General features: G+C 44.2%; 2 protein-coding genes across 6 annotated transcripts; both read left to right on the forward strand.

Moving 5' to 3' along the window:
* Window positions 1–8,466: 8,466 nt before the first annotated feature.
* On the forward strand, window positions 8,467–158,304 carry GAK (cyclin G associated kinase). 4 transcript variants are annotated; one of them, XM_073345849.1, is made up of 29 exons: window positions 8,467–8,758; window positions 45,062–45,123; window positions 47,096–47,155; window positions 50,095–50,209; window positions 51,016–51,158; window positions 53,954–54,079; window positions 56,332–56,421; window positions 62,063–62,198; window positions 62,880–62,992; window positions 66,534–66,645; window positions 71,343–71,466; window positions 88,539–88,588; window positions 88,679–88,827; window positions 91,634–91,756; window positions 94,550–94,683; window positions 96,431–96,625; window positions 98,189–98,306; window positions 112,498–112,577; window positions 112,983–113,176; window positions 115,745–115,903; window positions 117,440–117,931; window positions 122,711–122,881; window positions 138,479–138,616; window positions 138,986–139,027; window positions 139,169–139,240; window positions 146,969–147,199; window positions 150,729–150,877; window positions 153,593–153,769; window positions 155,591–158,303. In XM_073345849.1, exons 1-29 carry the CDS (start codon window positions 8,617–8,619, stop codon window positions 155,690–155,692), a joined length of 3,999 nt encoding a protein of 1,332 aa, XP_073201950.1. In that variant the 5' UTR covers window positions 8,467–8,616; the 3' UTR covers window positions 155,693–158,303. The 4 variants fall into 4 exon arrangements, with proteins under 4 accessions (XP_073201950.1, XP_073201949.1, XP_073201951.1 ...); XM_073345848.1 differs by lacking the exon at window positions 139,169–139,240 and having other exon boundaries at window positions 138,986–139,105; XM_073345850.1 differs by lacking the exon at window positions 139,169–139,240.
* A 96,760-nt stretch (window positions 158,305–255,064) lies between these two features.
* On the forward strand, window positions 255,065–269,167 carry LOC140911858 (GPI ethanolamine phosphate transferase 2-like). 2 transcript variants are annotated; one of them, XR_012159158.1, is made up of 3 exons: window positions 255,065–255,277; window positions 259,423–259,628; window positions 268,479–269,167. XR_012159158.1 is itself a non-coding variant. In XM_073345852.1 (3 exons), exons 1-3 carry the CDS (start codon window positions 255,118–255,120, stop codon window positions 268,488–268,490), a joined length of 396 nt encoding a protein of 131 aa, XP_073201953.1. In that variant the 5' UTR covers window positions 255,065–255,117; the 3' UTR covers window positions 268,491–269,165. The 2 variants fall into 2 exon arrangements, 1 of the variants encoding a protein (XP_073201953.1); XM_073345852.1 differs by having other exon boundaries at window positions 255,065–255,295; window positions 268,479–269,165.
* Window positions 269,168–275,113: the final 5,946 nt, after the last annotated feature.

A 275,113-nucleotide genomic window follows, 5' to 3' on the forward strand; every position in this document is an offset into this window, starting at 1 on the left:
TTCTACCACCATTCTGCACTTGCTCAGCCTGTAGTTGAACAGCTCCTGACTACTGTCCAGGCTGCCTGTGTACGGCTTCATGAGCCATGGCATTAAGGGGTAGGCTGGGTCCCCAAGGATACATATAGGCATTTCAACATCCCCAACAGTTATTTTCTGGTCTGGGAATAAAGTCCCTTCCTGCAGCTTTTGAAAGAGACCAGAGTTCCTGAAGATGCGAGCGTCATGCACCTTTCCCGGCCATCCCACGTTGATGTTGGTGAAACGTCCCTTGTGATCCACCAGAGCTTGCAGCACTATCGAAAAGTACCCCTTGCGGTTTATGTACTCGGCGGCTTGGTGCTCCGGTGCCAAGATAGGGATATGGGTTCCGTCTATAGCCCCACCACAGTTAGGGAATCCCATTGCAGCAAAGCCATCCACTATGACCTGCACATTTCCCAGGGTCACTACCCTTGATATCAGCAGATCTTTGATTGCGTGAGCTACTTACATAACAGCAGCCCCCACAGTAGATTTGCCCACTCCAAATTGATTCCCAACTGACCGGTAGCTGTCTGGCGTTGCAAGCTTCCACAGGGCTATCGCAACTCGCTTCTCATCTGTGAGGGCTGCTCTCATCCTGGTATTCATGCGCTTCAGGGCAGGGGAAAGCAAGTCACAAAGTTCCATGAAAGTGCCCTTACGCATGCGAAAGTTTCGCAGCCACTGGGAATCGTCCCAGACCTGCAACACTATGCGGTCCCACCAGTCTGTGCTTGTTTCCCGAGCCCAGAATCGGCGTTCCACAGCATGAACCTGCCCCATTAGCACCATGATGCATGCATTGTCAGGGCCCATGCTTTCAGAGAAATCTGTGTCCATGTCCTGATCACTCACGGGACCGCGCTGACGTCGCCTCCTCGCCCGGTATCGCGTTGCCAGGTTCTGGTGCTGCTTATACTGCTGGATAATGCGTGTGGTGGTTGATGTGCTCCTAATTGCCAAAATGAGCTCAGCGGCCTCCATGCTTGCCTTGGTATGGCGTCCGCACAGAAAAAAGGCGCGGAACGATTGTCTGCCGTTGCTCTGACGGAGGGAGGGGCGACTGACGACACGGCTTACAGGGTTGGCTTCAGGGAGCTAAAATCAACAAAGGGTGTGCCTGTACATCAAGGAGTATTTCAGGCAGGACTGCACGGAGGGTTCCAATAAGAAATGGTGCACCAAAGTTATCGTTGTTATTGGAACAAGGAGGTTAGCCTGGTCTCTGATTGATACATGGCTAGATTTACCTCGCTGCACCTTCTCTGTAAGTGACTGCAGTGTGATCTAGAAGAATGAGTCCCCTAGACAGGGGAGAGGGGGAAGCAAATCTGGTCTATTTCTTGTTTTGATCCACTCCATCTATCTTTTACATCTTTGGCTGGCAGCAGATGGTGCAGAAGGACTGTATGCCATCCACATCTCATGGCTGCTCGGCAGAAGATGGTACAGTACGACTGCTAGCAGTCCGTATCGCCTGCCCGCTCACCATAAGACGGTTCAATAGGACTGACTGCAGGACTAAAGAGAATGACCTGCTCAAGTCACTCCAAATTTAGTCCCTGCGCCCATGTCTGCCCAGGCGCTCCTGATCGACCTCACAGAGGCGACCAGGAGCACCTCAGACATGACGATGACGGCTACCAGTCGTACTGTACCGTCTGCTGCCACAAGGCAAGGGGTTGCTGCTACTGTGTAGCAATGCCGTACCGCGTCTGCCAGCATCCAGGAGACATAGGGTGACAGTTACCTGAGCGGGCTCCATGCTTGCCGTGGTATGGCGTCTGCACAGGTAACTCAGGAAAAAAGGCGCGAAATGATTGTCTGCCCTTGCTTTCACGGGGGGAGGGAGGGTGGGAACGGGGGCCTGACGATATGTACCCAGAACCACCCGCGACAATGTTTTAGCCCCATCAGGCATTGGGATATCAACCCAGAATTCCAATGGGCAGCGGAGACTGCGGGAACTGTGGGATAGCTACCCACAGTGCAACGCTCCGGAAGTCGACGCTTGCCTCGGTACTGTGGAAGCACTCCGCCGAGTTAATGCACTTAATGCACTTAGAGCATTTTCTGTGGGGACACACACACTCGAATATATAAAACCGATTTTAAAAAAAACGACTTCTATAAATTCGACCTAATTTCGTAGTGTAGACATACCCTAAGAGCAAATTATAGCCTAGGCATTTTATTTTTGGACTTCACCCTCTGGGGAGGTGTACTCTGGCAAGTAACAGGAGAAAATTCTATAGTTAAAAAAACACCTCTTCACAATAAAAACATGTCCCTGTCTACAAGACAGTGGGATATAGCCAGGAATAAACAGTGGAGCTAGATATCAGATATTTCAGCCAGGGGACTGAGATTAGTGCTTTCAAAACCACATGCTTCTTGCTGCGTAGTGGGAGGCCCTTGAAGCAGAAGGGCACTATTTCTTTTCTTATTTGGTTTGTCTGGGTTAGGGAGAAAATGACTGAAGCAGAAGTGTCAGCCAAGCAAAGTAAGTGGCTTCCCCTATGTTGTCAAATCTGTTCTGGGAATAAGGGACCTGTCTGGTCTCCAAAGGGAGAGAGGCTTTCTGTATGTAGAACCAGGATACTAAGATTAAAAACAGTTAGAACCTGTTCTGTTTGCTCTGGTGACTCATGCTTTTAGCATGAGTCAGAAGAACAACAAAATAAATCCAAACCTCAGGGATGGGTTTGTCTTCCTTCTGAACTGTACTTCTGAAGTGTTTTTGGCTGGGCTTGCAATCCTGTGCTGCCAATATGCATGCTACTGTTGTAGCAGTAACTTTTTAATTAGATGCTGAGAAATGAGGTAAAATTTAATATTTCACAGCTAGTTCATGATGAGAACTACCTCTTACTATTTTTGCATTGTTAAATAAATCAGTATGGTATCCTTTTGAAAACAATTATGGGGGAAGTCTAAACTATACATCTTCAGTATATATATAGAGAGAGAGTTAAGATTTCACTTGCTTTCTAATAACCCCTTGGATAACATTTCACCGTGACCTCAACCTTTGAAGGGGAAATCTTCTGTAGTCATTTGGACTGCTCTGGGAATCCCTCGTGTTTCCCATCACATGGTGATGTCTATAGACATTGATGTAGATGCTGTATCAGAGGTGTTCAGGGCTCTCTGGGGGAAATTCTGGCTCCTAATTGTCCCTCTGGAATGGTAGATTGCCAGTCAGCTCACTTCCAGAGAGCTTGTCAATGAATGTTGTTACTATATCTCATAGCGCTGTCATATTTAGCAAATAAGGCTTGCTATTTGCAGTTGTACAGATGCCCAGGAGTTGGCTTCTCTGCCTAAGTCAGATCAATCTTCTAAACTAATTATAGGAATAACTAATATTACAATAATTATAACATTTACAAAATTGATGAGATGCGAGGGCACTTCAGGGTAAAAAGCGGACTCTACCAAGTTCTGATCTCCTGCCATGGGCAAGCAGAGGGAATGGAGAGATGCTTGAGGCCATTCTGCCCTCATGTTGGGAGGCATGAGATGTGGGGCTCCAGTGCATATGGGTGGAGAAATGACAGCAATCTTTGCATGCGTGAGGTGTATGTGCATTATCAGTGGGATCCCCATGGATAAAGACACAAAGAAGGTCCCAGGTATTCTGTGGTGCAGCACGCAGGAACTTTGAACAGCTGATACTAGCCAGAGATAAGTAAACAAGGCAATTGTTGCTTAATGAGTTCTGTCACCGCTGAACAATGTTAAGCATGCCTGCTTCTTGTTGCTATTTATGCATGCAGCTCCTACCCATGCCATCCCAGTCATCGAGCCTTTCCCTCCTACGCATCCACTGGCAGATACTGCAACCTGATTCTACACCTGTCATCTGTCTCCTGCACCATTCCCCCAGCCCATCCCGCAATGCATTCCCCTAAGGGGTAGCACCTCACACTCCTGCTGTGTCTTGGGCTACATGACTTCGGTTTCATGGGGACTGTGGTCATTTGAGTGCCTCAAACCCTCTTTTTACCGCATGCTTCTTGAGGTGACTGGTGCTAGAGTTACTTGAAAGTATCCCGCTGGCCTAGTTTTCTGTCAGAAAATATTGATTTGATACTACTGAAAAGTGCTGGGCCAACACATCACTTCCATCAAAACATCTGATGGAAAACCAGCTGGTCACTCTGCCTTGCTCACTGCCAGATCTGGCTCCCTGACTGCCATGGAATTTTTAAAAATGTCCCTCCTGTGGAAAATTTCACAAACCTGACTTGGCATTCCAATTGGGACCGTCCCCCCCCCCTTTTTTTGGCGGGGGAGGGGTAAACTTTTATATGGGATGTTGTCACACTGTTTGGAGTGGCTCATGACCCTGAGTGCCAACCTCAGGGCAGACTGTCAACAAGCAGGTCAAAAACCTGAAACTGTTGTGTTTTCTTTACCAACCCAGTAACAAATGTGAACTCCAAAAGCACTCTAACAGACTTATCATGGAGTCTTAGACAGTCCCATTGGGCATTCTCTATCTTGCCGCCTAGGCAAGCTGGACTTTGTGATAGATGGTTGCTTATGCCACATATCACAACAGTGTTCTATTCCTGAGGGCATTCTGTGCCAAAAAATTAAAAATTCTGCAAGTTTTATTTGTCAATAAATAAATGCAGAGGATCCACTATTGCAGTGTGGAGCACAGGCTGCATCAAGGTGGGAGATCACCCAGCAAAGCCCCCACCCCCAGGACATGGATTCAGTGGTTAGGTTCCACCCAACCCTGGCACAGCACAAGGCCTGGGCCTACCCCAGAAACACCTTGGGGCCCTGCCCAGCTCAGGGGAGGAGCCACTGGCTGGAGTGTCCCCAGCTCTGCCAGCTGTTCCGGTTGTCTGAAACAATGTACCTGCGCAGCTAGGGAGTGGTGCATGACTGCTCTTGCAGCTTCCCTTTGCTTTCCTGTCAGAAAGTCATTTTTCTGCGGGGAAGCAAAGTCATCTGCGGGCAACATGAATTTGTGCAGAATTCCCCCAGGAGTAATGTTCAGGTTACTCCCAGTCGCAAAGGATCAGTCACTTACTCCAGGTCAAATGTACAGTACTTCGATCTCAATCCAAAGACAAAGCCTGTAACCAATCCTGTAACACACTAACTGAAGGTTTATTAATGAAGAAAAAGAAATGAGAGGTATTTACAAAGTTAAAGGACATAAATATACACACACAAATGAGGTACAATCTTCAGTTCAAAAGGTAACATAAGCTTATATGAGAAATAAGCTTTTATGTTCTTTAGGGGTAACCCAAGCGAAATGGCATGGGGATCTCCTTCTTGTGTTTAGAAATCTTTGCCTCTCAGAGTCCAGACAGCATAAAGATACCAATTTCTCCTTAGCAGGCATTTTTATTTCTTTCCCCCAGCATTCCAACTGTGAGGGGATGAGGACTTGGGCACCTACCCTCTTCCGGGGTGCAGGCAAAGCAATCAAAGTATTTTGTCCACAACAGCTTGTCTGATGTCTGTAGACTTTCGTTTGATGGGGAGGTGGTAACAGCTTTTGTGGTAAACTAGTATTTCACCTTTCGTAATGTTTCTCCTCTGACTGTGTGGGATTTACAGTCTTAGCAAATATTTTTATGGTGACAGAGCAAACATTTAAACATTACCTTATAACATGGGACACAGATACAATAAGGATTAATATATGCAGCATCCAACAAGCATTCCATTAAGTCTAAACACATTCTCAAAACTCTAATATCTATTTAAACGATACACGTAAGCCAGACTGGTTTCCAGCTATGCATTTGTCATTGTTCAGTAAGGCCTGGGGCCTTGGCATGAGCTGGCACCTTGTCTGCCAGCGTCAAAGATGCAAATTCTGGTTCTCCTGCAGCTCTGAATGTGTTCCTCCCCGCCCCTTCTGTCCTGAGGTGACTGAGTCCCCTCCCACACACCCAGTGTGAACCCCCCATTAATTCCCCCCCTCCCGCAGGTGAGTGCAGCCATAGGTAAGGGGGTTCTGCCATACACAATCCAAGGTGAGGGGGTCTCCTCCCATCCTTCAGGTGAGTTGATCCCCTCAGGAGTGGGTTACCCACAAACATACATGTGGTGTGCATGTGCCTCTCCCCAGCATGGGTTCCCCGCATTCCACCCCCTCCAGCCCTTCCCCTGTGTGTGCACATTCACCCCAGGTGCACATCCCCCCACACCATGGGTCTTCCCCCCCATCCACTGAACACATCCCCCCACACCATGGGTCTTCCCCTGCACCCACTGCGCACATCCCCCCACACCATGGGTCTCCCCCCTCCCCGTGCACATCCCCCCACACCATGGGTCTTCCCCCCCATCCACTGAACACATCCCCCCACACCATGGGTCTTCCCCTGCACCCACTGCGCACATCTCCCCACACCATGGGTCTCCCCCTGCACCCATCCCCCCCACACCATGGGTTCCCCCCCCCGTGCACATCCCCCTACACCATGGGTCTCCCCCTGCACCCATCCCCCCCACACCATGGGTCTCCCCCCCCCGTGCACATCCCCCCACACCATGGGTCTCCCCCTTCACCCACTGCGCACATCCCCCCACACCATGGGTCTCCCCATGCACCCATCCCCCCCACACCATGGGTTCCCCCCCCCCGTGCACATCCCCCTACACCATGGGTCTTCCCCTGCACCCACTGCGCACATCCCCCCACACCATGGGTCTCCCCCCTCCCCGTGCACATCCCCCCACACCATGGGTCTCCCCCTGCACCCACTGCGCACATCCCCCCACACCATGGGTCTCCCCCTGCACCCATCCCCCCCACACCATGGGTTCCCCCCCCCGTGCACATCCCCCTACACCATGGGTCTTCCCCTGCACCCACTGCGCACATCCCCCCACACCATGGGTCTCCCCCCTCCCCGTGCACATCCCCCCACACCATGGGTCTCCCCCTTCACCCACTGCGCACATCCCCCCACACCATGGGTCTCCCCATGCACCCATCCCCCCACACCATGGGTCTCCCCCTTCACCCACTGCGCACATCCCCCCACACCATGGGTCTCCCCCCTCCCCGTGCACATCCCCCCACACCATGGGTTCCCCCCCCCAGTGCACATCCCCCCACACTATGGGTCTCCCCCCTCCCCGTGCACATCCCCCCACACCATGGGTCTCCCCCTGCACCCACTGCGCACATCCCCCCACACCATGGGTCTCCCCCTGCACCCATCCCCCCCACACCATGGGTTCCCCCCCCGTGCACATCCCCCCACACCATGGGTCTTCCCCTGCACCCACTGCGCACATCCCCCCACACCATGGGTCTCCCCCCTCCCCGTGCACATCCCCCCACACCATGGGTTCCCCCCCCCAGTGCACATCCCCCCACACCATGGGTCTCCCCCCTCCCCGTGCACATCCCCCCACACCATGGGTCTCCCCCCTCCCCGTGCACATCCCCCCACACCATGGGTCTCCCCCTTCACCCACTGCGCACATCCCCCCACACCATGGGTCTCCCCATGCACCCATCCCCCCACACCATGGGTTCCCCTCCCCCCCGTGCACATCCCCCCACACCATGGGTCTTCCCCTGCACCCATCCCCCCCACACCATGGGTTACCCCCCCCCCGTGCACATCCCCCTACACCATGGGTCTTCCCCTGCACCCACTGCGCACATCCCCCCACACCATGGGTCTTCCCCCCACACAACATGGGTCTCCCCCTGCACCCATCCCCCCCACATTACGGGTATACCCCCCCGTGCACATCCCCCCACACCATGGGTCTCCCCCTGCACCCACTGCGCACATCCCCCCACACCATGGGTCTCCCCCTGCACCCATCCCCCCCACACCATGGGTTCCCCCCCGTGTGCACATCCCCCCACACCATGGGTTACCCCCCCGTGCACATCCCCCCACACCATGGGTCTCCCCCTTCACCCACTGCGCACATCCCCCCGCACCAGGGTCTCCCCCTGCACCCACTGCGCACATCCCCCCACACCATGGGTTCCCCCCCCAGTGCACATCCCCCCACACCATGGGTCTCCCCCTTCACCTATTGCCCCCACATTATGGGTATACCCCCCCGTGCACATCCCCCCACACCATGGGTCTTCCCCCCACACACCATGGGTCTCCCCCTGCACCCATCCCCCCCACATTATGGGTATACCCCCCTGTGCACATCCCCCCACACCAGTGTGCACATGCCTCCGGCGTGCCCCCAGTAAGTGCACCCCCCTATGAGGGGATTGCCCTGGGAGCGGGCGCCTGGGAGTCAGTGGCAGGTAACTAGGCTAGACCCCCTAAACCGGCCAGAGTTCACATCCTCCCCCCCCCGCGCCGCAATATAAGCGCCGCCCCTGCCGCGAAACGGTCGGGATCAGGGTTGGGGGGCGTGGCTCCGATAAAGGGGCGCGGCTCGGGCGGCCGCAGCCGGGCAGGCACAATGGAGGCGGGGCGGTGAGGTCATACATGACGCAACATTCACGGAAGTGGGCCCCGGCGGGGTACGGTGGCCAGCGGGGCGGGTTCGGGTGTTGTTGTTCCGAGGAGCAGGCAGTAGCCGAAGCCGGCCCGGCTCCCCCATTAACCCGGCGGGACCATGTCGCTGCTGCAGTCGGCCTGGGACTTCCTGGCGGGGCCCGGCTCCCTAGGGGCCGCCAGCCGCGACCACAACGACTTCGTGGGGCAGACGGTGGAGCTGGGGGACATGAAGCTGCGGATCAAGAGGGTCATCGCCGAAGGTGAGGGGGGCAGGGTCGCCGCCCCTGGGCCGGGCCCTCCTGCGGGGCAGGTGCCAGGCGCTGCACATCCCCCCCACGCCCTCCCCGGCCAGCGCCGGCGCCGGGCGCTGCACATCCCCCGCCCCCCCCGGCCGGCGCCGCACCCCGGCGCCGGGTTCGGTGGGGTTAGTCTTACAGAGGCGCAAACAGCGACATAAGCGATCCGCTCTGTACACAGCATTGCTAGAGACTGCGCTGAACCCCTCACTAGTCCGTGCAAGGTGATAGAGCCGTGACTCCCCCTCACAAATAACCCGTCTTTTCCCTTCCTCTTCCAGAATGAAGGCTGGCTCCCTTTCCAAGTTTTGCCTTTGGCATATTGCTGTTCATAGTTTCTCTTTCCTACCTCCCCACATCAGCAGGAGTGGGATATACCCTTAGATTTGTGGGACCGGGATGAAATGTGGCGGTATCTTTTCTGATTTGAAGCTGTGGTGTGGGCCCTTAACTGATTGCTAGTGGTCTGGAGAATTATCTGGTCACAAGATGCTGGCTTCCTTTACTTCCATATGGTTGCTAAAATATGTTAAATGCTTCTTTGACATTTCATTTCTATAAAAGTATTTGCTGTTGTGGTACCAGGGATGTTATGTTTTGCAAATGGGCTGAGAGGTGGTCTGCAGGGTCTTGAGAGAGACAGATCTAATAGGAGGAATAGATGTAAAGAAGTGGTTCACAATATGAAAACGTTTGAGACCCTGACCTGGAGAAATGAGCGTGTTGCTTTTGGTGCAAACTATTTTAGCTGCTCGATATCTAATCTGCAAGTGTGTAGCTTAACTTTTTTACACAGTAGAAGTATTCTAAAATATTTATTAAATCTAGTGGTGTAATCAGGAATGGAAAGAAATATTCACACTTGCACATCTAACAAAAAATTGCACCAAGGCTATAAACTAGAGTGTTCGGTACCTTATTACTTGTTAAGCTGTTCAGTGCAAAAAAGGTATACGAATGTTACTAATTTTAAACATTCAAGTCAGGATATATGATTTGGTTCTAGGAGTTAACTTGTCTACAATGCACACATACGACTCATTATTGCTGTTGCATATATTTGTGCAGTTTTCATTGGAAATTGTAGGTGCATATCTGAGGCTGAAATGTACCTGTTTTATTTAAAAAATTTACATCGAACACTATAATGTTCTATAAATGTAGTGTGGAGGAGGTAAGATATCTCAGAGAAAGTTCTGAAGGATAAAAATTGTAATGTTAATATCATATAAACTTTCATGTTGTTTTCTTTGTTGGAAGAAAGTAAAATGTTAATCTGTCTTCTAACTTCATGATATATTTTTAATCTGCTGGGTGAGTTTATGCAGGTTGCTGCTGCTGATAGTGTGTATTACAGTAATGCCCAGAAGCCCCATTTGAGGAATAACCTTCACGGTGAAAAAATTCCTAAATTATAAGTTTGCACTGTTATAATTGTCTTTGTAGTAGAAAGTCGCAGCTTTCCAAGGTGACTGTTTTAGTTGTGTGTGCAAGTATATATAGAATAATTTCCAATAGCTGAAAGTTGTCTTCCTCCACCATCTTATTACTCAAATTGGCAAATTTGATCTTCTAATTTTCAAATCCCTTTTGGCCTTAGCCCAAAAATGGAAAATACAGTGGAAAAGAGAATTTTTTGAGGTAGTGATGATGAGTATCTGAAAACCAGGCTAAAGTGTAAACTCCAATTCAACCTTGAGTAAATCTTTGCTGCTACTTGTCAAGCAGTGTTGTCATGATTATTTGTCAGAGTGCAACATAAATATGTTCAGTGAGCCCTCACTGTACATCAAACTATCAAGTTGTGGTGGCTGGTATGTACAATTTTAATTGGGGATAAACTCATCGGTTTTCAGGGAACAATACAGGAGAATTAAAGGAAGAAAGACGCTTGCAAGAGAACACACAAATGGCCATACATGGTCAAAACAAAGGTCCGTCTAGCCTGGTATCTTGTCTTCCGACAGTGGCCAATGCCAGGTGCTTCTGAGGGAATGAACCGAACAGGTAATCATCAGTGGATCCATCCCCTGTCGCCCATTCCCAGCTTCTGACAAACAGAGGCTAGGGACACCATCCCTGCCCATCCTGCTAATAGCCATTGATTGACCTGTCCTCCTTGAACTTATCTGGTTCTTTTTTGAACCCTGTTCTAGTTGTGGCCTTCACAACATCCTCTGGCAAAGAGTTCCACAGGTTGACTGTGCGTTGTGTGAAGAAATACTTCCTTTTGTTTGTTTTTTAAACTTGCTACCTATTAATTTTATTTGGTGACCCCTAATTCTTGTGTTATGAGAAATAATAAACAACATTCCTTATCTACTTTCTCCACACCAGTCGTTATTTTATAGACCTCAATAATATCTCCCCTTAGCCGTCTCTTTTCCAAGCTGAAAAGTCTCAGTCTTATCAATCTCTCCTCATACGGAAGCCATTCCATACCTCTAAAAATTTTTGGTGCCCTTTTCTGAACCTTTTCCAATTCCAATGTATCTTTTTTGAGATGGGGTGACCACATCTGCACACAGTATTCAAGATGTGCGCATACCATGGATTTATATAGAGGCAATATGATATTTTCTGTCTTATTATCTACCCCTTTCCTAAGGATTCCCAACATTCTGTTCACTTTTTTGACTGCCGCTGCACACTGAGTGGATATTTTCAGGGAACTATCCACAATGACTCCAAGATCTCTCTCTTGAGTGGTAAGAGTTAATTTAGACCCCATCATTTTATATGTATAGTTTTTAAGGGTAGACCTGCCTTAAGTGGGCTTCAAAAAGAGGTCTGCCTCTGAGTTGCTTTTAATTCCAAAATTATTTTAGGAAACTCTTACTTGGTCTTTTCTAAACTTGTCCAAGAGCCAACTGGCTGCCAACACATCCCAGAAGACATTTGCCCTTTCTTTGCAGAGTGCACAGATTTCTGCTGTGTAAAGTATTGTTGTAAAGTATACTCTCTTGTAAATGCTTTGATGGCTGTAAGCATTTTCCTCCTCCTGCTGTTACCACACTTAAATCAGGAATTATTTTCTGTCCTTTGAACTTTCTCCTGTTTCATTGCCTAAAGCAGGATTGATCTCAGCTCTGAGATTGTGTTTAAGAGGCCTCCTGGTAAGAACAAACATAACTGTGGTCAATTAGCTTTCTCTTCAGTACTTACAAATAAGGTTCCTGACTTTATTTTTTTAACCAAGTTATCTTATCTTGTACTATTCCCTTTTGAGACTCCTAACATCTAAGTGCCCCCTGCCTGCATTTGATTTTTACATCACCGATCACCAGGCTAACTTTGTTGAGTGGCAGTTAGGTTACGTAGTTTTTTGTTAGAGTTTATGGTTCCCTCTGTTTGCATTAAGTAGGAATTGAGAGCACTAAGTACCTTGTAGAAAGGGCTGAGAACCTTTGAAGGACTGGGCCCCATATTTTCCATTTTGCCATTTGGATAGCTTACTTTAAATAATGATGATTTTAAGCCTAAATGTGAGACTTGAGTATATGGGAAAGCCTGGGAAACAAGCAGGGAGAACTGGCAGTCCTGGCACAGTCAAGGAATTATGATGTGATTGGAATAACTTGGTGGGATAACTCACATGACTGGAGTACTGTCATGGATGGCTATAAACTGTTCAGGAAGGACAGGCAGGGCAGAAGAGGTGGAGGAGTTGCACTGTATGTAAGGGAGCAGTATGACTGCTCAGAGCACCGGCATTAAACTGCAGAAAAACCTGAGTGTCTCTGGATTAAGTTTAGAAGTGTGAGGAACAAGGGTGATGTCATGGTGGGAGTCTGCTATAGACCACCGGACCAGGGGGATGAGGTGGACGAGGCTTTCTTTTGGCTTCTCACAGAAGTTACTAGATCGCAGGCCCTGGTTCTCACGGGAAACTTGAATCACCCTGATATCTGCTGGGAGAGCAATACAGCGGTGCACAGACAATCCAGGAAGTTTTTGGAAATGTAGCGGGCAATTTCCTGGTGCAAGTGCTGGAGGAACCAACTAGGGGCAGAGCTCTTCTGGACCTGCTGCCCACAAACCGGGAAGAATTCGTAGGGGAAGCGAAAGTGGATGGGAACCTGGGAGGCAGTGACCGTGAGATGGTCGAGTTCAGGATCCTGACAGAAGGAGGAAAGGAAAGCAGCAGAATACGGACCCTGGACTTCAGAAAAGCAGACTTTGACTCTCTCATGGGCAGGATCTCCTGGGAGTATAACATGAGGGGGAAAGAAGTCCAGGAGAGCTGGCTGTATTTTAAAGAATCCTTATTGAGGTTACAGGGACAAACCATCCCAATGTGTAGAAGGAATAGTAAATATGGCAGGCGACCAGCTTGGCTTAACAGTGAAATCCTTGCTGATCTTAAACACAAAAAAGAAGCTTACAAGAAGTGGAAGATTGGACAAATGACCAGGGAAGAGTATAAAAATATTGCTCGGGCATGCAGGAGTGAAATCAGGAAGGCCAAATCACACCTGGAGTTGCAGCTAGCAAGAGATGTCAAGAGTAACAAGAAGGGTTTCTTCAGGTATGTTGGCAACAAGAAGAAAGTCAAGGAAAGTGTGGGCCCCTTACTGAATGAGGGAGACAACCTAGTGACAGAGGATGTGGAAAAAGCTGAAGTACTCGATGCTTTTTTTGCCTCTGTCTTCACGAACAAGGTCAGCTCCCAGACTACAGCACTGGGCAGCACAGCATGTGGAGGAGGTGACCAGCCCTCTGTGAAGGAAGAAGTGGTTCTGGACTATTTAGAAAAGCTGGTCGAGCACAAGTCCATGGGGCCGGATGCGTTGCATCCGAGAGTGCTAAAGGAGTTGGCGGATGTGATTGCAGAGCCATTGGCCATTATCTTTGAAAACTCATGGCGATCGGGGGAAGTCCCAGACGACTGGAAAAAGGCTAATGTAGTGCCCATCTTTAAAAAAGGAAGGAGGAGGATCTTGGGAACTACAGGCCAGTGAGCCTCACCTCAGTCCCTGGAAAAATCATGGAGCAAGTCCTCAAGGAATCAATTCTGAAGCACTTAGATGAGAGGAAAGTGATCAGGAACAGTCAGCATGGATTCACCAAGGGCAAGTCATGCCTGACTAATCTAATTGCCTTCTATGATGAGATAACTGGCTTTGTGGATGAGGGGAAAGCCGTGGACGTGTTGTTCCTTGACTTTAGCAAAGCTTTTGACACTGTCTCCCACAGTATTCTTGCCAGCAAGTTAAAGAAGTATGGGCTGGATGAATGGACTATAAGGTAGATAGAAAGCTGGCTAGATTGTCGGGTTGAACGGGTAGTGATCAATGGCTCCATGTCTAGTTGGCAGCCGGTATCAAGTGGAGTGCCCCAAGGGTCAGTCCTCGGGCCGGTTTTGTTCAATATCTTCATAAATGATCTGGAGGATGGTGTGGATTGCACCCTCAGCAAGTTTGCAGATGACACTAAACTGGGAGGAGAGGTAGATACGCTGGAGGGTAGGGATAGGATACAGAGGGCCCTAGACAAATTGGAGGATTGGGCCAAAAGAAATCTGATGAGGTTCAACAAGGACAAATGCAGAGTCCTGCACTTAGGACAGAAGAATCCCATGCTACAGACTAGGGACCGAATGGCTCAGCAGCAGTTCTGCAGAAGAGGACCTAGGGGTTACAGTGGATGAGAAGCTGGATATGAGTCAACAGTGTGCCCTTGTTGCCAAGAAGGCCAATGGCATTTTGGGATGTATATGTAAGGGAATTGCCAGCAGGTCGAGGGACGTGATCGTTTTCCTCTATGCGACATTGGTGAGGCCTCATCTGGAGTACTGTGTCCAGTTTTGGGCCCCACACTACAAGAAGGATGTGGAAAAACTGGAAAGAGCCCAGCGGCGGGCAATAAAAATGATTAGGGGCCTGGAACACATGACTTATGAGGAGAGGCTGAGGGAACTGGGATTGTTTAGTCTGCGGAAGAGAAGAATGAGGGGGGATTTGATAGCTGCTTTCAACTACCTGAAAGGGGGTTCCAAAGAGGATGGCTCTAGACTGTTCTCAGTGGTAGCAGATGACAGAACAAGGAGTAATGGTCTCAAGTTGCAGTGGGGGAGGTTTAGGTTGGATAGTAGGAAAAACTTTTTCACTAGGAGGCTGGTGAAACACTGGAATGCATTACCTAGGGAGGTGGTAGAATCTCCTTCCTTAGATATTTTTAAGGTCGGGCTTGACAAAGCCGTGGCTGGGGTGATTTAGTTGGGGATTGGTCCTGCTTTGAGCAGGGGGTTGGACTAGATGACCTCCTGAGGTCCCTTCCAACCCTGATATTCTATGATTCTGTAGCAATTCCTTAGCTTATCCACCAGATCCTGAAGCTGACCACTTCATTCTACCAAGCTGGACACGTTTCAAGTCCATTTGAATAACTCTGAAATTAATCCGCATGTTTCATTATTTCTACTACTATTATTATGGACCAGGACACCGTTGTGTTAGATGCTATACAATCTCAGAACAAAAAACAAACTTAAAAAAGCCCCAGTCCCTGCTCCAAATACCTTGCTGTCTAAGTATAAGACAACAGATCGACTTTTTCTTTGACCTCCCCATCTATCAATAAAAACTGTTTCCTGGAAGAAGTCTGTACATTTTTTTCTACAGTAACAGCTCTGTGAATTCAGTCTTCATAAGTACTAGATACTAAATTGTTCAGAGCAGGAACAACTACGAATAAACCTTTACTGATTGTTTTCAGAATTTCTTCCACTGGTGCTGGCAACATTGAGGGTAAGAAATTATGAATATCCATAAATGTACACAAGATATAATTGATTCAGGTACCACTTATCTCTGAACCATGCGACTGTCCTGGATCTTTTTGCTGGAGAGCAGACTGCTGCACTTGTGTGGGCGTCCCACTGATGGTAATGGGGCTTGGAGTGGATGCCGCTATCTCACAAATACTTGCACATGGGAGGATGGGGGCCTTCTTTCTGTATTTAAAATGTGCTTTCTCTTTGCCCTGTTTCCTTTTGAACAAACTGTATTTCTGAAGGGGAAATTAACTATCCAGGGCAAAAAATGATACTCATTAGATAAAATGCTTTCAAATCCCAAAAAGACACTGAAAAAATTAGAGCTATTTTCCTAATCTTGCAGTAAATGTAGGTAGTGATGGTAATGATTATGGTTAATTGCAGTAGTGGCGTGAGGTCTCAGGAGGTCAAGGTACCATTTATTAGGCACTGTCCAAACATACAGTAAATGGCAGTTTCTGCTACTCTTAATAGCATATTCAAAAACAAAAAGGCAACAAAGTGATGTTTTTAGTGTTTCTTTAACTATATCCTAAAACATTTACAGACTGCATAGTTGTTCAAGTATTTGAATGTATTCAGCAGTAAGTTTGTGTGACAGCAGCTGACTTGCTTCCTTGTCAGAAAAACAATACAACAATTCAACTGTTCATAAATTATTTCAGGTCTTGTGATGACTAAATAAAAAATGGAAATATAACTATACACTAGCAACAGATTAAATACAGGCTTAATATGAGCCAAGTGAGCTAAAAACTGATAGTTCTCAACTGTTCCTTAGAGTTGAAAGAACAGAGTAGAACAAACGGCTCTTCTGTTGAAATTTTTGCAGATTCTTAATTTGTTAGATTGCTCAGAAAAATACCCTTAGAAGGAATTTTTTTTTATAGATCTAAAAATTACAGTTGGCAGGTTTATGATGTGTTTAACTCTGGTCAGTAGTCTATTTGAAAATATTCTGTTGCTGGTAGGTGAGATTTTTAAACTATTACTGAGTGAGATTAACCAGTAGAATATGTAATTAGCTGTTTTAACTGAAAAGGCTATTTATAAACCACTTTTGAGCCAGATATGTTTGTACAGCACCTAGCACAATGGGGTTCTGGTCCGAATGGGCTTCCTAGGTGCTACAATAATACAAATAGTAATATTTGAAATGAATTTTTATGCCAGAATTACTATTTTATTAAAACGGTTTTCCATCATGGGCAAATGGCCGATTGAGCAGTACTTACCTTAATACATTTGGAACGTTCAGGTTAAAATTGGCTCCACTGCTAATTTAAAAAAAAAAAAAAGTCTGGGAAGTACAGACTTTAATCTTTAAAGCTTCTATGTGAAATGAACAATGGCATTTTCAATGCAGGTTCACTTTCCATGAATTCTGTGAATGTTTTGTCTCAAGGAAAATGCTTGTATGGCAGCAAGGATACTCCTACTTTGTGTTAAATAGTCTTGCAAGATGTTAACAGATTGTGAATACCTCTCTTCATGGCCTGCTCATAGTGTACACTGCTCATGTGTTGGTGACGGTTAAAAGGAGTAATGTAACCTGGAAGGTCTAGATTCCCTTCAGCTCCACAAACATATAAAACAGATGCTTCTCATTAATGGTTGGCCTGGGGATAACCAGGGTGCTATGGTCTTTTGCCTAATAGTTTACAGTCTAGATTTTAACTTTAATGTAGCTTGTTTTGCGGACAGCCTTTCTGAGAGAGAGAGCTTCGTGATGACCATACTCACAGAACAAGCTGTCAATATGCTCTTCACTAAAATGACCACGTGATCTTTGGGTGCCTAACCTATCTGGTCTAGAGGCTTACTCCTGTGAAACCCTATTACTTGCTTTGCTTTTTCTAGCTCTATTCAGTGTGTGGGTAGCAAAGAGAAATATATTAGAACCCTGGTCTCTGAAGTACTGTTAGGTGGAGTATTTAAAGGAGTGGAGCAGAGACCAAGGCAGGGGAATAAATATATCTGGTCAGAGCTCAGACTGAGGGGAAACAGGAAATCTGTAGGACCATTTATTTTTTTTTTTCTTATTGGCAATACAATACTGCAGGAATGGGAGGGTGACAAAGAATAAAGGCATTTTTATGGTAGTGGAATCTGAGGCCCTGACTTCATGAAAATCTGAAAGGATTAGTACTATTCTAGAAAACCGTTTATAAACAGGGTTGTTTAGTTGCCAGTTTGGTTCCAAAAATGTGTTTATCCAGTACCCTCATGTTGTGGGCTGGGAAGGCTATGTTGTGAGGCATAACATTCCTGTACTTAGTTTGCTTTTCATGTAAAAAGAAATGCATGTAAACAAATGTCATGCATTTCAGCAAAAAGGGAGGTCAAGGAAGTTGAAATTTGGTGTGGACATTCCAGCATTGACTTTCAGATTTGAAGTCCCATTGAGGTCAGAGGGAGGTATTAGATATTCATCATTCTTGAAATCTGGCAGTTGCAGAATTACAGACTTAAAAGCCTAACTTTAGGTCCCTAGGTCTGATTATCTTGGTGTGTCTGGTGTATGGCATGAGCAGGTGCTGAGATAATAACTTAATAGACCTGTCACTTATTAGTAATACAGTATTGGGGGGTTTGAGTTACCATTGTGCCTCTGTGTAATGAGGGAGCAGAACATAGGAAATCTATAGGAGGGACTTGAGATGAGTTCTAGGAGTGGGTCCTTCTTTTTAGTTTGGCCAGCAAACACTGAATCATATGTAGATGGGAGAGCGCTCTCCTGTCGGCATAGAGCATCTTCACCAGATGCAACACAGCGGTGCAGAGCTGCGCCAGTATAGTGCTTCTAGTGTAGACCTGCCCATAGCTACCTCCTCTCATGGAGATGGGTTAACTATGACAACAGGAGACACTCTCCTGTTGGCGCAGTAGCATCTTCACTAAAGCGCCACAGAGGTACAGCTGCATTGCTGCAGCTTTTTAAGCGTAGATTGATCTGTTCTCCATTGGGTTCCCAATAGGCAGCTTACTGTGCCAATTTATGGTGTACATCCTATTCTCCAGTGAAAACTCTTGAAGTAGGATCAGTTATATGGTGTAAAAATATTCATAAAACAGGGTAGACTGATTTAAATCAATTTTCAATTGTGCATTTCTGCATTTACTTTATTTTCCTAAAGAAAGGATGATTCTTATTAGTTAGCAACCATTAAAACGTGTTGTTTGCAAATAAACAGAGCCTTTACGCTAAATGTGTTTGCTTCCTTTTTCTTACTAGGATACACTATATCTGTCTGGATACATTTATCTAAGAAGTTGCATAGTTTAACTCACATTTATTTAGAATATTAAGTGTTACATTTTTTATTGTGTTAAGAAATGTACCATTCACCATTTTCTATTTATTAGGTGATTAATTTTTTTTACTAGCAATTTGTATCAAGCTCTAGCTGGATTGAAATTTGAAATTCAGTTTAAAATACACAAGTGACATTTTAAATAAAACTGCCTTAAATGTGGTGGATACATAAACTTTCTTCCTTATCAAAACATGTTTTGCCTTTAAAACTGATTTTTTGTTTTTGTTTTTAATAAAACAAAGTATTACTTGTAGTAAATGAATTTAACTATGTCCTTTTGTCACTGCAACCTTCAGGACTTTAGCGCTTGTAGATCTTTTCTTCTCACACCTAGTTTTATTCCTAGATTGGAAGAGTAAAACAAACCTTCCTGATCTTTTTTTTTAATTCCTAATTGGTTTCTTAACTTTGGATGAAGTAGTCACTGAATTTTAAGTAGTTAAATGAAATGAAGAAAATATTTTCTCAGCCCTGGTCTACACTAGGACTTTAGGTCGAATTTAGCAGCGTTAAATCGATGTAAACCTGCACCCGTCCACACAATGAAGCCCTTTATTTCGACTTAAAGGGCTCTTAAAATCGATTTCCTTACTCCACCCCTGACAAGTGGATTAGCGCTTAAATCGACGTTGCTGGCTCGAATTTGGGGTACTGTGGACACAATTCGATGGTATTGTCCTCCCCGAGCTATCCCAGAGTGCTCCATTGTGACCACTCTGGACAGCACTCTCAACTCAGATGCACTGGCCAGGTAGACAGAAAAAGAACCGCGAACTTTTGAATCTCATTTCCTGTTTGGCCAGCGTGGCAAGCTGCAGGTGACCATGCAGAGCTCATCAGCACAGGTGACCATGATGGAGTCCCAGAATCGCAAAAGAGCTCCAGCATGGACCGAACGGGAGGTACGGGATCTGATCGCTGTTTGGGGAGAGGAATCTGTGCTATCAGAACTCCGTTCCAGTTTTTGAAATGCCAAAACCTTTGTGAAAATCTCCCAGGGCATGAAGGACAGAGGCCATAACAGGGACCCGAAGCAGTGCCGCATGAAACTGAAGGAGCTGAGGCAAGCCTACCAGAAAACCAGAGAGGCGAACGGCCGCTCCGGGTCAGAGCCCCAAACATGCCGCTTCTATGATGAGCTGCATGCCATTTTAGGGGGTTCAGCCACCACTACCCCAGCCGTGTTGTTTGACTCCTTCAGTGGAGATGGAGGCAATACGGAAGCAGGTTTTGGGGACGAAGAAGAAGATGAGGAGGAGGAGGTTGTAGATAGCTCACAGCAAGCAAGCGGAGAAACCGGTTTTCCCGACAGCCAGGAACTGTTTCTCACCCTGGACCTGGAGCCAGTACCCCCCGAACCCACCCAAGGCTGCCTCCTGGACCCAGCAGGCGGAGAAGAGACCTCTGGTGAGTGTACCTTTTAAAATACTATACATGGTTTAAAAGCAAGCATGTGAAAGGATTACTTTGCCCTGGCATTCGCGGTTCTCCTAGATGTAGTCCTAAAGTCTTTGCAAAAGGTTTCTGGGGAGGGCAGCCTTATTGCGTCCTTCATGGTAGGACACTTTACCACTCCAGGCCAGTAACACGTACTTGGGAATCATTGTAGAACAAAGCATTGCAGTGTATGTTTGCTGGCATTCAAACAGCATCCGTTCTTTATCTCTCTGTGTTATTCTCAGGAGAGTGAGATATAATTCATGGTCACCTGGTTGAAATAGAGTGCTTTTCTTCAGGGGACACTCAGAGGAGCCCATTCCTGCTGGGCTGTTTGCCTGTGGCTAAACAGAAATGTTCCCCGCTGTTAGCCACAGGGAGGGGGGAAGGTTGAGGGGGTAGTCACGTGGTGGGGGGAGGCAAAATGCGACCTTGTAACGAAAGCACATGTGCTATGTATGTAATGTTAACAGCAAGGTTTACCCTGAAAGAGTGTAGCCACTGTTTATAAAATGTGTCTTTTTAAATACCGCTGTCCCTTTTTTTTTCTCCACCAGCTGCATGTATTTCAATGATCACAGGATCTTCTCCTTCCCAGAGGCTAGTGAAGCTTAGAAAGAAAAAAAAAAAGCACTCGTGATGAAATGTTCTCTGAGCTTATGCTGTCCTCCCACACTGACAGAGCACAGACGAATGCATGGAGGCAAATAATGTCAGAGTGCAGGAAAGCACAAAATGACCGGGAGGAGAGGTGGCGGGCTGAAGAGAGGAGGTGGCGGGCTGAAGAGAGGAGGTGGCGGGCTGAAGACAGCGCTGAAGCTCAAATGTGGCGGCAGCGTGATGAGAGGAGGCAGGATTCAATGCTGAGGCTGCTGCAGGACCAAACCAGTATGCTCCAGTGTATGGTTGAGCTGCAGCAAAGGCAGCTGGAGCACAGACTGCCACTGCAGCCCCTCTGTAACCAACCGCCCTCCTCCCCAAGTTCCATAGCCTCCACGCCCAGACGCCCAAGAACGCGGTGGGGGGCCTCCGGCCAGCCAGCCACTCCACCACAGAGGATTGCCCAAAAAACAGAAGGCTGGCATTTAATAAATTTTAAAGTTGTAAACTTTTAAAGTGCTGTGCTTAAAGTGCTGTGTGGCATTTTCCTTCCCTCCTCCACTTCCCCTCCTGGGCTACCTTGTAGTCATCCCCCTATTTGTGTGATGAATGAATAAAGAATGCATGAATGTGAAGCAACAATGACTTTATTGCCTCTGCAAGCAATGATCCAAGGGAGGAGGAGAGGGTGGTTAGCTTATAGGGAAGTAGAGTGAACCAAGGGGCGGGGGGTTTCATCAAGGAGAAACAAACAGAACTTTCACACTGTAACCTGGCCAGTCATGAAACTGGTTTTCAAAGTTTCTCTGATGCATACCGCGCCCTCCTGTGCTCTTCTAACCGCCCTGGTGTCTGGCTGCACGTAACCAGCAGCCAGGCAATTTGCCTCAACCTCCCACCCCGCCATAAACGTCTCCCCCTTACTCTCACAGATATTGTGGAGCACACAGCAAGCAGTAATAACAGTGGGAATATTGGTTTCGCTGAGGTCTAAGCGAGTCAGTAAACTGCGCCAGCGCGCCTTTAAACATCCAAATGCACATTCTACCACCATTCTGCACTTGCTCAGCCTGTAGTTGAGCAGCTCCTGACTACTGTCCAGGCTGCCTGTGTACGGCTTCATGAGCCATGGCATTAAGGGGTAGGCTGGGTCCCCAAGGATAACTATAGGCATTTCAACACCCCCAACAGTTATTTTCTGGTCTGGGAATAAAGTCCCTTCCTGCAGCTTTTGAAAGAGACCAGAGTTCCTGAAAATGCGAGTGTCATGTACCTTTCCCGGCCATCCCACGTTGATGTTGGTGAAACGTCCCTTGTGATTCACCAGAGCTTGCAGCACTATTGAAAAGTACCCCTTGCGGTTTATGTACTCGGCGGCTTGGTGCTCTGGTGCTAAGATAGGGATATGGGTTCCGTCTACGGCCCCACCACAGTTAGGGAATCCCATTGCAGCAAAGCCATCCACTATGACCTGCACATTTCCCAGGGTCACTACCCTTGATATTAGCAGATCTTTGATTGCGTGGGTTACTTGCATCACAGCAGCCCCCACAGTAGATTTGCCCACTCCAAATTGATTCCCAACTGACCGGTAGCTGTCTGGTGTTGCAAGCTTCCACAGGGCTATCGGCACTCGCTTCTCAGCTGTGAGGGCTGCTCTCATCTTGGTATTCATGCGCTTCAGGGCAGGGGAAAGCAAGTCACAAAGTTCCATTGAAAGTGCCCTTACGCATGCGAAGGTTTCGCAGCCACTGGGAATCGTCCCAGACCCGCAACACTATGCGGTCCCACCAGTCTGTGCTTGTTTCCCGAGCCCAGAATCGGCGTTCCACAGCATGAACCTGCCCCATTAGCACCATGATGCATGCATTGGCAGGGCCCATGCTTTCAGAGAAATCTGTGTCCATGTCCTGATCACTCACGTGACCGCGCTGACATCGCCTCCTCACCCGGTATCGCTCTGCCAGGTTCTGGTGCTGCATATACTGCTGGATAATGCGTGTGGTGTTTAATGTGCTCCTAATTGCCAAAGTGAGCTGAGCGGCCTCCATGCTTGCCTTGGTATGGTGTCCACACAGAAAAAAGGCGCGGAACGATTGTCTGCCGTTGCTCTGACGGAGGGAGGGGCGACTGACGACACGGCTTACAGGGTTGGCTTCAGGGAGCTAAAATCAACAAAGGGGGTGTCTTTACATCAAGGAGTATTTCAGGCACTACTTCACGGAGGGTTCCAATAAGAAATGGTGCACCTAAGTTACCGTTCTTATTGGAACAAGGAGGTTAGCCTGGCCTCTGATTGATACATGGCTAGATTTACCTCGTAGCACCTTCTCTGTGAGTGACTGCAGTGTGACCTAGAGGAATGAGGCAAATGAGGAGGCAAATGAGTTCAAAACAAATCTGATCTATTTCTTGTTTTGATCCACTCCATCTATCTTTTACATCTTTGGCTGGCAGCAGACGGTGCAGAAGGACTGCATGCCATCCACATCTCATGGCTGCTCGGCAGAAGATGGTACAGTACGACTGCTAGCAATCCGTATCGCCTGCCTGCTCGCCATAAGACGGTTCAATAGGACTGACTGCAGGACTAAAGAGAATGACCTGGTCAAGTCACTCCAAATTTAGTCCCTGTGCACATGTCTGCCCAGGCGCTCTTGGCCGACGTGGCCAGGAGCACCTCGGACACGACGAGGACGACTACTAGTTGTATTGCACCGTCTGCTGCCAGAAGGCAATGGGTTGCTGCTACTGTGTAGCAAAGCCGTACCGCGTCTGCCAGCACCCAGGAGACATAGGGTGACGGTTACCTGAGCAGGCTCCATGCTTGCCGTGATATGGCGTCTGCACAGGTAACTCAGGAAAAAAGGCGCGAAACGATTGTCTGCCCTTGCTTTCACGGAGGGAGGGAGGGAACGGGGGCCTGACGATATGTACCCAGAACCACCCGCGACAATGTTTTAGCCCCATTAGGCATTGGGAATCTCAACCCAGAATTCCAATGGACAGCAGAGACTGCGGGAACTGTGGGATAGCTACCCACAGTGCAACGCTCCGGAAGTCGACTCTAGCCTCGGTACTGTGGAAGCGCTCCGCCGAGTTAATGCACTTAATGCACTTAGAGCATTTTCTGTGGGGACACACACACTCGAATATATAAAACCAATTTCTAAAAAAACGACTTCTATAAATTCGACCTTATTCCGTAGTGTAGACATACCCTCAGTATCTGTTGAAGAAGCTTCTGCTTTTTAAATCTGGTTTGGCATGTCGTCAAACTCGGGTTCCAAGTGCTTAGCCAGTGACTTTCACCAGTTCAGTGTTTTGACTTTCTTTTAAAACTCGGCAGTAAACCTGTACAGCCTAATATTATTTTTGTCTAATTTAAATCATTTTAATAAATTGTTATGAGGCCTTTAATATAGGCTGTCATTTTAAAATTTAATTTGATTTATTTTAAATTCTGTATTTATATTAAATTCATTTTCAATAAAAAAAATCTGGTATTTAAAAATATTTTTAAATATCAGTTTTTATACATCCTGTTGTAAGATACTTCATATGAAAAACACAGCAAATACTGCATCACGAATAGAAATGTTATGAGTGAGTATTTGCAAATCAAATTGGCACATCAGTTGTCTGAAATAAGTTTGAAGAGTAATCTACAAGCGAGTCAATGGCTCTATAAAAAGTTAATTTGCCAACAAGGCATTCAGAAGGTTTCAGTTGCTTAGCGCTTATCTACTCTTGAAATGCTTCAGCAGCACAGCTGCACTACTGTGGCACTCTAGTGAAAATGCTCTCCCTTCAGCGTACTAGTGTCTCCCTTCAGCATAGCTAATCCACCTCCACAAGCGATCGTTATGTTGATGGGAAAAGCATTGTCTACAGCGGAGGTTAGGTCAGTGTAACTGTGTCGCTCAGCGGTGTGGATTTTTAACTAAAATTCCCAGGGAATGCATTCTGTATTTGGAAGGTGTGTGAATTTGGAGGGGATACGCTATATTAGTCATGCATAAAAAGGTTGAATTCCAACTTTACATTCAAATTAGTCATCCAATCTATTTCTTGCATTAGTTGGATGTCTGCTAAAACGATCCCCAGTGAGGTAGTTGATGTTGACACTAAATGGTGGTCATTTTTAGGTTTGCATTCTCAATGCTGAGGCAGAGCAGTTGATCCATATGAATGACCGTTTCAGGCTGTCTGCAGCTCAGGACAAATGACATCACTGGGTTAAACTTGTGTGTTTAAGATATTTGTTCACAAACATGAAGTTTAGAAATGGACTTAAGTGATCAATGGCTCCATGTCTAGTTGGCAGCCAGTATCAAGTGGAGTGCCCCAGGGGTCGGTCCTGGGGCCGGTTTTATTCAATATCTTCATAAATGATCTGGAGGATGGTGTGGATTGCACTCTCAGCAAATTTGCGGATGATACTAAACTGGGAGGAGTGGTAGATACGCTGGAGGGGAGGGATAGGATACAGAAGGACCTAGACCAATTGGAAGATTGGGCCAAAAGGAATCTGATGAGGTTCAATAAGGATAAGTGCAGGGTCCTGCACTTAGGACGGAAGAACCCAATGCACAGCTACAGACTAGGGACTGAATGGCTAGGCAGCAGTTCTGCAGAAAAGGACCTAGGGGTGACAGTGGACGAGAAGCTGGATATGAGTCAGCAGTGTGCCCTTGTTGCCAAGAAGGCCAATGGCATTTTGGGATGTATAAGTAGGGGCATAGCGAGCAGATCGAGGGACGTGATCGTTCCCCTGTATTCGACATTGGTGAGGCCTCATCTGGAGTACTGTGTCCAGTTTTGGGCCCCACACTTCAAGAAGGATGTGGATAAATTGGAGAGAGTCCAGCGAAGGGCAACAAAAATGATTAGGGGACTGGAACACATGAGTTATGAGGAGAGGCTGAGGGAGCTGGGATTGTTTAGCCTGCAGAAGAGAAGAATGAGGGGGGATTTGATAGCTGCTTTCAACTACCTGAAAGGGGGTTCCAAAGAGGATGGCTCTAGACTGTTCTCAATGGTAGCAGATGACAGAACGAGGAGTAATGGTCTCAAGTTGCAGTGGGGGAGGTTTAGATTGGATATTAGGAAAACCTTTTTCACTAAGAGGGTGGTGAAACACTGGAATGCGTTACCTAGGGAGGTGGTAGAATCTCCTTCCTTAGAGGTTTTTAAGGTCAGGCTTGACAAAGCCCTGACTGGGATGATTTAACTGGGAATTGGTCCTGCTTTGAGCAGGGGGTTGGACTAGATGACCTTCTGGGGTCCCTTCCAACCCTGATATTCTATGATTCTATGATTCTTGCATTGTGGAGCATCTCTTGTGTGGTGATATTCAGTTCATAGATAAACTGTTAAAGGAAAACACATTAATAAACTTAAAATAGCCTACAACATGGTGTTTGATTTGTAAACGAGCAGACTGACTAGTTAACTCTCTCAGAACTTTGTTTTGTACCAAGGTGTTGTTTGCACTAGGGAATTTCATAAAAAGATTCTTACTGGTGCATTTCCACCAGGGTAGCAGTAGTGGGAGTGCTAGTGTAAACTAAGTTCTGGAGGCTGATGGTGGTTTTTAATCTCACTTTGTCTAACCTCATGCAAGGATTTGAAAACACCAGTGTTCGCAGAAGCCTTCTCTATGCTTGTATCACTGTTGCTAATCTAGACCAGAGCACAGATTAAGTTCTTTGAGTTCGGGGAGAACTTGTTATATTCATACAGAATGTTGAATTGCTTTATGTGCAAATCTCAGTGCAATTTTCACTTTGCGGAGGAGGTATTATACTACCTCCATTTTATAATGCATACATGAAAAGAAATTCCGAACAACTTAAAAGAATATTTGCAGTGACTTAGTTTTAAGAACAGGTTTCAGAGTAACAGCCGTGTTAGTCTGTATTCGCAAAAAGAAAAGGAGTACTTGTGACACCTTAGAGACTAACCAATTTATTTGAGCATGAGCTTTCGTGAGCTACAGCTCACTTCATCGGATGCATACTGTGGAAACTGCAGAAGACATTATATACACAGAGACCATGAAACAATACCTCCTCCCACCCCACTCTCCTGCTGGTAATAGCTTATCTAAAGTGATCATCAAGTTGGGCCATTTCCAGCACAAATCCAGGTTTTCTCACCCTCTGCCCCCCCCCCCCAAACTCTCTCTCCTGCTGGTAATAGCCCATCCAAAGTGACCACTCTCCTCACAATGTGTATGAAAATCAAGGTGGCCCATTTCCAGCACAAATCCAGGTTTTCTCACCCCGCCCCCCCCACTCCCCCCCAGAAACACACAAACTCACTCTCCTGCTGGCAATAGCTCATCCAAACTGACCACTCTCCTTACAATGTGCATGATAATCAAGGTGGGCCATTTCTAGCATAAATCCAAGTTTTACCAGAACGACGGGGGGGGGGGGGGGTAGAAAAAAACAAGGGGAAATAGGCTACCTTGCATAATGACTTAGCCACTCCCAGTCTCTATTTAAGCCTAAATTAATAGTATCCAATTTGCAAATGAATTCCAATTCAGCAGTTTCTCGCTGGAGTCTGGATTTGAAGTTTTTTTGTTGTAAGATAGCGACCTTCATGTCTGTGATTGTGTGACCAGAGAGATTGAAATGTTCTCCGACTGATTTATGAATGTTATAATTCTTGACATCTGATTTGTGTCCATTTATTCTTTTATGTAGAGACTATCCAGTTTGACCAATGTAAATGGCAGAGGGGCATTGCTGGCACATGATGGCATATATCACATTGGTGGATGTGCAGGTGAACGAGCCTCTGATAGTGTGGCTGATGTTATTAGGCCCTTTGATGGTGTCCCCTGAATAGATATGTGGGCACAGTTGGCAACGGGCTTTGTTGCAAGGATAGGTTCCTGGGTTAGTGGTTCTGTTGTGTGGTATGTGGTTGTTGGTGAGTATTTGCTTCAGGTTGGGGGGCTGTCTGTAGGCAAGGACTGGCCTGTCTCCCAAGATTTGTGAGAGTGTTGGGTCATCCTTCAGGATAGGTTGTAGATCCTTAATAATGCGTTGGAGGGGTTTTAGTTGGGGGCTGAAGGTGACGGCTAGTGGCGTTCTGTTATTTTCTTTGTTAGGCCTGTCCTGTAGTAGGTGACTTCTGGGAACTCTTCTGGCTCTATTAATCTGCTTCTTCACTTCTGCAGGTGGGTAGTGTAGTTGTAAGAACGCTTGATAGAGATCTTGTAGGTGTTTGTCTCTGTCTGAGGGGTTGGAGCAAATGCGGTTGTATTGCAGAGCTTGGCTGTAGACGATGGATCGCGTGGTGTGGTCAGGGTGAAAGCTGGAGGCATGTAGGTAGGAATAGTGGTCAGTAGGTTTCCGGTATAGGGTGGTGTTTATGTGACCATTGTTTATTAGCACTGTAGCGTCGAGGAAGTGGATCTCTTGTGTGGACTGGACCAGGCTGAGGTTGATGGTGGGATGGAAATTGCTGAAATCATGGTGGAATTCCTCAAGGGCTTCTTTTCCATGGGTCCAGATGATGAAGATGTCATCAATATAGCGCAAGTAGAATAGGGGCGTTAGGGGATGAGAGCTGAGGAAGCGTTGTTCTAAGTCAGCCATAAAAATGTTGGCATACTGTGGGGCCATGCGGGTACCCACAGCAGTGCCGCTGATCTGAAGGTATATATTGTCCCCAAATGTAAAACAGTTATGGGTAAGGACAAAGTCACAAAGTTCAGCCACCAGGTTAGCCGTGACATTAACGGGGATAGTGTTCCTGATGGCTTGTAGTCCATCTTTGTGTGGAATGTTGGTGTAGAGGGCTTCTACATCCATAGTGGCCAAGATGGTGTTATCAGGAAGATTACCGATGGATTGTAGTTTCCTCAGGAAGTCAGTGGTGTCTCGAAGGTAGCTGGGAGTGCTGGTAGCGTAGGGCCTGAGGAGGGAGTCTACATAGCCAGACAATCCTGCTGTCAGGGTGCCAATGCCTGAGATGATGGGGCGCCCAGGATTTCCAGGTTTATGGATCTTGGGTAGTAGATAGAATATCCCAGGTCAGGGTTCCAGGGGTGTGTCTGTGCGGATTTGATCTTGTGCTTTTTCAGGAAGTTTCTTGAGCAAATGCTGTAGTTGCTTTTGGTAACTCTCAGTGGGATCATAAGGTAATGGCTTGTAGAAAGTGGTGTTGGAGAGCTGCCGAGCAGCCTCTTGTTCATATTCCGACCTATTCATGATGACAACAGCACCTCCTTTGTCAGCCTTTTTGATTATGATGTCAGAGTTGTTTCTGAGGCTGTGGGTGGCATTGTGTTCTGCACGGCTGAGGTTATGGGGCAAGTGATGCTGCTTTTCCACAATTTCAGCCCGTGCACGTCGGCGGAAGCAGTCTATGTAGAAGTCCAGTCTGCTGTTTCGACCTTCAGGAGGAGTCCACCTAGAATCCTTCTTTTTGTAATGTTGGTAGGGAGGCCTCTGTGGATTAGTATGTTGTTCAGAGGTATTTTGGAAATATTCCTTGAGTCGGAGATGTCGAAAATAGGATTCTAGGTCACCACAGAACTGTATCATGTTCGTGGGGGTGGAGGGGCAGAAGGAGAGGCCCTGAGGTAGGACAGCTGCTTCTGCTGGGCTGAGAGTATAGTTGGATAGGTTAACAATATTGCTGGGTGGGTTGAGGGAACCATTGCTGTGGCCCCTTGTAGCATATAGTAGTTTAGAAAGTTTAGTGTCCTTTTTCTTTTGTAGAGAAGCAAAGTTTGCGTTGTAAATGGCTCCTCCTGAAGGTCGAAACATTTACAACGCACACTTTGCTTCTCTACAAAAGAAAAAGGACACTAAACTTTCTAAACTACTACATGCTACAAGGGGCCACAGCAATGGTGCCCACATATCTATTCAGGGGACACCATCAAAGGGCCTAATAACGCCAGCCACACTATCAGAGGCTCGTTCACCTGCACATCCACCAATGTGGTATATGCCATCATGTGCCAGCAATGCCCCTCTGCCATGTACATTGGTCAAACTGGACAGTCTCTACATAAAAGAATAAATGGACACAAATCAGATGTCAAGAATTATAACATTCATAAACCAGTCGGAGAACACTTCAATCTCTCTGGTCATGCAATCACAGACATGAAGGTCGCTATCTTACAACAAAAAAACTTCAAATCCAGACTCCAGCGAGAAACTGCTGAATTGGAATTCATTTGCAAATTGGATACTATTAATTTAGGCTTAAATAGAGACTGGGAGTGGCTAAGTCATTATGCAAGGTAGCCTATTTCCCCTTGTTTTTTTCTACCCCCCCTCCCCCCGTTGTTCTGGTAAAACTTGGATTTATGCTGGAAATGGCCCACCTTGATTATCATGCACATTGTAAGGAGAGAGGTCAGTTTGGATGAGCTATTGCCAGCAGGAGAGTGAGTTTTTGTGTGTGTGTTTTTTTGAAAAAAGGGGGTGGTGGGGTGAGAACCTGTGTTTGTGCTGGAAATGGCCCACCTTGATTTTCATACACATTGTGAGGAGAGTGGTCACTTTGGATGGGCTATTACCAGCAGGAGAGTGAGTTTGTGTGTGGGAGGTCGGAGGGTGAGAAAACCTGGATTTGTGCTGGAAATGGCCCAACTTGATGATCACTTTAGATAAGCTATTACCAGCAGGAGAGTGGGGTGGGAGGAGGTATTGTTTCAAGGTCTCTGTGTATATAATGTCTTCTGCAGTTTCCACAGTATGCGTCCGATGAAGTGAGCTGTGGCTCACGAAAGCTCATGCTCAAATAAATTGGTTAGTCTCTAAGGTGCCACAAGTACTCCTTTTCTTTTTAGTTTTAAGAAGTAATTGCAGACTTCAGTGTTTAAAAACTTACTTGTATAGTTTGCATGGGGAAGTGTCCTTTACTTGGGATTTCCTGGCTGCTATAATTCTTAGTTTGGAAGAATTATGAAATCTAATGAAACCTGGAGAGTAGTTGGGTGGTGAAAACGTTTTGAGTGTCTGTCTTTCCAATACACAGTGAATTTAAGGGACATCGCCAGCCCAAAATTTTAGAGTGTGTGTGTGTGATTTTTTTTTTTGTTACACAGATTCTTGAAACCTTAAAATGTTTTCCCATCTTAAAAAGGTGTGAGTAAGCCCATTTCATCTAGTTGGTTTTTAATGGTCGCTTGCAGTGTTTGCATTCCAAACACAGAAAGAGAAAGTGATACTGACTAATAGTCTTTCTTGTTCAAGATTAACAAAAAAGCAAAAGCTTTGGGTTTTTTAAATGTTTTCGTTTTTAAATCATGTAAAATATGAACACCGTATGTAAGGGCACAGTTTCACGAGCACAGCTTTTAATCTGACATGTCAGATTACTTTGTTCTATAAAAACAATGGTTTTATATGTTGATTAATTGCTAAAGTATGCTGTAAACGTGAAATCCAGACAATTTTAGTGAAATAATGTAAAATATTTTTAGATACAACTACCTTTGAATCCCATGAAAACTTGGTGGTTGTTCATCCATATGTACCTGTTTTAAAAAATTCTTCTTTCCCATTGTGTCAGAGAAGTAGCATGGAAAACAAACTAAACACAGGGTGCTCTCAAATGCTCAGAACAAACAAGCTGGAACATACTTTCTTCGGTTACAGTGATCTTAGGTGATGTAACGAGCACACATTTTTCAGACAGGAGTATCTTTAAGTTTGTGAAGTTCCTTCAGTGTCCTATAGAATGAAAAGTAGAATCCTCATCAGAAGCAAAGAGTAATTTTAGTTTTCAAAAACATCTACAGCATTTCTGTTGTGAGACAAAAGTGCTATATTAGCTCTGTGTGTGTGTGTTTGTGTGTATATATATACACACACATATATATAACCAGTAAGTTACTTTCAGTTTTGTTGTTTTTATAGGGGAATAGTTGGTGTTGGAATGTGTGTGTGGGGGACGACGCAGTGTTAGGTTAAGAGGGGAGGAGGGTTTTAAATGGGAGTGGATGAAGGTTAGAAGCAAAACTGGCAGGGAGCTTGAACTTGGGTTGCTGAAGGAATGCAGTGGTAGAAGAATGGGATACAGAGAGACTTATAACTAGTTTAGCAAATGAGGAAAGTCCAGTTCCAGAGCTGAAGGATGTCATGGAACTTTAAAGGCTTCTTATAGCTGCTGCTTTTGTTCCCCATATAGAAATGAGAGACAAGGTTGCTGAGTCTGGTGCCCTGGGAAAGTATGTCTGGTCTGGGACACAGGACTTGCAAGACCCTGTCTTTGTTTCTTTCCCTGGGCTATAGTCGCTTTGGGAGATATTGTGACACTGTGTGTGCATTGGGTTTGTAATGCACCTTTTTGCCATGGACCACATAAGCTCGTCTGTGTCCACATGAAGGGGGTGGGGGAGGTGGGAAGCGGTTTTTCTACCATTTTCTGTTTCTTCAGCTTTTCTGACACCATTTTAGGAGCTTGGCAGGAAAGGGACAGAGTGGCTGGGAAGTGGGGAAGCAGAGGACATGCAGCTGTATGAGATGCAGAATGGGCATCAGTATTACTTGGGATGAAGCAAGGGAAAGCTTGTACTGTGTGGACAGCACTGAAATCATAGAATCATAGAATATCAGGGTTGGAAGGGACCCCTGAAGGTCATCTAGTCCAACCCCCTGCTCGAAGCAGGACCACTTCCCAGTTAAATCATCCCAGTCAGGGCTTTGTCAAGCCTGACCTTAAAAACCTCTAAGGAAGGAGATTCTACCACCTCCCTAGGTAACGCATTCCAGTGTTTCACCACCCTCTTAGTGAAAAAGGTTTTCCTAATATCCAATCTAAACCTCCCCCACTGCAACTTGAGACCATTACTCCTCGTTCTGTCATCTGCTACCATTGAGAACAGTCTAGAGCCATCCTCTTTGGAACCCCCTTTCAGGTAGTTGAAAGCAGCTATCAAATCCCCCCTCATTCTTCTCTTCTGCAGGCTAAACAATCCCAGCTCCCTCAGCCTCTCCTCATAAGTCATGTGTTCTAGACCCCTAATCATTTTTGTTGCCCTTCGCTGGACTCTCTCCAATTTATCCACATCCTTCTTGTAGTGTGGGGCCCAAAACTGGACACAGTACTCCAGATGAGGCCTCACCAATGTCGAATAGAGGGGAACGATCATGTCCCTCGATCTGCTTGCTATGCCCCTACTTATACATCCCAAAATGCCATTGGCCTTCTTGGCAGCAGGGGCACACTGCTGACTCATATCCAGCTTCTTGTCCACTGTCACCCCTAGGTCCTTTTCTGCAGAACTGCTGCCTAGCCATTCGGCCCCTAGTCTGTAGCGGTGCATTGGGTTCTTCCGTCCTAAGTGCAGGACCCTGCACTTATCCTTATTGAACCTCATCAGATTTCTTTTGGCCCAATCCTCCAATTTGTCTAGGTCCTTCTGTATCCTATCCCTGCCCTCCAGCGTATCTACCACTCCTCCCAGTTTAGTATCATCCGCAAATTTGCTGAGAGTGCAATCCACACCATCCTCCAGATCATTTATGAAGATACTGAACAAAACTGGCCCCAGGACCGACCCTTGGGGCACTCCACTTGATACCGGCTGCCAACTAGACATGGAGCCATTGATCACTACCCGTTGAGCCCGACAATCTAGCCAGCTTTCTACCCACCTTATAGTGCAATGGTTTAGACTGATGGGTCCAGAGCATTGTCCTACATTACAGGGTGGTGGTGGTGGGTGGGAATTGCTGCAGTGGCAGTCGTTCAGAACAGTGTGGATATGAAACGGTATCAAAGTTTTTCAAAAAGTGAGAAAGCACAGCTAGGGTAGACACTGAACCGTTAGTTCTATCTCCCAGATAGACCTCTTCCTTTATGAATCCCATCTGCACATGAAGAAGATTGCCAATATGGCCCCAGCCTCTCACCTAGCAAAGCTAGAGAAAAGGGCAAACTCAAACTCATTGTCTCTTTCCAATCCTGTGGGCTCATCCCCAAAATATAACCCACCAAGTCTTTCCTTACTAAACTCTCCTTTGCATGCTTGCCTGCACACGGAGACTAGCTTCAGTCTCCTACCTGCTGAGTCTGGGACAATGGATATAAAATTAAAGCCTGTCCATGGACCCCTCGCTCCCATAGTCTTACTCCCACAGATATTGACCGCCCCATCTTAATTCATCCTCGTTCATCTTTTATTCAGTGGGGAGAAAGCTGTCCGCAAAATGTAAGCCTGTCATATCAGCGCTCCTATTTCCTCCTTCCAACTAAACTCAGCCCCTAACCTGGTGGTTCTCCAGCTACTCATGTTGTTGCCTCTTTGCTTCCAGGTGCTAAATTGCATAGTTTTTTACTAGTAAATTTCCAGACAAAGTAAAATACATTGTGAGACAATTTTTCCATTCTTAAGTTTCATTTAGTCCATGACACCTCCTCTTCTAAATGCTTCCTCCCTTTTAATCATGTTTAGAACTTTAGTGGCCACTACAACCGCACACTGTTTATAGAGAGACGTACTGTTCGAAATCGCTGATGAGATAAATGGCGTCCTTCTCCATTCTTTAATGGGACTTCACGTAGTATCAGTTATAGAATATTGTTGAATAGAGAACTAGTATAAAGAAACCTTTTTGTCCCAGATAACTAAATCATGCTTCTGAATTGAAAAGAGAAAAGCTTACTGTGGTGGGAAAATATACTTACAATTGGTACTGTACATGTCTGTACAAATTTCTCAGTGTAAGCTTAGTCCACAGCTGCAGCAGATTTTTAAACTCGTTATGAAAATACATTGAAGATGAGACAAAATGATGGCAGTGGTTCAGTCATTGTACCAGACTGTTGGTAGTGATGCTTCCAGATTGAAGATGTCACCAGCAATGCTGTGGCAACTTGACTCTTCTACAGTGTTTGAAGTTTGGGTTTCTTTGCAGTTCAATTCCCGACTCTTGAGTTTTCTGTTTCTAGTGCATGAGGTTTTTTATAACTACAATATTCTTGTAAAGACATTAGCCCCTAATTTACTCATGTACTCTCAACGCCATTTTAATAATTATCTTTCCCCTGAGACTAATATTGTAATACTGCTGCATAAATTGTGAACCCTTAGTGCATAATTTAAGTCTAATGGGCTGCTTCAGAGAAGGGGCCTTCACAGTATTTGCTTCAATTAAAGTGGAATATTGTGATGTAGAAAGGGGAGTTGTTCCATAGTTGACCAGCTCTCAAGTGGTCCACAGTACAAATATTTAAGACCCACTGCTTAAGAATCTTGCTAATACTCCGCTCCAGTCACCTACAGCACTCCAAAATGCACTCAAAACTCCCACTGGTATCTACGCTTCTCCATCAAACTGTAATAGTAACATGAAATCTCACTGTAGTGGATTACCATTTTGTTATGATGAACAGAACATGTACAAGTTCCATATGATATGCTAAATTGAAATTGTAAAGTCAGAGATGGCAAAATATAGTGCTCAGTGTTCTGCAACACTTAAATAACTTGAAATTTTGTTTTTTGCAAAACCTCTCTTCCCTTGTTCTAAACCATTGCTTTTCAGGGGAAACCTCCAAAAATGCACTTAATTTAAAGCTTGTCATTCAAACCAAGACTTTGTGTTTGAAAGTAATTCTTGCCATACTTCTATAGATGTTACCTTAATTTCCATAAAAAAAAAGAAAAGAAAATATGCATGCCTTGATCAAAGTAAATGGAACTTAACTTCTAAGGTTCAAGTTCTATCATATTTATAACTCATGATTTTCAAGCAAGTTCCAACTTATTCAAAATTACTGCTTGTATACCTAGTCTAAATTGTCCTCTGATGCTTTACTCTTGCTTTATGGTTTTTAGCAAATACTGAACAATTTGCAAAATTAATTTCTTTCCAGTGGTGTAAAGGACATGGGGCTGACCTGTAATTTACAAATATTGTATCTTGACCAGGTATTGTGGTGTTTACTATATGCCTATATTATGCTAATTCACTAGCAGGTTTGTCATAAGACTCAGTGGGGGATGTTGGATCCTGCTATTCACATCTCATGGTAAACTCTTAAAGGGATAAGGGGCATGCAGAGTGTACATTTGGGTAGGGAGCTGAGCCACTGGACCTGGTGTAACCAGGTTCAGCAGATACAGGAGAGAATTAAAGCCTTTGGTTAGTTTTAAAAAGGGAGTCCCTGACAGACAGGGGAGACTGAGGCAGACACTGTTAGGGAGCAGACTAACACCCATATTCCAGAGGTTGGGGTTTGGGGTAAAATAGGACTATAGTAAGATAATCATGACTGATTTATTGTGTTAAAATGCTTTTTCCCTATATTAAGCTTTGTTCAGTTTGAAAAGACTGTCTGATCACCTGTATTAACCACTGATAACCCCCAAAGGGAAGCATTGAACTCAGTTGTGCCTAGCCCAGGAATGGGAGAATGCCGGGTTTCTCTCCTGAGGTAAGTGAAGGTACAGAGTCTAACACCTGAGAGGGGTCAAAGGTGAGGTGTCCTGCAACGATGACAAGTGGAGGTTCCACAGTCATTACGGTGAAACTACAAAATTCTGTGAATCGGAGTCTGTTTTCTGGTAGTGTCAAGATGACTGGTTGCGTACTCTGGTCATCTCTGACTTCTAGCTACTTTATTCACTGTTAACTCATTATGTGACTGTGGATGGAGTTTAGCATGATCTGGCTTTATTTTATTTGAAAACTTAATACAAAGCAGACTTACCCATGAAGAGTGTCCCTGCAGTGTTAGACTTCTGTATGAAAAGCAGCAGAGTTGCAGCAGTTCAGCGAGCATGGGCTCATAAAATGTGTTTGGTTCTAACCCCTTCCAGTTCCTTGAAGCAGCTTGTTGCTTTCTCAGCTGTAGTTTCAGACACATGTTTCTAAGATGAATGCATCCGATGAAGTGAGCTGTAGCTCACGAAAGCTTATGCTCAAATAAATTGGTTAGTCTCTAAGGTGCCACAAGTCCTCCTGTTCTTTTTGCGGATACAGACTAACACAGCTGCTACTCCAAAACCTATCTGTAGCGTCTCTTCAAATGCATACAACTTGACTGATCTTCAAAAACAGCCTTACGGTTGGCCTTCTACCTGCACTTGTAGTGCCTTTCAGAAAACTAAGTTTGCAGTAGGTTTTTTTTTAAATGTGCTGGGAGTCTGTTCATGTGCTGACTGAAGAACATAAGTCTTTATTCTGAAGAGCATCTCTTCATGCTGTGTGTGTGTTTTTAAAGGGCAAGAACAGAGTTCTAATTGTTCACATATGGGCTCACTCAGCTAGTGTAGGTGGTGCCCCACCTCTCCAAACATGGCATGTTTCAAAGGACTATAATAATTTGGAGCAATTTTAAATATAGCGATTAACAAAAATAGTACTTCACCTCAGGGGCACCGGAATCGGGGTGGGGTGGGATCAGAGAGCCATGGCCCTACCACTTTTCAGCAGGGATCCCACCCTTCCTGGCCAGTCTGGCAGCTGTAGCCCGGCCGGGGAGCCCAGGCAGCTGTGGGGTGCTGTGGACCCTCCACCTGCCCTGGGCTAGGACACAGGCTGGGGGCTGCTCTTAACCCTCCACCCCGGGCAGGTAGAGGAGCCATGCATAGCTCCCAGCCTGCTCTGGCTTCCAGCTTGGCCGGGAGCGGGGCCTTCGGCGGGAGACGAGGGCGGAGGGCCCTGTCTCCTTCCCCCTTCCCTCCCCCCCCGCTTTTGGGCAGGCTCTGCTGCCGCTGCTTCACATCACTAAACTGGACCAGAAATCTCCAGTAATGGGCTTCACTCCAAGGACAGAATTAATTTATTCTCCTGCATGGTTCACCAGTACTGTCATATCTATATAATGCTAGTCCCTACTGTGAGCTCCCCAGAGGTACCCAGGGTTGTGAGGCACCCTCCCCGCCTCCCCCCACACACATACCCTTAGCATGAGGCATTCTTGTCTCTGCCTGCTGTGTCTCAGCACCATAGAATCATAGAATATCAGGGTTGGAAAGGACCTCAGGAGGTCATGTAGTCAAACCCCCTGCTCAAAGCAGGACCAATCCCCAATTAAATCATCCTAGCCAGGGCTTTGTCAAGCCTGACCTTAAAAACTTCTAAGGAAGGAGATTCCACCACCTCCCTAGGCAACGCATTCCAGTGTTTCACCACCCTCCTAGTGAAAAAGTTTTTCCTAATATCCAACCTAAATCTCCCCCACTGCAACTTGAGACCATTACTTCTTGTTCTGTCATCAGCTACCACTGAGAACAGTCTAGATCATCCTCTTTGGAACCCCCTTTCAGGTAGTTGAAAGCAGCTATCAGATCCCCCCTCATTCTTGTCTTCCGTAGACTAAACATCTCCAGTTCCCTCAGCCTCTCCTCATAAGTCATGTGTTCCAGTCCCCTAATCATTTTTGTTGCCCTCTGCTGGACTCTTTCCAATTTTTCCACATCCTCCTTGTAGTGTGGGGCCCAAAACTGGACACAGTACTCCAGATGAGGCCTCACCAATGTCGCATAGAGGGGAATGATCATGTCCCTCGATCTGCTGGCAGTGCCCCTACTTATACATCCCAAAATGCCATTGGCCTTCTTGGCAACAAGGGCACACTGACTCATATCCAGCTTCTCATCCATTGTGACCCCTAGGTCCTTTTCTGCAGAACTGCTGCCCAGCCATTCGGTCCCTAGTCTGTAGCGGTGCATTGGATTCTTCCGTCCTAAGTGCAGGACTCTGCACTTGTCCTTGTTGAACCTCATCAGATTTCTTTTGGCCCAATCCTCCAATTTGTCTAGGGCCCTCTGTATCCTATCCCTACCCTCCAGCGTATCTACCTCTCCTCCCAGTTTAGTGTCATTTGCAAACCTGCTGAGGGTGCAATCCACACCATCCTCCAGTTCATTTATGAAGATATTGAACAAAACTGGCCCCAGGGCCGACCCTTAGGGCACTGCACTTGATACCGGCTGCCAACTAGACATGGAGCCATTGATCACTACCCATTGAGCCCGACAATCTAGCCAGCTTTCTATCCACCTTATAGTCCATTCATCCAGCCCATACTTCTTTAACTTGCTGGCAAGAATACTGTGGGAGACAGTGTCAAAAGCTTTGCTAAAGTCAAGGAACAACACGTCCACTGCTTTCCCTTCATCCACAGAACCAGTAATCTCATCATAGAAGGCAATTAGATTAGTCAGGCATGACTTGCCCTTGGTGAATCCATGCTGACTGTTCCTGATCACTTTCCTCTCCTCTAAGTGCTTCAGAATTGATTCCTTGAGGACCTGCTCCATGATTTTTCCAGGGACTGAGGTGAGGCTGACTGGCCTGTAGTTCCCAGGATCCTCCTCCTTCCTTTTTTTTAAAGATGGGCACTTCATTAGCCTTTTTCCAGTCGTCCGGGACTTCCCCCGATCACCATGAGTTTTCAAAGATAATGGCCAATGGCTCTGCAATCACATCCACCAACTCCTTTAGCACTCTCGGATGCAACGCATCTGGCCGCATGGACTTGTGCACGTCCAGCTTTTCAAAATAGTCCCGAACCACTTCTTTCTCCACAGAGGGCTGGTCACCTCCTCTCCATGCTGTGCTGTCCAGTGCAGCAGTCTGGGAGCTGACCTTGTTCGTGAAGACAGAGGCAAAAGAAGCATTGAGTACTTCAGCTTTTTCCACATCCTCTGTCACTAGGTTGCCTCCCTCATTCAGTAAGGGGCCCACACTTTCCTTGACTTTCTTCTTGTTGCCAACATACCTGAAGAAACCCTTCTTGTTACTCTTGACATCTCTTGCTAGCTGCAACTCCAGGTGTGATTTGGCCTTTCTGATTTCACTCCTGCATGCCCCAGCAATATTTTTATACTCATCCCTGGTCATTTGTCCAATCTTCCACTTCTTGTAAGCTTCTTTTTTGTATGAAACCTTGCAACAGAAGTACTGCCTTCCAGGCCTCTAGCCTGCACCGAGAGGCTTACAGTCTGTTAGGATCCTGGAGATGGGCGGGTGGAGCCTGTCCACTACTAAAGGACCTCTCCCAGCCTAAGGGGAGGATCCACAAGGTCTGGGATCTCAATTAAGTACAGGGGACAACTGTACAGTCTAGACAGTCTCTACGTAAAAGAATAAATGGACACAAGTCAGATGTCAAGAATTATAACATTCATAAACCAGTCGGAGAACACTTCAATCTCTCTGGTCACGCGATTACAAACATGAAAGTTGCGATATTACAACAGAAAAACTTCAGAAACAGATTCCAAGGAGAGACTGCTGAATTGGAATTAATTTGCAAATTGGATACAATTAATTTAGGCTTGAATAGAGACTGGGAGTGGTTGAGTCATTATAAAAAGTAACCTATTTCCCCTTTTTTATTCCTTTCCTCCCCCCCACTGTTCCTCAGATGTTCTTGTTAAACCCTGGATTTGTGCTGGAAATGGCCCACCTTGATTATCATACATATTGTAAGGAGAGTGATCACTTTAGATAAGCTATTACCAGCAGGAGAGTGGGGTGGGGGGAGAGAGAACCTTTTGAAGTGATAACACCCATTTTTTCATGGTCTGTGTGTATAAAAACATCCTCACTGTATTTTCCACTTTATGCATCCGATGAAGTGAGCTGTAGCTCACGAAAGCTTGTGCTCGAATAAATCGGTTAGTCTCTAAGGTGCCACAAGTACTCCTTTTCTTTTTGTGCAGGCTAGTGATAGGCATGCACCAACCCCCTGCAACCTGCGAGTGTTCCCTGCAGCGTCCAGCTCCTAACTACCTAACAGGGCTGGCTCTAGTTTTTTTGCCGCCCCAAGCAAAAACATTTTGTGCTGCCCTCCCACCCGCACCCCCTGCCGCCCCAGCCCTGGTTTTTTTTTTTTTTTAATTTTTTTTTTTTTAAATTCTTGATATTTATCCACTCTGCGGTCAACAGAGACAGATGAATCAACATCCTTTGTCTGGCGAAGGCTTGCTGGTCAGCTCTGCCTTGGACACACTTTAAACATCTTTTCAGTACATAGACACGCCTCCTTTAATATCATCCGTACGCACATCACGCAGTGGTTGTGAGGATGTGTATGACATAAGCCTATATTAGGGACCTCACATGATGTTCTTTATGGATAAATACTATGAAATGGTGCTAAGTGTAGTAAGCTTGTTAGTAGAACCTGGCGTGGATACAAAATTTGTATCCGCAGATTTACAGGGCTCTACTTGTCAGGCCTGTTAGGAGTAGCTGTTACAGAACAGTGAACCCTTTGCCAGCTGGCACCAACTGTGTCTCACCAACTGATCAGCAAAAGCATTGGGCATGCTATTTCTCATGTCTTGTTCCATTACCCATACAGGAAGAGACTAAATGGCCCCAGTTTGTACGTCATATCCTCTGCACATGATGATGGGAACAGGGCTCTTTCCTCCTGCCCATCCGCTAGAATTGTGGGGGCTTATTAAGGATTTAAGTTGTTGTTGGTGGGTTTTGTTTATCACTATAGTGCCTCTGAGCCCTACTCATGGAGCACTCTACGAACACTGTGGGCTCTGTTCAGACGGTACAGAACCTGGAGTTAGAAAGTGAGGCATAAATGGGTAAACAGGAGAACCTGCAGAGAACAAACTTGTCACTTCCTTTGGGTTCTGCTGTCCCCCTTTTTCCCCTTTTGGCATTTAGAGGAAGTAGAGTATTCCTGATATGCTTGAGTCTGATGAGCTAGTGCTGCATGTTTGTGATTTACTTTCTAACTTGGAATCTATATCCAGTGAAAGACCCAGTACAAGTGCACATAGTGGGGTATGAATAAGCTGCTTTACTGGTAACGCTTATGTCTGTCACCCTTCTTTTATATTCTCAGCTGAGATATCTTCTGTGCCCTACTAGTTAGTCTGTCCCCTCCAGTGTTTCTCTCTCTCTCGCTCGCTCTGACTTTTTCCCTAGCCCCTCTGCTCATCTTGTTCCTTTCCTTCCACCTCATGCCCCCATGATTTTGCCTGTGCTTCCCCTGTATATAGTAGTTCCCTAAGGATACCAACAGCAGAGGGAGAGTCAAGGAGTTCTTGTAATTTCACTCTCTGTTGTTGGCACTATTGGAAAAACAAGATGAGTGGATCCTCTGTGGGATTCTCTTGCTGGTTAGCTGTTACTGTATGGGAATGTAGTGTTCGAACATAATTCTACAAAAGGGTTCTGAGTACCAGCTCTCTGAAAAGCCTGCTACTGAGCTGTTTGGATTGCTCATGAAGCAAATTCATCCTCCTGCCTTACTTGGGCAGTGTTCCTCATGCACAGAGCAGTTGTTCCAACATGTGTAAGGTGGCTGGGCTGGAGATATTAGCATCTTGTTCCCTTAGTCAAAGGGGATACCAGGTCAACTCCTCCTTGTCTTTCTTGCACTGCTCTCTTCCTTAGACCTGCTCTGTCCTCCCTTTCTTGTTGCTGAGTTATGAAACATTACAGGCTTATGACATCAGAGTTCTCTTCCTTCTCTTCTGTCTGATATAAAACTCTGAGAATATCATTGTTCAGTGGGACTAGGATAAGATCCCGTTAGAGGTATGATTGGTTTCCCACCACCTTCTCATTTTGTTATCTGCTCTTCCTCAGTTTACTATAATCTTACAGGGAAAATGATTCAACAATAGAAGAAAAACTGCAGCCAAATAAATAATTGATTTGTAGTTTTGGCTGTCATACATATCCACAAATGAAAGAAATTGAAATCACTTCCAAAATGGATTAGAACCATACAAATAGTTTGCTATTGGTGTATACTTACAGACAGCTGAACATTGTATTAAATGATCAGAAGTAGCTAATAAATAAGGAAAATAGACTGGCCCATGACTCACTCCTCTGTCACTTCCCATTAACTAGGAGGATTTGTTTTGTGTTCAGAGCTCTGAACCAATTTCCTAATTAGTTACCGGTAGGCATTGTGAAAAGAAGTTGAGGGTGCATACTATGTTTATCGCCAATAACAAATGACAGCTTGGTAACAAACAAACCACCCCACTTAGTTCATGAAAGCCCATAAATGTTTTGCTACTTCAAAAAATCATAATGCTTTTAACAATAGACTGATGGTAGAAAGTCCATCTATGTTTTGAAAATGACTCCACTTTATACACAACTCCAATCATCATAAATGATAACAAAATGTAGCTAAGAAAACCCAAATAAGCAATTTCTCTCTCCTATGTACTTGAAATATCACTGAGATTCCCTTTGAAGCCAGATGGAAGCAGTGCAAAATATTCACCCAGTCATGAGGTGAATTAGTCAGAATAACCTTGAACATTTATTAAATTTAGCCTTTGCAGGGTTGAAATCTGGGCTTTAAGACCTAAACTGGGGCTGTGTCTACACTATAGCTTATGTTGACATAACTTATGTCGCTAAAGGGTGTGAATAAACCACCCCCTTGAGTGACATAAGTTATGCTAATACAAGCGCCAGTGTGCACAGCACTGTGTTGGCAGGAGAAGCTCTCCTGCTGACATCGTGTCTGCCATGCTCAGGGGTGGTTTTATTATGCCGACGGGAAGATCGCTCCTGCTGGCAAAGGACATCTTCACCAGATGCGCTGCACAGTGCTGCTGTACCGGTGCTGCTGCAGTGCTGTACATGTAGACAAGCCCTTAATCAAATGAGAGGTGTGAAAAGTAACAAATATGTAAACTGACAGAATATCTTGACAGGGAAAAATCAGCCAGTGTCGCCTTTTTCTCAAGCTGTGGTGTGGGTATAACAAAGCGAACAGAGAAACTCCCCAGTTTGGGCTTCTTTTTGGTCTTGGTTTCTCTTTGGATATGGAGTCTAAATGCATTCCCTTCACTTCTGTCTCCTAAAGGGGCTACTGTTACAGCTCTTCCACTAAACCCTTCTGCAAGTGGAAAGAGGCTTAGCGGAAGGTGTGTTGAGACCCAGATATTGTCTTTTCTCCCTGTTGGAGGTAAACTTGATCCATGAATGATTTGCTAGGTGAAGAGGGTAGTAAAGACAGAAAAATTTGAACAAAGCCAGTTAAAACTTAAAGTGCAGTGGTTAGGCTGATGGTTCAGAGTTTGTAAGGCATGCCCTTCCATAGTGAAATCAGACTTCCCAGGTGGAGCATGGTGGTGTAAGCAGTGCTGCCTGAAGCAATGGTGGAATAAAGGGAGGCTCTGAGCTCCAAAAGCTGCCATTTCCCTTCTCCGGTATATGGAAGGGCTCGGAGACTGCACAAGGTGGATCTAATACCCAAAGAGGCCAACAGAGATCGGAGAGCAAAGCAGTGGGGGACCTGCTGTTAGTGAGAAATGGGGAAGGTGAACAGAGGGAGCAGCTGTGAACGTGTGTGCTTCAGAAAGTAGGGGAGCAGAGCAGTGAAGAGAAAAGGGTGAAGAAAGAAAAACAAAGTCGAACCTGCAAATAAGAGACTAAAGAAAATGAGAGAGACAGATAAAAAGCATGTGATATGGGAACTACTCCTGAACGTGTACAAGGCAACTTAAATGGGTGTCCAGGCATGGAGCCCTCCAAAAAAGGAGTGAGGATTAGGGATTGGCTAGCATCCTGAGAGAGCTATTGTGTTAGGCCATTAATTACACTAGTAAAGAGCCAAAATGTTCTCAAAAGAAGATACACACATTTGTAGGCATGAAATCATTTTAAGTTCACTTTAGTGAACGTTATTAGCCACTTCACTTTTTGGGTACTTTCTTTGGGGAGCTCTGTCCCACAGACTGCAACACCTTTAGCTCTTTGAATGTTGGGAGGTGTTCTTTTTGTGTCCAGGCCATAAATGAACCACCAAAAAAACCCTGACCAGAATGGACAGCATGTCAAGGATGCTTTTTCTCTGACCTCTGTAGTATGGCTGCAGGCCCACCCATATTTTGCCATATGGGAGGGGCCTGCTAACACAAGGGGCAATTGTAGAGGGCTAATGCATCAGCCTTAATCCATCCCTCTGAATCTTAGCAGAAGTCCATTCCAACTTTCCAATGCATTTATGGTATTCTTAATGCTGCTGATTAGGAATTGAAAAGTAATCGAATACACTCACTGTATTTAGAGACACTTCTAATATTAACTGAATTTTTTCTATTTATAGTTGTTAAAATAAAGCTAAATAATCAATTTACCTGGTAGAGACATTAATGAAATGTATAATTGACTTTTCTTAATCTGATAGGTGGGTTTGCTTTTGTATATGAAGCTCAAGATCTTGGCAGTGGCAAAGATTATGCTTTAAAGGTAATGTGTGTTTAAATCACTTTAAAGATTGAAATGTGTCTCTTGACTCAGTGCATTAGCATGATGGTCACTGTTGTATGTGTGTGCATACAAAACAAAAAAGTCAGAGCTGAAGGATTTTCTCCATTGCTTACTGTACCAGTCCAGATTCACATACACACTGTCCATTTACACAGTAGAGGAAACAGAAAATACTTCACTTTGTCAAAGCCAACACATACAAGGTGATGGGTAATAACTAGCCATGTCGGGGGGCAGTACTAACTCGTTTGTTTCAGGGAATAAAGATGTATCTCAGAGGCTGTATTTTTGTCTTGCCTAGGGAAGAACAGAAAGTCCCGCCGTTCACTGAGCTGGTCCATTGTTATGGGCATACATGTATTGGTGGTCCGATAGGGTCTACAGGATACTAGTACTGTATATAAATATAAGATTAAATCATGACTGAAGTGTGTTTACCAGACATGTCTGGGGAGTGGGTAAAGCAATTTCTCAAAGACAAACAAGCTGACACGTCTAGCCAGGTGTCATCAAAGTTGATGGGCCATCACCTATCAAGTGGCCATTCTTTGGCAAGGAACGGCAGCAGGAACAAACAGATCTTCATCCAAGGGCAGGTCTATACTAGAAGCGCTGCATCAGCGCAGTTGCACCACTGTAGCTCTTCTGGTGAAGATGCTCTATGCCAACGGGAGAGCGCTCTTCCATCAGCATAATTACTCCACCTCTGCAAGAGGCAGAAGCTATATCAGCAGGAGAGTGTCTTCCGCCAACATAGTGTTGGTCTGGACAGTGCTTAGATCATGGTAACGTGCATCTCTTGTGCAGGCCGGTCTTTTTCATACCCCTGAGTGACGTAAGTTAGATTGACTTAAGTGGTAGTGTAGACCAGCACTTAGCAGACAACAGCATGAAACCTCTTTCACCATGAGACTGCATGACTCCAACATCATAGCAGGACTGAACTTTTTCTAGGGGTAACCCTCAGGAAAATGCATTTCAGAAGGGGAACTGGACAGTCCAAGTGAGTGGCAAGAACACCCAAGTTCTCTCTCCCTATTGATCTTTCTGTTTCACCTAAGACAAGAGAGTGGCACTGTTGTCAGAAAACCCCAACCACTCCGTAGGTGCCAAAAGTTACAGCTACCCAAATCTCCAGTCTCTCTCCTCCCTCTGCCACTAGAATGGAGTTGCATTTCTTGATGCATAAATCAATAGCAAATTGGAAGTGTGGGGGACAGTATGTTTAATATTCACATAAATAAAATAAGGAAGATTGGTAGTGATGGTCATATTTAATTCCATTAAAAATTCCCTCGAATCTGCTGCACAAGTTTGTTTGCTGTAGCAAAACATCCCAGAAGTCCAGAAGACTGCTGCAGAACTAACTTCCAGTGGGCTCCATAATGCGTGGGGTTTGAGCGTGGGGAATTGCTATGTGCAGTAGTGCAAGCATGATTCTAGAGGCTGCGCTCCAAGAGAGAGAGAATATAGATAAGTGGCTCTCAACCAGGGATACACAGAGGTCTTCCAGGGTACATCAATTCACCTAGATCAGTGTTTCTCAACCTGGGGGTTGTGAGCTTCAGAGGAGCAATGGGATGGATTTAGGGAAGTCGCAAGTGCAGGGTCGGTGTTAGAAGGTGGCAAGCAGGGTAATTGCCTGGGGGACCCGTGAAGCTATGTTACATGCCTCATCCCTGGGTGGTGGGGCTTGAGTGTCAGACTCCGGAAATGTTGAAAACCACTGATGTAGAAGAACAGAAGACTAGAAACTTGAACTAGGTGACTAGAAACTTGGTTATTGTTGTGGTGACATGTCCAAATGCGATCAAGCCAGCTTTGACTCTTGCTCCCTGATCTTGAGCATTGACTGTTTTGTTAGCTCTAATTTTTCCCATATATGTGTTTTTATAAGTTTATAGTTCTTCAAAATTTTATATCCCTTTCAATATTCTTTTTTCCGATACAGAGGTTATTGTCTAATGAAGAGGAGAAGAACAGAGCCATCATTCAAGAAGTTTGTTTCATGGTATCCTCTTTGGGTCAAAATTCAATATTTAGAATGAAGAAATGAACATCCTGAAGACACAGAAAGCTTCTGTTCTTCACGATCCATATTGACACTGAAAGTATTTCTAAAGTATTTCTCCAGTGAAGAAAATCTCTGAAACCCTTGGCTTGGTACAGACCAATGAGTTACAGGATAAAAGGCTTTCAATCACATCAGTCCCCTGAGTTATTCGGCTCCTTTTTTTGTCATCTGTTCAAATGTTTAGCTAACATTTTAGTGTCATCCATAAAATTGAACTCTGGAAAACTGATGCCAAAGTAACTGTACTTCATAAAGAGTTATGGATATCAAACTTCTTTTTTAAATAAATTTATTGCACCTGCTATTTACTCCTTCCTTCAGTGACCAATCATAGGCTAGAGGTCACTAATTGCCGAGCCATAATTTGTGAAGTCAAAGGATGTTTCCACAGTACTAAAGTAAACAGCTGTAATGTGATGCATGGAATGGGAGATAGTGGTTTGGTCTGTCATAATTTTTGAGGGGAAATTCAGAAAATGTGTCATTTCCCAGTTGGATAAAAACTTGTTTAAACTTTCTACTCCCCTTGTTGAGTTGAACAACTCTTCTTCTCTTTCCCTGTTGTTGTATGGATATTGGTCTCAAAGGCCTGAAGAGTTACAGGTTTTATAAACTCGCTCTGTATAACATTAAACAGTGATAGATAGGTTTGGGGTTGGTTATTTTTAAATAAAGCCCTTGATTATTTGGGAAACACCTCTGAGCATTCATTTAATTTGAAAGTGTATTGGTTAAACACAAGAAAACAAGAAATTTAAAACAAGTATTTATTTTTAAACTGTGGTTGAGTAGTTATGCAAAAGAGACTTAGTTAGACCTTATCAAAGTCTCTCTCCTTTTGCTGTCAAACTATTAGTCTTTTATTTTCAGAACAGTCTTTCTTTGATGAAAAGGCAAAGGTTAATTTTACTCTGTCCTGATGTGAAGGGCACCTGCTTATCCTGTTCTTAACAAACAGGCAGACTAAAGGTGGAGGGAGAGACTGGATAGAAAAGATGGGTGAAATATGGCTTTGCTTGATATTTTTGGAACACTGGATCTCTGGTTAGTTACGAGTGGTTGCTTTGGCTGCCTATTCTACCTAGACACCTGCTGCTTTGACCCTGGTTAGTTACGATCTAGTCAGGGCTGTCATTTGGTTGGATCCTTTCTCCTTAGATAAGGCAGGCTTGGATGACTACGGTATAGTTGACTTCAGGATTCAATGAAACGCCAGGAGTGAGAGAGGGCAGGAAGAAAGAAACCGTGGGGCAGAAGGGAATACAGTACAGGATTTTGCATGTCTTTGTGGTGCTGGTAATTAGATTTCCCCGCTGGCGGGCTCAGGACTGGCTGTCATGATGATGCGATGACTTTCAGCACTCACAGGTGAAAACAAAGTTCCTTAAACAAGAGCGAAGCCAGCTGGCCTTCCCTTAGATGTCCCTTAAGTCCCTTAGATGAGTTGCGGTGCTGGCAGGTTGGAGATGGGATGCAAGGTGGGACAGGAGATAAGAGGGAGAGGTGAACTGAACTGATCTTTCCCCTACCTCGCACATGTCTCTTTTTAAGAAACCCCCAAAGAGGAAAAAGTGGGCAGCATAGTTCATCCCCCTCATTATTTTGTTCACTAATTAGGTCTAATATCAGGCACACCATTTTTTTACCTGTTATCTTCTGGTTCCACATCTTTTTTAACCAGCATAATTTCAACAGTCCTTGGATTATATCAGCATGGCCTTTTTGGTTTAGACTAATCCAGTTTCTTTGTCCGGTTCTCATTCACTTGTTACAACATTCAACTTTGTAAGCAATTTTGACCAATTTTTCAAGGTTATTGTAACATCTTGTGAACTTTCACATACTTTTTACATTTGAGTTCACAGGAGGGGCATGCTTTGTAGGCCCGAGAGTCACAACACTACTCACAGCCCTTGGCCAATACCCATTTTTAAGCGCTTGGCTTCATGCGTTCATGGCTCAATATACCTGTGGACCACAATTTTAGACCAGTTTTCAGAGTAGCAGCCGTGTTAGTCTGTATTCGCAAAAAGAAAAGGAGTACTTGTGGCGCCTTAGAGACTAACAAATTTTTTTGAGTATAAGCTTTTGTGAGCTACAGCTCCGATTAAGTGAGCTGTAGCTCACGAAAGCTTATGCTCAAATAAATTTGTTAGTCTCTAAGGTGCCACAAGTACTCCTTTTCTTTTTGCGAATTTTAGACCAGGGTCCCACTGTTCTAGTTTCTGTATAAACAGATACATTGTAAGCTCCTCAGCCAGTGACTAAAGTCACTTAGGTTTACTTCTCTCTCTTCCTCCCCACACTGGAATTAGGAGCCTGAATCCTCTTTTTTGATTGAAAGTGACATTTTAAAAAGTATTTTATAGTACAAAGTTTTTGATTTTCCTTTTTTATAATCTTGCTTATAACGAAGCTTCTTGGCTCTGATTTTTGTGAGACTTTTTTCTACCTAGTTGAAGGAAAACCATAACAGACAGAGCACCCCGGGCTAGTGTATAGACCTGCGTGGAGGGCACAGTGAACCTGCCTTGGTCACACAGCCAGAATGTCAGCAGATATCCGTGATTAAGTCTTGTTGCTGGAGATGTCTTTTACAAATACCTATATTGTTGCATTGCAATCATTGTCAAGAGAGACCAAGCTGTATCTAGATCAGAATCTGCATCTTCCAGAGCCATATTAACAGGTATTGACTTTTTTACTCTTGGTGACTTTGCCTTTAGTTCTCATTCTGTTCAAATGAGACACTGGTTAGGTTTTTCTGTTGTGTATATTAAACACACCCAATTAGACGTGTATGTGAGCTGGTTGTGCTTGATAGTATGAAGAAAATCTCTGACACACTTAAAGTTTTTCCTTGAACAAATCCCCAGAAAAAGCTTTCAGGTCATCCTAATATTGTCCAGTTCTGCTCTGCTGCATCAATAGGAAAAGAAGAATCTGATACTGGGCAGGGCGAGTTTCTTCTGCTCACCGAGCTTTGTAAAGGTAAAACCTATTTTTGTTCCTGAGTGGTGTGGCTTGTTTTAGGAACAGAGTAAATTCTTCCTAATGAATACGTAGATCTTGAACTGGAAAAGTGCAGTTTTACTACATGGAGAACAGCTAAACCTTATCTAGCAAGACAGCAATTTACCTGCTGTTAACTGACCTATTTTTCATATTTATGGGCCATTCTGAAAAGGAACAAGGTGATCAGTTTTTACTGTCCCCTTTATAATCTACAGTACTTCTCATAAATTCCCTCTAACTCTTCTCCTTTCAAGGTTAAACAAGCCAATGTTTGCAATCTCTAATTGTCTGTAAATCCCACCACACCTTTAACTACCATGGTTTAGACTAATTACTTGAAGCATTCAGACTTCCATTAGTTGCTTGTGTAGGAGCAGCACTTCCTGGCTAAGGGTGTTGTCCATTTTTTCTCAGCTGGAAGGGTGGTTTCTGACTCATGACCTGGCAGGAGTAGAGAGGATGGAAAAGAGTATACTGCATCTGTGATGAAGAGTGTCAGCTGGTATAGTGAAAGGCCCCTTTAAAATGATTCATGGCTAGTTTAGTCATTGATTCCTTGTTGTAAACCCTATGTTGTTCCCTGGTAGCTAATATTGGGCAATAAAATGTCCAGTGGGAATTGCTGGCATAGTCTGATGAAATGAAGGGGCAGTATTTATATCCAAATGGGATGGAAGCTCTGAATGCTTTAAAACTATGGATCATTTGAAGTAAGAGTATTTCCATCTGTCCAAAACTTAAAGCATTTGTATACTAACATGAATTGGTTCTATCTCCTGTAGGGCAACTGGTGGAATTCTTAAAGAAAGTTGAATCCAAAGGGCCTCTCTCGTGTGATACAGTTTTGAAGATATTTTATCAGACCTGCAGAGCAGTGCAACATATGCATAAACAGAAACCACCTATTATTCATAGAGATTTAAAGGTACAGTATAGAATTTAAGTGACTGCAACATTTGAACGAAATGTAAAAGCAGACTTCCAGGTTGGACTACAAAGTTGATGCTGTAGAACTAATGAAATTGAGACTCTTGAATATGCAGCATTTCAAATGATGGTATGAGTATATATATCCATCTCGTTGGGATTGCTGACTGGGAATGAAGGACACCACTACATGGCTTAGTGTTTAGACCGCATCTTTTACCTATATTTTTGGTGTTGGAAATACTTGTTGAATATCCTGTTAATTAAATTTTGGAGCTCAAACTGAAACCATGTAGTCTGTTTCCCACTCTTACTTTAATCTGAACAATAGTTCCTATTTGCTGGTAAGTATGCTCGTGACTGGAAGCCACACACATTTTGGTGGTAAGAATTTTTTAATAGCAGAAACACAAAGCTGTGAAAGGAAGAGGAGCATGTCGTCAGTGTGCTACTGAAATGCTACTTCTCTCTTGAATCTAGCAACCAGCTGCAGGGAGTGTGTCGTATTAGGATGGCTGGCATTTCAAAAGGCACTAAAATCTACCTTTTGTTGCAGTACTTTGTTTTGGAGCACATTGACTTTTGAACTAAAATTAATCAAGGGGGCCACTTATTTCCTGATTGGTTATTTTAAGACCTTTCATTCTTTGTCAGTCCTTTACAAATGGTATGGAAGGTCTTGAGTTCTGAAGTAAAACTGTGGCCAGTGCCATCCTGCTGGGAGGCACTATGCAGTTGCCAAGGGTTAGCATTTTGTAAAACTTGAAATTTTTCCTGAGACACTAGTTCAAGGGCAGCACCTTGAACGGTGTGGTTCCTGATAGACAATTTTACAAAGTTAAATAAATATTACATTATTGATTTCTTCTGTTACTATTCCAGTGCCTATTAAGAAAACCTGTCCCTGGCAGAAACTCAAAGTGATGGAGGGCAGGGGGAAGCAGAAAGCTGGTTTCATACTACAGTAGCTGCACAGGGAGAGGGCTTTTACAAGAAAATACAGGGCAAGATCTTGATCTTTGTGCTGCAACAGACAGTGGCCTCGCTAAAATGATCTAGGGAGGTGTATTTGCACTGCCGTTCCCAGAAAACTGAGTTTAGGTAGATGGAGGAGAAAACTTACGTCAAATGGTCTTTGTGCATCTTTTAAGCTAAAATGTTTTTGCTTTAATAACTATTTACAAATATAAATACCTTATCTTTGTTTGGCCCTAAAGTGAGTGATCTGGTATTGATTGTGTGGGAAAACGGGTGGTTGGGCTCAGTATCAAAGCTTTTGTAACTTTTCAAATTCTTAAAGATATTAGGATCTCTGAAATTCTCTGATATAATGCACCTTCAAATGGGTTGAGATTCATGCAGTGATCTCCACTGCAGACTTCCCGTTACTTCATTCCTTTGTTTGTTGGTGTGGCATGCTCTCCATCATTAGCCATTGTCAAAAGGATTCAGGGAAAAGCAAATGTTAATGTGATTTACATGCATGCAGCATTGTACAAACTGGTGCCACTTTTTAAAATGTTTAAATTCCACGTTAATTATAGGGCATTTTGAAAATAGTCCCGTGGCTCTCATACTTGAAACTGTCTGAATTAGTTTGTCCCCTTGAGTACTTGCCACGTGAAACAAAACCAGTCATTTTGTAGCATAGGGTAGGCATTTTCTTCATAATTAAATTTGGATTTTTAAAGTTCCCTGTGGGCTGGTTTTGGAAGAGACAGGTAGAGACCCCCTTAAAATATGAACACTCTACTGACATTCTTAGAAAGGTAGTGACCACTGTTTCTTAAAGTTGGGCCCAAGTAAGCATGCACATTCTACTCTGTGCCTTTGATATTAGTGTGTGCTGATTGTATTTGGTTGTTGCTGTGCCCACTATGCCAGACCTGGCGCATAAAGGAGCACACTAAAGAGTGGACTAACAGAATAGAAACCACTAAATGGAAGAGTCTGTTATCAGGGTGGGTCAAGGGAATGCAGCCTCAAGATACAATGTGCAAGATATTCCCTGCTCTGAGGCTATCACGATCTAAGGCTAATGGAGAAGATGAGATACAGTGGGAGGCCTATTGAAAACAGTTTAATTTTTTGAAGAAACATTTAATTTATAAAAAGAAAAGGAGTACTTGTGGCACCTTAGAGACTAACCAATTTATTTGAGCATGAGCTTTCGTGAGCCACAAGTACTCCTTTTCTTTTTGCGAATACAGACTAACACGGCTGTTACTCTGAAACCATTTAATTTATATTTTCACTTGCAGGCCTCACAATCAGCACAGAATCATCCCCCCCCCCGCCCCCCCCAGCTATTAACTGGTGCTCCTGATAAGGTTTTAAACTACTCATTAATCTTGCAGGGCAATTTGTGAAAGACTCCTTGCATGTCTTTTCAAATTTAAAGCATTGGAAAATGTCATGCAAAACTAACATATGGAGGGACATGGATTAAATAAACTACAAGGTCCTTTGAGTTGAATTTGTTAGAAATAAAGATGTACTATTCCACAAAATAGTTCATGTCATTCAGGGCAAGCTGTCCTAGTGGCTAGAGAAAGGGGGAGAGCTTGAATTCCTGGGATTACTACCTGTTTTGCCTACGGCTTGGACCTTAAGCCTGTCACTTACTCTTATAGAGTCTTAAGTGTCCCCTCGAACATGGGATACCAAGTATTGATTCATTTTATTTAATGAATATGTGTACACTTCCTGGGTATGATTTAAAAGTGTGCATGAGCTACAGCCTTCATAAATATGTGTAACTCTTTCAATTTGTTAACTTCCCTCCATCTGCAGGTGGAGAACATGCTGATTAGTAACCAAGGGACAATTAAGCTGTGTGACTTTGGCAGTGCTACAACTATAGCACATTATCCTGATTACAGTTGGTCTGCACAAAAGAGAGCAACAGTTGAAGAGGAGGTGAGAAGCTTGACATTGCAGTTAATTATAAGATATTAAATTCTTTCTATTAGTGCTGCTCTGTTCATCTTAACCCCCAAGTTTACTTCATTTATGACTGTTCTAAGACAATTGAAGCCCTTTCAATTGTGAAATGGATTACAAGGCCTTATTTTTCGAGTCAGCTGCTGCTACATCGTTCAAATGCTGTCTGCCATAACAACAAAACAGCTTGTGTTTTTAAACTATGTTCCTGAGCACCTATCCTATCAATGGCCATGGAGTGCCTACTACTCTCTGATGTGGAGAAATAAAATGTAAACCCAAATTGAAACTTGACACAGTTGGTAGTGTAGCTTTTAATGACCTTTTTAATAAAAAGGGAGAGGAGTGAGGAATTGACTGCTATTTTCTGTTAGTATGTGAATTTTCACCCTCTGCAGAAAAGTAAAAAGTCAGTTGTGCCCCAGTGACTCTGATCAAATCTAATCAGACATGGCTTCTAAAACTGAATTGGGTGGCATGCGATGGAGCAGTAGGTCTGTTTGACAGATCTTGGACTAGACAGTATTGCTCTACTCTTAGGACAGCTGTAACAATGTTGGCATGTTCCCCCTTGGTATCCCCCTTGTGGGGATACTGAAGAATACCACATTTAACTGCAAGTGCAGGGAGAAATTTTAATTAGCTAACATAGAACACCCTATAAAACAAATAAACTGCTTCCCCCATATAAGGGCCCTCATGTTCCAACTGGAAGATGTTTCAAAAGCCCTTCACCCTTGGCCGTAAAGAAAGGTTTCAAGGGGCCACAGCCAACCTCCCCATTCATAACTGCCACCCCGAAAGCTGAAAACCCAGCCTCTAATACACACCTCTCCCATTTCATGGCAGAATCTCTCAGAGGGCCCACACAGGGGCTTGTGCTGGTTTAACCTATGGTGTGATTTTAAATGGGTTTAGTTAAATTGGCACAAGATGCTGTGTGGAAGCCAAGATCTGTATGTGGCTTTAAGATTAAACTCGATAAGTTTATGGAGGAGATGGTACGATGGGATAACATGGTTTTGGTAATTAAATATTCATGGTAAATAGGCCCAATGGCCTGTGATGGGATATTAGATGGGGTGGGATCCGAGTTACCCAGGAAAGAATTTTCTGTAGTATCTGGCTGATGAATCTTGCCCATATGCTCAGGGCCATATGCTCAGGGTTTAGATGATCGCCATATTTGGGGTTGGGAAGGAATTTTCCTCCAGGGCAGATTGGAAGAGGCCCTGGAGGTTTTTCGCCTTCCTCTGTAGCATGGGGCACGGGTCACTTGCTGGAGGATTCTCTGCTCCTTGAAGTCTTCAAACTACGATTTGAGGACTTCAATAGCGCAGATATAGGTGCGAGGTTTTTTGCAGGAGTGGTGGGTGAAATTCTGTGGCCTGCATTGTGCAGGAGGTCAGACTAGATGATCATAATGGTCCCTTCTGACCTTAATATCTATGAATCTGTTCTATGAATCTGTTTTAAACCCCTTTCTTTCAAAATGCAACTTGTCCATAGATCTGGCTAAGTACTACTAATGCTGACAAATCTTAATGTAGCGCGTAAAGATGGATTTACTTTAAGTGATTTCTCAAACCCTTCTAAATCTGTGGAGAAGGTCAATAATGAGACTCAAACTAAATCCATGAACTTGTCAATGAGTGTGCAGACTCTCACAGCATCAACTTCTTTTTTTGGGAGGTCCTGAGTACTAGCCTGCTTGCTTCTGGTCCCCTTCTCCTTTTTGGAACCTGAACTCATGGAGAATTGTCTGCTGGCCCTCTGGGAAGGGAAGAGAAGATGGTGCCATGCAGTTGGCGAACTTCTCACATGGGACGGAGGAAAAAAGGCACAAAGTAGGGTCCTTCCTCCAGATGCATCCTAAGGGCATGATATAACTGTTCCTTGTTTCTCAGTGTCACTCTCCCCTGTTGAGAGCATGTAGTCTGGTTTTGCTTGCTGTGTGTGGCTTGAAGGGACTACTACAGCAGGTACTTTTTAAATTACAGTTAAAATGTCATTCCTATAGGCTTCACATAGAGATACTTCCCTCATAACTGTATTTTGATACTGAACCAAGGACTTGCACCTTGAGTAATGTGCCCCAAACTAGCTTTTGAAGTCAGAATGCCCTTTTTACTTTTTAGCAGAACATTTTTGGAACGCTGTTTCCTGAGACTGTACATAAAGCATTGCTCAGGTCTCTGCTTCATGAACTTTTACTTTTGTTTCTGCAGATTACAAGAAACACAACACCAATGTATAGGACTCCAGAAATGATAGACTTGTATTCAAACTTTCCAATCGGTGAAAAACAGGATATATGGGTAGGAACTTCTGTTTCTCTTTGTTTGTAATGATGCCTGTTAGATATCATAGTTAAATAGTTCCTGTATTTCATCATAGTTGTGATGTTTAAACTAATTGCACATTCGCTGCTAGATGCAGTCTGAATTGATTGCATTGTTTGATATTAAAACAAAACTTCAGCCATCTGTATCTGATACATTTCAGGCAAAATAAGCTTAATTGGTATGAATTTTAAATCTTAATTTGGGCTGAGCTGAGGCATAGACCTCGGGAACTTTGTCCCAGCTCCTTCAATGCCTTGAAGGAATGTTGCAACAACTTTGCTTTTTCTCTGGAGGTCAGGACAGGGCTCTCTTGGAGTCCATGATCACTATGTGATTAGACAGAGGTTGCCAAGACACACAACTCTGACTTTGCTCATTCGCAAATCCTAGTCTCAGAGTAGTGAAGAGTGTGAAATGCAGGAACAACCTAAACATTAGTAGTTCTAAACTCTTGTTTGTGTAGAAATCACATATGTTTCTGTTGCAACTAAGTAGGATGGCAAAAGGCAGTGGCAAATGCGTAACCTTCACTGAAAGGATTTTGGTTGCATTTGAAGAGAAGTATTTAAACTCCCAGTGCATCTTCGGGTAACAGTGTCAGTGATGAGTCCTTTTGCATTCTTTTTGGTGATGTTACACATTAGTATTTTTCAGAGTATTGGATATTTTTATGAATGCACATGCTTAACTTCTAAATATTGTACCAGTGTTGGTAAACAAGTCTGTATGACTTTTTAAACATGTATTTTAATATCAAAGCAGAATAGACACTTGAACATTAACATTTGTGATGCCTGTTCAGAGCTATTGGAATCTCAACTACTGTCTAAACCTTTTAAACAATACATTTTTAAAACTAATTTGAGCTTTTTGTGTTCTGCCTCTGTAGTTGTCAATCTTCATATTGAATTTTTGAGAGAAAACCCAGGGTAATATAGTTCTTAAACACCTTACCCATCTATCAAATTAAATCCATACAAGTTAGACCACAATTGCATCCACTTATCTAAAACAGGAAAGGTAGAGCTCCATTTATTCAAAGGACTTGGACGATTGAAATCTTTGGGTTAGGGTAACCCAGGTATTCACTGACGTGGCTGACTACTCCTATTTAACAGTATGTCAGCTATTGTCACATACCTCTCTGTTCTTTAAAAGGGACGTGTTCCAACTAGTGGGGCTTATATAGAGCCTGCCATTCTGCTAAGCTGCCTTGTCTCCTGTCCAGTGGTCTGGGGTCAGGGAAATCAGAGTTGCATATCCAGTACATCACAACTGCAAGGGGCATAAGTGCTTTTAGTTTGTGATTTGGGTGAATGGTTGTACTTTACTTTCCCCCAGAGAGTTCAGTATCCTCCACTGCTCTCTTCTAAGTGCTTGTCACCATACTGTCTAGATGAATTTGTAGTGCTGCTGCTCAGGCCATAAAAAAGTCTAAACTTCAGTGTGGATCAAAAATGTAACTCCTGTTAACCACAAAGTTTCCAAAAATGCTTTTGCAGATCAGGAATACATTTAGATATTACTTCTGTTACTTCTTTGAGCAGTTACCAGGTTCTCAAATGTGGTCAGCATTCTCCTGGTTTCTGATTTATTTTATTGATTTTTCTCTGGCTCCTTTTCCAAAGTCTAGGCACCTTCTAAAATTTAAAGCACACAATTTAAAAAAAAAAAATCTTCAGAACAGTCCTTATACTTTCCAAGTAAAAGCCTTTCTCAAACCAAACACCTTACCTCACCATGTCATAATACAAAGGCCCGTCTCCAGTCACATCCTTCTTTAGTGTCCAGCACCTTTATCTATTGACCCCAATTTCCCTAAATTCCTGTGAGGGGGAAAATGGGCTTTGGAGCATGTTTGGATGGTTAACAAATCTGTCTGAAAGAAGGAAGTGAATTGCAGAGCCAAGAGAACCCCATCGCTGCCAGTGTCCTGCCAGCAGCTCCTCCTGCTGTTCTGAGAGTCCTTTAGCTCAATTTTTTTGTCTGGTTTCAGCTGTGTCTGTATGGAATGGGAGAAAGGGGGTCTCCCAGCTAACCAGATCCCAAACCAGGTAGGGCTGCCTGTTTAAAACAAGCATGTTGAAATCCACCTAGAAACTTGCGGGAGCCAGTGCGGCTCTTGGAATCTTGGTGCTGTATGTGTCCGGCATGATGTGCTACTTACCAAATGGGTGGCGTTGTTGTGCAGAATCTTCAGTATCCCACACCGGCAAAGCACGACACTTTGGGAATTCTGTATGCTGCAATTGATCAGATTCCACCTGAGCTGACTTCTGCTCATGGTCAGGTCACGTTCTCTGCATTTCACAAGTCACCATGACTTAGATGACCTGTTGATGGAAGAAGCTGGAAGATACTGTTTTTAAAGATTTTTGTACCTAAAATAAAGGTTTTATTTTAAGTAATACCACATTTTAGTAGAAATAATGGTGTTTTCTACCAGTTTTAATGGGCATCTCTTGAACTGAAGTTCCTTTTTTTGCTTCTATCTTCAGGCTGAGCTAAAGGAAAAATATTTTTGTTCCCTCAAATAGCAGGTCCTCCTGGGACTTGGCCTCCAAAAAAACCAAATGCTATTGTTTATCAGAGTTCTTCCATTATCTCTAGTGCTCGAGATTATTTTTGTCAAGGCTGTTTTCTTTGCTCCTTATTTTATCCAATTTATTAATTTTGGCTGATGCAGTTTCACTTCTTTAATGTGGCTTTATATCACTTATTTTAGGGTAATTCCTCTGAATCTTTATTGAAACACATTTGGCTGGTGTCTGGTGGGTTTCTAGCACAAGATGTTGATAGCACTAGAACTTCCAAAAGCAGAACCTTTTGACTTTTTCCTGTATCACAGCTCTTTAAAGTTGAGCTAATCAGATTTCTTTCTCTGCACATCTGTTACTGAGTGCATTTGCTCTGTTAAAGGTTAACTCCTTCTTACCTTTAGTTGTTAATATGAGAACATTTCCTGACTCTTCAAAGGTGTTTGTGTACAAAAATAAACAGTTTAGAAGATTAAACTGTAGTAAGCCAAGGCTGGATAGTCTTCATCCAAGAATTTGGAAACAAAAACAAGCTCACTGAGCTGCAAACACAAAAGTGCAACTTCATAGTCACCCTCCAGACATCTAGTATTAATCTGTATTACAGTAGGGACTCCATGTCCAACAGATAACCCATTGGGCTGGGTACAAACACAGTGAGAGTCTCTGCTCCAGCGAGCATACAGTCTGAATAGTCAAGACAGACAGAACATAAGAGGGTGACAAGGAGGCATAGAGAAGTGAAGTCACTTGGCTCAAGTTATGGTATAACATTGTATCCATGTGTTCATAGAGAACTAAGGGTGATTCTGTGAATTACACTGGGTATTTCTTCAGTACCAGACAAAGTAACTAAGAAAGAACTACAAAGAATTGAGTAATGTAACATCTTATTAAGCATGTTCTTTGTGATGGTGAATTGTACCATTTTTAACTTGTAAGAATTCTTAGTTAAAACTGATTTATATAATGTAGATGGACAAGGGACTTTTATAAAGGAAGAGGCTATTAAGGGAACTTGGAAACCACAGGGTGGTGTGTTGCATCTTGGGTTTTAAAAACTGGTTAAGAGAGCAAGCAAGTGTAGGAATGAAAAGCTATTTTTTCATTGTGGAAAGATGGTTTATATCTTAAGATTTTAGGAGACCTTTAGTGAAACTGTTTGGTTAATATATTGGGCAAAATTTACTATGCACACAATTCAGAGACTAGTGAAAATCATGAAGGCACCCAGAACTTAACTAGTGTAACCCAAGTAGGTGTGCTAAGTAGATAGCCGCAAAGTGACCGATAGCTATCAAAGTAAATATCTGTAAGTTAAAGCACTTTGGAAGGAAAAACTTAAATAAACCATATACACTTATGGGTTCTGAATGATTGACACCTTAGAAAGTACATTGAGGTGTCGTTATGGACGGGTGAAGGAAGGCAGCCTGCTCAGTGCACAGCACCCATCAGAATAACTAACAAGATATTAGGCTACATTTTAAAGAGAATAAAGAACACCATTACCTAGGTGTTCTACAAATCAGTGATACACGTTGGCTTTGAATGTTGCAATTTGATCACCCCTTGAAAAGGAGGTAGCTGAAACTGGCCAAAGAATGGCAGCAAAAATAATCAGGAGAACGTGAAGTTTCCATATAGAGAATAAAATAACACTGGAACTTAATCTGGTAGAACAAAATGGGATATGATTAAGGTACTCATATAAAATAATGGCCAGTTGAGTGATACTTTTCACCCTTTCCAGAAAAAGATAACGCTAGAGTTTAAACAGAACTAAAATTATACAGAATATAAAGTGATAACTTGTGACTTGTTGGTATAAGATAGGATTGAGACGGAAGGAGATGAGTCACTATTTTGACCACTTTCTTCACATGGTCTTCTATTAGTGCAAGTAGCCACCATGGCTAGATCTATGAGATGATTGCTAGCAGGGTTAAGAAAAAATTTCCAGGGGGATTTTGCACAATTTTCCAGAAGCATTCTGAAAATCTTGCTGTTCTCTGAAGCATTTGTTACAGGGCACGCTTTTTTCTAAGACCTCTTGCTACACTAGATGGACCACTGGTTCAGTATAGGATCACCACTTCTATTCTTTTTTTTTTTTTTTTTTTGGTATCTAATGTTAATCGAAGTATCCAAATTTACCTGAAAACATTAAATGAAATGTTCTCCTTGACTCATCCCATTATTCTTGGATTCTTGCAACAGTAGAACTCAATCCTAACTTTAGGCACGTGCTGTTTCCCAGGGCAAATTGTGTGGTATCTATTTTCAGTTATGGAACTGAGTCCCCCACTAACTCATTGGCCTCAGTGTATCATTGTTTTATTGAGGTTTCAATTCTCTTCTGGAATTGTTTGTAAAAAAATTAAAGAATTAAATGGGCCTTTGCATGGGATGCTGTTTGAATAAAGTGATTTGCGCTTTGCAAACTACCCAGTTATGTACTTAGTAACAGAATGAATTTGAATTAGGAGTAGAAAGGACCAAATCCTTTAAGTAGGAGTGACTTACACAGAAACTATGAATGTAGGATTTGGCCCTTAAAAATAGAACATCTCTCTCTTTGGACCTCCTACTCTAAAAATCATTGTGCTACACTTTGCTACATATATAATAAAGGTGTTGATACCTATATGACTGTATATTATACTATAATATAAATCCTTCAATGTGGAGAGAATTTTAAAAAAAAAATCTGAGACTGAGGAAACTATTAAACCTTTAATCATAATGGCAAAACTACCACAGTCTTCATGCTGCTAGAAACTGTTAGTTTGTGTAGACTAGGCTTCTTGTTAATCTTTGATCCTAAAGCATGAAACTTCAAAGGTTTAGTTATTTTAGAAAGCGGGGGGGTGGGGGGTAATGCAGCTGAAGTACTGTTAATAGTGTTGGGTTCCATGACTAAGCCGTTTGCCTTTATAGCAAAGTTATTTTAGATTTGAGCTTGGTCAGAGTTGTTCCAATATCTAATCGGTGTCCTATCTAAAATTCAACTTTAAATGATTTTCGGTGCCTGAATTACTGACTTTTCTTTAATGTTTGCTTTTATTTCTGTGTAGGCATTGGGCTGTATCCTATATTTATTGTGCTTTAGGCAACATCCATTTGAAGATGGGGCTAAGCTTCGCATAGTCAATGGGAAATACTCTATTCCTCAGAATGACACTCGATATACTGTGTTCCATGATCTCATTCGTAAGTTTAAAATCTTGTTTGTTTATTCTGATGCTTTGTGGACCATACGTCTTTGATCGTTAAAAATATGCTAGGTACCGTGGGATTAATCAATCAGAATTTCCAGTTCCGTTGACGGTGGCGTTGTAAACCGTATGAGAGTGATTAGTTTTTTTAGCTATTTGACATCAATATGAAGAACTTTCAAACTTTTCTACATTCAGTTAAGAACTAGATTTTTGAGTGGAAACCTTCTGGTTTTTCACTGATTTTCAGTGCTTAATCATGCTTAGGATTTTGATAAATTGGCTGGAAATACTTTGCATTTTGGTTCTGATTCCCTAAATTTGTTTCAGAAACTGTTTTACTAAAGTTCAAAAGACAGTTGAACTAATACAGTTGGTTGTTAAAATTCTGATGAAATGGGGTGGGTTCTAAGTTGCCTTTAAACATTTTCTTCAAGTTTGATGCTCTTCTAGTATTTTCTTAGTGTCATCTTGATTCATCACTAAAATCGTTATTCTTAATACATAGATAGCTGTTAAAGGCAAATGATACTTGGGTACAAATTTACTGTTTCCCTGTTTTTTCTGCATGCTTTACTATTGATAATCATGCTGCACTTGAATCCACTGAATAAAGTACATATTTATGCAATCAAAAAAGGACTGTTGTAATGTCTAAATTATTTTTTTTTTTTAGGTTCCACTTTGAAGGTGAACCCAGAGGAGAGGTTGTCAGTCACTGAACTTGTGAATCAGCTGCAGGAGATTGCGGCTGCCAGGAATGTGAATCCTAAATCTCCTATCACAGAGGTACGGGAGTGCTATAAAGAGTATAATCCTTCTTTTCCCCACATTCAATCAATAGGAACTTTGAAACAGCTGTCAAAATAGTTGTAGTGAGATTTTCAATTGAGTTTAGGGGATTTATGTGCCTAATTTCAATAGAAATTCGATGGGATTTGGATGCATAACTAATGGTTTGAAAATCCCAGCCTCAAAGCTCTTTCTCATCCAAATATGTTAAAAGGAAACCAATGGTGGTTCTTCCTGCTTATTGTCAGACTCTTGGAAGCATCTTCCTCTCAACAGCATTCCTTCTGGAGGTAGATCTTCAGTGTCACATCAGATTTGATTGAAATTGACCTGAGACGTGGTGGTTGTGAGGGTGTGTGTGTGTGGGGGAGTTAAATATGTGACAGGGAATTTAGGCCTACACAGATACACAACAGCTTAGTTAAACTGATACAGTTAATGCAAATGCCTGTGTGGAATTTTACTTTGGTTTAAGGGTAGCTTATTTCAGTTTCTTAAACCTGTTCCTAATTGACTTGAGTGTCCTTTTGCACAGATTTAAGTAAATAGATTTAAAATCTTGCCTTCATTTGAACTGGTGCAACTCTGCAAGCAGACTAGCCTTTCGAACTGTTGTGATTTTTGCTGCTGTCTGTAAAAGAAACAAAACTTTAAACTTGTAGAACCGAAGTAAGAGTCCACACAGACAGTTGCATTAGTTTTACTGCACTGGTTTAACCAAGGGCAGGTGTCAAGATTCCTTCCCCACTCTGAACTCTACAGCACAGATGTGGGGACCTGTATGAAAGACCCCCCTAAGCTTATTCTTACCAGCTTAGGTTAAAAACTTCCCCAAGGTACAAACTTTGCCTTGTCCTTGAACCGTATGCTGCTGCCACCACCAAGCGTTTTAAACAAAGAACAGGGAAAGAGCCCACTTGGAGATGTCTTCCCCCAAAATATCCCCCCAAGCCCTATACTCCCTTTCCTAGGGAAGGCTTGATAAGAATCCTCACCAATTTGTACAGGTGAACACAGACCCAACCCCTTGGATCTTAAGAACAATGAAAAATCAATCAGGTTCTTAAAAGAAGAATTTTAATTAAAGAAAAGGTAAAAGAATCACCTCTGTAAAATCAGGATGGTAAATACCTTACAGGGTAATAGGATTCAAAACATAGAGAATCCCTCTAGGCAAAACCTTAAGTTACAAAAAGACACAAAAACAGGAATATACATTCCATCCAGCACAGCTTATTTTACCAGCCATTAAACAAAACGAAATCTAACACATTTCTAGCTAGATTACGTACTAACTTAACAGAAGTCATAAGGCTGCATTCCTGATCTGTTCCCGGCAAAAGCATCACACAGACAGACAGACCCTTTGTTTCCACTCCCCCCCCCCTCCAGATTTGAAAGTATTTTGTCCTTTCATCAGTCATTTTGGGTCAGGTGCCAGCTAGGTTACCGTAGCTTCTTAACCCTTTACAGGTGAAAGGGTTTTGCCTCTGGCCAGGAGGGATTTTATAGCACTGTATACAGAAAGGTGGTTACCCTTCCCTTTTATATTTATGACAGCAGGTCTACACTAGAAGTGCTACATTGGTACAGCTGCAGTGCATCTGATGAAGACGCTCTATGCCAATGGGAGAACTCTCCTGTTAGCATAATTACTCCACCTCTGTAAGAGGTGGAAGCTATGTTGGTGGGAGAGCATCTCCTGCTGACATAGCGCCAGTGTGGACAGTGCTTAGTTTCGCTGTAACTTGCCTGGCTCGGGGGGGTGTCTTTTTCACATCCCTGAGCGACGCAAGTTAGATCGATTTTAAGCAGTAGTGTAGACCTGCCACTGCTTGTTCTGTATGAATGGGATTCTGTAGTAGAGGCTGCTGTTGGTCTTTAACTCATGGTTGGCAAGCCCTCTTCTGTCTCCCAAGCTTTGGGGTTAGCTTTCCCAAGAAAACTCTTTTTACCAGCTACAGTTACATTCCTGTTTGCAAGTTTACACTTGGTAAGTTATGGGTTGGATCCAAAATAGTGTAATGTAGCAGCTGCATATGGGTTCAGATTTCTGTCCTTGGTAACAGTGTGTTTTATGCTTCCCCCTTCCTGCCAAGGAGAGTGTGTGCAGCCCAGTTTACCTGTTTGTGCTTCCTCTGGTGATTCCCCTTCTTCTCTGGGAAGTGCTTGTTATTGTCAACATTATCTTCAGTTTTTAAGCCTTCTCCCTTGGTGTCTTTGGCCATATTTGCATTCATGTGGTGGTCCTCTATTTCTGCCTAGGTGAATGGCTCATCCAAGCGTAATTTGGACGTTAGGCATGTGTCCCCAAACATTGCAATCTAAGTGCCTTATTTCCTGCAGTTCAAATTATCCTTCATGCCAACACTGAAGCTCACTAGTATAGTGGCTGTCTAGGGTACACTTCTGTCTGTGTTCCTTTTTGAGGTGCAGCGACCTAAATGAAACATGTAGTGTGGGATACAGAAGCCTGTCTTGCTAGATAACTCTTGCTGCTCTTTTGTCTCCTACTTGGTGGTCACACTTTTTTCATGAGGAGTGTTTCTTGCTTTAGGGAAAGTGGGAGAGAAGGAAGCACTGGAAGTGTTTGCACACTTGTAAAGACTTTTCTAGAAATGGAAGTAGGATTCTGCTCAAGTGACCCAATTCATGGCTGTCCTATTTGTTGCTTGTCCTTTGCTCTGGAGGAGTGACACTCAGACTGAGGCTCGGGAGTTGCAAGTGGCTCCTTATTGTATCTCCTGTGGCTCTTTGTCACATGCAATATTAAAACACTGAATGATTTAATTATTAACCAGTCTAAGTTATTAACCAATCAAGATGCCGTTTCTATGTTAACCAATTGTAGAATACTTGGTCAGTCGTTTTGCTGTGAGATGTATATAAAAATAGTAAATGAAACAATGAATTCACACTCCTGTGGCTCTTTTGGGGAATGTTGATCGTAATTTGGCTCCTGAACCACTGAAGTCTGAGTATCACTGCTCTGGAGTAAAGGTACCATATCACACTCTTCTAAAGCTGGGCCATCTTTCTTAGCCTTTCCTTTTTCATCTGTGTTGTAGAAGAAAGTTGAGTCCTTATGGGTAAGGTTAGCTCTGGTTAGAAAAATTAGGGATAGGTTTGTAAGGCAGCCACCTTATTGCTAACATGTTGAGTTTATGGTATCAGTATTTCAGCAGTTCAGCTGGGAGATTTTTCCTACCAAGATCCTGATACTCCTCCCATTCAAGCTCGAGTTTTACTTCTGACTTTGAGCAGTAATAACATACCTGAGCAGCCAGTAAAGTGATGCATGCACCCAGAAAAACCTGGGCTGAGAGCCAAACTAAAGAATATTGCCTTGGCTTCTCATGGTGCCTAATGCACTGAAACAAAACTAGTGAAACTTTTTTGTCTTTCAGTAGTTTAAACAGCCATTCAGGGCTAAACAGTGAGGACCGGGCCACTTAAGTTTTGTAACTGTCCTTTGCCAATGCGGTGTTTATATATAAACTTAAAAAAAATTTCTCCTGATGAATATGACTCTCTGCAGCTCCTGGAACAAAATGGAGGCTATGGAAACAATACTGTGCCTAGAATGTCTACAAGTTCGGTGCCACAGGGCTCCAAGCCTGCAGGACAGCTCAACAATATGTACAATGCAGGTATGTACAGTGATACGCATCTCTGCACACACAGTGTGAATACAAACTAGTTAAGTTTATGGTATATGAAAACTTCTGGGTGGGCTTGAAATTTTAAATGAACTTATTTAGCAGAAATGTTAATTTCTGCTGAGTTATACTGCTATCTTGCTTTATGAAAACCACTTAGGTTAAGAGGAACAGCCGTGTTAGTCTGTATTCGCAAAAAGAAAAGGAGTACTTGTGGCACCTTAGAGACTAACCAATTTATTTGAGCATGAGCTTTCGTGAGCTACAGCTCACTTCATCAGATGTTTACCGTGGAAACTGCAGCAGACTTTATATACACACAGAAATCATGAAACAATACCTCCTCCCACCCCACTGTCCTGCTGGTAATAGCTTATCTAAAGTGATCAACAGGTGGGCCATTTCCAGCACAAATCCAGGTTTTCTCACCCTCCACCCCCCCCACACAAATTCACTCTCCTGCTGGTGCTAGCCCATCCAAAGTGACAACTCTTTACATAATCAAGTCGGGCTATTTCCTGCATAGATCAAGGTTTTCTCACATCCCCCCCACCCCCATACACACACAAACTCACTCTCCTGCTGGTAATAGCTCATCTAAACTGACCATTCTCCAGGTTTAAATCCAAGTTAAACCAGAACATCTGGGGGGGGGGGGGGGTAGGAAAAAACAAGAGGAAACAGGCTACCTTGCATAATGACTTAGCCACTCCCAGTCTCTATTTAAGCCTAAATTAATAGTATCCAATTTGCAAATGAATTCCAATTCAGCAGTTTCTCGCTGGAGTCTGGATTTGAAGTTTTTTTGTTTTAAGATAGCGACCTTCATGTCTGTGATTGCGTGACCAGAGAGATTGAAGTGTTCTCCGACTGGTTTATGAATGTTATAATTCTTGACATCTGATTTGTGTCCATTTATTCTTTTACGTAGAGACTGTCCAGTTTGACCAATGTACATGGCAGAGGGGCATTGCTGGCACATGATGGCATATATCACATTGGTGGATGTGCAGGTGAACGAGCCTCTGATAGTGTGGCTGATGTTATTAGGCCCTGTGATGGTGTCCCCTGAATAGATATGTGGGCACAATTGGCAACGGGCTTTGTTGCAAGGATAAGTTCCTGGGTTAGTGGTTCTGTTGTGTGGTATGTGGTTGTTGGTGAGTATTTGCTTCAGGTTGCGGGGCTGTCTGTAGGCAAGGACTGGCCTGTCTCCCAAGACTTGTGAGAGTGTTGGGTCATCCTTTAGGATGAGTTCCCAGAAGTTACCTACTACAGGACAGGCCTAACAAAGAAAATAACAGAACGCCACTAGCCGTCACCTTCAGCCCCCAACTAAAACCCCTCCAACGCATTATTAAGGATCTACAACCTATCCTAAAGGATGACCCAACACTCTCACAAGTCTTGGGAGACAGGCCAGTCCTTGCCTACAGACAGCCCCGCAACCTGAAGCAAATACTCACCAACAACCACATACCACACAACAGAACCACTAACCCAGGAACTTATCCTTGCAACAAAGTCCGTTGCCAATTGTGCCCACATATCTATTCAGGGGACACCATCACAGGGCCTAATAACATCAGCCACACTATCAGAGGCTCGTTCACCTGCACATCCACCAATGTGATCTATGCCATCATGTGCCAGCAATGCCCCTCTGCCATGTACATTGGTCAAACTGGACAGTCTCTACGTAAAAGAATAAATGGACACAAATCAGATGTCAAGAATTATAACATTCATAAACCAGTCGGAGAACACTTCAATCTCTCTGGTCACGCAATCACAGACATGAAGGTCGCTATCTTAAAACAAAAAAACTTCAAATCCAGACTCCAGCGAGAAACTGCTGAATTGGAATTCATTTGCAAATTGGATACTATTAATTTAGGCTTAAATAGAGACTGGGAGTGGCTAAGTCATTATGCAAGGTAGCCTGTTTCCTCTTGTTTTTTCCTACCCCCCCCCCCAGATGTTCTGGTTTAACTTGGATTTAAACCTGGAGAATGGTCAGTTTAGATGAGCTATTACCAGCAGGAGAGTGAGTTTGTGTGTGTATGGGGGTGGGGGGGATGTGAGAAAACCTTGATCTATGCAGGAAATAGCCCGACTTGATTATGTAAAGAGTTGTCACTTTGGATGGGCTAGCACCAGCAGGAGAGTGAATTTGTGTGGGGGGGTGGAGGGTGAGAAAACCTGGATTTGTGCTGGAAATGGCCCACCTGTTGATCACTTTAGATAAGCTATTACCAGCAGGACAGTGGGGTGGGAGGAGGTATTGTTTCATGATTTCTGTGTGTATATAAAGTCTGCTGCAGTTTCCACGGTAAACATCTGATGAAGTGAGCTGTAGCTCACGAAAGCTCATGCTCAAATAAATTGGTTAGTCTCTAAGGTGCCACAAGTACTCCTTTTCTTTTCACTTAGGTTAAGTAAATGATTATTGTTAAGCAAGCTTATATAGTTCTTGTGAAGGACTTCACATTTGTAGATTGATTCCACCTTCTTCAGAATAGACTTCATGTTTATACATTCAAATGTAAAAATTTACTCCCTACATTCTTCTCACAAGAAGAGAGAAAAGACTCAGCTTGCTTAAGTGCAACAGATGATACCAAATGGCATTGTTAACCTGTGGAATAAAACAATTAGATGAAACACCTAGATGAAAATGACTTATCTGCACAATGAATATCAGTTCATAAAAATAATAGCAGCTAAGGAAAAGGCAGCACTTAGAAGATTCATATAAAAATTGGAACATGCTATATGAACATAAAAATAGATTGGTTAAGGATCAGAAATGTCATTTTTTCCAAAAAAACTCAAATAGAAACCTCCACTTTAGAAATATATTATGCTAAAAACAGATAATAGCCTACTTTGGTTGAACTTCAGTTCTTCCAACTAATCTGTTAATTGGTCTTAGTCAAAGCATCCTTTTTTTGTGTCTAATATGTATAATCTTGCTAACTGAAATAACAGTTTCTGTCCTGTGTCATTTAATGGCTAAATATTAAACTGTTAACTTCATAAACATAAATGCTTCAAGGAACTGAATATTTCACCTAAAATGAAAGACTGGAAACATAAATAATTTTACTGCATGCAATTTTTTCTCTTCCTTGATTTAAGTTATTTTATTCATACCTTCTGTGCAGCTCATGAGGGAAAAGTATAAATTAAAATAATTTACCTGAAGGGGGAACTTTAAAATGTGGTAAATTTATACTACCAATAAAGGACTTTAGTAATACTATCCACACTTTATTCTCTGTGGGATGAATCTTCCTTCATAACAGGATTGTGTTTTCAAATGCTTTTCTGGCCATCTGGTTCACACAGGGTGAAAGAAGACTATGTATTACACAATAATATTAACAGGCTGTTGTCCAGCGGATGATGATAAAAGGAAATGTTAGTATTCCTGGTAACAAATGTAACTTTCCAAGATAAAACCAGAAATGGCTGTAAAATGTACTACATACGGTCAAGTAAGCTTGTCAGTGGCATACTGCATATCAGGATGATGGCACTAAATAGAAAGACAGCATGCCACAATTTAAACCAGGGGTCTCAAACTCAATTTACCTTAGGGCCAGTGCCAGTCCTCAAATCCTCCCAGCAGGCCAATAATGTCACTGAAGATGGCGTTCAGAAAAGAAAATGTTTATATTGTATCTTTTATTTCGAATTTCTGAGAAGTAATAAAACTGTCATACAACTTCATACAATTTTTTGCCTTCCAGAGAGTTTTTAGTGTTTGCCAGACACCTGGCAATGCTTCAGTTCTGTCAGTTTGTTGTTTGTCCTCAGTGACTGAGCAGTTGAAACCTTCAGGAATGCAGCGAGGTGTCCATCAGATAGTTGTATTCAGTATTTTGACTTACTTTTTTCCCCCACAAGGAATATAAACGACACTGCCTCCATGGCTGACTCTGCCTGGCAACTAATGATGCTGCCTCCATGGCTGACTGTGCCTGGCAACTAATGATGGTATCTCTGTCCCTCTCCCCTAGCCAATAGGAGCTGTGGGGGCCAATGCCTGCCGCAGACATTGCTGGCAGTGTGGCTCTTTCCTCTGTGGGCCGCAGTGGGGAGGTTCTTAGGTCATAGATGGCCCGCAGGCCAGGACTTTGAGACCCCCTGATTTAAACAGTGATATGTCAGAAATGCATACAGCCAGACACTTGGTGGTCTGTCTTTCCTTCATAAAGAGATGTAAAATGGTTTGTTACATGTTTTGTAAATATAATATCTGTAAACTATTCTGGTTTACCACCATAGTATGTTGGGACCATAGAAAAATATTGTTGTGAGGTTTCAAAAAGAAAAGGAGTACTTGTGGCACCTTAGAGACTAACCAATTTATTTGAGCATAAGCTTTCTTGAGCTACAGCTTTGGTTAGTCTCTAAGGTGCTGCAAGTACTCCTTTTCTTTTTGCGAATACAGACTAACACGGCTGTTACTCTGAAACCTGTCGTTGTGTAGTTTGTTCTTCAGAAGTTGAAAGCTTCATTCTGGGACTGAGTGTAACAGGAAGGCTGATCCTATTTTAGTACATCTTAAGTTGTTGGTAGTTCAGTTTGATTTTGCATTGGGAAGAGAAATTGGAGCACAATTCCGTTACATTCCTTGTTTTTTTTTTAAATTGTAACTTTAATTTGCTTTTTAATTCTAGGCCTGACAGTTGCAGAACTTGACCAGTCTTATGTAGGGTTCTTTGATATTCTCAAAGGTGGAACAGAGCGATTTTTCACAAACATCAAGGATACTTCTTCTAAAGTGATCCAGTCTGTGGCCAAGTAAGTAGAAAGAACATCTGTGTTGATAATTTCTAAAAGGGAAGGTCAGAAGTGTCTCATTGAAACTACAAAAGGCATCCTGTTGGTGCTGATAGGAGACCAAATATGCCAGTACTCAGTATTCCATTTAAAATTTCGTCACTGTGAACTAATGTAAAAATCACTATGGTAACTGTATCATAGGAGCTAGAACTGGAAAAGAGCATTTTAAATGTAATGAATCTTTAAGTCACTGGGGAATGGTTTTCTGCAATGTATAGCAGAATTCCCCCAAGTAGGGCACCTGGACAGACAGCCTCCTTGCTTTGCCCATTACTGATGATCAGAGCTCACATACTCTAGCACTTTCTGTGCAGCCAGCCAGCCTGCCTCAGCATAGGAAGAGCCTCCAGAACTCTGCTCTCCCTTCCCTTTCTTTTTTTCTCTCTCTCGCTTTCACACATGTTAAGAGAATCTGAGAGAGGGAGGAATGTGGGGTGGGGACTCAGAGTGTGAGGGAGAGTCACAGGGCTGTGAGGGAGTTGTGGGGCAGAGTTGTGTCTAAAAATGTAGACAAAGTCAAGTGGAGGAGGAAGGAGAAGTAATGAGTGAACAAAACAAGAGGGAGAGGGAATAAAAGTGTGAGAAATGTGTAGATTATTAATTGCAGTCACTAGTACCTTACAAAGAAAAAGAAGCTAGAGGAAATATTGATACAGTCTTGTCTACCTGGTGTAGTCTTAAGTGTTTTAAGAATTCCATCACTCCTGAAAATGACTCAAGTGTCTGGAGCTTGTGGGTAGGGAAAATTAAGGCTAGATATGCTGAAAAGTTACCCTTTTCACTCAGTTTCCCTGTATTTCTGGGTAAACAAAACTGTCTCCCTCTTCAGTGTATGCACTCTTCAGATACTTAAACACAGTGTACTCCCTCTTGGTTCGGCCAGGCTATACTTTTTTTTTTTTTTTTTTTTGGCGCTATTTTCTATCTCATTTCTTTCAAACCCATTCCCATTTTGCTGATTTTTTTCAGAATTTCTTTCAGTGTCTCTTATCTTTGTGGTACAGGGATGATCAGAACTCAAGTACGTTTTATTGAACATTAGATGTGGTGTCACAAAGGTGTGAAAATGGACTTTCTTTCCATGATTTAGATGCCTCTGTGTGGGCCAATGTTCCAATAATTCTTTCTGCTGTATTCATTACAAGATCACATGTAATTTATTTGTTGGTACTTTCTCAGATACTCAGCATTAGTGCTTTACAAGAGAGTCTCCTTCCTGTCAAACAGCACTCTGGGCTTATTTACCCTCTAATGTTATTAGCCAGGTTGAATCTCATTGTTTACTTGCTGAATTTCCACTTTATCTGGGTCCCTTTTTGTACTTTTGGTGTTGGCAACGCCTCCTTTTTTTCAATACTTGCTGAACTTGAAGGGTTGGCTGCAATGCAGAAAATACCCTTTTACTGTTTCTTTGGTGTACAGATGTTCAATTTTCTTTTTAAAAAAGTGATACCATATTAGAAATCAGGTCCTCCTTTCCTTCTGTTGGAGGATCTGGATAGTGAGGTCACATACAGCTGTAATCTGAGTTCTGGCTCCAGCTGATAAAGCCTCCTTTAAACTGTTGTATTTTTTTTTAAGTTTCTGAACCAGCAATAAACAGTATCCATCAATAAATGGGAGTCCCTGCACAATTGTTTATTAAACAAATAAAATACTTACTCAGTCACTCTCCAGGAAACAACTCAGAAGCAGGGGAAAAAAAGAGCATTTCAGCCCGTAGCAGTACAGAGCCTCACAATTTCCCCTATCCCTAAAGGTCAGGGAGGGAGGACAAGCTTTGTGGTGGGCCCTAAAGGTCACCAGGGTCAGGCAATTTCAGAAAAAGGGGAGAAGAGAGTGCTGGAGCAGCCTTGTGTGACATCACTAGTAGGATTCTCTAGTGTTGCTAATGTCCTCCATGAATGCTGAGTGCAACAGCAGTATTTCGATCTTCCAAGTGTGCTGAGTGCTTCAGACAAGAGAGGTGACACAGGACTGAGAGGAAGGATGGCTGTGTTATGGCACTGGACCAGTAGATGCAGGAGATACAGGTTCAAGTTCTGGCTCTGCCACAGACTTCATGTTTGACCCTGGGCAAGTCATATAGGAGAAGATTTTTTCAGAAAGCAGTGCATAATTGTAGGCTTCTAAATCCATATTTAACCTTATCACTCACTTTTCAAAATTTTGGTCTGAAGTTTGTGCCTCAGTTCCCTATCTGTAAATGGGGATATTTTCCTGCCTCCGTGTGTTGCAAAGTACGTGAGGCAGTGAGCTAGTACAGTGAAGAAGATATAAGCAACAGTACTTGTTATTAAAAAGTTTAATGTTCTGTGTACATCGCGGAGCAGTAAAATGCCCAGGCCATGTTGAGATTTTGCTTTGTAGTTCACCTTTCAAAGGACACTGTTAGGTGGCTTTGCCCCAGAATAATTTGCGTATGACTTTGAAAATTAAATTTAAAATTCAGTATTAATAGATGTGTTCTATCCAAATCTGCCCCAGACTCCCAGACTGCTGTGCTGGGCATCACAACATGGGGAATAGATGGCCAGCCCTCTGTGGAGAAAGAGGTGGTTAAGGACTATTTAGAAGCACTGGACGTGCACAAGTCCATGGGGCCGGATGAGTTGCATCCGAGAGTGCTAAAGGAACTGGCAGCTGTGATTGCAGAGCCATTGGCCATTATCTTTGAAAACTCGTGGCAAATGGGGGAAGTCCCGGATGACTGGAAAAAGGCTAATGTAGTGCCAATCTTTAAAAAAGGGAAGAAGGAGGATTCTGGGAACTACAGGCTAGTCAGCCTCACTTCAGTCCCCGGAAAAATCATGGAGCAGGTCCTCAAAGAATCAATCCTGAAGCACTTACATGAGAGGAAAGTGATCAGGAACAGTCAGCATGGATTCACCAAGGGAAGGTCATGCCTGACTAATCTAATCGCCTTCTATGATGAGATTACTGGTTCTGTGGATGAAGGGAAAGCAGTGGATGTATTGTATCTTGACTTTAGCAAAGCTTTTGATATGGTCTCCCACAGTATTCTTGTCAGCAAGTTAAGGAAGTATGGGCTGGATGAATGCACCATAAGGTGGGTAGAAAGTTGGCTAGATTGTCGGGCTCAACAGGTAGTGATCAATGGCTTCATGTCTAGTTGGCAGCCGGTGTCAAGTGGAGTGCCCCAGGGGTCGATCCTGGGGCCGGTTTTGTTCAATATCTTCATAAATGATCTGGAGGATGGTGTGGATTGCACTCTCAGCAAATTTGCGGATGATACTAAACTGGGAGGAGTGGTAGATACGCTGGAGGGCAGGGATAGGATACAGAGGGACCTAGACAAATTGGAGGATTGGGCCAAAAGAAATCTGATGAGGTTCAATAAGGATAAGTGCAGGGTCCTGCACTTAGGACGGAAGAACCCAATGCACAGCTATAGACTAGGGACCGAATGGCTAGGCAGCAGTTCTGCGGAAAAGGACCTAGGGGTGACAGTGGACGAGAAGCTGTATATGAGCCAGCAGTGTGCCCTTGTTGCCAAGAAGGCCAATGGCATTTTGGGATGTATAAGTAGGGGCATAGCGAGCAGATCGAGGGACGTGATCGTTCCCCTCTATTCGACATTGGTGAGGCCTCATCTGGAGTACTGTGTCCCGTTTTGGGCCCCACACTACAAGAAGGATGTGGATAAATTGGAGAGAGTCCAGCGAAGGGCAACAAAAATGATTAGGGGTCTGGAACACATGAGTTATGAGGAGAGGCTGAGGGAACTGGGATTGTTTAGTCTGCAGAAGAGAAGAATGAGGGGGGATTTGATAGCTGCTTTCAACTACCTGAGAGGTAGTTCCAGAGAGGATGGTTCTAGACTATTCTCAGTGGTGGAAGAGGACAGGACAAGGAGTAATGGTCTCAAGTTGCAGTGGGGGAGGTTTAGGTTGGATATTAGGAAAAACTTTTTCACTAGGAGTGTGGTGAAACACTGGAATGCGTTGCCTAGGGAGGTGGTGGAATCTCCTTCCTTAGAAGTTTTTAAGGTCAGGCTTGACAAAGCCCTGGCTGGGATGATTTAATTGGGGATTGGTCCTGCTTTGAGCAGGGGGTTGGACTAGATGACCTCCTGAGGTCCCTTCCAACCCTGATATTCTATGATTCTATGCCCAAAACAGGGGGTACATAGGAATTTAAGTTTTTCCTATCAGTTTCTCTTCTTTGTCTGGCTCAGTTAATTGAAAGATTGAATAATGCCAGGCCTAAAAGAGATCCCTGCAGGTATCATTCTAGATAACGTTCCCAACTTGGCATGGAACATTGGTGTAGATCATTATCTATTGTTCATAGTCTTTCAGTAAGTTTTCAGCCCAGGTAAAAGTGTTTTTATCCAAGCTCATATCAATTATTTTTGAGATTTCATTAGACTTAATTTTCTTAGACTTTGCATCTGTTTCCCTTTTCCACAGATTATATAAAATTCTAAAGATTTTTTGAGTAAGAAAATCAGGTGTATTCCCTAGTTATAAAGGAATAAAACAAAATTAAAATTAAATGATGGATTATCTTTCTCAGGATCTCACATTTTAAACAGCACTTCTGTCTACTCTGATTCTAGTCAGTATTACCAAGCATATTTTCAGTTTAGATAGTTTCTTCATGGATGCTTGAAGTTTATAAGTGCATTGTCCTGCGTATGTCAGGCAAGAAGCAGGATAAGTATTCTACTGTACATTGCATTTGCTCCATATTAAAAATGATGTTGCATGTCATAGAGACGAGGTGGGTGAGGTAATCTGTTATTGGACCAACATGTCATGGAATCCTAGAAAAGACCTATTAAGTCACTAATAAATAATCTTGCATTATCAATAAGATTAACAAAGAAAATGATTCTTTAACACTCCATATAATTTTAGGAAGTGAAAAGATCTATTAGATCACTGGCAAATGCTGTGGGCTGAGCAAAATCTTAAATGGTTTGTTAGTTTCAATAACTCCAGATATGAAGCCATGGTATAGTTGGTTTTAGGGTTTGGAAAGATTTTCTTTGCTCATTTTAATCTTCTTGTAGTCAGCGTGGTCTAGCAATCACAGCTGGGCTGAGTTCTGCCCATCAAGGGTTGTAGTTTCTGGGCAGCAGCTGGAGGAGTTGCAAGAGCTAGGTTCTGTAAGCAAGAGTCAGGGTCAGAGTCAGGCCTGGAACAGAGACCTGCAGCACCTCCTCTCCACAGTGCTTCTTGGCTGTATTTCTGCATGGCCTTCCGGTGGCATGGTGGGAATATCAGACGTGGGTTCAAGTCCCCAGATGCTTGCAGCTCTTAATGTGCTCCCCTAAATAACTCTGCCACTCCTCTACATTCTAGTATTTACATCCTCCAAACACCCATGCTTCCTGTACCTCCCTTAGGCCCACTTCCCAAGTTGTTTGCTATAGCCATGTTTTTGCAGCTGATGTGGTCAGGGTGAAACCCTGTTTTCAGATGCTCACAACTTTCTCAAGATTCTCCATTCAAGATGAAACTTCTCATGCCTGGCGTCAGCTCCAAAGCCAATTATTTTTTTGAAGAGTATCTGTGCAGCTGTTGTTTTCGTGCTATTTTTGATGGGGTGTTTTGCTCTTAATATTTCCTTTGATAATTCAAATGCATGAAATGGAAGCACCAGAATTGCCATTTGTTTTCCTCGCTGAGGAATCTGTGTTGAGTTGGGGGAAAACAACATTTGGAACCAGGAGAATTAAAGCCGTTAGTGATGAAGATATTTGCACCTGAGTAGCAAATTTTCAAAGATGTGGTATCTCATAGCCTGGGTTACAGAGGGCGGCATTCATCATCTTGACTAGTTTGTGGAGGGCAGTGCTGCTGACGTAAATCCCCTTCCTTTCCTTTTGTGTATCAGTCAGCTGTTGAATGTGAGTGGAAATAATATCTGCTTCCTGCTTAATATCTGCATGGCAGCTGCCAGGGAAGGAGTTGTTAAATGGCTGCACTGATTCTGAAGTCCCAATTAGGTTGATCCTGGCACACATAGCTAGATGGGAAGCAGACCTTTGAGCCAAGATAGCTCTGGGTGGGAGTGAGGGAGGATGAAAAAAGAGTTGGGAAGACCAAAGTGGGAAAGAGGGGCTCTGGTAATCTCTTTCCTGGTTCCTTGAGAGAGCTGTCTGTTCACATGGCTTTGACTTCCATATTCAACATCTTGATTCTTCTTTTATCTGATTTCTACTATCCTGGCAAGTAACCAGCAAGCCCTAATCTAAAGGACTTTTTCCCCATATTTATTCCTTTCAGTATTTATGGTGCCTTTGACGAATTTGACAACCTTTTACTAGAGACACAGGTTCTTGGGCTTCCATATCTCCCTAGCCTCATTCTCTCTTGGCCTTGCTACCTGTTCCATCAGCAGTATTGTCATTGGATCCTCTCTGGTGCTCTACAAGTGTCTGTGTATTATCACCTTTTATTCCTGTCAGTGATCTTAATCCCTTCCGTGGTGCCACATGACTCTCAGATCTTCCACTTCTCTTTGTTCAAGTTCTCATCTTCCTGTTCTTTTCCTGATGGCTCCTCCATCATTCTGTTTAAACCAGTGGCTCTGAACCATTTACCATTGTGGGCTGCATATGCAGCTCTCTGTGTTCTGTGGGCCGCATCCACAAAATATATATACAACTTTGTATGGCCCTGAGGATATCACATGGGCTGCAGATGTGTGCTGATTGGGCCGCAAGCAGGCCACTGGTGGTGGGTTGAGAGCCACTGTCTTAAACAGTGAAACCTGAACCTCTTTTCTTACTACTTAAACAATCTTCCTTTCATTCCTTTGCCATTATGTTCAACAGCTGCACTATCTTCCCCCATCATTCATGTTCACAGCCTTGGAGCTACTTGTGATAGTTCCCTTGCCTTCTGTCCTCCCATTGAGGCTTTTGCCAAATCTTGTTTCTCCTGTTACAATATGTCTATTAAAATTTGCCTCTTCCTCAGATTCCCCAGCTGCAAAGCTATGACTACCCCTTGGTTCTCATATTAACCTCCTGACTTGCTTATCGTCAGTCCATGTAACGTGCAGCACTTAAAACTCTTTTTCTGCTTTTTCAGCTAAGTCATTCTCCTCCCCCTCCTTTCCCCAGCTCTCTCAACCTCCACTGGCTCCGGTTCTCTTGCACCAAAAGTTCAAACTTTTTGTTCCCATTTAAGGCACTACCTACATCCCAACTTTCATTGCTCTCACCTTCCCTCTGCTCACTCTTGCCACCTTGTTGCTTGTTCGTATTCTCTGCTCTCTTCATTTTCGTGCCTCTTTCCATGCTGTCCCCTGTGCCTGGAGCGCCTTTGTGCCGGGCATCATCTCCCCTTCAAAACCCACTCACACCTTGGTTCCTCCTGAGCGCCACTCCTGTCTTCCTCTGTCATACTCAGTTTAAATATACCTGAATGGAGAAGACTCATTCATAATAGGGTATGTCTACACTACAAAATTAGGTCGAATTTATAGAAGTCGTTTTTTTAGAAATCGGTTTTATATATTCGAGTGTGTGTGTCCCCACAGAAAATGCTCTAAGTGCATTAACTCGGCAGAGTGCTTCCACAGTACCGAGGCTAGAGTCGACTTCTGGAGTGTTGCACTGTGGGTAGCTATCCCACAGTTCCCGCAGTCTCCGATGCCCATTGGAATTCTGGGTTGAGATCCCAATGCCTGATGGGGCTAAAACATTGTTGCGGGTGGTTCTGGGTACATATCGTCAGGCCCCCGTTCCCTCCATCCCTCCGTGAAAGCAAGGGCAGACAATTGTTTCGCGCCTTTTTCCTGAGTTACCTGTGCAGATACCATACCACGGCAAGCCTGGAGCCCGCTCAGATAACCGTCACCGTATGTCTCCTGGGTGCTGGCAGATGTGGTACTGCATTGCTACACAGCAGCATCAACCCGTTGCCTTGTGGCAGCAGACGGTACAGTACGACTGGTAGCCGTCATTGTCATGTCCGAGGTGCTCCTGGCCACGTCGGCCAAGAGCGCCTGGGCAGACATGTGCACAGGGACTAAATTTGGAGTGACTTGACCAGGTCATTCTCTTTAGTCCTGCAGTCAGTCCTATTGAACCATCTTATGGTGAGCAGGCAAGCGATACGGATTGCTAGCAGTCGTACTGTACCATCTTCTGCCAGGCAGGCAAGAGATGAGGATGGCTAGCAGTCCTACTGCACCGTCTTCTGCCGAGCAGCCATGAGATGTGGATGGCTTGCAGTCCTTCTGCACCGTCTGCTGCCAGCCAAAGATGTAAAAGATAGATGGAGTGGATCAGAACAAGAAATAGACCAGATTTTTTTTGTACTCTTTTGCTTCCTCCCTCTCTCCCGTCTAGGGGACTCATTCCTCTAGGTCACTCTGCAGTCACTCACAGAGAAGGTGCAGCGAGGTAAATCTAGACATGTATCAATCAGAGGCCAGACCAACCTGCTTGTTCCAATAAGAACGGTAACTTAGGTGCACCATTTCTTATTGGAACCCTCCGTGAAGTCCTGCCTGAAATACTCATTGATGTAAAGCCACCCCCTTTGTTGATTTTAATTCCCTGTAAGCCATGTCGTCAGTCGCCCCTCCCTCTGTCTGCCGTTGCTCTGACGATCGTTCCGCGCCTTTTTTCTGTGTGGACGCCATACCAAGGCAAGCATGGAGGCCGCTCAGCTCACTTTGGCAATTAGGAGCACATTAAACACCACACGCATTATCCAGCAGTATATGCAGCACCAGAACCTGGCAGAGCGATACCGGGTGAGGAGGCGATGTCAGCGCGGTCACGTGAGTGATCAGGACATGGACACAGATTTCTCTGAAAGCATGGGCCCTGCCAGTGCATGCATCATGGTGCTAATGGGGCAGGTTCATGCTGTGGAACGCCGATTCTGGGCTCGGGAAACAAGCACAGACTGGTGGGACCGCATAGTGTTGCAGGTCTGGGACGATTCCCAGTGGCTGCGAAACCTTCGCATGCGTAAGGGCACTTTCATGGAACTTTGTGACTTGCTTTCCCCTGCCCTGAAGCACATGAATACCAAGATGAGAGCAGCCCTCACAGCTGAGAAGCAAGTGGCGATAGCCCTGTGGAAGCTTGCAACACCAGACAGCTACCGGTCAGTTGGGAATCAATTTGGAGTGGGCAAATCTACTGTGGGGGCTGCTGTGATGCAAGTAACCCACGCAATCAAAGATCTGCTAATATCAAGGGTAGTGACCCTGGGAAATGTGCAGGTCATAGTGGATGGCTTTGCTGCAATGGGATTCCCTAACTGTGGTGGGGCCGTAGACGGAACCCATATCCCTATCTTGGCACCAGAGCACCAAGCCGCCGAGTACATAAACCGCAAGGGGTACTTTTCAATAGTGCTGCAAGCTCTGGTGAATCACAAGGGACGTTTCACCAACATCAACGTGGGATGGCCGGGAAAGGTACATGACGCTCGCATTTTCAGGAACTCTGGTCTCTTTCAAAAGCTGCAGGAAGGGACTTTATTCCCAGACCAGAAAATAACTGTTGGGGATGTTGAAATGCCTATAGTTATCCTTGGGGACCCAGCCTACCCCTTAATGCCATGGCTCATGAAGCCGTACACAGGCAGCCTGGACAGTAGTCAGGAGCTGTTCAACTACAGGCTGAGCAAGTGCAGAATGGTGGTAGAATGTGCATTTGGACGTTTAAAGGCGCGCTGGTGCAGTTTACTGACTCGCTTAGACCTCAGCGAAACCAATATTCCCACTGTTATTACTGCTTGCTGTGTGCTCCACAATATCTGTGAGAGTAAGGGGGAGACGTTTATGGCGGGGTGGGAGGTTGAGGCAAATTGCCTGGCTGCTGGTTACGTGCAGCCAGACACCAGGGCGGTTAGAAGAGCACAGGAGGGCGCGGTATGCATCAGAGAAGCTTTGAAAACCAGTTTCATGACTGGCCAGGTTACGGTGTGAAAGTTCTGTTTGTTTCTCCTTGATGAAACCCCCCGCCCCTTGGTTCACTCTACTTCCCTGTAAGCTAACCACCCTCTCCTCCTCCCTTGGATCATTGCTTGCAGAGGCAATAAAGTCATTGTTGCTTCACATTCATGCATTCTTTATTCATTCATCACACAAATAGGGGGATGACTACAAGGTAGCCCAGGAGGGGAAGTGGAGGAGGGAAGGAAAATGCCACACAGCACTTTAAGCACAGCACTTTAAAAGTTTACAACTTTAAAATTTATTAAATGCCAGCCTTCTGTTTTTTGGGCAATCCTCTGTGGTGGAGTGGCTGGTTGGCCGGAGGCCCCCCACTGCGTTCTTGGGCGTCTGGGCGTGGAGGCTATGGAACTTGGGGAGGAGGGCGGTTGGTTACACAGGGGTTGTAGTGGCAGTCTGTGCTCCAGCTGCCTTTGCTGCAGCTCAGCCATACACTGGAGCATACTGGTTTGATCCTCCAGCAGTCTCACCATTGAATCCTGCCTCCTCTCATCACGCTGCCACCACATTTGAGCTTCAGCCCTCTCTTCAGGCCACCACCTCTCCTCCCGGTCATTTTTGTGCTTTCCTGCACTCTGATATTATTTGACTCCACGCATTCGTCTGTGCTCTGTCAGTGTGGGAGGACAGCATGAGCTCAGAGAACATTTCATCACGAGTGCGTTTTTTTCTCTTTCTAATCTTCACTAGCCTCTGGGAAGGAGAAGATCCTGTGATCATTGAAACACATGCAGCTGGTGGAGGAAAAAAAAAGGGACAGCGGTATTTAAAACGACACATTTTATAAACAGTGGCTACACTCTTTCAGGGTTAATATTACATACATAGCACATGTGCTTTCGTTACAAGGTCGCATTTTGCCTCCCCCCACCGCGTGGCTACCCCCTCATCCTTCCCCCTCCCCGTGGCTAACGGTGGGGAACATTTCTGTTCAGCCACAGGCAAACAGCCCAGCAGGAATGGGCACCTCTGAGTGTCCCCTGAAGAAAAGCACCCTGTTTCAACCAGGTGACCCTGAATGATATCTCACTCTCCTGAGGATAACACAGAGAGATAAAGAACGGATGTTGTTTGAACGCCAGCAAACATACACTGCAATGCTTTGTTCTACAACGATTTCCGAGTACGTGCTACTGGCCTGGAGTGGTAAAGTGTCCTACCATGGAGGAAGCAATAAGGCTGCCCTCCCCAGAAACCTTTTGCAAAGGCTTTGGGAGTACATCCAGGAGAGCCACGAATGCCAGGGCAAATTAATCCTTTCACATGCTTGCTTTTAAACCATGTATAGTTTTTTAAAAGGTACACACACCGGAGGTCCCTTCTCTGCCTGCCGGGTCCAGGAGGCTGCCTTGGGTGGGTTTGGGGGGTACTGGCTCCAGGTCCAGGGTGAGAAACAGTTCCTGGCTGTCGGGAAAACCGGTTTCTCCGCTTGCTTGCTGTGAGCTATCTACAACCTCCTCCTCCTCCTCCTCCTCATCTTCTTCTTCGTCCCCAAAACCTGCTTCCGTGTTGCTTCCATCTCCATTGAAGGAGTCAAACAACACAGCGGGGGTAGTGGTGGCTGAACCCCCTAAAATGGCATGCAGCTCATCATAGAAGCGGCATGTTTGGGGCTCTGATGCGGAGCGGCCGTTCGCCTCTCTCTGGTTTTCTGGTAGGCTTGCCTCAGCTCCTTAAGTTTCATGAGGCACTGCTTCGGGTCCCTGTTATGGCCTCTGTCCTTCATGCCCTGGGAGATTTTGACAAAGGTTTTGCGATTTCGAAAACTGGAACGGAGTTCTGATAGCATAGATTCCTCTCCCCCATTCAGCGATCAGATCCCGTACCTTCCGTTCAGTCCATGCTGGAGCTCTTTTGCGATTCTGGGACTCCATCATGGTCACCTCTGCTGATGAGCTCTGCATGGTCACCTCTGCTGATGAGCTCTGCGTGGTCACCTGCAGCTTGCCATGCTGGCCAAACAGGAAATGAGATTCAAAAGTTTGCGGTTCTTTTCCTGTGTACCTGGCCAGTGCATCTGAGTTGAGAGTGCTGTCCAGAGTGGTCAGAATGGAGCACTCTGGGATAGCTCCCGGAGGCCAATACAGTCGAATTGTGTCCACAGTACCCCAAATTTGAGCTGGCAACGTCGATTTAAGCGCTAATCCACTTGTCGGGGTGGAGTAAGGAAATCGATTTTAAGAGCCCTTTAAGTCGAAATAAAGGGCTTCATTGTGTGGATGGGTGCAGGTTTACATCGGTTTAACGCTGCTAAATTCGACTAAAGTTCTAGTGTAGACCAGGGCATAGAATACACCTCACATTATCTTCATTGTTTTAATGCTCACCCCCCCTCCCCTTCTTACTGCTTCCTTTGTCTTATGTGCATTTTTTTTTGTCCTTGACTTTTCACACAACAAATCTAATATGAAGGAACTACTTGGGCGCAGTGGAGTCCAGATAACTTTTAATTAAATACACAAGATGCAAGACCTGACTACATATTTACACTGCTGCTCTGGCAGTTTCCTAAATAGGAAACACAGTGAGCATCACTAGAGGGCTCTCAAACTATTTAAAGGGATACTGCCCAATTCCTGTACCCGATAATTTCCTGTAATTGTTTGATTTAGACTAATCTCTTTGTGGCAGGGACCATATTTTTTATTTCTATCAAGTTCTGTGCAAAGTTTTAGTGCTGTATTATGGATGTGTTGGTTGTGACTCCCTAGTAAGGTTGATCTTTGCATTCTAAACTAGAGTTCATCCTCTTTGTATGGTGACTACAGAGCATCCTCCCCAAACTTACAGTACTTACTCACTGAGATTTCCTAATGAATTTTCTGTTAACTTTATAAATAAATAAGTTTGAGCTGAAGATAATTTTAAATGGGTTCTCTAAGAAATTTAGCATTTGTTTCAGACTTTTTATTCATTATGATGATTTTGAGTATTGCACTAGTACCTATGGGCCCCAGTCATGAATCAGGGTCACACTGTGGTAGGCATTTGACAAACCCACACAGATTGTCCTTGCCCTCGAGCTTAGTCTAACTAACGATCTTAAGGAAGTTTGAAGAGCCTGTTTATTCTGTTAATAGTTAAAACTCATTCAAAACTCTTGTGTAGGCCACGTCTGAAGCAACTGGTTTGTAATTGTTATTAACAATTCATAAATCTAAGTATACTTAGAGGCAGGCCATGGTCAATAGCTCACATCAATCTTTAGTGGGACCATTCTGACATGAGAGGAACTCAACCAATCATGACCCTTCGTCCCAAGTTAGCTTGTGTGTTGCAGTTCTACTGGTTGAAATGAGTCATTAGGGTGTAGGGGCTCTGTAAACACGTCAAGAGTTTTATTGCTGGTAGATTTCTTAGGATAAGCGGTCACTTTTTCTTACATTATGGGAGAAAATACTAGCTCCTGAGCTGCTTCTGACGGTTGTCTCACTCAGATGATTGGGTCAAGTTGGTTGGAATGGGACTTCGCTGAGCAACTCGAACATTGCTTCTTTGACTTTCATTAATAGAGAACATTTGAGCCCATAAGGTTCTTGGTCCAGCCCATTCCACCATTTTATTATTTTTTTTAAATACTTTTTGTGATTGAATGTAACCATATTGGATTTGGGAGGGTGATGGAATGATCTTACCACACAGCTGTTGCGTGCACAGGTATTGCCCAGAAGGTTGCCTCTGACCTCTTCACAATTTTGTATGGAATCTGCTTTGGTTTTGGCCCTGTAAGGACTAGGGGATTTCAATACCTCTGACTACCCCAGATGACATTGAGCCAGTATCCAAGGTGGCAATGAATGAGATTTTGTTTCTTCCTGTACTGCTTCTGTAACCTGTTCTTCTATTCTTAGTCACTTCAACCATACTCATAGGGACCCTCAAATCTGCAGCTTTGCCTTACTATCCTGTATGCTTGATTTAAGATTACTCCCTGTCAATATTTTAATTCTAACACTTTTAAAATAGGATTTGTTTTAATTAGTCCTATTTTATATTGCATTAATCTGAGCATAACTAATACATATGTAGTACTTCAGATGGTTAGGTACATTTTACAGTTTTCACAACCTATAATTTTTATAAAATGCATGTAAGTCTCAAACCTAGCTTTAGACAACTCCTCTCTTAAATGGTTTGAACTCTAAAATGCCAAACAGTCTTCAGTCTCTTCTTTTCATGTACAGTAGATATTGATTCAAACTTGGTAAATCAAAAGTTTGTTCATCTTAACGGTGTTGTAATATTTGAGACTAATAATTATTGTTCTTGTTGTGTAGTCTCTGGGAAGTGTGGGTTATGTACTTGCCAGAAGGTAAACTGGGTAACTTGCTAATTTCCACTAGTGTGTGTTTGTGGTAACAGAGTCCCCAGTCAGGATCTGGGTCCTGTTTTGCTAGTTGCTGCACAATGGAAAGGGAGGCATGGTCCTTGCTCCAAGGAGTTTACAGCCTAAGAGTCCAGGCAACAATTAGGTGCCTTTTATTGCTGGATAATTTCTTTACTAGTTTCAGAGTAGCAGCCGTGTTAGTCTGTATCTGCAAAAAGAAAAGGAGTACTTGTGGCACCTTAGAGACTAACCAATTTATTTGAGCATAAGCTTTCGTGAGCTACAGCTCACTTCATCGGATGCATTTTGTTTCTTGGCTCAATTCAGAAATGGGCTTTGGTTTGTTTCAGTGCATGGAACTTTGGTTTGGCACTAGATGGCTCGATGTTTAAATTCTGTTTTATGAAACAAGGCTATGTCGTACAGGATTGGTGTGAATTTGAGGACTACCTTTGTGACTCCTTTTAGAACATAATTTGCAACATAAACGGCATACTTGGTAATGTTCATTGCTTTAAGAATTGGCAAACTTGTAAAAGGAAGGATACTTTCAAGTATTAGCACATGAATTGAATGAATGTGATTTGTCATTCAAAATCATTTGCTATGATTTCTTGATATCTTGTGCTGATTTCCTCTGACCATTTTTTTTTTCTTGGTTAACTTTTCATCATTTCACACCTGTATCCGTTAGCAGTCCAAGGTAATTAGGTATAGTTGTATTAACCAGCTTGTTTTGTGAATTTAGTTGCTAATTTTAGATATTTGCCCATTGTGTGTGACTCTCTCCCCCTGCCCCCACCCCCCCCAATCGAGTTTACTACTAAGCAAACTAAATCTAGCCACTGTTTGTCAAGGCCCATTGATAAAATGAGCCTTCATTTGTATAGGTAAACTATTTGTTGAACATGTAGCTAAAGCTTCTGGTTTTGTTTAAATACCTTTACAGCGCTAAATAATAATTCATACCTCTTCATTTCCTGTTACGTTTCCCACTATGCCTGAGGGCTGACAAGTGGGCTACTTCCACCAGAAAAAGGCATAAATATTGGTATGGCTAGAACACTTCCCCTTTCAGCACATGGTTGAATTGATCCCTGTTGAAGGTCAAATGAACACTGATTGATCATCTAGAGCAGACATTCAATAAAGTGATAAATCAAATGTTGTCTAGAGGAGTTTGTCTTAACTGGCCTGTACCATGCCCTTAGATCTGTGCCTTCATTACCATATTTACCTATAGAAAATTAGATTTCCATTTTTATCTGTCTGTGCGCCTTGTCTGTCCAAGCTATTTTGAGAGGAATGGTGTTCTTGTGGGTGAAACACCAACGTGGAAGTCAGGGGATCAGGTTTCTATTCCTGGCTGGGTCAGACTTCTACCTGGAGTGAGTCATCTGTGCTTCATCTTTTTGTTCCTCAATCTGTACAATAGTGGTAATAGGAATTTACCTCATAAGGGAGCTGTCAAGTTTCATAAAACACTTTGAGATCTTGGGTTGGGAAGTGCTACAAAACTTTTTTTTGTAAAAAAAAGTGTTTTTGTTTTGGACTTTTTTTTTTTTTTACTGCCCCCTATTTTCAAAGTCCCCAGGAGCTGTGTGGTGGTGGAGCAGACAGAATCTCTGAAGATTAATGCTAGCATTTAGTTTATTCTCTATCCTGCAGGAAGACTTCATGATGATGTCTCCTTTTTTCCCCTCTTAGAGTAACCCTACTGTATATAGATTACTACCATTACAAGTCATTTATCTTCCATGTCGTAGACAGATTTAAACCCCCTTGTAACAAATTGTCCAAATACTAATTGTAGTTTGATCTAGTTTTCTGTACCTCGTAAGTGTTTTCTTTCCTGCTTACTTATTATTGCTGAACAGCTTGCTACCTATGTGGTCCACCCATGTACAATACGATACCTTACCTGCTAGTGTCTTGAAGCCCTCTTTCAAAAGCTACTTTCCAGTTCAAATGCTGTATATACATAACTTCTTCCTTACATTTTTAGCAATGATCTGTCTTCTGTAAATTCATACTGGCTACTTTTCATGGAAGTGCATCTTAAATATTCAATTTACCTACTAGATAGTCTCCAAAATAGAATTCAAATATAAATCATAAAATGGGAAACATTTAATTACTGCTTAGGAAATAAGAGCCTGTGTAGGAAAGAAGGATGGGTGCTAGTCAGAGACTTGGGAGACCTAGGTATAATTCTCTCCTCTGCCCCGTACTCCCTGTGTGCTGTTACGTAAGTCGCTTAATCTCTGTGCTCCACTTCCTTATCTGTGAAATGGGGATAATAGCACTTCCATACCTCATAGGGCGTTGAGGATAAATGCATTAAAGTTTGAGACACTTTGATACTGTAGTAATGAGGTCCATAGAAGTACCTAACGTAGGAAGATACTGATAAAAAGGTTTGAATAGCTGGAAGTTGATAAGCAGGTGAGTTGCTTCAGTCATGCCACCATATGTCATAACTGCATTGGTTAAGATTTGTTAGCCTCCTCATGCGTAAGTGCAAGTTTAAAAAAAAAAAAGTCTCCATTTGAAAATCTAATCTATTTCCACAACAGCTACCTTTCTTAGCTAAATGTATTTGGTCTTGTAGTATTTGTGTTACCCTGCAGTGCACAGCTATCCTGCTTTAAGCAGAGCTCTTACTACTGCTTCAGAAATTTCTATTTGCATTTGAATGAATTCATTTTTTAAATATATTAACTTAGACCTGTTTTTTTTATTTCAGTTATGCAAAGGGAGATTTAGATATATCATATATCACTTCCAGAATTGCTGGTATGATAGCTTCATCTTTCTTAATCATTGTTTTTAACTGTGGTTTTGTAAAAGTTGATACCTCAAACATTGGTGATGTTCTGTTTTCAGTGATGTCCTTTCCAGCAGAAGGTGTAGAATCTGCCATCAAAAATAACATAGAAGATGTACGGTTATTTTTAGACTCTAAACACCCTGGACACTATGCCGTTTACAATCTATCTCCAAGAACATACAGGTCTTCAAGATTTCATAATAGGGTGTGTATGTGTTTTTCTTGCATATTGATTTTTTTCCTTTAGTAGGTCTTTGAACACAATAAATTGAGTAGATCTACCACTAATTGTTGTATTACATGCTACAGTTTTCTGCAATCCAATGTTTAGGATGCATAGTTAAACTCACAAATGAGCAATTACAAAAGTTAAAGGTCTCATGGCAACATTACCTCTGCCATGCTTTTACCACCAATTCAGACTTGGTAATAGGAAGGATTTTTCCACTTACTGGAATGGTGTAGCTTTGCTGAAGAAACATCTAGGCACCCAGAACCTCCGTATATGTATATAGTACATGAGGTTCAGGAACAAACCTGTGTTCCACCTGTTTGCAGAGGCTTCCCTCACTGCCGTGGGGGCTACTTATGATGGCTTCGCTACTGGGATTTCTCCTTTTTCCATCTTTCTCTTCCATCTGGACCCAGCCCACAAATGTCGCCCTCGCTCAAGTGAGCGATCTAGCCATGCCTACTCCTTGCTGCTTCCTGAAATGGTGGATGCAGCATAACCCAGCCTGCCCTTCTCTGTGTTAGTGTTGGATAGTCTGGAAGTCTCATCTATTCCAGGTCCCTTCTTGGACCTTAAGCTGTAAGATGGGATCTCTCCATTAACATCCCTCTTCATCCATATAAGAGTTAAATAATATTCCTCTGCCCCCTTCTCCCCCCAAATCATGTGTCTGCCCAGCACCGTGCTTTCCATTGGCCTGTCCTTGCCATTTACCCCTTCTTCCCACAAGTCCCCTCCTCGCCATAGAAGGACACGAGGTAGCACCTCAGACCTAAAAGAGAATTCCCTCTGTCTGCAAATGGGAGCCTGAGGATTAGAATTCAGATAGGGAGGATGAGCTGTTTGCCTCAAGCTGCCTGGAAAGTGACTAAGCCTGAAAGATTGAGGGATCTTTAGGGTCTTCGCCTAAAGGTTTCTGGGGTGCACAATGTTAATGCTAAGATTATTGTGACCCATAATGCATTTGGAAAAATCCTGAAAGTAAGAGCTTTATCAGCAACATGCCTCCAACACTAAAAAAAATTTAAAAAGGTCCTCCAAATGCACCATTTTTCCTTTAATAATAATAATAATAATAATAATAATTAATAATAAAAAAAAGTCTAACTTTATCCAAAGTTTCCAATTCAAATCACATTTGCAGTTTACAGAAATCTCATTCCCTGGACAGAAAACTCAAGTCTACCCATAAGATATACAGTTCCTTAGCAGGCATATTTAAAGTGTTTGTTTGCCCATGCAGTAACAGCCCGAGCCTCCTTGGCATGGGTGAAGGCACTGTTTGAAATTGGCAAATCCAAAGCCTTAAGTGACCTCCTGAAGTTTGTCAGGCCTTACTGTTCATTTAGCCGGTCAGTGACATGGTCCTTCCTTGTTCCATTGTAGTCAGAAGGTAAGTGTGGATCTGCACTTGTCAAATGCTGTTGCTCAAACTGATCTTGATAAGGTTCCCATCAATAGCCAGAGGTATTTGAAGACCTATGAAAACAAGGTTTCCTTCACACACAGAAATTTATTCTGGAAAATAAGCTCTTTGTTTCCCTTGAATCCGGAAGCTTTTTCTTTTCATCTTTGTTTGAACCTCATACACCTAAAGGACATGCTACTTAATTCTCTGGATATTAGCAGGGCAAAAATTTTGTCTCCACAATATAGTCATGCTACAAATTGGACTCATTAATTCATTGTTGTGGACACAAAAAGAAGACAGTTTCTAAATTTAGAGTATCCTGCTGAATGAAAGCAGCCATGTCAGAAGCTAATAGCATTCAAGACTCCTTCAGTGTCCAGAAAGACTCACCTTTGAGACTCATTGTGATGTTACGATCACAGAGGAACACAACATGCTTATAACTTCAATACTCCACTGACTAGCCATTGCAAAATGGATGTTTCCTCATCTGTGGATAATCTAGGCCTGGCAGGCAGCTATTTCTCTAATTCATGCTTAAGTTCTCGCTCCTATGCTCATCCACCAATACAAGACTTTCTCAGAACTTTCTTGTCTTTTGCGTTCATTACAGTTGAAGTTAATGCTAGTTTTGAATCCTCTCCCAGCTTATTTTGACTCCCATTCTAATGTAATAGCTTCTCCCATTCTAATATAGTTTCTGGGTGCCCAGAACCTGCCTAAGTCAGCAGAACTCTCCGTTCTGCCAATTTTTTCTGACCCTGACATTAAGACAGTCTTTTTAGGAGGATTACGTAGTGTGTTTGGGGGTCTGTCTATGCTTCAATAAAAGACCCACAGTACAGCCACAGCTGGGCTGGATCAGCTGACTCCAGTTCGCGGGGCTCAGGCTGCGGGTCTGTAAATTACTGTGTAGATGTTCAGACTCAAACTGGAGCCTGGGGTCTGAGACCCCATGATGTGGGTGGTCTCAGAGCCCATGCTTCCGCCCAAGCTCAAACCTGTACACTACAATTTTGTAGCCCCTCCACCTGAGCCAGCTGACCCAGCCTCTGAGACTTGGTGCAGTGTGGTTTTTATTGTAACTTACCCCCGATATTTAAACAGCCTTGTGCAACTTCATGTTGTAGCTGTTTATTTGTATTGCTGTAGCACCCAGAGACAACAGTCAGGATTAAGGACCTTTCGGGCTGAATATTGTGAAGAGCTTATCCAAATTAAGATCTCATTTGAGACTGCTCCTGTTTAAATTTGTTCTTGGATTTAATATTTACATGCAGAACTGCCAATTTGTTGTTGTTACAGCTTATATAAGTGTTGTAGTAGTCACTTTTATTTTCTTACCTCTTACCTCATTCCCCAACCCAGGTTTCTGAATGTGGTTGGCCAGCAAGACGTGCACCAAATCTTCAAAACCTTTACAGCATTTGCAAGAACATGCATTTATGGCTAAAGCAAGATCACAAAAAAGTTTGCATTGTACACTGCCTTGTAAGTAGTAGGTACATCTGAAATTTTTCATCTAGTCCAGCTTTTGGTGACCGTGAGGATTGCAGTATTAATCCTTTTATGAGTAACATTGATTTTTACAGTCTTAAGCCAATTCTGTAGCAGTCTACGTGTGTGTTTTCTTTTGGGGAAAAAAAAAAGGAGCTTATGTGGTAAAATAGTGTAACTTGCACCAATTTGGTGTTCAATAGGTCAAGAAGAAGAAAAGTTAAATACATTCCCTTTTTGCTTCCCAGTACAACTTTAGTTAATACACAGCTCTCACAGGAAAAACTGTGATTGTTTAAAAATTCCATGTGTGTTTAGGAGTCTAGTTGACATCTAAGATGGTACCTCCACCAGTGTAGTGTCTCTAAATACCATGCTTAAGGCACTGTTTCAGTACAGACTCAGGAGTGATATCTCATGAGTTAACACCATTTCTTGCAATAGTCTATGGAGATCTCTTTTTAATGCACATACATGGTTCAGCCCTGTTTGAGATGTGACATGATGGAAAGCTTGAGTGAGGTATGGCTGCAGGTCAGACACTCCACATAGTACTGGCATAAATTCCTCTACTTTAATAGAAAAGAGCAATACCTGCCATATGCAGATCTCAGATTCTTCTTACTAGAAGTTCCTCTGTTTAGAAACCAGAAAAACAAAAGAAGTCTCCGAACTGGTGGTTTTAATTAGAAGATACAGTAAATTTTCTGAGTAACTGCATAAGCCTAAAGTGTCTTTCATTCTGAAGCTGTGATCCAGGAGCTAAACAAACTTCAGAGAACTAGATAGTGTCTTAATGATGATCGTAGTTCTGTTGATATTTCCCCATAGAGGTGAAACAGCATGCAAGGAGCTGGAAAAACAAAATTAAGGATTAATGTAAAGGATTTATAATTCTTCTTTACCCATGTATTTGTGCAGGGCCTCCCCTGAATGAACCAGTAACACTGTATTTCATAATATAAGCCCTGCTACTTTAGAAGTAAGTAATCTTTATGTGGAAACCTCAAGTAAAGCTTTTTGCCCCACGTAAGCCACATTTAACGAAGCGCCTTCTAGACTTAGAGGGGCTATGGGATTTCTAATAATACATCCAGTGGCCCTACCATTCCTTCACAATTGGTGCAGAAGCTGCCATTCTAGCCCATAGAATGAAGTAGCTGTCAGGAGGCTGCACTGCACCATTATACCCCCTCCCTTACGTGTTCACCTGTAGTAAAGCCTAATAACTTGGGGTTTATGCAGACAGAATGATGGTCATCCTTAATGAACAGTCACATTTAGAACTCGATGATAAAACTACAATGACTTCATTTAAATAAGCCTTCCAGTTTAAATAGTTCACCAAATGGCTATATTTGACCTGTGCTACTGAAATTCATATTTTGCTGATGTACATAGTATTTTAAGAAGGTTGCACTCCTACTGTGAAATAATGTAGCCATAATCTGTTAACTTGCTTTGAAGTTGTTGGGAGGGTGTGGGGGAGAGATCTTCAGAGTTCAGCAGGCTCAGACTTTTTTTTGCATTGGATTACTCTCTTAATGACTTCTGATCCAAGCACTAGCTTTGTTACTATATTCAGTCACCACCTTCCCATCAAAATGTGGTGGGACAAATTAACTGAAGTACATGCTTTTCTTTTTCACAACCCCCTTATATTGACATTTCTCCTGTTTCCGTTCTGTAAATTATCAAGCTTCTGTATGAAGTGCAAAGCTCTGTCATCAGAGACTTGTTTACCAATTAACTATTTCTTTCTCTTATGTGGTCTTAATTGTGTTGCATTTCCTGAATGTTTTGCCCTGTCAAAATGACATTTTTGCTCAAGAATTTTTCTGTAATGTCTCAGACTTCCCTCTGTGTTCCTCTAAATATGAGTAATTACCAAAGATGTATTGCTGGGCAGGAATTGGAGCCAATGTTGACTGCATGGCTTTGCTGGTTATTCCTGTGCACCTCAAGGCTTACTGGCGCTGTAATGGAAGCCCCTTAACTTGTCAGCAGAAGAAGTGCCTAAAATGGATCTCACACTCAGCAGCCAGACAATGTGGTTAAAAATTTGGGTACTGATGCTAAGAAAGGTTTCAGAGGAACAGCCGTGTTAGTCTGTATTCGCAAAAAGAAAAGGAGTACTTGTGGCACCTTAGAGACTAACCAATTTATTTGAGCATGAGCTTTCGTGAGCTACAGCTCACTTCATCAGATGTTTACCGTGGAAACTGCAGCAGACTTAGATCACATTGGTGGATGTGCAGGTGAACGAGCCTCTGATAGTGTGGCTGATGTTATTAGGCCCTGTGATGGTGTCCCCTGAATAGATATGTGGGGTAAACATCTGATGAAGTGAGCTGTAGCTCACGAAAGCTCATGCTCAAATAAATTGGTTAGTCTCTAAGGTGCCACAAGTACTCCTTTTCTTGATGCTAAGAAAATGACCACTCAGAACTCTGAGATAATATAAAGCTCAAGTTAGTAGCTATTCAGTAATTGCTAGCATTCAAATGAGCAATTAATTCAGTTTATTTCTTGCTTAGCTTTTATGTTTCATCTTTAAAAACATTTAATTTTAATTATTAAAGAAATTTGCCACTGATCCCACGACATTAAAGCCTTATTAGTAAAACTGTGGTTCAAAACCAGCCATTATCAACTTAAATTATGCCTAGTTCATAACTTGAAATAAAGGATATGAACTTGGCTTCTTGTGTAGACAGGCATGTTCTTCAGTAATTTTCTTAACATTTTCAACTAGGTTTAATAACTTTAGGTCACAATTTTTTGTAGGATGGAAGAGCAGCATCTGCTGTTGTAGTTTGCTCTTTTTTATGTTTTTGCCGTCTCTTCACTACTGCGGAGGCTGCGGTTTATATGTTCAGTATGAAACGCTGTCCACCTGGCATTTGGCCTTCTCATAAAAGGTACAGTATCAATCTCTCTTCAAAGCATTGTTGAAGCAAATCTACATATGAACATGTACTGTAAAAAAAAAAAAAAAAAAAAAAAAATTAGCACACCAATTTGTAGGGCAAGGTAGTTGATTTAGGAATTAGCCTGTTAGAATGATAAAACGTGAAAAACCAAATGAGTCACCTATAGAGCTGGTTTCAGAGTAGCAGCCATGTTAGTCTGTATCCGCAAAAAGAAAAGGAGTACTTGCGGCACCTTAGAGACTAACATATTTATTTGAGCATAAGCTTTCGTGAGCTACAGCTCAATTCCACTGAATGCATCCGATGAAGTGAGCTGTAGCTTACGAAAGCTTATGCTCAAATAAATATGTTAGTCTCTAAGGTGCCGCAAGTACTCCTTTTCTATAGAACTGGGTAAATTTTGAATTCTGCAAGATCTTTGTATTTTTCATGTGACCCTAATTACTGAACAAATCAACATGATGTGTATTGGAACTACATTAAGAATGAAAGCTGAGGTTGTAAAATGCTTGAAATGAAAACTGTCCTAAATACTTCTTTACAAAGCAAAGTATAACCTATAGTCTCAAATGTAGAAGAGACAAAAAGTATAGCTTGTTCATTGTGGACGTAAGTTCCAGCTGTCTGAGCACTCTTCAGACTTACAGAATCCAAAAGTATAACAAGTATTAACTTGAAGTCAGTTCATTGCATATTTAGTGAATAAGAGGATACATACTACTTTAAAAAGAGTAAATGCATATCATTTTGATGCATTGTATCATCTATTTTGGCAACTGTAGTATAACTTGAGTTTTTCAGGTCTACTGTATTTAGATTTTGTAAAAGTACTGAAATCTAAGTAACAAGTGACTTCACTAGGGGATCTGCCAATAAATCTTTGCCTTTCATAGAATCATAGAATCATAGAATATCAGGGTTGGAAGGGACCCCAGAAGGTCATCTAGTCCAACCCCCTGCTCAAAGCAGGACCAATTCCCAGTTAAATCATCTCAGCCAGGGCTTTTTCAGAATAAAGAGATTTCTGAAAAGGAGGTGTGTGGATTAGCAAACTGCAGAGGAGCAAAATTGTACACTACAGTTTAGAATTATTTAAATTAGATACGACTTGGTTAAAATTGTTTTAAGTTTTTTAAAGCCCCACTACTGAAATAGTCAGTGCATTCTGACCAGGATGAATCCAAGCATGGTCTGGAGGTTAGAATGTTTGTCTGGGATTTGACAGAGCTGGGTGAAATTCCTTGCTCTATCATAGACTTCCTATGTGACCTTTATTGGTCCCTCTGTGGTTCAGTTCCCCATGTGTACAATGGGGATATTAGCATATCCCCCACCTCACAGGGGTGTTGGGAGGAGAAATGCTTTGAAGACTGAGGCACTCAACTACTGTTGATGGGGGCCATATAGGTGCCTAAGTTAGAACAATATGGGAATTTGTGCATGGATACAGCTGTAGTAACTCTCCTTTGGCCATGGATGAAATGTGTTTAGACATACACATTTAGATTGTTTTCCCCTTTTCTCTGTTTCATTCTTTCCATGCAAGGTTGACTTTGAAATAGATAAAATCAGACTTAAGTTTCCTAATGTGCTGTTAAATGCACTCCCTTATGCTTATGAGTAATGGTGTCATGCAACACTGTTGAATTGAATATTTACAATGACAAGGTAAGTTTTGAATCATGCATTTCTAGGCTGTATTGTTTTTCTGAACGAATACCTCTTGTTTTGACAGGTATATAGAGTACATGTGTGACATGATTTCAGAAGAACCCATTATTCCTCACAGCAAGCCAATCCTTATCAAATCAATTACCATGACACCAGTTCCTCTGTTCAGCAAGCTGCGAAATGGCTGTAGGCCTTTTTGTGAAGTTTATGTTGGGGATGAAAGAGTGACTACTACTTCACAGGAATATGACAAAATGAAGTAAGTGCAGGTTGTAACTTGTTTCCTAAACTTAAGGTTGAACTCTTTCTGGAGCTGTTTTAATACTGAAACATTGCTCCCCAAAGATTACTGTGCCGGTGCAGCGAATACACCTTTCATACAAATCTTGCACGGAAAGAACCAGTCTGTTCTGCCTTTGCTTGGGGGTCACTGAGGGCAGACCTGGGGATACTCTACCCAAGTTCTGTCTGGAAGGCCTAACTCCATACACAGTCTCAGAGCAGCGGATAGTTCGTATTCAGACTCGCATTTAAACCCTTGGTATTGTGCAGGGGATAGATATAACATGTGTTAAGGTTGTGCCTAGTGAAATTCTATATGTTAAGTCAATACATCCCTATTAAAACTTGGCCATTTAAAATGAGATCAGGAGCTCACAACAGAGATTAGCAACTTGTTTTCAGCTTTGGCTCAGTGATTAAAAGCAGCACCTGAACTGGGGAAAGACAGTATAGAAATGGCAGCAACTCCGTTTTGATTTAAAATGGCTGTGTTTTTCCCACATGATCTCTTAATCGGAAGACTCTCCTGAATTATTTTCCTAAATTCAACTGGATTCATACTGTTACACAGCAACAGTTCCTGTCAGCTCTTCCAGGAGCAGATTGAGCTGAGCAGGATTGCTGTAGTCTTGGCAATTTGAATGTGAAAGTGTCAGAGTTATGCTTCTGGGAGAGTCTGGGACCTAGGCAGGAAGAGAACTGGTACCAGCAGCATATTATTGTAATCCTCTATTTCAAATCCCAAACTCTGGTGGTAAGGAGGAGCGGAGAAAGATTCCACTGACATTTGAAGGTGAGGCCTGCTTCCGGGAGTTAAAAATAGGGGATACAAATGGGGTTGCACCTTCTAAACACACTGGATTAGGAGAGCTTCGCAGAGAGATGAACTGGAAAAGTGGTGGAAGACCACAGCTTAGCAGTGGTCTTTCAGGAACCCAGCATGTGCAGATGCATCTGTGCTACCAGCATGATGGTCTGTCATTTTGCCCCTGACAACCTTCACATGCCTGCTCAGACCTCACCCACAGCTCTCTGCAGCTATGAAATTGATCCTTTCAAGGGGCAGAGCTACATACTGTTATAGAAGCTGGGAAAGGTGGTTGCTCCTCCTTGAGAGGGGGGCACTGAGTGTGAAGCAAATTTGGGAGATAATCTATCTAACCTAGCAATAAGCTAAGGAGAGCAGTAGGAATGGGCATTAGGAAGACCTAGTGTCTCACTGCTGTGATGCGTGCAGTAGTGTGGTAACTAGTTTTATGGTCAGCTCAATAGTGTGGTAACAGCAATCTGATTCTTTGCCACTGTGCAAGATAGTAGGCTGGTCTAGATGGTCCTCAGTCTCCTGTGGGGAGAGGGACAATTTCTAAAAAAGACGTTACTTTCTGAAATATCAAGTCCTAGTTCCATAGTAAAACAAAGTTCTGGAATTTCTAAATTGCCTAGAAGGACCTGGAGTAACCAGATAGAACAGGTAAAAACACATCAATTTCAAAGCAGTTGTTTTTCTTGAAACTTAACATGAGATGTGCTTTTTCTTCAGAGACTTCAAAACTGAGGATGGCAAAGCCATAATCCAACTGGGTATAACCGTCCAAGGTGATGTTCTCATTGTGATCTATCATGCCAGGTCAACATTAGGAGGCAGACTCCAAGCCAAGGTAACGACATACTTAATGGAACCTTTACAGGGTTTATTCGTCGCAGAACAATCCCCATGGTCTCTTTCATGATTACTGTGGTGTTTGTTGGTTGTTAGTAGTTTGACTTAAGTGGTTTTACTGTTGCCCTTCTGTGTGCTCATCTGTCTTTGAGAAAAGAGTTTGAGGTTTTCAGGTGGCTAGGAGTTCAACCTTCCCTTTCAGTCCTGTCATGACATGCAGCCTCTGGTCAGCATTCTGACAAGAAGTGTACAGTTAGTTGCTCCTTTTTCAGCATTTTCTGGTAAGCAAGCATTTCAACAACTGGTAATTATCCCCAGTGTCTTATGCCTGGAGCGCCTGTCCTGGACTTCTCTGTTCTCCATGAAGTTCTGCCGAAGTTCCTTACTTAGAAGTAAGAAAAAAATCAGAACTTCATGTTTTAGCCAGGAGTCTTCATCTGTTTTTATTTCCCACCAAAAGGAAGGTTGATCACTTTTTTGTGTCTAAAAGTCAAACCGCAGTATAATACAGGCTCTCTAATCACATCAATTGCCAAGAGTAAATCCCTAAAACAAAATCTTAAACAGCTACCTTCTTGGCTGTCTGATTACAGTTGTGTAAAATGTTTGTTTGGAATCCCTTGCTATTGTCATGGCACTAAAAAACAGAATTATGTTTTCTGACTTATTCTGTGATAGATACAGTATCAGATTGAACTTGTCTGGACTATCTGAACTCTCACTGAAACAGAGACCACCATCCTTCCCAGTTCTGGGGAGATTGAATTTTAGATATAAAATGTCACTGTTTGTTTGATTCTTCATTATTCAGAGCATGTAGTAAGTGATTAACTCTAGCTAGAATTGACGCTCATTTTCTTAAGATGACTTAACTTGGACGATGATTTTCACAGTGTGTGCACCTAAAATTACTATCCAAAGTGCACATATATGAAAAATTAAGCCACTTATAAACCTAAGTGCAGAGCATGGAGTAGCTCCCATTGAAGTCAGCGTGTTTTATGGATGCTCAGCATCTCTAAAAATAGGGACTCTTTCCCCCGACCCCCAATATCTGTTTTGGTGCCTTGCCTCACTGTATTCATGAAAGGTCCAGCCATCTGACAGCTGCATAAACAAGATAGCATGCATCCTAGCACATTTAACATTCAAGAGTTGACTTCCTTTTCTTTCTCCATCGCAAGAGAGTTGGCGTATAATATACTTTACCATGATCATGGGGGGGCACCATGATACACCTCTTTGATAACTTGTATGATAGTGAGATTTTTTTTTTTAAAATGTCCAGAACACAGAGACCACAACTGGAATAGGTATTTGGGCCTGTAGCAAAGTGGGATTCCAGGAATTTCCATCCCGCACAGATTAGGAGGTCCATCTATTCCAGTGCCCTGCTTCCATCTGGGGTTTGGCTCAGTGCATAGTCTCCTTACTATCCTTCACTCTGCAGGAGACAACAGAACATTGTTGCTTCATGATTTTTCTTTCAACTAAAAATGCTAACATTTTTCAGGCTATAAAAGTAAAGCTTGCATGTGAATTCTCTCTCAACCCAAATTACTAAAAGTTCTAGCTTTCTCTGCTTTGGTGTAGTCATAGTGAAGTCTGGAGATACATATGTGAAATATTAAATATTTATACATTTCAGGATTACTTACCTACAGAATTCAAGGAATTATTGTCTCTCACAGGTTCTGAAAACAATATTTTAGCATGCAAATAGAATCATAGAATATCAGGGTTGGAAGGGACCCCAGAAGGTCATCTAGTCCAACCCCCTGCTCGAAGCAGGACCAATTCCCAGTTAAATCATCCCAGCCAGGGCTTTGTCAAGCCTGACCTTAAAAACCTCTAAGGAAGGAGATTCTACCACCTCCCTAGGTAACGCATTCCAGTGTTTCACCACCCTCTTAGTGAAAAAGTTTTTCCTAATATCCAATCTAAACCTCCCCCACCGCAACTTGAGACCATTACTCCTCGTTCTGTCATCTGCTACCATTGAGAAAAGTCTAGAGCCATCCTCTTTGGAACCCCCTTTCAGGTAGTTGAAAGCAGCTATCAAATCCCCCCTCATTCTTCTCTTCTGCAGACTAAACAATCCCAGCTCCCTCAGCCTCTCCTCATAAGTCATGTGTTCCAGTCCCCTAATCATTTTTGTTGCCCTTCGCTGGACTCTCTCCAATTTGTCCACATCCTTCTTGAAGTGTGGGGCCCAAAACTGGACACAGTACTCCAGATGAGGCCTCACCAATGTCAAATAGAGGGGGACGATCACGTCCCTTGATCTGCTCGCTATGCCCCTACTTATACATCCCAAAATGCCATTGGCCTTCTTGGCAACAAGGGCACACTGCTGACTCATATCCAGCTTCTCGTCCACTGTCACCCCTAGGTCCTTTTCCGCAGAACTGCTGCCTAGCCATTCGGTCCCTAGTCTGTAGCTGTGCATTGGGTTCTTCCGTCCTAAGTGCAGGACCCTGCACTTATCCTTATTGAACCTCATCAGATTTCTTTTGGCCCAATCCTCCAATTTGTCTAGGTCCTTCTGTATCCTATCCCTCCCCTCCAGCGTATCTACCACTCCTCCCAGTTTAGTATCATCCGCAAATTTGCTGAGAGTGCAATCCACACCATCCTCCAGATCATTTATGAAGATATTGAATAAAACCGGCCCCAGGACCGACCCTTGGGGCACTCCACTTGATACCGGCTGCCAACTAGACATGGAGCCATTGATCACTACCCGTTGAGCCCGACAATCTAGCCAGCTTTCTACCTACCTTATAGTGCATTCATCCAGCCCATACTTCCTTAACTTGCTGACAGGAATACTGTGGGAAACCGTGTCAAAAGCTTTGCTAAAGTCAAGAAACAATACATCCACTGCTTTCCCTTCATCCACAGAACCAGTAATCTCATCATAAAAGGCGATTAGATTAGTCAGGCATGACCTTCCCTTGGTGAATCCATGCTGGCTGTTCCTGATCACTTTCCTCTCATGCAAGTGCTTCAGGATTGATTCTTTGAGGACCTGCTCCATGATTTTTCCAGGGACTGAGGTGAGGCTGACTGGCCTGTAGTTCCCAGGATCCTCCTCCTTCCCTTTTTTAAAGATTGGCACTACATTAGCCTTTTTCCAGTCATCTGGGACTTCCCCGGTTCGCCACGAGTTTTCAAAGATAATGGCCAATGGCTCTGCAATCACAGCTGCCAATTCCTTCAGCACTCTCGGATGCAACTCGTCCGGCCCCATGGACTTGTGCACGTCCAGCTTTTCTAAATAGTCCCTAACCACCTCTATCTCCACAGAGGGCTGGCCATCTCTTCCCCATTTTGTGATGCCCAGCGCAGCAGTCTGGGAGCTGACCTTGTTAGTGAAAACAGAGGCAAAAAAAGCATTGAGTACATTAGCTTTTTCCACATCCTCTGTCACTAGGTTGCCTCCCTCATTCAGTAAGGGGCCCACACTTTCCTTGGCTTTCTTCTTGTTGCCAGCATACCTGAAGAAACCCTTCTTGTTACTCTTAAAATCTCTGGCTAGCTGCAGCTCCAGGTGCGATTTGGCCCTCCTGATATCATTCCTACATGCCCGAGCAATATTTTTATACTCTTCCTTGGTCATATGTCCAACCTTCCACTTCTTGTAAGCTTCTTTTTTATGTTTAAGATCCGCTAGGATTTCACCATTAAGCCAAGCTGGTCGCCTGCCATATTTACTATTCTTTCGACTCATCGGGATGGTTTGTCCCTGTAACCTCAACAGGGATTCCTTGAAATACGGCCAGCTCTCCTGGACTCCTTATAATATAAATATAATGGATAAAAGCATTTCGTCATCTATGCAAATAGTTTCAGTGCTGGTAGAAGTTAGTTTTTCAGATTTTTTTCACTATTGTATTTCTCTACTACACATTCTTCACTCAATCTGTGTAATTCCTCCTTCAGGTTTCCTAGGTTTGCTAGGTTTCCATGGGAACTTTTGTCTCGTGATACTCAGGGAAACCTCTGAGTACCATAGAGGCCAAGCTTAGCTGTATTTGCCTCTCTGAGGAAATCTGCCAAAATTGGAGAAATCCAAGATAGTTGGTATTACTAAATGACAGCCTTCCATATGACAAGTTTACAGAAGATAGAAGGTAGTCCATGGCTGGACTGACTCTTACTAATCAAAGCTGAGCCACAGAGAGTTTGGATGTCAAATCTCTGAAGTCCTTTGTCTTAATTGTAGCAGATCTGGATCCAGTTCAGTAACTTACATCAAATAGCTCCAGCTCTGCTGCTGGTGAAGCTAGAGATGTTTTACGCGGCTGGCTTGCCAGGTCATCGCCCAACCCTCCCACTTTATCCAGATTGGGACCAGCTCTGGGAACAAAGAACCAGTGGTATAGTGAAGTGATCGCCAATAGTCAGACGGTAGCGATTTCCAACAAATATTCTATATTGGATGACTACCATGGAGAAAGAGTGGACTTCATTTCAGGATTCTGTCACAGGTTGCTGGAAAACTGGGGCTAAGGACAATAAAGAAGCAGCAGCTGGATTACTGTGGAGGCCATCAAATTATGGGAGGAAAAAAGAGGCATGGTGCAGAATGGATGCACTGGAAGGTCAGAACAGAGTCCTTAACAAATGAACCCAGCAGAAAACAGGCTGGTGACACTAGATTTGCAGTCGACCAGTTACGAAGTAATAAATCACCTGGTACTGACATTATTTAATCAGAACTGCTGAAGGGTATGGTTTAGTTCACTGGCTTCATAGAGTTGCCTTAAAAATTTGGGAAACCAGTCATATTCCAGAAGATTGGAAAAGGGCCTACATCCTTTTTTGAAAGGTGTGGGAGGAGACCATTCAGTTTGCTCACATTATAGAGGAATAACGCTGCTGTCAATCCCAGGGAAGGTGCTTATGATCATACAACTGAACTGATAGAAATACTGTCTCAACCTAAAAATGAGGGAGAACCATCCAGGTCAATCGACAATCCATGCTATATATCAATGATGGCCAAATTTACTGACCTTCCAAGCTGTATATGACACTCTTCAGAAGTTCGAGAGCCAGGGCACACCAGTAGGCGCCTCCCATGGGACTGAAACCCTGAGAGACACACACACACACACACCCCCTCTGCTGGGCAGAAGCCCCAAACTCCCCCAAACATTTCTGCCTACCAGAATGGGGAAAGGGGCTCCAAGAGCCTCACTTCAACTCTTGTAAAGTTGCATGTGGCTTGGCTACCCCAAATATATATGCTCCATGGAATGTTAAAGAGCAGCTAGAGTGACAAAGGAAACTGAAATCACATTTATGGACTTAGCAGCTGATTTTGACTCAATGCATCCATCAGCACTGTGGATATTGCTATACCATTATGGCATGCTTGAGGACTTAATTTGCCTAGTGGAGGAACTGTACCATGATACATTTCATTGTGTGAGGGTCAATGGTTCTATTACAGATGGTTTTCAGTAGAACTGGGGGTACACCAGGAATACATTCTCTCTTCTGTGTTTAATGTTCTAATAGACAGAACTGATTGAGGCCAAAGTAGGTGGTGTGAAATTTAAAGATTCATCTTTAGAGCAACTCAGTTATGCAGCTGATACTGTCTGTCTTGGAGAGATTATTTACCTCCTATAGTTAATGCTGCAAAAAACTGCAGAATCTATGGGACGCAAGATCAGTGGTGGTAAAACCAAAGCTATGCATGCCTCCTATAAAATGGAAATGAACGATCTGCTGCTGATGCATGTAGATGGCAATGACATTGAATGGGTGAATAGTTGTATCTATCTGGGTATTCAGTTGTCAGCAGGAGGTTTTATTACCAAAGAAGTCGCACGTTGGATTGGTCTTGCATAAATGATGTTTCAGCATCTTCCAAGGCCTCGGTTTGGGTGGCAAGATGCCTGTGTGACAACTGAGATATGAGTGTTCGATATTGTAGTCATGATAACTGTTATGTGGAAAAGAATCGTGGCCATTAAAACCAGTTGAGAGGAAACTAAATTTTTTTTCAGTGTCAGAAGTTACAGTGTATTCTTAACATTGATTGGTTTGATTTTTGTCAAACGAGGTACTTGAATGATCCTGGCTTGCTGCAGTCTTGCACCAGTTGAGAACAAGACTTCAATGCTGGGGTCATGCCCAACATGCAGAAGAAGATACGCTTTTACAGAAGTTTTATAGAGCTACGGTTGAAGGAAGTGGAGTGCAAGGCTAATCACGCATGAGATTGGAAGATGCAATTAGAGATTTAAGCAGCTCGGATCCTCCTACGCTGATCTTGTCAAAGAAAGAAAACTTGCAAGGGACCGTTGAAGATGGAAGTCCATTCTACATGCCACCATGGCTACATCATAGTCATGTGAATCTGTTGCAGCTCAGTCTCCACACCACAACCTCAGAAATCCCTGACTCGGAAGTAAAGTAACAATCAAGTTTACAATTTCTAACATACACTGAGAACATGTGCGGCTAGCTCATGGCATATGTTTACCACCTGTAACTGGCATATAGGGATTACTGTCCTGTTTGCGGCTATCCACTTTAGTCAGACAGCTCTTCATATAAAACATAATGATTTACAAGAAACTTCAGGCAAACTTTCCTGGTAAGTCTGGAAAATCACCAACCTGGAAGCCAGATTCATTTAGATGATTTTTCTGGTTCCTATTAGAAATCACAACTTTGTAGTTTTAGTTCAATTTGCTAATAAAGAAAATACATGGTTAGGAAAAATGGGCCGTTGGTAACTTGTGCAGCATTCAGTTCCGACAGTCAGCTGATTGGGATAATACTCAGGTTTTCCAGCAATTATTTAAAACTTAAAAATAGCTTGAGAATTTCCTTGAATTTCTAATTCCCCGTCTTGGTAAACTAATGGAGGTAGAGATAATCCAGATGTTGAACTTCTGAGACAGCATCTGCAATCAAACTCTGTAAAACTTTCTCCCAGACTATTTTCAGGGAGCGTTCTGCACAGTAATGGAGTCTTCTGTTGACTGGGACAGCTGAGCTGCAGTCACTTATTGTGGGTCCTGAGAAGAGACTCGAGACCAATTGTGGACCTGTAGCCCTGTACACAAGTGCCACCAGTGAAGATAATTGTAGATAAATGTGCTCTGCTTTTAGCTTTATGCCTTGCATGCTTCTCCTTGATTGCAGCAATCCATGAGATCTCAAAATGTTTCAGTCCAAGGTGGCAGAGCTGCCACTATTGCATCTTGTCATGGGCTAAGTGCTCCCAGATGTTGAAGTCTACATTACAAGATTGGAGGTTGACCCTGAGAGTGTCCTTGTAATGTTTTCTTGGTCTGTCCCTAAATGAGTTCCAGTTGCAATTCTCCGTAGAAAACTGTCTTTGGTATTCTATTCTCAGGCATATGGACCACATGACCGCACCATCACAGCTGTGCTTTTGCTATAAAAACTTCAGTGCCTGTGATATTGCAGAACTTAAGGATCCCTCAATATCTGGAACTAAATCTTGCCATTATATACCTGTTATCAGCTGTAGACATCATACGTGGAATAGGTACCAGCATTTTATGTCGTGTTGTTAAGTGGTTTACATAGTGCAGCCATAGAAGTATGTGGGGATGACGACAGCAAGGTAAACAGGAATTTTTGTTGGCAGTCTGATACCTTGTTCATTTCAGTGATGACACTGAAGTTGTCCAAAGGCATCACTGTCTGTATCAATGTGCTTCATAATATCATCATTATTGCCTCACATGACCCAACACTGCCTAGGCAGCAAAATTTGTCAGTGACCTTGAGTGGTACATCTTCAATGGACTCAACTAGAGTAATTGCAGTACTTCCTGGTTGATACTAGATCATGACTTCTGTCTTCTTTAGACTGATCGTTAAGCCAAAACGTTTTGCTGCACTCAAAAAGCAGTCAGTGAGCAGCTCAATGTCTGTACAGTGAGGAATTTAAAAAAAAAATCAAGTTTTTGATATGGCTTTCAGGCATTCCTTGTATATAACCGGGCCGAGAGAGGTCAGCTGGTGAGACTGTTTTATATCTGCATGTCTTTGTGTTGACTGCTTACTTGGCTTCACAAAAAAGAATACCTGTAGCAGATTCACAGAAGATTGCAAATGAGAACAAAAGACGAGGACTTGCAGCCAGAAAAAACAGAAGGGGGAAGGCCGGAGAATTGTGACAGCACCAGAAAGGCGCAGGTCCGAGTGACAGGAGACTCCTTACTAAGAAGTGCAGACAGATCTGTCACCAGAGCTGATCCAGAGAACAGAAGGGTGTGCTATCTGTTGGGAGCTAACATATATGACGTGGAACTGAGGCTGAAGAGGATCCTAATGGGAATAGTAAAAGATCCATTGATTTTTCCTTCACATGGGACAAATGATCTTGCTAGAGTCTCTCTAAGGAAGAGTATGCCAAGCTGGGAAAAACAGTTAAAGAAATGGATGCTCATGTGATCTTCAGTGGGATACTACCTTTTCCTAGAGGAGGAGAGTGATTATGGTGAGCCTGCTCAGGCAGTGGTGCTATAAAGAGGGCATTGGATGCTCAGCCTCTGTGAGGCATTCATGGTTAGAGGACTGTTCTCATGGGGTGGATTCCACCTGAGTAGGGAGGGAAATAGACTTCTAGGATGGAGGTTGGCTCAACTGATTAAAAGAGCTTTAAATTAGGAAATCTGTGGAGATGCTCATGTTATCTCAACACCTAATACTAATAACAAGTGGAAGGAAAATAGAGTCCTAGAGGATTCAGCAAAGGAGAAGGGAACAACAGAGGGTAGGAGATTGTATATCAAGAGGAAAGATAGTGCCAGTACCATTGCCAGTAACAGTCAGGTGATACTGGCAGTAGAATGACTGTACCTAATCAGAGAAGGAATCTGGGCAAAGCCAAGAAGAAACAACTAAGATGTCTTTACGTTCTCATGCAAGAAGTCTAAGTAATAAAATGAAGGAACTAAACCTATTAGTGCAGGAAGTGAAACCCAATATTATAGGGATAACAGAAACATGGTGGAATAGTAGTCTGACTGGAGTACAGGGATTGAAGGGTACGTACTGTTCAGGAAAGACAGAAATAAAAGGTAAAGGTGATGGAGTAGCATTGTATATTAATGATGAGGTAGACTGTAAAGAAATTTAGGAGTGATGGGATGGATACAACTGAATCTGTTTGGGTCAAAATCACTTCAGAGAAGAAAGATAAGAGGCTCCACTGGGATAGTGCTTGAGGTCTGCTACAGACCTCCAGGATCTGATTTGGATATGGACAGAGACCTCTTTAATGGTTTTAATGAAATAAAATATTATTGGGATTTGTGTGCTTATGAGGGACTTTAATTTCTGAGGCTATAGATTGGAGGACAAATGCTACTAATAATGGTAGGGCCCAGCTATTCCTGGATGTGATAGCTGACCGATTTCTTCACCAAATAGTCACCAAACCAACAAGAGGCGATGCCATTTTAGATTTAGTATTGGTGAGTAGCCAGGTCCTCAAAGAAGAATTGGTTGTAGAGGACACCCTTGGTTCAAGTGATCATGAGCTAATTCAGTTTAAGCTAAATGGAAGGCTAGATAACTAGGGTTGCACCTAGGATCCTTGATTTCCAAAGGGCAAACTTCACAAAATTAAGGGAATTAGTTAGGGAAGTGGACTGGACTGAAGAACAAAAAAAATCTGAATGTGAAGCAGGTTTGGAATGACTTTAAGTCAAAATTGCAGAAACTACCTGGAGCCTGCATCTGAACAAAGAGGAAAAAATTCATGGGGCAGGGTTGTAGACCAAACTGGATGAGCAAGCATCTCAAACAAGTTATTAAGAGAAAGCAAAAAGCCTACAAGGAATGGAAGGAAGGGATGGATCAGCAAGGAAAGCTACCTCTTGGAAGCCAGAATATATAGGGAAAAAGTGAGAACTGCCAAAAGCCAAGCAGAGTTGGACCTTGCATACGAAGTTAAAACCAACAGTAAAAGGTTCTTTAGCCATGAAAATAAGGAAAGAAGAAGTGAGACTGCGAAGCACAGAGGATGGAGTGGAGATAAAAGATAATTTAGGCATGGCCCAAAGCGTAAACAGATTCTTGCCTCTGTTTTTAATAAGAGTAACGATGAGACTGGAAACATTGGCAGGGTGATTAATGGGAATGAGGATATGGAAGTAGAAATTACCACATCTGAGTTGGAAGTCAAGCTCAAAGAATTTAATGACCAAGTCAGGGGACTTGGATAATCTCCATCCAAGAATATTAAAGGAACTGCCACATGAAATTGTGATCCCAATAGCAAGGATTTTTAATGAATCCTTAAACTCGGGAGTCATACTCTGGCGAATTGCAAATTTGTTTAAGAAATGAAAGTGACCAAAGAAACTACAGGCCCGTTAGTTTGACCTCAATTATATGCAAGGTCTTAGAACAAATTTTGAAAGAAAAAGTAGTTAAGGAAATAGAGGTAAATGGTAATTGGGGTAAAATACAACATAGTTTTACAAAAGAGAGATCATGCCAGACCAATCTGATCTGTCTTTGAAAAGATAACTGATTTTTCTAGACAAAGTAAGTGCAGTAAATATTATGTACCTGGATTCCAGTAAGATCTTGATACAGTTCCATATGGGAAATTTATTAGCTAAATTGGAGAAGATGGACATTAATAAAAGAATTGAAAGGTGGGTAAAGAACTGGTTCAGTGGGTCATACTGAAAGGTGAACTGTCAGACTGGAGGGAGGTTACTAGTGGAGTTTCTCATGAATTGGTCTTGGGACTAATCTTATTTTAACATTTTCATTAATCACCTTGGCACAAAAAGTGAGCGTATGCTAATAAAATTTGCAGGTGACACAAAGTTGGGAGTATTGCCAATGTGGAGGAGGACTGCAGTATTCTACAAGAAGATTTGGATGGCCTTGAAAACTGGAGTAATAGAAATGGGGTGAAATTTTATAGTGCAAAGAGCAAGGCCATGCACTACAAGACTTTTTGCTATAAGCTGGGGACTTAATCAGTTGGAAACAACAGGTGGAAGAGAGACCTGGTGTATTGGTTGATCACAAAATGACTATAAGTCGCCAATGTGATGTTACCATGGAAAAGGCTAATTCAGGACTAGGATGCATCTGGCGAGGTGTTTCCAGTTGATGTAAGGGAGTGTTGTTGCCATTATACAAGGCACTGGTGAGACCTCGCCTGGAATATTGTATTCGGAAATTAGACAAAGGTTTCTAAACATCAGAGGAATGAAGTTCTGCAACAGCCTTTCAAGGAGGGTAGTAGAAGCAAAAAACCCCTAACTTGTTTCAAGACTGAGCTTGATAAGTTTATGGAGGGGATGGTATGATGTGGTTGTCTACAGTGGCATATGGCCCATCTGCGACTGCTTTTAGCAAGTATTTCCAGCCATCAAAAATGAGACCCTAGATGGGGAGGGCTCTGAGTTACTATAGGGAATTCTTTCCCAGGTGTACAGCTGGTGGGTCTCACCCAAATGCTCAGGGTCTAACTGATTGCCATATTTGAGGTCAGGAAGGAATTTTTCCCCAGATCAGATTGGCAGAGAGCCTGGAGGTTTTTTACCTTCCTCTACAGCATGGGCCATGGTCACTTGCTATTTTGAACTAGATTAAATGGTAGAGTCACTGTAACTTGAGATCTTTAAATCAAGATCTGAGGATTTAGTAACTCAGCCATAGGTACGGGACTATTACAGGAGTGGGTAGGTGAGGTTCTGTGGCCTGCGATATAATCTGTATGAATCGGTAGGATTTAACATGCTGGCTCAGACCATTGCTCCAGCAAGTGTAGTATCTTGTACACGTAGCCTGTGGCTGACATACTGTCTCTTTGGAAAACTGGCTTTCCATGTGGGATTTTAATTGGACTCTTGCCAGATCAGAAAAATCTTGCTCCCAACTCAGCGAAGAAGTCGCTTGAATAACATTTGGTTAAATGTTGAGGGAGGCCACTGTCCAGTCATAAGCAGTTCTTGGTGCCTTTCTTAGAAGCTTTTCCCACTTTCTGGTAATTGAACACTGATATATGTTGACTATGAAACTTGCTGCTAGTGCATTGAAAGTGGAGAACTAGCCGTGAAGATCACTACTTGAAACTATAAACGTCTATTTATTGGCTACAAAATAAGTAGAGCTGATTTCACTTTTTTCGAAAGCCACAGAGGTTGGTAAGATAAGGATAGCTGTGTCTTACTAGAAGGAGGGTATGTAAGACATTTTGTCCTCTGGAACAAAACCAAAACTTTAAAAAAAAAAAAAAAAAAAAGTGTGTAAAGTTAGGCTCCTAGATAAATTGCTTGACTTCCCAAAGGACTGAGCACTTACCAGTTAAGAATCTTGGACACTAAACTTTTAACATGTCTATTGCCATGATCTCTCTATTTTAGCTCTTTGTCCTAGTGGAACTCCAAGCCACAGCATAGGTATGGGCAGTGACAGCCCCAGTAATGGCGTTTCCCTGGTTTGACCATTAATGTGACTTTGTCCATTCTGATCTTCCAAATTGCACTTGGTTGTTCTGTAGAACTGGGTTGTCTTGTATGGATTTTGACTGAAATGAAAATGTTACAATAGCAGTTAAAGCTAATAATGAAACATGTTGCCTTGCCTTAAGTTTACGTACGTTAATCTGGTAAATGCTGCTCTTCATAGTCAAGTGAATACACATCAACAAGAAAGAGGATTATCCTATTTGTACTGTTCACAATACATTTATTGAAAACATTCTTTTTTAAAAGTAACTCCTTTTTGAAGTTAGGAGTCAAGTTTAGATTTGCGTTTCCTTGGGATTTGATACTGTAGTGTTGCAAATATTACAGCAGGTATCTCCAGATAGTGCTTTTCTACATCTTCCAAGCTCTTTTAATTAGAGTATGAGCAACTGTTGAGTCTTGGGAAGACCTGCTGTGTTTTACCTTCATAGTACACAGCTCTGAGCAAGACACAGTGGTGTTTGGAGAGGGAGCATTGCAGGTAGGGTGACCAGATGTCCCGATTTTTCACGGCTTTTTCTTATGTAGGTGCCCCCCACAACTCCGTCCCGATTTTTCACATTCTGTCTGGTCACCCTAATTGCAGGCAGCAGCAGGGGAGTTTGCTCTCTCTTTTGGTCTCAGGGAACCTAGCATTACCTTTGGGCTGAGATTCCTGAAAGGATGGATTGCCCTGTGTACTTTCTGGCTACCTCTCTTCCAGGACTGATGTATACATGTAAATAAAGGCAAGCTACTTACATTGGTGTTTGCAGAAGGGAAAATTGTCTTGTCTGTCAGCAGAAGGAAGAGTTGGATAAGTTAGATGGATATCATGAATCAGTTTAAAAAAAACGTATAATGCTGGCCAATGTGAGATTGACAGCCAGGATATTGCACAGGAAACAGAAGTCCTTTCATACACATGACATTCTGTGTAAACATAAGTACTGAGATGCTGACAAATTTTTGCTTGATTAATACATGTAGTTCTGTTTAGGCTGTTCTCCCTCAATGCTGTAGATGGATCCTGTAAATGTTAGTTATTTTGGAAAAGCTACTGAAAGATCCAGAGTTCTACCCTACAGAATTATGTGTTGTCTTCAAAGGCGGATTAGGGGTTTGTGGGGCCCTGGGCAAGAGAAAGTGGGGGCCTCTCCCCATCCCTTCTGCCTGCAGTCCCCCCCATCCCCCTCCCGGTGCTCCTGCCGGGGAGCAGGGTCAGGGCGCAGGGGCTTCCCCACTTGCCCGGCGCTCCTGCTGGGGGGCGGGGTTGGGGCATGGGGGCTTCCCCTGCTTCCCAGCAGGAGCGCCGGGCAGAGCGAGTTCGTTGGCTGGGACCCCTGAGTGGCTAATCTGCCACTGCTTGTCTTGATTTTGAGCGTGCTGTACTAGCTTTTGATGAAGCTTTTCCCAATTTGTACTGGTGTAGAGATTAGAATCATGTCCCTTGTGTCTTTATTTCTGATGGTGTTTCTTCAGTGATACGACCAACTTACTTGAAAAATAGAAATAAACAAGTCCAAATTCAGCCATCCCAAGAAAAATGCTATATGGAGCTACTGTATGTTTAGAGAAACTGAACTGAAAGAGAATACGTTCATGAATATCAAAAACGCTTTCTACCAAAAGGAAAGTAAGATGCAGAGTCCTTAGCTTCTGTTACACAGAATTATGTAATTATCCTATGTTTTCTTCTCCCCATAGATGGCTTCAATGAAGATGTTCCAGATTCAATTCCACACAGGTTTTGTGCCCCGGAATGCCACCACAGTGAAATTTGCTAAGTACGTGAATATTTTGCTGACCACAACTTGCAGAAACTTTTTTCGAATTATTTTATTTGCCAGATCAACAGATCTACGGTGGAGTATGTGTTTTAGTAGTGTTGGAAATGGATAGCTTTCATTTTTAACAAAATGAGTCCTGGCTTTTGATTGACTACACTTCCTTCGACTCAACGTCTTTTGATGAGGGTTTTTTTGAAATTTCTTCATAATAAATCATCCCTGTGAGATTAAACAGGGAAAAAATTACCAAATCCAATTGGTTTTATGCTTTGCACACTAATTCCATAGAAGTACTAGTCACTTAGCTTGTTGCAGTCCAAGATAGTGAGCCTGATGGGCTGATTGAATATTTGCCTTGAAAGATTTTTGATTTGTGATTTTTATTACATCAACATATTACAGGTATGATCTGGATGCCTGTGACATTCAAGAGAAATATCCTGACTTATTTCAAGTGAATCTGGAAGTGGAGGTGGAGCCCAGAGACAAACCCTGTAGTGAACGAGCGCCATGGGATAACTTGAACATAAAGGGACTGAATCCCAAGATCCTTTTCTCCAGTCGGGAGGAACAACAAGAGATTTTATCAAAATTTGGTAAAGCTTAACTTTGGAGGCATTAGAAACTTTAGCCTGTTTCCTATCCTTTTAAAGCATTCCAGTTCAGGACTCATTTTGTTTCGTTTTCAGACATAAATTTTTAAACAGATTTCTAAATTTCCTTTAAAAGGGAAAACTTAATTCTTGTGAACAGTTGTGCCGTACCCTTGCCTGTTATTAAGGAATATGAGTTTTTCCTTAATACTAGATTGTAATTAGCCCAGTCTTTTTATCTATATTGGCACTGTTTTCACCTTTTCTTAGAGCTCTGGAGGCCCTATTTGGAGTGACACATCAAACAAAAATATTTGGCAGTTGAGCCCTTTGCCTCCAAAACCTGGGGAGAATTCCCTCAGCTTTTGCTGATTAGCTGAGTTTACACTTTCATCAATGCAGTTCAAAGTATTCTAACATTCTCCATAAGTGGTCTTTCATACCCACAGTTCAAAATATATTGTTGAGATGTTTCTTGTGCCTAGTCCAGTAGAGTTATGGATTGTTTCTTTCAAGATTTTCCCCGCATTCGTGAGTATCCATTGTTCTTGAAGGGATCTCACTTTTTTAACATTGCGTCTTGTCTCTTTATCCAACTTCCTCGTTCTGGATATATTTTTAGTAATTCTTGCCAGGATTTCTATATTTAGTGTTTGCTTTTTTCTTGGTTTCATTAGTTTTCATGTTTCACTCCTTCATCCTTTCTTTAATGTTCTCTGTATGGCTGTATTTAGAGAATAAATAAGACCTAACTTATTGTCTTTCTGCTTCTTTTATCTTTTTAAATTCAATGTATTTGCTTTTTTCCTCACTTTTCTCTTGATCCAACATATAGTCACTTTTCCCCTTTTCATATGTTTTTAGAAAAGTATATTTCTGCCAGGCTTGCATTTTGCATTAAGCCTTGTTATTCTTTCCTTAACATAATCTCCCTTTTATATTGTATTCTCGTTAAGACACTCAACTAAGTCATATTGCGAACAAAATTTTTTGTTTTACATTAATCTAAGGTGTTGGTATTGGAAGTGGGAGAATTTTTTTTTTAAACACTTAGTTACTATGCTCCTTTACAGGTTTCAGAGTAGCAGCCGTGTTAGTCTGTATTCCCAAAAATAAAAGGAGTACTTGTGGCACCTTAGAGACTAACCAATTTATTTGAGCATAAGCTTTCGTGAGCTACAGCTCACTTCATCGGATGCATCAAATAAATTTGTTAGTCTCTAAGGTGCCACAAGTACTCCTTTACTTTCTGAATTTGTCTCATCTCGAGAAAAAGAAAATCCTGGAAGTTGATTTAACTTAGATCCTTAGCCCTGAAATGTTTGGGTTTCAAAAACTGGAGGGGAGAAATATATATATTTTTAAATATATATATTTATAAATATATAAATTTATATATATAAATTGAAACTTAAGATAAATGTTATAGTTTTTTTCCTTAGATCTTCATAAATTTGTTTTCATAAAACTTAAACTTGGGACCAAAGCTGAGTTGGCAGGACCCCTTTAAAGTTTAGCCTATCCCATACTATATTTTTTGTGAATCTTTTGGTTTTTAAACAAAGATGATATTGCAGCACTCCAGTAAGTCAGACACTACACTGCTGGCATTTGGGTATGTCGACACTTGAGCAGGAAGCATAATTGTCATTTTGGGTAGGCGTATGCATACTGTTTTGAGCTAGCGCACTAAGAATAAGAACGTAGTTAGGGTGGGGCGAGCTAGCTGCTCTGGGTACATGCTAGGGTCCTCAGCAGGATTGTACCGGGGTGGCTAGCCTGTCTCACTGCTACAGCTGTACTTCTGTTTGTGCTCTTTGATTTGGCAGGGAGCGCTTGTTCTTATGTGAGACTACAGAGCTATTGATAAGTCAATCTTCCCTAGCTTCTTACGATATCCCTCCAGCCCAGCACCTGACATTGAAGTAAGGAAAGTGACCAATTCCTGCACGAGCAGGGTGCTGTCACTCACCTGCTTCCAAGCTGAAGTTGACAGCTTTGCATCCTATATCAGTGGTACACTGTTGTTGCCTACACTTTAAGTACTTTCTGTGAGTTTCATTGATCCTGTTATTTTTGGATATTGTGTTGTGGGGGAAGGGAAACGGAGGGCTCTTTGTTTCCTGTGTTTTGAAATTGCTGAGTTTTGTTCACAGCCCTCCTATCCACCTTGTTCTATTTTGTAATATCTACAGAGTGTTACTGCTATGCCATAAAGAACCAGAAACCTGAAGGCAGCTGACTTGAATAGAGTCACATCAGTTTAAATATAGGACACAAAACTCTACTAGAATATTAAGTCTGATACCTTAATTTAATTTCACTGCTGTTACGTGTGTGGCTGAAACCAGGGTTAATATTCCATCCTAAATTCACAGCTTCTGGCCTTTTTCCTACACAAAGAATAGCAGCTTGCTCATGAGATCCAACCAAGAGTTACTTCCTGACTGCCACCTTGATATGTTTTTGAGTAAGATACCACATGCTGCATGTTAGGATTGACACAATCTGCATTTTTTCAACGTCAGAAGTGTATGTCTAAGGTTTTTGGCTTGAAATTCCATCTGGCAGGTAAACCTGAACTGCCTAGACAGCCAGGTTCAACAGCCCAGTATGAAGCAGAAGAGTCCAAATCGGAACAATCTCCCGAAAGCGCACCTACTGAGCCAGATTCTCCACAGAGCAGCAGCACTGATGGAAATAACTTCTTCCATACTCTGGATTGGGAAGGTAGGTGAAGTTACTAATTATTTACCAAAAAGACTAATCTCTTGTGCAATACATCAGTTGTCTCTCCCCCACCTGCAAGGATTGCCACAGCGTTGACATGTTGTTGCATAGTGGTAGCAAAGGGACAGATCATGATTACTTCAGTTTTGTGTGTTGCCTCATCAGAGTGCAAGTAAAAAACATTTAAAAATGAGTGAGCTTTTCAGGTCTGCAAATGTTGCCATCCACCTTCATTTGGGATCTCCAAATCAGAATAAAGTAAAGGTAATTGTTGTTTACTCCTTCTCATAACACATGAACTAGGGGTCACCAAATGAAATTAATAGGCAGCAGGTTTAAAAAAAATTAAAGGAAGTATTTCTTCACACAACTCAGTCAACCTGTGGAATTCCTTGTCAGAGGATGTTGTGAAGGCCAAGACCATAACAGGGTTCAAAAAAGAACTAGATAAATTCATGGAGGATAGGTCTATCAATGGCTAGTAGCCAGGATTGACAGGAATGGTGACCCTAACCTCTGTTTGCCAGAAGCTGGGAATGAGCGACAGGGGATGGATCACTTGATGATTACCTGTTCTGTTCATTCCCTCTGGGGCACCTGGCCCTGGCCAAGGTCAGAAGACAGGATACTGGGCTAGATGGACCCTTGGTCTAACCCAGTAGGGCCATTCGTATGTTCTTATGTAATAGTCATGCATTGCTGCTCACAAATCAAACTGAGGCAAGGCTGTATCCTCCCACTTCCTTTACGGATGCTGGCTGCAAAGTGAGCAGGTAGAGTGGCCAAGAAATTCCGGCATGGTCTGGACTGAAAACATGGCCTGCCTGCTCTGGTGTTTTCAGAGAGCCCTGTGTCTCCACGCAGTTCCTGGCTTTCCTCAGCACTTGACAGTAAAATTGCTGGGGTGCCATTGGTGACAGTGGTTACCACTGATTTTAGAGCGGCAGTATAATATAAAGCCCTTTAAACCATAATTTATTCAGCGTCCTGAAGGGGAGTGTCAGACTGAAGGCTTTTCCCCACTCTCTCACTCCCATCCCCAACTCAGATCATATCTCCTTGTCCAGCACAAGGGTCTGCTTTAATTGTGCAGTGATAATAGATGCACATGTTGAGTGATGGAGCAATATACTTAGTCACATTTCCGGTCCATGTGCTCCTGGCAGTCAGAGCCATTCTGCTCCCTTGGCTTTGTCTGTGGGGAAGGGGGCATGTGCCTCTGAGGATGGAAGGAGACGAGGGGACTGGAGCATTTGTAGGTAGTGCTCAGTAGCAGCAGTCGTGGCCTCTAGTGGCCGGAGAATAAACCTGCAGGAAAACAAGTGGCCCCCCCCCTTTTTTTTTTCTACCGCCTTTTCTGAGCTTGGCAAGCCAGTGGCAATTCACTTCTCTGTGCCTGCCCCCTGACCTTTCTTGTGCAAGGAGCTTTAAGTTCAGACCCTGGCACTTGAACCTGGTTTATCCTGGTTGAGCAGGAGAATCCTGTTAACTTCAAGGTGTTATAAAAAGGTAAATCTGTTTTTATTCATTCAATAGAAGGAAAAGATCCAGAGACTGGAGCAGAGGACCGCTTGTCTAAAGATAATCATCTTGGACTGATTGATGACAGGGATGAAAGTGATCCATCAGATGAAGAATTTTCTGCATTTCCTAGTGAAGGAAGAACCGATTTAGTTGAAGAAAAAGAAAAACCCAGTCCTCCAGAAGAAGATGCAAATATATTTTTTGAAGCTAATTTTGAAACTCCATGTGCCCAACCACGAGAACCTCAGTTGGAAGACCATATAGATTTATTGGGACTAGACTCTGATGCTCCATCAGAGCAGAATCAAACTGCCTCAGAGATGAAGAGCTCATCTAGCAACGCAGACTTACTGAACAATTTGCTTGTGGGTAGCACGTCACAGATTTCAGAAGAGTCTACTGGGGACCTTCTAGGAGAAGGGGCAGACTTCTTTTTCAGCAGTCAACCTCAGCCTTCAGCCAGTAACCAGGGTACATCTCCATCCACAACGTTGTCTTCTGCTGGTATGTAACTCAATTATCTCTACTTTGGAATTGTGATATAGTGTGAATAACTGAATGAGGCTATAGTTATTAGCTGCTTTACTATTTTTCTGTTTGTACACTATGTTAGTACCATGTTTTGGTCGAAACCTAAAAGATCTGTTACAGTCTATCATCAGAATCTGCGAAAGGGGCACATAATACTTAAACTTTTTACTATGTACTTTTTCTGTTTCTTATGACAGAATAATTGCTTGATAACACTTAGAAGTTTTTCACATGGTTCAAGTTTACAATGTGGGGACTGTTACCTTCATTGAAAAAGGCACCTTTGCTCCAAATATGACATTGACAATCTTGCGTTTTTCCCTGTTTTCATGACTTTGAAGTACAGCTTCAGCTGAGTTTTACACAAATTCATCTCACTTTGTTTAAAAAAAAATAATCGTGCCAAAGCAAAACCTTGCACTGTCCTGCATGCAAAAGTGTTGATTTGTTTTATGTTCCTCTCTGGATCAGAGTACATAGAACTTATGTTGCCAACCCAGGGAAGGATGATTACCCATTTCTTCCTAACGTTTTCCGGAGATTGATAGTAGCTTTGAGTGAAAGACGACAACTCAGTCATTACTATCTGAGTCTTGCACTTGTATACAGTCATTTATCCCTGTCACAAGACAGGAGCTCCAAGAAGTGATAGTAACACATGATTAAAGAACTACTGGATGTTACTAGTCTGATTCTTTGACAGTGTGTGGACAGAACTGGGCCAGTGCTAGGTCTTGATCCTCACGTAATTCAGCATCCGCACCTACATAAGCCTAAAGTGCAAGGAGAATATACAAACCCTGGAGGTTTTTCGCATTCCTCTGTAGCCTGGGGCACAGGTCACTTGCTGGAGGATTCTCTGCTCCTTGAAGTCTTTAAACCACGATTTGAGGATTTCAGTAGCTCAGACATAGGTGAGGTTTTTCAGGAGTGGGTGGGTGAGATTCTGTGGTCTGCGTTATGCAGAAGGTCAGATTAGATGATCATAATGGTCCCTTCTGACCTTACTATCTATGAATTAAGCAAAACCTTCCCAACTGCCTGATCTTCAGAAAGCAAATTATTTTGATTTCTGTAATAGAAGTCCCGCTTTCCTTTATTAAGAGGGCTAAGAGGACTAGGATCCATCAGTTGATTCCTGATTTAGAATTAGTCTTAGTTCTAGCGTGCAGAATTCCTTCAAGCTTAATGTAGTATTAAATGTTCCTTCAACCCAATTTTTTTCCCTAGTTTCATCACTGTAAATGTCATTCTAAAATATCCCTGTTACAATGACATCATTTTCTTTGGGAAGTGGTTAAGGGGTCTAACTTAAATGCACAAAGGTCATCAGATTTGGACAGAAAGCTAGAATTACATGCTACATTGCTGCATTCTAGATAACTTATGTGATCCCTGAAATATTTATTTACTGCTTCATTATTGCTCAGTTGTTTGAATTATTCAAATTATTTAGGTTTAGCATTTTCTCTCATTGGCAGGAATCCATAAAAGATATAGTGTAGTTTATCCTTTGACTATGTGCTCCTTGTACGATAACTTAGCTGTGGGGAAGCACTGAAAAATGCACCTCAACCTGTCATTACATTATATAAAGAAAGTAACAGTCATATAGTAGTTTTGTTGAATTACAGGAATGAGTATATCTGGTGCTTCAACTTGCATATTACCTTCTTAAGTCAGACTGATGTCTGAGATTCTGTACCTGCATGCTGAAGCAAAAGGCAGGCTGTATATGCATGAGGATTTAGTGTTCAGGATAACGTGCTTTACAGCAGAGGTGGGCAAACTAGAGCCCGCGGGACTGTCCTGCCTGGCCCCTGAGCTCCTGGCTGGGGAGGCTAGTCCCCAGCCCCTCCCCCGCTGTTCCCCATCCCCTGCAGCCTGCCAACACTCATAGATGTTTAGGTCAGAAGGGACCATTATGATCATCTAGTCTGACATCCTGCACAACGCAGGCCACAGAATTTCACCCACCACTCCTGCAAAAACCCTCACACCTATATCTGTGCTATTGAAGTCCTCAAATCGTAGTTTAAAGACTTCAAGAAACAGAGAATCCTCCAGCAAGTGACCCGTGCCCCATGCTACAGAGGAAGGCGAAAAACCTCCAGGGCCTCTTCCAATCTGCCCTGGAGGAAAATTCCTTCCTGACCCCAAATATGGCGATTAGCTAAACCTGAGCATATGGGCAAGATTCATCAGTCAGATACTACAGAAAATTCTTTCCTGGGTAACTCGGATCCCACCCCATCTGATATCCCATCACAGGCCATTGGGCCTATTTACCATGAATATTTAATTACCAAAACCATGTTATCCCATCATACAATCTCCTCCATAAACTTATCGAGGCCTGCCAGGCAGTGCGGTGGCATGGCTGGCTCCAGCATGATAAGGGGGTGGGGAGTGGGAGGTCCCAGGGAGCAGTCAGGGGACAGGGAGCAGGGGGCATTTGGATAGGGTGGAGGTTCGGGGGGGGTCAGGGAATGGGGGGGCTGGATAGGCATGGGAGTCCCTGAGACCTGTCGGGGGCAGGGGTGTGGATAAGGGTTGGGGCAGGCAGGGGACAGGGAGAAGGGGTGGTTAGATAGGGGGTGGGGTCCCGGGAGAGCAGTTGGGCGGGGGGTCCCAGGAGGGGGCAGTCACAGGGCAGGGAATGGATAGGGGACAGGGGACAGGCTGTTTGGCAAAGCTTTAGCAAAGCTTTTGACATGGTCTCCCACAGTATTCTTGTCAGCAAGTTAAAGAAGTATGGGCTGGATGAATGCACTATAAGGTGGGTAGAAAGTTGGCTAGATTGTCGGGCTCAACGGGTAGTGATCAATGGCTCCATGTCTAGTTGGCAGCCGGTATCAAGTGGAGTGCCCCAGGGGTCGGTCCTGGGGCCGGTTTTGTTCAATATCTTCATAAATGATCTGGAGGATGGTGTGGATTGCACTCAGCAAATTAGCGGATGATACTAAACTAGGAGGAGTGGTAGATACGCTGGAGGGCAGGGATAGGATACAGAGGGACCTAAACAAATTGGAGGATTGGGCCAAAAGAAATCTGATGAGGTTCAATAAGGATAAGTGCAGGGTCCTGCACTTAGGGCGGAAGAACCCAATGCACCGCTACAGACTAGAGAACGAATGGCTAGGCAGCAGTTCTGCAGAAAAGGACTAGGGGTGACAGTGGACGAGAACCTGGATATGAGTCAGCAGTGTGCCCTTGTTGCCAAGAAGGCTAATAGCATTTTGGGATGTATAAGTAGGGGCATAGTGAGCAGATCGAGGGACGTGATCGTTCCCCTTTATTCAACATTGGTGAGGCCTCATCTGGAGTACTGTGTCCCGTTTTGGGCCCCACACTACAAGAAGGATGTGGATAAACTGGAGAGAGTCCAGTGAAGGGCAACAAAAATGATTAGGGGTCTGGAACACATGACTTATGAGGAGAGGCTGAGGGAACTGGGATTGTTTAGTCTGCAGAAGAGAAGAATGAGGGGGGATTTGATAGCTGCTTTCAACTATCTGAGAGGTGGTTCCAGACTGTTCTCAATGGTAGAAGAGGACAGGACAAGGAGTAATGGTCTCAAGTTGCAGTGGGGGAGGTTTAGGTTGGATATTAGGAAAAACTTTTTCACTAGGAGGGTGGTGAAACACTGGAATGTGTTACCTAGGGAGGTGGTAGAATCTCCTTCCTTAGAAGTTTTTAAGGTCAGGCTTGACAAAGCCCTGACTGGGATGATTTCATTGGGGATTGGTCCTGCTTTGAGCAGAGGGTTGGACTAGATGATCTCCTGAGGTCCCTTCCAACCCTGATATTCTATGATTCTATGATTTGGGGAGACACAGCCTTCTCTACCCAGCCCTCCATATAGTTTTGCAACCCCGATGTGCCCTCGGGCCAAAAAGTTTGCCCACCCCTGCTTTACAGCATCATATGCAATATAATCATGTTATCTAAAGATACATCAGGACCGGATTATCACTCCTGGATCTAGTTTTTTGGAGTCAGACTGGTAGAAGTCCCTTAGTTCTTGAAGTTTATTGACCCTTGAGGGCAACAGGTACAGAGCAGAGCTTGAGCCAAGCCTCCTGCTAGCTATCACGTGCCATCCCCTGCTGGCTATAAATACTGTTCCAGTTATTTCTCTCCTTGACAGCGGTCACTGAAGTAGCTCCCTCCTAGACACTGTGCTGCTGTCTTCTCCAGCTCTTGCGTCATGCTCTTTGTGTACCTTAATCACCTTTAGTCATGCCTTCCTGGTACTGTGGCTTTTCTGTTTTGTTTTTGCTAGTTTAACAGCCCACTTTGGTTACAGTTTATCTGGGGCTCTGGGATTGCTATCTTGTCACTGTCTTTTTAAAATCTCCCTACTAATGTGAATTTTTGGATAAATGTGGGTTGATTTGAAATGAATGACTCAAGATTGAGGGAACGGCTTGTGTAGAGAAAGTGAGCCTTGTGGCTGAATTTTTATAGTGTCAGTAAGGATTTACATTTGAAGGGATAATTGTTTTCCCTGGCTGTGATTGGCTGAAATGCTCTGCTTGTCTAATAGCATGTAAGTACTAATGTCTGGGGGGCAGGGACAGATGGTTGTCTCCTGCTGTAAAGAAGAGAAACTTCAAAAGGCTTCGTCAGTTGACACCCATGACCTCACCTTATTGCCCCTGCCCAAGAGGGTGTAAGTTTTTTCCTGTGATTTTTATTTGCAGTAACACCTGCCCTCAAGATAATTTTGTTTTCTGCCTCTTTCTTTAGCTGATCCATTTGACCCATTCACAATGTCATCAGGATCTGAGAAGCCGACTCTGTCCGGTCCTGATCTCTTTGGAGATATTCTTAATCCAAATGCAACATCTACATCTAGTGTATTTCCTTCCACACAAAGTGCACCACCTCCTTCTTCCAGCTCAGACTTCTTACATTTAGGTAAGTGTACTTTTGGCATGATTTTTTGATAAGGGTTTCTGTGGCTTTCCCCGGGTTTAGTTCTTTACTCTATCAGCTTAGTCAAGGTTGATTAGCATCTAACAGATCCACTTGTTGTGGCTGCTATTTTAATAAGCTCCATGTTCCCGGTGCGCAGATGAACATGTCCAGATGGTAGTATTTCCTGTATAGTGTTACTGTAGTAAATCTTGGTACAGTTATTTTGCCAAGATTGCTAACCTTTTGCTAATCCTGTGTTTAATTGTCTTCTGGGAGATGACAATGTAGAACTGAGGTTACACAGAGAGCTGTGTTTTCAATCTCATTAAATTACCTAGATTACTAAATGTAAATATGATTTACATGCTTAGGTTTGAATATCTTAGGTTCTTAAGGCCTTGGAAAGCGAAAGTAGAAGAATACAAGTGATTCTGGATTAGGATCTGTTAGAAGAATGTTGTTTCCTTTAAACATTTCAGAATTGAGGCTAGTTGGAACTACTTGTACTGAAGTAATTTTGTTAAAATATATTTATAGGCTACATTATATAATACTTGGAGCTAATTTATTTCAATGATTTCTTCCGGCTACCATAGGTACCTTTTCTCCATGTGCTTCCTTTTAATGCTATTACCATAAAAAAATTCCAGTAAAAAGAGTATAAGTGGGAGAGTTTAGAGTTGCTATAATGAGCATTCTATCCTAGTCAAATATAATAATAATAAACACGTAAAATGATCGATTTTCTATAAATGCAGAGAGAGCTAGTAATACAAACTATCACTCAGTGGCAACTCACCAATATACTCATCAAAAGCAATTTCAGTTTCCCAGTACTGTGTATCTAAAGTAACCCAACAGCATTTAACGATTAAATCATCCATTTAATTTTGTCAGTGAACTCAGATACTATCTAATGAAGTTGTAGACTACATTGTTGCTTTACTAAACAGAAACAAGTTACTTGATTTGGACTGTAAAAATTTAAAAATATATATCCCTGTTAATTAAAAACTGAAGGCACAAGAATTCTGTGTCACCCTTTAAATTCTCAATTTCTGGAATAAAGCTAAAATGAATCTTTGTGGATTTTCAATTTAATTTTGTTTAATATTCAGTGAGATGTGATTCAGAAGTATAACTGTCATGCAATACGTTTGCCATAATAGTTACACCTTCTGATTTTAATTTATTGTAAAATCTGAAATCTGTATTAGAAACATGTCTGAATTATGGAGCAAATAAAAAATACAGTACAGTCCATATCAGTATGTGAACATCTTTCTGTGCAGGTAGTCCCTGGATAGGGCATTGGACTGCCATTCAGAAAAACTTTGTTCTATTCTGATGTCACAATCCCTCTCTTTCGGTTTCCATAGCTGTAAAACGAGGATAATGAAACTTAGCTACCCTTGTAAAGGATATAGATCTCAGAGTTTTCTAAATACGAGAAATATCTTTGACATACTTTTAATCATAATGGGCAAAAACAAAGTGAGCTCAAGCTGTATTTCCTACCTAGAACAAAGCAATGTTATGCCACATGTCCATGATGAATTGCCCAAGGAATAATGAGAGACCCTGGAATAAGGATATTTTTCTAAAACTCCACCTAATGGAAATTTCAGAGATGCTAATTCCCTACAGGGGCTCATCCTCTTAGAGTTATCATAGAATATCAGGGTTGGAAGGGACCTCAGGAGGTCCATCAAGTCCAACCCCCTGCTCAAAGCAGGACCAATCCCCAACTAAATCATCCCAGCCAGGGCTTTGTCAAGCCTGACCTTAAAAACTTCTAAGGAAGGAGATTCCACCACCTTCCTAGGTAACGCATTCCAGTGTTTCACCACCCTCCTAGTGAAAAAGTTTTTCCTACTATCCAACCTAAACCTCCCCCACTGCAACCTGAGACTATTACTCCTTGTCCTGTCATCAGCTACCATTGAGAAAAGTCTAGATCCATCCTCTTTGGAACCCCCTTTCAGGTAGTTGAAAGCAGCTATCAAATCCCCCCTCATTCTTCTCTTCTGCAGACTAAACAATCCCAGTTCCCTCAGCCTCTCCTCATAACTCATGTGTTCCAGTCCCCTAATCATTTTTGTTGCCCTCCGCTGGACGTTTTCCAGTTTTTCAACATCCTTCTTGCAGTGTGGGGCCCAGAACTGGACACAGTATTCCAGAAGAGGCCTCACCAATGTTGAATAGAGGGGAACAATCACGTCCCTTGATCTGCTGGCAATGCCCCTACTTATACAGCCCAAAATGCCATTGGACTTCTTGGCAACAAGGGCACACTGACTCATATCCAGCTTCTCGTCCACTGTAACCCCTAGGTCCTTTTCTGCAGAACTGCTGCCGAGGCATTTGGTCCCTAGTCTTTAGCGGTGCATGGGATTCTTCCATCCTAAGTGCAGGACTCTGCACTTGTCCTTGTTGAACCTCATCAGATTCCTTTTGGCCCAATCCTCTAATTTGTCTAGGTCCCTCTGTATCCTATCCCTACCCTCCAGCGTATCTACCTCTCCTCCCAGTTTAGTGTCATCTGCAAACTTGCTGAGGGTGCAATCCACACCATCCTTCAGATAATTTATGAAGATATTGAACAAAACCGGCCCGAGGACCGACCCTTGGGGCACTCCACTTGATACCGGCTGCCAACTAGACATGGAGCCATTGATCACTACCCGTTGAGCCTGACAATCTAGCCAACTTTCTATCCACCTTATAGTCCATTCATCCAGCCCATACTTCCTTAACTTGCTGGCAAGAATACTGTGGGAGACAGTGTCAAAAGCTTTGCTAAAGTCAAGGAACAACACGTCCGCTGCTTTCCCCTCATCCACAGAGCCAGTTATCTTGTCATAGAAGGCAATTAGATTAGTCGCCCGGGACCTCCCCCGATCGCCATGAGTTTTCAAAGATAATGGCCAATGGCTCTGCAATCACATCCGCCAACTCCTTTAGCACTCTCGGATGCAGCACATCCGGCCCCATGTATCTGTGCTCGTCCAGCTTTTCTAAATAGTCCCGAACCACTTTTTCCATAGAGGGCTGGTCACCTCCTCCCCATGTTGTGCTGGGGATAGTCTGCATCTTTTTTAAATAAAGGGCTAATAATGTCAGGTAAATGGGAGATTGGGGAGTGGCCTACCTAGAAGGCGAAGCAAATGAATGAAGAAAACTATAGGTAGTGGGCCTAGGTCACTCTCTCCTGGGGATGGGAGCAAATGTTGTGTAAATGGTTAGTCTTTGTAAACCACATGATATAACTGTCTTCATTCCCTACCGCCTTTTGTTATTCACTGCTTGCATCTTGTCTCCAGATTGTAAGCAGTTTGAGGCAGGATGCAGGTCTAACTTTACTTTTGTACAGCACTAAGCAGAGAAGAGCCCTGGTGGTGATTGAGATTATCGTAATGTGAGTACTAGACTGTATTCAAAGGCTTGTAAAGTTGAAATACCCACTCATAATTTAACAATGTCAAAACAGGAGCTCAGTGGCAAGGGACCCATTTAGAATCAGGTTATATGTACCATGGCATTTCAGGGGCACAATCCTCCATTTTCTTAAGTGGAGTAGTTCTTACTGTCTCAGGAAGAGGTCCTCCTAGATGGTTAACATGACAAATAGCATTGGCCTTTCCCTCAGGCGAGGTGCACACAATTTTTCTAAAACCTAGAAGTTCCCTGTGGAAGAGAGGTAGTTTCTGCACACCAAGACCGAGCCCAGATTCCATAAGGCATGTTGGACAATATCCTCTGTGGGTCCTACGATTACCACTCACTGCCACTGTGGGGATTTTGTTTCCTTTAATGTTGGAGGAAGTGCTGTGGTTTGGCACAAGGTCAGCCATGCAACTTTTTCAGCTTTGCCATGCAGTCAAGTACAAGGCTAGGAAGAATAAATATGTGGAACCAGAAGAATGGTTGTGTGAGCTATATACAGTTAAGAGTGAACTTAGAAGGTGTGAATGGTAGTAAGGGGATAGTAATACCTTTTCGTCAGCTCTGCTTTTTCCTCTAGTTGACATCCAGGGGCACTTTCTTCTTCTCAGAAGCTTGCTTTGTGGAAATGTTTGTTTTGGGACAACCTCTTGTACTTGATGGAGTAGTACTAGATTACTTTGCAGTGTGCCATATTGCAATTTGAGTATTAGCCACGTATATAGACGCTCCCAGGGTTATGCAAGACCCGACTTACACAAATTCGCACTTAGGAAAAAGTTCCATAAGTCAGAAATAGGATTTTCGAGTTGCGGAAATTTTTGCGTAACGTATGGGTTTACGTTTCCGACTTACGCAAAATTCAAGTTATGCAAGGCTTTCTGGAACGGAACGATTGCGTAAGTCGGGGGCCGTCTGTAAATGGTATCCAAAACTGGGCATGGGAATATTGGATCCCACAGTAGTTTGTTCTTAAAATAAGAGGCCAGTCAAAGGGATCTGGCTGGACATACCTTGTCTATATTGTAAATAAGTGTAATTATCATGTTATGCTCTCTCTAGGCTTATAAAACTACCCACACTGGACTCATTTCAAAGCAAGATATTACTTGAAAATGATTTTCCCTTTGCAAAATTGAAGCAGATGCCAGCTATGTGTGTTGGGGAATCTTTCATGCTTTAGGGCAAGGTGCAATTGTTTAATGATGCAGGAAAACTGAATATACACATTACCTATTCTCATTAATCACATCTGAAACTAGGGATAATATAGAAGTGCAGGGGGATTGTTGACTAATACCAAGCAGTGAAGAATTTTTTCTTCTCAAAGGCGCATCCCAATACTTTCTTGTTTCTTTATACAATGGTAAGGCCCATTTGCATTTTCTCAGCTGAGCTGCTGTATAGCCGATCAATATGAAGGCTGTCTGATAAATCATCACTTGTGCAACTGAAAATAATGGCATAGAAAGTTTCAGTATCTACTTTGATAACAGGTGTCCCTCAGAAGAGGAATTTTTTTGGTAGGAAATTAGGGCAGACGAAGCGGGAAAAGCTTTTGCCTGGATTTGGAATCCTACCCTGTATCTGACTCTCAGAGGCCGTCTTTCCCAGCTTCCTGGGTATTTCTCTATCGTTCATTGGTTTGATGAATGAAGGGACTGGTGGAGTTGTGATGATTGTCTGAATTCATCAGCCACAGTCACTGAGAGCAAGCCCATATCAAGGTCCAGACTAACTCACCTATCATGTAATGTGTCTGAACAATTACAATAGTCCTAAAGTACATATACTGCACTACCTACTGTCCCAGCCTGTTTTGTAACAAAAAAGTAAACCTAAATTTTTCAGTTTTGTTTGTTGGAAACCTGCTTATCTGAAGCCACAAAAGTTCTGTCTACACTACAGAGCTGACCATATTAAAACACAATTTTGAATCCTGGTTTTGAAAAAGCCATGTTATAACCATTTTAGGGAATTGTTTTGAAGGGACTGTCAGCCTGAATTCTAAGTCGACTAATTTAAAAAAAAAAAAAAAGAAACAAAAAACCCCTCCAGATTCTAATATAATGCCCTTTTAAATAATATCCAAAATAAAAATGAAGAAATTCCTCGAAAAAGGCATGCTAATGTTTTATATGGATTTTGGTGACAGTTGAAAAACCCAGCTACCTGGTTATTCAAGGGAACAGCAAACTTGCGCAGTTGGCACCGCTTCGTGTAGGGTCAGAGTAAACAGGTTGAACATGTGACTTTTCATTTCCAGTGGTGTTAGGTGTTAGCTTCATATCTACTATTGTTGTGTCTTTAAGAAGTGCTTGCAGGCTTACTGACACTTGAATCCTGATGGATATATATGTCTAAACATGACAGGATTGTATTAGCGTCCTTGGTAGCCTAGTGGTTAACGTCCACTCATCTTTGGGGGAAGGGTAGTAGTAGGAGAGAGCGGGTTCACCCACTCCACTGTGCTCCGAACGAAGGCCCTCGAAGTGTCAGCAACACTGACCTCTGGAGGGGGGTGGTGAACCTTCTGTTTTACCCTCCTTGGGTCGTTTGCTACCACTGCTCCGTTTGCTGCTGGTCCCAGATAAGGAAACAGAAAATAAAAAGGAAACCAAATGGTTAGCCTCACTGGGCTCAGCATACCATCTTGGTGCTTCAGGGAAGTGTCTGTAATCCCTTTTCCAGGAGCCTGCAGGGGCACGTCTGCACTTCTCCCCACTTCTGAGCTGGGTTGCTTCCTTTTCAACTCTGCTTCCACTTGGAGTAGGCTCTGCAGGGTTGGAGGGGCAGGGCTAGGTGGGCCCAGTATTGTCCTTTTACTCCTCCTTTCCCGGTGTGGGCTTGTATACCCCATCACAAGCCTATTTTAACATGGTTGCAAGATGTTCTGTCTGCACAGGCAAAAAGAAACTGTGACTATTTGTGTAGTTTAGACAATGCCTAAAGGTCCTTATGCACTTCAGGTAGGGGAATTGAGCCACACTGTTTCACTTTGTCATGTAGGCAGGATGGAACAAAGCAAAAGGGCAAAAGCATTATTAAAAATCACTGAATTTTTACTGTAAACTAACGAGATGTTTCACAAAACTAGTTACCTAGTTAGACCATTCCCTGCCCCAAAGATCATACAAAATGATGTTTACAGAAAAATAGTACAGTTCACCCACATAAAAACTGAGAGCAACAGTGGTGTCAGCCTGGGGGAAAATGAGAGAGCAAGCAATAGGATGCCGATGAAGGCAGTCAAAGGTGGTCTTTCCTGTTCGGAGGTTCTTTTCATGCAGTTAACCATGTTCACTTAGGAGCTTTTCTGCGGTTCATAGATGGAGGTGGGATGTTTAGCCCTTGTTTAGCCATGTCCCCTAAACAGTAAGGTCCAGGCCATGTCTCTGTTTCTAAAGCTGTTGGTCTGGTCACATTTCAGCTAGTGTGTTTGGGTCACCAGTGTCGGGAGGGCACAATGGATAAAATGGCTTTTACAAACCATACCATGAATTAGGCTCAGCTGCTTTATAAAAGCTATTTTAGTCAAGTTACACATTGTGTAAGCTCTTGACCCAGCTGTGGCAGCTGGAACTTCTTAATGGCACTTTCACTATTAGAGATGGAAGATGGGCCTTAATTGTTTGGATATTGGTAGCTGCTGTAAATGAGTCTGCCTTGCTTTGTTTATTGCATGGGTGCAAAGCCTTTTCTGGAGCTCATCTTCAAGAAGAAATGTCTCTATTTGTATTATGTGTAGAGCCCTGCAAATCTGCGGATATCCGCTTTATATCTGCGGACCATTTTTGCGGATTGGATGCGGATACAAATTTTGTATCCACGCAGGGCTCTAATTATGCATCCTGCTTAATTGCCATCTTTTTTTTTTTTCTGCTGTCACTTCCGTTACAGAATCTCAGTGCTGTGATACAGCAAACATGGACACTGAGTTTTTTGATGTAAGGGCATTAAATCCCTTTCCAACTTATTTCTGCTCTCTGGGTTTATGCTCCTCATAGATATTTAGGCAAGAAAATACCTTTGGGATGTGTTGATGAAAACTAAATTAGGGTTCCATGGGAGTTACTGCGTAATAAGCACTCTTGAAAATGGGGCCGTTTCATGTAGGTGAGTAAATGGGAGTTGAGCTCCTTTGAAAGTCTGGCCAAAGAGGTCCTTAACCCTGCAAGGTGAACTGCTCAGAGGAGATCAGAGCATGCAGAAAGTGAGCAGGAAAAGCATGAGTGATGAATATAGCTTTCTGCAGAGCTGAGACTGGAGTGAAGAGGGAATTGTGTGTATTGATGCAGGCCTTAGGCTATGAGGACATCAATTGGACCCTCTACCCACCAACCTCACAGGAGCCTGCCTTGCAGCAGTTGTAACCTAAATTCCCCAACCAGCCCTCCTGGATGCCAGGTGGAAGGTGAAAAAGCCCACACAGTAATATGCTAGTTTTGTCATATGGGCGAAATCCCTTTCAGACCCCCAAACTGGTGATAAACCAAGCTCCTGGCACCCCTGAGATCCAGCAACTAGATTAAGGGTGGGAAGGATGTGGCTGAAAGGAAGAGTCCACAAAGTGTATAAACTCCCCTCCCCTATCGCCCAAGCAAGGAACAGACAGGAGCCAATCACTTAGTCACAGTATGACCCCAACTGTCCATTGGCAACACAACGGGGCCAGATGCAGCATGTGGCCCACTGCTTTTGTCCTGTAGGTCTTGCACCATGGGGTGGAAAGAGAGAAATGGAGGTCCCCACACAAGGAAGGCGTGGAGGTAGAGTGGAGAAAAGGAATGGGCATGTGGAACATTGCCTCAGCTGTTCCGATTCAGATCTTTTCCTGCCCCAGGAAGAGTCTCCAGTGTTTCTGTCCCATCAAAGCTGTGCCCTGGCTAGTGCGGGGAGCATTAATTGAACTTTTTGCTGCAATTCCCCCAGTAGCATTTGCTCTGTTGTACGTGTTTAATGATGACCCAGTGTGTGAAACATTTGTATGAAATTTCTTCTTTGCCATAACCAATGGATTCAGAAAATCAGCTGAAGTTGCTTAGCACTGAGGTGTGGTGTTCCATACATAAGCTGCACCAAGCCTCCTTTTACTCTGTGAATGAGTAAATTGCAAGTGGATTTTTGTATTCTCCTTTTGTGGCTGTTATGGATAGCAGATACTTTTGTAATGATTACAGTACAGCCCAGGTAAGTACGCCTTGGTTAAATTATACTCTCTTGATGAGAGAGGCTCTGCTATGCCCCCTCCTCCCCAGGACTGAATAGTGTTTTTTCTTAAACCTCAAGTCAGTAGAGAGCTTCTTAAAGGCTGGCTGGCAGCAAGGATGGTGCTTGTTGCCATGGGGAAGAGCATGGCATGCGCTAAAATCCTCATTCAGTGCAACATAAATATCCTCAGGTTTCAGGTGCTCCCTTCCCCCCAAACCAGGAAATGGATATCTTGAGTGGAATTGTACAATTGCAAGCTTGTGTGTCACATGAAGATAGAACAATTCTAATCCCTCCTTTCAGTCTGCATCTCTGGTCACCCATTGCCCTAGCAGTCAAGAAAAGAAAGAGCACAAATGCGTTGCAAAAGTGTTTGTTAGTTTCTCAGCAAACTGTTGGAGGGAACGCTCAAAGCTAACATGAGGCGCTAAATATTATTTACTAATAAATGCCAATGTATCTAGCACTTCTGACTCTGAAAGGACACTCTGAAAGGACACCAAATGTTTGGTGTCCTTTCAGAGTTAGAAAAGCCCATTTTCTCCTCTTCAGTGATTTACTAGTGAGATTCGCAAAAAGAAAAGGAGTACTTGTGGCACCTTAGAGACTAACCAATTTATTTGAGCATGAGCTTTCGTGAGCTACAGCTCACTTCATCTGATGCATACCGTGGAAACTGCAGCAGACTTTATATATACACAGAGAATATGAAACAATACCTCCTCCCACCCCACTGTCCTGCTGGTAATAGCTTATCTAAAGTGATCATCAGGTGGGCCATTTCCAGCACAAATCCAGGTTTTCTCACCCTCCACCCCCCACACAAATTCACTCTCCTGCTGGTGATAGCCCATCCAAAGTGACAACTCTTTACACAATGTGCATGATAATCAAGTTGGGCTATTTCCTGCACAAATCCAGGTTTTCTCACATCCCCCCCACCCCCATACACACACAAACTCACTCTCCTGCTGGTAATAGCTCATCCAAACTGACCACTCTCCAAGTTTAAATCCAAGTTAAACCAGAACATCTGGGGGGGGGGTAGGAAAAAACAAGAGGAAACAGGCTACCTTGCATAATGACTTAGCCACTCCCAGTCTCTATTTAAGCCTAAATTAATAGTATCCAATTTGCAAATGAATTCCAATTCAGCAGTTTCTCGCTGGAGTCTGGATTTGAAGTTTTTTTGTTGTAAGATAGCGACCTTCATGTCTGTGATTGCGTGACCAGAGAGATTGAAGTGTTCTCCGACTGGTTTATGAATGTTATAATTCTTGACATCTGATTTGTGTCCATTTATTCTTTTACGTAGAGACTGTCCAGTTTGACCAATGTACATGGCAGAGGGGCATTGCTGGCACATGATGGCATATATCACATTGGTGGATGTGCAGGTGAACGAGCCTCTGATAGTGTGGCTGATGTTATTAGGCCCTGTGATGGTGTCCCCTGAATAGATATGTGGGCACAATTGGCAACGGGCTTTGTTGCAAGGATAAGTTCCTGGGTTAGTGGTTCTATTGTGTGGTATGTGGTTGTTGGTGAGTATTTGCTTCAGGTTGCGGGGCTGTCTGTAGGCAAGGACTGGCCTGTCTCCCAAGATTTGTGAGAGTGTTGGGCCATCCTTTAGGATAGGTTGTAGATCCTTAATAATGCGTTGGAGGGGTTTTAGTTGGGGGCTGAAGGTGACGGCTAGTGGCGTTCTGTTATTTTCTTTGTTAGGCCTGTCCTGTAGTAGGTAACTTCTGGGAACTCTTCTGGCTCTATCAATCTTTTTCTTTACTTCTGCAGGTGGGTATTGTAGTTGTAAGAAAGCTTGACAGAGATCTTGTAGGTGTTTGTCTCTGTCTGAGGGGTTGGAGCAAATGCAGTTGTATCGCAGAGCTTGGCTGTAGACGATGGATCATGTGGTGTGGTCAGGGTGAAAGCTGGAGGCATGCAGGTAGGAATAGCGGTCAGTAGGTTTCCGGTATAGGCTGGTGTTTATGTGACCATTGTTTATTAGCACTGTAGTGTCCAGGAAGTGGATCTCTTGTGTGGACTGGACCAGGCTGAGGTTGGTGGTGGGATGGAAATTGTTGAAATCATGGTGGAATTCCTCAAGGGCTTCTTTTCCATGGGTCCAGATGATGAAGATGTCATCAATATAGCGCAAGTAGAGTAGGGGCTTTAGGGGACGAGAGCTGAGGAAGCGTTGTTCTAAGTCAGCCATGAAAATGTTGGCATACTGTGGGGCCATGCGGGTACCCATAGCAGTGCCGCTGATCTGAAGGTATACATTGTCCCCAAATGTGAAGTAGTTATGGGTAAGGACAAAGTCACAAAGTTCAGCCACCAGGTTAGCCGTGACATTATCGGGGATAGTGTTCTTGACGGCTTGTAGTCCATCTTTGTGTGGAATGTTGGTGTAGAGGGCTTCTACATCCATAGTGGCCAGGATGGTGTTATCAGGAAGATCACCGATGGATTGAAGTTTCCTCAGGAAGTCAGTGGTGTCTCGAAGGTAGCTGGGAGTGCTGGTAGCGTAGGGCCTGAGGAGGGAGTCTACATAGCCAGACAATCCTGCTGTCAGGGTGCCAATGCCTGAGATGATGGGGCGCCCAGGATTTCCAGGTTTATGGATCTTGGGTAGTAGATAGAATATCCCAGGTCGGGGTTCCAGGGGTGTGTCTGTGCGGATTTGATCTTGTGCTTTTTCAGGAAGTTTCTTGAGCAAATGCTGTAGTTGCTTTTGGTAACTCTCAGTGGGATCATAGGGTAATGGCTTGTAGAAAGTGGTGTTGGAGAGCTGCCGAGCAGCCTCTTGTTCATATTCCGACCTATTCATGATGACAACAGCACCTCCTTTGTCAGCCTTTTTGATTATGATGTCAGAGTTGTTTCTGAGGCTGTGGATGGCATTGCGTTCCGCATGGCTGAGGTTATGGGGCAAGTGATGCTGCTTTTCCACAATTTCAGCCTGTGCACGTCAGTGGAAGCACTCTATGTAGAAGTCCAGTCTGCTGTTTCGACCTTCAGGAGGAGTCCACCTAGAATCCCTCTTTCTGTAGTGTTGGTAGGGAGACCTCTGTGGATTAGTATGCTGTTCAGAGGTATTTTGGAAATATTCCTTGAGTCGGAGACGTCGAAAATAGGATTCTAGGTCACCACAGAACTGTATCATGTTCGTGGGGGTGGAGGGACAGAAGGAGAGGCCCCGAGATAGAACAGCTGCTTCTGCTGGGCTGAGAGTATAGTTGGATAACGCCACTAGCCATCACCTTCAGCCACCAACTAAAACCCCTCCAACGCATTATTAAGGATCTACAACCTATCCTAAAGGATGACCCAACACTCTCACAAATCTTGGGAGACAGGCCAGTCCTTGCCTACAGACAGCCCCGCAACCTGAAGCAAATACTCACCAACAACCACATACCACACAATAGAACCACTAACCCAGGAACTTATCCTTGCAACAAAGCCCGTTGCCAATTGTGCCCACATATCTATTCAGGGGACACCATCACAGGGCCTAATAACATCAGCCACACTATCAGAGGCTCGTTCACCTGCACATCCACCAATGTGATCTATGCCATCATGTGCCAGCAATGCCCCTCTGCCATGTACATTGGTCAAACTGGACAGTCTCTACGTAAAAGAATAAATGGACACAAATCAGATGTCAAGAATTATAACATTCATAAACCAGTCGGAGAACACTTCAATCTCTCTGGTCACGCAATCACAGACATGAAGGTCGCTATCTTACAACAAAAAAACTTCAAATCCAGACTCCAGCGAGAAACTGCTGAATTGGAATTCATTTGCAAATTGGATACTATTAATTTAGGCTTAAATAGAGACTGGGAGTGGCTAAGTCATTATGCAAGGTAGCCTGTTTCCTCTTGTTTTTTCCTACCCCCCCCCCCCCCAGATGTTCTGGTTTAACTTTAAACTTGGAGAGTGGCCAGTTTGGATGAGCTATTACCAGCAGGAGAGTGAGCTTGTGTGTGTATGGGGGTGGGGGGGATGTGAGAAAACCTGGATTTGTGCAGGAAATAGCCCAACTTGATTATCATGCACATTGTGTAAAGAGTTGTCACTTTGGATGGGCTATCACCAGCAGGAGAGTGAATTTGTGTGGGGGGGTGGAGGGTGAGAAAACCTGGATTTGTGCTGGAAATGGCCCACCTGATGATCACTTTAGATAAGCTATTACCAGCAGGACAGTGGGGTGGGAGGAGGTATTGTTTCATATTCTCTGTGTATATATAAAGTCTGCTGCAGTTTCCACGGTATGCATCCGATGAAGTGAGCTGTAGCTCACGAAAGCTCATGCTCAAATAAATTGGTTAGTCTCTAAGGTGCCACAGGTACTCCTTTTCTTTTTGCGAATACAGACTAACACGGCTGTTACTCTGAAACTAGTGAGATTGTTGTTCAGCATTTGTCATCAGATTTCCTTTGACAGCAAACTGGTGTCACACAGGCTTCATAAAACCCAGCAGAAATGGGGAGGTAGGTTGCTGTTGGGTATCTCTCAAATTTATCTCCAGAATGAAAACTCTTCAGTACGGTGTCTGAAGTGGATCTCTGGGCTTTTACCCACCTTGTGGTCAGGTTTATGCATTTATTTTAATAAGAAATTTAGAGAATGGGAAGATAATTGTAGTGCTGTTAATTTAAGTGAGTGTTGTAAGGTAAGAGGCAAAACCCACCGAGTGAAATGAAACACAGACTGGTGTACAGTGATCTGAAATGTAAGTGCAAAGGAGAGCAACTTCTTTAGCGAGAGACAGAGAGAGACCATGTCCAGAGCGCTACCAGTGATGTAGAGCGAGACACAAGCACAGCTAGGGTCATTTGAATAGAGAAGCAATTTTAAACTCATTAAAAAGTGAATTAGTAGTATTCAGCGTTCATTAAAATAATCCACAGTAATGAGATGGAGTGAACTCAGTGTCGGAGCAGTGATGGGTGTGTATAATTCAATAATAAATGAATGAGTAAGTTTCATGGGCAGTAAATAATCACCAGATCTCATTAGATTGTAGGGAAGAGCTATAACAGTTGATCATAATTAGAAGTTAAACAAGCATAGGCTTGAGCGTCTCCTGCTGTTTCCAACTTGGAATAACCTGTTGGAGGGACTAGTTTGGACAAGTAGTTTTAATGCCTTCAGAGAGAGAGGATGGCTATCCACTTAGGAGCTATATTATGCCCTAGCTCGCTTGCTTCCTACAACCTTTGTCAGAAACTAGCTGTCCTCTATCCTGATGTCTTCTCTGTTGCTGCATGTAACAGAAGTACTTTGGCTTGAGGAATCTGCTAAAATGATCACTGGTGAGGTAGCTAAGATTGAATATATGGTATGATACTTCAGTACTGATATTTATAAATATCCTCATTAGGATCCAGAGTTAACATTCTATTTAGATGAACAAGGCAACTAACTTCTGAGACTTTGTTCCAGGCTCTTTGCAGACTGAGGTAGCTATGTCTGAGTCGGTTACACATAATTCCTATTTTAAAGGATTTCTTTGCAACCATAAGTGCTACAGACTTAATTTCTTTACTTAAACAATCTGAACATAAGGGGGCTAGAAAAAGGAGACTTAGCAAATACGGAGCTTCAGATTATATTCTGTTAAACCAGATCTTCAGAATATTCCACACACACTAGGTGATGGTGCTGTCTTTTCTCAGCTTCCAAAAAGTGAGGCTCTTCAGGATTGGAAGGCTGAGAAAATTGGAAAAATCATGATGTTTTCCTGAGTGGTGGTGGTTGGGTTACATGCCCTGGTTCTGTTAGCTGTCCTGGGTTGATGCTAAACTACATGCCAGCTTCACCAAAGAACTTTTCAGTTGCAGTCTGTATCTCTGGTCACCAATTGCCCGAGCAGTCAAGAAAAGAGAGAGCACAAATGCGTTGCAAAATTGTGTATTATTCCTGTATGTTAGTTTCTCAGCAAACTGTTGGAGGGAATGCTCAAAGCTAACATGAGGAGCTAAATGTTATTTACTAATAAATGCCAATGTATCTAGCACTTCTGACTCTGAAAGGATGCCAAATGATATGTATATGAGTTGCTTATTCCATCACTGAAATGCATAAATTGCTGAGGTGGGGAAGAAGGAAGCAGCTCTAAGTTAAGATGGGACATAAGTAATGGCAGTCAATGGGACCATCCCCTCAAACCCTTCTTAGTCTAACTTTGTTCTTATTTCATTCTGCGTTTTGAATCAGGACAGACTCTTCTTTTGCGGCATGCATGGAGGGAAGGGCCTGAAGGTTCACTCTCCACATTTTCTTCCTGGAGCAAAAGATTCAGTTGTCCCTAAAATTATTTTCCCAAGATGGAGCAGAAGACACCTTGCTGTGTCCTGCTCTTCAGCTGCCTATGTGGTCATTATGGTATTGGGTCCATGGACAAACCTTTGCCCCAAATGGAGCTCCACTGGCCCTACCCATAGCCCATGTAAATCCATTTTAGGAGCTTGGTAGTTCCTGAACTGTTGAGTGGCATGGAGCGCCATTCCTAAAGTGTTGCTGATTTGGAGACACCTGCTGTATTGTAAAAAACCAGATGAGGACCCTGAAGCAGTGACCCTTGTATGATCCCTTAGTCTGGAAGAGCTGAAGTGTTAATTTAACAGCAGCAGCTGTGAATGAAGGTACCTTTATTTTGGCCTGCTCAGCAAAATTTGAAAATGGCTTTGATTTCTCTCTCTCTCAAGTACTCCAATGGCAGAACCCTTCAAGGAACACGGCAGATGGGTAAGAACACAGAGCAACACTATATAATTTTGATAATTGGTAGTAATATAGGGAATGTAAACCGGCCAAATAGTGACCCAGCTGGGAGTCTGGATAGAAGTCTTGGGTACTCTTGCCAAAAAGTGCAGTTACCACTGTGGGTTTGTTACTGACAATTTTTTGCAATTTTTTTGTAGGAAATTTGGCGCCAGACCTACCTAAGATGACTTCCTCCGCAAGCCACCCAGATCTTTTAAGTGGATGGGATTCTTGGGCAGATTCCCCAACTACTACCAACCTAGCATCACAACAGCCTAAGAAGTCTGCACTTGAAGGTATTATTATGCAACAAAAATATATTGTGTATTTCCATTGCTAAAGAAAATGCGTGCTCTCCAAATATCAGCCACCCAAAACAACGGAACAACCATATGTGGCTCTCATGTGGTTCATTAAATACAGTCACATTAAAGTACTTGGCTTTAAAGTACTGACAGTTAAAGATGTGGCAAAAGCTAACATTGTAACATAACAAGAATTTTGGAGGAGAGGCCTCAGACAAGAATCTACAGAGAAAATATTGATAGCAATTTCCTAGGAATCAGGGAGACCGTTTTTGTCAACACCTTTTAAAAAAAATGTATATTTTCGTCCCCTGCCATCTGTGGCTTGTACATAACTTCATATTTGTTTTTATGACACAGGCCAAGTTCTTACTACAGGAAGCCAGACAAGTGTGCCTTCAGGTTTGTCTTTCAGCCAAGCAAAATCTCAGAACTTCGACCCCTTTGCTGACCTTGCTAACCTTAAATCTGGTCCTCCAGGTAATCTTGTACGTTTTCTTAAAAGAGCAAAGCAACTAATAACAATCCTTACCTCTGACACAGCACTTTTCATCTGTCGATCTCTCAGCACTTCACAAAGGAAGTTGGTAGCAGTATCATATCCCCATTTTACAGGTGGGTAAACTGAGGCACAGAGAGGTGATGTGACCTGTCTAAGGTTAGCCAGTAGGCTTGTGGCAGAGCCAAGAAGGTCCCAGTCCAGTGCTCGGACTTTCTGAATGCATCTAGTGGCTTTGATTTTTTTTGTTCCAGTAAATTTAATGCTGATAAAAGGGAACACTTCTTATAAAACACACAGCTAATTAGTGACAGCAAATTTCACACGCCAGCCTTGAGAGCAAGAGCATAGCAGGGTTCAGATAAAGATTAGACATTTATACAGATGGGAACTTCCAGTTACTACGTAGAAATTATGTTTTGAAAACATAGCTTGGAAGCAATATAAACCCTTTAATGCTTCAATCTCTAAATGAACTGGTTTGAAAAACGTTTCGAAACGTTTCTGAATAAGCATGTTATTCCATAATTGTTATTCCATAATTGCCCACCGTGAGGTTTCTTGCACCTTCCTGTGATGCAGAACTTCTGAAACTGCTTTCGCCATTAGTAGAAATGTTAAACTGCTCTTTATTTTATATTGGTAACTTAAAAAAGGAAACAGAATACATGAATAACTGTAATCTCTCTTCACTGGTTAATGGTTGGACTCTGGACAGGAACGTCAAGAACTTCTTTGTTAAACTCTCTCTCAGTACTCACCCATGATCAGTGTTACGCTGAGTTTCATTACAGGGTTGATCATTTTATGAATCATTGTTTAGTAGTGAGAATTTTTCAGTATTTATCCACATGCCATCTCAGAGTCTGACTTATAGAATCATAGAATATCAGGGTTGGAAGGGACCCCAGAAGGTCATCTAGTCCAACCCCCTGCTCGAAGCAGGACCAATTCCCAGTTAAATCATCCCAGCCAGGGCTTTGTCAAGCCTGACCTTAAAAACCTCTAAGGAAGGAGATTCTACCACCTCCCTAGGTAACGCATTCCAGTGTTTCACCACCCTCTTAGTGAAAAAGTTTTTCCTAATATCCAATCTAAACCTCCCCCACTGCAACTTGAGACCATTACTCCTCGTTCTGTCATCTGCTACCATTGAGAACAGTCTAGAGCCATCCTCTTTGGAACCCCCTTTCAGGTAGTTGAAAGCAGCTATCAAATCCCCCCTCATTCTTCTCTTCTGCAGGCTAAACAATCCCAGCTCCCTCAGCCTCTCCTCATAAGTCATGTGTTCCAGTCCCCTAATCATTTTTGTTGCCCTTCGCTGGACTCTCTCCAATTTATCCACATCCTTCTTGAAGTGTGGGGCCCAAAACTGGACACAGTACTCCAGATGAGGCCTCACCAATGTCGAATAAAGGGGAACGATCACGTCCCTCGATCTGCTCGCTATGCCCCTACTTATACATCCCAAAATGCCATTGGCCTTCTTGGCAACAAGGGCACACTGCTGACTCATATCCAGGTTCTCGTCCACTGTCACCCCTAGGTCCTTTTCTGCAGAACTGCTGCCTAGCCATTCGTTCTCTAGTCTGTAGCTGTGCATTGGGTTCTTCCGTCCTAAGTGCAGGACCCTGCACTTATCCTTATTGAACCTCATCAGATTCCTTTTGGCCCAATCTTCCAATTGGTCTAGGTCCTTCTGTATCCTATCCCTCCCCTCCAGCGTATCTACCACTCCTCCCAGTTTAGTATCATCCGCAAATTTGCTGAGAGTGCAATCCACACCATCCTCCAGATCATTTATGAAGATATTGAATAAAACCGGCCCCAGGACCGACCCTTGGGGCACTCCACTTGATACCGGCTGCCAACTAGACATGGAGCCATTGACTTCCTGAGTTGCACGCAGTGTACGTCATTATCTGTAAAGTAGCACTGTAAATTTACACCCAACTTTACAGACTTGTTATGTACTGTTAAAATTAGCTATTTTCTCTTCACTATTTTTGTATAATTTTGCAGCAAGTATTGAGTTAAAAAGGAAACCTCAGAAACCTTGATTAGCACTTCCTTTTGTCAATAGTCACATGCCATATGACTAGCATCATATGACTATCAAATTCAATCAAGAAAAAATGAATAACCAACTATTTGGTTATGAGTTAATGTTTATGTACTGACCATATCTTTCCAACTGTACAAAACTCCATTATATAGATAGTCTCTATCCCAGAACCTTTTTATCCAAAAGACAGACGTAAGAAACAAGATACACTGAAAAGGAGTACTTGTGGCACCTTAGAGACTAACCCAAATTTATTTGAGCATAAGCTTATGCTCAAATAAATTGGTTAGTCTCTAAGGTGCCACAAGTACTCCTTTTCTTTTTGCAGATACAGACTAACATGGCTGTTACTCTGAAGATACACTGAGAGATTTGGGGGAGGTGGTATCTCAAAATAATTTTAAAAACCCATTCAGTTTTCTCTTGCCTATTAAATATGGGATGTAGAAAGCATTTGAGAAGGAGTTAGTTTGTGGGCTTTATGAAAGCACAGGTCTTTGGGAAGGGGTGGGGACTAGCACACTGACTGAGAGATCATCCCATGCATATGGGGCAGCCTGGAGGAAAGCAAGAGTTCTGGAGTAGAAGAAAGCAAATTGGGTGGTGTGACTGGGCGACAAAATCTGAGACTTGCTCGGGGCAATGTTGCACAGGGCTTTGGAGGAAAGGACAAGTTTAAAGTTTGAGTTTTAAGCAGATTGAGAAGAAAGATGTCGGTGCTGAGGGAGGCCAGGGAGGAGGCAGTTATTAAAGCTAAGGCAGGCAATGATGACAGGACAGAAAGGAATGGTCCAATTTTTTTTAAATGTTTATGAAATGGAATAAATGGCAAGATGTAGTGATATTTAGTGCTATCTTGGATGTGCAAGGGAGGAAGGGGGAGAAGTCTAAAATAGCCTTGCGCTTGTGATGCAAGATCAAGGTACTGATAACAGGAAGTGGTAAAGGTTTTGGAAGTAGCTCCGTTGGGTTCTGGTGGTGGCAGAAGTGCATCCAGGATGATACTTTTGGAAAGACCTTTAGATATTGTGTAAGGGACAGGAGGAAGTTGACAGGAGTGAGGGAGCATGTTTGAGTGGTAGCTGAAGCTGCGAGCCGATGAGGTCACTCAGGGAGACGAGGGGACTGAGGACAGAGCCGTGAGGGACTCCTAACAGTGGAGGCAAGGAAGAGAAGAAGTTGCTACAGGAGATGCTGAAAGAGCCCTCAGATGCAGGTAGAAAATGGAGACCACATTGGTAAAAATCCAGGAAGGAGAAAGTGATTGACGCTCTCAGAAGCAGCAGAAAGCTCAGGGAAGATGAAGGCAGTTCTTTGACTTGGTCAAGAAGAGGTAATGGGAGAGCTAGTGAGAGCTGATCCAGTCGAGTGGGGAAGTGCACAGGCTGCATGGATTAGAGGAGAGGAAATCAAGGCAGTGACTATAAACAGCTTGTTCAGGAGGTGCAGTGGAAAAGAAAGACGCTGGGAGTTGGCGAGGCAATTGGGGTTAAGGATTGGCCTTCTGAGAAGTGAGGATCCTAGTGCGAGTTTTCATGCTAAGGAAAAGGATCTGGAGTTAAGAGAGTATGAGTGAGAGGAGGTGAGGTGGTCAGGCACAGGGAGCAGAGGGGTTGGAAGTCAAGGATAAGCAAGAAATCTCTCTAATACAATTAGCAAAGTGTATATGGTGTGTGGTCTTTCATTCCCTACATTGTCTGTGTGTACTCCCTGGCCCCTACTCCCTAGTAAAATATGTGCCAACTTAATCAGAGAAGCCTGGTCTTTTCTACCTTGCATTAAAATCAGTATGAGATATCAGGTTTCCTCCTCTTCTGGATTGTTAGTCTCCAGTGTGGACTCTGCTTTCTTGATGAATTTTTTGAGAGTCTTTGGCTTTGTGTCAAGTTCTTACTCTTGCTGGAATCAGTAAGGAAGCTTCTACGCCTTTCTATTAGAATGTGTAGCTTCCTGTCGGCAGTCTCAGTGCAGTTCACGTTGAGAGAGCTTCTGTCCAAGAAAAATATGTTAAGCTTAAAACATGATTTTTGTTTAAATTAATCGGAAATTAATGGAACCATGAAGTGCTGGCTCACTCTGATTTTTCTCCATGTTGCCTCTCCCCTCTCCGCCCCCCCGGTGTCTGTTTTCCTTCTGCTCCTGTGTTATAACTACAATGTAATAGTGAAGCTGGATGGAATCTGTAGCAACTGAGAGCAGATTTCAGTTCTCTGCTCCACTGCATGTGCAAGCTTGGGGGGCTGGCGGGAGGCCAGGCACAGAGGTCATGATATCAGAGCCTGGTCCTTGTGCTGCATGCAGCAATACAGCACATGCAGCTGGCAATGAAGTCTTTGCTTCAGCTGATGATCCTCAGACTTTTACCTGATAACTTCAAGGTGCTTCTGCAGTGATGCTGCTTCAGTGGGAAAATGAGCAGTTGTGCCAGTCTGTTATGCCTGGTGGTTCATTGCCATTGTCTTAGGCAGCCAGACGCACAAAGGAGCAGAAAGATTGAAGGCACTTGCGTGCTGGGGAGGTGAGAAAATGATGTTATGCCAAGCATGAAAGCTCTTGGGGAGATGCTAGATGCTGCAGAAGTGCCAACACACTTCTATTTTGCTTTACTTCATGCCAATGGAGGCCTTATTTTTGCCAGATAATCTCAATAGTTTTGATGTAACTAACACCGTTTTTCATTTTATACCATCCCCATTAGGTTAGCCGTGTGCCAAACAAATATGACATGGTTAACATCATCCACGCCTTTATCTTAATAGCTATGTCACTTTAGTATGTCCTAGTGGGCCAGATTCAGTCCTCCCTTATACATTTTACACCAATGTAATTCCATCAACTACACTGGAGTTACCCCAGTTTTACACTGGTATATGTCAGACCATAATCTATGCCAGTGTTCCGCACAGTCCAGTGAGGGAGTTACAACTGGATGTAGAAGTGCTTTGGCCATACCTTTTATGCTGCGTCCTGAAGATGTGGCACCCTAGAGATAGCCCAGCCCAGTGTCACCTGAGGCGTTAGGTCTGTGCTAGGGGAATTTGCAGCCTAGCTGGTTAGGCAACTTTTATGGCCCCCTTGCGCTACAGGATCATCCCAAAGAAACATCATCAGGACTAGCGCTTCGCCCTTACTATAAAAACAAACCTAAGCATTACTAATACCAATGGCCCCCAAAATCAGCTCCCTCCTTCACCTCTGTCACCTTCCTCTCATTGGCAATCACCTGAAGAGATGCAGAAGCAAGCTGCAAATGCAGAAAATACCTCTGCACCCCTCTGTGCACAGCTTTCAGCATCAGACTGCAAGAGCTGGCCAGCCACTTGTAACCACCACAATGGGGTGTAGTGGGGAGATAGTGTCGGAGATATCTTGGTCCAGCACTGTTGAAATTAAAGCTCATAATTATTTGTGACAACCAGAGTAGAGGGTGTCAAATTATTCCATATAAGCAATTTGCATGGTTGTTACTAGAAGCTTGTTGCGTGTTCATATACCATATAAAGCTTCTCGCAACAAGGTGTTTTCCTATTGCCTTTACTATGAATATTGTCAATGCTTGAATGCACTGTCCGTAAAATTAACCAAATTTAAACAAAAATGATAAAATACAACGTTTGCCTTGCCTTGAAGGTCCTGTTCAGGTTTGAAGTTATTTGCAAACCTTTCAGTTGTATATGTGCAAAGCTCAGGTGCCAAAAGTGTTCCAATACATTTTTGTAAGGCTGCCCAATAAAATATCTACTCGCCCCGCTTTATCATGACAGTGCAGATGCAAAAAACCTGTTTTACTCTCCTAACAAAAGACCCTGTGCAAGTCAGGTTTTGCGAGGGGGTTTACAGAAGCTTGCTATTGTAGACTCGGATCCAGCACCTGTTGAAACCAATGGAAAGACTCCCATTGACTGCAGTGCGGTTTGGATTGAGCCCGTAGTGTCCACTTTGGCTCATTTTCAATGGTAAACATGTATTCCATTAGGAGTGGCTATGTTGTCACTATCTCATCCGAAATAATACTAGGATGTGAATAAAGTGTCAGTTCAACTTCTTGGCCTCCTCAGGCTTGGAACTGATTGTAAAGTATGTGCAGGATTTTGAGTCCTATCTCAAGGCCTCAAATTAGTAGGTTCCCTCTGTTCATAGCAATCAAAATGTCCAACAGTAGTTGTAAATGTCAGGTTTTGAGGGATTATTGGAATGAGAAGTTGGCTTAGCTTCGCTCCTGGCTGACCAACGTACGATACTAGTAACACAACGTGCGATACTAGTAACAAAGAAACAAGAATGTACCATGTTGGCCTAAAGCCTGCCAAAAAGCTGGCCAGCTTGGATTTTGTTAAAACTGAAAACCAGTGTGGCTGCCCCTCTTGGGCTCTTTTCCATCGTTGTAACATTTTTAGGGAAATGTGCATGTCAGTGTTTATTTTTCAAGTGTAGTATGGAAAGCTGCAAATAGACCCATACATGCAGGGCCTTCTGTTTTGATTTTTTTCCTCAAAACATCCCAACCGTGACTTTCTGTAGAAGTGGGGTGCAGGGTAAATCGTGAAGTAAAGGGCATTGCTGCCTGTGTTTGGATGTCTAAGGCCTGTCTATGCTTGGCTTATACCTGTTCTAGTGTGAAGTGGTTTAGATCTGTTTTACGGAGGTGTAACAATGTGACCTTCCTCTTTCCAGTCTGAAATTGGATGATAATACTGCATTTAAATTCAACTACCAAGCTACTTTTCAGTTGAATAGGCCTGTGCCAGGAAGTGTTACGTTGGCCAGTTGCCAAGGAAACTCGCTTTCTAGAAATGTGTCTGAAGGAAAGAGAAGTCAAATAAAGGCAGTCTGGGTGGAGCCTTGGCTAGGAGTATCATTCCCTGGCTTGTCCTGCTGAGTGCTGAAACTAAAGCTTTCGAGCTGGATTCCATTACACTGGGCTTACACCGGTGTAACCAATGGAGGATCAGGCCTTCGGTTTTAGCTGGTGAAGCTATGGAGGGCTAATATATTTTCCTCTCCAGGCAGAGATGGGAGGTACTAGAGAAATCTAGACTGTGATTTAATGAGGGAGATAATGCTAGCTTATCAGACAAGATAATTTTAGTATGTTGGGTTTGTGTATATATCGTACTTCAGTGGTGTTCTCAAAGCAATTTCTCTGCTGTCAGACCTCGTTCCGTTTTTTTCTCCGTATTTGTATACAGCCCATTACTAATATTTTTTTAAAGGCTTTAGAACCATTTCCCCAATCTGGTGAAGACTTCTTTATTTAAAAACAGTAATACACAAAAGGAAGCTTGAGGGCATGGATTTTAATGGAAGTGCCTTCAGAGCACACTTCTTTTTCTTGAGTACGATGGGAGTTTCCCAGTATCTTTCTCATAATAATTAGTAAATACTGAAATGTAAATAGAGTTAGCAATGAAAATCTAATGTATTTTCCTGTGTTGAATATATCCACTGAAGTGCACTGTGTGGTGACCAATCAGACAAGTGTTAGCAGTTGTCACAAAATGACAGTTAAGTGGTTCAGGTTTGAGGTGGAATAACTGACACACAGTAATGGGTTCCAGGCTAGAACTGTGATATGGTCTCTAGCTTTGCTGAAACTGTTCTCATTAAGTTTCACTTTCAGACACCCATGTTCTCTACATTAGATTTCATGTAAATCGAAGGGTGTCTCTTACTAAATCACTTGGGTAGGTGTCCAGACCAGAACTTGGGCGAGACTGTATTAAGTACTTGAAATATTTCAAAATGTATTACAACTAAATTACGCACTATTACTGTCTAGGTCCTTCTGGTGGTGGATTCCCAGCTGGTGGGTTTGGTCAGAAGTCAGCTCCGTCCCAGAAAGGAGGGAATCAGTGGCAGACAAAGAAACCACAAAGTACAGGTGCTTCATGGCAATCCCATGCTCAACCACAGCAAGTTAAATCCAGCACACAGAGTAAACCCAACTATACTGTGAACTTCAGTGTTATTGGAGGCCGAGAAGAGAGAGGTATCCGAGCTCCAGGCTTTGGTAAGTTCTGTTTCCTGGAACTATAGTTATAATGGCGTGTTGCATATGAAGTCCTTGTGATCTCTACAAGCGTGGTTGTGGGGCTTTATGAAAACTAGAAGCTTTGAAAGGTTCTGAAGAGTTTATTTTAGTCATGTTAAAGGCTTCATGTTTTGTTTTGTTGTTAAATGAGGTCTAATAGCAGTAACATGAGTGGCATTTAAGCAGTTGCATTCAGATAAAGGTCCACTTCTCGGATATCTCTCATTGTCTACCAGCAGTTCCTGATAGATATTAGGATGACATATGCATTGTTGTTATAGCTGTGTTGGTCCCAGGATATCAGTGACATGAGGTGGGTGAGGTAATATCTTTTATTGGACCAACTTCTGTTGTTGAGAGAGACAAGCTTTTTAGCTTACACAGAGCTCTTCAGGTCTGGGAAATGTACACAGAGGCCTGGTTTACATTAGGAAACTAGGTCAGTTATAACTCACTCAGGGGTGTGAAAAATCCACACCCCTGAGCAACACAGTTAAACCGTCCTAACCTCTGGTGTAGACAGCGCTAGATCAACGGAAGAATTCTCCCATCAACCTAGCTACCACTTCTTGGGGAGGTGGATTACCTACCTTGATGGAAGAACTCCTCCCATGGGCATAGGTAGTGTCTTCATTAAGTGTAGAAAAGCCCAGAGTGTCACAGTTAAATACAAGGTGGTAGTTTGTTTAGCATAAGGAGTTAACACGTTTCAAGAGACCATTCAAGGTTAAGTGGCCCTTCAGACATAGAGGGGGAAAGGAGGGAAAAAAACCTATAATCCACTTAACCTTGAATGGTCCCTTGAGATATGTGAAACACCCCTCTGAGGAACATAAAGTTACACCGACAGAAGCGCCGATGTGGACAGAGGTTCTCCCACTGACATAACTACTGCTGCTCGTTGGAGGTGGTTTAATTATGTCTATGGGAGAGCTCTCTCCTGTGGATATAGAGCAGCTACACGAGCTATTTTACATCAGCACACCTGCATCAGTAAGCTCACTAGTGTAGACATGGCCTTAGGGGAAAAACAGTTAAGAGAGTTGGTAGTTTTTCAAAGATATTGTTAAAGGTAAAATAGCAAACTATCTCACTGCATAGGAAAGATAGGCAATATGGCAAGAGACCACCCTGGCCTAACCAGGAGATCCTGAATGATCTGAAACTCAAAAAAAAAAAAAAAAAAAAAAAAAGTCCTACGTAAAGTGGAAACTAAGTCAAATTACAGAGGATGAATATAAGCAAATAACACAAGTACTTAGGGACAAAATTAGAAAGACCAAGGCACAAAACAAGATCAAACTAGCTAGAGATATAAAACAAGAAAATATTCTACAAATTCATTAGAAGCAAGAAGATGACCTAGGACGCTGTAGGCCCATTACTCAATGAGGGGGAGAAAACAATAATAGAAAATGTGGAAATGGCAGAAGTTGTAAATGATTTTTTTGTTTCGGTTTTCACCAAGAAGATTGGTGGTGATTGGCTGTCTAACTTAGTGAATGCCAGTGAAAATGAGGTAGGACCAGAGGCTAAAATAGAGAAGGAATAGGTTAAAAATTACTTAAACAAATAAGGTGTCTTCAAGTCACCAGGGCTTGATGAAATACATGCGAGAATATTCAAGGAGCTGCCTGAGGAGATATCTGAATCATTAGCGATTCTCTTCAAAAAGTCATGGAAGACAGGAGAGATTCCAGAGGACTGGAAAAGGGCAAATATAGTGCCTATCTATAAAAAGGGAAATAAGGACAACCTGGGGAATTACAGGCCAGTCAGCTTAACTTCAGTACCCAGAAAGATAATGGAGTAAATAATTAAGCCATCAGTTTGCCAACACCTATAAGGTGATAAGTAACAGTCAGCATGGATTTGTCAAGAACAAATCGTGACCAACCAACCTGATAGCATTCTTTGACAGGGTAAAAAGCCTTGTGGATGGGGGGCAAGCAGTAAATGTGGTATATCTTCACTTCAGTAGGGCTTTTGATACTCAAAAAGAAAAGGAGTACTTGTGGCACCTTAGAGATTAACAAATTTATTGAGCATAAGCTTTCGTGAGCTACAGCTCATAAACTAGGGAAATACAACCTAGATGGAACTACCATACGGTGGATGCATAACTGGTTAGAAAACCATTCTCAGAGAGTAGTTATCAGTGGTTCACAGTCATGCTGGAAGGGCATAATGAGTGGGGTCCCTCAGGGATTGGTTCTGGGCCCTGTTCTGTTCAATATCCTCATCAGTGATTTAGATAATGGCATAGAGAGTACACTTATAAAGTTTGTGGACAATACCAAGCTGGGAGGGGTTGGAGGTGCTTTGGAGGATAGGACTAAAATTCAAAATGATCTGGACAAACTGGAGAAATGGTCTGAAGTAAATAGGATGAAATTCAATAAGGACAAATGCAAAGTACTACACTTAGGAAGGAACAATCAGTTGCACACATACAAAATGGGAAATGACTGCTTAGGAAGGAGTACTGCGGAAAGGGATCTGGGGGTCATAGTGGACCACAAGCTAAATATGAGTCGTCAATGTAACACTGTTGCAAAAAAAGCAAACATCAGTCTGGGATGTGTTATCGGGAGAGTTGTAAACAAGACACGAAAAGTAATTATTCTGCTCCACTCCGCGTTGATTAGGCCTCAACTGGAGTGTTGTGTCCCGTTCTGGGTGCCTTGTTTCAGGAAAGATGTGGACAAATTGAAGAAAGTCCAGAGAATAGCAACAAAAATGATTAAAGGTCTAGAAAACTTGACCTATGAGGGAAGATTGCAAAAATTGGGTTTGTTTAGTCTGGAGAAGAGAAGACCAAGAGGGGACATAAGTTTTCAAGTACATAAAAGATTGTTACAAGGAGGAAGGAGAAAAATTGGTTTTGTTAACCTCTGAGGATAGGACAAGAAGCCTGTGGCTTAAATTGCAGCAAGAGCTGTTCAGATTGGACATTAGGCAAAACTTCCTAACTGTCAGGGTGGTTAAGCACTGGAATAAATTGCCTAGGGAGGTTGTAGAATCTCCATAACTGGATTTTTAAGAGCAGGTTAGACAAACACCTGTCAGGGATGGTCGAGATAAAGAGTGTAAGGGATTAGACTAGATGAGCCCTCGAGGTCCCTTCCAGTCGTACGACTCTGTGATTCTACACAACTCTCTACTTGCATAGTAATGCCTCCCCCCGTCTACGCGGCTTTTTTAGCAGCATCATGTGCCACTGCTGGAGTCTTTTCCCGCCGCAGGCAACGGCTCCAGCAGTGGGGAAAGGCTCTTTCAGCAGGGAAAGGCTCCGGCAGCTCCCCACTGCGGGAGCCTTTCTCTGCTGTGTGTAGATATACACCTCAGTGATGACATGGCCTGCCCTTTGCTGTGGCAAGTGACTATACACACCCTACGTGCTGCCATCAGTGAAAGTGCAGCATAGACATACACACAGTGTGGTACACTTGTTACCTCTGCCATGATGATGTACCAGTAAGCATTTTTCTTTTCTTTGTTTTAACAGGACAAAAGCCAAAAGTTTCAGAAAATGATTTTGAGGATTTATTATCTAATCAAGGGTTTTCAGCTAAATCTGACAAAAAAGGAACCAAGACAATTGCCGAGATGAGAAAGCAAGAAATGTCTAAAGACATGGACCCCTTAAAATTAAAGGTTTGATATTTAATAATAAAAACAGTGGTTTTGATTCAAATATAAACATAATTCTGTTACTTAGAACTATTGATGGTAGAATGGGGGAGGATACAGTGAAGGATAAAAAAGAAACTGAAGGGGTACAAAGATGGTAGAAGTTTATACTAAAATTTTACATGTGTTTCTACCCATGTGCAGAATAACTGAGGAACCTACTGGTCTTAATGCATGAATGTATATCCTAATTGTTTAGCGTAACCAAGATACAGTGGACAACTGGGGTGTCAGTACAGAAGAGAATGATTTGTTCAGGGGAGAGGGTTTGTTCCATATTGGCATGCTTTGAAGTGCAGATGGTGGTAAAACTCCTCTCTAAAATGTGTGATAAGATAAAAAGGAGCAAAAAGGAAAGGGTAATTTATGCTGTGGGTAGTCTGTTACAGACCACCTAATCCAGAATGGGAGGTGGACAAGGTAATCCTAGAACAGATCTAATGTTCATTTCAGAAGAAATTATTGTAAAAGGATTTTGAGACTTTGAAAATGACTAGAAAAGCAGCAGGTAAAATCTCATGGACAGGGAAATTGAATATGGGGGGAGAAGAGTGAGAGAGAGCTGGAAAGTTCTGATGAACGTAGTTACCAACTCATAGCTGAAAACAAACCCAGATACAAACAAGTAAAATCCTAATGTGTGTGAACTGAAGTTTTACATCTAATGTAGGATTTTCTCCCCTAGATAGTACAAGGGCCTGGGTTTCCCATTTCATTAAAGAGCATGTCTTGGTACAAGCTTGGCTAGACAAGCACAAATCTCTTTTTGACTAAGGAGAAGATGGGAGGGTGCATTTCTGGTCTGTACCAAGCTGGGAGAACTTGGGTCAAAAGGTTTCAGAGTAACAGCCGTGTTAGTCTGTATTCGCAAAAAGAAAAGGAGTACTTGTGGCACCTTAGAGACTAACCAATTTATTTGAGCATGAGCTTTCGTGAGCTACAGCTCACTTCATCTGATGCATACCGTGGAAACTGCAGCAGACTTTATATACACACAGAGAATATGAAACAATACCTCCTCCCACCCCACTGTCCTGCTGGTAATAGCTTATCTAAAGTGATCATCAAGTTGGGCCATTTCCAGCACAAATCCAGGTTTTCTCACCCTCCACCCCCCCACACACAAATTCACTCTCCTGCTGGTGATAGCCCATCCAAAGTGACAAATGAGAGTTGTCACTCTCACACTCTCACGAAAGCTCATGCTCAAATAAATTGGTTAGTCTCTAAGGTGCCATAAGTACTCCTTTTCTTTTTGGGTCAAAAGGTTTTCATTGCTATCAGGTCCACTCTTTGGCAGCTAGAGCCTTGTTTTATTACCTTTTCTCCAATAAAGTACAGTTTCACTAGTGCCCTTTCAGTGAAGGGGTTCAGGGCTATGGTACTGTGATGGATGTGACTGATGATACAAAATTATGTCTTGTGGAGAACAAAAACTACTTGAGAATCACTTTCTTAGGGCATCTGATGATGCATCCGATGAAGTAAGCTCACGAAAGCTTATGCTCAGATAAATTTGTTAGTCTCTAAGGTGTCACAAGTACTTCTTTTCTTTCTGTGGATACAGACGAACACGGCTGCTACTCTGAAACCTTTCTTAGGGCAGTCATTCATTCTCCTCACGGTGGCTCTCTGTCCCTCTATCAAATCCACTGAAAATGGACTATTAAACTCATATTAAAATTACTCTTTCCAGTCTCCACGGTGGCATCACCCCAAGTGAATTCTGATCAGATTTTGTAATTCTTCCTGGTGTGTTACTTGCAGATAAGGTTAAATGGTAACATTTACTATTCAGTTTTGTAAAACATTGTGAGGATAATATACATAGTTCTGAACAATATTAATAGAAATAATCTCAGGGAGGAATTGGGGAAATCAGTTTATTGATGGAATATTTTAACTCATGTCCATAGGTTGGTTTGAATGCTTTTTTAATGTAAAATACTATAAATAAAAAATAGAGCCTTTTACCTACCATCACCCTGGTTAGTAGGGAAGATGGGAGATACTACATAATGTGTTACAATTTAGAGATACTCACCTTACTGCCATAGGGATTCTATATAGATTGATATAAATATCATTATATAAAATCAACTAAGAAAAGTGCATTGTTAGCCAATTGTAGTTCAAGGGGCAATCTAGTACAGAAAACTTCAATTTACTCAAACAAACCATATGAGTGTACAAGTCTCAAAACATCTTAAGACCCTTATCTGAAATTTACAAGTAAAACAAGATTTCTAGCATTGGAATGGACAACCTCTGTTACCATGGGATTAATTAGTGTAACTAAAATGAATATTCTGCCATGGTTACTTTGTTCAGATAACTCCTTGTCATCTATTCTACAATTTTTAAACGTAACTTGTTGTTAATTCAGTTCTCTTGGAATGATTCCTATATAAGAGCCAAATTAACTACATATAAGCATGCTGGTCGTCTGCTAGCAGACTTGATATATCACTGTTGAGTTCCAAGGCTAAGCATGGTATCCACTCTTTGGAATTTGGATGCATGATTAAGACCATATTTGCAAAGTGCTCTCAACATTTTTGAAGCCCAAAGTCCAATTGTCTTGTTTTCAGTGATAGGAGAGGAAAATATCTTCAAGCAAATTGGAAACATCATTTAAGGCAACTGCATTCAATTTGAATTTTTCTAATTTTGTTTCAGATTCTAGATTGGATTGAAGGAAAAGAGAGAAATGTAAGAGCATTAATATCCACTCTTCACACTGTGCTCTGGGAAGGGGAGAACAAGTGGAAGCCAGTTGGCATGGCAGACCTCGTTACCCCTGAACAAGTAAAGAAGTACTATAGGAAAGCAGTACTTGTAGTTCATCCAGATAAGGTGAGTCGTTTTCTTGGGTATGTTAAAGGCTATTTATCGAACTGGTATTACCAATTAATTCTGCAATCCTAAAAGGAAAATCTGCTAAACTTCCTGCTTTTGAACAGAAACACCCAAGCAAGCACAGCAAGGCTCGGTGGGGAAGAGTTTTAATATTGGCAGGGACAATAGGCTAGTTTCTGGGTGTTTTTTCAGTCCACCTTTCTGCTGTACGGTTATTGTGTTGAACTCTGGCACTTCAAGGTGGCAGCATCAGACTGTGGAGATAAGGATTCCCTTCAGAGACAAAGGTTGAGAAGCACTTTTTCCACCACTCATATTATCATTCACTGCTGGACCCAGCTACATGGGTGCTTGGCCAGCGACAGGCTCTGCCTTCCTTCTGTTTGTTTTGTTGTCTTCTGAAGTTAGCACACTAATGAGGCCATGCAGTACAGGATTCTGAAGTCTCACTTGTCATCCATATCACAGTAATGAGGTGTCAGAGCAGCCAGGGCTGAGCCCTGCCCTCACCTGAACTCCTGCACATCTGGGTCCCACTCAGCTCAGTCTGAGGAAAGCCCAGTTACTGGAGCAGAGTTCTGTTAGGTTCTGGACATCTGCCAATCAAAATGCAGATCAGTGGAATCTGTGCTTAATCTCTACTCCTTGAATGGGTCTTGGGGGGATCCTCCAACTCCTAGGCCTCCCAGAGATTTCAGTGGAGGCAGGGTCCCATAAAATCCACAGCAAACTGGATATAAAATCTGTTGAAAGGTCCTGGTAGGAATGATGTGGCAGCTTCCAATTTAAAAACAAACAAACAAAAAAGATGGAAAAAAAGAATAATCCAATAAGCACAGTAGACCCTGTGTAAATGGTGATTATATCTACATTATCCGTAGTGTCAGCAATAACATCCCTTTAAAAGAATTAGGGTAGTTCACCCCTTTCAGGGCTCCTGTTCGTGGCTGTGTACAGATGTAGGAAGATAAAATTGCATCTCTTGCGCTTGGTTCAAATTTTCTTGCTTTTCTAACAACAAGAGCAAGAATTAAGGAATTTTTAAAAAAAACCTCTTAATTCTGGAGCATAATCCTGCAGCAACGTCTGGGGTTGCAGAATACATGGGGCCTCGTGTTTATGCCCATCTGAGCCAGGATGTGTTAAAATTGAGCAGGTGGTGTATCTGCAGTATTACTGTGTACATACTGGTTCCACAGACCAATTTAGATTGCAGAACTTCCTCCATAACTTGGTGTATTTGTTTCAGGCTAAAAAGTCTAGGAGTATTCCTAGTCAGCAGTGTATGTTCAACTAGGAAAGTCGGACTCCAGTGTAAAAGAATTTAACAGCGTTCTTGGAAATAGCTCTTCAGTTGCATTGTGGGTTACTAATGTAAGAGTTGCAATGCAGTATTTTCTACCTAAATTAGTTTTGATTTCATTTTTAAAGAGCCACTTGCTGAAAATGAAGACCATGTCTATTAACTCCTTTAATACAAGATGGAAACTTTAGTACGACTTCAGTTACATTGAGCAAATTAGACTAAAAATTTGAAGTGATGCAGGCAAATTATAATCTCTCAGTGCCATTTAAACTATGACTTTGGTATATATGGGGACTTGGGGGGAAAAGGGAATTACAGTATTTGGATGAAAAAGCCATGCACACTTACAGCACTATATAACACATAAAGGTAAACAGAAAGGGGCTAAACAAGAGACAGGGTGTGAATTTCACTGTTAGTAAAATCCAGTTTTCTCTCAAGCCCTGCTGCAGTTCTTTACATTCTTTGGACTTCTGCAGTAAGCTCCTAATACGTGCTCTGTTTGTTTACAGGCCACAGGACAGCCTTATGAACAGTATGCCAAAATGATCTTCATGGAGTTGAGTGATGCATGGTCAGAGTTTGAAAACCAGGGATCAAAATCCCTTTTCTAAAACTTCATCTTTACAGGATTTTCAAAATGTATGTGCAGCAAAATGGAGTGGAGAATTGTTAGTCTGAATTTCTTATCTCTAGGATTTAAGAAAGATTTTTGCATAATTTCAGCACAGTTTGAAATCATACTCGGAAGTGGGTGATACATTTTGTAAGATGCAGAATCCAAAACATACACAGATGCACTCAGAGAACAACTGCTCAATGCTTCAGAATCTTAGCCTGAGAATAGATCTTTCCATTCAGGTTTAAATATGTTGAAATATAAATAACTTTAATGATGTCCGCTGATTTTTGGCGTAATGGTATCGAAAGCATGAGCCATTCCAAATCCACTGATTTTTGGCGTAATGGTATCAGAAGTGTGTGAGCCATTCCAAATCCACTGATTTTGGTTTTTCTTTAAAAGAAACACACAACCTCAATTTGTACTTTATATTTTCAATAGTTACATGATTTGATTTTGATGTTTGGTGACCCTCGCCTTATTCTAGGTGCTTTAGTGATATTATCAGCAGTGAATTTGCTCAGCATATCTTTTTGTTGAATCTATAAGAGGTGTACATTTTCATCTGTATTTTGTGTAATCATTCTGATGATCATTCTGTAAATAATTAAAATATTTTCTGGCAATACCTGTGTTCCTTACAATGAATTGACAGTTGCTTAGCCAAATAACTCCCAGTTAATGGAAAGTCAGCCAGGGTTGTTCTTGATTTTATTTTATTTTATTTTAAATGCATATCATGAACCTGGAAACAAATCTTAGCTTTAATATAAGTACTGCATATTCTAACTTTTTATTATTTATTATGAACTTTTGGAAGGCACCACTATGACTAGTGTTTATTTTCCTACTCTATAAATTTCAGCATTTACTCTTATTTTTTTTCTAGTGGAATGTGCCTTCCATTGGCTTTATAAATACCATACTAGAAAAAAGTTGACCAGTCATTTATTCTAAAACTTGAAATGTGAGCACAAAACAGTTTACTCTGCTTTGATTTGTCTGTTTTAACTGAGTCAATGGTATATTGTTAGCTAGCCCCTTGAAAGCGTTTCCTGTGCTTATACTGACAGTGGGATACTTATGTTGTATGTCTGAGAACTTGATTTTTAGAAGCATGCATGCACGCACATGTGTTTATATGCAAAGAACAAACCAGTGTGTATAGTTAGGGCATCATATACTTGATGTACTGTGAGTGCATTGGCTAGTGCAAGACTAGTTGAGAACCCAGTGTGAGAACACAGCTCACTGTACTGTTTCTCATCTCTTTAAAAAAGAAACAAAAAACAAAAATTAACATGTACCCAGTATATGGAATACTAACGACCAACGACTATTGTATAACTGTAAATCCCAGTTCCTGGGGGCTAGTTTGCAAATGTTTGTTAGAGTGATATTTAGTTTTGGTGACAGTCTCTTGCACTGCAGCTTTGGGTCGGGAAGGAATTTTCCTCCAGAGCAGATTGGCAGAGGCCCTGGGGGTTTTTCACCTTCCTCTGCAGCGTGGGGCCCTGGTCACTTGCTGGAGGATTCTCTGCACCTTGAAGTCTTTAAACCACGATTGGAGGACTTCAATAGCTCAGACATAGGTGAGAGGTTTATTGCAGGAGTGGGTGGGTGAGATTCGGTGGCCTGCATTTTGCAGGAGGTCAGACTAGATGATCATAATGGTCCCTTCTGACCTGAATATCTATGAATCTACCCAAGTATCTTAAAAGATGTATTTTTAATCAATTTGCCTTTGTATCCAGTTTGGATTCTTAACTGAGAAAGGAGCTGCAGTGATGTCAAGGTACCTGTCTTACAATGAGCGTCTTCTAATTTTTTAATTCAGATTATCCCACAATTTGCATGAAATGAGGCTTTCCACTGCCAAATCAGCATCACAGTGAATGGGTTGGCGAAGAGATTATTTGAATGCTGTGTGCACTTTACAGGCTCCCACCAAACTCGGATACAACACAGTTGAACTGTTACCTCTGTATGTAACGTGTGTACATATATTCGGTCACTGTGAATTTTGAAAGAGTGGAGGAGGATTATTGAACTCTGATCTGGAATAGAAAGTATGGGTTTGTGCCGGCACAACTCTGAATTAGCCTTAATCCCACTGATTCTTCTTCGAGTGCTTGCTCATATTGATTCCATTCTAGGTGTGTGCGCACCCACGTGCACAGTTGTAAGAGACTTTCGCCTTAGTGGTATCCGTAGGCTCGGCTGTGGCGCCCTCTGGAGTGCCACGCTCATGCATCGGTATATCGCGCATCACCGGCCCTCCACCCTCTCAGTTCCTTCTTGCCGCCTGTGCTGGTTGGTCAAAGCGCCTCTCTCCCTTGCCTCGCAGGTGGTCAGTGGTTCTTTCCCTTTGCGTTACAGCTGTAAATAGTTTTGTTTATTGTAGATTAGTTAGTAAGTAGCTGTTAAGTCAGAGATGGGCAAACTACGGTGTGTGGGCCACGTCCTGCCCAGCCCTTGAGCTCCTGGGCGGGGAGGCTAGCCTCCAGCCCTTCTCCTGCTGTCCCCCCTCCCCCACAGCCACGCTGGCAGTGCTATGGGCAGTGGGGCTGCCCGCTCCTGCAGAGCAGCGCAGCAGCGTGTCTGGCTCCAGCCGGGCGGCGTGACTGCCAGACATGCTGCTCTGAGCAGCATGGTAAGGGGGCTGGGGAGGTCCCAGGGGGCAGTCAGGGGACAGGGAGAAGTTGGATAGGTGTGGGAGTCCTGGGGGGCCTGTCAGGGGGTGGTTGGATGGGGCAGAGGTTCGGGGGGGGCAGTCAGGGGGTGGGGTACAGGAGGAGTTGGAAAGGCGTGGGAGTCCCAGGAGCCCTGTCAGGGGCCGGGGGTGTGCATTATGGTTGGAGAGGTCAAAGGACAGGGAGCAGGGTGGGTTGGAAAGGGGGTGGAGTCTCAGGGGGGCAGTTAGGGGCAGGGGTCCTGGGAGGGGACCGTCAGGGGACAAAGAGCAGGGGGGTTGGATGGGTGGGAGGTTCTGAGGGGTCAGTCAGGGGGAGGGAAGTGGGATGGGGCGGATAGGGGGCGGGGGCTAGGCTGCTTGGTGAGGCACAGCCTTCTCTGCCTGGCCCTCCATACAGTTTTGCAACCCCAATATGGCCCTTGGGCCAAAAAGTTTGCCCACCCCGTGTTAAGTACTGCAGTTACTCAGTAAGGGTCCCGCACTTTGCCCCAGGTCACCGGGTTTTAAGCCCTGCCTGTTAGTGACCTGCATGGCAGCTGTCTGAAGTGCCTGGGGGAATCCCATGTAAAAGAAGTGTCGCATCTGTAAGAACTTTCGTCCCAAGACACAGAAAGAGCGCGCCATTTGTTTGAGGGCCCTCCTGATGGAGGCTGCTCTCCGCCCAGCCTCAGAGCTGTCCCGGCCAGACGCAAGTGTCCCCAGCACTTCAGCCTTGGTGCGTAGTGCACCCCGGCACCGGGCTCTACCTGGCACTGATCCCCTTTGCCGGTGCCCAAGAAGAAGTCTGAAAAGTGGACCCAGCACCGAGCAAGACAGACCAAGGGGCATTGGGTAAAGGACCCTGTTTTGGCGTCCCGCCCATGCCAGAGCCACAGAGGGACACGTCCCTGTGCGGACCTCCTGCCCCCCAAGGGATCTGCCACCAATTCTGGGAGTGGTAGGGGACCCAGACTTATGGCGGAGTTAATGCCTTCCCAGCTCCCGGCGCTGAGAAAGCAAAGGACATCGCGTGCGGCGATGGACCTGGCAAAGCCTCCCTACGAGGGCAAGCCAGCCATGAAAGCCTCCCAGAAGGCGAGTGAATGCCACCGGTTTCCGGAGCTGAGGCAGAGCTCCTTGTTGCCATGTCCCTGGTTTCTGCATCAGCCTAGGTCACCGGTTCACCACCACAGATCGTCAGCACTGCTCTCCCGGTTTCCATCCTCTCATCAGGACTTGCCCAGAGGGAAGCGCCGGTTACTGCATGGTCGGCACCATTTATCCTCACGCCAACCCCCTCCACGCCAACGATATCTGTCACCTAGACCACAGGGACGCTCCCTGACATGGCGCTGCTCCCTCTACTCCCGGCACCAGTCTGCCTACTCAAGACACCGTTCACCAACAGCAATGGTTAGCCACCAGACTCAGGTGTTGACAGCCCTGCAATGGTCACTGAAGGAGGATTCCTCTGGCATGGAGAAGGAGTTCAGCCCCTCACTGAGACAGCTCTGTCGTGACTGGGCTCCTAAGGCTGTGTCCACCTCAACGATGCCATGCTGGCAGCAGGGCCAGTGGCCAGCGCAATGGCCTTACTGGAATGCCTGGGGCATGCCGGTTATGCCGATGCCCCTGTCGTACCAATCGTTGGTCGCCCCATTGGACAAGCATCAAATGGCACCAGGCTTAGTGCGCGAAGTGCAAACAGACACTGGGGTAGAGAGCTGATGTCCCGGGCCCTCCCCCAATGGCTCAGTCATCCTCATCCTTTCCAGATGAGGTTGTGGTGGGGCCCTCTTGTGCTAGCACACTGGATGACTTTAAGGAGCACCGAGCCCTGCTCCAAAGGATGGCCACTAACTTAGGCCTAGAGGTGGAAGAGATGGCAGAGCAATCAGACACTTTAATGTGCTCTCTATATCCTCCCTCGCATGTGTCGTGCCCCCGGTGCCCAAAAGCATCCTAAAGATTGCCAGAAGCCTCTGGCAAACCCCATCCTCAATCCTGCCCACTTCCAAGGGGGCTGAGAAGTATTTCATCCCCACCAAGGGGTTTGAATACTTATACACTCACCCGCCCCCGGGTTCGTTGGTTGTTTCAACAGCCAACAAGAAAGACAAGCAAGGACATTCTAGTTCCACCCCAAAAAATGAGGAGGCCAAGAGACTGGAACTTCTTGTGAGGAAAATTTATTCAATGGCCAGTCTCCAATTCAGAGGCTCTTTTGGGGAGATATAACCGTAACCTGTGGGACTCCCTCCATAAGTTTAAGGACTCCATGCTAATCAAGGGCAGGTTGCAGGATCAAGTGCAGATATAGTGTGTGCCACCTGTCACAACCAGGATCTGTTAGTGAACTAAAAGAAGTCATACCAGTGCAACAAATAGAGTTTATTGGGGCAATCCTCAACTCCACACAGGCCAGAGCCTTCCTTCTGGAGGCCCATTTCCAAGCCATGTCAGATGTGATTTCCTGTGTAAGGGGCCACCCGCTCACTGCGGCCTGCACTTGCCTAAGGTTGCTAGGCCACGTGGCTGCCTGTACTTATGTGGTCCGTCATGCCCAGCTCCACTCCTGGCCTCTACAGGTTTGGTTGGCATCAGTCTATGTCCCCAACAGGCTTGACCTCGATCTCGTCGTCAAGGTGCCGGACCACTTCTGCTCATCACTGGCATGGTGGTTGGACCCCGCATTGGCATTGCAAGGAGTTCCCTTCGTGGCCCCAGCCCTGTCGCTAACTCTGGTTTCCGACATCTCAGACCTGGGCTGGGTGAGCTTGGTACTCAGGGCCAGTGGTTGGGGGTCAACCGCTCCCTCCACATAAATGTCAGAGAGCTCAGAGCAGTTTGCCTGGCCTGTCAGGCTTTTCGGTCCTACTTACAAGGCAAAGTGGTTCAAGTCCTGATGAACAACATCTCCACGATGTTTTATATCAACAAAAGCAAGGCAGAGCCAGGTCATCAGCCCTCTGCCAGGAAGCTCTCTGGCTCTGAGACTTCTGTGTGCAGCATGCCATTCGCCTTGTGGCAGCACGCCTCTCCGGGACCAGGAACATGTTAGAAGCTCACCTCAGCAGAGCCTTCTCATGTCGCCACGAACGGTCACTCCACCCTGAGGTAATCAGTGGGATCTTCCGAAAGTGGGGATCTCCCCAGGTGGACTTGTTCTCAACTCAAAAGAACAGAAAATGCCACCTGTTCTGCTCATTTTGGGGGATCGACATGGGCTCCTTGTTGGATGCCTTCTTACTTCTGTGGTTGGGGGCTCTGATGTACACTTTCCCACCAGTGCTGTTGTTTCACAGAGTCCTCGTGAAGACCAAGCAGGACAAGGCCAAGGTCATCCTGATAGCCCCGGCTTGGTCTCACCAACATTGGTTCGGCACACTGATGGACCTGTCAGTGATGTCCCCACTGCAGCTGCCCCTCTGGCTGGATCTCCTGTCCCAGAATCATGGCAGGCTCCTGCACCCGAATCAAGCAGCTCTGCACCTGACAGCTTGGTTGCTGCATGGTTAACTGCTGAAGAGCAGGAGTGGTCGGCCCGTGTCCAGCAGGTCTTACTGGGTAGTAAGAAGCCCTCCACTAGAGCGACCTACCTGGCCAAATGGAAATGATTCATGTGCTGGGCCTTGGCCCTAGGGGTTAGGCCTGAGCAGGCCAGCTCGCTGCAGTTGATCCTGGGCTACCTTATGCATCTCAAGCTCCAATTAAGGTCCATTTGGCTGCCATATCAGCCTTTCACCCTCCATTCCAGGGCAGGTTGGTCTTCACTCATATCATAACAGTCCAATTCTTGAAAGGTCTGGAATGACTTTTACCCCGAGGTCTGGGACCCAGTCCCTCTGTGGGACCTGAATCTGGTGCTTGCCAGGCTCATAAGAGCTCCATTCAAGCCCTTGGTGTCCTGTTCCCTTCTTCTGCTTTCCTGCAAGATGTCATTCCCAGTGGTGATAACTTCTGCCTGAAGGGTCTCTGAGATTAGGGCACTTACCTCGGACCTGCCCTATATGGTGTTTTTCAAGGACAAGGTCCAGGTGCAGCCACAGCCAGCTTTCCTGTTCAAGGTGGTTTCGCAATTTCACATGAGCCAGGACATATTTTCGCCAGTCTTCTTCATGAAGCCTCATAAGTCTGAGGAGGAACGTAGGTTGCACTCACTGCAAGCCTTCTACATCGAGAGGACCAAGCCGTTCCTCAAGTCAACGTAGCTGTTCGTCGCGGTGGCTGACAGGATGAAAGGTCGTCCAGTGTCCACCCAGAGAATTTCATCTTGGATCACCGCCTGCATCTGATTTTGCTATCATCAGGCAAAAGTTCCTCCACCAGCAATTGTAACCACCCATTTGACTAGAGCACAAGCCTCGGTGGCAGCCTTCCTGGCCCATGTGCCAATTTCAAACATCTACAGGGCCACCACTTGGTCATCCATTCACACATTCACATCTCACTATGTGCTAACCCAGCAAGCCCAAGACGATGCCGGCTTCAGTAGAGCAGTATTACAAGCTGCATGTCCATTAATGCGGAGACCACCTCCAGGGATACTGCTTGTGAGTCACCTAGAATGGAATCGACATGACATGAGCAAGCACTGGAAGAATTAAAACCGGTTACTTATCTTTTGTAACTGTTGTTCTTCAAGGTGTGTTGCTCATGTCCGTTCCCTCACCCACCCTCCTGCCCCTCTGTTGGAGTTGCTGGCAAGAAAGAACTGAAAGGGCGCAGGGCCGCTGGCGCCTGATATACCACCGCATGAGTGCGGTGCTCCAGATGGCGCCACAGCTGGCCCTACAAACATCGCTAAGGCAAAAGTCTGACATCTGTGCACATGGGTGCACACACACCTAGAATGGAATGGACATGAGCAACACTCTTTACATGTTTGGGGCCCTTCGTAGTTCTTGTATACAAGGCCTATTTTCATGAAATTTAGGGTCCTCTTGGGAGGGCTGAAGTATTAAGATTATAAAGACTCTTACAAATCTAACTGGGGCAAGGTAATGTAAAGCAATATAAGTTTTGTATACGGGGGTTCGGGAGGGTTGGACCATTAGGCAGTAGTGCAGTTTTAAACATTTTTGGGCCAGGACGTTCAGGGACCAATCCTTTTTAAAGGAAGGCTGTCCATTTTAAAATCATGCTTTTTTATTTCTTTGCTACAAGTATAACAACTACGATTACTGTAACGGAAAAGGTTGGAGAACTATTTTTTTCTGTTTGTGTATTTCACAGCACTTATGTGCAGTCACTTGCACTCTTTCTCTTGTATCATCACTGTGCTGGTTTTGGGGCAGCCACAGGGAGCAATTTTAAAATAATAAAAATTGGCGAGGTGAGGGAAGGACCAGTACAGGACCAGAAACTCAAGGCAGTTTGAAATGTGGCTAGGTTTCCAGTGTGGTGTCCTTTGAAGTCTAGGAGAACTGGGGAGTGCAGTAGTGGATTTTTAAGAAAAGAGCAATTCTGCCAGTTACTGTGAAGTCTTAGAGAAGTAATGAAGTATGGAGAGGTGATATGAATAATAAACAGCATAGGATTTTCCCCCTTAACTAATTGTGGAGTACTGTAAGGAATGAGTTGCCTGCCTTTCACCCCAGCTGTCTCCATTTAATTGATGGGTGAAATGATAGAGATGTATGAAGTCTTTGGGGATGGAAAATGCTGTATGGATGTGTAATTAGTAAATCTTGCTAGTCACACTTGATTCCCTTGGGCTGAATTGTTTTACTGGATACAAGATTGTATATAGTAGACTGGGTTTCTGTAAAGAACTGTTCATGTGTCCATTTGTGGTTTTTCAGAAATCACAATCACTATCACTGTTGAAATGCCACAAGCTCTAGTGCAAGGAGCAGCAGATCTCCACCATGGCTGGGGACAGGAAATGTCACCACTGCACATGGTGCTTAATCGTACAAATTCTGTCATGGGACCTTTTAACATCAGCACAGCCATGACCTCTGGGCGTAAGTATTTAAACATGGGTACCTAAAGTTAGGCACCTAAAATAAGTGGCCTAATCTTCAAAGGAGCTGAGCCCCTGCAGTTCCTATGGAAGTTAACCTAGTGATTAGTACTTGATCCCTTTCACTTAGCAGCCCAGCTTTAGGCACCCCGACTTGAAAACACCAGCTTCTGTTTTTTAGTGTTTCAGCAGAAATACCTCAACTCAGGAAACTGCAGGGAACTTAAATGATGCACCTCAAAGAAAGGAAGAGCTGAGCTGCCCCATCTCAGAATCAGATGGTGGAGGGTGACTTAAATATTTCAGACCAGTGTATGAAACACATGCCTGTTCCCTGCTGGTTTCTGTTTAGAAGTTCAGATGACATTATAGCAAGTTAGTGTTCTGAACTGAGACTGTAAACAGCAGAGTAGCTCTTCAGAGGAAGTGCTATCAACGTAATGATTAAAGGCTAGACAAAGCTAAGTATTGGATTGTGATTGTAGTTTATTGGGAAGGGCAACTACCTGGTGACTGTTCTGTGTCACTTCTAATTCTGACATCATTCCTTTCCCTAGTTGTTATACTGGGGTGAGGTGGGCAGGGCCTTTCCAGGCTCATCTGCCATAATGAGCAGCAGTTGGAGAAGTGCAGGGGTGAGACTGACTTCTAGCCCTAATGACCCCCAAAGCACCAGTTACAGGTCGGGAGGCTTTGCTCTGTAATTGGCCCAGATGACCAGCATGCACGTGATTGTCACCCAGGAAATAGTTATACTGAAAGAAAAGCCAGTGGGGACATCTCTTTACAAGAACAGTAGGAGGGGAAATAGTTTTACTTTGTGTAATGACACATCCACTCCCAGTCTTTATTCAAGCCTAAGTTAATTGTATCCAGTTTGCAAATTAATTCCAATTCAGCAGTCTCTCGTTGGAGTCTGTTTTTGAAGTTTTTTTGTTGAAGAATTGCTACTTTTAGGTCTTTAATCAAGTGACCAAAGAGATTGAAGTGTTCTCCAACTGGTTTTTGACTGTTATAATTCTTGACATCTGATTTGTGTCCGTTTATTCTTTTACATAGAGATTGTCCAGTTTGGCCAATGTACATGGCAGAGGGGCATTGCTGGCACATGGCATATATCAACATTGATAGATGTGCAGGTGAACGAGCCTCTGATAGTGTGGCTGATGTGATTAGGCCCTATGATGGTGTCCCCTGAATAGATATGTGGACACAGTTGGCAACGGGCTTTGTTGCAAGTAAAACTATTTCCCCTTGTTTATTTCCCCTCCTACTGTTCTTGTCAAGTGCTAGAAATGGCCCACCTTGATTATCACTACAAAAGGTTCCCCCCACCCCACCCCGCTCTCCTGCTGGTAATAGCTCACCTTTCCTGATCACTCTTGTTTGTCTGCATAGTAACACCCATTGTTTCATGTTCTCTGCGTATATAAAATCTCCCCACTATATTTTCCACTGTATGCATCCGATGAAGTGAGCTGTAGCTCACGAAAGCTTATGCTCTAATAAATTTGTTAGTCTCTAAGTTGCCACAAGTACTCCTTTTCTTTTTACGGATACACACTAACACGGCTGCTACTCTAAAACCTGACTGCTGTAGTGCAGAAGCAAACTTAAGATGATGTAGCATAAATCATTGTGGAGGAGCAGAGGTCAACAGCCTGATTCTAAACTCACTTAAAACACCAGTATAAAAAAGTCACTATTACTCCATTGATTGCAATGGAATTATTCATGCCTTGCACCATCATCACCAAATGCAGAATCAGAGGCTAAGACTTATATAATCTCTGGTCTTTGTTCTCCAGCTGTTTTTGGAGCAGCACTGCCTACAGGCAATCAGTTACATCCAGGACCAAGGCCTGGCTGCAGGGACCATTATTTTGGGAGGGCGGGACAGTGAGGGAAGGGAATATACAATGTGAAAGTGAGGGACAGTTCTAGTAATTTTGTTTCTGGGGTAATAAACTGTATGCAATAGGAATTTGTCAGCTCTGTAGGGTAGGGCAATTGAGCTGTGACTATGGATCTGACCCAAAGGAGAGCTGATAGTAAAGGCGTGGTTCAGTGTACTTTAAAGATGACCTAAAAAGAGGGCAATATCTTTCTGAAAGTGTGTGTGGCGGTGATGAAATCTGCTTGCTTTTTCTTTAACTGTAAGAACACCGAGCAAGCCAAGCCTGGCCTTCCCAACTTTTGCTTGAGAACTCATTGGACGTATCCAATAGGAATAGAATAGTGATTTAGAATTGAGCATTTTGGTATTTTCATCCATTGGTAGCCATATAGAATCATTAACAGAGAAGTCTTTTCTGCCTCGTGGGTGTTAGCTATGGAGTTAAACAGGCTACCAAAAGAACAGTGATTAAATAGCCCTTGCACTTTGTCACTTTTTTCCTCCAGTAAAAAAGGTAGGCAGGACCTGAAATTGTCATCTTAAGCCACACTGGCCAGGAGGGATGTAAGCATAAATAGCAATAGTAGGGACACTTTCAGCCCTTCGTCATCCATCAGCAAAACCGGCAAGTAGTCTTTCCCTTTGCACTTCTCAGTGTAAAGTGAACTGTTACTATTTTAGTGCTCACGCTCACTAGATTGAATTGGTTTTTGTTTTTTTTTTACCTCCTCCTAGAAGAACTGTCTTTGTGCCATGAGCAGAATGAGTTCCTCTCCAAGCAGAGTTGGCTCTCTCAAAGTTGTGTTCTGGGCATTAAGATTTTGCACAAATATGGGCCTGTCCTGGGAGGTGCTGAGGACTTGCAATTCTCAAAGTCATTGGGACTCACGAATGTTCAGTGTCTCCAGATCAGGCTTTTAATTTTCCAGCCACTGGCAATGTAGGCCCAAGTTGTCACAGCCAATAGTTTCATTTGCTGCCTATGAAAAATAGTTGCAGGGTCTTATGAGTTTAATTGATTTTAAAAGTGATTCTCTTGTATAAGTTCTACACTTAGTTTTCCAAGAATTTCTTTATCACAAATACTTTGATATTGTGAATGAGGTTAAAATAAAACAAAACCTTAACATTTTGGTCTTGCACTTTTCTTTGTGGGTCAGCTGACATTTTTCTGTTGGAGTTGAAGGTAATCAGCCTTCAAAATCGCTAACAAGAATGTGTCACTTTCCAACTGCTTTAGTTTGCTCCTAGTGCAGAAATCTTTTAACTACCAGAGATGTATTTTCAAAATATTCAGCAATGGTCATAGAATATTGAAATCTGTGTATTAAGGTAAGAGAATAACAAATGCACTATGGTCCTAATCTCTTCGAATCTTGTATAACTCGCTTACCCCCTGCTTAAGATAAGTTTATTGCCAGACTGGTGATTATACTGCCTCACATTTTAAAACAGACACTCCAAAAATATGAATGCAACTGTTCTATGAAGGATGCATTTTCTGATTGAAGTTTTTTGATGAAGTGTTGCAAAACAGGATTGAGAGGCATCTAGAAACCTCTCTTTAATTGAATGTACTGTATATTTGCAATTTAGTCTTCTAGAAGCGATCAGCGTCTACATTAGGAAGATTTAAATCACTTGGAGATACTTTGTGTAATTTCATGTAGTTGCTACTGTACTTAGAGTTTTTTGTTTTTGGAGAGTGGAAGGACAAAGGAAGTTTGAACCTTATTTTTGGCATCTTTATCAGGAAATGTAGTGTATCAAGGCATTTTGCTACTAGTGAAATGAAAATCTATACATGTGTATGTATACAAAGGAAATAGTCTAAGAGTAAACCTTGTAAACAAAAAATGAATGGGCTATTAATGTTGGGCACAAAATTTTTGAACAAAACACTTTGTTTGAAATGTGACATCATTCAATCAATGATCAATTAAAACAAAACAAACAATTTCTGCCTATTTCTTTCTTTAAAAGAGGAAATAACTTAACTTTTCCTCACAAAACTTATTTCCAAAGCCTCTTTAAATGTTTCTGTATTGCATTAGGCAGGCAAGTGGTCACCCCATTAATGTGGGTTACAATTAAGCAAGTCTCATATTTGCAGTTACACCCTTATGTAGACTTTGTGATGGGTTCGGTCACAGAGACCCCCTTGGGACTGTCACTTGCTGTGCTGAAATTACCTCTGAGCCCGTTTTCCCTGCCAGCTGGAGACTCCAGAACCCTGCCTTGTTGAGCCAGATGTGATAGCCTGCTGCAACACAGACCCAGGTCTGATCCATGCCTTCAAAGCTGCAGACTTTAACCAAAAACTAGCTGTCTCCAGCACTCAGACACCCAGTTCCCAATGGGATCCAAACCCCAAATAAAACCATTATACTCTGTATAAAGCCTATACAGGGTAAACTCATAAATTGTCTGCCCTCTATAACAGTGAGAGAGATGCACACAGCTATTTGCTCCCCTAGGTATTAATCACTTACTCTGTGTTTACTAATAAACAAAAGTGATTTTATTAAGTATAAAAAGTAGGATTTAAGTGGTTTCAAGTAAGTCACCAAGCAAAATAAAACAAAACACGCAAGTCTAAGCCTAATACATTAAGAAACTGAATACAGGTAAATCTCAGCCGCAGAGATGTTCCAATTAGGAACAGACTAGACTCCTTCCTAGTCTGGGCCCAATCCTTTTCCCTGGTACAGTCCTTGTTAGTTCCAGCAGGCATCTTAGATGAAATGCAGGACCTTTCTCGTGACTGGGACCTTCTTTGTCCTGCTACACCCCCTTTTATAGCTTTGGCACAAGGTGGGAATCTTTTGTCTCTCTGGGTCCCCACCCCTCCTTCTAAATGGAAAAGTACCAGGTTTAAGATGGATTCCAGTTCAGGTCACATGTCACTGTAAGACCTCATTCTTCATTACCCAGGATCTGGCCGACACATACATAGGAAGGTTTGCAGTTAAACAAACCCATTGACAGCTCATTGATTCTGAAGCACCCTTAATGGCTTCCACTTAATATGTTTACATCAGTGATACAAGTTTATATCTTATTCTTCTAACTCCAGATCTAGAAAGAACACACACAAACAAATGGGATGAACACACTCAGTAGATCGTAAGCTTTGTAATGATACCTTACAAGAGACCCTTTCCATGAAGCATATTCCAGTCACCTCATATTTACACTCATAAGCCTATTTCCATAAAACATTATGGAGTGCAAAGTCACAGACTGAATGAGTCTCCTGAGTGGCTATGTGAAGATGGGCTTTCAACGATCCAGTTTAAAGATGCTCCAATGGGGAGCAGAATGTGGAGGGTCCAGAGAGCTTCCTGACCCATAGCACGTGAGGCAGGGAGCAGAATATCTGGTATCCTCAGAGGGGGGGCGGTCATCTCTCAGCTGGAAGGGACATTGTGTAACTCCCCTCAGTTCTTGGTTGGCTGTGAAGGGGCGGGGTCAGAGTGGTCTGAGGCTGCTTCCCCCACCACCAGGCTGCCCCCTACACCCTCAGCTGTTACTACTCCCAGGTGGGAAGCCATGTTGAAACCTTCTGCCTCTGGGGGCTGCTCTGTCTGGCTGCTGCAGCTGTGACTCGTACCTGCAGTCAGTTCCCCACCATGCTTGGCCTCCTGCCGCCTCACCTCCAGGCTCTAAGTGTCTGTGGAGCAGGAGCCAGGCCTGGCCTGAAATCAGCACCTTCCCTTCTCCCCTCCCCCAACTGCTTAAGGTGTGAGGCACCTGGGGCAAAGGTACAAGGGAAAGGGGGAGCTCCTGGGGATAGGGACACAGCATGGTGAGGACTGCATGGGTTTGGGGGAGAGGGAAGAAGAGCCCTGGAGGGTCCAGGCAGGGAATGAGGGGCAGGAGCAGCCTTGGAGGAAGCAAGGGACAGTGTGGGGGAGGGCAGAGTCAGGAGCTGCTTTGGGGTGGGAGGCGGGGGCAGCTGGATGATTGGTACAGCAGGGAGAAGGGGAATGGGCTTCTCTGGGGGAAGGGCAACATCTGGATTCCAGGGGAGGCTGCTGCCCATGAGGAAGGGCAGGGGAGGCTGCTATGGGAGTGTCAATAGGGGGTTTAGGGAGGCCAGGGATGGAGGAATGTCTGTGGTGCATGGGGGGATTACAGGGGACCCCCGAGGGCAGAGAGGAACGGAGGGGCTTGGGGGGAGGGTGAAAGGGGACTCCAGGAGGGAGGATAGCAGCAGGACCCAGAGTTGATGCCAGAGCACCTGTGAGGGGGCAGGGAAGGGACATACTGGAGGAGCAGGCCATGAAGAAAGCAAGTTGGGGTGGGGAAAGGGAGAAGAGACAGGGGATTAGAAGTTTGGCAGGGAGTTGGGAGAGGGATGTGGCTGGAGGCTTTGGGAGGGAAGGTTGATACCATTGTGACGATAACCCCAGTACAACAGAGAGATGCACTAGTGAAAAGTGGGAGGAGAGATTGTGGGGCTGGGGTGAAGGAGAGAATGAGGTTCAAGGTGGGGGGAGAGGGAGGAGACATGGGAGGAGTTTGTGGAAAGCAGGGGAGCCCACTGCAGTTTCACACTGAGGAATCAGGAGGGGACGGAGGGTGGATGCTGGGGAGGTGGAGCTGGGGGAATAGTGGAAACATGAACCAGCTGCTCTCAGAAATACGCAATTGGGCACAGGGTGGGAGCCACTTGAAACGCTGTAGGATGGGAGCCAGAGGGAAGCCAAGGTAAGTGCTGGGGGATTGGTGGTGAATGGGGAGAAAGCACACTGAGGTTCTAAAATCCCCTGGGGGTGTTGGGAGGGATGGTTCTGCAGTGTTGCAGGGGACTCTGTTCCCCACTTCTAACTTTTGGGGCAAAATTACTTCTCTGGGGGAGTGTGGGAACCAAGAGCTTGGCTGCCTTCCAAGCAGCATTAGATGGATAATGAAAGCAGGGTCAGTTACATTAGCTAGGGTGCAAGTTTGCAAACCTTTTCACATGCCTTGCAGCAAGATCTTCAAAGTTGGCATAAATCCCCACTACGTTTGGCTGAGTCAGCTGGATAACGAATGTTTTTCCCCAAGTGTTATACAAATCCCTCCTTGTGCACCTGCCTGAATGGTATAAATACACCTGGGTTGAACATGCAGCACTTCTATATAGCATGGGAAGAGACCGCAAATCAGCTTGCTGAAGCTCCAAAGACAAAACAAAAGGAGGCATTCCTTAGAGATGAGACAAGAGCTTGTTGGGGGGGGAAGCCACCTGCTTCCTGGGTACAGCACTGCCATTCTTATTGACTCCCTGGATATGTGTGCTTTTCCCTTAGGACAGGAAGGTCCCAACTTTAAAGGACAGGATGCCCTGTTGACCACTGGTGCTTTTTCCCAGGGCAGAACAGTACTGAAAGTTGGACAGCTCAGAACTGAATTTAACCCACCTTGATATTTCTTCAGCTACTACAGCAGAGGTGGGCAAACTACAGGCCGTGGGACCGTCCTGCCCAGCCCCTGAACTGGCCTCTCCCCTGCTGCCCCCCTGCCTCCCACAGCCTCAGCGCACTGCGCTGCCAGCTCTCTGGCCCTCCACTCCTGCCGGGCAGTGCGGCGGCATGGCTGGCTCTGGCCATGCAGCGGGGCTGCAAGCTCCTGCTGCTCTGAGCAGCATGGTAACGGGGCAGGGAGTGGGGGGATTGGATAAGGGGCAGGGGGTTCTGGGGGGCAGTCAGGGGACAGGGAGCAGGGGCCAGTTGGATGGAGCGGCAGTTTGGGGGAGGGCAGTTAGGGGACAGGGAGCGGGGGGCGGTCCTGGGGTGGTGGTTAGGGATGGGGGGTCCCGGGTGGGGGCGGTCAGGGGACAAGGAGCGGGGGGGGGGTTGGGTAAAGGGTTACAGGGGGCGTTGGATAGGGGGTAGGGGGTCCCAGGAGGGGGTGGTCAGGGGACAAGGAGCAGGAGGGGTTGGATGGGTCAGGGGCTCTGAGGGGGGCAGTCAGGGGGTGGGAAGTGGGAGGGGGCGGATAGGGGGGTGGAGACCAGGCTGTTTGGGGAGGCACAGCCTTCCCTACCTGCCCTCCATACAGTTTCGCAACCCTGATGTGGCCTTCGGGCCAAAAAGTTTGCCCACCCCTGTACTACAGGTTAGGTGTGCCCAGACTGTGCCTAAAGGAGAACCTTTTCCTTCATTCGTCTATCTTGTGTAGCTTGTTCCCATTGATGCAGACAGTCTCATTGTGATGAGCCTCCCACCAGCTTTCTGTTCTGCCTGTATGGAGCATCCTTTAGCATGTCTTCTAAGTTCTTTCCCCACACTCACTGCCTTTTTCTGTAGTCACTTAAGTAGATAATACTAACTTTTAGTCTTACAGTTGATCTTTTGCAGAACATTGTCTTTCTGTCATTCTAACTGTAAGCATTTCAGATTCTTTAACATCAAACCCTCTGCCCCTCACATACATTTAACAAGCCCCCAGAGTTTTGAACCCAGCTGGCTGGCACCCGTCTGTTTAAATGAGGACCATCAAATCTCAACCAGCCTCCCATCACAGAAGGCGTTTACAGTGTTTCCCAAGTTGTTCTGTCCACCACAGACTTGTCTGCAGTCAATCCTTTCATTATTCATAAAGAATAATCTGCCAAACTCAGCTGTGTTCACACACTCCAGTTCTCCTGCCAGATTCCTGTCTTTGACTCATGGCATTCCTCCCCACGTTGACTACATGCTATGCAGCATTCCACAACTTAACTAGGGATATGGTGGATTCTCCAGCTTTTTGTAGTTTTTAAATCAACACTGAAAGTTGTCTTAAGAGAGATGCTATAGCTCAAACAGAGGTTATGGGCTTGATGCTCGAAGTTACTGGGTGAGGTTCTTTGGCATGTGTTATGCAGAGGTAAGTTGGAGTAGAATATCATAATGGTCTCTTCTGGCCTTAGTCTATAGATCTATGTTTGGGCCCACGGTTAGTAGGGGACTGATTCTGCCACTCTCAAGCCACAAACGAGCCAACTTAAGTCAAGGGCACTATTTGTGAGGTAATGTGTTACTCGGCACGTGGGCAGCAGAATCTGGTGTAATAAAACCACACATGTTCTGCAGAGAGATAGCAGCTGAAGCATTTTTCACAGTTTGGGTGGTTAACAGCTCTATATCCTGAGAATGCCCTTATTCTCAAGCAATCCCAAGCCAAGGAAAGTATGGGCCCCTTAATGAACGAGGGAGGCAACCTAGTGACAGAGGATGTGGAAAAAGCTAATGTACTCAATGCTTTTTTTGCCTCTGTCTTCACTAACAAGGTCAGCTCCCAGACTGCTGCGCTGGGCATCACAACATGGGGAATAGATGGCCAGCCCTCTGTGGAGAAAGAGGTGGTTAGGGACTATTTAGAAAAGCTGGATGTGCACAAGTCCATGGGGCCAGATGAGTTGCATCCGAGAGTGCTAAAGGAATTGGCAGCTGTGATTGCAGAGCCATTGGCCATTATCTTTGAAAACTCGTGGCGAATCGGGGAAGTCCCGGATGACTGGAAAAAGGCTAATGTAGTGCCAATCTTTAAAAAAGGGAAGAAGGAGGATCCTGGGAACTACAGGCCAGTCAGCCTCACCTCAGTCCCTGGAAAAATCATGGAGCAGGTCCTCAAAGAATCAATCCTGAAGTACTTACATGAGAGGAAAGTGATCAGCAACAGTCAGCATGGATTCACCAAGGGAAGGTCATGCCTGACTAACCTAATCACCTTCTATGATGAGATTACTGGTTCTGTGGATGAAGGGAAAGCAGTGGATGTATTGTTTCTTGACTTTAGCAAAGCTTTTGACACAGTCTCCCACAGTATTCTTGTCAGCAAGTTAAAGAAGTATGGGCTGGATGAATGCACTATAAGGTGGGTAGAAAGTTGGCTAGATTGTCGGGCTCAACGGGTAGTGATCAATGGCTCCATGTCTAGTTGGCAGCCGGTGTCAAGTGGAGTGCCCCAAGGGTCGGTCCTGGGGCCAGTTATGTTCAGTATCTTCATAAATGATCTGGAAGATGGTGTGGATTGCACTCTCAGCAAATTTGCGGATGATACTAAACTGGGAGGAGTGTAGATACGCTGGAGGGCAGGGATAGGATACAGAGGGACCTAAACAAATTGGAGGATTGGGCCAAAAGAAATCTGATGAGGTTCAACAAGGATAAGTGCAGGGTCCTGCACTTAGGACGGAAGAACCCAATGCACAGCTACAGACTAGGGACCAAATGGCTAGGCAGCAGTTCTGCAGAAAAGGACCTAGGGGTGACAGTGGACGAGAAGCTGGATATGAGTCAGCAGTGTGCCCTTGTTGCAAGAATGCCAATGGCATTTTGGGATGTATAAGTAGGGGCATAGCCAGCAGATCGAGGGATGTGATCGTCCCCCTCTATGTGACATTGGTGAGGCCTCATCTGGAGTACTGTGTCCAGTTTTGGGCCCCACACTACAAGAAGGATGTGGATAAATTGGAGAGAGTCCAGCGAAGGGCAACAAAAATGATTAGGGGTCTGGAACACATGACTTATGAGGAGAGGCTGAGGGAACTGGGATTGTTTAGTCTGCAGAAGAGAAGAATGAGGGGGGATTTGATAGCTGCTTTCAACTACCTGAGAGGTGGTTCCAAAGAGGATGGTTCTAGACTATTCTCAGTGGTAGACGAGGACAGGACAAGGAGTAATGGTCTCAAGTTGCAGTGGGGGAGGTTTAGGTTGGATATTAGGAAAAACTTTTTCACTAGGAGGGTGGTGAAACACTGGAATGCGTTACCTAGGGAGGTGGTAGAATCTCCTTCCTTAGAAGTTTTTAAGGTCAGGCTTGACAAAGCTATGGCTGGGATGATTTAATTGGGGATTGGTCCTGCTTTGAGCAGGGGGTTGGACTAGATGACCTCATGAGGTCCCTTCCAACCGTGATATTCTATGATTCTATGATTCCATATTTATCCATAGGTAGATTTTAGATTTTGAGTCAAAAATCTTGTGACAACGGATTTGATGGACTCAGAATGGTAATTTTCATTGTGACCTTTAATATGTTTAAGGTATCAGCTATGAAACATGCTTGTTGATATTTACTTTACCGAACAAGCTGAAGCAAATATTCAATATTTAAAGATGATTATATAAATAATTCACTTTAGTTTTGGAACATGGTGTTCTTGGAGTGTTGAATAAAATATAGTATGCAATAAGCATTCTGTAGTGCACTGTTATTTCAGCATAGAAATATTATTTAAAGAAATAAAACAGCCACACTCATTGTATTTGATGCTCATTAATGTATAGAATCATAGAATATCAGGGTTGGAAGGGACCTCAGGAGGTCATCTAGTCCAACCCCCTGCTCAAAGCAGGACCAATCCCCAACTAAATCATCCCAGCCAGAGCTTTGTCAAGCCTGACCTTAAAAACCTCTAGGAAGGAGATTCTACCATCTCCCTAGGTAACGCATTCCAGTGTTTCACCACCCTCCTAGTGAAAAAGTTTTTCCTAATATCCAAGCTAAACCTCCCCCACTGCAACTTGAGACCATTACTCCTTGTCCTGTCCTCTTCTACCATTGAGAATAGTCTAGAACCATCCTCTTTAGAACCACCTCTCAGGTAGTTGAAAGCAGCTATCAAATCCCCCCTCATAAGTCATGTGTTCTAGACCCCTAATCATTTTTGTTGCCCTTCGCTGGACTCTCTCCAATTTATCCACATCCTTCTTGTAGTGCGGGGCCCAAAACAGGACACAGTACTCCAAATGAGGCCTCACCAATGTCGCATAATAGGGGACGATCACGTCCCTCGATCTGCTGGCTATGCCCCTACTTATACATCCCAAAATGCCATTGGCCTTCTTAGCAACAAGGGCACACTGTTGACTCATATCCAGCTTCTCGTCCGCTGTCACCCCTAGGTCCTTTTCCGCAGAACTGCTGCCTAGCCATTCGTTCTCTAGTCTGTAGCGGTGCATTGGGTTCTTCCGTCCTAAGTGCAGGACCCTGCACTTATCCTTGTTGAACCTCATCAGATTTCTTTTGGCCCAATCCTCCAATTTGTTTAGGTCCCTCTGTATCCTATCCCTGCCCTCCAGCGTATCTACCACTCCTCCTAGTTTAGTATCATCCGCAAATTTGCTGAGAGTGCAATCCACACCATCCTCCAGATCATTTATGAAGATATTGAACAAAACTGGCACCAGGACCGACCCTTGGGGGCACTGCACTTGATACCAGCTGCCAACTAGACATGGAGCCATTGATCACTACCCGTTGAGCCCGACAATCTAGCCAACTTTCTACCCACCTTATAGTGCATTCATCCAGCCCATACTTCTTTAACTTGCTGACAAGAATACTGTGGGTGACCGTGTCAAAAACTTTGCTAAAGTCAAGAAACAATACATCCACTGCTTTCCCTTCATCCACAGAACCAGTAATTTCATCAGAGAAGGCAATTAGATTAGTCAGGCATGACCTTCCCTTGGTGAATCCATGCTGACTGTTCCTGATCACTTTCCTCTCATGTAAGTGCTTCAGGATTGATTCCTTGAGGACCTGCTTCATGATTTTTCTGGGGACTGAGGTGAGACTGACTGGCCTGTAGTTCCCAGGATCCTCCTTCTTCCCTTTTTTAAAGATTGGCACTACATTAACCTTTTTCCAGTCATCCGGGACTTACCCCGTTCGCCATGAGTTTTCAAAGATAATGGCCAATGGCTCTGCAATCACAGCCGCCAATTCCTTTAGCACTCTCGGATGCAACGCGTCCGGCCCCATGGACTTGTGTATGTCCAGCTTTTCTAAATAGTCCCTAACCACTTCTTTCTCCACAGAGGGCTGGCCACCTACTCCCCATGCTGTGTTGCCTAGCACAGCAGTCTGGGAGATGACCTTGTTAGTGAAGACAGAGGCAAAAAAAACATTGAGTACATTTAGCTTTTTCCACATCCTCTGTCACTTGGTTGCCTCCCTCATTCAGTAAGGGGCCCACACTTTCCTTGGCTTTCTTCTTGTTGCCAACATACCTGAAGAAACCCTTCTTGTTATTCTTGACATCTCTTGCTAGCTGCAGCTCCAGGTGTCATTTGGCCCTCCTGATTTCATTCCTACATGCCCGAGCAATATTTTTATACTCTTCCCTGGTCATTTGTCCAATCTTCCACTTCTTGTAAGCTTCTTTTTTATGTTTAAGATCTGCAGGGATTTCACTGTTAAGCCAAGCTGGTTGCCTGCCATATTTACTATTCTTTCGACACATCAGGATGGTTTGTCCCTGTAACCTCAATAGGGATTCCTTGAAATACAGCCAGCTCTCCTGGACTCCTTTCCCCTTCATGTTATTCCCCCAGGGGATCCTACCCATCAGTTCCCTGAGGGAGTCGAAGTCTGCTTTCCTGAAGTCCAGGGTCCGTATTCTGCTGCTTACCTTTCTTCCCTGTGTCAGGATCCTGAACTCAACCAACTCATGGTCACTGCCTCCCAGATTCCCATCCACTTTTTGCTTCCCCCACTAATTCTTCCCGGTTTGTGAGCAGCAGGTCAAGAAAAGCGCCCCCCCTAGTTGGCTCCTCTAGCACTTGCACCAGGAAATTGTCCCCTACGCTTTCCAAAAACTTCCTGGATTGTCTATGCACCGCTGTATTGCTCTCCCAGCAGATATCAGGATGATTAAAGTCGCCCATGAGAACCAGGGCGTGTGATGTAGTAGCTTCTGCGAGTTGCCAGAAGAAAGCCTCATCCACCTCATCCCCCTGGTCCAGTGGTCTATAGCAGACTCCCACCACTACATCACCCTTGTTGCTCATGCTTCTAAACTTAATCCAGAGACACTCAGGTTTTTCTGCAGTTTCATACCGGAGCTCTGAGCAGTCATACTGCTCCCTTACATACAGTGCTACTCCCCCACCTTTTCTGCCCTGCCTGTCCTTCCTGAACAGTTTATAACCATCCATGACAGTACTCCAGTCATGTGAGTTATCCCACCAAGTCTCTGTTATTCCAATCACGTCATAAATCGTAAAATTTGTCTTGCAAAGTGCTCCACTTCCATTAGATTAATGCCATTTGAGTTCAATACTTTCATCTGCCTTTTCTTCAGGTCAGTTCCTGACAGATTCTCAACACATTTCTAATTGGCATTAGTTGTATCTTGTCAATTTCATTATGAATTTCTAAAATGCTAAGTGATGTTGACAGCATTGCTGGCAATTGCTAAGGGAGTATTTGACCCTGAGTTTCTACTGTCATTGGTGCTTCCATTTCCGTTATCTTGATTTCCATTTAACTCTTGGAGAATTTCCATGACAATAGCTTTACCATTCTTGGCTTCAAAACACAAGTCATTAACCGCAAAATGGATGCAAGAACAAGCATCAACTTGCAGTTAGTAGCATCTTAAGCAGCTTCATGATTTCCTACTTGTTCTGTTTGGAGTTGAGAAGCAAATGAGAGATGCCTGCTTTATTAACAGAGCTTAACTCAGTTTGGTGAGCATGATAGCTGTCGTGGTCTCAGCTACAGAGACAGACTGTTGGAGACGGACGGAGAGCTCCTCTACAAATTCTCTAGCACATACTGGATCAGAAGCATTACATCATCTGAACTCTTATGTAAAGAGTTGTCACTTTGGATGGGCTAGCACCAGCAGGAGAGTGAATTTGTGTGGGGGGGTGGAGGGTGAGAAAACCTGGATTTGTGCTGGAAATGGCCCACCTGTTGATCACTTTAGATAAGCTATTACCAGCAGGACAGTGGGGTGGGAGGAGGTATTGTTTCATGATTTCTGTGTGTATATAAAGTCTGCTGCAGTTTCCACGGTAAACATCTGATGAAGTGAGCTGTAGCTCACGAAAGCTCATGCTCAAATAAATTGGTTAGTCTCTAAGGTGCCACAAGTACTCCTTTTCTTTTTGCGAATACAGACTAACACGGCTGTTCCTCTGAAACCTATCATCTGAACCAACACTAGTTGATTAAATTTGCCCCCTCCAGAGCAAAATACTGTTACCTAGCAACTGCTGGATTCTATTTTGCCTTTAGTACACAGGCCATGGCTGAATTGATGCAGAGCTGATGTGACAGGGTCGGGCCGGATGGGTATAGGAGGGTAATAGAAGGCAGATATATTAGCCCCAGGCTAAGTAGGTCCCTTTTCCCTGAGTAAGGTAACAGGGAAGGTTCCAGAACAATCAGGAACCTTCTGGAGACAATTAACACAGGCTGATTAGAACACCTGCAGCCAATCAAGAAGCTGTTAGAATCAATTAAGGCAGGTTAATCAGGGCACCTAAGTTTTTAAAAAAGGAGCTCACTTCAGTTTGTGGTGTGCGTGTGAGGAACTGGGAGCAAGAGGCACTAGGAGCTGAGAGTGAGAACACGGACTGTTGGAGGGCTGAGGTGTACAAGCATTATCAGACACCAGGAGGAAGGTCCTATGGTGAGGATAAAGAAGGTGTTGGGAGGAGGCCATGGGGAAGTAGCCCAGGGAGTTGTAGCTGTCACACAGCTGTTCCAGGAGGCACTCCAGACAGCTACATTCCACAGGGCCCTGGGCTGGAACCCGGAGTAGAGAGTGGGCCCGGGTTCCCCCCAAATCCTCCCAACTCCTGGTCGGACACAGGAGTTGTCGACCTGGACTGTGGGTTCAGAAAAACGGCCAAGCTGAGGGCTGCTGTGAAGCTCCAAGGCGAGCAAATCCGCCAATAAGCGCAAGACCCACCAAGGTAGAGCAGGAACTTTGTCACACTGAACTGCTCTGGGGAAAGCATGGGGAGGCATCCTACCTCCCTAATTCCCCCAGCCCTCTGTTACTCATCTTTCTAGTATGCAACATATACCTTGTCTACACACCAGTTCCATTCCGTATGCCTGTGCCTTGGGAGGTAGGGCCACAGGACCATCACCTTCAGTGGAATTTCAATATAATGGGCCAAATTCAGACACAGTGAAAGCTGCGAATGTCCTTAGTAATTTTACTCTATCCAAGCAGAAAGAAATCACTGTCAGGGGTTAAATTCTGACCTCAAATCAGTTGGCCATTCAAACAGGAACACACTAACCCTGAGAAAGCACCATGGATGTGTGCCCATCCCATACACAGCCCTCTCTGTTTCTCTTTATTACCAGCATTTTACAGTCCTTCCCTTCTATGATCGTTTAATAGATTCCAAGGCCAAGGGACCACTGTGATCAGCTTGTCTGATCTCCTCTATAACAGAGGCCATAGGATTTCCCCACAATAATTCCTGTCTGAATGAGAGCAGCTCTTTTAGAAAAACATCCAGTCTTGATTTAAAAGGTGCCAGTGATGGAGAATCTGCGACAACCTTCAAATAAAGCCTTTAAATATTAAAAATGTACACATTTGGAGAGAATTAGTCCACCCTCTTCTCTTTCAATACCCCCGCAAGAGTCCTCTTCTGTGAAGCATGCCTGTGTTAATCCACCACCTTAGGAAAGTTTTTACTTGTTTTAAAAATACACAACTGCCCAGTCCTGGCACCACCACCCTGCCACGACTCCAGCACCTCCTGGTGCTGCATCTCTCTGAATTGTTGCCTGTCATCTTTAGCATGTAATCCCCTTGGGTGAAGGACCATCTTCCTCTGGTGAGCAACACTAACTTCCCTCTGCTAGGAGGGCAGTAGGCCACAAGTGTTGCAATGTGCTAGGTGCAGTTTACATACAGGATAGTTCAGCCCCCTGCCCCAAAAAGCTTACAGTCCAGGAAATTACAGATAAAAAGACAGAGGCTTAATAGAATCCTGTCCTGTGCTCAGTTTTTTATATGTACACTATACTTTGTTAGATGTGCCACAGTTATCCAGCCTCTCAATTATTAATTGGTCTTGTAGGTCTCAAAGAGTAGGTTTGAGGTGGCAGCCTTGCAGAGCAGTGTGCAGAGAACATTACATGCCTACAGGGAAAGAAGGTGCAAAGACACTTGTTAGATGTACACAAAGCTAGCATTGGTGGCAGAACTGAGGAGACAGCAGGAAAGACAGCTAGAGAGGCATTCACAATGCCCCCGAAAGCAAAGCAGATTGAACCTCATACAGTGGAAAAGGGGGATCAAATACAGGGATTCAAGGACTCTCAAGCAGCACACTGGCTGAAAGACAAAATCTACTGGAGAAACAAAGAGAGCCCCTTCCAACTTCTACTGTATGGAAACCCTGATCCCCCACAACCACAAATCTACAGCTATCGACATAAATGGAAGAAAGGTGCGGTTAGAGGCCTGGTCTACACTACGAGTTTCTCAGATTTAGCAGCGTTAGATCCAAATTAACCCTGCACCCGTCCACACAACGAAGCCATTTTTTCGACATAAAGAGCTCTTAAAACCGATTTCTGTACTCCTCCCCAACAAGGAGATTAGTGCTGAAATCGACATCGCCGTTTCGAATTAGGGTTAGTGTGGACGCAATTCGAAGGTATTGGCCTCCGGGAGCTATCCCACAGTGCTCTGGACAGCACTCTGAACTCAGATGCACTGGCCAGGTGTACAGGAAAAGCCCCGGGAACTTTTGAATCTCATTTCCTGTTTGGCCAGGCGAGCTCATCAACACAGGTGACCATGCAGTCCGAGAATCAAAAAAGAGCTCCAGCATGGACCGAATGGGAGGTACTGGATCTGATCGTTGTATGGGGAGAGGAATCTGTGCTATCAGAACTACGTTCCAAAAGATGAAATGCCAAAACATTTCAAAAAATCTCAGAGGCTATGAGGACCAGAGGCTACAGCAGGGACACAACACAGTGCCGCGTGAAACTTAAGGAGCTTAGACACGTGTACCAGAAAACCAAAGAATCAAACAGACGCTCTGGGACAGAGCCCCAGACATACTGAGCTGCATGCAATTCTAGGGGGGGCCACCACCACTACCCCACCCCTGTCCGTGGACTCTGATGATGGGGTACTCTCTGCCATGCCTGAGGATTTTGCGGATGGGGAAGATGAGGAGGAGGAGGATGAGCTTGAGGAGAGCACACAGCACACCGTTCTCCCCGACAGCCAGGATCTTTTTATCACCCTGACTGAAATACCCTCCCAACCCAATGAAGCCAGAGAAGGGACCTCTGGTGAGTGTACCTTTTTAAATATAATACATTATAAAAGCAAGTGTTTTTTAATGATTAAGTAGCCCTGAGGACATGGGATGCATTCGTGGCCAGTACTGCTACTGGAAAAGTCTGTTAACATCTCTGGGGATGGAGCGGAAATCCTCCAGGGACATCTCCATGAAGCTCTCCTGGAGGCAGAGGTGAAAGTAAGCCAGTATGCCCCGGTACGGCATCCGGCAAGAGCCGGTGCACAGTACTGGGGCAGCCTGGCTTCCCCAGGGGGCAATTTAAAGAGCCTGGGGCTCCCAGCAGTGGCTGGAGCCCCAGGCCCTTTAAATTGCCTCCAGAGCCCTGCTGCTGGAGCCCTGGGGTAGCAGTGACGGGGCTCTGGCGGCTATTTAAAGGCCTGGGGCTCCCCTGCTTCTACTGCCCCGGCCCTTTAAATAGCCGCCGGAGCCCCACCGGCGCTACTCCAGGGCTCTGGGGGCTATTTAAAGGACCAGGGTGGTAGAAGCAGGGGAGCTGTAGGCCCCTTAAATAGCCCCCAGAGCCCTGGGGTAGTGGGGGCTCCAGGAGCTATTTAAAGGGCCGGGGCTCCAGCTGCCTCTGCTGCTGCGGTCTTTTAAATAGCTGCTGGAGTCCTGCCACTTCCCCAGGGCTCTGGTGGCTAATTAAAGGACTGGGGCAGTAGAAGCAGTGGCACCCCAGGCCCTTTAAATAGCCCCAGGAGCCCTGGGCTACTGCTGCTACCTCAGTGGGGGAGGAGGGTAAGAGAAGGGGGGCACTTACTTTACAGGGTGGGCTGGGGCTGGCTCTGACCCCCTCAGCCCCGCCCCTTCCAGGGGCCAGAGCTGGCCCCAGCATACCAGTAAGTCAGTCAACTTACTTTCACCCCTGCCTGGAGGTACTCTAAAAGCCTTTGCAGAAGGTTTCTTGGGTGAGCAGCCTTATTCCGTCCTCCATGGTAGGACACTTTACCACGCCATGCTAGTAGCAAGTAATCCAGTATCATTGCATGACAAAGCTTGGCAGTGCATGGTCTCAGTGTTTGCTGGCATTCAAACAACATCCATTCTTCATCTCCCTGTGTTATCCTCAGGAGAGTGATATCGTTCATGGTAACCTTGCTGAAATAGGGGAATTAATTAAGGGGACATTCAGAGATGTCTGTTCGTACTGGGCTGTTTGCCTGTGGCTGAAAAGAAATCCTCCCCACAGTTAGCCACGCGGTGTGGGGGAGGGCATTGGCACTGAGCTGTTCGCGTTTGGCTAGCAGGGATCTTCCCGATACCAGCCAGGCGGTGGGGGGAGGGGAAAAGCGATCATCCCAGAGAATTGGATGGGGGGAAGGAGTTAATTTGGTTACTGCTGCTGCACGTTAACAGGAAAACTGCAGCACTAAATGGCCAACTCAATGGGCTTTGCTTGGTATGGGAGAGGAGGGGGCTGCTGTTATGAAGGTTGCAGAAGCCGAAAGACTATGGCTTACCATGGCTGCCTGCAAGTTGAATTCTGTTGCCCGGCACTGTGTGTGTGATCTCTAACACCAAAGCCACAGACACTCAATATAAGATGCAAAATGCGACCTTGTACCAAAATCACATGTGCTATGTAATGTGAATAGTGTTGTTCACTGTGAAAGAGTATAGCCATTGTTCTGTAAAATGTATCTTTTTAAATACTTCACTCCCTTTTTTTCCTCCAGCAGCTGAGAATGTTTCAAGCCTCTCTCCTCTGTCCCAAAGGCTATCTCAGATAAGATGGCGAAAAAAACGCACACGCGATGAAATGTTCTCTGAGCTCATGCAGTCATCCAGCACTGACAGCAGAATGTGTGGAAGAACACAATAGCAGAGTACAGGAAAGCGGCCGATGAACGTGAGGAGAGGTGGTGGCAGGAAGATCAGAGGAGGCATGAGGCAACGCTGGGGCTACTGCAGGATCAAACGGACATGCTCCGGCGCCTGGTGGAGGTTCATGAATGGCACCAGGATCACAGACTGCCACTGCAGCCCCTGTTTAACCGCCCTCCCTCCTCCCCAAGTTCCATAGCCTCTTCACCCAGTCGCCCAAGAACGCGGGTGTGGGGAGGCTCCGGGCATTAACCACTCCACCCCAGTGGACAGCCCAAGCAACAGAAGGCTGTCATTGAAGAAGTTTTAAAGTGGCCTTTTCCTTCCCTCCTCCCACACCCCACCTGGGCTACCTTGTGAGTTATCTCCCTATTTTTATAATCAATAAAGAATACATGTTTTTTAAATGATAGTGACTTTATTTCCTTTGCAAGCAAGCTGTGATTGAAGTGGGGAGGGTGGGTGGCTTACAGGGAATGTAGAGGCAACCAAGGGGGTGGGTTTTCATCAAGGAGAAACAAACAGAAGTGTCACACAGTACCCTGGCCAGTCATAAAACTGGTTTTCAAAGCTTCTCTCATGCGCAGCACTTCCTGCTGTGCTCTTCTAACCGCCCTGGAGTCTGGCTGCGCGTATTCAGCGGCCAGGTGATTTGCATCAACCTCCTACCCCGCCATAAACATCTCCCCCTTACTCTCACAGAGATTGTGGAGCACACAACAAGCAGCAATAACAATGGGAATATTGGTTTCGCTGACGTATGAGCGAGTCAGTAAACTGCGCCAGCGACCCTTTAAATGTCCAAATGCACACTCTACCACCATTCTGCACTTGCTCAGCCTATAGTTGAACAGCTCCTTACTACTGTCCAGGATGCCTGTGTACAGCTTCATAAGCCAGGGCATTAAGGGGTAGGCTGGGTCCCCAAGGATAACTATAGTCATTTCAAAATCCCCAACAGTTATTTTCTGGTCTGGGAAGTGAATCCCTTCCTGCAGCCGTTTAAACAGACCAGAGTTCCTGAAGACGTGAGCATCATGAACCTTTCCCGGCCATCCCAAGTTGATGTTGGTGAAACATCCCTTGTGATCCACCAGTGCTTGCAGCACCATTGAAAAGTACCCCTTTCGGTTTATGTACTGGCTGCCCTGGTGGTCCGGTCCCAAGATAGGGATATGGGTTCTGTCTATAGCCCCACCGCAGTTAGGGAATCCCATTGTAGCAAAGCCATCTAGTATGACCTGCACATTTCCCAGAGTCACTACCTTTGATAGAAGCAGCTCAATGATTGCGTTGGCTACTTGCATCACAGCAACCCCCTCAGTAGATTTGCCCACTCCAAATTGATTCCCAATTGACCGGTAGCTGTCTGGCTTTGCAAGCTTCCACAGGGCTATTGCCACTCACTTGTGAACTGTGAGGGCTGCTCTCATCTTGGTATTCTTGCGCTTCAGGGCAGGGGAAAGCAAGTCACAAAGTTCCATGAAAGTGCCCTTATACATGCGAAAGTTTCAGAGCCACTGGGAATCATCCCAGACCTGCAACACTATGCAGTCCCACCACTCTGTGCTTGTTTCCTGGGCCCAGAATCAGCGTTCCACAGCGTGAGCCTGTCCCATTAACACCATGATCTCCAAATTGCGGGGGAACATGGTTTTAGAGAAAAGTGTGTTCATATCCTCATCACTGCGCTTCCGTGACCTCCTTGCCTGGTTTTTCAGGTGCTGGTTCTGCATAAACTGCATGATGATGCGTGAGGTGTTTACAATGGTCATAACTGCTGCGGTGAGCTGAACGGGCTCCATGCTTGCTGTGCTATGGCGTCTGCTCCTGCTCGGGCAATCCAGGGAAAAGGGCGCGAAATGATTGTTTGCCGTTGCTCTGATGGAGGGAGGGGCAACTGACAACATGGCTTACAGGGTTGGTTTACAGGGAATTAAAATCAACAAAGGGGGTGGCTTTGTGAGAAACAGAATGGCCACCTCAAGGATAGAACTCAAAACTGGATTTAGCAGGCTGTTGATTTCACAGAGGGAGGGAGGAGAAAATGAATACAAAACAAATCTGGTCTATTTCTTGTTTTGATCCACTTCATCTATCTTTATACATCTTGCTAGCAGCAGACTGTGCAGTACGACCGCTAGCCATTGTCATCTCTTGGGTGCTCATTAAAACACGGTGCAGTAGGACTGAATTACCATGAGATGAAACTTAAAAGGGTAATGACCTGGCTGAGTCACTCCCATGTTTGCCCATGTGCCCCTGGCTTCATCGAGTTCGGTTAAAAGAGCACCCTGGAATACGTCAATGATGGCTACCAGTCATACTGCACTGTCTGCTGCCAAAAGGCAATAAGCTGCTGCTGTGTAGCAATCCAGGACCACGTCTGCCAGCACCCAGGAGATATATGGTGATGGTGATCTGAGTGGGCTCCATGCTTGCCGTGGTATGATGTCTGCACAGGTAACCCAGGAAAAAAGGTGTGAAACGATTGTCTGCCATTGCTTTCACAGAGGGAGGGAGGGAAGGGGGGGCCTGACGATATGTACGCAAAATCACCTGCGACAATGTTTTAGCCCCATCAGGCATTGGGATTTCTACCCAGAATTCAAATGGGCGGCGGAGACTGCAGGAAGTGTGGGATAGCTACCCACAGTGCAACGCTCTGGAAGTCTACGGTTGCCTCGGTACTGTGGACGCACTCCACCGACTACATGCACTTAGAGCATTTGTGTGGGGACACACACAATCGACTGTATAAAAACGCTTTCTACAAAACCGACTTCTATAAATTTGACCTAATTTTGTAGTGTAGACAAGGCCAGAGAAACACTGGAGTTTGCCTGTTCCTTGGATAACGCACATGAATAGAAACTAGTATCATAATAATTGAATACATTTCTTAGCTTATACTGCCACCTCCTGGCCTGAAAGGGCAAATTCCTATACATTATAGCTGGGGGAAAGTCATTGTGCAAAGGGCTGGTTTGCTTTTACTGGCATTTTTTTCTGTGTTTGCACCACTTGCATGAACTCCGTTTGAGACTGTAACCATTTTATAGAGAAGTACATCACTGTTTGGATGTCTGGTAACTTGGCTCCCATCCTATGAATGACCAAATGTGGAGTTTCAAGCAAAATCAGCTTTTCTGTTTATTTCCCTGCCCATGCAGGATTGTTCCTCGTAGGAAAAAAGCACTGGCAAACATCCTATATAATTTTAAATGTTTCAAGCCCTGGGGTTTCTGCCAACTTTCCTCAAAAGTTCACTAAACAATTTAACAGCTTGCTCAGCAGGAAGAGCTTATTGCTGAATCTTTTTTCCCCTTTCTAGTCAGGCCCCCTTGAACAATGACATTTTTTTCTCTCTCTGTGATGTTTTATCACATCTCCCTTTTTCATCACTTAGCCCAGCTACACACATTTCGCACTGCAAGGCTATCTGCAATCCCCTGGCCATTTCTGCTGCCCTTCTCTGCACTCTCGTTCATTTGCCTGGCGTGGAGGCATCTGGAATTGAACGCAGTCAATCCAGGCGTAAATCCACCGTAGCTGGCAGCATCGTTTTGGTAGTTGTGCCTCTGTCACATAGCACACAACATGGAAATGTGAGATCAGCCTTACTGTCATCTCATTTACATGAAAGGAAATGGGAGGAAAAGACAAAGCACGTGGGTACCTCCAATCGAGAGAAACTTCAACAAGTGAAAGGGAGTGAAGAGCAACAAAAATGTTGGGGGGGGAGGGGAGAAGATTGAGCCAAAAGTAATTTGCAGTGTGGGACTAAATGAGGAGTAAGGGGGAATATGAGTAAAGATCTGCAAGTATTTAAAGAACGTAAAAGTAAGGATGGCGAGCAACACTGGATCAGACTAAAGGCCCATCTAGCCCAGTATCCTGTCTTCCGACAGTGGCCAGTGCCAGGTGCCCCAGAGGGAATGAACAGAACAGGTAATCGTCACGTGATCCATCCCCTGTCGCTCAGTCCCAGCTTCTGACAGACAGAGGCTAGGGACACCATCCCTGCCCATCCTGGCTAATAGCCATTGATGGACCTGTCCTCCATGAACTTATCTAGTTCTTTTTTTTAACCCTGTTATAGTCTTGGCCTTCACAACATCCTCTGGCAAAGGGTTCCACAGGTTGACTGTGTGTTGTGTAAAGAAATACTTCCTTTTGTTTGTTTTAAACCTGCTGCCTATTAATTTCATTCGTGACCCCTGGTTCTTGTGTTATGAGAAGGAGTAAATAACGCTTCCTTATTTACTTTCTCCACACCAGTCATGATTCTGTAGACCTCTATCATATCCCCCCTTAGTTGTCTCTTTTCCAAGCTGAAAAGTCCCAGTCTTATTAATCTCTCTTCATATGGTAGCTGTTCCACACCCCTAATCATTTTTGTTGCCATTTTCTGAACCTTTTCCAATTCCAATATATCTCTTTTGAGATGGGGCGACCACATCTGCACACAGTATTCAATATGAGGGTGTACCATGGGTTTATATAGAGGCAACATGATATTTTCTTATTATCTATCCCTTTCTTAGTGACTCCCAACATTCTGTTCACTTTTTTGACTGCCGCTGCACATTGAGTGGATGTTTTCAGGGAACTATCCAAGATCTCTTTTCTTGAGTGGTAACAGCTAATTTAGACCCCATCATTTTACATGTATAGTTTGAATTATGTTTTCGCATGTGCATTACCCCCAATAGACACAATACTAATGCTTGTCCAGTTGCTCCACTTTCCATAGATGCTTTGCTTCTTTTTGGGCAAAATTAAGATACCCTTACTAATGCTGGAAAGTACCTTGCACCATGTGTAATCAGTAGGGCTGCTCTATGTGAGTAAAGGGATTACAATTTAGTCCTTCATAGCTCTCATGATCTGTCAGTCTAGAGCCTCCAATGACAATTCGCCATTTCTCTCCATTTAACGCCATGGATTCTTTACACCCAAAGGGGTCCTGAGCTAGTGATGCTGGTTAGCTGGGAAACCATCCCCCCCCTTTCTCTTTCTAGTCCCCTTGCTGAACTTCCACTGTTTCCTTCACCCTCAAATCACATAGAAAATGCTCTAACTCTGTCTGCCCTTGACTGTTCATAGAACCCCAATATAAGTCTATTAAACAGTCCAAACAAACTTGTTAGGTTAAAGTAATCATAGAACATTTATATCACCTATAATGGACCTAATTCATTTTTAGCAGAAGTGATTTCGGTCTAGTTACACCAGGGATTAATTTCCCCCAGTGGATAAATATTTTTAATGATTCCATTTTCACTAACCCAAAGTACGGGCCTAATCCAGCTCTCAATGAAGTGAGTGGCAAAACTTGCACTGAACGCAGTGGGTGCACAACTGGATTTAGTAACTACTCCACAGTATCTAGCAATGCAGTCAGACCAACTCTTGTGGTTTGTATCGCAAATTTCCCAATATTTGTGGTTTTTCCTTAAAGCCCCAGCTCTGCAGACAGCTGCAGCAGCACAGGAGCTAGCAAACAGAGCTGTAAACAGGGGAGTTTGAGTGGGAGTTCTGTTGGAGGAGAAGGTATTTGTGTTTGTTTGGCTTTGTATTGGTAGTATTTGTATGTGTAGAGGCTTGTAGGGGCTTTGTGCTGGGAGAGAAGCTGAGCCCTGATTAGGGGGCGGGGCTTCACTGACTAGGGGTCCTATAAAGGTAGCAGCCAGTCAGGCAACAGCACAGACAGTTGCAGCAGCACAGGAGCTAGCAAACAGAGCTGTAAACAGGGGAGTTTGAGTGGGAGTTCTGTTGGAGGAGAAGGTATTTGTGTTTGTTTGGCTTTGTATTGGTAGTATTTGTATGTGTAGAGGCTTGTAGGGGCTTTGTGCTGGGAGAGAAGCTGAGCCCTGATTAGGGGGCGGGGCTTCACTGACTAGGGGTCCTATAAAGGTAGCAGCCAGTCAGGCAACAGCACAGACAGCTGCAGCAGCACAGGAGCTGGCAAACAGAGCTGTAAACAGGGGAGTTTGAGTGGGAGTTTGAAAGGGGAGTTTGTCTTGTGGTGCTTGTGTGGGGTTTGGTTTTGCTGTGGGTGGTGGTGTTTTGGTGTGGTTTGTGTTTCCCAGATTAACAGGATTGAGGTGGGAAGGCTATGACAGATTCAGAGGTGGCAGTGGGAGTGACCCATGTAGCAGATGACACAATGAAGATGACTGGATGTGGAAGCTGTGGTATGTACATGATCCTGGAGGGGGCACCTGGTAAGAGTTTTGTCTGCATGAAATGCCGTCTGATAGAGCTGATGGAGGAAAAGATCAGAGGTTTGGAGATGCAGGTGGAAAGTCTGGTAGAGTTTAGGAAGGGGTTTGAGCAGATTATGGAGCAAAGACATGAGGTATCTGAAGGGAAAAGCTCAGACTTGCAGATGGAAGCAGGACTAGGGAATTCTGAGGGGAGACTGGGTGAGGAAAGTGGTCAGTGGAAGCATGTGACTAAAAGAACTAGGCAGAGGAAAAGACGGGCTAGTGAAGGAGAAATAGAGCTTCAGAATAGGTTTGCAGAGTTGGAAAATGAAGAAGGGGCTCAGCAGGTAGTCACTGAAGGTGACAGGGCAAGGAAGAAGAGAAGAGCGGTTAGTCCTATAGGAAAAGGGGAAGAGTTAATGGAGATTACACCAAATATGAGCCCCAGGAGGATACAGGATGGGTTAAAAAGGATTACAAGGGAGAATGGGAATGGAAAAAACTTGCAGCCAGAGGGAACAGGGGATAGACTGGAGAATAGCACCGTCACTAGGAAAAGGCAGGTCTATGTGATTGGGGACTCTTTATTGAGAAGAATAGATAGGCCTGTAACCAGAGCTGATCCAGAAAATAGGAGGGTGTGCTGTCTTCCAGGTGCTAAGATACGGGATGTAGACCTGAGGTTAAAAAGGATTCTAAAGGGAGCGGGAAAGAATCCCCTAATTATCCTTCATGTGGGAACAAATGATACGGCTAGATTCTCACTGGAAAGTATTAAGGGAGACTATGTTAGGCTGGGGAGGACGCTTAAGGAAATTGAGGCTCAGGTGATCTTTAGTGGGATTCTGCCTGTTCCTAGAGAAGGGCAACAAAGGTGTGACAAGATTATGACTATCAATAGATGGCTTAGGCAGTGGTGCTATAAGGAGGGCTTTGGGATGTATGGCCATTGGGAGGCATTCATGGATAGAGGACAGTTCTCTCGGGATGGACTTCATCTGAGTAGGGAAGGAAATAGACTTCTAGGATGGAGGCTGGCACAACTGATTAAGAGAGCTTTAAACTAGGAATTTGGGGGAGATGGTTGGGAGATGTCCAGGTAATCTCCACGCCAGAATTTAGCATAGAGTGGAAAGAAAATGAAGTAAGAGTGGATACAGCTGTAGGTAGGAGGAAGGGCAGTGTAGATACAAGTCTAATAGGTTATACTGGTAGTAAAATAACCGTGCCTAATAGGGTACAGAATGTGAGTGAGGCCAAACAGCAAAAATTAAGATGTTTGTACACTAATGCAAGGAGCCTAGGTAATAAAATGGAGGAACTAGAGTTACTGGTGCAGGAAGTGAAACCAGATATTATAGGTATAACAGAGACCTGGTGGAATAGTCGTCATGACTGGGCTACAGGTATTGAAGGGTATGTGCTGTTTAGGAAAGACCGAAATAAAGGCAAAGGTGGTGGAGTAGCACTGTATATCAATAATGAGATAGAATGTAAAGAAATAAGAAGCGATGAAATGGATATGACTGAGTCTGTCTGGGCAATAATTAAATTGGGGAAGAAAGCTATTAGAGCCTCCCCTGGGATAGTGCTTGGGGTGTGCTATAGACCGCCGGGATCTAATTTGGATATGGATAGAGCCCTTTTTAATGTTTTTAATAAAGTAAATACTAATGGAAACTGTGTGATCATGGGAGACTTTAACTTCCCAGATATAGACTGGAGGATGAGTGCTAGTAATAATAATAGGGCTCAGATTTTCCTAGATGCGATAGCTGATGGATTCCTTCAACAAGTAGTTGCTGAACCGACTAGAGGGGATGCCATTTTAGATTTGGTCTTGGCGAGTAATGAGGATCTCATAGAGGAAATGGTTGTAGGGGATAATCTTGGCTCAAGTGATCATGAGCTAATTCAGTTCAAACTGAATGGAAGGATTAACAAAAATAAATCTGCAACTAGGGTTTTTGATTTCAAAAGGGCTGACTTTCAAAAATTAAGGAAATTAGTTAGGGAAGTGGATTGGACTGAAGAATTTATGGGTTTAAAGGTAGAGGAGGCCTGGGATTATTTTAAATTAAAGCTGCAGAAGCTATCGGAAGCCTGCATCCCAAGAAAGGGGAAAAAATTCATAGGCAGGAGTTGTAGACCAAGCTGGATGAGCAAGCATCTTAGAGAGGTAATTAAGAAAAAGCAGAAAGCATATAGGGAGTGGAAGAAGGGAGGGATCAGTAAGGAAAGCTACCTTATTGAGGTCAGAATATGTAGGGATAAAGTGAGACAGGCTAAAAGTCAAGTAGAGTTGGACCTTGCAAAGGGAATTAAAACCAATAGTAAAAGGTTCTATAGTCATATAAATAGGAAGAAAACAAAGAAAGAAGAAGTGGGACCGCTAAAAACTGAGGATGGAGTGGAGGTCAAGGATAATCTAGGCATGGCCCAATATCTAAACAAATACTTTGCCTCAGTCTTTAATAAGACTAAAGAGGATCTTAGGGATAATGGTAGCATGATAAATGGGAATGAGGATATGGAGGTAGACATCACCATATCTGAGGTAGAAGCGAAACTCAAACAGCTTAATGGGGCTAAATCGGGGGGCCCAGATAATCTTCATCCAAGAATATTAAAAGAATTGGCACAAGAAATTGCAAGCCCATTAGCAAGAATTTTTAATGAATCTGTAAATTCAGGGGTTGTACCATATGATTGGAGAATTGCTAACATAGTTCCTATTTTTAAGAAAGGGAAAAAAAGTGATCCAAGTAATTATAGGCCTGTTAGTTTGACATCTGTAGTATGCAAGGTCTTGGAAAAAATTTTGAAGGAGAAGGTAGTTAAGGACATTGAAGTCAATGGTAAATGGGACAAAATACAACATGGTTTTACAAAAGGTAGATCATGCCAAACCAACCTGATTTCCTTCTTTGAGAGAGTAACAGATTTTTTAGATAAAGGAAACGCAGTGGATCTAATTTATTTAGATTTTAGTAAGGCGTTTGATACTGTGCCACATGGGGAATTATTAGTTAAATTGGATAAGATGGGCATCAATAGGAAAATTGAAAGGTGGATAGGGAATTGGTTAAAGGGGAGACTACAACGGGTCCTACTGAAAGGTGAACTGTCAAGTTGGAGGGAGGTTACCAGTGGAGTTCCTCAAGGATCAGTTTTGGGACCAATCTTATTTAATCTTTTTATTACTGACCTGGGCACAAAAAGTGGGAGTGTGCTAATAAAGTTTGCAGATGATACAAAGCTGGGAGGTATTGCTAATTTAGAGAAGGACAGGGATACCCTACAGGAGGATCTGGATGACCTTGTAAACTGGAGTAATAGGAATAGGATGAAATTTAATAGTGAGAAGTGTAAGGTCATGCATTTAGGGATTAATAACAAGAATTTTAGTTATAAGCTAGGGACGCATCAACTAGAAGTAACGGAGGAGGAAAAGGACCTTGGAGTATTGGTTGATCATAGGTTGACTATGAGCTGCCAATGTGATATGGCTGTGAAAAAAGCTAATGTCGTCTTGGGATGCATCAGGAGAGGTATTTCCAGTAGGGATAAGGAGGTTTTAGTACCGTTATATAAGGCACTGGTGAGACCTCACCTGGAATACTGTGTGCAGTTCTGGTCTCCCATGTTTAAGAAGGATGAATTCAAACTGGAACAGGTACAGAGAAGGGCTACTAGGATGATCCGAGGAATGGAAAACTTGTCTTATGAAAGGAGACTCAGGGAGCTTGGCTTGTTTAGCCTAACTAAAAGAAGGTTGAGGGGAGATATGATTGCTCTCTATAAATATATCAGAGGGATAAATACCAGAGAGGGAGAGGAATTATTTAAACTCAGTACCAATGTGGACACAAGAACAAATGGATATAAACTGGCCACTAGGAAATTTAGATTAGAAATTAGACGAAGGTTTCTAACCATCAGAGGAGTGAAGTTTTGGAATAGCCTTCCGAGGGAAGTAGTGGGGGCAAAAGATCTATCTTGCTTTAAGATTAAACTCGATAAGTTTATGGAGGAGATGGTATGATGGGATAACATGGTTTTGGTAATTAAATATTCATGGTAAATAGGCCCAATGGCCTGTGATGGGTTTTTAGATGGGGTAAGATCCAAGTTACCCGGGAAAGAATTTTCTGTAGTATCTGGCTGATGAATCTTGCCCATATGCTCAGGGTTTAGCTGATCGCCATATTTGGGGTCGGGAAGGAATTTTCCTCCAGGGCAGATTGGAAGGCCCTGGAGGTTTTTCGCCTTCCTCTGTAGCATGGGGCATGGGTCACTTGCTGGAGGATTCTCTGCTCCTTGAGGTCTTCAAACTACAATTTGAGGACTTCAATAGCACAGATATAGGTGTGAGGTCTTTTTTAGGAGTGGTGGGTGAAGTTCTGTGGCCTGCATTGTGCAGGAGGTCAGACTAGATGATCATAATGGTCCCTTCTGACCTAAATATCTATGAATCTATGAATCTATGATTGAGCTAGCAGCTAAAAATAGAAGGATAGCTGCTGTGGAGCAAGGGGCTAGCCCCTCCGCGTACGTGCCTAAAGTTTTGGCTACATATATATATCACCTCCCACTGCTCATGCTGCCATGGCTGTAATTCTGTTCTTAGCACGCTAAGTCAATCAAAGCTCGTTTGGTACATCTACTTCAGCTGGGAATCACACCCCTAACATGACATACTCTTGAATCACTGACATGCTTTGGAAAATCTCACCCCTCACCAGCCTGCACATGGGTTTAGGAGTCCCCATTCAGGTTCCTATCACTGAAATGTTTTGCCTGTGTATAACATAGTGCACACTAATTCTGTTCATGTATTAAAGCCCAGATTTTTAAAGGTATTTAGGCGTTGATGTGTTCAGCATTGCAATGCTTAACTGATTTATAAGCCTAATCTCATTTTCAAAAGTGATTTAGGCACTTCAGAGCCTAAAAGCCAGCTTCTCAATAAGCTGAGCGCAGCAACACCTCATACCTCATACCTTTAAAAATCTAGTAAAAGTCAAGTTTATGTTTGTTTTGAAGTGACAAAGGTTTTATGATACTAAGAAAAGTATTAATAAATATACAACTTAGTTGTGCTTATCTCTAAGCACACAAGTAGTCCCCATGTAGTCAAATGGGATTATTCATATGAGCAAAGTTACATAGCTGCACAAGGGTTTGCCAGATCAAGGCTTTAATTGTCAATTAAATTATTTATGCATTGTCCATGGGAGTTTGAAAGATTCAAGTGACACCTTACTAGTGGTAGTATTCAAAACACTGCATTTATAATTTAGTTAATTATAAATCTTCATCTGAAGTTGCAATAGCTCAAGTTTGTTTTATAAAGCTGCAACTGGGTTTAAATCCACGTGGAGGGGTTTAAATCACTGCTATAAAGCCCTCTCCCCAGCTTCAATCCCAAAACTCCTCTCGGCCTTCCACGTGCTACTCCTGGTGGTCCTGCTGCTGTGTTGTCCCATAAAGGATCCACGCAAAGGAAAACCAAAACAAGCGTGTCCCATTTAGGAAGGTCTCATGGACGGAGCATTCTTAATGGAATTCATAAGGCTCTTTCCTTGGGACTCCCAGACTTACACTTTAGAGCTCCCAGACTTATTCAGCAAACAAAAGTCTCTGGACCCAATGTGGGAGTTGGGGGGAGAACCTCAAAACACATAACTCCTGGTCCCCTCTCTTCAGGTCAACTTCCTATTCCTGCTCAACCACTCACCCCCAGGGCAGAGCAGGAGGCTTCCTTGGCTGGTTGTAGGCTCCAGCCTGTCCCTTAAAGGGTTAGGACACTCCTTCATGTGCACCCTCTTGGCCTCTCCCTTTCCTGCTTACCTGCCTGGGGAGGAGTTCTCAGGTCAGTGAGTGGCCCACTGCCCGCTGCGTAGCCCCGGGCCAGTAAATTCTCAGTCCCAGCTAAAATTGCACTGTTGGGAAGTACCATATGCCACAGCTGGTGTAACCCCGAAGCTAAGCCAGAAGCGTTCAAGCTGAGAATGAACCCTGCACTCAGGGCATCTCTCATCCTACCAACATGTAGTTTCTTACATCCAGGTATTTATTTTGTAATGTCTAATATCATACGGAACTGGAACTGACAGCCAATAAAGGGTGCTATTCAGTCACAGTACTCTCCCAGTTCTCTCCCCCAGCCCCCCCACAAGTTATTCCATTCCCTGCACTCTGGTTGTTAGGGCCTGATTTGCATAATCAGTGATTAGGTAAATCCCTGTCCTCTGATTTGCTGACAGTCACTATTACCCAGTCAAATGACAGGGCTTTGCATGATCACGGCACAGTTTTTGAGCCATCTGTGAAAATGTAAATCTTGGTACTCTGGCTATTTTAATCCCTCCACTCCAGCAGGCAGAAGTTGCTGCTCTAAGTAGAAGTGATTCAGTCCTTGCTTAAACTAAAGGACAAACTCTACTATTGAGATTAGAAGATCAAGACTTTGAGGTTACTGGCGCAGCAGCACCTCTGCCTTGCTGGGACAATATTGAGGGTCAGGCCCCTGAGCCTGTGAGCTCAGCACTTCTATCTTACCAATCTGTTAAGGCCTTTGTGGTTACTGGCTCAGCACTCTTGATTTCTGGGTGATACAAAGCCATAGGCCTCTGATTTTGCAGGCTGAGCTATTTTAAGTTGGTTTGTCTGATTTTAAGACATTGGCCTCTCATGTTACTTTCACGGGTCACTGTCTCAAAACATGTCTGGTTGGGATGTTGTTTGAAGCCCAGACTTTTGAGAGAGCTCATCCTCAGGACTTTTAGCTTACTGGGCTGCCATGAAGTGACAGGCCTCTATCATCATCTGATGAGCACCTCTAGCTTGCTGGGTTGATGTGAAGGCCCACGTTTCTTAAAGGGCTGTGGCTCAGCACATCTTGCTTGTGAGGCTGATTTCTTTGACTACTCCTGCTTTACATCTCTAGTTTGCTAGGCTGATGGCAAGACATTGGCTTCTGTGAAGCAGCAGCATCAGTTCCACTAACTGTTTGGCTCATCTCCTGGCTTTCTGTATGCACTACTGCCGGAAAAGTGCCTAAAGCCATGCTTGAGTCTCGACATGTATTTCCTCAACTTGCAACAGAAAAGCCACACCATTTGTCAGCCTGAGTCTTTACTGTGGCAACATTCTGCAGACAGGGCTGCACTTCCCGTGAAGCATAGCATGGTATACAGACACTACAAGTGAAATTAATGCATGCACAACGTACAAGCATTTCAGAGCATCTAAACATCAAATACATTCTTGTAAGACTAATACCTATTTTGAACAAAACTAACATACAGGTGATCTGGTTTGGGTTCCAGCTATGAGCTTGTTGGGGACACTGGGCACTACACTAGGTAACTTGGGAGGGTGGAAGACCATGAGTGTCAATGAAGCCCCCTTGCACTAGGCCCAAGTGTTCTTGCCCCCCCACACCCGGAGGCACTTGCAGCAATCATTCTGGGGATTTTACAACAATATGTTGCAAAGTCAGACTTTCTGAAACTAAACAAGGCCAAACAGGGCAGATATGGCAGAACAATGCTGAACAAAGCAGCTTTATATCTATAGTTTAATAGATGGTACAGAGAACAAGGGAATTAGCTGGTAACTGGATTGGCTGGCTATATGGATACTTAGGGCAGCTTGCTATTGGATAAGTATGCTGAAAAAAGAATGTATAAAAGCCTGTGTAACTTCCTGCTCTGTGTGCAGGATTTGAGATTCTATTCTCCCTGCACCTTCTTTGAAGCTTCAAATAAACTTTTCTGCTTCTCCACCCCATTGTGATTATTGGGTGATGCACACCGGGCAACGAACCCCTGCTGTTGCTTGCCTCTGGCACTGGGTGCCGGCAACAAGCTTGTCAGTTCTTAGCTAATGCCTTTGGCCTTGGCCAGAGCTGGTACTTTGGCAGTGCAATCCTTGTTCAGTTACTAACGATATGATTGTCTAGGGTAGATGCATTTTGCCAATCTGCAAAATCCTGGCTGTCAAATCCAGCTGATGCAGTCTCATCTCTGTCATTAGCACATGCTGATTATCATCTACCCCTTCTCCTCCTTTCCGGAAACCGCTTCTACTATCTGGCAGTACAGAGGATAATTCACTAACAGACTTGTCAGACTGTGTTGCAGAGGTGTTGCTAGTTTTATTGCTAGGAAGGTTTCCATTGCTGTGAAATGTGATAAATGCAACACGTGTACATTAGCATCTGGGGAAAATGGGGGGTTGAATCCAAAGGAAGGGGTTTCTTACTCTGAATAAGAGACACAGCTAGATTAAATCTGCTATTAGATCATGAAGTAATTAGTGTTTCCAAGTGTGTCCTAATTTCAGACACAAGAATGGAAATCATAGAATCATAGAATATCAGGGTTGGAAGGGACCCCAGAAGGTCATCTAGTCCAACCCCCTGCTCAAAGCAGGACCAATTCCCAGTTAAATCATCCCAGTCAGGGCTTTGTCAAGCCTGACCTTAAAAACCTCTAAGGAAGGAGATTCTACCACCTCCCTAGGTAACTCATTCCAGTGTTTCACCACCCTCTTAGTGAAAAAGTTTTTCCTAATATCCAATCTAAACCTCCCCCACTGCAACTTGAGACCATTACTCCTCGTTCTGTCATCTGCTACCATTGAGAACAGTCTAGAGCCATCCTCTTTGGAACCCCCTTTCAGGTAGTTGAAAGCAGCTATCAAATCCCCCCTCATTCTTCTCTTCTGCAGGCTAAACAATCCCAGCTCCCTCAGCCTCTCCTCATAAGTCATGTGTTCCAGTCCCCTAATCATTTTTGTTGCCCTTCGCTGGACTCTCTCCAATTTATCCACATCCTTCTTGTAGTGTGGGGCCCAAAACTGGACACAGTACTCCAGATGAGGCCTCACCAATGTCGAATAGAGGGGAACGATCACGTCCCTCGATCTGCTCGCTATGCCCCTACTTATACATCCCAAAATGCCATTGGCCTTCTTGGCAACAAGGGCACACTGCTGACTCATATCCAGCTTCTCGTCCACTGTCACCCCTAGGTCCTTTTCCGCAGAACTGCTGCCTAGCCATTCGGTCCCTAGTCTGTAGCGGTGCATTGGATTCTTCCGTCCTAAGTGCAGGACCCTGCACTTATCCTTATTGAACCTCATCAGATTCCTTTTGGCCCAATCTTCCAATTGGTCTAGGTCCTTCTGTATCCTATCCCTCCCCTCCAGCGTATCTACCACTCCTCCCAGTTTAGTATCATCCGCAAATTTGCTGAGAGTGCAATCCACACCATCCTCCAGATCATTTATGAAGATATTGAATAAAACCGGCCCCAGGACCAACCCTTGGGGCACTCCACTTGATACCGGCTGCCAACTAGACATGGAGCCATTGATCACTACCCGTTGAGCCCGACAATTTAGCCAGCTTTCTACCCACCTTATAGTGCATTCATCCAGCCCATACTTCCTTAACTTGCTGACAAGAATACTATGGGAGACCGTGTCAAAAGCTTTGCTAAAGTCAAGAAACAAGAAATACAAGAAGATGTGCAGAAAAAAGACTTTTGAATTGAGCCGGATAGGAACAGGCATTCTCCCATCTCCCGGAGTGAAATGATCACCTATTCAGTAAGAGCAATTTGTACAAAGATGCAAAAGGAAATTTCCCTCAAGGGATGATTACATTAAGGAGACTTCAGACACCTCTTAGTGTTCTTGTGAAGCTAATTGAGTATGGAAATAGGAATATGTGGAGGTTGATTTAAAGAGGTGCTTATTTTGCTAACATTTCAATTCACTTTCTGATCTTAGTAGAGCCATTGTAATATTCTCTTTGCTCTCAAGCAGATGCCATTTGATGCTGTTTGACTTTGGTCACTTGCTCTTTTAGTTTCTTGTCAGAGTTTTGCTAGCATTTCCCTTCATGTTTCAACTTTCTTGACATCATTTTGATTTAACAGTGTGAGGGTTTTTAAAAAGATATTTAAAAGTTCTTAGCTGAAGTTTTATTGAAATGAACTAGTTTCAATCATTAAAAATATTTGACATGTTTAACTTGTTGAGAGGACTTTGGAAAAAAGCATATAAATTAAAGAACTCTCCTGTTACTTGCACATGGTTTATAAACTGATGGCAGATTGCCTATGCACAGATGGCACTTAAACCACGGTAACATTTATGGAAAAACAGGCAGGCTTAGCAGCTATTCTAACAGTAACAGATTGAACTACATTCTAATGCTGTTGAAGGGAGAGGGTCATATTGTCTCCTGCATGTGTAAAATACTCACATTCAAGACTGGAAGCTGAATTGCCACCTGCTTCTTTCAGCTGCATGGTTGGCTAGCGATCTCCCCTGGAGAACTAGTTTGACCTGGAAACCTCTGGCTACCCCCAAATGTGATAATCCCAGAAGATCCAGCAGAGGCCCAAGCCATCCCGATGGTGGCTGTGCGACCCATTCTACCTCCCAGCTGCTGTGGAAACACAGGTCCCGCAGAGCCATGTTCCTACACGTTCTTCAGCCCCAATAAGCACTGTTTATTTGGACTGACATTGTGAAGGGAAGGGGGAGACAGTGATGCGGTTATTTCAACTTAGCCCAGGAATCCCCATTGGGGCAGAGAGAGAAGCAAGTGGCCAGGTATCCTGATTTCTATCCTGGATCTTGTAATCTTTCTTTAAAACAGGTGCCCGTGGTCTCTTGATGCCTGAAATGCAACATGTGAGGGTCATCCTCTCCCATGACCTCCACTGGCAGTGAAAACACAGGTTGATCTAGGGACCTGGTGAGGCTTGTAAGTGAATAAGAAACCTCCTGGTGCGAGTCTGTATTTAAATAATTTGCATTCTCATGGACCAAAATTTGGCAGAGGCCAATAAAGATGCACGAGGTCCTAGGGCCCTAACTGCTCATCAGACACACAGATGTAAAATAAAAAGGTTTGAACAGCTGGCATCGCTGCTGAAAACAAAACAAAACCACGTTACCCCTTCCCATACTCACCATGACAGAGTGCCTATTTCTGCATCCCATGCCCATGTCAGCAGTGTGTCTGCTAGATAAAAGCGGAGTCTGGATGTGTTGTTACTTAGCATTCGCAGAAGCTATTTTTAAAAACTATCTACCAAGCAGCCCTGGGCTCAGCTTCCCCTGCCAGAGGCGCTGGTTTCCATGGCGGCCCATCTCCCTTTGTTCCTACATGGGCTGTTTCAGTTGTTAGCGTGTCAGGGCAGCCCCTTGTATTTATGCCAGGGCCATAGTAGAGGGCCGCATGCGTGGCCTGCTGACACCTGCTGACCTGGCAGCTGGCGCGAAAGGCAGGCACACAGTCCCTGTCCCTGAACTGGTAGCAGTTTTACAGGGTACTGCTACTAACCCTCCCTGTGATGGGTAATTTCTCTACGCTGCTGCTACGTCTTCTTGCCACTGTGTTAGTAGTTTCATTTCAACAAAAGCTTCCCCTTGACAGGACCCATTCAGTGCTCCAGGCAGAGGACCATGACCATTGTGACATCAGAGGCAACTCGGCCATTCCTCACTCCTTTCCTCCCTCCTGGAACCCTAACCCTGCTGCCTGCCTTGGTCATCTGCCCGCCTGGTGCTGAAGGCAGAGGAATCTTTCTCCCTGCAGCACCGAATGGGCACTGTTTAGATGATTTTACCAGATAGTCTGGATTGGGCAAAGGTGCATGGTTTTGTTTGAGCCAGGTCCAGCATGAAGGGAAGGAGCCATAATGCAAATCTCCAGCCTCACTCCTACTTGGCCAATTCAGCCCCTGACCTGAAGCAGCCCCGGTTACTCGTCCTGTACCCACCAACTCTGTGAAAGTCACCTGTATTTTCATTTGCTGACTCACTTCAACCAATGGGATTAAAGTATGCAAATGAACAGGAGAGAGCGATTGATGACTGGTTGCGTTACCCCTGATATCACAGTGCTTGTCTGTCTGCAGCAAAAAACCACTGTATGGAAATCTGACTTTTCTGGTTTGTCTGTGCCTGCGGTGGATCGGCTCCCTGAATCCACCAGCCTCTGGCCACACAGGCTCTGCCTTCCAGGCCTCACGCTCTCTGTAGAGGTTAGCGATAGGCATACACCAACCCCAGAGTCCTCCACACATTCCCTGTAGTGCCCAGTCCTTGACCCATTGAACGCTTACAGAACTCGCGGGTTCACTCCTCCCAAAGGAACAGAGCATGCCAGCATGCAAGAGTCAACTCAGGATCACCACCCTGTTTAACACACCACACTTATATAACAGAGTGGAAACAAGAATGAGTTTATTATCAAAGAACAGAGGTCCAAGTGATTAGAGAGTGAGAATCTTGGAAACAAGTGGTTACATATCAAACAAAATCATAGCAGGCTTTCTAGAGCCTAAACTTAACTCACTAAACTTTACTTGTCTCCTGCAAGATAGTGTACACCAAGTCCTTCTCCCAGAGCTTTCAGTGAGCTTGGCTGAGATAGTTTCTCCTGAGATCAAGCCTGTTGACAGCTTGTCCTCAAAGTTTGATGGTTCAGCTGCACCAACATATAATTATAGAATCATAGACAATTACAGTTGGAAGGGACCTCAGGAGGTCATCTAGTCCAACCCCCTGCTCAAAGCAGGACCAACCCCAACTAAATCATCCTAGGCAGGGCTTTGTCAAGCCAGGCCTTAAAAACCTATAGTTTTAAAAGCTCATTGCTTTACCCCTAAACTGGATAACCCCTGCTGGTTTTGTTTTTTCCTACACCCCCCTGCAATCTATTGATTAGCATGTTGCTCAGACTGTAAATGGGCAGCCACTATGAGCCAGGCAATATACAATTTGCACATGACCAGCCAGAGTGAGGTAAGTGTCTCTTCTCCCCCTGCCTGATAGGAGAATGTGGATCACCTCTTGGTGACTTGCCTTTGTTCACAGCCCTGGAGAACATAATTTTTAGTATGTATACATAACTAGGGCCCTACCAAATTCACGGTCATAAGAGTTTAAATATAGTAAATTTCATGATTTCAGCTATTTAAATCTGAAATTTCACAGTGTTGTGATTGTAGGGGTCCTGACCCAAAAAGGAGTTGTGGGGGGATTGCAAGGTTATTGGCAGGGCGGTGGGCTTTTGGTACTACTATCCTTCTACTATCCTTTTGTACTGCTGCAGGTGGCGGCACTGCCTTCAGAGCTGGGTGGCCAGAGATTGGCTGTTGCTGGCTGGGAGCCCAGCTTTGAAGGCAGAGCTGCTGCCAGCAGCAGCGCAGAAGTAAGGATGTCATGGTATGGTATTGTCACCCTTACTTCTGCACTGCTACCTGCAGAAATGGGCCCTCAGCCAGCAGTTGTCACGCTCCAGCTGCCCAGCTCTGAAGGCAGCAGTGCAGAAGTAAGGGTGGTAATACTGCAACCCACCCCCAAAATAATCTTGTGACCCTGCTGCAACTTCCTTTTGGGTCATGATCCCCAATTAGAAAAACTCTGGTGTCCCCGGTGAAATTGGTACAGTATAAGGTAAAAGCACACAAAAGACTAGATTTCAGGGGGGAAGATCAGATTTCATGGTCCACAACATGTTTTTCCTGGCCGTGAATTTGCTAGGGCCCTATACATAACCCTTCACATGTTTTCCACAAATACATCTTGCAGTGATTGTGATGACCAGCGTGACATAGGCTTTCAATGCATGCCTTGCATGGCTCTCCTGCATGAAGTGGTAGGTAGATACCAGATCCAGGGGATCTCTGGAACGCTTATGTGCCCCTGTGCCCTCTGCCTGCTGACACCAAAAGAACTTTGGGACACAGCGATTTAATGTGTTTCCACTGATGGTTGTTAACTTTCACTCCAATCTCATCTTTTTCTCAGTCCTTTTCAGCATTTGTTTTTCTGCACCTCCAACACTTCCCTTTTCTTCTTTTTATTTTCTTCTTCCCCATCCCTCATTGTCCCTATTTCTCCATCTTCCTGCTAAATCCACTTATTTCATCTTCCTGCTGGGATGTCTCCCCTGGAATGTCTCCATACAGGAGCTCAGCCCAAGTTCCTCTCTCCCACTTGGGTCCCTTCCCTCTCCTGGGCTCTCTCCCCCTTTGATAACCCACTTACTTTCTTTAGGGTCTTTCCCCCTTCAATTCTCTTGGGATAAGCCTCCCCTTGTCATCCTTTCCACCTCCCAGCCCCTTTCCACACCTCTTCCCTCACCCAGGAGGTCTCCTTTTCTCAACGCAGTGTCTCCCTAGCTACCTGCCCCCCCACTGAAATCTCACTTCTCCACATACATCCATAGATTCCAAAGACAGAAGGGACCATTATGGTCACCTAACCCAGTGGTGCCCAGCCTTATTACACAGGAGGGCCACATAAACCTAAGCACAACCTTGTGTGGGCCAAACAGATTCTACATATTTTAATAAGATTTAAAGTCACCTGTATTTAGTTAGTTGACTGCTTAAGAGACCAATGTAGGCTTACAGCACTGACCACCCTGCTCCAAACAGGGTTTTAAGTTCAGCTTGTTTCGTATGGTGTTAGATAGGTTGTTTCTATGTAAAATATTATCTGTTTACACACTTGTGTAAACTAAAATGAGGTAAACATGATGACAAAATGCTAATAAATCCGCCATTACTGTTTGTGTTGAAGCAGGCCTTCGGCCTTAGGCAATGCTCTGGTGAGCCATAGGTTGGGCACCCTGATCTAATCTGATCTGCAGAACACAGGCCAGAGACCCTCACTCAGTAATCTCTGTATCAAGCCATAACTTCTGGTTGAGTTCTTGGAAAGCTGAAATCTCTGTATCAAGAAATCTCTGTATCAAGCCATAACTTCTGGTTGAGCTTTAGAAAGATATCCAGTCTTGATTTAAAGACTGTACTGTTGGAGAATCCACCATGTCCCTAGGTAAAGTATTCCAATGATTAATTACCCCACAGTTAAAAATGTCAGCCGTATTTCTAGTCTGAATTTGCCTAGCTTCAGCTTCCAACCATTGGATCTCATTATACCTTTTCTGCTAGATTAATGAGCCATTTAATATCAGAAATCTCTTCCTCCTGAATGTACTTGCAGACTGTGATCAAGTCACCTTTTATCCTTGTTTTGGATAAACTAAAATTGAGTTTCTTTAGTCCTTTCCTGTAAGCCAGGTGATCCAGACCGTGACTCATTCTTTTAGATCTGAACCCTCTCCAGTTTTCCAACATCCTTTTTGATGTGTGAACACCAGAATGAGACAGAGTATTCCAATAACAGTCTGACTAATAATATAAACAGAGATAATACCACCTCCCTACTCCTCCTTGACATTCCCCTGCTTATATGTTCAGATATCCTGTTCTTCCTTTTAGCTACAGCATCTCGGTGGGAACTCACGTTCAGTTGGTTATGGCCAATTACCCCCTAGTCCTTTTCAGTGTCATTGCATTCCAAGCTACCCTCCCCCATCTTTATGTGTGGCCTTGTGGCAGTGGGGCTGCTCTGCAGCACTCAGGGGACAGCGTTACCTGCCAGAGTCCACAAGGCTTTGGCTCCTGTTTGGAGCAGGGTGGTCGGTGCCGTAAGCCTGACATTGGTCTCTTAAGCAGTCAACTAACTAAATAACAAAACTCAGAGTTTGGCTGCCTGAGCCATTAAATGGAGAAACAAAAAGCACAAAGGCAACCGCTTAACTGCAGCAAGGCTCTGATCTGGCCTTGGGGTCCTGGGCTAACACTGGGGCACACCTCCTCTGTCACAATCTCCTCCAGCTCTACCAGTGAGAAGCAGCAGGCAAGACTTCTTAACCGGTTGGTTGGCTCCTGATTGGTCAGTGTATCTACCTGGTCCTTCTAGGCCTCCAGAGAACTGTCTTTGTAGTAGCCCAATCTGAATGCGTTTTCCTTGAGCAGGGGATGTCCATGCACCAATGCCTCCAGCAGAGGTCAGAGATGGCCTATTAGACCCCGCCACAGACCTACAGTCTTTATTCCTAGATTTTGACCTTAAATTTAGCTGTATTGAAATGCATGTTGTTCAAATGAGCCTTGCCGAATAATCCAGGTTGGTCTGCGTAACTGACCTGTCCCAGTCACTATTTACCACTTTACCAGTTGGTATCATCTACACATTTTTATGTGTAATTATTTTATATTTTCTTCCAGATCACTGCTAAAGGTAGCGAATAGCATCAGCACAAGAACAGATCCCTGTGTGATGCTATGAGAAACACCTCAAGTGATGAGTTTGCATGTACTTTTTGTGATCTATCAGTTAACCAGATTTTGTATAGCACTATTTTTTATCAGATTGTCCTACAAGACTAAGGCAAATCCCTTATAAAAGTCTATATCACTGTTACTTCAAACTTATGATCTCATTAAAAGCTATACTCAGTTTGTTAGCAAGATCTATTTTCCATAAAACCATCATCTCTTCTCCTTGTTGGAGCACTGCCCTCACCTCCCACTTGCAATATGAGCCTTACGCTTTGTCCTCTTGCCCCAGCACCCATCTTACCAACTCTTGTTCTTTGTCACATGTTTCATGATAGTTGGTGTTTCTCTTAAAGCCCCAGCTCCTGGAATCCTGCTATTACAGGAGAATCCAAGCTCTCATTTAAAAAAAAAAAACCTTTCTAGACTGTGTGGTTGTAAATAAAGGGTTCATGTTTTCAAGTCTAAAAGATCAAACACCAGAAGGCAAATTAAAATCAACTTTAAAAAAGTCTCATATTGAAATTAGTTTTAACTTTTGGGGGCAATGGATATTTTGGGGCAACTGGTGTTAGCAAAGCTGCAGCACTCCCCCTTGCATAACAACTTCTGCACCCAGCAGCCTCCCCTCCCTTCATGCCAGCCTCAAACTCACCCCTTACTGCAGCACCACCTCTGACTGCCCCCCAGCATCCAGACCCATTCAGCTATCAGCACGTCCTCACTCTCCTTTGCACAAAGGCTTGACCCACCAGCTCTTAACTCAGCCCCTAGGGGCACTCCAGAAAATGTCCATAAGGTTAACTATGTCTCCTTGGGACCCCTCCACATGATCCTCTTGAAAGCTGCCATGAAGCTTGGTGCTGGCCCCTTGCCAGGCACAGGTGCATACACAGCTCTCAGCCGTCTAGTGTCTGATCCCTGGCTGCTGCTGCTCATACATACAGATTCTGGTTCTCTGCCCAGCCTGATCCTTCCCCCAGCCTGTATGTAGTTCAGATGGTCTAGATAATACTCAATCCTGCCATGAGTGCAGGGGACTGGACTAGATGACCTCTCGAGGTCCCTTCCAGTTCTATGATTGTATGGCTATGTCTACACTACTGCAGGATCAAGGCTGCTGCGATCAATGCACTGGGAGTCGATTTAGCGGGTCTAGTGAAGACCCGTTAAATCAATGTCAGAACACTGTCTCTGGTACTCCACTGCGAACAAGAGAAGTAAGGTAAGTTGACGGGAGAGCATCTCCCGTCGACCCAGCACGGTGTAGACACCTCAGTAAGTCGACCTAAGTTATGTTGACTTCAGCTACATTATTCACGTACCTGGAGTAGTGTAACTTAGATCAACTTGCAGCGGTAGTATAGATATAACCTAAGTTACTTTCCTTTTGGATTATGGAGCCTTATACTTGCTGGATGTTCAATTGGAGAATTTTGCCTTCCATTGGCTAGATCCTTTCTCTCCAGCTCTGCTGGAGTGGAGAGAAGGTAACCAGTAATGAGCATTAGTCCAGTTAATGTTGCAGAGCAGCTGTGCCCCCACTCCTGTTCCTCCACACTTGTGAAGCTTGTTCCTGTACCGGTTCTTCTGTGGGGCTGGGAGGGATCATTATGCCAAGCCTGGACACTACCTTTTGGAACATCCCAGAAGAACCTACTACATTTTGCTCCTTTTCACTTGAAGTGGAGTGGAATGTTTGACCCAGTGTCAGGTACTTCAAGTCCAAAATTTAGATTTGTTTGAACAAATTACAAAATTTATTAAGAAAAAGATGTCCACTTTTTTTTTAAAATGTCAGTGTAGGTGTGTTCTGTTTGGGTTTTTCTGAGCAGTGTTTGTACGTGAAATACTACAACATTGCTCTATGACCAGAGGGCCAGAAAGTGAAGTTGACTAATCTGTCATAGCAGTCAAAGTTACACGAGGTACAAAAAGTAAATTAGCTGTATAAACCCAAGTAAATGAAGTTTCTAAATAAAGGGTGAAGAGATTTTTAGATTGTTTGTTTGAATAATAATTTTAGAAGTATGTTTAACCTGACAGTTTCCCTTTTAATTCAATTAGGGTGTTCGTTAATTAACATGCCAATGCTTTGTGTGATTTTTACAGCCAGGCCTTAAACAGTCTCTAAGACTCTATGGCCTTCATAGCAGCACTTCACACTGGTTACATTTTATTTCCTGTACTGTTTATAGGAAAATATCAGAGCTTGTTTGAAATGTCTCCATCTTAGGGTGATACATGGTAGAGGGCCTGAATTGGATGCATTACTGAAGCTTCTGGTGAGCACAACTAATGAATATATTTAGCTGCTCCAATGGGATGATGCCAAAAATGTGTTAGAAAATTATCTCATGAACACCCAAAGTGTCAAACAACCTGCCTCGCCACATACAGCCTTCACCCAGCAGTTTCCTAAATGTGTCTGTTGCCGGTGGGAATAAAGGGGCTGAATTTTTTTTCTTGATAAGGTGGGCAAGAACCTGCTTCAGAAAACTCAGTCTCCCATGAGTTTTACCCTGCTGTCGGAAAAGACTTTTATTTATCATCATCGTCATCTTATCTAATCCTATTTCACCAAATGGGGAGTTTGTTGAATTAACATCAACAGGGCAGAAAGAAGAGTAGTTAGAGGGAAAGGTTCTCTGTATTTCTAGGCAGTGAGAGAACACGAAAGAAAAATTATGATTTAATATGCCCTAAATGGTTTGGCAACTGGTTACCTGTGGCTTTGTCTACACTAGGATTTAATGGTGCTAGACAGTTTCCTAGTCTGATCTAATTAACAATTCTGAAGTTAATTCTCAATCCATGCCACATTGCCTTAGTTCAGATCAGTAGTGGTTCCTCAAACTGGAAATCCAGTGTAAACAAGAGGGCAGGCTTTGTGAAAGCCCTTTGACTTTGGAATTCGCTCCTCACACCTTAATCCACCCACACCCAGATATGTTGATGTTCCAGGCATATTGTGAGGTCTTTTTTCTTCCCCTCCAAGGTGGTGGTGTTTGTTGTTTGAGACAAAGGAGAATCGGGTCATAGATACTAAGACCAGAAGGGACCATTGTGATCATCTACTGTGACTTATGTATAACACAGGCCATAGGACTTCCCCAAATAATTCCTGTTTGAACTAGTGCATATCTGAAAATCCAACTTTGATTTAAAAATTGCCAGGAGAGGAGATCAACAAGGAACTATTGAGTTGTGGTATATAAAGAGTTCTTGGTGGACTTGCAGTAGTACAGTAATGGCAGCTCAAAAATTAGTGTCTCTGCTGTTTGTGTCGATATCGAATATATTTGAGTACTTGAAGTATCAGATACTGAAGGAGCCATTGAAATCTTATTGCATAAAATAAGTTTGGGAGGATTTATAGAAATCAAACAGCTGTATTACAAAGCTGACCCACTTAAAAATAAGTCTGGACACAGCGTATCCTCAACTTGAACAGATTCAAGAGTCTACCTGGACATAATATTTAGAATGACTCTCTATATATCTATCTATATCTATATATTACAAGAAACTACATAAAAAGAAAGTTGAGGTTGCGAGGTCAAGCACTGCAAAGTTCAGAAATGAGAATTTAAGGCTTTTTGTGCAACCTTAATTCTTCCACTTTAGTAGTAGTAGAGTAGTATATCATCATGAAACAAAAAATTCCCTCAAGCAGTACGCCTGCCTAATCCATTGCTCAAGATGGCTGGTACTTACACGCGTGTAATGAATGAGGCTAGGTGCTCTATTCATTTAGGAACCCCATGAGCACTCATTTTTCTTAGCTTGCAAACCTGAAAATAGTGCTCATTGCCCTTTAAGAAATAAAGCATTATGATAGTGTGGGATTAGATGGTGGTGTGAGTGTAATTAAGATGCAGGTATTGTCATTACTTTGTCTGACTCAGATGGAAATGTTTGCAGTGTTGCCAAAGGGATCAGTCATTTCAGTCAATAAAACCCCAATTTATCTTTTTGCAAATTAAAAAAAGAAGAAGATTTGGCAAGATTGAAACTTCTAACCTAGTTTCTCAATTTTCCATAAAAAGCAACATGGTAAAGTAGTCCCACTATCATCAAGGAGTCTGCTCTTGTTGCTGTCTTAGCCTTTCTGGCATCTGGATTCTTATCTCGAGTGGGTTAAGTGAAAGCAGAGATCAATGTTTTGATTCCTTGAAAAATAGCAAGGGGAAAGTTGCTTTAAATATCACTTGGCTACCAGTGTTACAGCACCAAGCTAACAGGAACCAAGCTGTAAGAAATTATAGTAGCTGATGTTAACTTGTCATGGGAGTGCTAGAGCAAGCTAGCAAATATTTCAAATAACTTGATCTACAAGAAGACTCCCTTCATTATTATCAGAGAGATGTCATCTGAGCCAGTGCTTCAGGAACTGCTCCTAGGTAATTGGAGCCGTTCACTCCCACAATTATTCTCCTCATGCTCTGTGTTCCAGGAATCAAAAAATTGCACTGCTTCTGACATTATAAAACTATGCACCCTCAAGCTTGGGGAATTGGGCTCTGCAGACTGTTGGCAGCAGTCTGGCTCATTTGGCTATTCTGAGAGCCCAGATCCAGTGCCCTCCTTAAATAAAATGTATTAAGATAGGCACATGTCTTACTTCTAATTGGCTGGTGGCTAAAGAACAGGAAATCATTCCTGCAGGGCACTTCCTATAGAGAGATTCTTGGCCTGTATGTAAGTCCCTTCGTTTTCAGTTTAAACCAATTTTTACTGAAAAAATCTTGGATTTTACAAAAAGCATATTCATTTTTTTCCGATTTTCACCCTACTTTTGTATAATTCAAATATATAAAAATAACTTGTTTTATTTGGAAAATACAACTCATTGCATGAGCAAGATTTATTATGATACATTAGTCTGTGTGGATATGCAAAGCTGTCTGTTGAAGTAAGGCTCTGTATTAGTCTAGAAGATACACCCGATAAACAGGCACTCACGCAAGCTCTGAAGTGTGCACGCATCTGAACGTACTGATAAATCTCACACCCACCACGTACACGTTTCAAGCTATTAGGGGATAACTGTTTAAAGATTTGACACACTTAAATGGGAAGAAAATGAAAATCTGAGTCAGAATACGTTTCAGAACACAGGGAAGTATTTGAAAGTTTTAAAAAAACAAAAACCGGAGAAGAGGATGAAGCTGAGTGTATGCGCTGCAAATAGTGTGGCCCAATTATTAAATGTAAATATTCATAGGCGAATAGTTCGAAGTCTACAACAGTAAATTGTTTATTCAAATGAAAAGTTTTATTTGGGGATTAGAGATGCATTGTTTTCTTAAACTCAGAGGGGGCATTGTGTCTTGAGTTCTATTTTAGTTCTGCAGCAAATCACATTGAATTCTATTCATCAAACCATTAATCTATGGAATACTTTCCCCCATCCTTTCATCCACTAATATAAAACCCAGCATTTACCCAGAAAAATTATTAATAGTTTTTTACTCAGATTTTCATTATTGTAGTAATAAACATTGATAAATTCCTGGGGAAAATTAAATAAAATAAAACCCGAAAATGAAGGGCCCTACCTATATGTTCCATGCCTCATATGAGCAGGTTGTGTGTTGTGGCACAGGATAGCACCTTGGCTTTCAGTGCCAAAAGACCCACTTGGGTATGTGTTTTTCAGTGTAGCTTGCTTCAGTAGTCTTGGGTGAAGTGTCTAATTCATGTTCCCTGTTTGTAAAATGGAGGTGGCAATGCTTACCTTTCTTTGTAGAGCACTTTGAGATCCACAGAGGAAAAGTGTTGTATACATGCTTATAAGGGCTCTCTACCAGTAGCTAATAACCTTGCTGCATAAATTGATCTACTCTGATACCACAATGCACTTCAGTCCAGCAACGGCATAAAATCCAACAGCTCAAAGTTTAAAACGATGAAGTTCAAACTGGAAACATATTAAAGTAATTAACCGATTAAAATCGTAATTAAAACAATGAAGTTCAAACTGGAAACATATGAAAGTAATTAACCATTGTAGCAAACTGGCATGTGGTAGATTCTCCATCGCTTAGTCTTTAACTTGAGATCGAATGTTTTTATAAAAAAGATGCTGCAGTTCAGCCATGAACTACTGGGCTTGGTGCAGGAATCACTGGGTGAAATTCTAGGTCCTGTTATGCAGGAGGTCAGCCTGGCACAGACACAGACACAGACAGCTGCAGCGGCAGAGGAGCTAGCAAACAGAGCTGTAAACAGAGGAGTTTGAGTGGGAGTTCTGTTGGAGGAGAAGGTATTTGTGTATGTTTGGTTTTGTATTGGTAGTATCTGTATGTGTAGAGGCTTGTAGGGGCTTTGTGCTGGAAGAGAAGCTGAGCCCTGATTAGGGGGCGGGGCTTCACTGACTAGGGGTCCTATAAAGGTAGCAGCCAGTCAGGCAGCGGCACAGGAGATAGCAAAAAGAGCTGTCAACAGGGGAGTTTGAGTGGGAGTTCTGTTGGAGGAGAATGTATTTGTGTGTGTTTGGTTTTGTATTGGTGGTATCTGTATGTGTAGAGGCTTGGAGGGGCTTTGTGCTGGGAGAGAAGCTGAGCCCTGATTAGGGGGCGGGGCTTCCCTGACGAGGGGTCCTATAAAGGTAGCGGCACAGACAGGTGCAGCGGCACAGGACCTAGCAAACAGAGCTGTAAACAGGGGAGTTTGAGTGGGAGTTCTGTTGGAGGAGAAGGTATTTGTGTGTGTTTGGTTTTGTATTGGTAGTATCGGTATGTGTAGAGGCTTGGAGGGGCTTTGTGCTGGGAGAGAAGCTGAGCCCTGATTAGGGGGCGGGGCTTCACTGACTAGGGGTCCTATAAAGGTAGCGGCACAGACAGCTGCAGCGGCACAGGAGCTAGCAAACAGAGCTGTAAACAGGGGAGTTTGAGTGGGAGTTCTGTTGGAGGAGAAGGTATTTGTGTGTGTGTGTGTTTGGTTTTGTATTGGTAGTATCTGTATGTGTAGGGGCTTGTGCTGGGAGAGAAGCTGAGCCCTGATTAGGGGGCGGGGCTTCTCTGACTAGGGGTCCTATAAAGGTAGCAGCCAGTCAGGTAGCGGCACAGGAGCTAACAAACAGAGCTGTAAACAGGGGAGTTTGACTGGGAGTTCTGTTGGAGGAGAAGGTATTTGTGTGTGTTTGGTATTGTATTGGTAGTATCGGTATGTGTAGGGGCTTTGTGCTGGGAGAGAAGCTGAGCCCCGATTAGGGGGCGGGGCTTCCCAGACTAGGGCTCCTATAAAGGTAGCAGCCTGTCAGGCAGCAGCACAGACAGCTGCAGCGGCACAGGAGCTAGCAAACAGAGCTCTAAATAGGGGAGTTTGAGTGGGAGTTCTGTTGGAGGAGAAGGTATTTGTGTGTTTTGTTTTGTATTGGTAGTATCTGTATGTGTAGGGGCTTTGTGCTGGGAGAGAAGCTGAGCCCTGATTAGGGGGCGGGGCTTCACTAACTAGGGGTCCTATAAAGGTAGCAGCCAGTCAGTCAGCAGCACAGACAGCTGCAGCGGCACAGGAGCTAGCAAACAGAGCTGTAAACAGCGGAGTTTGGGAGTTCGGTTGGAGGAGAAGGTATTGGTGTGTGTTTGGTTTTGTATTGGTGGTATCTGTATGTGTAGGGGCTTTGTGCTGGGAGAGATGCTGAGCCCTGATTAGGGGGCGGGGCTTCCCTGACTAGGGGTCCTATAAAGGTAGCGGCACAGACAGCTGCAGCGGCACAGGAGCTAGCAAACAGAGCTGTAAACAAGTGAGTTTGAGTGGGAGTTTTGTTGGAGGAGAAGGTATATGTGTGTGTGTGTGTTTGGTTTTATATTGGTAGTATATGTATGTGTAGGGGCTTTGTTCTGGGAGAGAAGCTGAGCCCTGATTAGGGGGTGGGGCTTCCCTGACTAGGGCTCCTATAAAGGTAGCAGCCAGCCAGTCAGGCAGCGGCACAGGAGCTCGCAAACAGAGCTGTAAACAGGGGAGTTTGAGTGGGAGTTCTGTTGGAGGAGAAGGTATTTGTGTGTGTTTGGTTTTGTATTCGAAGTATCTGTATGTGTAGAGGCTTGGAGGGGCTTTGTGCTGGGAGAGAAGCTGAGCCCTGATTAGGGGGCGGGGCTTCACTGACAAGGGGTCCTATAAAGGGAGCAGCCAGTCAGGCAGCGGCACAGACAGCTGCAGCCGCACAGGAGCTAGCAAACAGAGCTGTAAACAGGGGAGTTTCAGTGGGAGTTCTGTTGGAGGAGAAGGTATTTGTGTGTGTTTGGTTTTGTATTGGTAGTATCTGTATGTGTAGGGGCTTTGTGCTGGGAGAGAAGCTGAGCCCTGATTAGGGGGCGGGGCTTCACTGACTAGGGGTCCTATAAATGGAGCAGCCAGTCAGGCAGCGGCACAGACAGCTGCAGTGGCACAGGAGCTAGCAAACAGAGCTGTAAACAGGGGAGTTTGTGTGGGAGTTCAGCCTACACCATCAAAATGGTCCCTCCTGGCCTTGAAATCTAGGCATTTAATTTACATTAAATTAATGTAATTTAATGTATTGTACTGGGGTTGAGTGGCTTGCAAGAGCCACATATTTGTGCACAAAAAGAGCCTGTGCATATGTATCTTTGGAACTCCAGGCCCCTTTCTATGTGCACTGCTGTCAGGTAGGTGTGTGTGTGCTCTCTCTGTGTGCTGTCCAAACCCTGCGAAGATAGTTGGCTCAACAGGCCTTGACAGTACTACTCAGAAAGAATGACCACTGGCATGGGTCAGTGACAAAGGTGCTCGGCCAGGTTTATTGCCCTCAAGACACATTACTTGTGCCTTGGCTCCATGGTTATAGGTACACTAACACAAGAGTGTCCAGTGGCATGGAACATATCAGCAGTGGGAATTTCTGCTGCCCCCAAGGCCTCACAAATGGTGAAGGCAAGGCATCCTAATATTTATAGACTGAGATAAACCACTTTCGTACCTTCTCACATGTTTCAAGACATCTGCTTGTGACCTCCCCTTGTATAATCATAGAATCATAGAATATCAGGGTTGGAAGGGACCCCAGAAGGTCATCTAGTCCAACCCCCTGCTCAAAGCAGGACCAATTCCCAGTTAAATCATCCCAGCCAGGGCTTTGTCAAGCCTGACCTTAAAAACCTCTAAGGAAGGAGATTCTACCACCTCCCTAGGTAACGCATTCCAGTGTTTCACCACCCTCTTAGTGAAAAAGGTTTTCCTAATATCCAATCTAAACCTCCCCCACTGCAACTTGATAATGCTCCAGGTGTCTCCGGCACAACATCCCTATTCATTACTTCTAGCAGACCCTCTTATTTAGCACTAGGCCAACATGTCCCTGGGCTAATTGTTTGGAGTATGTTCTCACACATACCCAGTATCTGTCGCTTCTTCGGAGTGCCTGTGTTTCAGCCATGCTAGCAGTGCCTTTGCCAAGGTCATATAGTGAACTTGTAAACATCCGCTTTAATACATGGCCTAACTCTGGTTCACAGCATCGGGTTCAGGCCTCAGCTCTCTTTCTCCTCTGTGCATCTAATGGGAAATGAAAGTGCTTGGGGCCCCACTGATTTCAGTGAGCATGTGTTGCTCTGATTGGGATGTTTGCCCCACTGTGAAGTTTTCTGAGTTCAGAATTTGAGCCCTTTTATCCTGAAAATATTTTAAGTCTTATAAGTGCAGGAAATTTCTCTTGCTATTTCCAGATTTTCTAGAGGAGGAACCCTGGAGCCAAATGATTTTTTTTTGAGTTGCACCACAATTTCTTCCAGCCTTCCAACCTCCCCTTAGTTAATTACAGTCTGGGAATGAGGTGCCACGTCTTCTGGCTGCGTAGAGCAGGTATTGGCAGTAAGCACATCGCTAGGGGCAGATTGAGCCTGGCCCTTAAGATTGTATTGCAGTGTGGAAGTGTCCACAAGCAGCCTTCTCTTATCTCACCCCCCACCTTGGGTAGCTCACATAAGAGATGTCCCTGTGATCAGGGCAGGCCCACTGACAGGGGCAGCAATTGCCCAGCAGTCTGGGTGATTTAAAAGGGCCCAGGGGCTGCCGTCACCAGCAGTGCAGCGGGGCTAAGCCAGGCTTCCTTCCCGCCCTCACTCCACGCCACTACCTGAAGTGGCCAGAATGGCCCTACGGCCCTGGGAGGGAGGGGAGGCAGGGGGTCTCCGTGCACTGCCCCTGCCCCCAGTGCTGACTCCGCAGTTCCCATTGGCTGGGAGCTGCAGCCAAGGGGAACTGTGGGGGCGGTGCTTGCAGGCAGCAGTGTGCGGAGACCCCCTGGACCTCCCACCTAGGAGCTGCTGCCAGAGGGGTGTGCCCAAGGTAAATGCTAACCCCGTCCACCCCTGCCCCAGCCTAAAGCCCACACCCAAACCCCCTCCTAGAGCCTGCACCCCCTCCCGCATTCCAACCTCCTGCCCCAGCCTGGTGAAAGTGAGTGAAGGTGGGGGAGAGCGAGCGACAGAGGGAGGGGGGATGGAGTGAACAGGGAGTGGGGCCCTGGCGAAGGGGCAGGGAAGGGGCGTGGCCTTAGGAAAGGGGTGGGGGAAGGGTCCTAGGCTTTGTGGAATTAGGCAGTTGGGCGGACATATGGAAGCCCTGGCCATGCTGGAAGAGCGCCCCCAGCAGCAGAGCCAGCCGCTTGCTGGGCAATAGCCAGCACAGGCACAGCACCACCCAGATGTCACGCAGACTGTGTCCATGCAAGCGCGGCTTCTAAGTGTCTGGTGGCCCATTGACTGTTCTGCCCTGGGGCCTGGAATTGCTGTTGAAGGGCCTGTATCGGGGAACACAGGGACTTCTCTCTTCCTTCACCCCTGCGGGGATATATAGCATGCCTGAGGGGATGGGACAATAGCAATGCCCTTTCCACCTAACACCAGTGTCCTGAAGGGAACTGATGTAGCAAAGGAAGTAGGCCAGGACTGCTAAAGGGAAGCAGCAGCTGATGAGCTCACCTTCTTCGCCAGCAAGGTCAGGAATTTTGCCTCCTTGAGCTCCTGCAGGGATGGTGCAGGTTTGCACTACCACTGGAGAAAATCCAGTGCAACTGTAGGCCTTTTGCGACGCATTTTTGAGAGCCCTTGTTCACATCTGGCAGAAATTCAGTAAATCACATGTTGTTAAGTGGTTTTAAATGTATGTAAGGCAGCCTAATTTGATGTAATTTAAATGCCAAGAGGCTGGAAGGCATAAACTATAAGGGCTTAAACTCCAATCTGAATTTGGTCTTCGGTGTTCAGGAAGTCACTAAATACAGCTGGATGACTCAGACCTTGAGTGTGAGATTGACAGATTCTGTAGCTGTCTAGACAGCATACAACTATATCACTGAAGTGAAAAGGTAATTTAGAAGTGTGTAAGGTTTTTCTTTGACCTCGACTCAAAAATACATTGGTATGTTTCTTCCACCTTTATTCTTCAGTAAGGATGGTGATGATTTACTCCAAAATCAGTGCAAAGTGTGTTTACTAGTGGAGGACCGCTCCATCAGCATTCCTACACTGAAGAGTTAAAGTTGCAGCGTGTGGTCTATGATACGTGGTGGATTTATTGTTGGATCCATAGTTGTTCCTCATTATTAAACATTTGCATCTTCTTTCTAGACTGAATAGCTTAGCTTCAGCTTCCAACCACTGGATCTTAGTCCACTTTTTTCTGTTAGACTCAAGAGCCCTCTAATATCAGAAATCTCTAACCGTGAGGGAACTTGTAGACTAGTCAAAATATCTCAACCATCTCTTACACTGGGATTCCTTAGTCTCTCACTGTAAAGCGTGCTTTCCAGATCGTGACTCATTCTTGTAACTCCTTCCTGAACCCCTTCCAACTTTACATCCTTGTCGAAGTGTGACTACCAGAACCAAACACACTATTCCAGTAACGGGCTCCCTAATGCCATCATATAGCAGACCAGCCACTCAAGGTTGAGCCTCACTTACTGGTTAAAGGAAGACCAATTATAAATGCTCTGAAATTCATATGCTGACTCTGATTGCTGTGAAAATTGCTGTGCCTCATGGGGATGCAGGGCAAAGTTTTTGGCCCAAAGTTTGGGTCATTTGAGCAAGGGGTTCCCAAAATACAGACCCCCAGATCATGTATTTACAAAATCACCTGTTTCTTAGCTTTGTGTGTGTGTGTGCCTTTCTGGGGCTCTAAGGCTCTGATCCGCCTCAGACAGATTTCACCTGCTCAGGATTGAGCTCAGCTAGGATGACCGCTCCAGCCCCTTTGGGGAAGCAAGTTATTGACAGTTAAATTTAGAACTCCAGCTTGGTTTGAGCTAAACTGACATGCCAGAGGGTGAAATGCTCATGTGCAGCAAGTCTATGGACTCTGTTGCCAGCAGTCTTTTGTCACAGTAACTGCAGGGTTCAAGGTGACATGCTGTGGAGACTGAACCTTGGCATATTGGGAGCTCAAGTCTACTCTTGGCAGCGTTCAGAGAATGTGTTGTGCACATTAATTGCTCTGTTTGCATTCTGCAGGCAGGACTGGTGCTCGGCACCAGCAAAGCAAGCATGTGCTTGGGGCGGCGCAATGCCAGGGGCAGCGTTCCGGCCACTTTTTTTTTTTTTCCTTGGGCAGTTGCGCTCTCAGAGCTTGGGGCGGCAAATCTTTTTCTTGGGGCAGCAAAAAACCTTTTGGACGCTTTGCCTTCAGACCAAAGTTTCTATTTTGATATTTTAAAGTCCTCTGAAGTCTACATGCAGATGGATTTTACTTTTAGATTAGGGCTGTCAAGCGACTAAAAAAAATTAATTGCAATTAATCACATGATTAAAAAAATTAATTGCACTGTTAAGCAATAATAGAATACCATTTATTTACATATTTTTTGATTTCTTCATTTTCAAATATATTGATTTCAATTACAACACAGAATACAAAGTGTACAGTGCTCACTTTATATTTATTTTTGGTTACAAGTATTTGCACTGTAAAAAAGAGGTTTTTTTCAATTCACCTAATACAAGTAGTGTAGTGCAATCTCTTTATCATGAAAGTTGAACTTACAAATGTAGAATTATGTACAAAAAAACCTGCATTCAAAAATTAAACAATGTAAAATTTTAGCGCCTGCAAGTCCACTCAGTTCTGCTTCTTGTTAAGCCAATTGCTCAGACAAACAAGTTTATTTACATTTGCAGGAGATAATGCTGCCCGCTTCTTGTTTACAATGTCACCTGAAAGTGAGAACAGGCATTCTCATGGCACTGTTGTTGCTGGCGTTGCAAGATATTTACTTGCCAGATGCACTAAAGATTCATATGTTCCTTCATGCTTCAACCATCATTCCAGAGGACATGCGTCCATGCTGATGGTGGGTTCTGCTCGATAACAATCCAAAACAGTGCGGACCGACGCACGTTCATTTTCATTATCTGAGTCAGCTGCCACCAGCAAAAGGTTGATTTTCTTTTTGGTAGTTTGTGTTTTGCAGTTTTTGCATCGGAGTCGTGCTCTTTTAAGATGTCTGAAAGCATGCTGCGCATCTCATCCCTCTCAGATTTTGGAAGGCACTTCAGATTCTTAAACCTTGGGTCAAGTGCTATAGCTATCTTTAGAAATCTCACATTGGTACCTTCTTTGCATTTTGTCAGATCTGCAGTGAAAGTGTTCTTAAAATGAACAACATGTACTGGGTCATCATCCGAGACTGCTATAACATGAAATATATGGCAGAATGCAGGTAAAGCAGAGCAGGGGTCATACAATTCTACCCTGAGGAGTTCAGTCACAAATGTAATTAATGCATTTTTTTTTAACGAGCATCATCAGCATGGAAGCATGTCCTCTGGAATGGTGGCTGAAGCATGAAGGGGCATACGAATGTTTAGCATATTTGGCACGTAAAGACCTTGCAATGCCAGCTACAAAAGTGACATGCAAATGCCTGTTCTCACTTTCTAGTGACATTGTAAATAAGAAGAGGGCAGCATTATCTCCCATAAATATAAACAAACTTGTTTGTCTTAGCGATTGGCTGACCAAGAAGTAGGACTGAGTGGACTTATAGGCTGTGAAGTTTTACATAGTTTTGTTTTTGAGTGCAGTTATGTAACAAAAAAAAATCTACATTTGTAAGTTGCACTTCCACGATAGAGATTGCACTATAGTACTTGTATGAATGAACTTTTACGATTAATTTTTAATCGTGATTTTTTTGAGTTAATTGCGATTAATCAACGCCCTGCTCTAGATGAATTGTCAAGAAAATTAGCATTAATTAAACAGAGGAAAGATAAAATATGCTAATAAGCAGTCAGGGTAGCATAATCCTGATGCCTGCTCTTCATCTGTTTCCTGAACAGTGGGACTGAGTGTGATCAAAGGAAAGCAAGTCACTGGGTCATTTGCTCAGGGGGTTACTAATACTCAGCCCCCTAATCATGAGCTGCTCGTAACATATTCTGGTTGTTATAACTTTTTGGGGCTGAGCCACAAAATATGGGGGTCAGTAGTGTATGTGGATGGGACACAAGGGAATATTGGAGCAGTGAAGGGTCGGGTACAGCTACAGAGGGACCAGCACACCCCTAGACAACTAGCCCCTATTAGTGTAGGAGATTGTTTAAACACTGCTTTTGAAAACCCAGTTCAGTGACCAGCAGGCTCTGAGAAAGAAGTGGGTTTCCAAAAATTCAGCTTTTCTATGCTCTTTCAACAAGTAAGTCAAAGGGCTCTCTGGGAGCTCAGATGTGTTGACAGAGCAGAACCATAAAAGGGGAGGTTGGGAAGTTTCCCCTGCAGCGACATACTTGAAGGGGGAGAAAAATGGTCCCGTCTGTGCCCTGCCCTACAAATACAATTCATTGCTCAAGAATTCCTCCTCATGACTGTGCCACCTGGCTGAGGGAAGGGGCTCAGGGGCACCCTTCCCTGATCAGGGGAAAAAAAACAGGACACCTTTCCTTTCCCACGCTGCCTCCTGCAGTGGGGAAAAGGCTCTGGGCTGACCCTTCCCTTTAGTGCTGCTGCTGCTTCTAGCAGAGGTCAGAGCAGAGAAGGAGGACAGTGTGGAAAAGAAAGAAGGTCAGAGCTGTGCAGTGAGGTATGGAGGAGGCTTCAGCTCTGCTCCTCCAAACCCTATTACAAGTCATACCTCTATTTCTGTCCACCCTTCGAAACATGTCCCCATTGACTCCACATCAGTCCCTGCACTGTTTCTGCACCTTCTCCCTAGTTCCTCAACTTGTGGGGCCATTGCCAATACACACCTCTTCCTGGCTGGGGAAGGAGGACTGGGCTGCTGCTCAACAGGCAGAGAGGGGAGTGAAGAGATGAGATGATGCATGGCACTGAAAGGACTAACATGCATCCAGGGACTTCTGTGGCTTGTTAGTCAGTTCTAAGGAGCCAGAGGCAGTGGAGAGGGAAAGCTGGGCTGTGGAACCAGGGGATGCTGATAAGAAAAAATAGGGAAATTAACTGCTTAAAAACTTAACAGGGTTGCCCAGTGGTGCCTTGTGCTCTTCCAGAACATCAGGTTCAGTGACACTCAAACCTCTGAAAACCAGGAAATGAAGAGTTAAAGTATATGCCCTCCTTCAATGCAAACTTAAGTCTGCCCCATGGAGCTGGCATTAGTCACTGGGTGTGGGTCAGTAAAGGTGGTGCCATCCTAAGTAGACATGAAAGACTAAGAATCTGCCATTGTTTGTTTGTGTTGCATTCCATATGATTGAATTGCAGCATTTACTTGCACACACTCCGGTTGCATTCATTGTGTTAGGTGGGGCTGTACTGAATGCTGAGAGGGGAGTGATTGGAGCAGATTGGAGACGTTGTCACTGTGATGTGAGGCAGGTGCACACGTACCTTGAGAAATCAAGCATGCCTCCTTTCAGCACTGAATTCTGTAGGTTGTGCCAGAAGCAGTGCATTGGGTTGTCTTGTCTTGGGATCATCAGCACTTTGGTCTCTGGGACTTAGTGAGCGGTAAGTGAAGGCCATGTCTCAGATGGAATTGTCAGGGCCAGGAGGAAAGGATGGTAACATTTTGCAAGTCTGGGGTGGTCTGTGTTTGTCTGAGTGTAGGCCAAGTGTAGGTAGCTGCTGTTCACTATGCCTGACCTATAGGTGAGTTTTGCCTTAGCAAAGAGAAGGTGTGTTAGATCAGTGGCTCTCAACCTTTCCAGACTACTGTACCCCTTTCAGGAGTCTGATTTGTCTTGCGTACCCCTAAGTTTCACCTCCCGTCAAAAGTACTTACTTATAAAATCAAACATAAACATACAGAAGTGTCACAGCATGCTGTCACTGAAAAATTGCTGACTTCCTCATTTTTACCATAGAATTAGAAATCAATTGAAATTTAAATATTGTACTTACATGTCAGTGTATAGTTTATAGCGCAGTATAAACAAGTCATTGTATGAAATTTTAGTTTGTACTGACTTTGCTAGTGCTTTTTAGGTAGCTTTTTGTAAAACTAGGCAAATATCTAGATGAGTTGATGCCCTTGAAGACCTTTACTCATGTGTTCTGTTCCCAAAGTGTTCTGTAGCATCTGTATGGGCAAAGTGCTAACATGTGTGATTGGCATTGGGGCATCGTGTACTGTAGCTTTGTATTTTGTAATTTTTTTCAGAAGTTTGTGTTTCCTGGTTTTGAGAGGTTTGAGTGTAGTGGAACCCAATTTTCTGGAAAGGTTTGAGGCATGCCTGGGCAATCTTAATTCTGTGTTAATGACATTTTGGACCCTTAATGCCACCTCCCTGTTTCTACTTGATAGTTTCCTTGCTTATGCATCTGAGGATTGTATTTGTCCTTTTAGATAGAACATCACACTGGGAGCTCGCATTCAGTCAGTTACCTACTGTTACTCCCTAGTCCCTTTCAGTGCCAGTACGTTGCATGATACTCTCTCCCCATCTTGTATGGGTGACCAATATTCTTTGCCCCTAGTCATATGACTGTGCATATCCCACCTTATCAAGTGTTTCAGATCTACCTTTAAAGCTGACCTGTCCCTACTCCACCAATTGTTGTCAGCTGCAAATTATACCAGCAGTGATGTTCTATTTGATAAAGATATTGAATAGCATTTGGTCAAGAACAGATCCCTGTGGAACCTCACAAGAAATACTCCAATTGGATGCCAATTCCCCATATGAAATTACTTTTTGTGAGTTAGAGAACCAGTTTTTAATCCACTTAATATAGGTTATATTCATTTTGTATAGTGCAAACTTCTTATCAGAATATCATGAGGAACTAAGAGAGACAAGGTGGGTGACGTAATATCTTTTACTGGACCAACGTCTCTTGGTGAAAGAGACAAGCTGAAGAAGAATAGCTCTGTGGAACTTGAAGGCTTGTCTCTTTCACCAAGAGATGTTGGTCCAGTAAAAGATATTACATCACCCACCTTGTCTCTCTCATACCCTGGGACAAGCACAGTTTCAACAACACTGCAAACATGATACCAAGTCAAATCTCTTACAAAAGTCTAAGAATACTATATCAAGTCATCTACTAAACTTGTAATCTCATCAAAAAGCCATATCAAATTTGTCTGACAACATGTATTTTCCAGAAAACAACATTGATTGGAATTAATTATGCTACATCTATGAATTCTTTACCAATTGCATTCCATATCAGTCTTTCTGTGATTTTTGTCCAGGATCGATGTCATGCTAACCACCTTTAGTTACCCAGGTTATCCTGTTTGCCCTTTTAGAATGTGGTCATCACATTAGTTTATCCCCCAATATCTGGAATTTCCCCAATGTTCCAAGATTTGTTAAAAATCAACATTAATGGTTCAGATTGCTTCTCGGCTAATTCTTGTAGTACTTTTGAGTGCAAGTGGTCCAGCCTTACTGAATTAAAAAAAATAACTTTAATAACTGCTGTTTAACAATCTCTTAGTTACTGATGGAATAGAAAGTGTTTCCTTATCAGTAAAAGATAACTCATCCTGTTTCTTTCCAAATACAGAACAGAACCATTTATTGAATACTTTTGCCTTTTCTGCATAATGAAGTCTATGAGAATTCTTGACTACAGGTTGTTAAAATAGGTTCCTTCTCACCTCCAAAAATTTTTTGATGTAAACAAAAATAATTAGCCTAAATTTTCAAAGAAAATTTTGATTTGTGCCACAAATCAAAACCACGAAATGCTACTGTGGTACCTCATGAGAATTATACATCTGATGCCTCAAGCTTCCATTCCCACCTATAGGCTAGACTCCCTGGTCAGAGTACAATCTCTCTTGATGCACCATGGTCTCCCCTCTTGGACAAGGGTACAGTTGCCTCATGGGAGATACAGTCCAGCAAGAGAGCCCAGACCACAGAGGAGAATGGGGCCATGAGGCAAACAAACTACATTTCCCATGAAGCACTGTGACGAAAATATTTTAGTCAGTCAAAAACTCAAATTTCCATCAAACAGTTTTGGTGGAAATTTTTCAACCACTCTGTTCTTGACATGTGTACAGTCCCACCCCACCAACTCATTTCAATTAATAGAGTTGTACCATGCAAATTAACTGGAGAATAATAAAGGGGATTGGCTGAGTTACCTTGGTCACAATGACTACTTACCACCTGAGCTGTTGACCTGGTCCTGTCTATATTGGTGGTGCTACCAGCTCCACTTATGCTTAAGGTTGCCTGACACTTCACATTATAAGACCCAATTTTCAGTTCCTTACAATTTTGCCAAACTAGCTGTTCAGGGTGACACTTCCCATGCTAGGTGTCTGCCTCAGGCTGAATTTTTTTATCTGAAAAATTTCAGATAAAATGGTTAAACCTTATGAGACTAGGATTAGGGAGAAATATGTTTTGCCCATGTTAACAAAAAAAAATATATATGGCAACCTCTTCTTTGAGAAGCTTCAATACCTCCATGCTTTACAGCAGGGGCTTGACATTTGACCAAGAGTGACCTTTATATCAGGGACATTCTCTTTGCCCTCCTAGTAATAATCCACCCAAATCTGGCTAGGTTGTAACCTTTAGGAAAGAATCTGTTCGCACATGCTCTGTGGAGATTTAGAGTTTTGCAGCTAATTTCTCTGATGATCCTGTCTGCACTAAGCAGACCTTAGACCCTGCACTAAGCAACCCAGGGCTGCAGGGTCTGAGAAGGACTTCCCTTGCAATTGCTGAGTCTAGCTACTGTGGGCCAGGGTGGGGCCAGACTCCAGAACTGAGAGCAGGGAGATTCTCTCCCACGCTCCCTGTGCTCCTTCCTACTAGCACCCAGGCAGCAGGAAGAAAGGGGTGGGGAGGATGGTTTGCTGGTACTTGAGGGAGCTTGGCTTGCTGTACTCTGTTGTTGGAAGAGCTTCTTCCCCAGGGTAGTAGGACACTGAGGCCATGTACCAGGTTCAGGGCATGTTATAACTGAGTCTTGATTAGGGTTTTTGGCAACATCATGTGGTGGGGAGGGCAGGGAGCGGAACCCACACACCAGTAAGATACAGCTATGCCAGCAAAAGTCCTCATGGAGATGCACTTACACTGGCAAAAAGGGCTTTTGCTCATTTAGCTTATTTTGTGTATTGAACTGTGTAGATCTACCCTCAGCTATCTCTGAATGGAATTGCATGGGAAGGGGAAAAAAGACACTTCTGTAGCCTGAGGTGTCCCCCTTTGCTGAATAGTAAAGGCCTGCTGCAAAGAGCAGGCGTATTAAGAAAAGATCACAAGAATCCTTTCTAGTGGAAAGTGTTAAGCATTATCCCTGCCAGATTCCCCTCTAGTATGTCCAATATAACTAGCACATCCAGCTGTATTTTATTCTCTCAGCTCCTGATGATGCATCTATGGAAGGGCTCAGCACATCTTTTAATGTATTAAATTGCTGCAGCTTTAGACTGGCATCCTTCACTGCCCAGTAATTGCATCCCTAGAGTTCAGACCATTGAATGCCTGTACTTTTTGTGTAGTTCTCATTCCCACAGTGTCGTCAGTTGTCCTAAAGGGCTGGCATTTACTTGAATCAGTTATCTACATAAACTGGAGGCTTGATGTGATGTGAATTCTATTCCTTATAGTTCCGCCTATGAGGCTGCATTTTGTTTATTATTTAAATTCAAACGTAGTAATTTGTGCATTATGGTCCAAAAGCATCCTAAAAGCTATAGAAATGCTTGCACATAATGAGGAAAGTAGCAAAGCAATGGAAACTTTAGGGGAAGACTCCTGCAACTATTGTATCCTAGAGAAACTAAAGCAGTGGGTTTCCACAATGGGGTTCAGGGGGGTGTAGCGATAAAGCAGCTTGCATGACCGAGAAGATGCTAGGGAGTACAGATTTTCTCTCTCTCTCTTTGCCTCATCCCTCAGACAACAGACTGACTTGAGCTTTGCTCGCAATATAAAAAACTGGGACTACATCAGGTTGAAGATGCTCCTGAAACTCTCCTCTGGCTCATCCCCAGTTCAGAGACAACCAATTTGTCTCTTTAAAATGATCTTCGCATTGTCCTTGTGCCAGCCACACTAACCTGAAGATCAAAACCCCATTTATATTTTCACTCTTGCTGTTTATTGAACGATGAAATTAGGCACCATGAAAATGACAGATTTCAGACCCAAGTGGAAAGGTCTGTATTGGGAACGTTGTCTGTTAGTGTATCAGAATTATTCTTTGGTGTCTTGATTTTAACCTAAATGATCAGGCTATTTGGAGATGTTCAAATGAGGAGCATCTGCAGATTGTCATTAGCTTCTCTAGCTGTATATTTCCTGTGCTTCAGGGAACAGGTTGCTCAGGATCATGCAGAGAGTATGGTGCAAATGAGCTTACGATGGGTTCTATTATACAAATAGTTTCATTGACTTTAGTAGCATGACTTGCATGAGAAAGCATTGCTCTGTTCAGACCACATCTGAGGAAAACATTGTAGCTTTTAAAGTGTTAAATTTTTTCAGTATTTTAGTTTAAAAAAAAAAAGAAGAGGAAGAAATCCATTGTTTTCAACTGGGAAAAAAAATCCTAAATTTCCAAGTAATTAGGCTTTGCATGGTAGTGAGGGAAGTGTTCTTATCTTGCACAGATCTTGCACATCGAAGAACATTATTTTCTTTTCTTTTGACTTACTCTGATGGCCTCTTCTTGGGGGAAATTTGGACCAGTAATTTTCCACTTTGGGAAGCTGCAGCAGTGTAGTTATGGCTGCTGAGGTTTTTTTTATCACTGTCAGGTCAGAGGACAATAGGAAAAATACCTGGGCCCTGTCTATACTCCAGCTTCTATCAGTGCCACTGAAGCAGTGGAGAACGTACACATGAAAACAAATGTAACTGGTATTGCATGCTAACTAGTGCCATTTCATAGCAGTCCTCATGCAAAACTCCCACGGGGAGACACTTTGAAGTGTTCAGTACAAGCACAGGAAAACAGTGCTCTGGAGGGCTTTGTAACATACTACAACTTAGGTTGGTATAACTTATATTGCTCAGGGGTGTGAATAAACCACCCCCCATGAGCGACGTAAGTTACACCGGCCTAAGCACCAGTGTGGACAGCACTATATCGGCGGGACAACTTCTCCCACTGTCGTAGCTACCACTGCTCACGGGGGCTGGAGTAATTAAGTCAACAGGAGAGCTCTCTCCCGTCAGCTTAGATGTCTGCACTAGCAGCGCTACAGTGGTGCAACTGCATCGGTGTAGCTGTGCCTCTGTAAGCTCTGTAAGGTAGCCATAGCCTTGTGAGGTCACTCCCTTTAGTTCTGAAGTTCCCTGTGTTCCGTACAAATATGGTGTCCCCTCCCTTTTATTGTTGAAAATTATTTCTGCCAGAAGCAAAATAGAATCGCTGGTGACAATAAGGAACATCAGCTGTGTTTAGATGTATGTTGTTGATTGTTAATTCAGAGCCAGATACTGCAACCTGTGTTCATGCTGATTAGTACCTTGCTCCATTAGTAGTCCCATGCAAATCAATAAGAACACTCACAGAATAAGGTTCTATTCAGTGTGAGTAAGAGCGGCAAAATCTGTCTCTGATTTATTGCTTCTTTTCTGATGCCATTGTGACAGCCTTACAAGGTTATTTTTTTGTTGTTTTTTGTGTGTGCTTGCAACAGTGTATGGTCATTGAGGAAATGCTGTATTATTCGTTTGAAGATGTAGTTCTTCTTGAGGGAGCTGTTTCAAACAATAAGTGTTGACTCACTGCACCAAGAATTGACAAATTAGAAACATAAAGGCAGAGCTTCTTCTTGGGAACCAGGCGTAGGTGTTTGGGCTGAGTTTTCTGGAAGAGGGGATTGGCTGTGTGTCATTTCTGACCATCTCTGTCCAAGGACTGATGTATATAGTGCAACTAGTTTATTTGTACAAAGATATCCAAATTCTGTATCACTTATTTCACCTGCAATGAGAAACTGACCTGCAGGGCCCTGAATTCTGTAACTATTCAGCAGAGAGCATTTAGTGGTATTTTAGTAGGTAAACTCAGATTTCACCCCTTGTTCTGTTTAATGCTGTGTTAAACAAATATTGTTTTGTTTGGGACTCTGCTACATCTGTATGTCTCACCAGTACTAGAATTCTGTGGGGTTTGAGGACACCTGTCCTGTTCCCTAATAAGACTATCCATAAGTTAGTAAAGCCACTGATGAAACTGAAAGTGAGCTGTTGAAAGCAACATCCATTTTTAACAATACACTGAGTAGCTAGATGCTTCAGGTCAAAGAGAGACCTAGATTTTCCCTGCTCTGGCTCATTCTGAAACTGATTCTCTGCAGGAAGACAATATAATAGCTTGATGCTTAAAGACCTAATGCAAAACCCCTTGAAGTCAATGGGAGTCTTCCCACTGATATTACTGGTTTTGGACCAGGACCTAAGGGCACACTTCTGAAGCACTGTGTGGTATTTAGGCTGAGTAGATCCCATTAGAGTGCAAACCTCATGTGGTTAAGTATACAGAAAATAGAACTCTAAGTAACATACTTCAAAATTCTAACCCATGATCACTTAGCAAGACTTGGACTAGTGAAATTACTTAACCCACCGCTATCTTGTAAAATCCCAGGATGCTGATGCTAGCATTGCTTTAACCTATAATATTCTTTACTTGAATGCCATAAGACCAGCTTGGAATGTGATTTGCTAAATCAGTTAAAATAGCGATGAAGTATGTATTTTAAAGGCACTGATCTAATGAACAATGTAGTTGCGCAATCTAGCTTTTTAAACATCTGTTGCTTTTATCAATCTTTGACATGTTGCAGAACGGTGCTCATCAAGTGCTTGCCAGCCTCCATGGAAGGTTTTAGAGCTTGCATATGGGGCCCAAGAAACCTAGAATTCATATGCCCTTCCTTCTAAAAATAAGTTCTGCAAATGGTAAAGATGATAAAATAGCCTAACTGGTATGCTTTGGTCCTCGTGATATCGTTGAACGTATCAGTGTATTTAATGCTTGTGGAAAGTGAAGAAGAATCAGCAGCCTTCGAGAGGAGTGATGTGGAGAAGACCTCCTGATGCTTCTATGTCCATGTGTGTTTTGTGCATGGATGTCTGCAGTGGCGGGGGTGAATCTAACTGTGGCCAGGTTGATAAATGCCCATCAGGCACCCACCGGTTTACACAGGAGCTTTTCTTCAAGTTTCACTGAAATCAGTGAGAGCAACGGTCTTTGGAACTGTTCCAGAGAGTGCTGCAACCCTTTGATGTAAGCGGGGTAGCTCAGCTGAGTTTTCTCTAGCTGCACTGTACTGGGGTCCTCCTCGCCCCTCCTTTCTCTCTGCAGGCCCTGCTCCTCCTGCACCACTCCCTGCTGGCTTGCTCATGCACTCTGTATTTGAATGAGTGCTTGCTTTTTGTTCCGGGTTAACCTTACAAGTGTTTTAACATCTAGGGCTGTTCAGATCAGACAAGGAGGTGCCATTTAAATTACATTGCATAAATTATATGCTAAATAGGCACATTTGAAGCACATGTAATAAAGCTCCTGATTCACAATCTATACACTGGGTCAACACTGATTTAGAAGGGTCTCAATATGGAGCCTTAGGAGATATTAATATAAAATAAATTAACTGATTTTAAAAAATCCAGCTTGAGATCAGCACCTTGCTCAATGTCACAGCCCTGAGATATATTTATAGTGAAAACGAGGATACATTTTTATTACCAAAGATTAAAGGGAGAGTGAGTAAGGATAATGGAAATAAAAGATTACATATAAAACAAAATCGTAGCAAGCTTTCTAGAGACTAAACTCAACTAAGAAGTTACCCTTGTCTAAAGAAATTTATCTCACCCCAAAAGTCCTCTGCAGTATCTCAACCAAGGCTGGTTGCGATCCCGTTTTCATGAATGTCAATACACTGCCCATTTACTTCCTAGGTGCAGGATGATGGGATGTCATCTTTGTTCCCCAAATATAGCTCAGCAAACCTTTGAGGTGTTTCTTCAGATAAGGTTCCCTTTCCTGCTGTGTTTCTCTGTCTGTTAGTTCCTTTCTGAAATTCTTACAATCCTTCACCTGCGTTCAGCTTAAACAGGTGATGGGACACCCACTGTGAATGAGACAATACTTAATGTGCATTTCAATAGAAAGACAGGTGAATAAATATCTCTTGTTGGACAGAAATCCCGTTTGTCAACTCTGACGTGATACAGACTTTGACATGTTTTCAGTGTATACACATAACTCCTTACATAGTATCAGTACATTCATTTCACAATGACATTAGTGACCATTGTGCCTGGCTTCTATGTGAGAACTCACATGACACTCTTTTTGGTGAACCAGACAGCACGCACCAGAATCAGGACATTCGTGTAACACCCTGGCCAGTTGCCCTTAAACTGTTCTTGGTTCATGTAGTGTAAACATCCTTAGAAATTTATGGAGAAATATTGAAGGAACATTGCTCTCCTGTAGCCCCCTCCCTTTCCCTTCTGTGCATGTCCCTGCACAAATTATTTAGGGAAGTTGTGGAATCTCTGTCATTGGAGGTTTTTAAGAACAGGTTAGACAAACACCTGACAGGGATGTTCTAGATAATACTTGGTGCTGCCTGAGTGCAGGGGGCTGGACTAGATGACCTATCAAGGTCCCTTCCAGTCGTCCATTTCTATGATTCTATGCCCATGCTCTCACTAGCTTCCCTCCCTATCAGTCCATTTCTCCCTACACACTCCTTCACCCCCACATCACTATCTTTCCCTTTTGATTCCACTGCCCTTCATGTTCACCTACACCTCACAGTTCCTCCAGACTGTTTAAGGTGCTGCCATTTATCCAGGGGTGGACAGGCTGCCTTCATTCTTTGAGACAATGGGAGATGATGGCCATCTTTGCTAACTGTAGCCTGTAACTTCTTCCTAGATGTGCTGTAAGGGAATGGCAGCCATCTTAACTGATGCTGGTTTTTGGCCTCAGCTCCACGAGAACAATAGGAGATGGCAGCGGTTTTTAAGAAGGGCAATCGGTGAGTTCTTCCTTAAGGAAATTTTTGTGTGCAAGCCTCTGCTGAAGGTTGAGCTTTCATTATGAAGCATGGTGGCAAAACAGATTTAATCCTAAATCTATTAAACAGCTACTGCACCAGCTTTTCTCAAGACTCACCCCCTCTGCTAAAACTGGTGTAGCTGTACACAGTTTTAAAGACACACATTGACATATATGTCAATCTATGTCACATCGCCTTCTATGATGAGATTACTGGTTCTGTGGATGAAGAGAAAGCAGTGGATGTATTGTTTCTTGACTTTAGCAAAGCTTTGACACGGTCTCCCACAGTATTCTTGTCAGCAAGCTACAGAAGTATGGGCTGGATGAATGCACTATAAGGTGGGTAGAAAGTTGGCTAGATTGTCGGGCTCAACGGGTAGTGATCAATGGCTCCATGTCTAGTTGGCAGCCGGTGTCAAGTGGAGTGCCCCAAGGGTCGGTCCTGGGGCCGGTTTTGTTCAGTATCTTCATAAATGATCTGGAGGATGGTGTGGATTGCACTCTCAGCAAATGTGTGGATGATACTAAGCTAGGAGGAGTGGTAGATACGGTGGCAGGTAGGGATAGGATACAGAGGGACCTAGACAAATTGGAGGATTGGGCCAGAAGAAATCTGATGAGGTTCAACAAGGACAAGTGCAGGGTCCTGCACTTAGGACGGAAGAATCCAATGCACCGCTACAGACTAGGGACCGAATGGCTAGGTAGCAGTTCTGCGGAAAAGGACCTAGGGGTGACAGTGGACGAGAAGCTGGATATGAGTCAACAGTGTGCCCTTGTTGCCAAGAAGGCCAATGGCATTTTGGGATGTATAAGTAGGGGCATAGCCAGCAGATCGAGGGACGTGATCGTTTCCCTCTAATCGACATTGGTGAGGCCTCATCTGGAGTACTGTGTCCAGTTTTGGGCCCCACACTACAAGAAGGATGTGGAAAAATTGGAGAGAGTCCAGCGAAGGGCAACAAAAATGATTAGGGGTCTGGAACACATGACTTATGAGGAGAGGCTGAGGGAACTGGGATTGTTTAGTCTGCAGAAGAGAAGAATGAGGGGGGATTTGATAGCTGCTTTCAACTACCTGAGAGGTGGTTCCAAAGACGATGGTTCTAGACTATTCTCAGTGGTAGAAGAGGACAGGAGAAGGAGTAATGGTCTCAAGTTGCAGTGGGGGAGGTTTAGGTTGGATATTAGGAAAAACTTTTTCTCTAGGTGGGTGGTGAAACACTGGAATGCGTTACCTAGGGAGATGGTAGAATCTCCTTCCTTAGAGGTTTTTAAGGTCAGGCTTGACAGAGCTCTGGCTGGGATGATTTAGTTGGGGATTGGTCCTTCTTTGAGCAGGGGGTTGGACTAGATGACCTCCTGAGGTACCTTCCAACCCTCATATTCTATGATTCTATGACAAGGAAACAGATGAAATCCTGACCAGTTTCAGCCAGAGACTAATTTCAAACAATTCATATTAAAAATCTATTGAAAGAAACCAAAGCAAAATATATAGAACGTTCAAAGGACATAAAAACTAACATTGAGAACTCAAAGGCAAAAGTCTCCTCCACATAGTATTAAAACAGGAATTTATGTTCCATTTTAAGCCCATTTCAGATGGAGCAACAACTCTGTGGAGTCACAGCCAGCACCTTCATATCAGTCTCAGATAATATCAGCATCTTTTGTGACAGTTCTAACACCATAGTTCCTTGGTACCGGTGTATCAGAAATTTGATTGTTTGACATTTAGAGATATAATATCACTATTCTTTTACTAATATTCCTGAATTTGGATTATTTATCATACATCTTACCCTCTTCCACGTGAACGTTTTTTATATATCCATTTACTCCAACGACTATTCTTCTTACTATTAGAATATATTGCTATATAAATTGAATATCAGATTAAAAGATTTGGCTATTATCAAAATGCTAGCCTATTACAGTTTAACAGAAAAACAATTATATATCCAACAAAAGTATTCTTGCTGATTAAATGATTAACAATAATTGAACACTTCATCAGTTCTGAACGCTAAGTATTCTAGCCTGGAAGTTTGTTTTCTGCACATTTTCAACAACATAGTTCTGAATAGCTCAATAATGCTGATTCCATTGCAAAATACTTAGATTAGTGGCACACTGAATGGAGAATGAGTGTGGGGCAGAAGACTGGGTAAGACAGAGAGTGGAAGGGCATCAAAGCACAAAAAGGCTCATTTTTTTCATTTAAGGTTGAATTTTGAACCTGAAGTGAGTGCAAACTGTTTCTACCGAAAAGTTCAAAAATCCCAAAGTGAAAAAATGTGATTTTTTTTTAAATACCACAATTTTAGAGCTACTCTCATGATTCAGGAAAACTGATTCATCGCTTCTGATATACAGGTTTTTAATGAATATCACAAGAGTACTACTTCTTACTTGGACAACATATGGAATGTTAGTGCAATTCCTAGCTTGTGCTACAGAAAAAGTGGGGGGAAAGAAGCTTTCCTGTCAATCTCCTTTAAACAAAGCATTATGGGAAAGGGGCAGAGCTTGGAAGCCCTATATAATAGAGGTGGTTTGGTCATAATCTGTATTTCTGATAGTAGCATCGAGGCAGTAACTGCTGTCTGAATGACTTTGAAAGACGAGAGTTCTGAGAGTAAATAGGTAAAGGCCTGAAGGTCCTTCTTACTTGATGAGCATATTAATGCTGAGCTTGCCAAGCCTTTGGCTCATTAACTAGCTTAACTAGGGAACTGGAATATAGGTAAATTACTGTCTTTTGTTGCAATGAACATTTCTGTTTTTCACTACCCCATGTATGTTTTCCTTTCCTGAAGCAGGGCAGTAATGAGTAGAACTGCAGTTCCCAAACTTTTTGCCTGCATGACCCCATTCTGAAACTTATTGATTCCCACAGCCCTATGTTGTACCTTTGCAGACCACCCAACAGAAATACATGTTCTACAAAATGGTGTCCTCAATCCAGCATGACCTTGCATGTATACTAGAGGACCTATCGTTTGGGAACCACTGGAGTACAACCTCCTGACTCACTGCTGCAATCATTGACAAACAGCAGGAAAGAGTCTGATAGGTGTACTTCTTTTCCCTAAGTGCTGATGTAGTTGCGGGGGGAGGGGGGGCGGGGGAGGGGTTGAGAAAACCTGGATTTGTGCTGGTAATGGCCCACCTTGATTATCATACACATTGTAAAGAGAGTGGTCACTTTGGATGGGCTATTACCAGCAGGAGAGTGAGTTTGTGTGTGGGGGGGCGGAGGGTGAGAAAACCTGGATTTGTGCTGGAAATGGCCCAACTTGATTATCATACACATTGTAAGGAGAGTGATCACTTTAGATAAGCTATTAACAGCAGGAGAGTGGGGTGGGAGGAGGTATTGTTTCATGGTCTCTGTGTATATAATGTCTTCTGCAGTTTCCACAGTATGCATCCGATGAAGTGAGCTGTAGCTCACGAAAGCTTATGCTCAAATAAATTGGTTAGTCTCTAAGGTGCCACAAGTACTCCTTTTCTTTTGGCGAATACAGACTAACACGGCTGTTACTCTGAAATATGTAAAATATGATTCCCAAAATGCATACTTTAGTTAAGAATCCTGTAAACATGTTGCATATTTAATGTGCACTGGCCTCATTCCAATTTTCAATCTAAATACCTAAAAATAGACTAAATAAGAGACTGTGTGTTAAGATGAGTAAATTTCTTATGCTAGAAATCGTAGCGTATTGTGTTTATACACATTGAAAAAGGAGCCGAGAAAAAAACCTGTATGCTAAAAACCTATATATTTCCAGCATTCATATCTTAGAAATACTACATGATTATGGTGTCACAGAAATCAACAGCTTCTAAGACAAGATAAGTGTCTAATGTGTTAATATTTTTAAGCTAAAGTTAGCCCTTGCTTTTGGCAGTGTGCTAATATAACATCAGGGCTTTAAGTCAATCAAGGTCAGGGTTATTGAATACTTGTTCTTGCAACTCCTTGTGAATTTCAAAAGAAACTAGAAGTCTTAAATGAATAGTTGAGGTTAGAGAAAGGTGCACACGTGATGGGGAAAACACTTGGCTGTGAGTTATCACCTGGGACTATTATTTCAATGAATTTCTATTTCAGTAATTAATTTATTTAAATTTCTAACTTCAGCATCTTAATTGAGTTTATTATAGTAGTGCATAGGGCCCTGTGATGCCAGGTGCTGTATAAACACAGAGTGATAGACGGCCCCTGCCATGTAAAGGTTGCAGTCGAAACAGGCAAGACAGAATAAGGGCCGGGGAAAGGGATATAACATACAAGAAGAGTAATCACTGTGATGGGGGCAAATATGTGCCATGATTTTATTGCAGTGTGGGTGTTAGTCAAGAGGTGATTAACTAAACAGAAGAACAAAGGAGGGAGGAGGGGTAACAGGTAAGGAGGACAGAGCGGGGGAGGGGAGGACGCTAAGGTGCAGTTGTGGATTGAGGCTGAAGCTAAGAGTCTGGGGAAGGAGCAGGAAGGGCAAACAGCCAGTAGTCAGCACAAGGCAGAGCAAGACCAAGTTATCAGTGGCTGTCTGTTCTTTTTTATGCTGCTTCTCCAGCAGCTCAGCTGGCTTTCAGACTCTGGGTGGCAGTTTCAGTCCTAAAGGCTACATGGGTAGAATTATGTTAGTAATTGATACGAGCTGTTGGGTGCTCCGCACTCTTCAAAATCAGGTCACTTATTTAAGTGCGTAGGTGTAGAATCATAGAATATCAGGGTTGGAAGGGACCTCAGGAGGTCATCTAGTCCAACCCCCTGCTCAAAGCAGGACCAATCCCCAACTAAATCATCCCAGCCAGAGCTTTGTCAAGCCTGACCTTAAAAACCTCTAAGGAAGGAGATTCTACCACCTCCCTAGGTAACGGATTCCAGTGTTTCACCACCCTCCTAGAGAAAAAGTTTTTCCTAATATCCAACCTAAACCTCCCCCACTGCAACTTGAGACCATTACTCCTTGTCCTGTCATCTTCTACCACTGAGAATAGTCTAGAACCATCGTCTTTGGAACCACCTCTCAGGTAGTTGAAAGCAGCTATCAAATCCCACCTCATTCTTCTCTTCTGCAGACTAAACAATCCCAGTTCCCTCAGCCTCTCCTCATGAGTCATGTGTTCCAGACCCCTAATCATTTTTGTTGCCCTTCGCTGGTCTCTCTCCAATTTTTCCACATCCTTCTTGTAGTGTGGGGCCCAAAACTGGACACAGTACTCCAGATGAAGCCTCACCAATGTTGATTAGAGGGAAACGATCATGTCCCTCGATCTGCTGGCTATGCCCCTACTTATACATCCCAAAATGCCATTGGCCTTCTTGGCAACAAGGGCACACTGTTGACTCATATCCAGCTTCTCGTCCACTGTCACCCCTAGGTCCTTTTCCGCAGAACTGCTGCTTAGCCATTCGGTCCCTAGTCTGTAGTGGTGCATTGGATTCTTCCATCCTAAGTGCAGGACCCTGCACTTATCCTTGTTGAACCTCATCAGATTTCTTTTGGCTCAATCCTCCAATTTGTCTAGGTCCCTCTGTATCCTATCCCTACCTGACACCGTATCTACCACTCCTCCTAGTTTAGTATCATCCGCAAATTTGCTGAGAGTGCAATCCACACTATCTTCCAGATCATTTATGAAGATACTGAACAAAACCGGCCCCAGGACCGACCCTTGGGGCACTCCACTTGATACCAGCTGCCAACTAGACATGGAGCTATTGATCACTACCCGTTGAGCCCGACAATCTAGCCAACTTTCTACCCACGTTATAGTGCATTCATCCAGCCCATACTTCTTTAACTTGCTGACAAGAATACTGTGGGAGACTGTGTCAAAAGCGTTGCTAAAGTCAAGAAACAATACATCCACTGCTTTCCCTTCATCCACAGAACCAGTAATCTCATCATAGAAGGCGATTAGATTAGTCAGGCATGACCTTCCCTTGGTGAATCCATGCTGACTGTTCCTGATCACTTTCCTCTCATGTAAGTGCTTCAGGATTGATTCCTTGAGAACCTGCTCCATGATTTTTCCAGGGACTGAGGTGAGGCTGACTGGCCTGTAGTTCCCAGGATCCTCCTTCTTCCCTTTTTTAAAGATAGGCACTAACATTAGCCTTTTTCCAATCGTCCGGGACTTCCCCCGTTTGCCACGAGTTTTCAAAGATAATGGCCAATGGCTCTGCAATCACAGCCGCCAACTCCCTTAGCACTCTCGGATGCAACGCATCCGGCCCCATGGACTTGTGCATGTCCAGCTTTTCTAAATAGCCCCTAACCACCTCTTTCTCCACAGAGGGCTGGCCACCTACTCCCCATGCTGTGTTGCCCAGCGCAGCAGTCTGGGAGCTGACCTTGTTAGTGAAGACAGAGGCAAAAAAAGCATTGAGTACATTAGCTTTTTCCACATCCTCTGTCACGAGGGTTGCCTCCCTCATTCAGGAAGGGGCCCACACTTTCCTTGGCTTTCTTCTTGTTGCCAGCATACCTGAAGAAACCCTTCTTGTTACTCTTGACATCTCTTGCTAACTGCAGGTCCAGGTGCGATTTGGCCCTCCTGATTTCATTCCTATATGCCCGAGCAATATTTTTATACTCTTCCCTGGTCATTTGTCCAATCTTCCACTTCTTGTAAGCTTCTTTTTTATGTTTAAGATTCGCAAGGATTTCACCATTAAGCCAAGCTGGTTGCCTGCCATATTTACTATTCTTTCGACACATCGGGATGGTTTGTCCCTGTAACCTCAATAGGGATTCCTTGAAATACAGCCTGCTCTCCTGGACTCCTTTACCCTTCATGTTATTCTCCCAGGGGATCTTACCCATCAGTTCCCTGAGGGAGTCGAAGTCTGCTTTCCTGAAGTCCAGGGTCCGTATTCTGCTGCTTACCTTTCTTCCTTCTGTCAGGATCCTGAACTCGACCAACTCATGGTCACTGCCTCCCAGATTCCCATCCACTTTTGCTTCCCCTACTAATTCTTCCCGGTTTGTGAGCAGCAGGTCAAGAAAAGCTCTACCCCTAGTTGGCTCCTCCAGCACTTGCACCAGGAAATTGCCCCCTACATTTTCCAAAAACTTCCTGGATTGTCTATGCACCGCTATACTGCTCTACCAGCAGATATCAGGATGATTAAAGTCACCCATGAGAATCAGGGCGTGCGATCTAGTAGCTTCCGCGAGCTGCTGGAAGAAAGCCTCATCCACCTCATCCCCCTGGTCCGGTGGTCTATAGCAGACTCCCACCACTACATCACTCTTGTTGCTCACATTTCTAAACTTAATCCAGAGACACTCAGGTTTTTCTGCAGTTTCATACCAGAGCTCTGAGCAGTCATACTGCTCCCTTACATACTGTGCTACTCCCCCACCTTTTCTGCCCTGCCTGTCCTTCCTGAACAGTTTATAACCATCCATGACAGTACTCCAGTCATGTGAGTTATCCCACCAAGTCTCTGTTATTCCAATCACATCATAATTCCTTGAGATCACTAGGACCTCCAGTTCTCCCTGCTTGTTTCCAAGGCTTTGTGCATTTGTATATAGGCACTTGAGATAACCTGCTGATCGCCCCTCATTCTCAGTATGAGGTAGGAGCCCTCCCCTCACAGACGTTCCTGCCTATGCTTCCTCCCGGTATCCCGCTTTCCCACTTACCTCAGGGCTTTGGTCTCCTTCCCCCGGTGAACCTAGTTTAAAGCCCTCCTCACTAGGTTAGCCAGCCTGCTGGCAAAGATGCTCTTCCCTCTCTTCGTAAGATGGAGCCCGTCTCTGCCCAGCACTCCTCCTTCATGGAACACCATCCCATGGTCAAAGAATCCAAAGCCTTCTCTCCGACACCACTTGCGTAGCCATTCGTTGACTTCCACGATTCGATGGTCCCTACCCAGGCCTTTTCCTTCCACGGGGAGAATGGACGAGAACACCACTTGCGCCTCCAACTCCTTTATCCTTCTTCCCAGAGCCACGTAGTCCGCAGTGATCCGCTCAAGGTCATTCTTGGCAGTATCATTGGTGCCCACATGGAGAAGCAGGAAGGGGTAGCGATCCAAGGGCTTGATGAGTCTCGGCAGTCTCTCCGTCACATCGCGAATCTTAGCCCCCGGCAAGCAGCAGACTTCTCTGTTTTCCCGGTCAGGGCGGCAGATAGATGACTCAGTTCCCCTGAGGAGAGAGTCCCCGACCACCATCTCCCGCCTCCAACTTGGGGAATAACCTTAGGCACCCATGTTTTTAACCTGTTGACCTGAAAAGCACTTGCTAGGATCAGGTAGAGTGCAAGCATATGTTGCCGGCACAGAATGCCCGAGGCAAGCAACAGCAGGGTTCATTGCCTGGTATGCGTCGCGCCAATGATCACAATGGGGTGGAGAAGCAGAGAGATTTATTTGGAGCTCCAAATAGGGCGCAGGGAGGCTGAGCTGTCTCAAATCCTGCAGCAGTGCAGCAGATTCCAGTATACATTTTATACCTTTGCCTACTTCACTACACAAGCTTCTGCAACCAATTACTTGTTGCCCCGTACAATACCGTAGCCAATCAGCTAAAGCAGCCAGTTGTGTTTTTCCTCAGTCGCATTGCCTGAGTGTTGCCTTATTTGGTCCTATTTGTTACTAGTTTTTGCTAAACATTTCTGCCTTATCTGTCTGTTTCCCAGGCCGAAGCTGGCCTTGGCTAACCTGTCTGTTTGTATGCTAGCTTCCTCAGAGTTATGCAGGATCACAGAGGGTTCAAGAAGCAAAGGGGCCTAGGTTTATCTGGCCATAGAGCAGGAGGGCTTCATCGACACTTGTGGTCTTCCACCCTCCCGAGTTACCTAGTGTAGTGCCCAGTGTCCCCAACACATATACTATGATTCTTTCCGTTCTGCCAAAGTATCTCCATGTGAACCTGCAGTACCACTGCTATTCTAACACAGACAGGGACCCTCATAAGCACAGACTGATAATCACACCTCAATACAATTTAGCGCGTACAAATAGGGATCAAGATGATCCTACCAAGCTACCTTGTCATTTTGACTCCTGTGGCAACTGATGAGTTTACCTGCACCATGTAGTTCTTTCAATTTGTTTAATCTACAGGTCTGCTTTCCTTTTTTAAAAAAATCATCCTAACAGCAAGCTCAGGAGCTATGTCTTTTCATCCATTAGTCTTTAGCCTGCAGGATACAAACCAAATGGCTCTCACTTCCTGCAGGTGGTTGTTAGAGGCTTTCACAGCCTTTGATTGCCTCTGAACCACTCCATTCCAAATTCTATTACATTTATGTAGGGCCACTTGCCTTAGTATCTGAAACTGAACTTGGGGTGTGAGGGGGAACTCATGCTTTGTTTGTGGGTAGAGCTACCATATAATTCTGCTGCCTCCTTCACTTGTGGGATTAAAAATGTCCCCTTTGTAGTGGGGGTTTAAAATGACAACCCATGTGCCTGGTCTTTCACCTCAATCTCTACAAAGCCTTTGAGACTTCCACTGCAGTAGCATGCAGTAGAGATTCGCACTTCAGTGGACTGCCTTAGATAACCCTTTTGATGCTCTGGCTCTGTTTAAACCAGCAGAGACTTGACATACATACAATTTGCCAGGTACTAAAGAATGGAAAGATGGTAAAAGTTACCTTATGTCCTTTTGGATTTTCTGATGAAACAGTCATTCTTGGGGATTGTATTGTAACTGGCTATGTACTTACTGCCAAGAGTACTATTTCGTAAATGTGTCTCACAACTGATACAGTATATGCTCTCTGTATAAAAGGAGGCTGGCTCTCCTGTTCAGACTTGATTTTATTCAGAGGCCTGTGCACAGAGCAAGTGGTGTCCTCCCTCCACCCCCATTGCCTCTCCAAGTACATTGTCTAATTTCCTAGTGACAACTTTGCAAGTAGCATTCTGATTACAGAGAGAGGATGTTTGTTCTACCACCAGCATAGGAGAAGTCAACTTTTCCGTTGGGACTGAAGACAGAGAAGTCCTGTGGGAGTGAGATGAAGTAGATCCTCAGGGTGTTCAAAGAGCAAGATGGTATAGAGTAGATCCTGACAAGTTATTATAGATCTGATGTAAAGATCTAAGAGGAAAGCTAAACAGGAGTTTTCAAAAGAGACTAAGCTCTGGAAGGGAAATGAAGAGCAAGAAATTGAGAAAAAGGAGAGACATCAGCAAAGCATAATATTAGGCAAGGGTGTGTGAGACTAGAAAAGGGTGGCTTGTCTACATGAGGGGTTTAATCCACAGCGTGATGTGCATAGTTAACGCACAATATGTAAATCACACTAATAGTGTACACACACAACGGCTGTGCCCTCTTTCAGTTCACATCATTGGGTACACATAGTGGGGGCTTACTGTGTACTAAGCGTGGGGCATTCTTGGAGAGTATCCCGTGGTCCTTTGCTTTGCTGCTGAGCAATATGCATTCTGCCATATTTCTGGCTGCACATTAGGGGATGTATAGTGGAAGCCAGTGACATTCTGGAACTTAAAGTCAGACTTAAAAAGATCCCATGATTCTGCTCTCTCCATCCCTCACTTCCTCTCTTTTTGGGCAGGCTAGCACCATTTTCAAATTACTGTCAGCCAGCATGGACCCAACAACGCACTGCACTGCTGTACTGGCAACCGGGAATATGCTGCTTGGGTTGCATTTCAGTTCTTAAAGCCAGGTGACTTTGGGTTTGGAGTTTGCCTGCTATGCCACTGAGCAGATGACTACAGTCGCGGCTTCTCCAGCAGGAGCAGTTTCAGCAGCGCGGAGGAAGGGGGGACGAAGGCGAGGATGACGCTGAGCAGCTGCTAGTACAGACGCTGTTGTTGGAGCCGCTTCACAGGGTACAGCACCATTTCTGGGCTTGGGAAACCAGCATCGACTGGTGGGAAAGGGTCATTCTGTGACCCTGGGATGACCAGCAATGGTGACGACAGAAATTCAGGATGACGAAGGTAACCTTATTTGAGATCTGTGCTGAACTAGACCTGGAGCTGCAGTGACAGCACGCCAACATGCAGTACTGGAATATTGGAAGAGAAGATTGAAGGTCTGGAGCAACAGATAACGACCCTGCGTTGCATACGAGAAACTGAGGATTTTCTGGACAAAACTCAGGATAGGCTTCTAGGGGCACAAAGCTCTAAAGATATAGAGCAGGTTGCACAGAGGAGCCAAGAGGCCAGTGAAGAAGCTTGGCAACATGTGACCTCCAGAAGAGGTAAGCGGAATGTCCGGGTTCCAGTAACACAGACACAGGTAACTAACCGCTTTCATGTTCTCTCCACAGGTACCGTTGCGGAGAGTGGACCAGATGATATGTCTGGGGTGAGAAAGCAGAAGGAGACTCCGCTGGTTGGAAGGCATGAGATGCGATGTCCTGAGGTTGGGGGTTCCACGACCACCACTCCCAAGAGGAGAAGGCGGGTGGTGGTGGTCGGGGACTCTCTCCTCCGGGGGACTGAGTCATCTATCTGCCGCCCTGACCGGGAAAACCAAGAAGTCTGCTGCTTGCCAGGGGCTAAGATTCGCGATGTGACGGAGAGACTGCCGAGACTCATCAAGCCCTCGGATCGCTACCCCTTCCTGCTTCTCCATGTGGGCACCAATGATACTGCCAAGAATGACCTTGAGCGGATCACTGCGGACTACGTGGCTCTGGGAAGAAGGATAAAGGAGTTGGAGGCGCAAGTGGTGTTCTCGTCCATCCTCCCCGTGGAAGGAAAAGGCCTGGGTAGGGACCGTCGAATCGTGGAAGTCAACGAATGGCTACGCAGGTGGTGTCGGAGAGAAGGCTTTGGATTCTTTGACCATGGGATGGTGTTCCATGAAGGAGGAGTGCTGGGCAGAGACGGGCTCCATCTTACGAAGAGAGGGAAGAGCATCTTTGCCAGCAGGCTGGCTAACCTAGTGAGGAGGGCTTTAAACTAGGTTCACCGGGGGAAGGAGACCAAAGCCCTGAGGTAAGTGGGAAAGCGGGATACCGGGAGGAAGCACAGGCAGGAATGTCTGTGAGGGGAGGGCTCCTGCCTCATACTGGGAATGAGGGGCGATCAACAGGTTATCTCAAGTGCTTATATACAAATGCACAAAGCCTTGGAAACAAGCAGGGAGAACTGGAGGTCCTGGTGACGTCAAGGAACTATGATGTTATTGGAATAACAGAGACTTGGTGGGATAACTCACATGACTGGAGTACTGTCATGGATGGTTATAAACTGTTCAGGAAGGACAGGCAGGGCAGAAAAGGTGGGGGAGTAGCACTGTATGTAAGGGAGCAGTATGACTGCTCAGAGCTCCGGTACGAAACTGTAGAAAAACCTGAGTGTCTCTGGATTAAGTTTAGAAGTGTGAGCAACAAGAGTGATGTAGTGGTGGGAGTCTGCTATAGACCACCGGACCAGGGGGATGAGGTAGATGAGGCTTTCTTCCGGCAGCTCGCGGAAGCTACTAGATCGCATGCCCTGATTCTCATGGGTGACTTTAATTTTCCTGATATCTGCTGGGAGAGCAATACAGCGGTGCATAGACAATCCAGGAAGTTTTTGGAAAGCGTAGGGGACAATTTCCTGGTGCAAGTGCTAGAGGAGCTAACTAGGGGGGGCGCTTTTCTTGACCTGCTGCTCACAAACCGGGTAGAATTAGTGGGGGAAGCAAAAGTGGATGGGAATCTGGGAGGCAGTGACCATGAGTTGGTTGAGTTCAGGATCCTGACGCAGGGAAGAAAGATAAGCAGCAGGATACGGACCCTGGACTTCAGGAAAGCAGACTTCGACTCCCTCAGGGAACGGATGGCCAGGATCCCCTGGGGGACTAACTTGAAGGGGAAAGGAGTCCAGGAGAGCTGGCTGTATTTCAAGGAATCCCTGTTGAGGTTACAGGGACAAACCATCCCAATGAGTCGAAAGAATAGTAAATATGGCAGGCGACCAGCTTGGCTTAATGGTAAAATCCTAGCGGATCTTAAACATAAAAAAGAAGCTTACAAGAAGTGGAAGGTTGGACATATGACCAGGGAAGAGTATAAAAATATTGCTTGGGCATGTAGGAATCATATCAGGAGGGCCAAATCACACCTGGAGCTGCAGCTAGCAAGAGATGTCAAGAGTAAGAAGAAGGGTTTCTTCAGGTATGTTGGCAACAAGAAGAAAGCCAAGGAAAGTGTGGGCCCCTTACTGAATGAGGGAGGCAACCTAGTGACAGAGGATTTGGAAAAAGCTAATGTACTCAATGCTTTTTTTGCCTCTGTCTTCACTAACAAGGTCAGCTCCCAGACTGCTGCGCTGGGCATCACAAAATGGGGAAGAGATGGCCAGCCCTCTGTGGAGATAGAGGTGGTTAGGGACTATATAGAAAAGCTGGACGTGCACAAGTCCATGGGGCCGGACAAGTTGCATCCGAGAGTGCTGAAGGAATTGGCGGCTGTGATTGCAGAGCCATTGGCCATTATCTTTGAAAACTCGTGGCAAACCGGGGAAGTCCCGGATGACTGGAAAAAGGCTAATGTAGTGCCAATCTTTAAAAAAGGGAAGAAGGAGGATCCTGGGAACTACAGGCCAGTCAGCCTCACCTCAGTCCCTGGAAAAATCATGGAGCAGGTCCTCAAAGAATCAATCCTGAAGCACTTGCATGAGAGGAAAGTGATCAGGAACAGCCAGCATGGATTCACCAAGGGAAAGTCATGCCTGACTAATCTAATCGCCTTTTATGATGAGATTACTGGTTCTGTGGATGAAGGGAAAGCAGTGGATGTATTGTTTCTTGACTTTAGCAAAGCTTTTGACACGGTCTCCCACAGTATTCTTGTCAGCAAGTTAAGGAAGTATGGGCTGGATGAATGCACTATAAGGTGGGTAGAAAGCTGGCTAGATTGTCGGGCTCAACGGGTAGTGATCAATGGCTCCATGTCTAGTTGGCAGCCGGTATCAAGTGGAATGCCCCAAGGGTCGGTTCTAGGGCCGGTTTTGTTCAATATCTTCATAAATGATCTGGAGGATGGTGTGGATTGCACTCTCAGCAAATTTGCGGATGATACTAAACTGGGAGGAGTGGTAGATACGCTGGAGGGGAGGGATAGGATACAGAAGGACCTAGACAAATTGGAGGATTGGGCCAAAAGAAATCTGATGAGGTTCAATAAGGATAAGTGCAGGGTCCTGCCCTTAGGATGGAAGAATCCAATGCACAGCTACAGACTAGGGACCGAATGGCTAGGCAGCAGTTCTGCGGAAAAGGACCTAGGGGTGACAGTGGACGAGAAGCCGGATATGAGTCAGCAGTGTGCCCTTGTTGCCAAGAAGGCCAATGGCATTTTGGGATGTATAAGTAGGGGCATACGAGCAGATCGAGGGATGTGATCTTTCCCCTCTATTCGACATTGGTGAGGCCTCATCTGGAGTACTGTGTCCAGTTTTGGGCCCCACACTACAAGAAGGATGTGGATAAATTGGAGAGAGTCCAGCGAAGGGCAATAAAAATGATTAGGGGTCTAGAACACATGACTTATGAGGGGGGATTTGATAGCTGCTTTCAACTACCTGAAAGGGGGTTCAAAAGAGGATGGCTCTAGACTGTTCTCAATGGTAGCAGATGACAGAACGAGGAGTAATGGTCTCAAGTTGCAGTGGGGGAGGTATAGATTGGATATTAGGAAAACCTTTTTCACTAAGAGGGTGGTGAAACACTGGAATGCGTTACCTAGGGAGGTGGTAGAATCTCCTTCCTTAGAGGTTTTTAAGGTCAGGCTTGACAAAGCCCTGGCTGGGATGATTTAACTAGGAATTGGTCCTGCTTCGAGCAGGGGGTTGGACTAGATGACCTTCTGGGGTCCGTTCCAACCCTGATATTCTATGATTCTATACCAGCATTGCCATCAGGAAGTTGGCCACCCCTTAGTGCTTCTTGTCATTAGCCAACCAATTCAGCTTAGGGAGATGGACTGCTGGGGCCACTGTCACATAGGTGTGTGATGCGATGCACAAGGGACTGTTGTACCAGGTTATAAAGCTGGGTAACAGGAGATTATTGATGGCTTTGCACGTATGGGGCTCCCAAACTGTATTGGGGCAGTTGCTGGGCCCCATATGGCTATCACTTGCTCCCCACACCAGGGCTCAGAGCTTATAAACAAAATGGGGTATTTCTCCCTGGTGCCCAGTTGACCACTGTGGCAGGCAGGCTTACAGACCTAAAGAGCAGGGTGGTCTGGAAGGGTTCATGATGCTATGATCTTTTGGAACTCAACTCTATTTACATCAATGAATGAATACAGGACAGTCTGTCCCCACGATCACTATGGGCATTGATGGTGGGGAGATTGGTCTGGATATCCTGAGAGATCTGGCTGGTCCTCTGCTTCCCTGGCTAATGAAGCCATTCAGGGGGCACCTGGACAGAAGGAAAGAACTGTTTAACTATTGCCTCAGCATTGGCAGAATGACAGTGGAGTGTTTGGCCGTCTGAAAGGATGGTGGCGCTGTTTGTGGAATAAGTTGGAAGCTGCAGAAAAGTGCTTGCCAAGAATATAGCAGCATGTGCATTTTCCATAATATTTGTAGGAGAAAGCCTTCGTGATGGGTGGCAGGCTGAAGTGCAGAGACTCACTCAGCGGTTTGAGCAGCCAGCAGAGCATCCAATAGAAAGCCTATTTCTCTGACTTTGAGTCTGAGGCCTAAAAATGTGCAGCTGCACATCGCGCTGCTATCCCAGGGTGAGGGGCAGGACTGGACTGTGAGCATGACACTCTCTGTTATGGGTGGTAAGCAGGGACCATTGTGGCACTCCTTCCTTCATCTTGCGTCTGCACCTCTATACTTTTGTAAAAATGAAGACTTATGCAAAATTCAGACTTACTGTGTAAAATACATTGCCGAGTCTTTGTGACTGAATGTTTGTTTTTTATTATTAAACCATGACAACCAGAAAGAGGACTTTAATTAAAACGACAGTGAAACAAAGCTTTAAAGTGACACAGGACATGCCAATGGGGGGAGAGTGGGGGGGAGAATGCTCCAGTTGACAGGTGAGTCCATGCCATGCCTCCGCCGCTTCTTGTTCCTGGGTCTTCTGGTTTTGAGTGTCAGGCTCAAAGTTATCAGGGACTTGGAAGAGCTGTGCTCCCAGTTGCAATTGTTCTTGTTGCTTTGAGCTTGGGCTGGGGAGGGGAATGGCCTCTGGGAGCATGGCTCCAGGAGTACGGTGGGGAACATAGCTGGCATTCCCAGTACCCTGTGTTGTCCAGGGGCTACAGAACATGGCGGGGTCTGGTTGAGGGCACTGGATTGTCTGTGTGCCCACTACCAGCTTGCACTGCAGCAGAGCACTCTGATTCTGTCTTGCCTCCTCAAGTTGCCTCTGCATCTCCCTGTCTTTCTCCACAATACCATGGTGATGCTGGCTTTGACAACTGCAACTAGCTCTGGCCTTTTCAATGCTCTCTTTGGATAGTTCTCTGGGTTTTCTCCTCTGTCACCTCAAATACAACCCCCGCCTCTCCAGTATCAATTTTTGCAGGTAGTCTGCAATGAAGTCTGCAAACGTTGCATCCTGCATTTTCTGTTTCTTCCCCCTCAGATTAGCCAGCTGCTCAGCGTTGGTAAAAGCCTTGTCCTCACAGGTCCAGAACTGCAGGTGCCGTGGCTGTGGGAACAGGACAAAACCACAAGCGGTTATTGTTCACATTACAGAGAGGCTACAATAGCATATTTTTAAACAAGCATTTATGACTTCCTGTCCCTAAGATTCTTACCAGCTGTAATGGGATGTACAAACCCCACACTGGACAATAAGGGGTTAAGGAATTGCTCTGGGCCCTGCCAGACCCACCCCACCACACCTGTAGCAAATGCACCAACTGGAGGAGGAGTTAAAAGGCAGGGGAGCAGGTCATTTGGTGTCTGTTCAGGGAAGAGAGCAGACCTGTGATCTACAGCTCCAGGAGCAAAGAGTTGAGGAAAGGCAGAATCCCTCCCTAAACAGCTACCCAGTGGTCCCTCCCTGAGGTGAAGGGAGGACCTGCTGCAGAGACAGCCTGAGAGCATTCTCCTTTCCCTTTCATACGAACTCTGGACTTGGTTAATCCCCCTTTATTTTTGTTCAAACTACCCCAGCAGGGTAAAGCCCTTGGCCTAGGCTGGCCCAGGAGGCGGGTCCATTCTGCTGGCAGAGGCAGTTGCTGCCAGAGAGGGTGCCTTTTGGTAAGCAGACATCCCTCATTCACGCCACCTAAACCCACACAGCGATTTTTGGGACAATCATGGGGGGCGTGGGATGTGCTAGAAAGTGTCTCAGGTTGGGATGCCTTGCAATGACAGCTCTCAAAAGCCCTGGGTTGGAGCCTGGTGGAGTGGAAGGGCCCAGGCTTCCCTACCAACAACCCCCCTTGTACGTCACAGGCCATTGTGCCTTGGAGGCTGTGGGGCTTGGGAATTATGTTCCCAGTTCGGTTTTGCTGTGCCTTGGAGGTGCTTATGTGGTACAGGCTAGGTTAGTGGGGGTCATCTGGGGACGAGCTGGGTAGTGATCCCCTCCACAGTGCTTCAAGCTGCCCCGGCGCTCTGTGACGTTACCCTGAGGTGGGTGCCTAGGGGGCAGCCAATGGCCTTATTCAAAAAGGCAAAGGGCAGACCAGTGAGACAGGCTGTGAAGTTATTCACCAAGATGGTTCCCCCATAAGTGCAGCAGGAGCGGAAGGGAATTGCGAGCTGTACCGAGGACCATGACCTCACAGCGTCAGACCTAAATTGAGCAATTCCTCCATTGTAGATGCTGCTTTATCTCCGCTGCAGATATACTGAAACTGCAGAGAGACACTGATTGGTTTCTGTACTGACTGTTTGATGCATGAACTGCTCCCAGTCTGTCTCTGTGTAAGCCTGCAAAAAGCTATTCAGAGTTGTTCAGCTTGGTTATCCCTAAGGTTTTCCTATATGAATGCCTATTACAGGCCATTTATGCCTCAAATGGCAGCTGTATGACGTGCAGAGCCCACACCTACCTCATGTAAACTAAGAACACTAACCAAACTTCTTTTCCTAGAACCACTGTCTCAAACTGCTGAATTTTGCACAATTGAATGTTTTCATTATTCAAATATGCTGAGTAAGGGGAGGGGAAGTGGGGTACAAGTTGCAGCTGCTCCATGCTGCCGACAGTTATTCTGAGCAGGCAAATGGGGTTTGGGGGATGTTCACTAGGCTGGACAGATGCAGGGAGAGGAAAGGAATTGGGTAGAGTAGTATGTGCCCTCCATGGCGTGGCTTGAAAACAGTCAGTCAGGGCTTTAGCATGAGTCAGAAGTCAACTGCCTGGCCAGGACAGACGCCATTCTGAAAAAGTGTATCAGGTGTTGTGGAGGTGTAGTGCGTGGGTGGATGGCAGGAGAGAGGTGGGGGCTGAGAACTTGGAAAAGCTCTTAGCTTTTATGGAGCATGTGGCACCCAGAACAGAAGCTAGCACAGCAGTACAGTATAATAAATTGTAAAAATAAATACTTAACATACTGACATTCTCTCCAAATGATCTGCCTCCTCAGTCCTGGCCTGGGTTTCTGGCTGGAGATTGGGCTTGCTTTCTACATGGCTGCCCTGAGAGAGAGCTCTTCGCTGTCTTTCTCCTCCAATGACTCTTGCTTCTCGTCCTCAGGGAGTTTGGAAGGGGGGCAACAGGGTCCATAATGCTTGGTAGTGGTGTTATTGTTCAAAATCCTGTCCATCTCCTCAAAAAAAAAATGGAGAGAGTACACTTTCACTTCCACACCATTCCCTGGTTTTAACGTAAGTCCTGAGTTACTAGAGCTACTGGTGCAGGAAGTGAAACCAGCTATTCTAGGGAGAACAGAGACCTGGTGGAAGAGTCGTCATGACTGGACGACAGGGATTGAAGGGTCTGTGCTGCTTAGGAAAGACAGAAATAAAGGCAAAGGTGGTGGAGTAGCACTGTATATCAATGATGAGATAGAATGTAAAGAAATAAGAAGCGATGGAATGGATAAGACAGAGTCCGTCTGGGCAAAAATTACATTGGGGAAGAAAACTACTAGAGCCTCCCCTGGGATGGTGCTTGGGGTGTGCTATAGACCGCCGGGATCTAATTTGGATATGGATAGAGCCCTCTTTAATGTTTTTAATGAAGTAAATACTGATGGAAATTGCTTGATAATGGGAGACTTTAACTTCACAGATATAGGCTGGAGGACGAGTGCTAGTAATAATAATAGGGCTCAGATTTTCCTAGATGCAATAGCTGATGGATTCCTTCCTCAAGTAGTTGCTGAACCGACTAGAGGGGATGCCATTATAGATTTGGTTTTGGTGAGTAGTGAGGACCTCCTAGAAGAAATGGTTGTAGGGGACAACCTTGGTTCAAGTGATCATGAGCTAATTCAGTTCAAACTGAATGGAAGGATAAACAAAAATAAATCTGTGACTAGGGTTTTTGATTTCAAAAGGGCTGACTTTCAAAAATTAAGGAAATTAGTTAGGGAAGTGGATTGGACTGAAGAATTTATGGATCTAAAGGCAGAGGAGGCCTGGGATTACGTCAAGTCAAAGCTGCAGAAGCTATCGGAAGCCTGCATCCCAAGAAAGGGGAAAAAATTCATAGGCAGGAGTTGTAGACCAAGCTGAATGAGCAAGCATCTTGGAGAGGTGATTAAGAAAAAGCAGAAAGCATACAGGGAGTGGAAGATGGGAGGGATCAGCAAGGAAAGCTATCTTATTGAGGCCAGAAGATGTAGGGATAAAGTGAGAGAGCCTAAAAGTCTAGTAGATTTGGACCTTGCAAAGGGAATTAAAACCAATAGTAAAAGGTTCTATAGCCATATAAATAAGAAAACAAACAAAGAAAGAAGAAGTGGGATCGCTAAACACTGAGGATGGAGTGGAGGTTAAGGATAATCTAGGCATGGCCCAATATCTAAACAAATACATTGCCTCGGTCTTTAATAAAGCTAATGAGGATCTTAGGGATACTGGTAGCATGAGAAATGGGAATGAGGATATGGAGGTAGATATTACCATATCTGAGGTAGAAGTGAAACTCGAACAGCTTAATGAGACTACATAGGGGGGCCCAGATAATCTTCATCCAAGATTAAAGGAATTAGCACATGAAATTGCAAGCCCATTAGCAAAAATTTTTAATGAATCTGTAAACTCAAAGGTTGTACTGTATGACTGGAGAATTGCTAACATAGTTCCTATTTTTAAGAAAGGAAATAAAAGTGATCTGGGTAATTACAGATCTGTAAATTTGACATCTGTAGTATGCAAGGTCTTGGAAAAGATTTTGAAGGAGAAAGTAGTTAAGGAAATTGAGGTCAATGGTACATGGGACAAAATACAACATGGTTTTACAAAAGGTAGATCGTGTCAAACCAACCTGATCTCCTTCTTTGAGAAAGTAACAGATTTTTTAGATAAAGGAAACGCAGTGGATCTAATTTACTTAGATTTCAGTAAGGCATTTGATACGGTGCCACATGGGGAATTATTAGTTAAATGGGAAAAGATGGGGATCGATATGAAAATTGAAAGGTGGATAAGGAATTGGTTAAAAGGGAGACTACAGCGGGTCATACTGAAAGGTGAACTGTCAGACTGGAGGGAGGTTACTAGTGGAATTCCTCAGGGATCGGTTTTGGGTCCAGTCTTATTTAATCTTTTTATTACTGACCTTGGCAAAAAAAGTGGGAGTGTGCTAATAAAGTTGGCGGATGATACAAAGCTGGGAGGTATTGCCAATTTAGAGAAGGACCGGGATATCATACAGGAGGATCTGGATGACCTTGTAAACTAGAGTAATAGAAATAGGATGAAATTTAATAGTGAGAAGTGTAAGGTCATGCATTTAGGGATTAATAACAAGAATTTTAGTTATAAGCTGGGGATGCATCAATTAGAAGTAATGGAGGAGGAGAAGGACCTTGGAGTATTGGTTGACCACAGGATGACTATGAGCTGCCAATGTGATATGGCCGTGAAAAAAGTTAATGTGGTCTTGGGATGCATCTGGTGAGGTATTTCCAGTAGAGATAAGGAGGTGTTAGTACCATTATACAAGGCACTGGTGAGACCTCATCTGGAATACTGTGTGCAGTTCTGGTCATCTCCCAGTTTGAATTCATCCTTCTTAAACATGGAACAGGTACAGAGAAGGGCTACTAGGATGATCCAAGGAATGGAAAACCTGTCTTACGAAAGGAGACTCAAGGAGCTTGGCATGTTTAGCCTAAACAAAAGAAGGTTGAGGGGAGATATGATTGCTTTCTATAAATATATCAGAGGGATAAATACCGGAGAGCGAGAGGAATTATTCAAGCTCAGTACCAATGTGGACACAAGAACAAATGGATATAAACTGGCCATCAGGAAGTTTAGACTTGAAATTAGATGAAGGTTTCTAACCATCAGAGAAGTGAAGTTGTGGAATAGCCTTCCAAGAGAAGCAGTGGGGGCAAAAGTCCTATCTGGCTTCAAGATTAAACTCGATAAGTTTATGGAGGAGATGGTATGATGGGATAACATGATTTTGGCAATTAATTGATCTTTAACTATTCATGGTAAATAGGCCCAGTGGCCTGTGATGGGATGTTAGATGTGGTGGGATCTGAGTTATTACAGAAATTCTTTCCTGGGTATCTGGCTGGTGAATCTTGCCCACATACTCAGGGTTTCAGCTGATCGCCATATTTGGGGTCGGGAAGGAATTTTCCTCCAGGGCAGATTGGAAGAGGCCCCAGGGGTTTTTCGCCTTCCTCTGTAGCATGGGGCATAGGTCACTTGCTGGAGGATTCTCTGCACCTTGAAGTCTTTAAACCACGATTGGAGGACTTCAATAGCTCAGACATAGGTGAGAGGTTTATTGCAGGAGTGGGTGGGTGAGATTCTGTGGCCTGCATTGTGCAGGAGGTCAGACTAGATGATCATAATGGTCCCTTCTGACCTTAATATCTATGAGTTCTTTGCTCTTTCTTCAACACTGGACAGTGTCCCAGTTGTGGCCCCCTGGCAGACATCTACTTAGCAATGGTCACAAAAAAGATCTTTATTTTGCAGGGCTGTGCACAAGATCTTGCTGCACCCATGCTTTCCCTCAGCTGGCAATGAGATCCAGGATCTCAGCATGACTCTAAGCAGCTAAAGGCATGTTGTAGACTTTTGGAGTAATATCACAGCAATGGAGATACAGCTAAATCCAGGAGCAAATGGGCAAAATCAGGCCCTGCCTCACTTTTTAAATGAGAGAGGGAATATCTAGTCAATTTGATGGCAGAGCAGCAGAGTCACAGACAGGTCATTAACACATAGTAGCTGGAGGACTGCCAAAGTAATGCATGGCTGCATTGTATGCACATGAATACAGAAAACTAATTCAATTCACATTAAGCACACTTTGGAATCTTCTTTCAATGTGGTGGGCTAACTGCTGGCTATTTCTTCTAGCCTTTTCTTTCCTAATTCCATTCTCTACAGGCCAGGTAGTGTCCAGGGAATTGGGTGCTGCTACCTTCCTTCCCATCTGGAGAGCAGCTGAGCTGTCGCTTGACCAGACTTAGCTTTGCCCAGATTTCTCTGCCCTTGCGCCTTTTCCCCACCCTCACTTGCCCCTTGCTGCTGCATGCCCAGCACATCCCTCTCCTTCGCTTGCCACTGTTAACTAACAAATGCTGGGCAAGTGGCAGGACTTCCTGATGGGCTAGGCACCAACCATGTCCCAAAGGCACGTGCAGCTGACTAGCCCTAGGCCCAGGCTGTGCAGGCCTTAGCCTAGATAGCCACACCCATGGCCCGTGACTTTGGCCATGCAGCCGCTCATGGACCAGGAGGGAACACCAGTGACTCCTCCCAGTCCCTACAAGACCGCTGGGCAAGATTGCGGGGAGGGGGCAACGCGGATTGATCCCTGCGCCGCTCCATAGAGCAGGGGGCTGTGGAAGGGGCTTCTGGGAGTTGTAGTTTTCTGAGCTGCTCTTCCGGGCTCGGGCCGGTTTAGCGCTGAGGTTTGTTTGTTTTGCAGGGGGAGGGTGCCGGTTGGTTAGTCACTAGCCAATCGCAGCGCTGGCTGAGCAGAGCCTGGGCCGCTGATAGGGCGGTGTTCCACCCCCTGCCCCTAAACCGGACGGGCTCGGAGCGCTGCTGTTGCACTGGGGTTACCTCCTAGCTCGAGGATGCGGCTGCGCTCGGGGGTCTTCGCCGCCGGCTGCCTCCTGGTGCAGGCGCTCGGGGTGGGGCTGTTCCTCCGGGGCTTCTTCCCGGTGCCCGTGAGATCCCTGCCCTGGAGAGAGGCCCGCGGGGTTCCGCCCGCTGAGCCGCCCCAGCCCGGCGCAGGTACCCCCCCCATCCCGGGTAACCGCCTCAGCCCCCTCCGTCCCCCGCCCGGCCCAGGTACCCCCCCCATCCCGGGTAACCGCCTCAGCCCCCTCCGTCCCCCGCCCGGCCCAGGTACCCCCCCCATCCCGGGTAACCGCCTCAGCCCCCTCCGTCCCCCGCCCGGCCCAGGTACCCCCCCCCATCCCGGGTAACCGCCTCAGCCCCCTCCGTCCCCCGCCCGGCCCAGGTACCCCCCCCCATCCCGGGTAACCGCCTCAGCCCCCTCCGTCCCCCGCCCGGCCCAGGTACCCCCCCCCATCCCGGGTAACCGCCTCAGCCCCCTCCGTCCCCCGCCCGGCCCAGGTACCCCCCCCCATCCCGGGTAACCGCCTCAGCCCCCTCCGTCCCCCGCCCGGCCCAGGTACCCCCCCCCATCCCGGGTAACCGCCTCAGCCCCCTCCGTCCCCCGCCCGGCCCAGGTACCCCCCCCATCCCGGGTAACCGCCTCAGCCCCCTCCGTCCCCCGCCCGGCCCAGGTACCCCCCCCATCCCGGGTAACCGCCTCAGCCCCCTCCGTCCCCCGCCCGGCCCAGGTACCCCCCCCATCCCGGGTAACCGCCTCAGCCCCCTCCGTCCCCCGCCCGGCCCAGGTACCCCCCCCATCCCGGGTAACCGCCTCAGCCCCCTCCGTCCCCCGCCCGGCCCAGGTACCCCCCCCATCCCGGGTAACCGCCTCAGCCCCCTCCGTCCCCCGCCCGGCCCAGGTACCCCCCCCATCCCGGTAACCGCCTCAGCCCCCACCGCCCCCTCCGTCCTCCGCCCGGCCCAGGTACCCCCCCCATCCCGGGTAACCGCCTCAGCCCCCACCGCCCCCTCCGTCCCCCGCCCGGCCCAGGTACCCCCCCATCCCGGGTAACCGCCTCAGCCCCCTCCGTCCCCCGCCCGGCCCAGGTACCCCCCCCATCCCGGGTAACCGCCTCAGCCCCCTCCGTCCCCCGCCCGGCCCAGGTACCCCCCCCATCCCGGTAACCGCCTCAGCCCCCACCGCCCCCTCCGTCCTCCGCCCGGCCCAGGTACACCCCCCATCCCGGGTAACCGCCTTAGCCCCCACCGCCCCCTCCGTCCCGCGCCCGGCCCAGGTACCCCCCCCATCCCGGGTAACCGCCTCAGCCCCCTCCGTCCCCCGCCCGGCCCAGGTACCCCCCCCATCCCGGGTAACCGCCTCAGCCCCCACCGCCCCCTCCGTCCCCCGCCCGGCCCAGGTACACCCCCCATCCCGGGTAACCGCCTTAGCCCCCACCGCCTCCTCCGTCCCGCGCCCGGCCCAGGTACACCCCCATCCCGGGTAACCGCCTCAGCCCCCACCGCCCCCTCCGTCCCCCGCCCGGCCCAGGTACCCCCCCCATCCCGGGTAACCGCCTCAGCCCCCTCCGTCCCCCGCCCGGCCCAGGTACCGCCCCCATCACGGGTAACCGCCTCAGCCCCCACCGCCCCCTCCGTCTCCTGCCCGGCCCAGGTACCCCCCCCATCCCGGGTAACCGCCTCAGCCCCCTCCGTCCCCCGCCCGGCCCAGGTACACCCCCCATCCCGGCTAACCGTCCCAGCCCCCACCGTCCCTCGCTCGGCCCAGGTACCAGCCCCCCCCCCATCCCGGGTAACCGCCATCACCTGGCCCAGGTAACCCCCAGCCCCGGCCCGGGCAATCGCTTCCAGCTCGGCTAACCGACCCCAGCCCCCACCGTCCGTACCGCGTCCCCCCCCATCCCGGGTAACCGCCACCACCTGGCCCAGGTAACCCACCGCCCCCAGCCCCGGCCTGGGTAATCGTTTCCAACTCTGCTAACTGACCCCAGCTCCCACCGTCCTCTCTGTCCTCTGCCCGGCCCAGGTACCCCATCCCGGGTAACCGCCACCACCTGGCCCGGGTAACCCACCGCCCCCAGTCCTGGCCTGGGTAATCGCTTCCAGCTCTGCTAACCGACCCTAGCCCTCTCCGTCCCCCGCCCAACCCAGGTAAACACCCCCCCACACTATTCTCTTCTTCCCCTCTTCGGCCCAGGTAACTCTTTTCCTCCCTCCCATCCGGCTCAGCCCGGGTTATGGTCCTCCCACCCTCCGCCCTCTTCTTCCCCGCCTGGCCCGGTTACCGCCCCCAGCCCTGTCCAGGTAACCAGCCCCAACTGTCCTCTCCTTCCTCTGCTGGGCCCAGCAGCTCTTTTCTCTTTTCCCCTTTCCCCCTCCCCCCAAATCGCTGACTTGGCCCGGCCTGGGTAACCCGCCCCCGCTGTCCTCTCCTTCCCTGGCCTGGGTCAGGTAATTTGCTGGCCCATTCTCCACCTGGCTTGGGTATCCGGCCTGCCCCTTCCCCCAGCTGGCCTAAGTAACCTGGACCTCCCTCCCCTCCCCCATCTCCCGCTTGGCCTGGGTAACCCTTGGTCCCTCCTTCCCCTGCCTGGCCAGGTAATCACCCCTAGCTAGGTATAATTCCCTCCTCTGCCTGCCACTGTCTTACCCGTTCAGTCCTTCCACTATCCTGTCTAGGTAAGCAGCCCATTCCCCCCTTCTTCTTTCTCTGGTCTGGTCCAGTCCAGGTGACTGGTTCCCCCCAACCCTCTTCTTCTTTCTCCTGGCCTTGCCTAGGTAGTCAGTACATCTTCCACTCCGCCTACCCCTGCTTGGCCCACGTAACCAGCCCCTGTCCCACTTCCCAATCCCCAGCCCAGGTAACCTGCATAGGTAACCGTGCCCCCATCCCCTGCCTTGCTGGGCCCTTGCTCACTTTTTCTTCTTGACAAACCTTGTCAGATCTAATTATTGAAAGCAAGAAAATCCTGAGGTGCATCATTAGCATGTGCACATGGAGAGCCTGCCCTCGCTCCTTGCACTATTTTTGTACATGGATCACACTCACCCATGTTCATTTGAGACGTTAATTCCTTTCCATCACAGGCTCCCTATGTTTGCCATGGTCCCTGTACCTTTTATTATAACAGCTCTATTCATATTGTTCTGATTAACAGCTTGACAGCAATTCCATTATTAAATCCTTTTACAGGTGGTTAGAATTTGGCTTTAAAAGCTTGCTTTGGGCTGGAAGCTGCAAAATAAGATCCAGGATCCCAAGTGTTTGGGGGGTTTTTGGTGTATTTGGTTTTATGATTCATGAGAAAGAATAAAGCCAGCAGGAGCTGAGGCACTGGCAGAGGAAAGAAAATAAAGTTTAATTTGATTGGTCCTTTGTCTCCCTATCAGCTGGACAAGAAGTAGCAGTGGTAGCCTGGGCCACAGCTGAGCATGGAGCAAGCTGGGCTCTAATGGCTGCTCTGGGCCAGCCATCAATGAGACCCACCCCACCACCTTAGTCCACCAACCGCCCTATTCCCCAGGGGATAGGATGCCCACCTCCTCCCTGTGCCTCTCTGGAATGGGACTGGACTGCTAGCTCCCCACACGGAGGTGGAAGTGGGGCTGCTGCCACAGCTTTTTGCTTCTGTGAATCTTGACTGCTTTTGTTACGTTGTCCCTGGCTGTGAAGAGTAAGACCGTATGATTAGTACTTGTTTCAGTTGAATCCCTATTTATTTTGTTCTTTACATAACAATATATAAAAGCACAGGCACAAAGGGATTCCAGATAACCATATTTTCTAAATATACGCAACATACAAGGAAGTTGTATATAAAAACTACTAGCTGGCTTCTAAAACATAAAATGCAGTGGTAGCCACTTGAGGGCTCACAAGCCGTTTTACCCCATTTCTATTTACTACATCTAGCACTTCCCCACAATGATGGGCACCACTGCAGGTCAGTGCATTAGTCTGACTTAGGTCCCAATAAAGACCGCGTGGACTGAATCTTTTGATTTCCTGAAGCCAAGGTGGATATGGATAGACATAGGTTCCAGCTGCAGGCGACCTAAAAACAGTATGGTCCTGTCTTGTTTACAATGAAAACCAGAACATGCACAGTCAAATACTGGTACTAGACTGGAATTTCAAATCTTGAAAATGTGGGCTGACTTTCTAACTTTAAATTGCTGTCATTGGCAATTATAACTATTGCAGGAATCTTATGTGAAGTTTGAGAAGTGCTGATCATTTTTGTTGTGGACTCTTAACTTGCATTGATGATCTATACATTTTATGTTTACTTTTATTTTAGGAGTGACTTCTAATTGGACCAAGATTCCATCACCTCTCTTCAAAAAAGTGGTCATTGTGTTGATAGATGCTTTGAGAGATGATTTCGTGTTTGGATCAAAGGGTAAACAGTTCATGCCCTACACTACAGAACTTGTTGAAAAAGGAACATGCCACAGTTTCATTGCTGAAGCAAAGCCACCCACTGTCACCATGCCTCGAATTAAGGTAAGCAGTCCCATTTTGGTGGTTACTCCCGAGTCTCATTGTGTCCTACCCAGTCAGGGATTCAAGTTAACATGACACCTTGTTCTCCTTGCCCTAGTGTCACAGGAGTTGAGAATGGAAAGGAGGTTATCTTCCCATCGCTTACAGCGATACTTGAACGACTGTAGTTGTACCCTTTATAGGCTGAAGAGGAGGATTGGTGCTCTGGAGGGATTCTCCTTTCTATTTGTAAAGTAAAGTTTGAAGTTTATTTTTGAGCATTGGGGGCCAGTCCTACTCCTACTGATTTTAATGCGAGCTCTTCTGTCATTGATTTCAGTGGGAGCAGGATAGGGCACTGCTTGAGTATATTACTCTTTCTAAAGTATTAAGAAAGATTTTTCCTTTCTAATTGATAATTAGGAGAGCTTTTTCTTTAGCTTTAGGAAGGGCCTATAGCTTTGGAGCTGTAGAACCAGAATTTTAGGCCCAAAGGTGCAGGTTGGTGGATTACTATGAAGAGTGTAGCCTTCTTGGCATCAGTTCATTCAGATGCTGATCTAGGTATAGTTACATTCGTGTGGTGGCATGGGTTGTCTTTGGAAACTGAGATATAGTTCGTTGTTTTTGGCATGCTGTTAGCAGCAGAGTCTGTGGTACCTCACCACTTCTTGAAATCCTTACTCATAGATATTAAAACTGAGGAGAGGCAGGTTAGATCTCTCTCTTGCCCCCCAGGTATCTACTTTTGGAGATAGGCTACTGCTCCTATCGCCACTGTCTGGGTCCTGATGGAAAGAATAATTGAAGTCATTGTAACACACTGAATAGTTGACTTCCAATATACTCAATAAATGAGTGAGCAGCACCTTTCTATGATTGTCTGAGGCTGTGGAGGGAGTTAGTATGAGTATTGATAAATGGCCAGTACCCATTGCAAAGAGGAGACAATCATTAGCAGTGCTAGGATCATCTGCGCTGTGTCCTGGTCTGAAGCCAAGATTCTTCAGCATGCAGGATGCCTGAAGATGTCTTGGTTTTTCTGGAGCTTCAGTGTTTCTTGCTAGGAAAGGGAGGCTGAATGTGGGCAATAGTTGGAGAGGTTTGCTCTTCTGAAAGAGGTATTAATTATTTTTCCCAGCACAGGACACAGTGTTTCCTTGCTGGCTTTCACCAGAGAGGGTGTGATGGGAGACACTAGCTCTGTTCGGCAGGAGTGGTGACTTGAATGTTTTTCATATTCTGGGGTTTCATTGTACATGACAGGTCCAAACTCCATCAGAAGTAGCAGAGAGATTAATATTAAATGGTCTAGTTTAGGAAGGTCAGCCTTTGTGAGTTTCTTTCAGATTTAGTTGATCTTTTCTGTAGAATAGGTTGAGAGCTCTTTGCAGTAGTCAGCGCTTGGGTCCAGCAATTGGTTAGTTTGCTGGACAAAATTGTTCTGCCATCCATGATTTTATGGTTTTTATGGACTAGAAGTAATGTTCTTTACTGTGGCAGCATAGTTATGCAAAAAGTCTGTTGCTTGTGGGTGCATTCTGATCGGATTGTGGACACGGGTGTATTTGTGTACTTCAACTGATTTAATCTGGTGGTGAACCACGCCAAGGTGATCATTGGAGCTGATTTGGGGTTAAGCCACTGACAGTTTTTGATGCACGGTGATTGTATTACTCTCCCAGCTTGTTGCCCAGTGGTCTTATAGTTAGGTGATATACTTTCCTATGATGATCTGAAAACATCTAAGATAGTTGGGGATAGAGAAGCCTCTGATCTTTACCTGGCTGACAGGGTTTGTTGGACCAGGAGAGCAGAGTGCTCGGTCCCCAATGTTCACTCCAACTTCGAAGATCAGATTCAGTGTGACTCGTCAGGTAGTCTGAGAGAATTCCCCGATAATCTTGGGGACAGAAGGTTGTGTGCTAGGGAGTTGTGGTTTCTGTTTAAATGTAAGTTACAGTGAGTCATTGAAACTTCAGCCCTATTGTAGGCATGAAGTCTATTACAACTAAATATTAGCTCTCCAATGTCTCTGTGATGTTCTGCTTAAGGTACCCAGAACTGTAAGCTACTGCATTACCCCCAATCAACTTCAGCAGGAGAGAGCGTTTGCTGCTGCTTTGACATGCCACTTCTTCTACCTTGCTAGGCCAAATCTTTCCTTGCAGGTAACTATCAAAGAACTCCAATTCACAAGTTTCCCAGAGACATCTCTCTGCAACGTCCAGTCCCTTTCACTGGGCACTCTTAGAAATTAAGTTTGCTGCCTCCAAAGAGTGCACGGCAGCTTACTAGTTTAGTTGAAGACTCAAAATTCACTTTAATATATGACACTGAGATTTTTTTATAATAAAACCAGAATAAGCTTTTTAAAAAAGAACAGAGTGATAAGTAGAATAAATAAGTAGAATAAGTGATAAGTAAGAATAAAAGAAACAAATGTGGTTACAAGTAAAACAAAATAAGTCACATTTTCTGGTGACTAAAACTTAATTTCAGCAAGTTACTATCTTTGTGTAAACAGATTTCTAACCTATATTACTTGAGGTCTGCTTCAGACTCCCAGGATCTGAAATGGATAAAGACCTTTTTAATATTTTTAATGAAATAAATTTCTGGGAACTGTGTGATCTTGGAGAATGTTAATTTCTCAGATATAGATTGGAGGGCAAGCACTACTAATAATGGTAGGGCCCAGATATTCCTGGATGTGATAGCTGACAGATTCTTCACCAAATCAAAAAGAGGTAATTTTGTTTTGGTAAGTAGCAAGGACCTCACAGAAGAACTGGTTGTAGAGGACAACCTTGATTGGAGTGATCATGAGTTAGTTCAGGTTCAGCTAAGGATAAACAAAATAGGTCAGTAACTGGGGTCCTTGATTTCAAAAGGGCAACTTAAAAAAATTAAGGGAATTACTTAGGGAAGTGGACTGAACTGAACAACTCAAAGATCTGAATGTGGAGCAGGCTTGGAATTACTTTAAGTCAAAGTTACAGAAACTATCTGGAGCCTGCATCCCAAGCAAGGGGATAGATAAAAAATTGTAGGGAAGGGTTGCAGATCAAATTGGATGAATAAGCATGTCAGACAAGTTACCAAGAGAAGGCAAAAAGCTTACAAGGATTTGAAGGGATGGTTCAGCATGGAATGCTGCCTTCTGGAGGTCAGAAAGTCCTCTTGGATGATCTTGAAAACTGGAGTAATAGAAATGGGATGAAACTTAATAGTGCAAAGTCATGCATTTAGGGACTAACAAGAATTTTTGCTGTAAGCTGGGGAGATATCAGTTGGAAGCAACAGAGGAAAAAGACCTGGGTGTATTGGTTGATCACAGAATAACTCTGAATTGCCAGTGTGATGCGGCTATGAAAAAGGCTAATATAATCCTCGGATGCATCAGATGAGGTATTGCCAGTAGAGATAAGGAGGTGATATTACCGACATACAAGGTACTGGTGAGACCTCATGTGGAATTATGGGTTCAATTCTGGTTTCCCGTGTTTAAGAAAGATGAATTCTAACTGGAACATGTGCAGAGAGGGACTACTAGGATGATCGGAGGAATGGAGAACCTACATTATTGCAGGAGATTTAAGAAGCTTGGCTTGTTTAGTCTAACAAAACAAAGGCTGAGGGGGAGATATGATTGGTGTCGATAAATAAAGAGGGATAAATACCAGGGAAAGAGAGCAATTATTTAAGGGCCAATGTTGGCACTGGTACAAATAACTATAAACTGGCCATCAACAAGTTTAGGCTTTAAATTAGATGCAGGTTTCTAGGCAGCAGAGGAGTGAAGTTCTGGAACAGTCTTCCAAGGGTAGTGGAGGCAAAAAAATCTAACTTGTTTCAAGACTGGAGGGGATGGTATTGTCCGTGATGACTTTTAAAAAATATCTGCAACCTTCGGAGATGGGACGCTGGATGGGGAGGGCTCTGACTTGCATCTGAAAATTCTTTCCCAGGTGTGTGGCCCAGATGCTCAGGGTCTAACTGATCACCATATTTAGAGTCAGATTCTCCCCCAGGTCAGATGGGCAGAGACTCTGGGTTTTTTTGCCTTCCTCTACAACTTGGGACATGGGTCACTTGCTGACTTGCGAACTAGAATAAATGGTGGATTCTCTGTAACTTCAAGTCTTTAAACCAAGATTTGAGGACTTTAGGACCTCAGCCAGAGGTTAAGGGTCTGTTACAGGAGTGGGTGGGTAAGGTTCTCTGGCCTGCGATGTGCAAGATGTCAGACTAGATGATCATGATGGTTCCTTCTCACTTTAAAGTCTGGGTCAGTTTCCTGCTTTTCTTTCCTTCCAGGCCAATAGGATCTGGCTTTCATAGGCTCACAGGGCACTGAACCCTGAGTCACTTCAGTGATGGATAACTAAAATGTCTTTGTTCCTGCTTATATTAGTTAGTTGTCTCTGTTTAAAGAGCCATGAAGATTTCCTTGAGTGCAGATTTGGTCCCATGGTGTGATTGTTAAGCAGTCTTCTCCCCTGCTTGTTTAGCTTGATGGCTTTGTTTACCTTTATATATAAATGTGCATGCATTGTCCTCTGCCTGTGATTACACTGATTAGAAAAGTGCACATTCCTTGGTCTAGGGCAGGCTGGTCTTATGTGCTTCCTGCTAAACACATTTTAGAAATCTATTTCCAGCGCACATCTCAAACTCTTTCTATACAGGTTTCAGAGTAACAGCCGTGTTAGTCTGTATTCGCAAAAAGAAAAGGAGTACTTGTGGCACCTTAGAGACTAACCAATTTATTTGAGCATGAGCTTTCGTGAGCTACAGCTCACTTCATCGGATGCATACCGTGGAAACTGCAGCAGACTTTATATATACACAGAGAATATGAAACAATACCTCCTCCCACCCCACTGTCCTGCTGGTAATAGCTTATCTAAAGTGATCATCAGGTGGGCCATTTCCAGCACAAATCCAGGTTTTCTCACCCTCCACCCCCCCCACACACAAATTCACTCTCCTGCTGGTGATAGCCCATCCAAAGTGACAATTCTTTACACAATGTGCATGATAATCAAGTTGGGCTATTTCCTGCACAAATCCAGGTTTTCTCACATCCCCCCCACCCCCATACACACACAAACTCACTCTCCTGCTGGTAATAGCTCATCCAAACTGACCACTCTCCAAGTTTAAATCCAAGTTAAACCAGAACATCTGGGGGGGGGGGGTAGGAAAAAACAAGAGGAAACAGGCTACCTTGCATAATGACTTAGCCACTCCCAGTCTCTATTTAAGCCTAAATTAATAGTATCCAATTTGCAAATGAATTCCAATTCAGCAGTTTCTCGCTGGAGTCTGGATTTGAAGTTTTTTTGTTTTAAGATAGCGACCTTCATGTCTGTGATTGCGTGACCAGAGAGATTGAAGTGTTCTCCGACTGGTTTATGAATGTTATAATTCTTGACATCTGATTTGTGTCCATTTATTCTTTTATGTAGAGACTGTCCAGTTTGACCAATGTACATGGCAGAGGGGCATTGCTGGCACATGATGGCATAGATCACATTGGTGGATGTGCAGGTGAACGAGCCTCTGATAGTTTGGCTGATGTTATTAGGCCCTGTGATGGTGTCCCCTGAATAGATATGTGGGCACAATTGGCAACGGGCTTTGTTGCAAGGATAAGTTCCTGGGTTAGTGGTTCTGTTGTGTGGTATGTGGTTGTTGGTGAGTATTTGCTTCAGGTTGCGGGGCTGTCTGTAGGCAAGGACTGGCCTGTCTCCCAAGATTTGTGAGAGTGTTGGGTCATCCTTTAGGATAGGTTGTAGATCCTTAATAATGCGTTGGAGGGGTTTTAGTTGGGGGCTGAAGGTGACGGCTAGTGGCGTTCTGTTATTTTCTTTGTTAGGCCTGTCCTGTAGTAGGTAACTTCTGGGAACTCTTCTGGCTCTATCAATCTGTTTCTTTACTTCTGCAGGTGGGTATTGTAGTTGTAAGAAAGCTTGACAGAGATCTTGTAGGTGTTTGTCTCTGTCTGAGGGGTTGGAGCAAATGCGGTTGTATCGCAGAGCTTGGCTGTAGACGATGGATCGTGTGGTGTGGTCAGGGTGAAAGCTGGAGGCATGCAGGTAGGAATAGCGGTCAGTAGGTTTCCGGTATAGGGTGGTGTTTATGTGACCATTGTTTATTAGCACTGTAGTGTCCAGGAAGTGGATCTCTTGTGTGGACTGGACCAGGCTGAGGTTGGTGGTGGGATGGAAATTGTTGAAATCATGGTGGAATTCCTCAAGGGCTTCTTTTCCATGGGTCCAGATGATGAAGATGTCATCAATATAGCGCAAGTAGAGTAGGGGCTTTAGGGGACGAGAGCTGAGGAAGCGTTGTTCTAAGTCAGCCATAAAAATGTTGGCATACTGTGGGGCCATGCGGGTACCTATAGCAGTGCCGCTGATCTGAAGGTATACATTGTCCCCAAATGTAAAATAGTTATGGGTAAGGACAAAGTCACAAAGTTCAAATCCGCACAGACACACCTCTGGAACCCCGACCTGGGATATTCTATCTACTACCCAAGATCCATAAACCTGGAAATCCTGGGCGCCCCATCATCTCAGGCATTGGCACCCTGACAGCAGGATTGTCTGGCTATGTAGACTCCCTCCTCAGGCCCTACGCTACCAGCACTCCCAGCTACCTTCGAGACACCACTGACTTCCTGAGGAAACTTCAATCCATCGGTGATCTTCCTGATAACACCATCCTGGCCACTATGGATGTAGAAGCCCTCTACACCAACATTCCACACAAAGATGGACTACAAGCCGTCAAGAACACTATCCCCGATAATGTCACGGCTAACCTGGTGGCTGAACTTTGTGACTTTGTCCTTACCCATAACTATTTCACATTTGGGGACAATGTATACCTTCAGATCAGCGGCACTGCTATGGGTACCTTTAAATCTTTAAGTCAGAGTTCAAGCATTTCTTTGTATTAGATAAAAATGTGTTTGAGAGTCGTGTAAGCTTTATGTACTTAACTATTCATTTCTTTGCTCTTAGTGCTTAGATTATGTAAATAATCTGGTAAGAAACTACTCTATAGTCACTTAGGATCCATAACTGTCTTTTGAAACCAAGATTATTTTTTTGAATAATATGACTTTAAAATGTCTCTCCAATACTTTGGTTGCATGATTGGAATGTTTGCTATATAGAAGCTTTGTTTCAAAGAACAAAAGTTAAAATTAAACAGAATAAATATTACTGGAGGAGGGAACAACTTCTCAAGTTTCTTTCCCAGCTGGGTTGTTGAAATTCCTTGTTCTTAAAATTCCATGGCAGTTGTGGAATTAGGGTCTGTCTTCTTCTCTAGAATCAAATGTTTAATTAAAAAATGAAAAAGCTTGCATCCCTTCTAGTTGCATAGCTAGATAGATAGTTCTCATGCTGTCTATGCAGCATAGATGCCACAGAATGCATTACAGGGCCCCATTTTGTTCTGTCCTGAACCAAACCTGGTGTATTACAAGGTAGAATGCCTGCTAGGGACAGGTATCTGTTGCTGTCCAACCATCATATTTTAGGTCTTCTGGGGATACATTTGTATGTCTTTTCCATCCTGCTTTCATTCGATTCAAGTCAAAGATGATTCTCATGGGGAAGATTGGTAGGCATTCGGAGAAATTGACCATACTACCTTAGAGAGCATTGGGTGACTGTTTGTTTGAGAGAGCGGGACCTAATTAGTTAGAAGATGGTTCTCTTCATTTGGCTTGAATTTGAACCATTTTATGTTTTCAGTCTCTCAGAGTTGGTTCATTTGAGTGGCGTCCAATATCTCTTCAATCTAAACAGTGAGGGGCCATGTTTCAGTCCCACAGGTCAGAATTCAGACCACCAAAGCATTGTATATCCTCAGCATCTTTTCTCTACTGATCAAGATGTTTGGTTTGCAAGACGTTCTTCATGAAGTGTCCCATTACTGACAATGCTTTTGCAGTGTAAGTTTCAAGTTCTTTTGCTGCCCATGTTATCCAAAACAGAGCCCAGATAGGTGAAATTGCTGACAATCTGTACTGGGTGGTCATCCACTAAATGCTAGAGCCCACAGCCTGTTCAAAGTTGCCAGCTAGAATAATTTTGTTTTCGCCCCAATTAATTTTCAGGCTGACTTTTTTGCAAGTGAACTTTCTAGGGGTTTAGATACTGCAATCAGCTTGTCCACTGATTCAACAACTAATGCTGTGTTGTAGACAAAATTTGTGTCAGTGAGGTTCTTGTATTTTAGGCTGTTACGAATGGCCCTTCCTCCAGAGCAATTCAGTCAAGTTCGAGAGAGACAAGGTGGCTTTAATAATTTGTTGAAAACTACAGTAGGACCTAAATACACAATCTTAGGCTACAATTATAGTGAGTAAGTAAAATCTCACTTCCTGCCAGGTGGCGTGGCAAGGCGTACGAGCTGTGGTCAGATGAATCTGTTTCTCTGTCTAGAGTCTGTCACCACTTCACCACACCCCACAGAGAAGCTTTTAACACAGTTGTGTATATATGTCATGCGCCCTATGACAGGAATATACACCGCATGTCCAGACATGCCCCAATCATGGCTCCCCCTACTGCTGGAAAACCTGAAACACATACTAAAAAAATAACATTAAAAACAAGAAAGGATAAAGGTGCCTCACCACAGGGAAACAGGAGTGTCTCAGGGTGTGGCCTGTTTTCGGGGCTCTCCAGTCTCCTAACAATGCGTATGCCTGAATGACATTTACTTAGTGTGTGGTCAAGCTCATAGTCTATGATGGCATTGAAGAGTTCTGGGGCAGTGACATATCCTTGTTGAACATCTGACCTAATTTGCAAGAAGGTGATTTTTTTTCTCATTTACAAGAACACAGCCTGAGGAGTTGTCATTATAAGAGATGGAACGTTCTTCAATACTTGTCAGAGAGGCCTGCGAGTTTAAAGGTCAGCCAGAGTGATTCCCTGTCAGAGTCAAACTCTGCCTTGATATCCACAAATACAATGTGAATGGGGTGCTTGAATTCTCTTCTTTTCTCAACAAGCTGTCATGCTGTGAAATTTGTTCCGTCATGGAACAGCCAAGAGTAAAGCCAGCTTGTTGTCGTCTTCTCTTGCTCCCTTAATATATCAGCAACTTGGGCCAACGAGACCAAAGTAAAAACTTTCCCAGCGATGGAAAGAAGAGTTAATGCCATAATAGTTAAAACAATCTTTCCACAGCAGTAAAATAATGCCTTTTTGCTGTTGGGCAGGACTGACTCTGGTCCCCGGATAACATTGGATGGCATTTGGAGCCACAAAAGAACAGCTGGCTCAGATTCTTGCTGCCCTATTTCTATTAAGCTTCTTTATGGGTTGTGATGGTGTATGATTGAAATATGACCATGTGTATCATTGATAATTGCCACTGTTAGACAATTTCAGCAAAACTTTTGTACAAAGTACATCATGTAAGGCAGGGGTGGGCAAACTTTTTGGCCCGAGGGCTAGATCTAGGAATAGAAATTGTATGGCGGGCCATGAATGCTCACAAAATTGGGGTTGGGGTGCAGGAGGGGGTGAGAGCTCTGGTTGGGGGTGCAGGCTCCGTGGTGGGGCTGAGGATGAGGAGTTTGGGATGTAGGAGGACCCTCTGGGTTGGGACCGAGGGGTTCGGAGGGGGATCAGGGCTGGGGTAGGGGTGTGGGAAGGGGTGCAGGCTCTGGGGTGGGGCTGGGGATGAGGGGTTTGGGGTGAAGGAGAGTGCTCTGGGCTGGGATCAAGGAATTTGGAGGGCAGGAGGGGGATCAGGGCTGGAGCAGGGGTCTGGGGCATGGGGAGAGGCTCAGGGGTGCAGGCTCCAAGCGGTGCTTACCTCAAGCGGCTCCCAGAAGCAGCGGGATGTCCCTTCTCTGGCTCCTATGTGGAGGTGCAGCCAGGCTGCTCTGCACTCTGCCTCGTCCGCAGGCACCGCCCCTGCAACTCCCATTGGAGTGCTGGAGGGGGCCACTAGAGCATGGCCATTGGAGCATATAGAGCAGGAGCGTGTAGGAACCAGAGTAGGGCCATGCCCTGGCTTCCGGGAGCCGCGTGGTGCAGCCCCTGACCCTGTGACCTGGTTGAGCGCCAGAGCGGGGGAAGACCCAGACCCCACTCCCCAGTGGGAGCTCGTGGGCTGGCTTAAAATGGCTCTCAGGCCAGATCTGTCCCTCAGGCCGTAGTTTGCTCACCCTGATGTAAGGTGTCAATGGAAAAGTTATGATTCGCTAAAGGCGATTTATCCTGCTGAAATCCATGTATCACTGTATCTGAAGTTATGAATATTGGCTATATATATATCTGCATCCCAGATGTTTGTTTGTGGGGTAACACCCACCAGGTAAAATCTACATTGAAGCCAGACAGCTTTGTGTTGATGGCCCTTCAAAGGCAATTGACTCTCACAATGGGCCATAGAAGAAACTCATCCTGCCTAGTGAGCCTTTCTGTGGATGCCCCAGCCAGAATATGGGTAATGGCTGCCCCTGTGAGTCAGCAAGCCATGTAAGGGAATGTGACTTGCTCATGTGACCCTGGACTTCATCTTGTGCCAATAGTTTCCCACAAACTGAAACTGTGAGCTTTGTTTGGGTCAGTAAATTTTCATCTGTGATGGGTTAGTCCCCCTTTCTGGGATGCCACCTGATGTCCTGGGATTTCACTGAATCTGCCTGCTCCACTAGTGTTGCTGAATTAAGCTCTCTGGCTGCTGGCAGCACACACACTCAGGTAGGGACGCACCAGCTGTAGAATCTCAGAGGCTGCAAGCAGTTCTCCATGAGAAGACTCAGCTTGAAAATGGCCCAGCACACAAATGAAGCTCCCCTCTGGAAAGTACACCTAAAATAATAAAGTCTTGCGCTGTAGAGAAATCTATACAATGTAAACTCATAAATTTGTCCCTTCTCTCAATCTGGAGGACGGTATGCACAACTTCTCACCCTCACCCCCACCCCCGAGTTATAAATTGCACAAACTGGGTTTAATAATAAACAAATACAAGTTTATTAACTATAAAAGGCAGATTAAGTGATTATAAGTGATAGCAAACAGAACAAAGCAGATTACCAAGCAAATAAAACAAAACACGCATACTAAGCTTAAGATTTTAGAGACTAGTTTCAAGAAGTAATTTCTTTTCCTAAATGTTGTTTTAGGAAGTTGCAGAGTTTCTGTAGCTTAGAGTTCCAGGTATTTCTCTTTACAGACTAGACTCCTCTGTCTCAATCTGAAGTCAGCCCTTGCCTTTCCCACAGCTCAGTCTGTTTTCTTGGGCAGGAAGGCAATGGAGAAGAGTCCTGTTTACCTTACTCCCCAGCCTTAAATAAGATTTACATAAGGCGGGAATCTTTTGTTTCCCAGTTTTGACCTCCCTCCTCTTTTAGTGGAAAATTACTAGAAGTCCAAGATGGTGTTTAGTACTAGGTGATAGGATCACCTGACCTAGTAGTGTCACAGCTATGTCCCAGGACGCCTCTCAGGAAGGAGAGAGATTCGTATCTTCAAAGTCTTATTGTTTCTTCCTAATTGCCCATCAAGGCTGATGGCCTGTTGTCTTGTGGGGAGGGGATGTTCCCCAAGTACACACCCAATTGTAATTGTTACCTAGTCAATATTCGTAACTTTAGATGCAGAAATGATACATACATACAAATTGGATAATCACATTCAGTAAATTATAACTTTTCCAATGACACCTTACAAGACCCATCTTGCATAAAATATCTGTTATGCCATATTCATATAATAAGCATATTTCCATAAGAATACGGGGTGTAACATCACACCATCCATATGGCAAAGGCTATGAAAGACCCTGGAAATATCTCCATCTTGTCTGTTTTGTGCTCTGGACTGTGGATTTACAACTGAAAAGAGCATATTGATTATGATCTGAGAACTTCTAAAAGATGGGAAGGTCATCAGAGACTTTACAAGCCAGCAGTCTGTAACTTCATTGCTACAAACTCTGAATGAATGACCTTTCGCATCAGTAAGGTTGTGCAAATGTTTATATAAGGAGGTGATGTTCCTGGCTGAAGCTTCTAGAGTGCGATAACCTTGGCTTCCATAAAAGCTTTGCAGACAGTGTGAGTGGCTTTGTTGCTGTGATGCGTAGCCAGAAAGGGTTTAAGCAGCTTGCAGGCTAATTGACCCAGAGACAACCATTAGAGATGTTAGAAAAGAGTGTGAATGGTAATTAGGCTACGCCATGTTAGATAAGCTAGAACTTTGAAGTGCAACCTGTATTGTTAGAGAACTGGAGGGGATACTAATTGTATGTATGTGCTTATTTCTTGTTAAATGTTAGCCATGTAAACAGACATTTTTGTCTGTCACTATAGCTATTGATTCAGAGATCAAAAGGGAATATTAATATTTAAATTGTGAATCTAGGATATCGCTCTGTTAGTCTCTCTTTGAAATGTATAGCAAATCACCTGAGACTGTTGGAAAGCGGGCAATTGCCTTATGTTAATCTGTGTAGATAATTATCGGCGTTGCTTAGGAAATGGGTCCTCTTCAAAGTCCCCATGAGTGCCTATTGTTCGCCTAAGGACTCCAAGCTGTCACAAGAAGGCCTGAAAATGTATAAAGATGCCTTGGGTCCCAATCCTTTTTATCTCAGATCTGCTTGATGCTTCATGCAGGGGAAGCTTAAGACCAAGATTGAGATCTCCAGTTCTAATCTTGAATCACCCTGAATGTGAACATAGGACTATAACCTATGGACTATTTCTGAAATAACTTTGCAACTACAAAGCTCACCATCTCCACTATGAATCTAATCTCAAGAACTGTACTCCTGTCTATATGTATATTGATCTTTTAACCAGTAGTCTCTTTTCTTTTTTTTTTAATAAATTTTAGTTTAGTTAATAAGAATTGGCTGTCAGCATGTGTTTGGGTAAAATCTGAAATATTCATTAACCTGGGAGGTAAAGTGTCCGATCCTTTGGGATTGGTAGAACGTTTTTATGTGATGAATAAGATTTTCAGTAATCGTTATCCTATTTGACTTGGGTGTCTGGGTGGACGCCTAAGGCTGGGTTACTTTAAGGGACTGTGTTGTTGGTTTCTTGGTAACCAGTGAGGTATTATAGAAGCTGTTCTGTGCTGGCTTGGTAAATCTAAATATTGGAATATCCACCAGCTTTGGGGATTGTCTTCCCCATTCTTTGCAGTTCACCCTAATTGAGTGACATCAGTTGGCACCCCTGGGACTCCGGTCATGGTTGCGAACACAATTTGGATTACAATATGACCATATCTCTTCTCAAAGAAGCAATGTGATGTTGTTCAATGATGGTTAAGGTAACAGAAATCCAGGGCTGCGTGGCTCTCTTTTTGGGACTGGTGATGACCATAGCAGCATCTGTTATCTGGATCTGAAGCTTGTACGGGTGAATTAAGCATCAGTATATTCTAGCTGGGTCTCAAACTTGTTCAATTTCAACTGCATAGTGATTATTCATTTTTAGGTTAGATAATTTGAATTTTGGTAACCAAATTGCTTTGCCTACACTTTTTACTCTAAAATGGAAATTTGCAGAGAAGAAATTGTTTGGTGTTGCTGAGCTCAGCAGACCAGTAAGTCTGCAAAACTAACCAACAATATTATAGAATGTAATATAAAGAAAATGGTAGGATCCTAGAATTTCATTCATAGTAAAACTCTTAATCACGTGAATTTTTCCCTCCTGTTTCATGCTATTTGTACACAAACCTGGAGGCTGTCTTAAATTATTTCATCTCAGATACAAAGTTTGAGTACACTTAACATCAAAGAATCCCACTGCCTCTGCCCAGATAACTATAGCTTTATAAAAGATGCAAACATAAAGAAAACAACATTGCAAGATACAGCAGCTTCTTAGCCAAACATGCATTGTTAATTGTACACCATTATTTCTGTTCTCAGAATGGAAAAATAAATGCAATCAAATAATTCAGTACATAAATAGTCTTCTGTACCTATCTTGGAGTCCTTGGTGAGGGCTGTACTTTTCTCTGCTTTGGCTAACAGTCTGATATTTTTAGACCAGCAGAGGCATAAACAATACTTTATCTCTGTAAACACTTACTTCCATGAAAACAAGAAGGCTTCTGCCTCCTTGGGCTGAAACTTTCTCACTTTGCAAATTTTTTTTGGCAGCTGTCTATGGGCTGATGTTTGAAAACAACTGTGCCCGCTCAAATATTTATTTTTAGGCTGTTCTTTAGAAACTCTTGCCATCCATGATTAATACACCCTTCCCTTATTCCTAAATTTTGTTCCCTCTTTTGAGAACTTTTGTTTTTAGTTGAGTCATCCTTAACATTTGGTAAGGTTCCACAAAATCGGTTAAATCAGGAATCTTTTTTGTTGCTACTCAGAGCACAGTATGTGAATATTCCTGTCCCTAATTGAGGCCAAGAGCTTAGTAGGATTTTTTTAAAATGACGTTGTTATGGATTGTAAATTTTTTATCCTTACATAATGTAAGTGTAGAAGCTTTTACTATGGGCTGTGTCCGTGTGGGCTTAAACGCAACTACTGCCTGGGCTTTCCCGTATGGGAAAACAATCCATTATGGGATTTCTTGTACCTTCATGTAAGCCAATTAGCACTGGCTAATGTCAGAGACAGGGTACAGGACTGCCTCTGGTGTGGCAGTTTGTTGTGATGCTGAACCAGCAGTTAAGGAACCAGTAGGCTGGTTGACCTGAAAGTAACCCTTAGGAGGACATATTAGAAGAGTATGGAAATGGTAAACAGGGCCATTGCTTGTAGATAGATAACAGGGCCATGTTATATAGACTAGAGTCCTAGGTATGTAGGTCTGTATTGTTAGAGGATTAAAAGTAGATACTTCTTGTATTTGTCTGTGTTTACCGATATCTTGTTAAACTTTTAACAATGTGGTCTAATTAGCTTGTGGGTGCTAGATTTCTGTTCCTGCCTATAATGTTGCATTACTGTATTCTGTTGATTCGGAGATCAAAAACTATCTCATTTAGATGAGACTTGTGGTGTAATATTGCCTTAATTTCTGATTGAAATTTGTGATTCTGCATAATAAAACTACCTGTGAATTGTTTGAATGATTAATTGCCTTATGCTAATGAATGCAACTAGTTACCAGTGTATGCCTCGGAAACAAAGATTAGCTTCAGAGCAACAGTGTACATTACCTATTCTTCATCAAGGAAGGCCTGCTGTAATCATTTGCTGCCAACAGGCTTATCCACTGAGCTTCAAGCTATAAAGGAAGTTTCAGGCCTGAACCTTGCTGTCTTGGATCTGCTTAAACTTTGACAGGGAAAGTCTAAACCTGTAAAACTGAGGGCTCTAGTCTGCTCTGGATTAACCCTGCAATTTTTGTGGAAGAATTTGAACAAACTCTGCATATGGACTGCCTATTGGACTATAACCTTTTAAACTGATTCCAAAAGGATTTTTACAGATCAGCAGCCTCACCATCTCTGCTATGAAACTGACCT

The sequence above is a fragment of the Lepidochelys kempii genome, chromosome 5 (assembly GCF_965140265.1).
Source record: "Lepidochelys kempii isolate rLepKem1 chromosome 5, rLepKem1.hap2, whole genome shotgun sequence".
NCBI lineage: Eukaryota > Metazoa > Chordata > Testudines > Cheloniidae > Lepidochelys > Lepidochelys kempii.

Coding starts and splice junctions, on each gene's coding strand:
- GAK (XM_073345848.1), top strand. CDS start 8,617: ATGTCGCTGCTGCAGTCGGCCTGGGACTTCCTGGCGGGGCCCGGCTCC. Junction 94,684..96,430: donor ATTTGGCCTTCTCATAAAAG/GTACAGTATCAA, acceptor TTGTTTTGACAG/GTATATAGAGTACATGTGTG. Junction 153,770..155,590: donor TTGTAGTTCATCCAGATAAG/GTGAGTCGTTTT, acceptor GTTTGTTTACAG/GCCACAGGACAGCCTTATGA.
- LOC140911858 (XM_073345852.1), top strand. CDS start 255,118: ATGCGGCTGCGCTCGGGGGTCTTCGCCGCCGGCTGCCTCCTGGTGCAG. Junction 255,296..259,422: donor AGGTACCCCCCCCATCCCGG/GTAACCGCCTCA, acceptor CTTTTATTTTAG/GAGTGACTTCTAATTGGACC.